Raw genomic sequence first — 288358 nt, forward strand, 5'->3', positions numbered from 1 at the left:
TCTCAAAAGTGCACTAATGCAGTTGGTAACTGCATTAAAAACCAAAATCTGATTTGACTTTCCGGCTAATTGATCGAATCTGTTTCATACCTGAGTCATTTATAAAACTCTTGTGCAGCTGTATAAAGCCCTCTGTGTACCAACACACTGCTAACGATATTACATTTAATTTGTCTGCAGGAGAGACAATAAGACTCTGTTGGTTGTCTGCCATAACAGAAAAGGTTACGCTTTCCTAGAAAGAACAATGTAATTTTGTTCAAATTACAGATTTTTTATATATATATATTTCTTTCACAGAATTGCTTCATTTCAACTCAAGTTAATATTCATGCATTACTTGTTTAACAACAACAAGCTTTTACATGCAGCTTCCTCTGGAGACACAAAAGGCTTTATGCTACTCCCCAAAACCTGTAAACACACTTTAATGTGAAAATTGGTGGGCTTACCCTTTAAAATGTCTTCATTTTGTTAAACACACATCAGTCCATTGCTTCTTTTCATTTAACAGTCAGTCTTTATTTGGTATAATTTTCAAAAACTACAAACAATGACTTTGTTGGTAAATTGGTTTGAACGTCATCAATGACATTAATTTTACATTTGAAACTCCAAGGCATTAAAAGGCATTTTGTACAGATTTTCAAACATCCCAAACCATCTAACAGTGGTAGTTCTTACAAAAACGGCAGAAAACAACGGACCAACAGAGGGTGGGGAGGGTTAAGTGTGGACGATAACCTGAACATAAGTGAGCACAGAGCGTTTGATTGTCTACAAACTTAATTTGCATATGTGGAGTCACAGTCATTCCCCCCTCCTCAGTAGTCATATACTGTAGTTATCATGTCACTAGTCGTCATGTGTGAGGGGGATTCTGTGTCTCTCTGGGATCAAGTTTCAGTCAACACATGAATTAATTAACTCATTAAACAGATAAAGGAGGGCAACTTCATGCTGTGAATCAGATGGACCAATAATCTGTTCAACTCTCATCCTTCGTCTTGAAAAAGAAATAAAAATAGCTACAGAACTACATTTCATTCACAAACAAAAACAACTGTTTCACATTAGAGTAACGCAACTGCATGAAGAATAAAGAAATCAGTGCACTGAACATTAAATATAAACAACAGACAATACAAAAACTTTGGGTTTGCTGATACTTTCATAGGATTTGATTGAATTTCTAAGGCATCCGTGGCCTTTTTCTTTGACTGTCGGCTTCAACTCAAGCACATAAAATATCAAAGTCAAGAAAACTACAACTAACCCCTCTATGTCAAATGCTGAACAGATTATTCACCCATCTCGCAAGAAAATCTTCAAACTGGGGAGCGTGAAGACGAGTGTGTTGGCGGAAGAGAAGAAAAAACTACAAATGTGGATGATATGTGATTAAAAGGAGATTGTTTTCAGAGCTAAAAGGCAACACTTTTGGTGAGGCTGTAACTGGCTGTAGAGGGAAGATCCTTAAAAAAATTTCAGTGTACAGACTGAAGCTAAACAGGAAACAGACAAAAAAAAATAAAAAATAAAAACAAGACATCTACCTAGCTCTCGATAAAGAGCTCCCAAACAAAATAAAACATTATCTGGTCATTTTATTTTTGGTTGGTTTTTTTTCTATGGTGTTATTTTAAATAAAGAAATATATACATAGATTATAATATGTACACTTGATAAAGAGCTGTTTCAGGCTGCTCTTCAGTGATTGCTTGGCCTGAGGTGATGCGTAGTCGGGTATAAAAAACAGTCCCTGGTTGAAGTTGTGCTCTGATTATTTGTTCTATGGACAATCAGCAGTATACAAGGCTCATGGTAACGAGATCTAGTCCTTGGCGTGAAAGGTTTGTTATCAGAGTTACGTCACAGAGCGCTCAAATCATTTCTCTTTAAAGCTTAAGTTCCAACAGAAATGTGCCAGGATGTAAAGGACAGTAAGCAGAAGCTGCAGCTCAGAATAATTTGAGTCTCGGCCGTCTGTTGTGATAATAACTGACAGGCGGCTGAGCTTTTCCGTGACGTAACTCTGAGATAAGGAGCCGCGGTGAAAGCTTGAAGGCATCGGCCGGTCTGAGCCTGAGAGGGAAGAACGGGAGCAGCTGCGGGTCACCTCCTCACTTCTGCACGTCCAGGTACTCACCGCGCTTTACTCCAGAGGCAGAGGCAAGACAAGAGAGAGGGAGAGGGGTGGAGGATATGTGAAAATGTTAATGGTGTAATCAGATCAGCAGAAAAACAGCATCATCTTTCAGGTAATCAGGTATCTACCTGGTCATTGGGTGGCTGCTTTTCTCCGTTGACCCCGAGGAGCACGGCTTCCTCTGTGTTGTCGCTCTTCATCTCTACCACGATGTTATCTTTGTTGGACTTCTCTTTGGTGCTGTAAGAATAAAAAACACTCCTTAAAGCCGAACGTTGAGGATTCATTGATTCATTTGTTCCCTTAGAATTATTTCTACAGAGGGAGCGGGTTGCACCATCATGTTTCTACAGTAGTCCAGAACAGACAAACCAAACACTGACGCTAGAAGGCGTTTTTAACGGCCACTGCAGGTTCTCCTACATGCTTGTAAGGGGCGGGTGAGGAAAGGGGTGTTCAGTCAGTTGCAATCTGCAACCTCACCACTAGATGACACTAAATCATACACACTGGACCTTTAAGTTAACATGGTGAACTTGTAAGCAAACAGTTGTGTAGTTTTGCATCCAACAGTTGCGGACTAATGTTACCATTCATTTGGAGTTGTTTCTAGTCTAATACTCACACTCTTTTTAGCTCTGTGTTTGGTCTCCACCAACTCCTGAGGGAAATATGCGCCTTGTTAGCTGCTAAATGCTCAACTATGTTCACCAGCTTGCCGCGCCCTTCAATATGCTATGCTAAAATATGCTGAGGCTACATAGAGCTGAGGGGAACTGCAGAGTTGGTGATAATTATCTGTTGGCTCATCACTACGAGCAGTGTCAGTATGCCTACAAAATTGCCTGTATTTATGTTAGGTCAGGTGCAATATGTAAGTGGTGTTGTTTACTATGGGACTATCACCTCTCTTAGCTGGTTAGCATGCTAACTTCAGTCTCTGCAACACATCTTCTAAGCAGACTTTCTTGAAACTGTAAGAACACAAACGTTGTCCATCATCAGGTCAAACATCTCTGTTGACACCTGACGTAACATTCACATGTGTTCAGTGTAAAATGTAAAATGTGTAAAATGTAATGTGGTTGACAGCTTGGCACAATGATCAAGTCTGACTGAATAAAGTCTACACCCAGACCCTGTTCTCCTGTTCCCTGGTTTTTAACATATGTATTTATTTATTTGATTATTAATATTATCATTATGTTGTAACTATTATCACTGATTTCACTGTTAGCATCATTCATTTTTATTTCTTACTTGATTTTTATTGTCTGTGTCTCTTTATAACTCTGTATACTCATGTGCATTGATCCACCTGTTCCGTCTACATGCAGAAACAGTTGAAATAAAAGGGAAAGAAAAGAAATAAGTTCTTTTCTCACTGAATTAACTGCATTTACTTTATAAACCATAACCATTATCCCCAGGTCTAATTTGAATTGCATTGCATTGCATTCATTTTGTTTTCCACATTAGAAAAACTATAGAAAATTACATTTTTATATAGAGTTTAGAAAATTTGTTTCATTTCTCTTCCATGCTCGCCTTTTTTCATTTCTCATTCTGTCACCAGAAGCTAGTTAGAGTATTTTAGTTACAAGGACAAAGTACTTCTTTAAATATAAATGTCTACTATGATTAACGCTGGGGCTAAATTAAGACACGTCAAATCTATACCCTCGTTGCACTTACAGGTCCTGCTTGCCGGATCGGCCACAGATCTTGCCCTTTTTGTAGAGGAAGTACAGCACACTCCCTAAGATGGCCAGCAGCAGGATGCAGATGATGATGACTACAATGACAACACCGCTGGTCTCTGGTGGAGAAGAAGCACAAGAAAAACCACAGGGTTACTCACTGTAACTGGATTATTGAATGAGATGGCGGTATATGAGGCGTGAGGGTCGGATACAGGATCCGGCAGGCAGGCTGTGCAGCAGTCCACAGTGTGTAGCTACAGTATAGAGCTTTTTACAGTGCAAGTCTAAAGAGGGTGCAACTCTAGCATCATTCAGGTGACCTTAACTTGGCAACCTAAAGAAAGGAAGGTGCAAAGTCATTCAGGAGTGGAGGAGAGGAGGTGTGCTCATACAACAGCATGCACAGGAAGAGGCGAAGATGATGGTCTGATGTTTTTGTCCATCAGGAAAGAGGGAGGTCTGATGAATGTTGGGAGGTGAGAGAGGGAGGTGCTGTGGAGGAGAGGTGGATGGAGGCTTTTTGTCTTTGAGGTGGAGCAGTGAGGGAGAGTCTGCAGCAGCAGCAGCAGCAGCAGCGTCACATACAAACCTTTCTTGATTTTCTTTGGTGGGTTCACTGTTGCGGCTTTGACTGAGAAAAACCACATGAGCACAATTATCAGTGGGTGTATTAAATAAGTCATATCAGCAGGCCTCACACACACACACACACACACAGGCAGCAGAGGCCCGAACAGAATACAACAAATGTTTAACTTCAATGATCTTATCTGTGATTAGAAGCTAAACATCTAGCCTGATTGGTCGACTGTGGTCAGTAGCACAGCAGTCATCTCCCAGAGCAGTCCTGTTTATTCTCATTTAATCAGCGCTTTGCCAGAAACGACAACCCAGAGCAGTTTTTCTCGGAGGGGCTGGAAGTTTCCGGCCATGACGTACAAGAGAGAGGGGAGGCAGAAAGAGAGAAAACGCAAAACACAAGGCAGCGCCCGTAATGGGAGTCAGGAGACTCGCTCTGAGTGCATTTAAAGCATCAGCTGCTTTCTAGAGTCACACTGATGCACATGTGTGTGTGTGTTTGTGGTTGCACAACGTGTATGTATCTGCACACCATAATGCTTACAGGAATGCGTTCCACAAAGCACCGCTGTGTGCAGAAGCAAAACCTCCTCTCGTGCTGCAATCATTTCACACAATTTGTAGGACTCTTATTAAAAGACCACATATGAGCAAATAAAGTTTAATTACATAATGACTTAACAAGAAGAAAAATAAGAGACGTGCCAACAATAAGACACCTTGCAGCGGTAACAGACCGCAGTAATATCAGCCACTTGAAGCCATAAATACCTCGTAGAAACCACAGTTTTTAATCACTAACCGGCAGTTCTCTAATTACCTGTCAGTCATGCCTGTGTGCTAATTGCTGCAGCCTTCAGGGGCTTTCTGTTTTCCTTTCTTATTCTCGCTCCTTCTGTCTGACTCACAGAAAAAACAGGTCGGGAATGAAAGAAAGTCTCTCGACCATCTAACAATGAACATGCAGATAATAACCTTTACTGACAACTGAAGTATCACTCTCAGTCAAGTCCTTTTAAGGGGATTTTCTTTGTTGTAGCCTTTTTTTTTTACTTTTTGCAGTTGACTTGACTCGAGTGGTGCTTGGCATGATCTGATATCGCCGTGTTGGTGTTGTTTCTGGAACATCGTAATTAATGTTGCTCCAGGACCATCAGTGAAACTGACCGATCATGTTTTTATTAGAGCCAGTAGGTGATTTAAAGGGGGGACGACTGAGACTCCATCCTCTAGTAGCAGAGGAAGTGCAGGGACAGAGGGGCTGTTGACTTGAATATGTAAGTCTAGTCGGCTTGACTCAGTGATCCTGTTGCTTAATCCCATTTCCAGTTTTTATCCCTTTTTTCAAGTGCCCCCTTGCCCCTCAGAACAACGTCACGATGGATACTGGTTGAAATCTTCCCCTATCAAATAGGACAACCCCTCAAGACCCTCATAAGTCATCAGTAGTCATCGATAGTGTTTATGTAAACAGACACCACCTGACATATACAAGAAAAAGATCACTGCTTCATTACCTGTCCATCAGCAGTACTTTATCAGCTAACGTTCATGCTCATACCATGCCAGTCTTCACTGATATTAGAGGAGCGGTACCAACTGCAGCAACTTCGCTGCTGGACTTAAATTACATTTTGGGTGTCATATGCCATCAGAGGGGGGGAATGCAACATTGAGATAGGTCAGGATGCAGGACTGTTATGCACAAATGAACAATGTAACGTTAGCAAGCTAGCTAGTTAGCCACCGAGACATCAGCGAACTAGCAGCGATTGTTGTCCTTTCTTACATGTGATAAGTTGATATTGATGATATTTTCCTCAACCTAAGCAACTATTTTTGTTGCCTAAACCTAACCAAACTGACAGTTTGGCAATGCTATGACATCACAACTGTGATTGGTCAGTTGAAGAGATGGTCCTAACACCAACACGGTGATTTCAGATAAACCTGGTGCTTGGTAGGCAGTGCAGACTGACTGTGGTCTTACCTGTGGTAGAGGAAATGGTAGTGGTAGTGGTAGTGGTAGTAGTAGTAGTAGTGGTGGTGGTGGCTGCTGTGGTGGCTGCTGTGGTGTGTGTAGCTGAAAACAGTTAAGAGGCACAGAAAGGGAGGACACTCCCTGTTACACATTGGGGGAGGAGGGGGGCACATTTAACAGCCGCACAGCTTCACAGCTTCTCGTCCCGGACAACAACAACAACACAACACTTGAAATATCCAGAACCACAGGCAACACATCACAGCACGTGGCAGAGCTCGAGGCCTTCAGACAAAGTTAAAAATAAACAGCGGAGTGACACAGACGACAAGGGCAGGAACAGAAGGGAAGAGTGGGGTGGCGAGGGGGACAACAGATAGAGACGTACACGCACACAAACACAAAGAGCACAGACAGGAAACACGAGCAGCAGGAGGAACTCACTGGCTTTGATGTTGAAGGTCACCGCGTCAGTGCCGAAGTTGTTGGTGGCGTTGCAGAAAACAGTGATGTCAGAGGTGACCTTGAGACTGACCGTGCTCTGAATGCCCTCCTCAGTCAACTCCTGGGATGCTGTGTCGAGGACCTGGCACACAAACACACGGTTAAAGACAAAGAGGGAAGCAGGTCATGGGTCATAGGTCAGATCTGAAGGGTGGAATGTAGCTCTGACTAGGCCCGTCATGATAACTAGTTTTGTCTGACGATATATTGTCCCAGAAATGTCTGCAATTAAGCCATATTTTTGTCATTTTAGGACCATTTTTAATTCTTAAAAATATTCAGACAGCTGTAGCCGATCCAAGAATGTCACGTACCTTTCCATCAGAGGTGGTCCAGTCGACCTTGGGAGTAGGGAAACCTCTGACATTGCAGTGTAGGTTGACTGTCGTCTCAAATTGCTGCTCCATCTCTGTGTTGTCTGGCTCAGTGATCTCTGGTGGGCCTGCAGACAGAGCAGCAAGAAAGAGGAACCTTGAAAACTTACAGCTACAGTACTATAACTGATAACTGTACCTAATCCTAACACACAAATACAATATGCTTTCCTTTCAACCAAAAATAAAAACACACAAAAACTATTGATATTAAATCATAAGTTCCATAATGGTATAATAGCTAGACAGAAAGCAGAAAGCAGTGTGATATCCAGGATCTGTGATCAGATTTACCTTGCACATAAACGTCAAGTGTCCCGCTTGTTTTCATTCCCTCAATCTCAGGAACAGTCACCACACACACATACGCTCCTGCTGTGTCGAACGTAACGTCCTTCACGATCAAAGTGTTGCCCTTTGAAATCTGCTCTCCGTTCTACACACACACACACCGCGAGACAAAAAGCACATTTAATACACGACTGAAACACAGATTACCAGAGTACTCGTTTTTAGTAGAATTTCAAATAATCCATAAAAAATTTGGATTCCTATTTTAACTGAAAAGCTAAAAAAGCTAAACTACTGCTAAAATAACAATGAAATGTTTTTTATTCATGTCTGTTTTGGGGCTGTTTTAGACAATCTGCTGCTAACAGAAACAAATCCTTAATTCAGATAATTATCTTTGGCATTTTCCGCCTTTATCGGATACAGTGAGAGGCAGAAATGTCAGCGAGAGAGAGAGAAGGGTACGTCATGCAACACAGTTTGCCAGCTGGAATCAAACTGCATGCACTGTAACCACTCAGCTCCAACAAAAACAAATCTTATCAATTAAACAGCAACTTCTGCGGACTTCCTGACTGGCTTGCTTTCACACCGAGATGTGATGGTGATGGGTTTTTTAAATGCATGCTAATCACTTTTGGTTTTGGTACATTATTGAGACAAAACGTTGTTGCTGTTTGTGTAATTGCACTGTACTGTATGTGTGTATATGACCTTAAACCAGGCTGTGTCTGTGGCCACAGAAGAAAGAGCGTTGCAGGTGGCCTTCAGCTCCTCTCCTTGGGGAACAATAATAGTGTCTTCAGGCCTCACCACAGCAGGATCGAGATCTACACACACAGCAGGGAGAGAGAATTCAGTACAGTCATACTGCTGTAAACGTTTCTGTCCTCATGGTCACAAATCAAATCAGCGCAGATTCCTTACAGTTGACAAACACAGTGGTGTTTCCTGAGATGTCCTCAAAGGTGTCCGTGTCAGTAGAGATGCAATGGTAAACTCCACTGTTAAGACGGGTCACGTTATGCAGCACCAACGTATCGCCATCCAAAGTTAGATCAACCTGCAAAAAGCCAAAGCAATCTGATCAACACAACAAACAAAAAATCTTTTGATTCAGCAGGTCTAAACTATGCTTTGCTAATGAACACAAAAGTGTTGCTTTTCTTACGTCTTGATGCTTGAATGAAAAAATTGAGGATGGAGTATTCCCGTTGCCACGGCACTGAAGCTCGATTGAGTCCCCTTCCTTGATTTTGCCCTTCGGTGACTCCACCCAAACACTTACAGCGGTGGAGGGGTCTGAAACAGGGAGAGGAGTTCAAGGTCAAAACACAACCCTGAACTTTAAGTTGCAGAAGGTTTTTATGTAGCAAACTAGACTAAATCTCCTCCTCATCTGAACCTTCTTCAGTCTACAGAGAAGTTGATGCAGTTGCAGAAATATGTTGACTTAAGGGTTAAGTCCACTTAAAAACAACCAGCGCTGGTGTGCGTTTTTCTGTCTCTGGCACAGAAAGATGCCGTCGATATTCTTAATCCTGCCTACAAACCTCTGGTTGGTCGATAGCATGGAAATTGGATATTTTTGTGTGTGTGTGTGTGTAAGTAAGTAATAAGTACAAAAAGTGTTGGAACCCGTCCAATTTTGTTCCTGCCTGTGTTTTATGTGTCATTTTTCAATGTGATATGTTGTATTTTTTTTTAATATCCCTTTTTTTGCACGTGCAAGCAGACACATTTCTGCCTTTTTGCACAAAAATTAACTTATTCTAAGTTGTAGAAGAAGTCTGAGGCACTCAAGAGGGTGATGAGTTAAAAGCCTTTAATTTTTCATAGCTATTGAATCATTACAACAGTGGTCGAAATGGTCCCCTTTGGGCCTTTTCATTTATAGGTTACATGTCTAACAATCAAGGTACCATTTACCTGTTCATACTGATCATTTGACTTTTTGCTAACCGATAAATGAAAGAGCCCAAAGGCGACCATTTTCTATTTGCCCCGATGAAGGCCTCAATGGCTGAAATGTGTGTTTTTATTGTCTTTATGATTCAATAGCCAGAATGAATAAATGAGCAATTAACAGCTTTTTAACTCATCACCCTGTTCAGCACCTCGCACTTCTTCAACAATTCTGAACTAATAGAATCCCCGAACTGAAAAGCACCAGAGGGACAACATTTTCAGCCCCCGAGCAGCTCTCCTTGCTCACTGTTTGTTGGCTGACCTAATTCTCTTTGTCTGACAACATTAGGGAGAGCATCCCTACACAGACAGACCTTTCTATTAAAGACTAAATTCCTTTTTGTTTAACCAGAAACAGCCGCCCTTTTTTGCTCTCACCAGACTCCGGTTACAGAAACAGCAATTTCATCATCGCAAAACACAATTCACAATTTTCAAAAGGTCAAACAATCCCCAGCTCTGGTCTCGTTGAAATAAACTCTTCATATACTGCGCTAGATGTGAAAATAATCTGGCTCTACATGCTCTCCCGATATATTTTCACATCATTGATTGGTAATCACGATCACATATGGGCGTAATATTCACATACTGGTGTGTTTATAGTGTATCGTCCCAGTGGTCAATATGGAGAAGTTGGTGTCACGCCTTAAAACTTTATCTCGTTTTGAAAAGAAACGTGTTGTGTGTTCTCACTGTGCACCATAATACTAATGCTAGACTCTGTGTGAGACTCACAGTATACAGTGATGTTAATACGGTTGGTCTCAGTCATCCTGGTTCCTCCAGGAACAAAGTAAGTGATCTCGCAGTAGAACTGATCATCTTTGTCCTCCTTCACCACCTTCATGCTCAGCTCACTGCTAACGGAGAACAGACTGCTGGATTCAGTCGTGATTCTGGACACTATGTTCACCACTAAAAGAGAAAAACATTCGCAAACACACAAGACGGGATAAGGAAAGGGAGGGAGAGGGAGAAAAAGGCATTAAATAAGCACAAACTAGAACAATGTAGAAGTGCATTGCAGATGTTGATGCGTCTCACCATCTTGAATGCCGCGTATTGGCGTGTTGTTTCTGTACCAAGTGATGTTTGGCTTAGGGAAGCCATTTTTTACCTCACATGTGCCGATCTTTAGCAGAGGAGAGAGAGTGAGAGAAGATCAAATCAAAGAATGAAACTGATAGTCATTAAATCATTTTTATAGTCTGAAGCTCGTGAGTCAAAGCTCCTTTCACCTTGGATGGGCTTTCTTCATTGATTGAGATCCCTGTTTGCATGCCCTTGATGGAAGGAAGGTCCGGTGCAGCTGCAGAGGAATTAAGAACTGAGTCAAGAACTAGAAAAAGTTCAGAGTTCTGGCAGCTGATAGTTTACAGTTGGTAATTGTTTGTCTCAGCATGGAGAACAAGGGAGCAAGATGAGAGACTGCTGAAGAGTCTGGGAAATCCACTGGTTGCAAATAGAAGTACTGTTGTATTTAAGCTTATGAGAAAATAAGCCTACTTCTCACTTGATTCATTGCCTCAGTAAACAGTCTCTTGATAAGTTTATGGTCTCAATCGCTAGTTTCAAGTCTTCTTCTGTATATACTGTATTTTTTTTTTTTTTAATTATGGACCCATTTAGGTTAAATACACATTAAGCAGGGTATGCTCAGTCAGATTCCAGGATATCCTCCCCACTTCCAACCTCTCATCCAAATATGATCACTTCTGTCTCCAAAAAAACAAGATGGCAACGGCTAAAATGCCAAACTTGAGGCTTCAAAACGGTTATTCACAAACCAATGGGTGATGTCACAGTGGGTTTCCCACTAGCACCAGGTGCTATTCATGACTTTTGTCAGTGGAAAACCAGAAAAGACTGTGAGTGAGATGAGTGTAACCAAGCTGTACCATGCAGTGGAAATGAGGCAATTGTGATGAGTAAATTACAAACGAAGCGTGGACATAACAAGAGTATAAACTTTTTTTCAAATTGAATCTCACCAAACACTTTCAGCTTTGTCCGTCCCTCCCCAGTTCCCTCTGTCAGACTTTTGATGAGACAGATAAACTCCAGTTCGTCCTCGAGCAGCACATCACTGATAGTCAACACCACCTCTCCAGTGGCCACGGTGACATTCACATGGATCCGGTCTGAGAACTGTGTGCCTCGGTCTGCATAACTCATGGTGGAGTCCAGGTAGTAGATCGGTTGCTTGTCACCTAACCGAGTCACCTAAAGGTCCAATCACATGAAACATCACATGTAAACACACAGCATACCTCTCTTTGTGTTTCAGGCTTGATGAAACTCACATAGAACCACTGTATGAGCAACCCGCCGACGCCTTCAGTCGATTGGAAGATGCAGGTGATCCGAGCCGTTTCCCCCGCGTACACCTCCACTCTGTCCTCCATGTTCACCTCCACATCAGCCCACACTGAGAAAGAGAAAGAGGATATGGTCGTTGGTAAATTTTACTGTTCAGCATGCAATTTTCCTCCTTTCTTTTACGTGGTTCGCACTTGACTTTCAACAGCAATCAGAGTTCCTCTTTCCTTCAAAAAACATGTCCATCATGTCAGCTTCACGTGGCCCCTGCGAAAACTATGTGCAAAGTCATCTACATCCATGTTTTACACAGTCTAAGGCTGGTGTAAGTGTTTCATTGACAGCTGAGTTGCACCCAGGGACAGTCATGTTTTTGTATTAATGTGACTGGCCAGGATATTATATCTAACAGTGCTTAACAACAATTTACAACAATGTGAGAAAATTTTGCACTACAGCAGAGGGTAAACTGTATCACCGACATATTATAGGTCAAAGCAGCCACAGCAACTACAGTCAACAAGATGACGAGGGAAAGAAATTCCCCAGACTCCTTTATAATTCCTTTACAATTTTGTGAGTTGTCAAGTTAGGAGGAACTGTATTAAGTTTGTGAAACACTTCCTATGACAAATTATTAATTATTTGGGCCTTCTTGTTAATTCGGCGTATGTTATACCTGAACTTCTTCCTTCCTTTGTGTTAAAAACATTGTGGCTGTTTGTTCCAGCGATGTACATGTTCATTATAGAGCAGGGAAGTGTAACATCTACAATATAATCACACTATTTTATCAGTTGGTGGTTTTAATAATGGCTCGTTTTAGGGGGCTCTGCACCAAGTTCCTGCGTTCCTTTCAATCGTCATGTTTCCAAATATCCAAACGCTGAGACAGGTAGGGATGTCGTAATATGTGTGTATAATGTGTTAGAGCACCACCATTACTGACTTTTTAAAGCTAATACACTGATGTGGATATTTGGGAGTTCATAAAAAGGCTTATAACAATATGTGACCTGATATTAATTAGTTAACAATGACAAATAACATAATACTTTTGATAAGGATTCCATAAAGTACCTCAAACCTTTCTGTGCTGAAATTTCTTCTTATTTATCAACCGAAACACATGCCAATACCAATTTATCCGCCACAAATTAATCTTGATCTATAATGCCAATTAAGCATTAATGAACTGAAACACAAAATGGGTTGCTGAGACTAATTAATACCCTCCTTACAAGAACCTGAATTATGCTTTAGAAACAAACCACTTCTGCGTCCACACCCTGTTGACACAAACCCAAAGAAGGCATGGAGGCAAAAGAAGAGAGGAGAAAGTTATGGTGGGTCAAAGCGAAGAGAGAGATGCTATGACAGGAATGAGAAGCCCACCCATGTCCACATTAATGTGCTGCATTCCACCATGTCACCCTCTCACAGGAAGAAAGGCTCAATTTACAGGCAGCATAGTAGCCCCACTGTTCCTTCATGATCTGTCTCTGAGGAACGACTGGTTTTCCCCTTCCAGGGTCCCTCGCTGTGGCTCATCCTGCTAATCTATAGGAAGGGCCCCCCCTTTACACTTCACATGGCAGTGTTTCAGTAGATGTACGAGATGCCAACGAGAGCTGTAGCCTCGAGGTGACGAGGCTGCCAGGTTTGATTTAGCTTTTCCTGAGTGTCTCTTCATTGTGTTGGCGAATGTAGCTTTTATGGTGGAAGAGAAGGAGGCGATGGCGGGAAAATATCTGCATTTATGTCAAGTGCTGCTCAGAAAAATGGAAATGTGGTTCATCTGTGTCCTGCAATGACCTTTTTTCTACTCAAGAAGCACAGCAGACACAAAACAGCCACATTTCTTTTACACAGTATATTAATTCGTAAGTTTATGTTTGAGCTTGGAAACAGTCATTTTGTTAAACTAGGGCTGCAACTAACAAACAAAAGTTCATTAATTGATTTATTGTTCAAGTTATCTGCAGATTTATTAATTATTTTGTAAAATGTAAAAATATTGTACTTAAATGCTCAGAACAGTTTTAAAGAACCCAAAGTGACTCATAGATACCAGCCACCTAGATACGCCTAATTTTTTATCGTTTTAATCATTATTTCCTAAAAAATTAACAAAAAAATCTTGCAATGTTAAAGAATGTGAAACATTTTCCTGAATCTGTCCCTTTAACCGGATGGACACAAACAAACATAACCTCTTTAGAGGTCATAAATTATTAAAAAAAAATTTTTTAATTTAAATACACTGTGGCACTGTCTCTGGTATCCAAAGACGATTCCTTCATGGAAGATCAGATGCGTCGTCTTGTAGTTAAGTGAATGACACCAGGCTGCTTGTTAACGAGCTGATTACCAACACACCTCCCTGCGTCTCTCCTGGCATTTCATTCTACCATTATCGGCACAGATGACAAACATTTCCTGCTTCTCACTCAAACTAAGCCTCTGACTGTTCCTTGACCTGAATCAACAATAAACCTCCTTCTCTCCCTCACCTCACCTCTTCGATATTCTCCCCCCTTGTCTCTCCCACCTGCCTCTCCCTGTGCTGTGTGTTGCTGTTTACCGCTGGCTAATGGAGCTGGACGGATGCTTTCCTGTTAAAGAAATCCAATTAGACTCTCCAACATAGACATTTCCTGGCCATTAGCGATGGAAAGACAACGCTGACTCACTCCCAGCATCCCATCCCCCACCTGAGGACCTACCCACAGTAAGAGACGGGATTCACGGAGGAATGAAAATTCAGATTCTAGCTGGCATCAGACAGAATGTTTGCCCATCCTGTCTGACAGCTGGAGTCTGTTTGCTCCCAGGGATCTCAATCAAATCTCATTAGTAATTTGACCAGTTTTCATCGCCGCAGTCCATCAATCAGTGAGGCTGGCACTCCAAGGCCTCGCATCGATCCTCTCCGATGATGAGAGAGCAGATGTTGGAGTCCATTGGATAATAGTCCTAAATCAGTATGACAGAATAAAGCTGATCATCCCCCTCTGACAGCAGCATGCTGGGAAACCTGGGCCTCTCCAGGTTTATGAGTTCCATCAGCAAACAATATACTTTCCCCTGAAGTGTGTGTGTTTGACCCAGAGACAAACATTTCACATGCCGAGAGTGTGATTTCCACAAGAGAGGGGAATGTGCTCTGTCCACTGTAGTGAATATCTGTTCCTGACCCCGACCCAGAGGAGAAGATTCAGAACATATGGAAACTCCAGCGACGAGGATGTGGAGGCAAAACAAAAAACATATACCAACACAAGATGACTTGTTTTGGACGTCTCGTCTCGTGGAAAATGAATAAACGTATAGTTCCAACAGGTCCTTTAAACACGTCTTTGGGAGTTCAAAGGTTTCAATCAGCAGAAGCGTCTTCAGTAAAGTTGTGAGAGCGTGTGTACAGTGTGCGTGATTATCATACGATGTCAAAAATGTTTTCTTCAAAGACAGAAAACCTTCAGGCAAAGTTCAAATGAAGGCTCCACTTAACAAGACTGCATTCGGTTAATAAGCGGATTCGAGGAAAGCCCTTACAAGAACGGCACTGTTTATATTCCTGGAGATAGACACATCAAGACTTATCGGAGAAACACTGCAGTTAAAAGGGATATTCTGCTTTGATTTATGCAGCTAACTGAGTCTAGGTCACATGCATACACACAGATGCACAAAAACATCTCAATTAATGTGTCAGCGCTGATAATAGAGCTTCAAATAGCGCCCAGTGGAGGCTGCAGGTGATCTCTCGACGGGAATAAACGTCTCGGTTCAGCTGTTCAAAACACGGCTTATCCCACAAAGAGTGTGGATTGTTTTCAAAGGCACTGCAAAATTAGGTGCACTTTAAGATAAGACAAAATAACCCCCCAAACACCTCTTATAAAGCAGAGCAGAGGCAGAAAGGATAAGATAATCCCCGGGGGGAAGTCATATCAAAGACATTGTTATGTCTACAATGAAAGCAAAGCCTTTTGTCTGGAAGCACAATCAGTTTCTGTCTGCGGAGAGTCGTGATAGCACCACTTCCTGCCAGGCTCTGAGCTGCTGTAGCTGCTTATCCACACCAGTAAAATCTCTTCACTAGGCCTCTTACTATGAGAACATGTAGAGAAAACCACCTAGGCAGAAAAGGTGTCGAGATAATTTATTTTTGAACATGTTTGAGCGTATAATTTAAACTTCTCCTCCTCTGACAGGTACAGTACACTGATCAGATGTGGCATGTGGTTGTTCAAAGGCTCAAATCTGGTCTGACTTTCTGTCCATGAAGGTGACAGGCTGCAGTCGACCTGGCCTCCCTCTGGCAACCGGCCCAGACCACAGATTGTCACAGGCGAGGGAGATGAGGGGACGTCCACCTTTGGCACGTTAACTGCCATTCAAAGCAGATTACCAGCCTGCACTCTTTGTGACATTAATCTGACAGGGAGGCAGAATGGTGACCCAACGTGGACCCACAATGATTCCCTTTTGTCCTCGCTTTTGTTCTCTTTCTATGTATGTTTTGATTACAATGAACCAGAACCCCATGAATACAACATTCAACTGATAATGTGACTTCTAAAACCCAACTGGCTGCACCAGTGATGATTCAGATCAGTGGATGAGTGGATCAAACTTTTTCCATGATTGATACCTTTTCTATCTACCACTGATAAAGTGCCCTGTTTATTGCTATTTGATATTATTTTCAATGCATAACAACAACAGTACAGTACAGCTTATAAACCTCCCAAAAAGCAAACGTAATGACTGTGCCAAAATTATGTAAACGATGATGATGTTTAGCAGAGTGAAGGTTTTGAGAATATATTGTGTATTCAGGTCTTTTACTATAATCCTATCCTGAGTTTTATATCTTAAAGTTATAATATACAATTTGAGTAGTATTTTTTTTATTTAGTTTTCTACACAGAAATGAATACATGTTGAGATATATGCCTACTGTGTATCTTTTAAAAAACTATATGGGTTGGGAACCAGTGATTTAGATGTGTCCAATTAAATATAGGAGATGAAAAAAATGCTGATGTTTATTTTGTATTTTATATTTGAAATAATTTAAGATCACTTTGTAGGATCTGCTTCACCGTGAACATCCAGAGCAAATATCAGGTGAAGAGGCCCACAAACTGCCGTGATATCTTTCATATGGATGGACAGACCGACACTGATTTCTTCAGACCGTGCTGCCTGTGGATATAAAAAAACTCTGAAGAAAGCTCTTCCTCCTCAAGTCTAGAAAAAGAAAAAGAATCAGATCAAAGCAGCAGCGTCTGACAGGATGATCGCTGAGGTCAGGGGAAAGCAGACACACACACACACTCTGAGATCTTTCAGCCTGTCCGTCTGGATGTTATGAAGTGGGATGAGCCCTTCAGATGTGCAACAGGATCTGCCACACACACACACACACACACACACACACACACACACACACACACACACACACACTTGCAGATGACTTGAACTTGAGACTCGTCTCCAGCACTAAACACATCATTACATGGTTTGCAAATGTCTGGGAGCGCAACCAGCACATGACACACATCCTACTCTATGTTTCATTCACTAGTTTCCAACCTCTTATTTCAGCGATTCAACAACTCCCTCTTTGCTCTCTCTAAAAGGAACGATGAAGTCAAGAATCCATTTATCTACTAGTTTTGTTTGCATTACAGAGTCCTTATATAACCTGTTTCTTCTATCACAGGGTCAGATTTTAAGGTGCTGTATTAATATTTACATACCAAGGATTCCCCCTGCTTAGACTCTAATTCATGTTTAATTTACTTCTGGCATGTCCTCCAAAGAAGAGGCTCCTATTGAACTAAGACATAAAAGGATGAGTATGAATATTGCATTAAAAGGAAGCAACACGTAATTTCCCGTGTGTGTTTGTGTGTTTTAATTGCTTGCTGAGCTTAGACAAAACGTGGGAGCATAATTATAAAAAGGGCTGTGTTACATTAAATTATAATTATATGATACATTTACTTTCTGGCTGGTGTGTACTAAAACACAGCAAACACACCACAGTGTGTATTACTTGAAACCAAATATTTCTATTGCAAGTAAAGGATTATTTTCTTTCTTTTTCTTTTTCTTTCTGTCTTATATTAGATTTTCTTCTCTTTTCTCTCCGAAGCCCAAGATGATGTCCTTAAAGGAGACATATTAAGTTCATTTTCAGGTTCATTATTTTATTTTGGTTACTACTAGAACAGGTTTACATGCTTTAGTGCTCCAAAAACACATTAGTTTCTCATACTGTCCAGTGCTGCAGCTGAAACGCTCTGTTTTAGCTCCTGTCTCTTTAAGGCCCCTCCTCCTGCATACCAAGTTTCCTCTGATTGGTCAGCTCACACACACACAGAAATTATGCAAATGTGTGACATGGTGACGTAGTGTGATGTCACAAAGTCACACATTAAAGGCGAGACTACTGATGAGGCATTTCAGGAGCAGTGATTCCTGTGGGAGAGAGGAGCTTCTGTTGGTGCGGACTTCAACCTCCTTTTTAACTTTCAAGATCTTTTACATGCACAAGAATCAATATAAAAACATTGAAGGACAAGAAAAAGCATAACAGGTCTCCTTTAAATGTCTTGTTTTCTCCACAACTGTCATAGAGGCGTAATGAAACCAGAAAATATTCCCATTTAAGAAGCCGGAATCAGAGAATTTTGACTGTAATTTTCTTAAAAAATGACTCAAACCAATTTGTCAATCGTCAAAATAGTTGGCCACAAATATTTCCCCTCCACCACTCTGCTGAAATGAAGCGACAGCTCGGGGACACTATCACATCTAAGAATAACAATGGCCTATCAAAAGCTTGTTTGCTTACATGAGACAGCAGAATTACAGTGCACTGACCCGACTGGCACCAGAAATAGCAGCAGTCCTACTTCATGACAGGATGAGACAGAGAGAGGGAGCATGGGAAAACAGTGCCTCAGTCAGGCAGCTCTTTGTAAGGATGTAAATAGGTCTGAGACGAGTGAATAGAGTGAACATGAGAAAACAGATAAAAGACGAACGGGAGACGAGAGAAAATGAAAAGACAGAGGCAGGGCGGGGGGGAGAAATCAAGGTGGCAGACTGAGACGTGTGAAGAAGAAGTGGGTGTTTGGTTCACTGCGAGCTGCTGCAGCCTCTGACATTTCTCACACTAATCCCTCAATGGCACACTTGCAGTATCTTGCAGAGAGGAGGAAATGTTATCAAGCTGAAGATAACGACTCTCACTCAGTGTGTTGAGAGGAGAAGCTATATACTCCTTATATACTGACCTTCCACTTGCATTTCTCCCGACTGGCTGCAGGATACAAAGTTTAGTTAAGTCATTTCACACAAAGGCATCTTTTACTTTCAGGGTGGATTCACTCCTCTCAACAGCTCTCAGATTATCTTTTAGATAGTCCCTATGAAGTTAGTTAGTGTTTATATTTCCTGTAAAAAGGAATCATCCCTTCATGTTTCATAAAACTGAAACCATTAGTGTCTACATTATTATGTTTGGGTTCAAATATTTAACCTTTGATTATAAAAAAGAAAAAAAGATAAAAAGCTGTGCAGCCAAGATATAATGCATGAAAGATTGCATCAAGATGAAAGATAAAGAGTGAACTTGGTGGCATCAGTTAATGAAAATATAGTCTTGAAGAGTAAATACAGCAAATCTTCCTCCTGGAACACTAATAGTCTCCATAGACATGTTTTAGGGATGGGCAGTTGCAGCCAAATTCTTGTTTGCCTTCGCAGATCCTCTACCAGAACAGTAGCCCCACTTAGTTTGGGTCAACTTTGCTAAATGGTGCAAAGGAATGTAATGAGAAACTCTTGAAAACGATCACACTAAAGGCCTTGTCACACGTTCATCAATCACGTCAGTCCTGTGATGCACTAAAGGGCATTTCAGCACACATCACGCAGGGCTTCAATCAGGCATTCACAACGAAAAAGGACTGTCAGTGACTCACAAAGCTCCTGGCACAGCAGACATATTTCTCCATAAACTCAACATGCAGGAGGGTTTATAATGCCATGAAAAAGCCACTCAAATAAAAGAATGACACATAAATATACATGATTTGTGTGCAGCCATTATTTTTGCACTGCTACAGATCCAGCTAACAAGCCTGCAAGCGGTAATTCTGCAGAGAATTCAAAGCTTCTTTGATCCACAGAGAACGAAGGAGCTCATTAGGGAACTTTCCATAAACCCCCCCCCCGACACCGGGCACTTTGACCCAGTGTGTTTTACTCCTTCTTTATAAATATGCATGCTTCCTTTTATCTTGTTTGGTTGCATTAGTAGTGACCAGTTAGCAAGGCTTTCATTTATTAATGAAGACCCAAGTGATCTAATTGAGGTTACATCAATGGAAGACATGTCTACAACTTGTCTTGTCGCAGGCTCTACTCCCGCTGCGTTGGCTGCACACAGTAACTTTCTTGACATGGAGAGGACTGGCCAACAACACCAAACAGAAATAGCAACCAGAAATTACACTCTGAAGGAATTTCAGGAATTAACCTCTGGAGTGTTTGGAGCGAATGGATCAAGATAGGAAAAGAGTGCAGATATGTAAACTAGATGCACCATATTGTGTTAAAACTCCGGCTAGTTCACCAGACAATACAAACACAGCTAAGAAAACAGGCAAACACCTTAATTTAAGTGTTTAGTCATGTCATACATCATTAGAAAGCTTACTGTAGATTCCTCTGATTCTATTCATGCAAATCATTTCAAGATAAAACCACATCAGCAAGGTACAATCAACAAACAAACCAATAAAAAAGGCAACAAACCAGCATGTGTGAAGTTTTGCCAGCTCACCAATTAAGTGTCTGGGTGTTTCAGTAGTGCGTCAAACTCCAACAAAAAATGACTTCTCTCATTCCCAAATGTCTACTCGATCCATCTCATCCATCTTATACCTCTACACTTGAGATCCTGAGATGGCAGCCGTTTGATTGACAGCTCGTTAGAGCAGATATGAGCTTCTATGCCCACCCTGGAGCCTACAACAACCAATGAGTGGTCGTGTAGACCAGTGACCCACTCTCTATTCTTTCTCCTCTCTCCTGACTTACTGACACGCCAGCCTCCAGATGATTCATGCATCATAATGCCAATGAGATTTCAAATTCAGTAATATATAGTTTATTACAGTTTCTGAACCGTACAGTTATTTTGAACCAAATTTTGAAATTACGCAAGTTTTTCGCTCTTTGTATAGGCTCTTTTTCTACTTAAGCACTTATTTTTAACTATTCAATATGCACACAAAGTTAGTGTAAATAAGGAAATAAAGAATTTTAATGAGTTTTTGTCCCTGTTACTCTCAATCTTGGGTATTCTGAGGTCATAAAATGGCATTTTTTTTCATTTCCTTAAAAATTTACAAGGAAACCCCACAGAGTAGTTAGACTGATGTTCTGCCTTTCATAGTTTGATTTCATTTTAATTGAAAACATTTTGGGTTCATCCCTCCAGGAGGCTGTGTCGGTGGGGTGCATGTTGTTAAGGTAGTGGTGAGACAGTGACATGATCCAGGAAGACCAGTTGGAGTTTAGAAGTTTATTGTATCATATGACATAGTGATCACAAGGCAATGGTTAATTGCAAATTGGGCAAGATTTTTTAAGATAATTTTTTTGGCATTTTTGCTTTTGCTCGACAGCAGACGGGAAACATAGAGAGGTATATGACATGCAGCAAGGGCCCTCAATCTGAAATGAATCAGCAACATCGCAGTGTACACCTTAACCACTTGGGAGACCGGATGCTCACTTGTAGCACTTTACAAATCTTTGTAGACTGAAAACGAATCAATAGATCAGAAGAAAAAACTGTTAACACGAATAATCTAACAGAGTGCTCCTCTGCATGGAGCCTGTGTGGCGCTCAGGTGATGATCTAACTGCTGTGTGCAGACACAATGCGATGGACAGTGACAGCTGCAGCAACCAAACTGCACATTCCCACGATGCCTGAGAGAAAACAAGGTCAACTTGTCACACACTGACCTGCCAGACACTTTCCTTAGCACACACACGCGGACACGCACTCATCTCCAGGGTGCTGGAGCCAAATGCCTGCAGTCAACATGCCATCAGAATTAACGATTTCCAAAAGGCAGAGGAGGCGAAGGATAGGAAGAATGTAAATACAGTGGATCAGAGTGGACCACACAGCAGGGGAGAGAGGGAGGGAGTCACATTGCTCTCTGATTTCTCCTGATGATCCGATGCTAGATTCCATTTCAACAGACCACCTGTCGCAGAGATCAGCTCAGGCCAGACCTGGATCGTTTCACAGCACACCCATCTCCAGTCCATCTTTCAGGGGGCTCTGCTGTCTTACAACTGTTACAACAAGTCAGAAAACTCTGGATGGGTCTCTAATAAGGTCGTTTCAATGGTACAACACTAACAGTAGTAAGAAATGCACCGGCTTCTCTAAACAGCTAGAGCAAGGAGCCTTTGAGCAAGGCAATGAATGCCAAGTGGGTACAGCAGAGCAGCTCAGTGACTTTAGCTTGGAGAATTTAAGATTGTGAATGTGTTTTAAAGGTCAGTTCACCAAAATATCAGATATCCACCTCTGAGATCTCCCCAGTTAGTTGGCTTAGTTAGCCATGTAGCTAGTGGTCCTTTTAGCTGACTTGAGTACGCCTGAACTGGGAGCTCAGAGCACTGGGGAGAGTTGGTGATAACACCGCTAGCACAGGAGCCTTAGACATCCAGGGCTAGCTCGTTAGCATGCTAACCTCAGTAGATGTCTCTTCAACACAATACATGAAATGAAAACTAATATTTCTTCACATTCTGTTGATAATCGTATTTTTTGTGTGTGTGTTAAAGTAAAATTCTTACATATTGCACCTTTAAAGGAAAAGTTCATATTAGTTTTCTTGCCAAGGGTTAGAGAAGAATGCTACTCTCATGTGTATATGATAAATATTAAGCTACAGTAAAGAGCCTGTTAGCTTAGCTTAGCATAAAGCCTGGAAACACAGGGATAGGGTGTTTAGTGTCGGACTATTTCTTGGCCATGCGCAGTGACTTCCTGGAGTACAGTCAGGATGCCAACTTACAGCTATAACTCGCACTTAATGCCACTGGTTCCCAAACTTTTCCTATCACGACCCCTGATCAAAACCTAAAAGAAAACAATGTACAGAACACATCTGTGAATTGATTGCATTTTTAACAACTGGTAATTGGTAACAATGCGGGGAAACCACTAACAACCACTAACTTGTTCCCTTATTGTTCCTAAATGACTCACATTCATAAGCTTTTTTCACAGCCAACATTTTGAAGGAAAAGGAGAAGAATAGGTCGAACTAAAAACCATGACAACAACTACTTACACCTGTGATTCACTAGGCAAAATATCTTTTCATTTCGCTCTACATGTTGGACATTTTGTGCCCTAACTGCACACTTAAAGATAGCAAAGACTCATGGACTGCTGAAAGAGTGGTAGACAGGGCATCAAAATCATTTGTGAGCAGTCTCAGACCACAGCTGTGAAGATCAGACTGCAGGCCTTCAGCTTAGAGGAGCAGCGCAGGCTCACTGACCTGAGGCTAATCCCTCTTCAGTAAGCAGCTCTTTGGTCTTCCCTCAGCAGCTACACCCCAAAGAGAGTTCACTCTGTTCCCCTGCCTTTGATAACTACTTGGCAACAAGACAAGACCTTCTTCCCTTTACTCAGAGTTTCCACACTCAGCTATTTTGATATGCCCACACACACACACATAAAATATAATGTATGTTGAATGACTTCTGACTTCATGTGGGATGCGGTCATCTTCCCATGTCCAAACCACTTTAATATTTAAAAAAAACAATCTCACAACTCAATGCCTACTTGGATTTCTATGTGTGTATCTCTGTGGGCCATTTCCTCATGCCTGCTCCCATGGTGGTACAAACGCCCCCTCCATCCTCTTTCCCACGTCCCAGACGACAAAATGGTCTCCATATCAGCCACTATGTGAGCAGGCAGGAGTAAAATAACACAAGCTGTTCGGAAGTATGGGAAAGGCCAACAGGGACAGTATTTATTTAAGATGCTGATTGTAACGACAGAGAGAGAGAGAGAAAGAGGGAGAGAGGGGTCCCATGACATGGCTTCACAAGTATGAGATGTGCGTTGCTCGCTGCTGGCATATTATGGCTAAAGATAGACTGCAGGCACACACACACACACAAACACACTGAAAGCTTTTTACCCATTGACTCTCAGGGTATGGTACTCAGCAGCAGCTGTCTCCTTTTTAGGTGGAGGCTGCAAGTGGCAATAATGAATCGCAAAATCGTTTAGCGCTCTTTCGTGATAAGATGTTTGCGTACATGAACAGGTGTGAGTCTGATAGTGACATGGACATACCTGCACCAAATTCTTGAATGCTAAACTAAATTCACCCTCATTAAAGTGCCAGTGTTACCAAGACAAATGGTCTGATGGCTTATGGGCAACACGTGTCGGCTGCATCGCTTAGTCTCATGTTACATAAAGTGCGTCTTGAAGTGTGTGAGCCTACATGATACACAATAGGTGTGAGTGTATCTACACACGTCACACACCGCCAGTATGTGTTGCCCTTAAGTGTTTCTCGCTTTATGTAATTCTGGCATTTTTAAAATAACAACCCTGACAAAAATCAAATGCATTCCTATGTGCATATGTCATTCGCTGGAAGAGTTAAGGATCCCACGAAACTTTAACGTCATGGAAAACTGTTACATCCTGGGAAACTTTCAAGCCATATGAGACGATGGTAGAGATTGGGAAGATTCCCATGTTTACGACTTGCAAGCAACTCAAGACTATAATTGTAGAGTTGGTTGAGCTAAGGTTAAAAATAATCTGCATTGACAATATGACCCATATCTACTGAATTTGGGTTTATTCAGCTTGAACTTTGACTTTGGTATCCTTGCTTGATTTCCTTCTTATTAAGCAGTAATGCTCAATCCTATGTCCAATTTTCACCCCTCCTTGCCTCTCAGAACAGAGTCACCAAGAGGAAGTGGTTCAAGTCTCTCCCTGAGACATTGGACAGCCCTTCAAGACCCTCATACGTCATCATTTTTCACCGATGGTGTTGCTGTGAACTTGTAAAAGAGATTCTGGATCTAAATGGGAATATTCCTGGTAAAAAATAAGATTGAGTAATAACTAGTAGCTATTGTTTTACACTTGTTATATAAAAAAGGACCATTAATACATTGAAATGACAAAGACAATAACCCTCAGTTTGTTAATCTATTAAATTTAGGTTCAATCATCTTGAAAAACTGATTTTGCCATCGTCATTTACTTGATTTCAGGCACTTGCTTATCATTGAGCACCGAGTCGGATACAATATTTCTATTGAGGAAACCTGCTTTTCTCTTCGTGTAATAACCCACTGGTTTGGACGTAAGACTTTCTGTTTGTGTCAAAGAAAATATGCTTCATTAAGAAAGTATTCATACCCTATAACACAACTTGTAAAGGCCTAATGGAACTGGCTCCACAACTTCATGGAGAGCATTAGCATTCTTTATATTTATAGGCCAACTCAAGCTCCATTAATTATTACAAAATCCCCTCAAATCATCACACATTTTTGTGTACCACCATATTCTCGGAAGTTGATACCCCATCGATTTATACTTGAATGAATGAGTAAAGCAATGATCCATCACTGTGTTATGCCGAGCCACAACATCCTGTTTGAATGGCTAATACATCACATACATAATGGAGGTAAAGATACTATTTAAGGCTGCCTTAGACACTGGCACTGGAGTGTGCAAACTCAAGAAATGCATTCTTAATCACACAGACGTCATCTCAAGTTCTTGCAAAAAACAGTTGTGAACTCATCGCTTGCTCACATGCTTAACTTGCCAAAAGCTTTGCCTTTTTATCACAGGACAAATACAAAGATCAATTTAACATATCTCACATGTTTTGATCCGCGTGCAGCGTGAGCCATGAACACAATGACCTCTTTTGACTGCATCAGCTGTTTCCACTTGGAAATGGCCGATTAAAATGAAAATTAATGAAACTGAATCAAATCGTGACAGACCACTTTCTACTGAATGTCTGGTGTGACCAAGATAGAAAAAAAAATATCTCAGTAATCATCAGAAGATAGAAAGAACTCGAAAGCACAGAAATAGTGAAGTGGAAAATAAAAATGATGCATAACTAAAGCTGAAAGATATTCTTGGATATGACATAAGAGACTATAAATTTAGACCTTAAGAATCCCATAGACAAACAGTAAAGCCAGAGAGAGGAGCAAACCATAAAAGTTAAATACAACCAGCGATCTACTGTAAGTAAACACTGTGAAGTCACAGCAAACACGTCGGTCTGCTCTGTAGAGTCAGAGGCGTAGTGTCATGGCTGAGAGCTGACAGGTTGCATTAGGTTAAAAGGATCCTAATGTGCATTAGACCAGCACAGAGCATTATTTCAGGAAAACAACATCCATTATTAAGCAGGGTGTTGAACTATCAGAGAATAGACAGAGATCCTGACAGGCCTCTTGTCTCCACTTGTGCCAGTGCAGCTCCCAGAGGACAACTTCACATCCAGAGATCAGCCTCGTCAAGAGTCTGAGCAGCTCAAACTCTGCAGAGCTCAAATCTCTACCAGTTCTCTCTCTAGTCTTTCGATGACACTGAGACACACGCAACACAAACAAACATCTTGGCCAGTTTCACAACGCATTAGGAAAGAAATAAAATGCAGGCAACTTGAGAAACTCATTCAATTTGATGACACGTGCAGCATAATGAACACGACCAAATACAGAAACGCACTTCAGTTGGCTCCTCACCTTAAGTGTTGCCATGCTTCATAACCCTAACCCGAATATGGTCCTACCAAAGTTAAAACAGTTGGGATTATATGATGAGAGATTTCTGTATTTGGGGTTTTGTCTGTGCTCTTATGACTGTTTCAAACGGACAAGACTCAGATGAGCTGGACAAAGATGAGTAACGTACCACTGAGCGCTAATCAGGGTTTAGCAACATTTGAATCAAGATCTGATCACAGTTTCGTGTTTGTTTGCTTTTTTTTGCCAACCTGTCAGTCAAACCACACCCACACAGGTGTGATGAAGCAGAATCGTCAAGCGTCGCGCTTCACAGAGCATATCAAGCCAGACAGGAAGTCAGTCAGCAAAGCGGCATCGAGCATTCGGTCAGTTTTCAAAATAAAACGACCTGTGCAGACTGGGGATCTGCGGCACGACAAAATAGGAAATATTAACAATAAACACACAGACAAACAACGAAACGATTTACTTCCTCACCCACAACAGAAAAATGACAAAATAAACAATCTGTGCAAGTCAACAATATCAGGCAGGCATAACACTCTGCAAGATGGCAAAACGTCACACATGAGGTTACAGAGACGTGCCCAGTGAAATTAAGGTGCAAGCTAGCATGAAACATCATATCATATCATGCTTACTTAGCTAACTCCATGACTTAGTATTGTACAAGCTATGTAAGCCTGCATCACGCAAAGTAAGCCGGCTAACTCTATGACGCCATGAACCCCTGTCCAAGCATTCATTTGTTAATGTAGCCTGTAAATTTTGTTTTGAAACTCCATTTTGTTCTATGTCACATTCTGTATTTGACTATGTTTTTTGTGCTTTGTTGTGTTATCAGATTTTGTCCACACTGAAGTCCACACTCAGGACTTAGACTGTCAACCCACCACAGATTCAATCATCCTACTTTAACTGGACCCTCTAACCATATTTCTTTGTTGGTGACTTCCCACAAAAGGAAGCACGGGATGGCATGTGATGGGTTTAATAGTAATATAACTTTCACTTGACAATAGCCCAGTAGCTGGCCCTTTGCAGTAATTAGTCACAGTTCCTGGTAAACGAGCAGCACTGGAGCCTCATCTCTATCACATCTCATCTTTAAGAGACCAGAGGGCAGGAGGAGAGGCCCCTCGGACGAGCTGTGAGTGATTTTCTCACATTGGCAATACTTAGCGGCAGGACAGAGGAGGCTCTGTGTGCGTTTGACCCCAGAGCAGAGACGAGAGGTGGAGAAGCACATAAGTCACAGCGTCAGAATGAAAAAGAGACATATTCTCCACCAGGAATCAAAGTGCAGCTGCCAGTGAAGGATGAGACCATTCTGCATTCCTCTGCTGCCACTGCTGCTAATCAATGGCATTTCACGCCAAAGAAATTGCATTTCATGTGATTCCTAATTATATGATAATTCTTCCACATTCTCCAACATCAGTTTAAAAGTCTTCGTAGTGATTTGAACACCGAACTTAAAAATAAATAAAAAAACATCAATGAAAGCTGAGAAAGTCTGAAGTTGCCCTCTCTGCTCTGGTTTCAAACCAACCTTCAGTTTCACATCACAAATCTGAAGCACATGCCTGGTTTTTCTCCGCAACGCTATAAACTGTCCTCATGAATGCACTGGACTGTATATCACGCTGGATAAAATCAATCACACAGCGAGGGTTTCCACGATTCCACATGTACTCCAGCAGCTCTGCAGGTGTGCCTCATGCCAAAGTCTGGACACCACATCTGGCACATCTGTAGGTTTGGTAAATCCAGGCCTGTCTTTGAAGCCTCACCTTGTTACCATCTTATCAGTGTCAGATACCATTTCCTCCGGTGCTGTTTTTGTTTTAACATCTTGGATTCAGCCGCATTAATGTCTTTTTCGACACTCTCTAGGATCACAGATTTGCCGGCTGGATGTCCTGCAGCTCTGTGGATGAATCACGTTAAAAGCTTCGCTCCTTTGATATCATTTTAAAGATACAAAGATATCTCTTAAGTTCTTTAAGGCCATCTTATTGGCCTGAGACCTTGTCATATAAGTTCCCTCTAACTTTAAAAAAAAAACAGACATTTGATCCATGTTGATAAGGATGACTTAAGCAGAAAACCATGTACGTAAATTATTTATAAAACCATACGCTGGCGTGGAAATCAACTTATCTTCAAAGCAAAGTCTGTGATTTTCCTGCTGGTTATGTATTGCAGTTCGGAGCGCATGTGCATCCGAGCCTGTGGTGAACTTTGTATGAGTTTTATGAACAATGTGCAGCGGAACAGAAACAATCTAAAGACTAAGTTCAAGTATAAATCTAAGAACATTTCTAAATGAGGCCCATGGTTTGAGATGGTGTTATTTGTGACAGTATAATACCACTATAATCTCACCATATTACATTCCTTAAAGAGTCAGAGACAAACCTCGGCTCTCATCCTCCTCATCTATGTGAACAAGAGAAAAAGAGTGGAGACACTGTACGTAAAACTAAGATTTGTATTTAAGGTATTAAACAAGCTGTTTTTCAGGATGCAGCATCCACAACTTTAAACCGTTTTCTTCTCAGGTCGTTCACAATGGACTCGTAACTTAGGACTGAAATACGAGTCACAATCTCTCCAGTGGTCAAACTTGTTAAAACTGTATTCTGTCACATAGTGCAGACACTGCTCAGACATCTAAAAACAACAACAGTCTTAAGTGTTCCTCATGTGAGAGCTGTTCGTGGTTTTCATGAACATAAATCACACAATTTTCTTACAAATAAGCAAAGTGGAAGTTTTGCAATGTCAGTGAAGTTAATGAATTTTGGCCCGGATGCATTTTGTAACACACATATGGCCCATATATCACACACCCCCATATCCCATCTGACAGTGCGAATGGTGTCGATTTCGACATTTTGGTAAAACTCCACACCCCTGCGACGCCTAAGAATGATCACTATTTCTTAAAGCCAAGAGCACCATGTAGAAAACCATCGTTTTGACATCGGAGTCGGTGTGACTGACAAGAAGGAACAGCTGGTCCAACTTGGGGCCACTAAACAACCTTTGAACCAGAGTGAGGAAAAAAAAGGTAACTGGAGTATTTCCAGGATTCAAACATTTCTCCCTCAAAGAGAGAAACTGGCAAAGAACTGCTCATACAATCAACACATTCACTGTCTTTTAATATTAAAACTAATTCATGCACTGTAGAAACTACTTGTGACATTGATTTGATATGCAGACAGAAAAAATGCCATTTGCTGTATATGGTTTGTACTCTTGGTTGCTGTGGCCAGCATCATTTTCCCATAAATGCAGCTTTTATCGCCCATCAGATCCACTTATTTAGCCTCAGGATGGCTTTAAGGTTGCTTGTTTAACTGTGTATCTCTGTTGAAGTAAAGGTTTATTTAAATGCTGTATGAACTATGGCCTTTTTCTAAACTTAAGGGAACAGTTCCCCCCAAAATGAAACTTCCGTCATTATCTACTCAACCTCATGCCAAGGGATAGTCAGGTGAACATTTGCAGTCCACAAAACATTTCTGGAGTTTCACAACAAAACAAATAAATGATGTCTTTTAAAATCAATTTAGGATCTCGGGTCTTCCGAAGACTTGAAGCTATATCATGCTCTTTTGGGTTTTTTTTTAAAGGTTTAAAACAAGTCCTCATCTACTTTAGCTGTCCAAATCCTCATTTAGGGCTGAACTGTTCCTTTAACCCCGCTGTAATGAAAGCCTGGAAACACCGGCATTGGGTGGGGGAAAAAAAAGCTAATGTTACGAAACGTAATGTGTGATTTTGCAAAAATGTCCCATATTGATGATTCATGTCTATTGACAGGGTGGAATTTAGACACATTAAGCAACAAAGAGACGTGTTTAGGGTGGAGTGAATAAAACTTTGGATGAAACTTAAGTGAGACAGAAGAATACAGAAGAATCACGGCCCTTCCTGTGCGTCCAAACTGCAACTTGCACTTCTCCATTCTTAGACAAACAGCTGATCTGTCCAGTTTCAGAGGTTATATAAAGTCATACAAACCTCTGCGGCTAAACACAAACCGCAATTATTACTTTTGTGTATCAAAGTCAGCCAGACAGACACACAAAAAGTCCAGACTGCATGCTTGTGGGGAAGAAAAACACATAGTTGCAAGTGCATTTTTCTACTGCTTGTACTGCTGTACTCAATAAGAAATTAAATAAAAGGCATAAATCAAACTATTCAGCCCTCGACCAGCTCCCTGCACCTCTCAGAGTTTATTTAAGGCCTGATACAAGAATGTGCAGTTTGGCTTGGTTTGTTGGTTCAACCATGACCCAAGTTTAACTGAGCAAGTCACCCCACAGAGTAGAGTTACATTTATTACAACCTCACTGCACTCAAGTGTGCTGAAGTGTAACACATAATCTGGCAGGATAAAAAAAAGTAATCTAATTAAATATAAAACCGGGCAAGAAGTGATGATAAAGCAAAGTACTAGACAAGTTTGATGATCAATACTGCACCATCACACGGGGGCTTTAGCGCGTTGCTCCTGCAGGACCTCACAGTTTGAGCATATCAGCTTTCTTCCACTTGCCGGCTTCATAAAACCAGCTCTCCATGACTTTTAAATATCTTTCAAATGAAGGGATCACATAAACAGTCAAATGAATTGTGCTCTGAATACAATAGAGAGTGCAAGGTTCAAACCTGCAAAACGCTCAACTGAGAATGCGGCAGAACCCTTCATCCTGTTTGTGTCTTCATTTATTTTGACTGAAGCACCACACTGACCTCTGAACCCCTCTCACTGCAATAAAAAAGGCCTGAGGTCACTCATTTAACAGGATAGGGCATTTTGGCAGAATTTTACAATTTTCCAGCTTTCCAAGTGTCAGACAAATGAGAGGCTCTTAATATGATTTATGTCCCCACATTGTTTGCACATTGGTTTAATGGGGAGCTTATCCTCTCTGGGCTCAATTATCTAAGTTATCTTAGGGATCAGGTAGCAGCTTCTGTCAAAGCCTAATAACCTTCCCCAGTGCTGAGGCTTTTACACTTTGTGCTCATTATCCTTGCCTTGATGTTTTATCAACTATTTTCACAGCCACAAAAACCTACGTGAGGAAAGTGGATATTTGCAGATGTATAAATCAGCCGTGACTGTGGCTGTGAATGTGTGTAAACAGGTCGTAGATAGGGCATTTGATAAGATCTAATTTAGTGCAGCACAACATATTGCTGTTATTTGATATTTATGATTAGTAGGAATGATCATTTTTTACTGAAAAAAATCCCAAATGTCCAGTAGATCCATTTCAGCAGCATATTTAGTCCAAAACAGTATTCCATGATTAAATGGTGATAAAATGTCAGATCTTGAGACGGCAGCTGTTTGATTAACAGCTCATTTGAGCAGATATGAGCTCCTATGCCCGCCCTAGAGCCTACAATAGCCAATGAGTGATTGTGTAGACCAGTGACCCACTCTCTTTTCTTTCTCCTCTCTCCTGAGCTACTTACACACCAGCCTCCGGATGACTGATGCATCATGTAGCAATGAGATTTCAAATCCAGAAAGTTTATATCAGTTTTTAAAGCTCCAAACTTGGAAATTATGCAAGTTTATGTAGTTTTATGCGTTTTTAGGCTGATTTTCCACCTAAGCATTTGTTTTTTTTACTATTTCAAATAGAGAAAAAGTTAGTGTAAATAAGGAAATAAAGAACTATAAGAGTTTTTGCCCCTGTTACTCTCAAGCAGGGGTATTTTGAGGTCATAAAATGGCATTCTTTTGCCAGGCACCTGGATATTTACTCAAAAAAAACAACCTTTCTTGAGTGTCCATTTTCAGTGGTATCGTTATCTAATTTAAACTTGGGCCATGTAAGGTGTGGACCCATTGTGTTTTCCAGCTAATAGTTGCAGTTAAAGGTCATCCGTAGGCTTATTTTTGCATCAAAAAATGTAGTCAAGAAAAACAGATTCAGCCTCCTAAGCGATAGGCATTTCAGGATAATTTTACATAAATTCCAGGAATGGCAATGACAAACATCATATGTGTAGTTCATTACGCAATTCAAACGGGATAAAAATTGTGTAAAGGAAGGTCAGGAGCAAGACTTACAAAACCCTGAGGACAACTGTTTGATCATGTAATCGCTCCAATATAACAAAAACCAGCCTTTTCTAGCAGCTTAGTCACAACCTGTTTATGGGCAGCAGCATTTTTTTGCGATTCTTGTCAGCAGCTGGGAAGTTTATAATCTCAACAATGAAATATTTCCAAATTGCACACATGTAGAACACGAGTGAATTCAGACGCTCTGGCTCTACAGTTTGTCAGCGTCACCAGCAGTGAAACAGTAACCCTGCTTTAACCAAAATAACACATGATGACAACAGGTCATTAAGTAGTGACAGTGAACTGACCTGAGTGGGCACATGTGTTGTGTGTATGTGTGTGTGTTTATCCGTGTCCGTCTGAGTGTGTTGTCAGGACCGTGAGGGCACCAGGTGTACGCAGCTGTCCCTCTGATCCAGGAGCTTCAAAGGCTGTTAGAGCAGCAGTCAGTGTTAACACTCAGAGCAGAACTGGCTCTTCAGATGCTGCGTTAGCTAAAGGTGAGCTCCAAACGGCCTGATATGAATGGATTTGCCCTGCAGCCACATATGGAGCAGTACATCAGAGTACAGTAAAGCTGTCCAGTATGTGTTGATCCCTCTTACAGATGAAATGCATCATTGCACATCTGCAGACAAGGCTGATCTTGTGCTCGGGCTCTCTGTTGGACATCAGTGATGGTGTGTTTCTTGTAAAACCAAACTATGATGAATAATGTTGCAAGAAACTGGACAAATAAGGAAAATCTGTTTTCTGAAAGCAATTATTTGATTTGCCCATTTCAAGCCAACATGCACACAACAAAAATGGTTTTCCTTTGGGGGAGAAATGTGGAGAAAAGTGCATTTTCTCATTGTTCTGATAAGCGGAGACAAAGAACAAAGCAGAATATTAACTTCCTTCCTTCCCACTTTGGCAACAAAGAGTGTTGATTATAAGATATCATTCAACACGGCTCAGCTGCAGATTGTTTCTTCGCTCGAGCTACATTACACAAACAATGATTTGCTGCTACTCAGTGAACGCACACAAAATGGCCTTGATGACAGCAGCACAAAGTCCTGGCAGCTTTCTCCACCAGTAACAGCCCCCCTCTCCATCACTGGTTCGCCTTATTGACCCAGGTAATGGTGATAATGGATGTTATTCACATCAAGAGGAAGATCAAACAGTAAAAGGAAACCCTTTGCTTCTACAATTCATGCTCCCAAGTGCAAAGCTTCAACCCCATTATATGGCTCAGCAGGGAAACACCGGATCAAAACACTGTACATAAAAAACAAAATCGCCTGAAAACAAATGCAGCCTCTCTTCTGCTTTCATGGTCTAACACTCAGAAATACATTGACTAATTGGAAAAGTGTGTTTTCTTGTTTTCTTCACATTTAATCAACTTAAAACCTTACAGTGCAAACAACAACACAAAGGTATTGGTGGAGTGTCACTTAAAATGGGGGCAGTACGAAGCCGTTGATGGCGATTTCAGCTCATAAAAAACACCTTTAAACAACTTACAAAATCACTATTATACTGCTGTACATACAATTTTAGTTAAGTTAAATGTATTTGTTAACTCAAGATCATGGGTATGTCATTATCTTGGAGTAACAAATGTTGTTTTCCAGACTAACAAGATCATTTTCTTGAGATTTTGAGAAAACAAGCTTCATTATCCCGAGATAACGAGATAAATTAATCTGTTCACACTTTATTCCTTATAGCCTAATGTTTATTAGGTCATAGCAACAAGTGTAGCAACTGAATGTCAGATTAAGGAGTACCCAATATTTATGGCAAAAATTCATTAAAAGTTCATATGGTTTGCTTTTGCTTTGAAAGCCACCCACACAGAGCAGTGTGTGTGTAAAGATCCACTGAATCCTTTTAAGTCGTTTTCTCATGAAAATGTATTTTTAAAACAACATTTATCTTGTGTTAATGAACTAAACAACTTGTGATCTCGAGAAAACATTCTGCTTCAGATTCTGATACTGAGGGCAGGACGTTACTGGATCTTTTTAAAATAAGGTCAGGGCATTACTACAGAGTGACAGTGATAGTCTCACAGTAATTGTCTGAGGGCAGCCTTTGTAAGTTTTGCTGAGCAGCAACAGCCACAAGTGGTAATCACTGTACAGATTACTGGATAATGGGTCACTACATTTCCCTAGATTCTGTTAAGACAGTCACTTGATGTCATCATTGGCCAACCTGACTGAGAGCAGGTCAAACCAGACCATAAGCGAGGCATAAAACCACTGAAGGGGGAAAAAACTCCTAATTCTCAGATGTTATCTGTAAATGTGAATGTTTTCGGGTTTCTTCACTCCTCTGTGACAATTAACTGAATATCTTTGGGTTGTGGACAAAACAAGACATTTAAGGACGTCATCTTGGGCTTTGGGAAACACTGATGTTTCACCATTTTCAGAGATTTTATAGAGGAAATAATGAATCAATTGATGGAGAAAATAACCAACAGATTCATCAACAATGAAAATAATTGTAAATCATGAAAACAGAGCAACAGTAGCACAAAAGGAAAGCTCTTATTAGCCTTTTATGGTGAAACTTTAAGTCCTTTCAAAGTAAGAGACAGACACCCATAAACTCCACCTCTCTTCCGTGTTTAAGAACAGTTGTACAGATATATGCACAGGGTTTCCTGTTGTTTTCAGCTCTATTGTCCTTTGCTTTTCTATTAAACTCAGCTGTACTTTACATTTCTGTGGCACAAGACTGATATTCTCTTGCCTTCATACTGTTTCCTTTCTAAATTCCACTGGGGCTCTGGATTATGTTTCACTAATCCTAACAGCTGTAAATTCACCAAAACAATTTTAGACGTCTCCAGATTGATGCTGCACTGTCACGGCCCAGATCAAAAACAGTGGTGGACTGCTCCTTTTCTGCGTGGTCTCCTGAGGAGTCTGTTGCATGGGAACACAAACAGAGTGCCTGAACAGCTCAGGGCTTTATTTCAGGACACAGATAAGACACCATGTGCCCATGACGAACTTTCTCCACAAAGGGACATCAGTTGGCTACCAAGACGCATAAGACAAAGAATTTGTGATATTTATACAAGAAATACACTGATGTATCTGCAGAGACATGCTTGCAATGACAAAGGGTGAAAGTGAGAGCGAAATTTCAAAGATCCAAGTCCTCCAAACTCATTTTCAATCAATTATGTCCAACCTGCTCCATGCAAAGCTGCTCATATACATAGAAATGACACAGTCCCAGTCCTGAGCTGTAGATATGTTCCGGAAAAGAGGTCTGAATTTAGGAATTTCCATTTCAAACTAGCTCCGCTCTGCTGATCCTCTGCCAGATTACTCTGCCTCAATTTTCTCGAGACACAAGGCCATTTATTGTCTGCGACCAGCTCGCTTCTTCTGAGGAGCAGCAGTTGTTTTGAGGCACATGAAACCGAAGCAGCAGCAGAAAGTAGCGACCTTTAAATGAGCGAGGTCTAATGTGGCCGCTCTTTGGCCTGGCTTGATTAGCAGATGTCACAGGAAGTGAATGGTATCCTTATCGGGGGTCACCACTGCAGTCCAGCAGTATGTCCTCTGATGTCATCAGGGGCTAGACGGAGATCTGGGACAGACAGTCACACCAATTTGTGCGTGTGAGGGGAGATAAACTGACCATAGACTGACTACAACAGCTTTTTCCCCTCCAACTGTGATCAAATAATCTGGTGTGAAGTTTGTCACAATACTTTCCTGCCCAAATATCGGGATACACGATATCATTGGAGATGGGCCCGATCCGATCCAATATAGACGTCATTCACTCATCGGATCTCGAATGGGGAGGGCCAATCCACTTACCAATCCAGATTCCAGTCCGCAGCTTGCGCTGGACCATGAACACGCTGTAAAGTAGCATGAGACACATCACAGATCCAGATTCCTTTCCACATCTTACCATGAACCCGCAACAACTTTCTGCAACTGCAGTCTGCTGCTGAGTGAGCCATTAACGTTAGCTGTTGGTTAACCAAAATGTCCTTAGTTTGGAGATATTTTAGTCTATAAACGCATAAAAACAAGACAGCGACATGTAATGTATGTAAAGCCAGCATGCCGAAGGTCGGAGGTACAGTTGCGTCGTACAGTACCACCAGTTTAATCGTGCACCTACAGAAGTTTCACGTGAAATAGTACCACAAGTTCATGCAAGCCAACAGCCAAATAGACACCACCAGGCAGAAAACTCTCACTGATGCTTTCCGCGAAAAACTTCCAGTCGACAACCCATACCCGGTGTGTATGTGAAGCCCCAACATAAATATAATACATTCAAAGTCATTGCCTTTATTTATATATAAATAAATATTCGTCATCTTTGATCTTGGGTTTTTGGCCTGTTGATCAGGCAAAAGCAAAAATTTGAAATTTGAAACTGCGATGGATATTTTTCATTATTTTTTTACATTACAGCAACACTATGTAGAAAATGGCATCTTGTGCGATTTGGCGCCCCCAACACTGAAGTTACATAGTGCAGAAACAAGTGATAGGGGGGCGGAGTGGCTGAGACAGAGACACCATTCACCCCATTACAAGACACTGTACCATAAAAGCTGTTATTTTAGGGGGGGAAAGTTACATAATGTGGCTTTAAATAAACTAAACTGCTCATAAATGAATAGGAATCCAACACAGTGGAAACAGCTCTCGTGCCAAATTTCTAACTGTCATGTTGATACCGTTGTCCAGACAAACAACTTTACTTGAGAGATAAACAAATGTAATACAATGAATGGCGGGGCAGATTATGGATTGGAGGTGAAGGACAACAGCAGCACAGGAGTGAAGAAAGCCAGAAAAGAAGAAAAGGAAGTGGACTTGATAAGAGCAGGGAGGGCTGGAGGAGATCACGGACAATGGTCGGGCTGAAGTCAAACAGGAGATTGACTCACGTGGTCGAGGAGTAACAGGGATAAGGAAAGGTGAAGGTGTGTGGAGGGCAGGAGAGGAGGGAAGTGGAGCTCACAAAGAGGAAGGGGTGGAGGGAGGAAAGCACACGTTGACGTGTCTTGTTTCAACAAACAAGTAAAAGCACACCAACAAAAAATAAAAAGTTCTTTCAAAATGCGGACAGCTGAGAGACACATAACACCACGTATAAATCTACTCTCACACGATCTCTTCTAAAAATAAACATTCATCTGCACCTCGTCAGATGACATCCAACTTGTTTTTATTATAGTCCCACGTAGTCTGATGATAAACTGCACAGGTGGACGGCTTTCTCTCACTCTTAACCTGTGCAGCAGAGCTGAACTCACTCTCGGAATGTGCTGTGAGTTTCTGTGTGTTGAGACAAGAGCTGACAGAAAGCAGACGGAGAGCTCCCTGGCCACAACCGGACCGGACCTCTCTGTGTCATAGGATAAAAATACATGCAGCAAACTATCGAAACTAACTTCATTTGCCATGGAAATTAGAAAAGATCAACGTCTCATTCAGGTCATTTCAATTCAAATATTTTACAACTAAGCAGATATTGATTTGTCACTTATCTTCCATTCTTTTAAAGGTGCACTGCGTAGTTTTGGGGAAGAATTTTTCATCAGAACTAAACTAAATCAACAAAGTAAACAAACTCTTTATTTTCATAAATACATTCATGATTGAATAAACAAACTGACCTTAAAGGACAACACAATTTCATGCTGTTTTACTTGTTGATATGTGGCAGACCCTGCCACCTGTCTGGCTTCAAACAGTGTTCAGGGGACCTTATTTTCCTCTGAGAACAGCTTGTTCATTCAGTTATGGAAATAAAGACATATTTCTGAGTTTTGATTTCTTTTACAAAACTACACAGTGTCCCTTTAAGTTTAAATTCCTGCATTTATTTATTTTTTTGCTTCACAACACCTGCACACAACACACCCAGCCACAGCCTTCATTCTTCATGTCTTCCTTCTAAAATCTACTTCCTGTGAGGACTTTTAAAAGTCAGGACACTTGAGAAATCAGTTTACAGTGGCTGGATAGTTTACTACTCTAGGAGGATTTTTTTTTTTTTTTAACTGAAATCTCATGTAAGCAAAAGAGGACTGTGCAGCTCCACATCTTTGCAGTGTAACTCCCACTGGAGCTGACAGCATGCTGACAGGAGGTAAAGTTTCTGTGCAGGCAACAGTTGAACCTCTAGAATGGTACCTTTACCTCACATACATGATGAGAAGTTGGACAAAATCCAGTCTGAGCTGTTGAAACATCACACACAATGCAGTCCATTCATTCCTACTCTCTTCCTAAGTGTTTCTGTGCTGCATCCTGACACTCAAACAGTGCGGAGCAGCTTTATCCCGCCGACAACAGTGCAAACCCCTGGTGCTGCACGGATCCAGTCATGTTTTTTCGGGCACTCACCTCCCCAGGTGTGAAAGAGGACCAGAAGTCCGACGAGCAGAGAGGCAGCGTCCCGTACAGCCATGGTTGTTTGGTGGGTAGTGCAGCTGTCCGTGCTGGGGTGTGTGTGGAGGGAGTCTGACAGGGACTGGTCCTCCTGGAAACTGTATGAACACACACACACACAGAGAGAGAGAGAGAGAGAGAGAGAGAGAGAGAGAGGCGCGGGGAGGCAGATGATGCAGGAGGGGCAGAGACTGGAGGTCTGCGCTGTAAAAAATGTCCGTCTGCTCGAAGGATTCAGGCGCAAAACTAACCCAAAAGGCGACCTATTCTCCAAACTTTAAACATCTCTGTCTCCACTCTTTTAAGTGGCTTATTTATTTATATTAATAATACAAACATGAGTCCAGTGCCTGAGTTCAAATGGTGTCTGTAGCTGGATATTTTTTGCAGTGTGCAATAGGAGGAACTTGAGTGAGAGCAGCAGGAGGGAGGAGGTCTGGAGAGAAATAGTGTGAAGTTATAATTTACAGCTTTTTTGTAGTTTCCCAGACTCCAACGTGATACATTTCACCACCAAGAGGATCACTGCTCGTGTTCTCTCAACGGGAAACCATGTCTGGTGAAAACAAGCTCACCCTGACTTGATTCGGTGAAGCCTGGTGTGAAAAGGTGTGGCCCCTCTTTAGCAGGATTTGGTTTATTTTTGATTTATTTAGTTTTTGTGTGTCGGAGAGGGGATATATGGTGGCAGTGAGCCGGAATGATGGCGAGCAACGTGTAAGAATTGGCCACCTGTCAAATTCACACTAAGACAATAAGGCCTATCACCTGAGTTACTGCAAACTTCGGCTGCCCTTAGCTAGTTAGCTCAGTTAGCCGTGCAGTTAGCGGTTGGACTGGGAAGTGTTAGCATGCTAACTTCAGTAGATACCACTGCAGCACAGTATATTGACATCATAATGTCAAAACGTTCATTTATTCACATTCTGTGTATAATTTTAGTTGTTTTTTTTGGAAGTTTTCAATCAAAACTCTCACAATTGATGGTGTAAGGACAGAGGATGTCATTTCACTGTACAGATTGTAAGCCCACTGAGGCAATGTGATTGTGATTTTGGACTATATAAATAAAATTTATTTCAACCCTTTATTTTGACATTCTGCCCGTTTAACTCCATCCTGGACAAAACGTCCTCCTGCTCCATGGTGAACTGATGCAGCTGCAGAGGATCTTTAACCTCCAACTCATTACCTGTCACAAAGGTGAAACACCTAAACCCTCTCTCTCTCTGATTTGTATATGTTAACTGTGTGCCGAGGATTATTCGCTCCAGGATTTAAGAATATAAAATAGTTCATTCATATTTGGATGATGGATATTTTTTTATGCAGTAGCATGTCAAGATGCAGTAGGTCGTTTTTTGTTGTGAAGGTCCTTAAAACAATCTCAGTCTGCTTCTGAGCTGCAAGAACACACTTTAATATGCAACTTCTACTGCTGGGGGTCTCTCGGTCAAAACAACGAAAACAAAGACATAGCTTGACTCACTGACTTACTTGAATATGACTCCGTCTCTGTGTTGGCTGCCAAGCTTAATATGGACATCATAAGGGGGTTGAGTAAGACTCCCTACAAAAACCATGTATAAACATGGTGCCTGCCAGAGGACGTCAAATAATTTACATGATGCTGACCTCCTGCACTTTAGCTGCAGAACTCCAGTCTCTGACATGTAAAGCAGTTTAACGGTACACATGATTTTGACTGCTATCTACAATGTTTGCCAAACTGTAAAAAAGCACCCACGTATTCCTGGGATGTGCGCACTGAAAACAAATTCTCAGAGTGTCAGAGGGCTGCAGGAAAATGACACAAAATACTGCGCTGTTGACACTCTGGTCAGATACCAGACCACTGTGGCTCGCTTGATCCAAGTCAACATAATTCAAATATTTAGTCAGCCCAGACTGGAGAGTAGCACAGTACACAAACACAGGAGCTTTAGCCTTTCAATATTAGGTTAGATTTTAGATGAGTCAAACTCTCTCAACCACGGACTAACAGGTTAACGATGCCTAAAGCCTAACTTATAGACTTTTAAAGCTAATACAATATCAGTATTAGAGGCTAACAAAATTTAATGGGGTTAGATATCAACCAATAACATAAACACATTTGTTAAAGGAGACATATTTTTTCTCAATTTCAGGTTCATAATTTTATTTTGGGTGACTACTAGAGTAGGTTTACATGCTTTAATGCTCACACATCTGTTACATCATACTGTCCAGTCTAACAGCACTGTTTTCCCCCTCTGTCTGAAACGCTCTGTTTCAGCTCCTGTCTCTTTAAGGCCACGCCTCCCAAAAACCCAGTCTGCTCTGATTGGTCAGCCCACACACACCTGAGCCAGCAACAGCAGAGCAGCTGTGCTAAATAACTTCTTGCGTGCCAAACTAGCCACTCGGTTTAAATTATGCAAATGTATGACATGGTGATGTAGTGTGATGTCACAAAGTCACAGAATTAAAGGCGGGACTATTGACCAGGCGTTTCAGGAGCAGTGTTTTCTATTGGAGAGAGGAGCTCCTGCTGGTGCAAACTTTGAGTTTTTTAACTTTCAAGATCTTTTATATTGTACAAGAATATTGTATATTATATATATTGTACTGGTTTGTGCTTAGTTTACGTGTTTGCTCTTGGATTATTCCTCTTTTGTTGTAAGCCTTTGTCACCTGCCTTTTTGTTGCTTGTATTTGGAATTTGGATTTTGTGGACATCAGCTTTATTCTATTAAAGCTCTTTTTTTGTTCTTTTACCTGCCTGCCGAACAACTCCTATGTACAATAAACAAAATATGGAAGAATAAGCGACGGTACAAAATATGAAGAGAGGCAAAATCTAAACTGTCTTTTGCAACACATTTAAACACTTTTCTCTGTATTTATTTTATATGAGGTTTACCAAGTAACTTTGTCGTCCATTATGTCGTCCAAAACATTCTTTTAATCGGAACCAAAAAATTGCAAAGTGTCCATTAGTCTCATAACTAGTCTTTGATAGTGGTGTTGAACTGTGCTTAAAAAATATTTCTTTGAGCGTTGCTCAGCTGCAGTACTAAAAATGCTCCTCAGTCGAGGCTGGCACAGCCGTGATCACCTGATCAGAAGATCTGAGGGACCAAGTGTGTTACAAATGATACAACACCTCCCCAAACGTTGTCCAGACAGTGATAAAAAAAACAACAACCTTAAACTGCCTGTACAGCTACAACAGTCGTTTAATCTTAGTATTATTTAATCCCATGTGAACTCTCACAGTCTGTCCGGTTTGACACAGATCAAAGAGTGGTGGGACGCACATTGTACACTGATCTCTATAACCTTTGCTGCTGGAAAACACTGCTGTGTCTGCCATCTGTGCCTGCCAAATGGATTGCCTGTAAGCGCAGGTCACAGCCACATAGGAAGGAGCCAGCAATGATATCAAACTCACTCCAGCGAAAGAGTCCACAGAGGAGAGAGGAGGTCTGCTTCTGGCAGCAGCGCACAAACAGCTGGACAGTGAAAATCCAGACAGATTTCCAGAAGGATGGAGCAGTTATGGTTGGTTTTGTTTGAGCCTTTTCCACATTATTGTGTAAAAGAGGAAGTGAAGACACTGGCCAGCACAGAATGGTTCATTTACTTCATGTGCTTTTATGTTTCTGGGTGGATGAGGATATTTGGTGAAGGTTATTATCATGTTTGAAGAGTATTTGCTTTAGGTGTTCTCATCCTTTTCACTGCTCTATTCTAAGCTGTGTTTTTTTGGAAATGGTTTTTATTTGTTTTCATTTGGTGGCAACCAAATAAAGAGGCCGTGAGAGAGCTTCAGGGAGCCTTTTTTCTGTGTATTTCTCTGCCAAACTCTTACACAGTGAATGTAACTTACCCATTATTTTAAGATAACAATGTCAAGTGTTTATTTGTCACTTTTAAGTAGCTGTTTCCACGTCTCTGTGTTTTCATGCGCTCTCAACACATAGTGGCCTTACAACTCAATTTGTAGATGTATTTTTTATTCATATTCTAATTTCTATTCTTCAAAATGTGTCGATCTGTCCTACACTCTGTCCAGGTAGCCTACTCCCAAACAACTGCAGACATTCCCACCTTGGGTTCAAATGCCCCTGCTTTCAAATCACAGCCTTTAACAAACAATTGTTTTTCTTATAATGATATAATGGCAAAAAAAATCAAAAGTCCCTGTACAGTTCTTTGGACAGGTGGACAGCAGATATAAAACAGAAAGGCAGAACAAAGCATGAGTGCTTTGAGTTGAAACACTCTGTTCACCAGACACGGCTGGTGTTCTGTTTTTCCTTCCCTCCTAAAGTTATCAGAGGGGATCTGTTGGCACAGATACTGTACCCATAATGTTGCTCTGTTTTGATGGAAATGCGAGGCCAATACTGATAACACATCCTAACATCAGTCTCACTCTGCTGTTAATTGGGTTTTTTGTTGAAGGAAAATCAACACAACATCCTCTCTGGATCGCCGTATCGCTGCCACAGAGAGGGTAACAATCGCAATTGTTTGACCCCTTACAATCAGCTTTGTACATGAGAAGTTCATGTTATCAAATAAAGTTCCTGTTGAATATGCATCATTAGTTTCTATTTAGATAACAGTATTTATCAAAACAAAGTAAGATGTAACCTACAGAAAACAGAGATTTTTTGTTTTTATTAAAAAAAAAAGAGAGAGATCATATATGAATGTATGTAATGGTGTGAACCGGCATGTTTATGTTTCATTTCCTTTGCGTTCCAGTACAGTCCTCATGGTTTGCAGCGATAGCAGAGTACTAACTGTTCTCAAAACAACTACATTGTTCAGCCACTCAAGGTCAGTAAATTATGACCAGATCTTGAAGGCCGCCGCGAGACCTTGGGTGTGGCACAAGGTATACAGAAGTACAATTTAACATATAAAATGTGAGGAAACTCAAAGAGAACCAAAGAGACCCATTACAATTTCTTGCTCACAAATTGCAAGAATGTCCCCTTTTCGCCCTTTATTTAATATGATACATCCTGGACAGGGCGTTTGGGAATATCAGGGGGCGATGGGTTTGGGAATGAGTCTGAAAAAGGAAAACAGAAGCAGGAAAAGCACTGTCCCCTCCCCCACAGAGTTCCCAGAGACTGCAAAGCCCTGAAGCACAATATAAGAGCATGTTTCACAATCTGCTGACAGGGGAAAATTTCCAGCGATCAACCACAAAACAAACCCAATTAATGCCTAATTAGATCTCAAACCTATTTTTCTCTTAATGGTTAAATTAGATCAACGGTTGCACACATAAGAGGTAACTTAGTATTTCAATTATGTGATACTTGATTTTAACCCTTGAACGTGGCTCCTTTAAAGGAACAATTCAAAACTTTGGGAGAGAGTCAGATGAGAAGATGGATAAACATAACTGTAGTTCAATATGGAGCACTGACTGTTTGAAATATGGACAAATTTTCAGGTTTGAAAAGTGAAGCAAATGCAGAAGCGCCTTAAAACTGCATTATTTCTCCACTGGTTTCAAAAAGAGGTCCAAATTATATGTAAGCTTATGAGAAAACGATTCTACTTCTCACTGGCTTTATTACCTCAGTAAACAGTTTTCTAACGAATTTCTGATCTCAATCACTAGTTTCAAGTCCTCTTCACTACAGAATGATGTTCAATTTGTAAATTGTGGTCCCGTTAAGGGTAAAAAAAGATGACGAAGCAGGGTATGCTTTAGGGAGGAGCTTATTTGAGATTGACAAGTCACTACTACCGCATGTCCTCAGGTTCTCAGTCAGATCCAATCGGTATCTTCCCCAGCACCCTCTCATCCAATTGGGTCACTTCTGGCTACAAAAAATGGTAACAACTGTAACGTCAAGCTTGAGGCTTCATAATTGTGACATCACAGTGGGTTTACATTTTGCAGCTAGGTAGCGTAGCTTAGCATAAAGAATTGAAACAGAGGCAAACACCTTGCCTGGCTCTATTAAAAAGCCAACAAAATTAAAATACCAACACCTCTAAAGGTGACTAATTAAAACGGTATATCTTTTCATCTAATCAGTAAAATAACACCCGTGTAAAAAACAACAAATTGCTGTTTGTTTGGGACCTTTATGTTAAAGGAGCAATACATAAAATATGGCCAGAGTTTTTTGTCTTAAACATTCAGAAATTGAACTAACAGCAGTATTTAGGGGGTTATGCCAGTGGTGAGATCGCTAATTGAGGAGATATTTTACACCTATTTTCCGTACCGAACCGAAAAATTCAACACCTGTGACCGTGTTGTTGCACTAACAACAACTGTCACAACAACTGTAGAAAACTGGTACTTGATTTGCATTGTAGAGCCATTCCAATAATTTATATGAATAATAATTTAAATCTCTGAAAGGGACCATTCTGCCCAACTTGTATCCTTAAGTACATTTAGCTGTTTTTGTACTTTTATTTAAGTGAAATCTCTCATATAGAACTTTTACTTGTAACAGACTGTTTACATAGCACTATTGATACTTGTACCCACCATGAGTATGAGCCTCTCGCCCACAAGATAACCACCTTTATCTCTACTGGCAGTATTCAACCTCAGTTTTACCTTTGAACTTGGCTCCTTTAAGATTTCCACTCCTGATGCCCTGACTACAGTGTCCTTACCATGTACCCCTGTGTGTGCCATTCCTTTGTGATTGATGAATACACACGACTTCTGTTTATCTCACCAGGGCTCACAGTGCTCTGCTCATGGGCTGAGTAAAGCCTGAAGGAAGGAAAGAGAGGAAAGAAGTCATTCTTTCCGAGCCACTGAGGCCAGACCCGGGAGCAAGTTGTTTTGGGGGGTAGTCTGCCCGGCATGAGAGACGGCTATTGTCCGAGCCGCTCTTGCGGACGGGGGGCTTTTGAGCGTGCACTGGTATGGTGAGGGGGCTCGGGGGAAGAGTGGGAGAGAAATTTGAATTTCTGCTAAAGTACGTCACAACAGCAGGGATTGTGACAAAGAGACACTTTGATAGCTACATGGGCCAAGAAATGAACGTTGCTTCTCCATGGTGATTATATGTACTATGGGGCATTAATCATAATAAATCCACCCACTGACATGTTTCTTCAGTGTTTCACCCTGGGAAGATTTCAGTATTAAGAAGAAGACAAAAGGAAGATGAATTAATAAAAGGTTAATGATTTCAGTTTAGAAATGCAATTACAAAATCTCAGTCATATCAAATCCTTTCTGTCTAAAATGTTCTTCTAAAAATCTGATAATTGTGTGTGTGTGGGGGGGGGGGGGGGGGGAAGCACCTGGGTGCATGCACACTTTCTTACATTTTTTACTTGTTTTTAGAAAAAGAGACTCAAAAAGGATGCAAACTTGGAACTTTCATACTTTTAAATAAAGCCTGCATACATCTATTTGATATATTGTATTTTGCTCTTTGACTCGTTTTACATAATAAAATCATGATGTAATGTTGGTTGTATCATGATCCATAAGCTGCGTGAGAATTATTGTTATTAATTTGTTAAGTAGTTCACTGACAGAAAATTAATTGAATGATTTTTTCTTCAGTTATTACAAAGAAGCAGTCAAGACTGACGAGTTGTCCTCAGTTTCATGGTAGAGCTGAAACGATCAGCAAAGTAATGATTAGTTAAAGAAAACAGAATATTCATTTAATTACAAGAAAATAAATGCTTTTTAATTAATTTAATGTGTTTCTTGCTTGTAATAAAATAAACAAATCTGCCAATGGAACAAAGTGAAAATGATCTCTAAACAACTCTCTACAACTCACTGTAATCTCACTTTCTTGGAGATTGTGTCTTACATTGAGTTTAATGAGATTTGTGACTAAAAATTAGACAATTATACTACATAGTTTTTGCGGTGAATGCCAAATGTTTGATGGTTCCAGCTGCTCACATGTGAGAATTTGCTCCTTTTCTTTTCCTTTAAAAAAGAAAGTGAAGTGAATATTTTGGTGTTTTCGACTGAAAAACGGGATGTTTGAAGACGTCTTCTTTGGCTTCGAGGAACTTTGATGGAAAAATGTTCACAATATTTGGATATTTTAGAGATGTAATGACATAATCTAATTAAGAAAATAACTAGTAGATTTATTGATAATGAAAGAATTGTTAGTTCCAGCTCAAGTTTTTGTATTTTTGGGCTGAAAACTATGACAATTTTGTCATCACTGTTAAAAACATATTTATGATTTAACAAAGGATCCCACTGAGCTTTTCTTTTTCCCCCCCCACAAATGCAGAATAATGAGTCATGATGCAGGAAGCAGCTACTACAGCCTCTATACTCATGAACATCCTGCAGATGCTCAGACAAGGTCCTGAGAAGACAACTCAGGGAGCAGGAATGTCACGCTGAGGGAACCTTCACGGTCTGAGTCATCCCATTCTTATCTCTCTGAGCCACATCAGTAAAGTTATCACTGTGACTTCAATGAGTCTTTTATCCCACTCCTCATTTTGCTACTTTTTGTTCTCAGTTTTCCACCAATGTCTCTTTCGCCCGCTCTGCGTGTAGAGGAGGCTGCAGTCTTGAGGCAGAGGGTTTCTGTGGAATTCGGGGTCCTGCTCCGGGTCTCGACCAGTCTGCACTCCAGTGATTTCTACTGTTTGGAGTTTGTGTTTTCCCAGAGAAGCTTCTGGTCTGCCGCCTACCCCCTGTCCGCTTTTTTAAAACACACACATGCACACATAAACACACAGAGATGTATTCTGAATGTAAATTGATGTGAGTCCAGTGTACTGGCTGGCAGCCAAAGTCAGCATTGAATCAGAGGATCTGAACTCTTAAGTCCCAGAATAAACCACAAAACCTGGGAACACAACACACAACTTCAAGTCACGGTAGAATGACAGATTTCAAGATTGTGGTGAGACAACCCAATTACTGGAATATAAAAAATATTGCTTCTGCGAACGTTTACATTTTTTTATGTTCCATTTTCACTTTTATGTTGCAACAACTCTCTGCTTACGACCTTGTTAGGTTTAGGCACAAATACCAGTTGGTTAAGGTTCGTTCATGTTTTGGCTTACCTGTTCTTCCAAAAAGACTGGAAAGTGTCCTGACATCTCACTAAAAATACAGTTTTCTGCAGCAAATTGTCCGAACGACAAATGCTGAAAGGCATTCTTGAGCAGCGGTCTCAAGCTGTCATCTTCCCCTTTTCCTCCAGACGTGACTGTCAGCACATAGATATGTAATCTGAACGTGACACTTATTCTAGAAATGTTGATATGACACATAAAACGTACAAATTTAGCAGAAATGTGAAAAACACTTTATTCTTGTGACTGAGCTGGTGACTCAGAGATGGTCACTGTGGACAGTCGGAAAAAGATCTTGTCGTGTGTTTGGAGTTTGCCTCAAACCATCTGAAGACTTCTTTTAAATCACTTCTTAAAACCCAATTCTACAGACTTGCTTTTATGTGAAGTCACCCTTTGTAAACTGATTTTTGGTCTTTCTATCCTTTTATTCCCTTTACTGTTCATAATCTATCTATCTGTCTCTAATGTGATGTCGTCTTCTTATTTACCGGGTCTTAAGCACAGAAACAACCCGTACAAGTCTTGTGAAAGTTTCCCAAATCTACGGTTAGCACTGGCCTTTCTCGGCTGGACCGCTAACTTTCTGGAGTCTCCTCTGCTAACTACTCCAATTTCTTTTTAATTGTCTTCTCCACATTCTGCAGGGTTTTGCAGGTAATCAACACTCTGTTCTGGTAATAGGGCTTTATTTTTGCAAAAGTCCGTTTTTTAAAAGTCTGATATCTGATATTTCTCACCAGAAGCCAGTTGTGTATGTGCAGGTGGTGATCACTCTCAGACTTTATGTAATATTTAGCTCTAAGTTAGAGATATTCAACAACACAAGTGGCTGTGAGTGTAGTAAATTAATTTAAGCTCCCTGTAGGGTCGACACGGAGCAGTAAAGAGTTGTTCCTGAGGAGTGGAAGAGCACACAAAGAGGTGGAAGGGTGGGTCACATGTTCACATTTCTTTTAAGGGTGGAAATGACCCAGCGGGTGAGAAGCCCAATAGCTGCAAACTGGTCATCTGTGGGCCCCCCCGGCTCCTCGTAGGAAGCACGTCAAGAGGCTGTTTGTCCTGCTGTCTCCATTTCATCCTGTTTTCTTGTTTCCCCTGTATGTAATTTATTTTAGTTTGTTTGATTATCTTAACTAAAAAGACAACTCCCAGGTCTGAGTTTAAGTTGGCTCGTAATCATTGACAAATGGCCGATGTCAGAACCAATCTCTGTCTCAGCTGGAACAGGGCTTCTGGGTCGGGTCCTTCTGCGGACAGTTGAGTGAATGTGACGCAAGAAACATTAAGACTGCTGATAAATCTGGAAGCTGCACACTTTTACTTTGAGGCAGCTGTGTGTTGAGTGCCAGCAGAAAGATAAAAGTTATCTTGGTTCTAATAGCCTCCATCATGTTTGCCAAGGCCAAGATGATGAGCTGTCGTATTAAAGAGCTGCTCAAGGTTTTAGATGAAAAAAAGCCTTCAGTAACCTCTCATCATTTAGAGAGGAAGGATTCAGTTGACCAGAAAACAAACAAAGGAAACTGACTACTGGCCCGCTAAAGGACCAGATGGAAGGTTAGCTTCCATAAAAGGAGCAGGTCCAGACGCTCTCTGCCAGAGACAAAGTAATGCACAAGACCTTTTATAGCTTCTTGCACTGCTCCTGCGTATCCCAGTTGTGTCATTAAATGCTCAAACAAATGCTGTTTTTCAAGTGTCCAAAGGTTCAGAACAGGATTTCCCATGATCTTATCAGACAGAGTTTCCCTTAGCAAGATAGAAAAAAAGTTCAGCTCAGATGGGGAGGATGAGGCACAAGGCAAGGAAGGAAATACTGTTGATGTTGTTCAGGATTGCAACGCTTTTGTGTGTCATTGTCACTAAAGTGGCTGAGGTAATGGGAGGCTCAACAAGTGGGATTGTGTTCACGTAACTGGAATGGGTTCGGGAAATTGGAAAAGCCTGGTGATGCATGAAAGGTCACAATGATGAAAATTGACTGCAATCGTTTTCACTTCCCTCTCTCTCTCACACACACACCCACACACACAGTCACAGAGAGTTTCTAAGGGGAGTTTCCTTTATATCCTTATTTTATAAAGAATTCTTGAGAAAAAAAATCAAATTTTAAAAAAGAGGGAGGGAAAAAAGAGTGAGCCCATTGAAATGAACTATACAGTGACTAAACTGAACAGAAGAATAGACTTCCCCCCTTAGTTTTATTTATAAATGTAAGTCTTAAGGTTTGTACGAATATAAAAACTTGATAACTAGTTGTAGTTTATGCAGACCTGAGGCTAAGAAAGCGGAGATGTAGCAAGCAAAGGTCGATGATTTAATATTCCCTCGCTATGACCAAACTAAATGCAACTGACATCACTATTACAACAAAGACAAAGAAGAGTTCTTATTCATCAAATGTTCTTTCTTTTCTTGTGAAGTATATAAAAGATTTAACTAACTTTCCTTCGCTATTGTAGCCGTTAGAATTGAAATGCTTTGACACAATCTTTAAAAAAAAGATTTCAATGTATTAAATACTCAATACATAGACACACAGTTCCCTTTTGCTGTTGTGTCAAATTGAATTTCTCCCATCTTAACTGATCTTACCCCATAATTAAATCTACATAAATTCCTATGTGCCTAAATATATTGTGCATCTCTATTTGTATATTAAGATTAGTTGAAAAAATAAAATGAATAAAATATTAAATACATTTTTGCTAATTTCTCACCAAAACTGTTGAAACCTAAAACCAGACTTTGCTAAACACACCTTTTTCTATCAACTTTTCTGTGTAATATCATGTGCAATATTTTACTGTTATTTGAAGCATTTATAGAGAATTTATTTATATCGTTAACTACTGTCAACTATTATATATAGTAAAATGTTTATACTTGTATACATTTTCACTGTCTCTTATTTCTTATTGTCTTCTCTATTTATATTTTTATTCAGTCTCTCTATAGTGTGATATTTTCTATTTTAGAAGGAGCTACTGTACTGTTATGTAATGTAATGTAATAATATTTTTATTATTTTAGTAATTCCATAATGTTCTGCACATTTATACAGTACTGTTAATATGTATTGAATATATATTACACTATATCTATATGCATATATATCATCTTGAATGTATATAATTGTATTATATATTTACATCACAGATTTACATTACATTAAATGAGTCATTAATGGCTTCACAATATGAGGAAAACAACTCTCATTAACTGGCCTGAAGCATGGCTTGTTCCTTCAAAAAATGTTATGACTTATATTGAATGAATCATAAAAACATTTTTTTTATTAAGGAAATGCCATATTCATAAAGCAACAAGCTTTAATTCAACCCCATCCTTTAAATTATTTTTAATTGAAATTGATACTTGTTACTTTGAGTCTCCTAAACTGATAACCAATAAGAAATATTTACAGTATAATATAATATAACAAGAAATATTGACTCTGAAGTATTTACTAATAAGTATTATTAGTAGTTACATTTGTATTTTTTTCTCTCCACCTTATACATTATATTACTGGTGTGACTGATTTTTTTTATACTACACTGAATAAAAATAAAATAATAAAATAATAATCATTTGGTGGCTCTGTGACGTTGCGCAAACTCACCGGAAGTACGTAAGAGGTCACCTGACACGACCAAAACAAACATGGCGGCTACAGTAAGGACGATAAACGTGTCGAATATTTCGCTGCGCTTCTCTTATTCCCTGCTAATTTCGCCGGACTGTTTCACAAATCAGATAGTTTGAAGAGTGCCGGTTCAATTTGCTAAATGTTTCCGGACTCTGTTCTGAACGGAGAGACAAAACGAAACCGGGGGAACTGAACGGAAGTGTCTGCCTCTCGTTTGAACTTAAACATCCGCCTTTGTAACGCGTGTGTTTACTATGTCAGCTCGTCGATTCAGCCGAACAAATCTGAGGAAAACATGAAAACTGAACTAGTAGTGGTGTGACTTACTGCTTCCTGTGACACAGGAGAAGCTAACGCTGTGGACAAAATGTAGCTAACGTCTGAATAAATAAAGACGACATGGACTTTGCCTTGGAGGCAACCTGAGAGCACCGAGAGGTAAACACAGACAGCTACACGATATACGACCATGGGTCTGGTGAACTTTGTATTATCGACCGTGGGAAAATGCCTGGACGCCGTCTGCCTGCTGCTGGACCTGAATTTCCTCGTCGTCCACACCGTAGTGCAGACCATCCTGGCGGTAATCCACTTCATACACAGCCTGCCCACCCTCCTCCTCCACTCGGTGCTGGAGCTGGGAAACCTGCTCGTGTTTGGCTTGATGTCCATGGCGGAAGCGACGTCGTACATAGCCCACGGGACCGTCACCATGCTGGGGAGCTTGCTGCTGGCTCTGGAGGGGCTGCTGGAGAGCCTGAAGATGGTGGGCTACCTGTCCATGCACGTCCTGCTTCGTGGGAAGGAGCAGCTGTGTCGAGGTCTGCTGTCAGTGCTGGAGGGCTGTGGCATCGCTGTGAGCCTGGTGGTGTATTTTGCAAACACCGTGGTCAACTATGCGCTCATTGCCACCCAGAATATCTACCTGGCAGTGGTCAGTGTGTGGCAGACGGTCTCCAGCCCGCTGCAGAAGGTGCTGGAGCTCACGCTGACCTCCTTCACCTTTCTGTACAGCAGCCTGGTTGGGACTTCGGCTTTCCTGTGGTCACCCTGTAAACTAGTGTTGGACTTTCTGGTCTCACTGGTCCATATGTTTGTCAGCATCTTCATATTAAACATCTATGGCCTCCTGCTCACTCTCACTATTGCTTTAACCACCACTGCCTACCTGAACCCTGGGCTGACCCGACAGGCTGCTGCACGAATTTTGGATTATATGAACTCCTTTCCTACAGTGCATCGACTTTATCAGGCTCTCCGCCACCTTGTTTCAGCCCTGCAAAGCATGCCACACTTTATACGTGGCGCCATGCAGCGCCTTCCCAGGATACTCCATCACCTCTACCTGTTAGAGAGAGGACTTTGGCAGCAGCTGTCTCGGCTCAGCAGCCAGCTACGTCTGAGTCTGAGGACACAGCTCCACAGGGACAACAACAACAGAGTAAGAGGCGATGGCGACCCCGGAGAGGAGAGGCGGGACCCACCGGATGGAAGAGCGGGAGATGGAGCCCACCAGGAGATGCTGGATTTAGTTTTCCCCTCATCAAGCACAGACAGACCGCTGAAGAAGCAGTCATCTTCAGGTAAAGATGGTAAACCTCTGCCTGCGGAGAATCTGCTGACTCTGCTGAAGGAGCAGGAGGAGAGGAAGAAGTGTGTGATCTGTCAGGACTGCACCAAGACGGTGGTGCTGCTGCCGTGCAGGCACCTCTGCTTGTGTAGAGACTGTACGAACATCCTGTTGAGGCAGCCCATCTACCAACAGAACTGCCCGCTCTGTCGGCACATGATCCTCAACACTATGGATGTGTATCTTTGAAGGGACCGATGGACGTGGATCTGTGTGCGTCTGACCACATGGAACAGCATCTACATTTTAGGTTTTACCACCACTGCAATGTTGAATGAGTTATGTTTTAACGAGGTTGTGTTAAAGGATAAGTCTGGTAATATTCCACATTTTTCTTGCTGTCAGAAAAAAAGTCAACACATTTTTTCTGTCTGTTGATGATTTCCTGATTATCTACCCTACCGCAAACCTATTCTTTTTCGCTGAAGTTGAACATCTTTAAAAACAGGTCATGATTATGTAGTTTTATTTTTTTTATAAGAGAAACAACTGGGCTCTGTAGTTTTTAACAAATGTGACTCAAACAGGAGTAAACAGTGCAAGCAGGTGTAGACAGGCTTTGACTACACAGACAATCTATGGGATTTACTGACAGTAAGAAATAGAGAATATCACCAGACCTATCCAGTGAACTTTTTGAGAACAGTTTGCAAGGGAAACACATGCAATTTCCCAGTTTCATACTATATACTAACTGTACAGAGCGTGTACTTCTATTCTTTGTAGTACACTGTTTTTGAGGTTGGTATACAAGAACTAAATGCTGTTGGATTAAACAACATTGTTGAAGTGCCACTACAAAACAGGCAGAACGCAAAACGTTTTTCCTAAAACATAACATTTCACCACCAATCAGTTATATTGGTGCAGCCTCCTCAAGTCAGTGTTTTTGTTTACGTATGCACGCTGGCTGCATTATTTTGTCCATAATCATTCTGTAGTATGGATTTGGGACCCAGGTGCATACATGCAAGATGCGCCTGTTTAAATATTCCAGTATTGCCACGTTGAGTCTCAGGTCTCGTAGCCATGGTAACCCGTCAGTGCCCTCCCTGATGCTGAAATGTTTACCGCCGCTCCTGTCTTAAAATGTCGTGCTTTCAGTGGGCCAAGCTGTGACGAATTACAACTTACACTGTGCTTTAACGCATGAGTCTACAAATGATTCCACACACGCTGAAGTGTGAAACGGCAACACCTTCACCTTTCTGTTCTGTCGTAACAGCTTTGCTATTTAAATATATTTCTGTAAGTGATGACCACTTCAAACAGAGCTATGTATGGAGTAAAAAAAGGGTGTTCTGTATTTAAGGAAAGTGGTTTGTACTTTTCCAGTCAGGCCTGATAAAAAAACAGCTTTATTCCATTTGTTTGTTCTATTGATAGGGCTTCTTCCAGTCTTCCATCAGAGGCATATTACAGTCACCACCAACACATAATCCATAAAAGGTTTTCCGTTTCCTTTGTCATTGTAATAAGATATTGATTTTTTTTGTTGTATAAAATGACCATAAACTAATAACATTTTGGAATTTAATTTGCTTTTGTTTCTCAAAGTGTTGATATTGATTAGTGTTTTAAGTTTACAGGGCACTGTTGTGACACCGCAGCATGTATTATTGTTGATGGTGAAGAGTCAGATCTGTTACACGCCCTCATTTGTTTCTTTATTAATGTTAATTTTTTTTCCTCAAAGTCATTTGTATGATTTGATTTGTGCATCATTTTTGCAGCCTGAAGATATGTTGCTAACATTAAGGTTGTGAATGATTTCCATAGACCAGACTGTAGTCATTTGTAGACTACTCCTCTAGGGTTGCGGTTGAGTGAAAACAGCTCATATGACCATCATCTGCTACTACCTGCAGTTTGTATGACACAGTGTGAGACAATGGGATTTGAAGACGTGAATGTAACTTTTTAAAAATGCTACGAATGCCTGTTAACTGGCAAGTCTTCTTTTCATAATAAAAACAATCAATGAAGCTGTCTCATCTGATCTACCTCATCAGTCCAACACATAATCCTTGTAAATGTTGTCACAGGCTGTGACACAGGACACATGTGGGTATATCAAATACATATCTACACATGATTTTCTTGATGGATGACTTAAAGGCGCAATATATAAGTGATAAGAGCTTGTCACCTGTCAAATTCTGCTTAAAACAACTTGGGGGGCAGCACATCACCAAAGGTACCCCCTAATTGCTGCTAACTGTAGCTGCTTTAGCTAGTTAGCTCAATTAGCCATACAGCTAGCAGTTTACACTGGGTGCTCAGGGACCAGGGGAGCGTTGGTGTTTACACCACTAGCACACAAGCTTTGGAACAGGACGGGCTGGGGCTAGCTGGTTAGCATGGTTGCAGGCTTTTAAATCCTTTTAAAGTAGGGTTTATAATAATAATAGGTCTGCTAGCTGCACGGCTAACTGTGCTAACCAGCGAATGGCAGCTACAAGTAGCAGTAGTTAGTGCTTACTTTGGTGATTTGCTGCCTGTTATCGTTCGGAGTACGAATTTGACAATTCTTACATAGAAGCTGGACACCTCTCAAAATCACTTGAATTATTAATTTGTAGTTGCCAATTAGTATCCTGTCACTCACATAATAGAGTAATTGCTTCAACTGTAAAATATAGTCACACTAAAGTAGTAGAAAATAATACAAACAAATAGGTAAATAAATACCTGTAACATATCGTGTAGGGCAGTACTTCCTAACCAGGGGTATGTAAACCACAGAAGCACATGCCGTAGGAAGATGGAGCAGCTAATGAAAAAAAACTAATAATATTCCATTAAGCTGCTTCAGTTTGTGCATGCTGATTAAATGTCAGACTGTAATGGACTACTGGGACACTTGAACAGATAACACCTGTGCTTTTTCTACTACACTCATAAGCAGAATACAGAGCCACATTTCCATTTTACATTCCTACCAACTCGCATACTTTCAGCTTTGGCTTCTGTATCTTTCACCAAATTTGGTTTTAATGTGTCCACCATCTGTTCATGGCGTTCACACTGCCAGCAGTATGCCCCCTGGGCTTTCATATGTAGTGGGTGATGCAGATTTTTACAAATGGAAAACAGTGGGAGGAATATCCACAGTTTACTTTCATTAGTCGACGCTCTATTTAAAACTGGAGATAATACAAAACTCCAGAGATAGTTCATCTTTCATGTCTTGCATCTGTGAAGATGACGGGAGTGTTTGGGGGCTGCAGAGTGGGGGCTCGAGTGGGCCCCTAACGGTCATATGGGACCACTTCCAGCACCATATGACAATTCACCAGAGCTTTGCGGTGTATAAATTCATTCCCGTTCTCACTGCTCTCTCTAAAAATATCCCTAGCTTCATACCAGGCATCTGCTCAGATAGAAACCAGGGTTGGGAGAGTTACTTTAAAAATGTATTTGCATACAGTTACTACTTACCTGTTAAGAAATGTATCACATCTTTTTCCAGAATACAGTTACCTTATTTTTGTATCCTGATTATGTGATCCCGTCACATTCTGTATTATTCTGTTTCTCTCCAAGCCTGGTTAAAACTAGGTATTCAGTGACGTTTATATACTGTATGTATTCTTTTTTACAGATTTAAGTTTTATGATCGATCATCTCATCCAACAACAGGAAACATGGCATCTCTTTATTACTGAGAGGTGTCAGCAGGTTTCTACTGGATGACACCAAACTAAACAGTCTGTTAGAGGTCAGAAAACAAATCCAGGGGTGGTTGACTGTCTCCTGACCTGTGGGCCCAGCCACAGTAGTGTTTATATGTTAGTTGTAAACGAGGCTGGTGTTAACAGAGGAGAGGAAGTTTAATGTCAGCGGAAGAGCAAGGAAGGGTAAACCAAAGGAGAGCTTTATACTCTCGGGATTTGACCTCTTCCTTTTGACCCTGGTGGTCCTGGCCGGGGAGCAGTGTGGGAAAATGTCAGACTCTAGTGCACTCTTCCCTGCCTCACTCAGACTCTCTGTTTATGATCACTGTCTCCATCTCTTACTGTGACTCTTCATTTCTCTGTCATCTATAAATTGTGTGCTTTAATCTTGCTGTCTCAGTGAGTGGGAAAACCTCTTCGAAAAACCAGAAGCCATCATCACAGTGAGCATCTACTCGGCTAAAATGTCAAAGACAAACAGTGCTGATCCGGAGTCGACCCTGACCGCTGACCTTTCTAAGGGGGCTCATGAACGATAAGAGATTTTCCCTGCATAGTTGAAGTACAGGAAGGATCTAGAGTAATGTTTCTATTTCTAACATCAGCCAACCTGACATGTAATGCCAATGGCATCCGTCATGATGCAAAGACAAATATAACATACAAAAGTCACCAAAATTTCATAGATTGAAGATAAAATCTGGAGATTTACGAAAGGTAAGGTAAGGCCAGTGGTGAGATGTAAATAAGTACATGTACAAATTTGAGATACTTGTACTTAAATCCACATTATGTAACTTTTTGACCTTAAAATAACAGCTTCAAAGTCATGTTGATGGTACAGTGTCTTGTAATAGAGTGAATGGTGTCTGTCTCAGCCACTCCGCCCCCCATCACTTGTTTCTGCACTATGTGACTTCAGTGAGAGGGTAGGATCACAGTGTTACACACATGTTTACTTCAACATACACGTTTTCAACACATAACATTGTTGTGATGTAATGTGTTTTGTTTGTAGTTAGCACCTACATTACATCTGACAAATTGTTACAGACTTTACAAACTGTGGGGGGTGATTTGGCGTTGTTGCTTTAACTTGAGTCTTTTATTTTCATGCCACTAATTCTACTCCACTATTCGCAAACAAAAGTTTTAAATATAAATTAAAACAGCCAACAATTTATACAAGTAAGGTTGAAATGATCAGTCGCTTACAGACAAAATAAACTGGCAACTATTTGTAATAATTTCAAGGTTTATATTATCGTTTGGACACAACAAGTATTGTGAATACTTCATTTCATTGTGTTCACAATTTTCACAATCAACTGATTAAAGCTGCTGTAAGTGTTGTTTTTAATTTTAGCTAACTTCCTGTCCGTTTTTGCAGTTAGTGCATTCACGAACAGACAGGACCGCCTTGTTATGGAGGTCTCTGTCCTGATTGGATAAGGGGGCAGGGATAGTAGAAAATGTAGTTTCTCTTTTACTGCATGAGAGACATGTGGCACTGACCAAACACTCTTTAACAGTGATTACTGTTGGGATATACACCTAACACTTATTTTAATAAGAAATAACATTTACTGCAGCTTTAATGGAGAAAATAACCTCTAGTCCGTTATGAAATAATCATGAGCATATAGAAAATAGTTAATAATAAATTAATAATCAGCACTGTAAAATCCAGCTTTTACTTGTTTGTAATAATAATCTAATGATGTAATAGATAATAGTTTAACAGTCATATGGGACATTTACTTTTAAGTACATTACAAGTATTTTGTCAGTGTTGTCAGTGTTAGTATTGTTACTTCAGTAAATGATCTGAATATGTCCTCCAGCACTGGATAAGACAAACCCAAGAGAAAATCATGTGATTGAATTAAAATGTTGGACAGTAAAGTGAAGAGATGAAGAAGAAGAGACAGGCAGCTCATGACCCCTGGCCTCCGTCCAACCCTGACTCCACTACAATGAAGAGGTTTGTTGTAATTAATCCAGATAATCCTGATAACCTTGAGTAAATGCAGCGTGTGATGTATGGGCCATGCAGAGATTAAATCTGTGGGCTCCTGCAAGTCGGTAGCTGGACGATAGCCATCAGGTCAGAGGGCTCATTATAGTGGTACTTGAACTTTCACCTTCTGACTGAAACGTGCCTCTGTTCCTACAAAAAAAGAAGGATGGCCCGGGCTGAAAGAGTGCTTTAAAACTACTCACTGATTTAAATACTATTCACAGGTTTTTCAAAGCAAGTGGCTTTATGTTGCACCAGCTTTCATACATTTCTAATGAACAGAGAAGAGGAAAATATACTATGTCATTGAGGTGTTTCACCAATGTGGTTTTATTTAATGGAAATAATCCATCTGGTTTAGCATTTATTGAGGATTTTGTCCAAATTAGTGCCACTACTTTGGAAGTAAGTGCCTTTAATTTGTCATTTTTTCCCCATAAAAATGCCTGATTGCCTTTAATTTTGTGTTTTTCTCTAAAAAAAGGTTTTTATATAGCCCAAAATCACAATCACATTGCCTCAGTGGGCTTTACAATCTGCACAGTGAATGACATCCTCTGTGATTAGACCCTTGATTCAAGTAAGGGGGGAAAAAAGCAGGTGTTGTGTTTCAAATGGTAAATTGTACATTTTTGCTAAAGGAAGAATATTATGACTATATACTGGACTCCCTGGGTTGAATAATAATATCCTGATGTACTTTACATGTGTGTGTGTGCACAGCCACTGTTGCACGCATCATAAAGGCACGTCAGGACTCAGACACTGCTGACAGAGCTGGTTGAAATGATGAGTCCTGTCCACAAAGTCTGAACCACAAAGTCATGATGACACCCTCCTATGCAGATGCTCCTGCAGACAGTGTATGAGCTGCTGAACTGTGATACAACACTGCCCCTTGCTGGACAACAACATTCACTTCTGGTTAGACAACTGGCAGCTGATTTTCATTGCAGAGAAATGTGAAATTGGCGAACTTGATCATGTCTGCTGCCATTTTCAGCCGTTACTTTGATATCTACCCAACAGCAACATCTTAAATATCAAACACTAACGCTCTGGGACGGTGACTGACCCGACCTACAATCCCAAAGCATCAGTTGTTCATCATCACTCTCCTTCACCCAAACAGACACCCTTCCACCAATGAGCGCTCTGTATTTCAGGGAGTGATGTCACTGTCTGCTTGGCCATCGCCTTCAAGCAGTTAGAGAGCGATTCACAGGCCGTGAACTAATGGAAATAGCTTATTGATGCCAGGGGAAGATTGATTAACTCCCTGCTTCTCTCATTCTGCCCTAGAGGGAAAAGTTATGAGGATATATTTAAAGCTTAATTATGTGTAGGAGTCCCAAGGAGTGAAGGGAAAATAACTTTTTCTCATGTGTGAGGCAGTTTAGCCAATTTGAAAGGCACAGAGGGGCTGAGTCTGAAAGAGACTAAGCTAAATAAAATAATTCATGTTATTGTTTTAAACTACAGTGACGGGAAGAAGGAGATGACTCACCCCAACAAGCTCAGTGTATTGAAGTGCAGCTGGAGAGTCTGTCGAGGTTCTTACAGCATTTGGTGAAATCATTAGGAGAGAAATAAACAGTAAATCCAGGGGAAAATGAATATTTTCCAGCCTCCTTCATTATGGTATTTACTTTGGTAGTGCTTTGCCTTTGGGGATAAAAAACAGAGAGTTAGGTATCGAATTTTATTGATAAAAAAGTGCCACATTGAAGTTGATTAAACAGGCAGTGGTGGAAAGTGACTGTACTTTCAAGATACTTTTTACATCTAGGGAAATATTGCAGTTTTACTAAAGTAGTTTTACTTCACAGTTATGGCTGCTAGTTAGTGTTCAGATTATGATTTTACATTTATAAAACATGTGACAAATGTATAAAATATGATGCACTGTTAAAGATTAAATCAGTGGCTCCTAACCTTTTTGGCTTGTGAGTCCTTACAAAAAGTAGTGTCTAGGTGGAGGCCATTGTCATGTTTCAGATGTTGATGAGCTGTTAGTAGCTCCAGCTTCTTAGATAGTTAAACAATTTGAGGTTCAATGAGGTTAAATTATCTAATAAAAGGACTAGAGTAAAGCGTCCCTGGTGCCCTCATGTTTAATAAATTGCTGCAGAAGTGCCCTCTTGGATGCCCTTCCAGCGGACAAACCGTGGTGAAGTGCCCTCTCTCCACTATAAATACATCATAAGTTTCTGCGCACTGTTGTCCCCCCGCAAAGTGAGTCAGATGTCAGTCGTGTGTTTTGAAAACTGTGATGATTTATTCATTTTTTCATGTTCACTGTGCATTGATGTGAAATAAAAGTGTCATAATAGCACAGAAGCTGTTTGAATGTGTGGTGTGGAGTTGGCTGTTGTCACAACATCTGTTACAAGAATTAAGTGTCATAGCAGTTTAAAAAGGCTGCAACAGTGAATAAACATTACTGCGGTACCTCACACTTCACCAGTACAGTATGTGCCATTCACGTAACATTGTCTGGTGTGTGTTTTTTTTTACTTCTTATGAAAATACAGATGTACCATGTCACTTCTTATTCACTTGTGTCTCTCCAGAACTTCTCAATTAAGAAAATAGGGAAAAGAGGTTGTGGTTCATTTCCCAAAGTGGGATATGACTTTGTTATGTTCATGAGCACATGTCATGCAAACACAGCAGAGTTTTTCCAGTCTGAGTACACCAGGAAGCCGGTGAATGTGCTGTCTGTCTTTGTACTGGAGTAAAATCCATTGTACTCAGACAGAGCCATCTGGACCCACACCTGGTCACCAGGGATGAGGTGGAGCAGGGAGCCGCCTGACAGAGACACTGGTTTGGGCCAGTTGCCATAGAACTGGAAATAAGATGCCACCGCGTGTGAGTTCTTCATCAGGTCAAACTGGAGGCTGGAGCGGTAGACTGTTGCGTGGACGGAGAAGTAGTAAACTCCAGGAACTTTGCAGGTGAAGCGTCCTGTCTCTGTGCTGTAGTCACCTTGTTCGTTGAGAATGATCTTGTCAAAGCGGACTGCTTCGCCTGCAGTGAGGGGTAAAGTGCGGCCTTCAGATAATTTGGCACTGAAGGCTGATTTGGGCGCCACTGCACACTCCCCATCCTGACCCCTGTCCCCTTTATCTCCCGGGTCACCTCTGTCCCCGGTCAGGCCTCGCGCTCCTGACTCACCTGGAGGAAGAGGAGCACGGGTATGAGCAGACATGTATCATGTACCCACATATACAGTAAATCAATCAAATAAAGCACCTTGGTCTCCCCTGTCCCCTTTCTCTCCCTTCTCCCCCGGGGCAGCATCTCTCCCGTCCCTCCCGTCTCTCCCCGGCTGACCAGGATTGCCATGTACTCCAGGAGAGCCTGGGATGCCAGGGTGACCAGTGCACAGACTGGGAGGGATCTTGTTGTCTTCTAACTGGTTGGAAAGATGGACTTGGAGGATGAGGAGGGAGTTCAGCAGGGGCAACAGCCTGAGTGATGTCATTGCAGTGTCAGGGCTGAGAGAGAAAAGAAGAATATGGAAAAATTATAGTTTACAAACAAGTCTGTGTGGGAGTGACACCAAACTATGACCTTGACGGCATACAACGGGATAATAGTGATCAGATTAAACAAAAGTGCACCACAAATGCCACTGTAAACACCACTCCAAATCGCACATTATCAGATTACAGAAGCAGGGAGCAGCATGTGTAAACACACTGAAAGGAGTGTTTTACAGTATGATTAAAGCACTTACAGTATAATATTCAGTTTACCTTCTTGTCAAACATACTACAGCACAGGGTTACACAGGTTTCAGTTTAGTTTAAGTTAAAGGGAGTCTAACAAACAAAGCTAAGGACTCTCAGACAGACATGTCACAAAACAAGACTCTGGTTAGAGTATTGATTCAAGCACAGTGACATTTTGTCCCAAAACTTTCAGTACAAATGGTTGGTTGGTTGGTTGGTTGGTTGGTTGGTTGGTTGGTTGGTTGGTTGGTTGGTTGGTTGGTTGGAGTTGGTTGATTGGTTGGTTGGTTGAATGGAGTTGGTTGGTTGGTTGGTTGGTACAGTATCATATTTAGGTGGCTGGTATACAGTTTGATGTGGATTAAGGAGACTGATGGCTTTTGGCAGAGGTATTCACTCTACTAAGTGCAAATCTTCTATTTCATTACTATTACTATTCTCAAGTTTTGGATTTCTAAGGGCAGCCTTGTACTGGTCCATTAGTCGAAGGAGCTACTGAGAATAGTCCACCTGGAGAAGCCAACCTACCTACCTAATTATGAGGGATTTGTTGAATTATGGCAACCAGTCTTGGACATGGTGCAGCCGTCTGGACTGGACTTCGCTCTGCCTTATTAAAAACATTGGAACTGCCTATTAGTGAGTCCTGCTATTTTTGTGTTTTGTTAAGGCTGTTCAAAAACTGAGTGGTTCTGTACACAGGGCCTCAATTAAAAAAGGAGGACAATATAATAGCTGTAATAAAAAGTGGAGTCTTCTTACTGACATTTGACTGCAATGTAAACACCTACATGGAACTTGTGTTTATTAACACAGGTGCAGTTGTTGGCACCGACCGGTGATTCAGCTTCCTCAAATAATGGGTTGAGAGTTATTATGCTCAGAACAGCATGCTCTGTTTCAGGGAAGGCATGTGGCAGGATTAGCAGGAAGGACTGATTTTTACAGCTGCAGAAGTTAAATCTCAACACCTGAACTCTGAAATAACATTCAGTCATTTTTCATTACACACTGGTTTAAATATACAGAATGCAAAGATCACAATTGCATGTTAGTAAAAATGTACTTCTAACACACCATTTATATGCAGGCTTATTTCAGTCATCCTGAATTGAAATACAGGATTTTTCATAAGACTGACATGACACCTGAACATGAAGAAGTCTGTATGAATGTTTATGACAGCCGTCTTTAAGTGTCATTCAGTCAATTATGTCACTGTCAATGCACTATTGTTATGACAACCTACTTTAGCGACAACTAAAACTCCCTAAATAACCTTGATATTCCCTGTTGTCAAACCAGCCTTATAATACTTAATGACATCTTAATGAAAAGTACAAATTGTACCGCTGTAGCTGAAGTCAAGAAAAATAATTGTGACACTGTTATGATGGCCATGACAGCCAATGTCAAAACCAACCACACATGACAGTTCAGTGGTTGGCATGAATAGAATCATGAGAATCTAAGCTTTCTAACAGTGTATGGCATGACGATATACTTAAATTGAGGCGTTTGTCTATTTCCTTCACTGTGTTTGTATTGTTTGGCGAACTAGTCGGACAGCCCGCAGGCTTTAGTCACGTCCGCCAATGAAACACACCGTAACTTTGAGTAAACTTGTGGATTTCTCTGGGTTTGAACATTGTTGGAAACATTCAGAATGACGCATACACAACTCAACAAAATGCATAACACATGTCTCTTTCTTACATATTATATCTTTAATGTCAAGTTTTCATAACAAAGACATCTCCAACAATGTCATGTTTACATTAAAAGTGACATAATTGACCGAGTGTTACGTTTCTGTGAGGGGAAATGTAGAGTTGGCCATTAGAAAAATCTGCTTTTTCAATTGAAGAGGATGGAAATAACACAACTTCCTGAAGTAATGATGAATCACGTCTTGACGAGACAAAACATGGCACTCTCGGTTTCTTAACAGGCGTATCCAATAAAAGCTTGATGAGATGCTGAATACCAGACGACCGACTCAGAAACTACTCACAGTTTTATGTATCAAGCACCCTAACTCACAATGTTTTCCTTGCTTTGGTCAGCAGACACAAGCCCGTCTCCAATGTCGCCCTGTTTGGTGGTCAGGACAGGCGTCACAGGACCATAAACTGAGCTGATGAGCTGAGCAGGACGACTCACAACTATCTGACACTACCGGCTTGTAGCGGGACTCCAACTTTATGGTTTACTAATGAAAACTTACTGTTTGTGGTGTGTGACAATGATGATAAAAGTTAACAGTTTTTGTCGCCTTTCTGCTTCTAATTGAAAGTGACAGTTTGCATCCACACAAAAAAAGAGACAGGCAGAGGAGGATTAAAAAGAGAGAGAGAAACAGTGAGGGGAAAAAGGAGGAGGGAGGGAAAAAAAATGCATGTCAGCATTCCTGGCAGAAGAGGAGAGCAGACAAGAGGACAAACACTGAGTCTGAACAGCTGTCTGCAACCACTCCTCAGTAGCCCTTTGATGATTAGAAACATGTTTTGCTGCACAAAACCGAACCTGATCATTGGACTTGAGTCTTGATTTCAGTAAGTTCAGTGAACTTCTGGACTTTGCGCCACCTGGATGATCAAGATGAACTTCTACAGGCAGTTCAAAGATCTGAGTTCCCTGAAATCAGACATGAGTAAAAGTTTGGCATGTTTTCTTTAGACCAGATGGAGTTCAGTGACATAATCCACATTTACTGTAACACAATATCAGGCTGTTACAGCTGCCCATTTATTTTAACCCTGTGTCACCGAATGAGGCCCTTACCTGGTGGTGGAAAGTACTGTAACTCAAGTAAATTTACTCAAGTAACTTTGATATACTCAATGATGGAATGTAACTAAAGTATATTGTACTTTTTTACTCTAGTTACCGTAACACTTTACAATAAGATACACAAAAAAGTTACTGAGGAGCGAGTAAGGAATGAATCAGGAATGACTTGATAGTTAATGAATCGTAAATTAGTTATTCCATAATAAGTGTGATTCAAGGAATATTTAGTAGATAGTGATGAGTTAGTGGAGAACGGAGTGAGAGATAATGAATCATTAGGTAATGATTAGTTCATGATATCTGTGAATCAACATACTGATAACTTTCTTAATGAGTTGTTCCTGATTAACTTCCAACGACCTGCTAATTGGCACAAACTAGTGATGACTCATTAATTATTAAATACTGAATCATTAGTTATCCTTTTTTTGTACCTTCAAGTATCCTACTGTCTCTGGTTTGTCATCAAAGAACTAATTGTGAACTCCCAGGAAGTGAGTAACTAATGATTAAGTAATTAGTATTTAATGAGCCTATTTGATATCTACCCAGTATGATATGTCAGTTTACTTGATGGTACACATAAAGAGTAACTAATGATTCAGTAACTTGTATTTAATGAGTCATCATTAGTTTGTGCTAATCAGCAAGTAGTTCATAGCTAATCAGGAACAACTCATGAAGACAGTGATCAGTATGTCGATTCAGACATTTATGAACTAATAATTACCTAATGATTCATTAGTATAGTATCTCCCAGTCTGTTGTCCAATAACTCATCACTATCTATCGTATAGTCCTCAAATCACAGTTAACCAGGAATTACTCCATTTTTTGAGTCCCTTTGTTGTAAAGTGCTAACTTAGTTTCTAAACAGAAAAAAACAATGATTAGAATACTGAAAAATTCTGAATAACAGATTAATGTAAATATATGTATCATTTTATATACATATATGTATAATTTAAGATACTTAAGTACATTCATTGCTAAAAAAAAAAAATTTGATTCTTGCGTACATTTAATATAAGACACTTTAAGACTTTTACTCAAGTTCTTTTGGTGACTTTCACTTTTGCCAAAGTAATACTTTAACACAATATCTTTACATTTACCCAAGTATGACTGATATACTTATAATTTACTTATTCAATTTTCTGCTACTTTATATTTTCACTCTGCTACATTTATCTAACAGTCACTACTTACTCAACAAATGAGTATTTTCCACAGAGCTTAGAAATATTGCCATTAGGGTTTTTAGGATTATTAGTAATTCCACTTTAACCAGCAACAACATTAAAATACTGCTTTAACTTGAATACATCAGTAACAATAATCGGTTAATTTATTATATAACAATTCAACACTGACAGGGTTGACACTTTTGATACTTAAGTACATTTTGCTAATATATATGAACTTTTACAGTAAAGTAAGTAAGTCCTTTCACTGTGGTATTCCCACTTTTTACTGAAGTAAAGCATCTGAATACCACCGCCTTAAAGCTCTGTACAGTCATACACAGTGATGCACTTTGGTGGTCTGAAGAAAAAAACAATGCTGGTTCTTCTGTCTTTTCAGTCCTGCACACTGTCATGCATGGATTTCACCGGTGTGATCGGAAATTCAAGAACTGAAGAGCAGCTTTTATCACAATTCAGGAAAAGGAAAAAAAAAAAACTTGGTAAAACTTACCAGATGATGTCGCAAAGTCTTTGAGAGCTGCTGCTTCTGCTGCCGAGTGTTCGACGAGAATCCAGTATAAACTGTTTCCCCCGACCAGCGAGTCTGGCTGGGAAAAACTGAAAGGAAATGGTAATGAAATCCAATTAGAAAGTGGGGTGGGTGGGAGAGGGTGGAGGAGAGAGAGAACAGGGAGGATACAGAGGGAAAATATTTGATGTTTATCCAGCACAAATAAAAGAGGAATATTCAACTGTAGCAAAAGATCAATACGAAAGGAGGGATGAGAAAAGTAATGGGGAGGATGATAAATGGAGGAATGTTTGGGAGATTGCATAACAGTGTCAGTGAAACTTTCCAACATATTACCAGAGAGAGTTCAGAGGGCTGTGGTCAGAGAAAGGCACCACAACAAACTGCAGCTGAAAATGAGCTGTCCTCCTCGCTTTAAAGAAAAGAAAGGCAAAAAAAAAGACAACTACCAGATTTCAGCTCACATTCACATATTCTTCCTTCTACTCCATGAGTTTTATTTTCTGCCTCCAGGATGAGGTGATTGGCTCCATTTCTCTGATAATATCAGGAAAGACTCTCTGACAGTAATCCTCTTTTCCCTGTAATCTTTCAGTCGCAGCGTTAAGTTGATAAAGCAAGAGGTCTTAATATCTTATTGGCAAGGAAGCTCAACTTGATCTGGTAACATTTCACAGCTCCTTTGAATTCAAGCCAGTGGAAACATGTTAGTGCTGTTATCGTGCAGCAGCGACCCCAAAAGGACCGGAACTGTGCCAAAACTAGACGTGATGGTTAAGCAGTGTGAGATCTCGGTCTGTCGAGTGTATTCTCTGTGGGAGAAGAGAAAAGAGAACATAAACAGGATGAAGACTTGGAGCGGGACTTTGTTTTTGTATAATACAGGGGTCAGCGATTGCATTCAAACATTCAGCAAAAAACATGTTTTTGAGCATTGGAAACACAGGCCTATGATATGTTTGTTTGGTTTTATAGTGGAAACAAATAGCTTCCTTCCCTCAAAGACTATATTTATTCAGTCAACTAGTCTCTAATGGCGATGTGAAAGCAGACAGAAATGGTGCCAGGCTGCCAGCCAGACTGGATCTCCAGTCAGCCTTCATGTCCCTGGAGATTTCATGCCTGTTACATTGTGCAATCAACATTTACTTCATAATGATATGTTAAAGCAATAGACATGTCTATTGCCAGTTTCATTCAAAATAAAATTGATCATCAAAATTATTTTTTACACTTAATCGGTGAAGATATGGCAGATGGCCAGAATAAACATTCGCTAGGTACATTTCTGCAAAACCACATATAAGGTAAAACTTTCAGTGTCTTTATGTTGCAACTTTACGTGGTTATGGTTCGGAAAACAAGACGGTTTGCCTTAAAATACCTGTTTTGGTCACCACAAACACAGAGGGAAATTGTCCCCTTATAAACACCTGGTTTTGTGGCATGAATATGTACAGTACAACCTAATAAATTTACTGTTTTCTCAGACTGTTTTCTGAGTGTTTAAACTTCCATTTAAACATCCGGGATAGTTGTTGGGAACCTTCCTAATTATAATATTTATCTGTTTTATTGATCTGATACTTTTACTGGACACAGTTTGCATGACTCTTCAAGTGTGGGCAGTTTAAGACATTACAGCGTTGTACATGAACATTTTATTTACTTCTACAGCGGCTTTGTGAAAAAGTGTGCAAACTATAAAACCTCGATTTGGCTCACAGGCTGTTATTTGCAAACCACTGCAGTAATGGTTTAAATGCTGCAGAGTAAATCACTTCATCAGAATGAATTCAGTCTTTCTGTGTCATTACGACATACTGAGGAAATTCAAATTTCATAATGAAAACAGGCACACACCCTACAGTCTGTACATGTATGAAGTATTTTGTTGTTACATGTACGGTCACACTGAGAACAAAGAGTGAAACTCTCCTGACTGAACACATGGCTCCGCTTAGTGTTTTAACAGTGAAACGCTGTTTTTACGGGAATGACTTTCCTTTGAATTTGAGTCATCAGGCTGGTGTGAGGAGGAGGGCTTTGAGCAGGCTCCTGTAGAGGCAGCGAGCTATAACTGCAGAGTTAAGACGTGTTTTTAATTAGCAGCACCAGGATCAGCACATTCTGTGTCTGCTACACTAATTTCCTGTAAGAATCCATAAACTGCTGCTCGGAGGGTTTACTGTTAATTTAAGCCACTTGGCAAACTAACAATTTGAATTGATTTCTGGTGGGCGGTGGCGCTGAACATTGAGAGAAAGTGTGACTGGGTTGGCTGAGAGTAACAGGAGCAAAAACTCATTACAGTTCTTTATTTCCTTATTTACACAAATGTTATGTATATAAAATAGACAAAAACATATGCTTACTTGGAAGAACAGCCTATTCAAAGAGCAAACTGCATGAAACGACATAAACTTGCATAAACTCCAAACTCCTGCTGGATTTGAAATCTCATTGGACATATGATGCATCAGTAAACTGGAGGCTGGCGTGTAAGTAGTTCAGGAGAGAGGAGAAAGGAGAGAGAGTGGGTCACTGGTCTACACCATCACTCATTGGCTGTTGTGGGATCTAGGGAGGACATAGAGACTCCTATCTCCTCAATGTCAATCAAACAGCTGCCATCTCAGGTTCTAGCTGGTGTAGAGGGATAATGGTGTCTGCCAAATATGTTACTGAAATGGATCAAGTGGAAATCTGGTCAGTTTTTGTTGGAGGTCGATGCACTACTGAAACACTCACACACTTTGTACATGCTAGTTTGTTAGCTTGTTTGTTCGTTTGTTGATCGTACCTGGCTGATGTGGTTTTATCTTGAAATGGTTTGCATGAATAGAATCACGAGTCTAAGCCATCTCACAAAGTATTGCATGACTATATGGTTAAATTGAGGCGTTAGCCTATTGCTAGGCTGTGATTTTATTGTTTGGTGAACTAGCAGGACGACCGCATAGCTTAACAGGTTCAAACAACTCAAACTTGTGCTCAGAGATAACTGACTGTGCTGTAAATTTCTACATGCAACATTCACTCAATGTGTTCACAAAGAGATTGAGTATTTAACGCCACAGAAGGTGTAAATCTTGTAAATTGTTTTTCCTTTATGCACTTTTTTTCCAAGGGCATCGCTTTTTGTGTTGAACAGTGGTGGGGACATACCACTGGAAAGGAAACAAACCTAATTCTGTAATGTCATTTGTTAGTTAACATTTCTTGGTGCAAGCAATTTGTGTAGCGAATATTCATCTAAAAATGCTTTTAAAAAAATGTGTCATGTCCTCAGCAGCTCAAGTGGAAATGACACCTATGCTTTGTTCTGTTTCATTGTTTTATTCTACTTTAAAAAATCTGAATATTTGTTTATACATTTTCTGTGTGTGTAGTGTGGAGGGTGCTTCAACTGCATTTCATTGTGCAATCCTGTATCTTATAATGGCAATAAAGCTGAACCTTGAACCCAAAAATAAATGAAATGTGACTAGAAGCAGCTGCAAAAGGCATAGTTAGCTGTTAATAAGTGGGTAGTTAACTGCTGATAAATGCATAATAAAGTGTGTAATAATCTTACGAAGCAACAAAAAAAGCTTAGTAAAGGTTTAATAATGACATAAAAGGATTTATTACCATTCTTAAGGAGTCTTTAAACTGTTAACTGAAAAACAAAGCAGCAACGTAGCATCATAACCATGTTTATGACGCTACAATAAATGTAGTCTTATTAATGTTAATAAGCATCTTACAAGGAGTTATTACCAGCTAACTTAACGCTTATTACAGTGACTTTAATATAAAGTGGTATCAAAAATGGAATATATATAAATATAATTGTTTGTTATAACATTTATCGCTGTCGTGCAAAGTTTATGTGATTTCTGCTCAAAGAACAGAAAGACGAAAACATGGAAAGCTGATGTGATGAGGTTCAGGGTTCAATCATCGTCACCACGAGCTCCATTAAGAAAAACTTGTATGTTGAAGTAAACATGTATGTAACGCTGTGATCCTACCCTCTCACTGAAGTTACATAGTGCAGAACAAGTGATGGCGGCGTGGCTGAGACAGAGACACCATTCACCCTATTACAAGACACTGTACCATCAACATGATTTTTATCTTAAGGTAAAAAAGTGACATAATGTTGATTGAAGGATTTCTCTTCCCTGTTGGCTTTGATGAAGATCATGTTATATGATAGTTGGAGCCATAATACAGTTTTCTGTTGTTGTTGTTGTCTGACTCTGAAGACAGGGTGGAGCAGTGATTCAGGAATGTGTACAGCTAAGCTCCAAGTGATGAGAATCAGGTGTGTGAACGGGAAGCAAACAGTCTTCTGATTACGTCAGTGTGGCAGCGTGCTTCAAGTTGAATTTGAAGACCTACTGAATATACCTTGTAGTAAGATGGTTTTCTAACCCACTGGTAAGTTTTTATAAACAAACTCTGTAGCTGTGCAACCAGTGAACAAGGCAAGAGACGAGACAGAGTAAAGGAGACATGTTTATTATTTAAACTATCACTTAAATAAAAAAGTGCATAGAAAATAAACATGATTAGAAACTTTTCTTTTTACACTTATGTACAACTTTGTTTCCTAATTATACATTCAACCAAGTAGTTTGTGGTTCATTTTCACTGTGGTGGTTTTCCTTCATTTCGTTGATGTGTATTGAAAGAACACTGTTAAAACGGGAGAAAATGTGACTGTTGAACTCACGGATACCGTTATTACACAGAGCGGGAGGAATATTGATAAGACAAAGGTATATTCAAGGCATAAGAAACAAGCCTGTTCACGATCCATTATCCCTCTTTTTGCACGTCCCACCGTCCGCTCCCTCTGTGACACCACATCCCATCATAGGCTGATAACTTCTATACACAAGAAACAATTAGAATATTACAAATACATGTTACGTACTCGTCCGACCTCTCCCAAACCTTGACTTGTAAAAGAACAATTCAGGGTGGATGTTGCACAAAATAAATAAATAAAATGTTTTCAACATCAGCATTATGACTTTCTATAAAAACAGTACATGATAAGTACAACCAAAGCTTCGGAGGAGAGAGAGATGGTCGGGGAGACATGAGAGGTTTCCAAAATGAAACAAAGAAACAAAAAAAAAAAAACAAAACGCCATTTTGGTGGGATCTTTAAAACTCCTGGTCAGTCTCCCACAAACCAAACTCTTAATTTATACCACATCAAGTAAGCCGTCTAAAAAGTCCCTCTTAAAAAACGTACAAAGAAGAAACGGAAAAACATTCACTACAACAACCAGGGCGGGGGGAGGGGAGGGGGAGGGGTAAAACAACAAAATGGCTGACCTCAAGAAGTTCACAACCACATTAATACAGTTACATTTCTCATCACATAAAAACCGTTTTCCTTTCCAGAAAGAAAATAAAAAGAAAAACTGCAGTGCTCCTTGCTGGTGAAGGAACACTCACAGGCACAGCAAAATTGGTACTGGATATCAATATACAAAAGAATGATGCACGTTAGTTTCATCTGATAGTACTGTAACACAAAACCATTATAGAGTACATTGAAACATTGCTATTAACCATTATAAATCTGCTGTTTTGCTACTGTAACTAAGTTTGTCTGTCCATTCCATATATTGTATAGATACTAAAGTACAAGAAATTACTATGCATGTTTCCGTATAATATTGTTATGTATTTATACTATAATTACAGATAATGACGGAGAAGGGCCACTGGTGTGGCGTGGTAAAATGAAGTCCAAAGAAACAACAGAGACCATTTCCTTATTGTATATCTGCTGTGAAATAAACGAGTTATTGTTCACTGAACCCTGTGACCCTGAAAACTTAGAAGTGTATCGAGTCGTAGACAGAGCCCTTGGCATCAGTAAACGTGTTATCACCGATGCTAGCGTGAAGTGTTGAGCTAGTTGTCCTACAGACAGAAATGCCACCTGCTGTTCACACTTCAGTATAAGTATTCCCAGTGCTGAAACTGCCGCTGCCCAGTTTGAGGTCTTATCTACATGTCTTCCAAATCTACCAGGGTTGTTGACACAAAAACTGAAAACAAAACGTAGCTGACAGAGTATCGACATCATCGCGAGTCTGATGATGCGGAGGAGGAATATACATTCATTGTTGACCTTAGCAGCAGAACCCAGCGAGCCCGACGTAGGTGCAGCTGTACGACCGCGGGGCTGGCCTGAGAAGCACGGCCCAGGTTCGTACACGCTGCACCTTCAGGAAGGAAAGGGCCGCCGGAGTGGTCCCTGCCTTCACTTAGTTGCAGAAAAAGAGTCAAGTGCACTTTGCTAGAGCCTCAAACGCCACTTCCAGGAGTCATCAAGACCAATCCAAGATGAGCAGTTTTTGATAACGGGGCCCAACGCACAAACTCACAGAAGTGTTCTCAGTGAATGTGTGTGCTTTCAGCAGTGGAGTTACATTGTCTGTCTGGAGAAGGAGTGGAGATTTCCTATGTCTATTCAGTGCCTGTGTCGCAGCTAAAGTGCAAACCGTGTGTGGGTCATGTTCGTAGGAGAAACTGCTAACGGCCTTTAGGTGACGACGAAGTCAGCATGAACGGCGGACGACAATAAATTAATCAAAAGGGACAGAAACAACGTAATTGACTTGAGTAACGCTGTGGAACCAGTCAGTCGATAAACAGTCTGATTGAATATTCGGTCCAGGACATGAAGGCTTGTAAGAGAGAGGAGGCATACTCATTCACAACTAAGGCAAACCACGAGGAGACTGAATAAAACAATAAAAGGGATTTTCCAAATAAACGTATGATGAACGCTGTTGGGAGCATTAAAATAAAGGCACCTCTTTATTATAAACCAAGTCTGCAGAGGGACAAACAGTTTAAACTGATGGGATTGTTGTTGGCCAAAAGCTCCTGTCGACTCACGACGAGACAAACCGAATCACTGTGATACGACCTGCAAGTGGACTTGATCCTCGGTGTGATGTGGTGTGGAGACAATAAGGCTGGAGAGAGGAGATATCTGCTATGGATCAACAATCTAAACTCTCTCAAGTGCATAATAATAGTTCACATGACAGCCATACTGCCAGCTAGAACTGGAACAATGAAAAAACCATCAGCTCTGACCAAATGGCCTGGGATAGATAAAAGAGCTACTGGTGGACTGAACGAAAAGGGGACCAAGCCACAGACCAGTGTCAGTCTTTGGAATCAAAGAAAACATTCAGGCTACAAATTAAAAAAAAAAGAAAAGAAAAGAAAAAAAATTACGACAAAAAACAACTTTGAAAAGGCAGCGGAATACAAAACATAGAGACCAAGCATTAGTGTTTGTAAACCTCTATTTCCTACAAAAATGGCAATAAAATAAATACGATTTTTTAAAAATATAAATACCATCAAGTGCTATTCACTAGTGAGTGCTTTTTTAGCAAGTCTTTTTTGTAGAAAAATATACATTATTTACATTTGTTTTTTTAAAAGCAAGCATGATATTTCCCTGTCCATAATAAAAAGACAGATAACAGACAAGACTTTAAAAGACAAATAAAAAAAGACATTTTCCATGGTTATCACAACAGGCCAAGAAGAAAACAAGCTGTGTGAAAATTCAATTCAAGGGCGGGAGGTTTGGTTCTCTTTGCTGCTGCAGTTTGGAAAGTGATTCAAAAGTCTGAGCTTATTAAGGTTTGATAATGACAACAGCATGCAACATGCCTGTCTGTCTGTCTGTCTGTCTGTTTCTGTAAGATCCATGGCTGTTTCTGGACCACAGCTCCAAAAATCAATTATAAATATGTCTACTAAAGCACATCAGTAAGGTTCTCCAGTCCCTTGGCTGTCAGTCCACCAGAATCTCTAGCTGCCTCGCTCTCTCAGGCCAGAGGCTTCATCCCATCAATAAACACGTCTACATAGCTACCAAGCTGTTAGACTACAAGTCAGTTTAAGTACAACGGATGGTATCAACCTCAGATATCACCCTGAACGGCCAAAAATAACCCTTTTTTTTATTTTTAAACAAATCTACATTTCTACTCCCCTCGTCTCTTTTCTCTCCCTCTGGCTCCCCCTAGTGTTTCCACCTGTACAGCTCTTATCAGGCTGCTATACACAAGCAACCCCATATTTACAGTGATACAAGCTTTTTTTTGTTTTAAAAAAAAGCCTGTTTATAGGGGAAGGGTCCACTAAATCACGACGACTCTGAAGGCATCAGGGCACATTCAGACAGGGAGATGTGCATCGATAACAGCTGACACTGAGATAAAAAGAAAAAAAAAAGAAATTCTAACAAGGTTTTAATTTTCCTTTCCAGTAAAATTACTCTTCCAAGTCCCTTCAACAAATTGCACTTTGGTGTAAAATGGAACCAAGTTCTTTGATTTTTTTTTTCTTCTATGTTCACATCTCAGCATTAGTGGACCATTACATATTTCTAGAAAATTAAGGAGGATGGGCCAATGTAAAAAAAATTATGACGGGGAAACTGTATCATCCAAATGTAAATTAAAGTTAACGTTGCAATGTTGTGAAGGCTCAAACTGTTCCATAACTCACCTCTGAAGGTGAAACTCCCCGTGCCAAATGTAAATGAGACAAAAGGAGGCACAATATGTTGGAATTTCTACAAATGGCCCCTCCTCCGCTGTGTTCTGCCAACACCAGCAGCAGAAACACTGACAGAGCTTGCGCCCTGTTGGCAGCTGTGATCCTACGTGGACCGGACCCAGAAAATAAAGCCAGTGTCCTCAGAGCATTGTGACACCGCTGCTCAACAGACCTGCAGTCCTCTTTAAAATGTTTACATGTCAGTTGAGGAACTTGCGACACTTCTTTGCGCTGCAGTTGCAGGGCAGCTTGTTGCTGGCGTCCTCAATAGGGAACTTGTAATCGTAGGTGAGCTCCTCGCCGCAGTAGATGCGCCGAGTGGCAAAGATGACAATGTGCTTCTGGCCGTCCACAGTGATGACCCGAGAGTAGCAGTTGGGCTCGCAGGAGTGGTTGATGAAGCGGGCAGCGTTGCCGTGCATCGTGGCATCTACCACCTCGTAGTCATCGATGCGAAACATGTAACAACCAATCCCCTTTGAGGAAAGAAAAGACAGATTGATGAGTCAAGTTGATCTAATGCTTTCTTGCGTATGATGTCACCTGTTCCATTGCTATGGTGCAAACTGAAAATGGAGGGCAGGAAGTGATTTATGATACACAGTCATACATGGATACACAAGGTTGCTTGGTGACACACAGGAAGCACGATCACAAACTCTAAAATCCTGTGGTTTTTCTTTTACAGTTGCCCAAACCTCAGTCTGCCGTTGGGAGGGGCGGATTTGGATAATGGTCATTTGTGCTAATATGTAGCAAACTGTTTCATAACTGTGTGACATTAACATTTTGTTTTGTGTTTGTCTTTGCTGGAGTTTCTACCTGTAATTGAACAACAATATGTAGCAGCGATAACGAACGCACACACACAAGCAACCTGTAAAGTTTAAACCCAAGAGTTCATTCCCAGGACCTCACCTTTCCATCATAATACTTCTCCCTCTTGTCGGTGAGCACAGACCGAATGACGTTTCCAGAGTATTCAATGACCATCTCTCCAGCATCAATGGTTTTCTTGCAGAACAGACCTCGACCATGAATGGGAGACCTGCGCACAGATACAGTTTTTAAACTCTTTCTTAATTTTAATCAAAACTTTTCTTTAATTTCTTGAGCTGGAAGTGTTCAGTTTATTTTGACAAACAATAAATTGAAAAAGAAAGAGAATGAAAGTGAATAAACTTAATCATGGGCAACCACAGCAGTCGACAGATCTCATCATTAAAAACAACCAAGGTAAGTGCGAAGAAAGAAATTCAATGGCTAATGTCTGCACGTATTTAAGTCCAACTTTTCATCATCCTTGATGATCTGTAAATGACAGTGATCTAACCTGTAGACTCCGACAGTTTCCTTCGAGGTGGCCTTGAGCTGTTTGAATCTCACAGTCAGTGGAAGCTCCATGGAGGCACGCCTGCAACAACGGCATGAAAAAAAAAGAAGAAATGTTATGGTTTCTCTATAACAAAAGAAGAAGATAGGGTAAGAAATGCACTGATTGACCGGCCAGGGACCAGAATCAGCCGGTTCTAGGCATGACAAGCCAGTCAGTGAAGCAGCACAAAGAATATATTTATTGTGAATAAATAAAAGGGATTTTGTGTGAGCTGTAACTGACCTGGCAGTCCTGAGCTGCCCTTCATCATCATCGTCTTCTTGCGGCCTGTACTCAGGAGGCTGGCGGTGTTTTGAGGCCAGGAAATTGAACATGTCAAATACAGACCTCCTGGAGGGCAAACAGATGGAACAGACAGCAGTGAGAAACACACAAGATCCTCAACAGGTACAGTTACAAGTTCAATTATAACCAACCCAACACCCTATGGAGGTGTGTGTGTGTGTGTGTGTGGGTCCATTCCTAACCTGTGGCTGATCTCTGCCCTGGCTGTTCCGTGGGGGTTGATGGGAGGTTCATCGGTTTCCTCTGGTTTGTGGAAGCGGAAACGGTAGCTCCGACAGTGTCTGGAGCCGTAAAGCTGCTCCAGCAGGAAGACCACCGCCTCGTGGACGATTCCCAGCATCCTCAATCCGTTCACACCTGGGTGGAGCAAAGAAACACTGTGAATCATCTGTATTGTCCATTCAAAAGATCAAGATAAACAATATGAAACAAATTCTAAAAATACAACAACATATCTATTCTTCTTTGTTTCCTTGATGTAGTCAGAATGAGGGCTCACCTTCAAAAGAGAGCTCTTTGAGTCGTGCATTGGAGCGAGCTTCCTGCACCTTGTCAGTCAGAGATTTCCAAGCCTCTGTAGAAGAACAGACAGTTCAGTAATTATGAAGACTGGATCTTAAATGTTTTCACACACATATTATATGTTCTAATTACACTGATTTATTAGCTCTGTCAAGAATTATTGAATGCAGTAAATCTCATGCATTTTGTACAAACGGCAATGATTTCAGGTACAAATTACACCTATATAAACCTTAAGAACACGTGTTGTTTGACCTTTTGCATAAGGCTAATTGGCATAGGCACATAAATAAAACAAAGGAAGTTGTTTTCTCTCACCTTCAATACTCTCACAGCGGATGTGAAAGCCGTCCTCACTGCAGATTTCAAAGATGATGCCCTTCTTGGGTTTGCTATCCAAGCCGGTGTCTCTGCTGTTGCCATCCTGGTCGGGTGGTGATGCCACAGGAAGAGAGCCCACTCCCCCAGCTGCAGATGCTTTGTCTTTCCCCACTATTTTCCCCGATAAAACAGGACCTTCAGATGTCTTCTTCTTCCCAAGGATGCTGGAAAAGATTTGAGACAAGCATTAGAACTCCATCATAAGGTCAATATGAAAATAGGCACCTAGCATGGAGGACTCCTCACCTCTTGTTGGTTGCCTTGTCGGTGGGCTTGCCAGTGTCCATGGGTTCGGGGGAGCTCAGCTCTCTGAAACTGCGAGCAAAGAAGATGAGAGAGGTTCAAAATATATTTATGCAAAGTACTTTGCGAACACTTTTGGAGTCAGATTAAGTCGGATGATCAAAATCTACGTTTCAGGCATGGAAATTGCAGTATTTAATGTCCTCCTACTTTAAAGGGACAATATGTAAGAATTGTCCACCTGTTGAATCCATACTACAAGCCATCAGGGGGCAGCATATCACCAGAGTCAGTAAATATCTTTGCAACAATACATAGAGCTCCTTACACCAAAACTGTTAATTCTTCACATTCTGTTGATAAGTTTCGCTCATGTAATAATTACATTTGTGTTTTAATGGTACAAATGGAGAAATCACAGGCTATTTCAATACTGGCTATAATGTAGAAGGCACTTAAAATAAAAATAAAAAGATTGTGTGAGATCTTTCATGTCTCTGCATCTGAACCAGATTTTACTATACTGCACTGCAACTAAAAACATACTTTTGTACATTAATTTATTATAGAGAAGGATCCAGAATAAAGAATACAGCATACACTCACAATCCTTGTACTCATTGTCAATGCATTTGAGAGGCCTATTGCTAATTATTTGCATGTATTCACGTCAAAAGGAATCAACAGAAAACACAATATCGATAAACCTCAAGCAAATTAAGTGTCTCATCGTCTTACCTTGGGTTTAGTCGTCCTGCAGGGTTGCCATGATGCTCCTCTGCCTGAGACGCCTTGAGCTTCTTCCCGCTGCTTAAGTCTGTACTCTGCCTGCTCCTCTTCGTTTTCTGTTTGCCTTTTTCTGCAGCTGCGTTGGACAGCCGCTGTTCTGATGATCTGGAAACGGGAGTCGTTCGACTGCTCTGGGAGTGTGCGGCGGTATGGGTGAACACCCCAACAACACGTCCCTTGGCGGGGTTTAGAGGGTTGGCTGCGGCGGCAGTTAAAGTAACAGTGGTGTTTGGAGCAGAGTCCACAGTATGGGCTCTGTTAATGGCCTGAGACTGATGCTGTAAGTGGACATTACTGCCTTCTGTGTCTCCTTGCTGGCTGACAGCCATGCTGATAGTCTGTTGGGAGGGCAGGACGCAGATGCTGCTAGCTATAGACGTCTGCACAGAGGAGCCAAGCTGTGACATCAGAGGGGCTCCTCCTGCTGACTGAAGGACCATTGGCTGATCTGACAGGCCTAAACCATGTGGACTGGCTTTAAACAGGAGGTTGCTAATTGACCCTGTGATCTCAGTAGAGCTGAGGACAGGGGTGGAGAGGGAGACTGATCCTGGTGCAAGAAGGCCAGTAGCAGTACAAGTTGGCACAGACACAACATTCAACACTGACTGACTGGGGTTGAGACCAGAGACTGTGCAAGGAAGAAGGTGCGCAGAGGAATCATGACTCAGGATACCAGGCTGGGCAGTACCAGAAATCCTCTGCTGAAGGAGAGTAGTAGGATCCAAGTACATAACACCTCCTGGTTTTGGTCTCTTGATAATGTTTGGGACCTTGCGCTGAGAAGAGGAGAGGGTGCTTAACTCAACAAGGCCTCCAGGTTGGCCAGGGATGCTCGCAGTAATCTGAGGGGAAGATAGGTTGATGAGGGTCATGTTGGGAGGGCCCACTTCAGACGGGGCCAGGGTGGGCTGGCTGCGGGAGCGGGCCAACTTTTTGCCTTTTCTTGGCTGAAGACGAGAGATGGGCCTCTTTTTGCCGTGAGCCGAGGCGAGTACAGTCGGGGAAGAAGTGAGGGAGGAGGGACTGGACACAATGGCGACACTGTGACCCAGCTCGTGAGGTCGACCAGCCTCTGAGACCAGAATTTGGGGCTGGTCGTGGGGCTGAGAAGGCAACCCGATGAGAAGCCCTGAGGTGGTGCTGGGGATTCCTGTCTGGAAGCCGGTCTGTGTGGTTCCTGCGAACGTGTGAATCTGGGAAGGGTGAGGCATGGTGCCCAGGACTTTGCCGCCAGCAGGAAATATTGGCTGGGCTGTGGATAACCCAGTACTTAACCCAGTGGTAAGAGTCATAGAGCTCAGCACAGCTTGAGAGCTAGTATCCATCACTCCTGTGGCACTAATTTTTTGGGTGACACCGTTAGGGACTGTCTGTAGGACATAGAGAGGCTGGAACTGCTGGTTGACCACGATGAGCTTGTCAGGGCCTGGTTTGATGACTGCTGGGCTCGAAACCTGAGCCTGGGATGGTCCTGGGCCAGGAACTGGACTGGGGCTGCCTGCAGCTGCAGCAGATGCTGGGAGGTACTTCTGAGGCAGGGAGGGAGAACTTGGCATACCAGGGGTACCAGAACTCCTGGGACCATCCTGGTTACCTGGAGGTTCAACCACTTGGCCGATGGCAGGGCTAGGAATGAACTGCTCAGGAGTCATGTGACCTTCTGTGACCTGCGTGTCCCTGTTTCCCAAAGCTGTAGCATCATGCTGATTCTCTGATGGCGACACGCCTGGACCCGCTCTTTTCTTGTCCCCACTCTTCTCTCCAGTGATCGTCTCTGGGTCAGAGGTCAAGCCCAGCATGGTGCGGTCTGAGGTATCGGAGATAAGACTCCCAGCAGTGTGGTTCTGACTGGTGCTGACAGTCGGGCTGCGTGTGGTCAGGACAGAGAGGTCAGACGGCAGCTCCAAAGGAAGATATGGCTCCTCTACAGATATGGAGCTATTCACACTGCTCTCCACTACTCCTCCACTCTCAGCACTTGGCAGCGGCTGGGAAAAGTCATCAAACAGAATGTCTTTACGGCGGTTGACATCCACATAGCCCTCATCCAGGAGCAGCTCCGAGGAGGACGGCTCCGACTGCTGACCCAGAGCCTGCATTGACATGGAAGGTGTGTTGAGGACAAACTCCATGATGTCTGATGGCAAAATGTTCCCACAGTCATCACTGTTGTTGTTGTCCGAGTCTGATTTTAGCAGGTCCGTGCTGAGCGACAGCTGGGCCTCAAGAGGATCCTGACCCTGACTCTGCGGCTGGGACTTGACCCCGCCTCCTAAAGGAAGACAGTTTTCTTTCTGGTTCTTTCTTCCTTCGCGCGTGTTGCCGCTCACTGCACCACCACTGCTGTCAGCCTCCTTGCTTGAGTCATGGGTATCGGGTTTCTCCGTGTGCCTTTCTCTGCCCCTTCTCTTGGGATTGCTCTTATGTGGGGTGGAAGAGGAGGTGGCTGTAGTGGTTGTGGTGCTGGTGGTGCAGATGCTGGTGTCACTCTCTGAGCCGTCATCAACGCCATCAAGCTGGCCGATTCGCTGCTTGCCTAAAGTCCTGTTGTACATAAAAAGACAATGTGTCAGATTATAAAATACATTTTAGTCCATTATTTTATTAGATCAAATAATTGTTGACATGGCATCATCTTTACAATATGCCTTTATTTTTAAATTGGCCTGGAACATTTGTGCCACTTTGTCTGTTCAAGCACAGCTCCTCCAAAATATTCAAACAGAGCTAGCAACAGACAGGTAATGGCAAGCAGCCAAGAACACTAGTCGACGAGTCGAGAGACAAACAGACTATCTCACTCAGCAGTCCGCTAACTAAGCTTTCACTTAGGTAAGCTTTTTCACAATTTTTGGCTGAAAAAATGTGCATACAGGCTGAAATTCAACCACAGTGCTCTGTTTGGAGATGCAGCGCCTTAAAACAGCAGTGAGCAACAAAATGTATGAATAATACCTGTAAGTTGTTGAACGATGAGTAAAGGAAATGTTAGCGGCTAAGATAATGCAATGTAAAATGTCATAGGCTTAAAAAGGTGCAATATGTAATATTTGGCAACCTCTCGAATTCATATGCCAAACAAATAGGGGGGCAGCATATCACCAGAGTAACTGCTGATAGTTAGCTCAGTTAGCCATGCAACTAGCAGTCTGGGCTGGAAGCTCAGAGTGGTGTGATGAGAAAGGACGGGAGGGGGTTAGCTTGTTATCATGCTAACTTCCATAGACGCTGTATCTCTGCAACACAATACACAGATGTCTTTGACATCATGTCACAATTCTTCTTCTTCACATTGTTTAATAAGTTAAGTAAAAAAAGTTTTTTAATTTTAACTACAATTCTTACATACTGCTCCTTTAAAAGGGGCATTACGTTAACTGAAATTATCAACAGAATGTGATTGAATAGCAGTTTTGACATTACGATGTCTATGTATTCTGTTGCATAGATATCTACTGAAGCTGACCTCGGCCCATCCTGGACCAAGGCTCCTGTACAAGCAGTGTAACACTAACACTCCCCTGGTCCCCGAGGTCCCAGTATGAACCATTAGCTGCACAGCTAACTAAGCTAACTAACTAAGCGCAGCTACATTTAGCGGTTACTCTGGTGATATGCTGCCCCCCATTTGTTTTGAGTATGAATTTGATAGGTGGCCAATTGTTACATACGGCACCTTTAAGCTTATAATAGTGACTAGCAAAACATAATTATTTTGTGTCCTCGACAGTTATTACTGAGCCAAATTTCATACTTTTGCCATGTTTTATGTGTGTTTGGGGAGTTAACTGGTTACAATTATTTATGTGTTGTTTTGTGTAATAAAGAAATGGCAGCTTCTTCTGTTACTGTGTTAAATGGGCATATGATTTCATCTCGTATCGATCACAGGCTCCTGAAGTGAAACAAATTGTGGCAGTCTTTGTGATATCGGTTGATATTGTATCACTGTCCAAAGAATCAATAACATGTTGTATTGTGATGAAACCCCTTATAACGGTGTGTACTTACAAAGCACTCAGCATGTCCTCTTCAGCTTTTCCCTGAGCCCTCTGCTGTTGCTGCTCCTCGTCTTTTAGAAAGCGTTGGAGCTGGGATCCTCTCCCCAGACACTGGTCTATCCCTTCTATTGACGGTAGGCCATCACCAGGGTTAATTATTGTTCGGGTGAAGTTGTAGTAGTAAGGGTCTTTACCCCTCTGTTTCATTACACTGTCTTCATCCTCTCCACTGTCCCCTGAAGAAGAGGAGGTGCTCATATCATCTGCTCCATCCACCTGCCCCTCAGCTGATTTCTTGCGGCCACCAGTCCTCCTCTTAACCACGGCGCCAGCTCCATCCCCGCTGCCGTAGAAGGGGAGGTCCTCTTCGCCGTACGAGCGAACCCCATAGAAAGGTGTGAGGCCAAAAAACATGTTGGAGCGTGCGCGGGCACTGCGTCGAGGGTAACGCCGCTTGGCTGACCCCGATCCGTCGCTGTCGTCCTCGTGATGTTTATCATCCAAGCCTCTGTCGTGGTCGTCTTCTGGGCCATCGCCCTCATCCTCAGTGCCTTGGGTGAGGAGGCTGCGGTGGTCTCGGAGCTCGCTGCGTGAGTGCTCCTTGCGCAAATCGTCTTCCTCTGTCTGAGTCTGTGTGTCGGATTCAGAGCTGTCGCTGCTGCTGGCAGAGGGTGAGGAGAAGAGAGCGGAGCGTGCAGAGCGTCGGGTCCCCTGGCCGGCAGGAGAGATGGTGGAGGTAGTGGTCGTGGGACAGGAGGAAGAAATGCCAACAACAGTGCTGGTCCCATTGGGATCAGTCTTGATATCAGTCTTTAGCGGAGCTACAGTCGGGGGTTTAGCTGATCTCTTTTTCTCTCTGGAGGACAATGGCAGCTGGTTAGTTGCTGGTTTGGTGTGAGACTGGGAAGAGGTCTTCACTCCTTTCTCTTGAGCTAAACCACCCTGCTGCAGCTGCTGCAAGTTGTCCAGGCTGGAGCTGTTCTTCCTATCAGGACAAGAGTAATTTTCTCTGCTCTTTGAGGAAGACCTGTCCCCTCCTTGGTTCTCAAGCTTCTCCCCCTGAGCCTTCCCGTGAGATTTGGTGCTGTTTCCGAGCACTGGAGCTTTGCTATTGCTGCTGTTGTGAGAGGTGGGGTTTGTAGAGTGTGTGTTGGAGCTGCCTGTAGCTTTCGTATTATTGTTTAGAAGGGGGATTTTGTTGCTGCTGTTGCTGTTTTGGAGGCTTTTCTCTCGTTCACGGTCTTTGGACACCTCTCTGCTGCCTCCCGTCTTAACTTTGGGGTGTTTGTCTTTGGCAGCTGAGGCTGCAGCTGGGGAGGCCAGGTGCATGGAGCCTCTCTTCACAGCCTCATCTTCTGCTGGTGTCCTTGACGGCCACAGAGGCTTCATTGCTGCTGCCGTGGCTGGACCTGATGAGTAATCATTTGATTTCCGTACATTGGACTTCTGAAATGAAGACTGCGGGGAGCCAGATTTCCCAACAACAGAGTCCTTATGGAGTGAAGCTGGCATTACATTTCCAGTGCCACTACTACTCTCCTTCCCTGAGCTGGCCTTGTCCTTAGACTGGGTGCTGTTAGAAGTTGGGGTGGACCGATGACGGGGCAACAGACTCGCAGAGACATCCTGGTCTTTGCCTCCGTGTTTCCCCTGCTTGTCTGTCTGCTTGGTGCTGCCGCCTCTCTGCTGGCCTGTGAGAACAGCAGTGCCCACAGGAGGGGAGGATTGGCCTGAGCCTGCAGGTGCCAGTCTGGGGCTCTTACTGTCCCCTCCAGCCTGTTTGGACTGACTGCTAGGGTTGCTATCTTTCCCTGAGCCAGAGTCTTTGTTTTTCTCTGTGCTTCTATAACTGGAGTCTCTCGAGGGAGGTCTACCCTTGTCAGAGTCTCTACTAGACAGTCTGTCTTTACCTTGGCCTGAGTCTTTTCCTGTTTCCCTGCTATATTGTCGATGCTTCTCAGAGTCCCTTAGCCCTGCATCTCGACTGAGTGACCGAGCTTTGTCAATATTCTTATAGCTGGGATCTCTAGAGGATGATTTGCTCTTATCCGTCTCTCTGTTACTTGACTCTCTGCTTGTCTGCCTCCCCTTCTCAGAGTCTCTGTTCACTTGTCTCCCCTTTTCTGAATCTCTTAACGGATCTCTACTCATGGGCCTTCCCCTCTCAAATTCTTTCAGACCCGAGTCTTTACTCAGTGGTCTCCTCTTTTCTGGCTCTTTGGCTGGTATTTCACCCTTGTCTGAGTCTTTTTGCCCGAGTTCTCTGGAGGATCTATTCTTATCAGAATCCTTTGAGGCTTGGTCTTGAATTGAGAGTCTCCCCTTGTCCCCATCTCTCAACCCTTGGTCTCTGGATGGCTGCTGTCTATTTCTGTCTGTGGAGAACAGTCGACCTCTTTCATCATCTCTCTGGACTGGACTCTTTGAGTCTTTGCTGGGGTGTTTAGACTTCTCTGGGTCTCTGGCAGGGGAAGGGATGAGGGGAGGGGGTGAGGTAATGGGGCGTGACAAAATCTGAGGAGGGGAAGTCACACCTCTCTGTCTGTTCAGCTGGTGGGAAGGAGGGGAGAGGGAAGGGGAGCTGTGACGACGGGAGTCAATATTCCGCATGCCCGGGTTCACCAGGGAGTCTCCTACTGTCACAATCTCATGGCTTTGGGGCTGAGAGGTACCTCCTACAAAAAAAAGACACAGAAATTGAAATGCTGACAATTGAAAAGTACTTCTACACATAAATATCAAAATAATTCATAATTCTATAGCCAAGTTGGAATGCATATTTGTACCTGGAGAGGGCATGGGTCTGGGGCCGAGCGAGCGCTGGCAGGGGGGGTAACTGGGGTGTCGGTTCCTGGTGTAAACCCTGAGCTTTGGGGTGTTGGCAGGGGAAAGGGTGTCAGAGCGCCTTGGGGATTCAAATGGATCAGGAAATTCTAGATATAAAAAAAAGGAGAAATTGACACAAATCATGGTTTAGTTTAACACAAATGTCACATTGAAAGCTAAACTATAGACGGTCACTATAGGTTACCTGTTATGGGAGGTGGGCTGTGTGCTATCGTGCGATTCTCCTCAGGAGCCATCATGTTTTTCAGGTCAGACTCGACCACTGGAGGGTGACAAACTAGGATCCTACAGGTATACACACAGCGCTTTCGAGCATCTAAAGTACTCCAGTAAACCCTTGAACACCTGGAGGGAAGAGATTTTATTTAGTTTGGCACAATGAACTTACCTCAAGCAGTTAGCTGTAGTTTCATTGAAGAAACAACAGTAATGATGGAATTTGAAATACCACGAGAAGACTCAGATAAATGAGGTTAAAAAAAGAAAGACAAAACTTACTGGTATCCCACAGGGAAGAGTTTGCGTTTGCAGTCTGAGAGTTCAGTCAGTATCCCCAAACAATCGATGGTCATGGAGCCTGCAATGATGGGGTTAAAATCAGCATTCAAGAGACACTTGAAGTAAGTCAAGGAACTGTATGTATTTCTACCAACACATACCAGCAGTCAACCTACCTATCATCATGTGGACATTTTCAGGCTCCAGTCCTGCCAGCCACTTCCTCCTGAGACTGATTCCCTCCAGGTCCACCAGAATCCTGCGGGTCACCTCAAACCCAGACACCACCTACAGAAAAAACAAAAATAGGAAAAGTGAAGAGAAAATTAAAAAGTCATAGTCCAAGCCTGGTATGGTTTCATAAATAGGAAGATTTTCATACTTCTCCCTTGATGAGGTCCCTGTGCTTTGGACAATAGACCTTCTTGTCCTCCAGGAAGACACAGTGGCACTGGCGGGCGCACATGAAGTGGTAGTTGCTGGTGCAAGAGGTGAGGCAGCAGCCGACGGTGGCCCCTGGCTTTTGACACTTCTCACAGCGCTGAATAAAAAGCGACACGACAGCTTGTAAATGTCTGTCCAACAAATGTACACTGAAACTAGAGTGGGAACTTGTGATGGACAAGTGTCTTACCAGCTGTTTTCCCCTGAGCACAGCCATGTGAACATTCTTCAGAGAGCCGTCATCGTCCTCGAACACCTCGGCGGACCACAGGGCGCAGTTCACGTGGGTCCACTCGTTCTGACCGATGTACAACAGCCTACCCCCCTCCTGAAACAAACATGCATGTTAGATGTGAAACAAATACATTTTAATGTGCGTTAAAGACAGTCCAAGCAGATTTCTGACTCACATTAGTGTTCTCGTCTCCATACTTCAGACACAGAACACATTGCCTGTTATCACTAACGCCTGGCGGAGGAGGGAGCTCTGGGCTGTCTTCACGATCTGAAACGAAGACATCATCAAATAAAGTGGCAAGATGTGCAAAAATATAAAGTACTTGTGGATATATTTGCAGTTCCCTCACCAGGTAGCAGTGGTGGTGGTGGGGGCAGAGATGGAGGGAGAGGAGGAGGGGAGGCTGGAGTATCTGGTTCACCGGGGGTCTTGGGCCGGGGAGCTGGGATGATCTTCTTCATGAGGTGGGGGTGTTCAGCGCGGGAAAGCTCCTGTCTCTCCTGCCACTGGGCGTAGTTGTGGTCCAGGGATGGAGGCAGCACGGCATTCGGGAGGAGCCCACTGCTGGAGAACAACGACATACAGAGACATCACTTTTAACTAACATCCTATTAGTAGTAACAATGATTGGGTAAAATGAGAAGCTCTGATTTTTTGATTGTAAAAGCCTCAGTGTGAACAATGGAGCAAAACTAAAAAGAACTTCAAAATAAAAAAGTTATTATGTGGTTTTACAAGGACATGAAAAAGACTCTATTCAGGTTTTCATGTGTGTGGTGGGGATTGTTTTTACATCAGAACACCTGTCATGGTGTTATGCTCCTCCAAGACAGCTTCAGTGCCATAGAGCTGGGATTTCCCCAAATAAAACTGATTATATATCTCAACGAGGTGAAGAAACAATGTTGAAAGAAATTTTACCTTTTAAAAAGTGCGATATGTAAGAAGTGGCCACCTGTCAAATGCATCCTCAAAACAAACATTGGCCAGCATATCACCAGGATTAACCGCTAACTGCTGCAGACTGTAGTTGCCAGGTAGCAGAATGAAACCAACTGAGCACCCCTCGTCTCAACCTCCCCTTAAATTGGAGGCCAGCCAATACTCGATTTTTTGAGGGGCCAATGCCAAACGGTTATAGGGAAGAATAAAAAATTCTGACATCCGCCAGTACACACACATTTTTTAAAATGATCTTATCTTACTTAAAATCTAGTTATGGAACACTTCTGAAACAGTAAACTTCACTGGAATTTAGTAATGTTAAATCACCCCAAGCATCTTTTCCTGCATTATTATCTATAAAAAAATAAAGTTTCATATCTGAAAAAATATACCGATACCGATATATCCGTGATAGGCCAATATCAGCCAACCGATACATCGGTGGGACTCTCCCTACAGTGGCTGCTGAAAACGTGAAAAACGCGAAAGGCACTCTCTAGAGCCAGTGTTTGGTTTGTCCTTTTCAGGCCACTGTAGAAACATGGTGGAGAAGAGGACCCGCTCCCTCTGTAGATACAAAAGGCTCATTCTGAGGTAGCAAAAACACAACGATTCCTACTATCAGGTGACTATACGCAAATGAAAAACATAACTGAGAGAGTATTATATTCCATTTCTGCCTCTAAATCCTGCACACTGCACCTTTAATCCCTCAACACGATCACACAGATTATATTCTCTACTATGAGCTTCTCAGGTTTTTTTCCGAAGAAAAATTCCTCTGGGTCGTAAATGAGAAATGACACCAGTAATAAATAATCACATCCAAGGAGCTTTGCCAAGTTAAGTTTTGCCAAGTCAAGCCAGGCTGTGTAACTGGTGTGATGTGAAGCGTCATACTTAATATTCCAGCACAGGCATTAAACAGGCATCAAAGAAATGATGGATCCACAGGATCCACTGGATGGATCATTGGTTTCCTGGACTGGAGCACTGATACATAGCGCAATAGGCGAAACTGACAAGTAAACCACAATTAGACCACAAATATGCATGAAAGAGCCTTTAAGTGAAATGTGACACTGTTACGGTTTGCCTCCCACAACGTCTGGAGGAGAGGCTGAATAAATGGTCTGGGAAAGCTGAGAGCTAAATATAAGAGGGAGAGCGGAGTGAGAGAATCAGTGAGAGTGTGAATAAGCAGTAAAACCAAGCCATTCATTTATGTGAAGTGAAACATTCAGAAAAATGTGTATGAGGTTTGAGCTGTTCCTTCTTTGGAAACAGCATCAATAATTCAACTTAATCATTACATTATTAATCACTGATGTAAAGGCATGTGTTCTAATCAATAACCGCTGTTCTCCATAAGTTTCAGGTAGCTGCTCACACGCAGAGAAAAGCTAAGAGGAGTTGATTTCATTGTATTCTCTAGTCAGTAAAGATAACACACAAATATATACAGTAAAGTTAATCTTAATAATCACATCAATCACTGATATTATATAGAGTGCATGGGCTTCCTATCATCTATTATCCACTTGCAGTACATTCACCACTAAACTGTCCAGTGGGCTCATTAAATCAGATAAACTGTGGAATCAATGTCATTACTGCAGCTTTAAATCTTGACTGGGACATTTAATCACAGTCATTGTCCCTGGTGAAAGAAAACCACTTCATTGATCTACTCCGCTCAGTCACAAATGTCTTAAGTTGTTAAAAGGGCTTCTTTCAGTGTTAAGAAAATGTTGTGATTCCCAAACAATAAAGTGACAGTAATATGAAACCCTGATGTTGCCCTTTGCCTGTTATTTGCACCAATTTCACTCAGAGGTTGTTAGTACAGTCAGCCCAGACATTTTATAAATATTAGTTCACTGCTTTCTGGTTCCCTCAGATGATGGCACAGCCTGTCCCAGAGTGACCACAACTTACTCCTCATTTCAATAATTACAGACCCGAACTTCTTGAAAACTGCAGTTTCTTCTCTGAGCTCACATTACAGGAGTATTACATATCGAATTTTCTTCTCTGTAATTACAAACTTACACTACAAGTTTAGAAAATATCTGCACATCACACACTTCACAATTATTAAGTCTGAGAGCTCTGCCTGCTCGGGGGGCTATGAATAAGTATTGACTTTCAGACTTTATTCACATTAGTGTGAGTTTTCATTTTAACTTCTTGTCCAGTACTTTCACCAGATGTTCTTTCAAATCTTTAAATAACAACACAATTGCCACAGTAAGCACATAAATCTAGTTAATTTTCAAAGAACATTTTCAAATAATTACATCATAACGCTGTTAAAGTGATCTAGAACCAGCTGGTGAAGATGAATTATGTCTTACGTAACTGTAATGAGTAACTCAGAACATTTGGATTTTGGACACTGAACACTATGTAATAGGTACAACTGCTTGTATTGATTACGGCGAGATAGACACTCACTTGGCAGAGACGTTTTGCCTTTCCCAGAACCTGGACTCTTTCACTTTGAACCACGGGAAGATTCGGTCCATTTGCTGAAAGAGAAAGCATTCAATGAAGTTTGCACATCAGCCTTTAAGAGCACTTGCACAGACCTGCATTTGGGGCAAGAACGAGGGGCTCTAGCTTGATGTTACCTTGATCAAGACACTTAACCTATGCCCGCCACAGGGGAATCCCAATTGGAAGATTAAATAAATATGTTTATGGGCATGTGGAAAAATCTGTGTCTGAAAAGAATATGTACTGTAATTTTGTTGCCGATCTGAGCATCTTACCCGAATGAAAAAAGACTTGACCATGCTGTTGGCTTTCCTGCTCTCAGGCTGGCCACCATCACCGTTGATGGCCGTCTGAATGATTCGCACAATGTCATCACTGAACTCCAGCTGGCAGAGAAATGATGAAGAGACGCACACACGCAGAGAGTAATTGTCACAACAGTGAAGTGTTGATGAATATCGGTGGAAAGGTCATTACAGAAGCTGTCGATGCTGATTTATAAATTGTACAGCTCAGACGTGACCACAGTCAAGACGAGGAAACACACAATATTGAAATCGATAATAAATGCTTTCGAGCTATGATATTGTGATGGCATCTGAATCAACCCGCACTATTCAGACTTTGCATCAAATCATTTGGCAAACACAGTTTGTCATGTTTAGAAAATGTTTACTAGTGGTTAGCAGAGCTGGTTATGGCCACTAACTTCCCAAATCACTGGATTCTGATCCACAGTCAAGTCCCCCATCTGAGCTGATTCCATCCAATGTTGATTTGGGTAGGGATATTTCAGTTATAATACTAATTTTGCTTGGATATGAAAGAGATTCTGGGTCAAACTAATGCTGTAAATTGTACATGGAAACTTCTAACCCTGTTCATTAATACAAATATTAATGTTTACATTAAGAACTAAATTAAATAGTTTCAGAGATTTGTGGTTAAATCTGAGGAATTAATAGGATATTGTTATTGTTATGTTAATAGGATATAAATGTATTTTTGCAAGTAAGAGAGTTTGCACGAGTTTGCTTGCAACTCTTGGTCATGAAATAGATGTGCCAACTATTTTCTGTTCAGTATGTAATTATTAAAAATGCAGTAGTGAAAGAAAAAGAAAGTAATGACAGATATATGTATTTCAACAAAGGAAAATGAGAAAACATAGAAACTTTGCCATTTTAAACAACCTTGTTGGCGTTCAAATATAGATTTCTGAGTTTACAAGGTGCACTTGAATGCACCATAAGGTGCCGTGTGGGAAACTCTGACACAGACAGACATCAGAGGACAGCAGTGCGTCTGTAAATGACACCAAAATGTGGTAGAAGCGTTCAGCATAGTTTTTAGTCATCTGACTGTTTTGATACACACATCTAGCTGCCAGTGTGGCAGACGGCCTTCAGAGACTAACTCGCCAAACAGAAAATCATTTGGTGCATGGCGTTGTTAATTTTCGGACCCAAGGCATATATTAAAAGATCAATCTCTGTATTTTATAAATCAATATTGAATCATTCAAATGAAGATCGATTTGAATTGAAAAAAAAATCTTTTTAAACCTAACCCTAATGGTTAGCTTTCATTGATCCCTCCCACCTTTGTACAGTAAATATAAACACACATCAACTGCTTCTGAATACAGTATAGCGAACAACACACTTCTCATGTGGTCTCTTGAAAGTTCAAAAGACAACATATTTACCACTGAATTGTAGCGGCCTTGATCCATCTTTTTCTCAACAGACTCCAGGTCTGGAGGGGAGTCACTGGGAGCTGTGGGGGTGACTTCTGTCAGGACTGGAGGATCTGGGCCCTCCGGGGAGCGACGGGATGGAAGACTCTCCTCTGTCTCAGGATTCAGCTCTGGAGGCTTCACCGCCTGCTCCAAAACCAGAGTTCAGTTGTGGTTTGTATTTATGCGTGCAGCACCATGATAAAGTAAGGTACACCATATAATATCAGAATTTCAAACCATGAAGGTAATGATGTTTCACCTATATTTCTACAATATGGCAAATAATCACACAAAAGAAGAGGCAGTGGTATGTGTAACCAACCTGTCTGTAGCGTAACAGGTGCGAGGATGTGCGTGAGTTGAGCAGTGCAGTGAGGACGTGACGAACGCAGCCCTGAAGCTCCCTCTCCAGCGCCGTCCTCCACTCAGCCGGATGGCGTTCGGTACATTTAGTACACGTGTAGGCGACGCTCTCCGGCAGCTTTGATAGCAGCTCGTACATTTCATCTGGATGACAGGCGAGAGATGACAGGTCATTATTGCTCCCATTATTAAAGTTTATCGTCTTTCAGCCTCTCATCAACATGACAGCACTCATAGGACGAGCCTGTCAGTCAGCCGCACAGACACTGACAACTGACGAGGGGAACACAACAAGTGCTGCTAAACACTAAATACTGTAGTGTTCTACTTGTGAAGAAAATACAGTAATATTGTGTTTGTTTTGTTTTGCTCTGTATTTTAAATTATATTTGAGGTCATTCAATATCAAAAAATCTGAGATGCTGTTGGATTAAAAAAACAGTATATCCACTCCCGCTGTTTCTGCTCCTGGAGAACCCCATCCCTGTTGTGCCATTTAGTAATCAAACACGGGCTGGACAATGTGGTCTTAAGATAATTTGGGGATACTTATTTGGGATATTTTTATATATTTTTATATATATATATATATATATATATATATATATATATATATATATATATATATATATATATATATATATATATATATATATATATATATAGCTTGATATTCTGAATGAATGTTAGAACTGGGAAACAAAGTCAAATATCAGGATATCTTTGACAAATTACCTCAACGTTGATATTGTGACAATATTGCAATATTGACTATTGGTATTTTCACAAAATATTAACACAGTAAGACTTTTTTTAATCAATAATCATCAGTTATGTGGATATAATAGCTAAGTGGATAAAAGCAAGTATTAGAACAAGTTGCACAGTCTGATAAGCTCGGAAGATTAATCTTTACTGTAATGCAGCCTTTAAAACCCGGAAAGGATAACACGCATGTCATATCTATATATGCAATATATATAGTCTCATATAATGATTATTATATCATATATATTGCCCAGCCCTAGTGGGAATTGTTTTCTTCCTGTTTGAGCAGTACAAGTCACCTCACTAAAAGATTTCGAAAGGAGTTACTGCAAATACTTAAACTGTTTTAATATGACCCTCTACCTGGCTTATTTGGGGGCCTACTGACCTGTCAGATTCTCACACTTGGCGTGAACCCAGTGGTTGCAACGGCCACACTCCATCATCTTGCTGTCATAGTCGTCATCATCATAGCACTTATCACAAAGTGGGCAGAAGTTTCCTGAGAGAGAAGAGATGGTAACAGGTTCAGTGAGCTGAGAGCACTCAGTAAAATATCGCTAGGAATAAAATGTTGTCCTTGCTCAAGTTACTCAAGTCTTTTAGGAACCACTGAGGTTGTTTATTTTTCATTTTACAACACAGTCTTGCACAATGTAAATCTGTACATATACTTGACACTTACCTTTAGCAAATAGTTTGGCACAGTCATGACACATGGAGAAGTCATGTGACCACTGGGCATCCCAGGACTTCCCAGGTTTAGTGGCTCCACAACTCTTACAGCGCACACACTTGGTGCAAATCTGAAAAGACAGAACACACAAAACAAGTTGGTGACTACGTGACAGAAACTTGCGAGCAGTTGTGTTAAAAGTAGGAATGGTGTGAAAGTGAGTAAAATGTTTTCATAGACGCTGCCTGCGAGAGGTCGCATGAATGTAAGTAGCACAATCGTGAGAAGCAGGACAAATGTGTGAACAGAAGAGGAGGGAGGAGAAAAAAAATGTGTGAGCGTAATGTTAAAAGTTTGGTCGGGAACTGGTGGAACTGTTACAGTTATATCAAGGTGAGACGATGGAGAGGAGTCTAAAGGAAGAGTAGTGTGCATCCGTACCCAGACTCTCTTCTTCTTGGTGGGTCTGTTGGGGTGGTTGGGACCCAGGCACTCCGGGTGATAGCTGTTACGGCACTTATCGCACTCTAGCAGCTGCTGCTACAGAGACAGAGGCCAAAAGTGAGGTTAGATCATTTAAAAATCAAATGAGGGTACATTACGTTTTTAATGCCCAACAAACAACACGGTTTTGTTCAAAGCAAATTAGATACAAATACTGTATGTCACCTTGTTTTGACCTGAAGTGGAAGTTCAGGTCATAAAACAAGTATTCAGTGGAAAAACTGAATATTTTGTGCACGTAACCACAGTCACTGTTCATGTTGAAGGTGCATTAAAGGTTTACTGTGGAGTCTTCTACCATTAGTAGCACTATGGAGCAGTATTTTTTAAACACTGGTCTCCGTTTTTGTTTGTTGTTTACTCATCTGCATGCACGGGATGTGACACACGTTTCTGTTTCACACTATTCCACTGAACTACAGATGGCGGTAATGTGTAAAGGAAAACAGAAAAAGGAGAAGATGGCTTGCAAATGTTTGAGGGGAAAGAAATGGTCTTTGCATACATTTTCGCTTGACCTCAAAGATGCAGTTACATGTATGAAAATGTTTGATGAGCAATACTGACTAAATAATAAACTTTGTTCGTTGACATATACACTTCACAGGGTTCCTTTTCGTAGGAATTGATTGTGACAGATTGTGTTAGATATGATGTATCAGCAGCGGTTTGAAATTCTAGTTGCCTCAGTTAGGAGCTGAGATTTCAGGCTCTCAAGGCCATGCTCTGTTGTGGAATAAGACAGTGCCAGAAACCTGCTGCTGCTTGAGGCGGTTCTTTGGTCAAGAATAAAAGCAATTTCTTTCTAGTTGCAAGAAATCCTTTTTTTTTTTTTTTTTTTTTTTTTTATTCACATAATCTGTGGCCTGTTTTTAATCACCGATAACCACCAGATCTATAAAACTCATTAACATATACGACCAGGACCAAACAATCCAACATGCGCAGATCAAAAATGTTTATACATAATTCTACAGTGACAACCATACAAGGCTCACACCATGCACATTTCACACAGGCCTTGATTTAAATATTAAAATCATGGCAGGACTCCAAGAAGCTGATTAAGTTCTGTCTGCTGGCAAGGGTAGCAAGCTTCTTTCTAGGGAAGATTCTCCAGCCTTTACACACTGTCACTCTGCACTAAGCTTCTTTTGTGCGCAGCTTTAAAATGAACAGAACTGTACTGAATGGCTTACTTTAGTTTTCTGATGCTGGCGGCCACAGGCTTGGCAGAATCTGCATCTTCGACAACACCAGTTCTCAAACTGCTCCTGGAGAGGGCGCTCTGATTCCCCCAGGCAAAAGAGATGGAATGGTTCACAGCATACCTGGCAGAAGACAAACTGTAGACAGAGAGAGACGGAACACAAAAACAAGTTGAGACCGTTTGAATAAAAGAGAAAAGTACAAGGAAGGTCTCCAAGACAACGACCGTTTCTTTACCTCGACATTTCCACTGCTTGCACATAAGAAGCAGAGCACCCTGGGTGTGACAGGCACGGAGGTGAGCAGGCTGAGGCCGCCAGCCTCCCACACCTTCTCGACATCATGGTCCCTCTTGAAATCCACTCTGATACGATGCACTCCGTCGCAGGGGGCTCTGGGCTTCATCGGACCCCTAGTCGAGGGAGTGCTTAGCCAGTTTAAAGTACTGCTGCTGGGGGGTTTAGCGGTCAGCGGCTTCTCGTGTTCATCAGATAAGAGGAGAGTGACAGAGGAGGGTGAATATCAGAAATTATAACTTATTTATATAGTAAGCATCAAAAGTTTCAGTGACGTCTTACCTTGTCTTTTGGTCTCTGTTTAGGAGAAGGAGGAACAGCGCGAGATGGTGGCTTCTTCAACTGTTTTGATTCGACTGTCAAAAAAGAATGGCGTTAAGTATAAATTACATATCATGATGACATTTATACACAAAAGTGCGACCATGTTTTTCTTACCTGTATCTGAAATTGTTGTTGAATTCTGCTGTTGCTGTGATGAGTGCTGCTGGGTCTTCTTCTTGGTCTCGCTCAGAGGAATCTTGGGTGAAGCATCTTTTTTTGACGGTGCCTGACTAGCTGGAGGCCGTTGCTGCTGTTGTGACGGTTGATGAGATTGCGTGGACTGGGAGGGGGAATTCTGGGCTGAAGATGACGGGGAGGAAGATGACGAGGATGAAGAAGAAGATGAAGAGGAAGAGGAGGAGGATGAGGAGGAGGAGGATGTTGGTACAGATTGCTGTGGCTTGTGTCCCTTCTTACTGGTGACACTGCTCGTGACGGAGAGCTGTTTGGTGTCTGGAGTCAGTGCTGGAGACTGAGTCTGGGCTGTGACTGTGCCGGGGGCCTGAGGGGGTTCGACTGGGGCGGGGGAAGATGCGAGGGCTGGAGATGATTGCTTTGACGATGGCTGCTGTCTCAATTTCTCCTCTCCCAACTTGAGCGGAGGAGTTTCACTCTTTTTGCGAGGAGGCTCCTCCTTCAGTGGTGCAGGAGAGGGTTTCGGGCCCGACTCTAAAATCGGCCCTTTTACCGGATTGAGACCCTCCTTCTTCTCAGACAACCTGTTCTTTTTCTTGTCTTTCTTGCCTTTGCCTTGCTTCTGAAGAAACATCTTTGAGGGCATCCACTGCAAGTTCTGACACTTCCTCATCCTGTGAACACAATACAAAATGTAGTTTCTTCATACTTCCAATCAAAATGAATGTTAAAAATGAAGTGTTATTCAAGGCTTACTTAAGAATTACAATAATGTATTATGAAACAGCTAATCGGCTAAGACTTACTTGCAGCATTGCTTTTTAATGTTCCGTCCTCCAAATTTTGGCTTGTCGAGACAGTTGGTACACACGCCACAATCTTCTGGAACTTGGCAGCCTGAGCATTGGCCACAGCGTCGAGACCGACGGCCCTTCTTGGGAGGAGCTTCTTGAACTGCTTTTTGCCGCGTCTCCCGTGGCTTTATGGGGGGGGACTGAGGCTCTGCCTCCTCTGAGCCTGCTACCGATGACTTATCTGTAAGAGGACATAGACAGATGTTATCATTGCTGACGCATAGTAGGACAGAATTTACGTTACTCAACGGGGAGAAGCACAACAAAGTAGGGTAAGTAAGTGCTTTTCATATTATTGCGAAACAAACTTGTGCATTTCAAATTTACAATATTGTTAAGAAAAAACAGATTCAGTCAATCATCTTACAAATGTTAACATTGGATAAAGGTTGTTTTGTATTTTTAAAACAGTGACATTGGCTCTATCTTTTATTTTCCATAATCTTGTCCTGAACACACTCGCTCAGTTGCACAATGCACAGCTCAAATTTAGTGAGTCAAAAACAAGGGTTTTTCAATGGACAGAAACAAAATATATATTTTGCATTTTAATAAGGGATGCACCATTATATTAGCATGTCGTATTGGCCGCTAAAGGCTTTAAAATGAGTATCAGCATACTTTCTGCTGTTATGACAAGATGCTTTATGACACAGTACAGTTCTGTGCATTTTTAAAACCATTGTATTTCTGCATCTGCCACAATAAGAATAAGCATAATAATATGTTATTTCACTACAGGAGAGACACGAAGCTCTCTGCAATTAAGTAAAAAAAGAAAAAAACGCATATATATTGCAAAACAGCATCAGATATCAACAAAAATCCAGTAATGTGCATCCCTCATTGTATCGCTATCACACATTATGTTATGTAAGATCGGGAGTGTGTCTAAAAGACAGATTTTCTTAGATTTAACAAACAGACAAATGTGGGAATCATATAACAGAGCTATTGATATGTCACTAACATCAGGTCCTCCAGATTCACAAGAATTCACATGTTACAACATGGCATGAAAGCAGCCAAAATAACAGGAACAGGGCAGCCAAACTCTGCTCCTTCCATCACCACTTCACTGTGTACTTGTGCTCTCATTGATGACTGGATTTCTCTGCTCTTGTGATTAGTCTGTCATCGCTGCATGCTGCAGAACTTTTTCAGGACTCAAACAGATGTTGTGTCATAAATAAAAAACACTCAAGGAAAGCTCTGGAAGTCAATCAGAGTGATTTATAGAGACGCTCTAAACACACACATGCCTACTGTAAGACTTATGCTGAGCAGTGGTGCTATTAAGAATAGGGAAGTCTTAAGTTATGTGAGTTAAGTGGCCTGATAATCCTGATAATGTGGAGTTTAATGCTCAGGCTGTGGACTATTATTCATGACATTAACATCTCCACATAGGCTAGTCAATAAATGTTAACAGCCAGGTTGTAGTCCACTTGCAGGTCAACTGAGAGGTGGGTTGTTGTTGGTTGGGAGTGTGCCTCACCATCGTTCCCCATGGAAGATAGGATCTTCTCTCTCTCCTCCCAGGGCAAGGCACTAAGTGTGGGCATGTCGTCAGGGAACACTGCCCGATTACGGCCAAGAGCCACAGCTGCACGACGACACACATGCTTGATGCGAGGACCACGGACCGAGGTCTCTGACGAGTCGCTCTCTTGACCCTGCTCAAAAAGCACACATCACCACAAAAAGTGAAGTCGATATTTAAAGAGCACGTTTCATAATCATAACAAATACACAGACAGACATACACTAGCAAATTCTAATGTCTGTACAGGGTTAATTTCATTTGTTGAATGCTTTACAAAACAAAATAAAACTCTTCTATCTGTCGATAATGACGAGGATGATTAGGTGACAGAGGAGGAAGGAGGGGTGCTGTCAATCCTCAAGGCTTGATGAGCTCAACTGGGACAGGGAGTTTTTCTTGAAAATGTGCAATGACTGTAATAATCACATCTTTAAATTAAAAGTAGAGGAACAGGGGAATATATTCTGTTACAATACTTTCAAAAGCACAGTCACTGCTGCGTTCTGCATAATGTATGAAGCTAACAGAATTCCCCTTGAGCAACACCCTCTGTGGGACTTTCCTATTATCAAGTTTCATGTTGAGTACAAACACAGATTTCTATTTATAGCAAATATTCATCGCATAATGTTAAAGTCACTAGCTTGTGGCTATATGATGAGAATAACAGAAGGTTTTTTTATTGCGGAATCACAATAACATGAAAGGAAACACTGACCTGGACCTTGGTCTGGTCCACGGGCTTCAGCTTACTCTTCTTGATCTCGAAGAGCTGGGCTTTGGCCTTCTTCAGTAGTCCAACAACCCGCTTGTCGGTCACAGGCTGTTTCTCTGCTTGTGCCAACCGTAATTCAACAGAGGAGACAGGTAGCTGTTGTCTGCCTGGCTGCCCTGGAAGGCTTGCTGTCTGCTGGCTGGGAGCACTTTGTTTCTCTTTCTCCTTTTCCCCATCCTCGATCTCTGCTCCTTTCTCAGAGGGTCTGCCTTTCTTAGATAGACGCCCTTTAGCAATGGACATGGGAACAGTGGAATGGGGCCCACGCACCTCTGAGGAAGCAGTGTCAGAAACTATGTCAACTGACGTAGATTTTTTTCTCCCTGGAGCCTTTTTTGGAGCAAGAGATAAAATAGCTTCTTCTGAGTCCCTCCCATCCACAGTAAACAGACTGGAAGGTGCATTGGGGGAGCCATCTGGTGTAGAAACCTTACTTCTTTTCTCCAAATCCTTCCTCCCTTCCCTCTTATTCTCCTTCTCTTTCTCTCGGTTTTTCTCAGAATCCCTTTCTTTTTCCTTTGGAGATGGCTCCAAGGGACCTGACGAGCTTTTTTCTTTACCTCCCTTTCCAGCTCCTCGCCCTGTGTCCTGGGCACTGGAAGGAAAGAGAGGGAAAAGAGGGGAAGAAGAGGATGATGTAGTTGACAAAGGAGGTGGGTTTCCAGCAGCTCCTCTCCTGCTATCAGGTGCCCCTTGTGAGGCCAGACCCAGGGATACGGTAGAGAAGGTGCTGAAAGAAGCAGGAGTTAAGGCACTAGTGGCTAGTGGATTTGCAGAAACCCCTGGCAAAGAGCTGGGGTTACTGCTGGAGACAGAGCCTGCCAACACAGACATGTCAGAAGAGCCTTTCCCAACGGACATTTGGCCTCCTATTTGGCTGCTGCGTCTGGTCATTGAGTGGGAAGGAGACCTTGGATGGCCACGTGGTGGTCCTGAGACCAGTCGTCTCCTGCGCCGAGAGCTTCTGCTGGAGCTAGACGACGTCTGGTGCGGCGAAAGAGAGCCGGGGCTGCTTCCAGAAGATGACTGCAGGGTAACAGACTCAAATATCCGAGAGTGGGCCTCACTGGGTGTAAAGCGCGGAGCACGAAGCAACGGGCTGCGCTTCTGGTGTGGTGCATCAAAGCGGGATGAAGATGGATGTTGATGGTGGCTGTGTGGGTGAAGAGGGGCAAAAAGACGAGTCCCTGTTCCCGCTCCACTGCCCTGTGCAGGGAACGCAACTGGAGCGGCTCCCCCTGCTCCTCCTTGGGGCAACAGCCCCACGTCTTCAGCTGTGAGAGGGGGAGGACGGAAGTTGTCAAATATAGGCTTGCGGATGAGGCCCTCCTTGGCATATTTAGCTGAGGAAAAGTACTGATGTTCAGGGTGCGACAGGGACGTCCAGCGGAAGGTGGGCTCTCTCAGAATTGAGCGGCTTCGTTTGTCTGACAAGCTGGACAGCACTGACGGTCCAGGCAGGAAAGGAGGGATGGGGTGAGACATCCAGGGTGACTGTGGGTGGTGTTCACTGATAGCAGCTGTATTGGAGGAGGCTGACTGAGGCTGTGGAGGGGTGAGGAGAGGGGGAGGAGGAGGTGAAGAAGAGGAGGAGGCTGTGGATGAAGCTTGCTGGGAATTTACAAGTGCAGAGGAGGACATCAGCACTCCTGTTGGTGGGCTGATGATAGGCTTTTTAGCCCCAGTGGTTAGAGTCTCTCTCACCCTCTGGCTCTGACTTCCCCTGCCGACCCCCTGTCCTCTCCGGCCTCGTCGACTCCTCTCTGTCAACACCTGCTCTGGCTCTGGCTCTGAGGGAGGAGACGGAGGCCGCGAGCTGTGTAACAGGTTGGCCTCCCTCTCTCCCTGCGAGGACGGAGAGTGATCCTCAGGCTCTGACAAAGCCTGCGTGGCCTCAGAAGCCTGGGAGTCGCATGATGAGTCATCCAAGCTAGGGCTGCTAGACCTGGAAGACTCTGCAGAGGAGAGCTGGGAGGAGTGCTGCGACAGAGCACTTGAGCCACAAGATGCCGCGCTGCTGCTAAACCGCCCGTTGGCGGCATTGTTGCTGTTGTTGTTGAGCAGACTGGCAGCTGTTGATGGGACACTGGGGGTAGGGGCAGGAGGGGGAGGAGGTGGGAGGGTGTCAATGGGAGCAGTGGTGGTGCCAGTGCTAGAAACAGAAAGAGTAGAGGAGACCATTGCAGGAGAGGGGGAGGAGGAGGTTGTGGAGGTGGGCTGGGCAGATGTGGAGACTGAAGAGGGGGTGGTTTCTAACCGTGCCATCTTCATATGGGGTGGCGGGGTTACAAAGCTGCCCTCGTCTTCAATGAAGCGCTTGGGGGTTTTGATAATGCGAAGGGAGACGGTGCTGACCACCGGCATGATGAACTGCCTGATGTTCTTCAGTTGGGTCTTCCTGATCCCAGCTTCAATGGCTCCTGTCCCAGTACCCCCGATGGCTACAGCTTCTTTCTCCAGTCGCTTCTGCGCTCCTTTCTTAGCACGCTGCAGCAGCTGTTTGGCGATAGTTGCATCAGTGCGTTTACATGAGGGGACAATTCTGACAGGCTTTCTATGGCGAGGGCTTTTTCTGAGGCCTACTGTCTTGCCTGACTTGGAGGGAGATGGGGAGGCAGGTGGATTGGAAGAGTCTTGGTCCTCAGCACCATCCACATTCCTCAGCAATGGCTGCTGAGGAGTGTGTGGTTCTGTGCCTCTATCCCCCCCTCTGGCTCGAAAGGCCTTGTGTTTCCCTTCCCCACATTCAATGGAGGTAGACAGCTGTGCAGCAGCAGCAGCGGCAGCAGCAGCAGCAGCGGCCGCCTCAGCTTTGAGACGCTCAGCTGAGGGCGGTCGCCCACGTCTGCGTCGGGGTACACCAGGCAAAGTCTTGAGCCTTGACTTGAGAGGGGCGAGTTTCGTCGCTCGCAGCCTCTTCAGGTTGGTAACTTTGGATTCACCCCGCCCACCTTTGGGAAGCTTTGCCTCAGTGTCATGTGGCTGAGCAGAGCCCAGTGGCGTCCTCTTGGCGCCCTTTCTGTCCTTGTCCTCCTCTGTGTCCATGCCCAGCTCAGACTCGGTCTGCCTACTGTCCTCCCCTGCTGCATGGCTTCCTGTACTCCAAGCTTTCTTGCTACTTGAAGATGGGGGTCGACCTCTTCTCTTTTCCCCGGTGCCAGGTGGCCTCCCTGGCAGCCTTTTCACCTTCTCAGCCGGCCTATCAGGGCCCTCAGGTTTCGCCTGTGTGGGGGAGGGATGGGAGGAGGGGGAAGGTAGACTTGCAGCAGCTTTCTGGGCAGTCAGGGCTCGTGGGGGACGGCCTCTGGGTTTCTTCTCCTGTATGGGTGGGCCTGCTGACAAAAAGAGAGCACAAAACAGACGACATTAAGTTAGCATGTTAGCATTACATATAGACCTTTACAGGTATAGGCATTCTCAAGACAACAGTTTACCTGAAGACGCTGCTGAAGGGCTCTGTATTCTTTTCTGCTCAGCAACCGTTCCAAATCCTCCAAACGCTTCTTCCTACAAAACGAAAACGAAAACGAATCAATTTTTTGTGACCATGCAGTTGAACATTACATTACAACTGTAATGCTAAAATACAGGGAAGAAGCAATGGCTGGTTAACAGCTAAAATACACAGCATCCATCGTGGTACGTAATTGTCAGTTGGCCTAGATGTGTAATGCTTGAGTCATTTCAAAAGTCAGACTCAGATGAAGACGAAGGCTTGGACATTATAATGATGTCCTCAATCTCACTTTCGCCTGCTGGCTTACTCTGGTGCTCTCATATTTCTCAGGTTTTTGGGATGACATGGCTGCAGTTGGAGATGGGTCAAACCACAACAGTCAGTTTGAATTGCAAACAACCAAATCTTCCTGGGTGACTAACACATTGCGCAGCCTTCCTGCTCCCTAAGGATACATGCTAAGGTGGTTGGTCATACATGGGCAGCTACAAAGACAGCCAGAGCAAACAGACACAAAAGATGAAGAGGGCTGCAATTCTGTAAACATTTGAGCACCCCTGACCAGCTATCGTCCTTTCAACTAGTGAGGTATAAACTGTTAAGTTTACTAAATGAAAGGGTTCATCTTATGTAGAGTTTTCATTTCAGAGTATCTTAGATGAACGTTCATCAGTCTCATTTACTTTGACAGCCTCAGAAGTACTCATACTCTGCTGTGCTTTAAGCTGAATTCTGATCTAGCATGCTAACATGTTAACACATCCTCTATAGGATGTCAACACACTGATGTTCTGCATTTAACATGTTTGCTAACATTATCTATTTAAGTAGAACATCTAGCATTTGCATATTAACTTGTCAGCATGAAAATGTGGTGACATTTACAGTGTTAGAATGAAATGCTAATGCGTTCCATGTTGGCATGCTAATGTTGTGTTTTCTTTCCTGGAAAGCGAAGGCTGATGTTGCTCATTAGTTTCAGATTGTTTGGCCTGTTAGCTCTAAATTATGAGTCATCCTCTAGAGAGTGCGAAAGTCTATACCAAACTTCATCCAATTCATTCATAACATAGTTGGCAAGATTTTATGCACCTTGGTCCGAGCCCCCATGATGCTTTGCGCGAATTATGGGCGCGACTTCCAACGTGTCTCGTCAATTAACCAGTAATAGCATTTTCCATTGTTACAGCTAGTCCTCTTTCTTTAAGTGTTTGGTACAGCATATCATTCATTCATCTGGGTTAGCAAGTTTATCTAGTGAATGCTACTCAAACTATTATTATAGGTTAGCACACTTAGCTAATACTTCTAAAGCCTTGAAAGTGCCGCAGTTAGTCAGTAAATATGATATTTGGTACTTGCGCTCATAACGAGCACAGGAAGTATCACCCGTAAGGCGTAGGGATGACGTATTTTTGTAGGCTAACCCGGAAGTTAGCATGGCCCTGTTTCTCTCAGCAAAAAGCCAATGGGATTATACTTATACTTGCTTATAGCTTATACTTCCACATTTTGTTAGCAGGATAATCTTCACAGATGAACACCAAATTGTTAGAAGTAAAAAGTTAATGCTAGGCTATAAACAGACTATATTGCGGTTGCATGACTTAAATGTCAGTATCACCAAGCATCTTACTACATAGTTACTATACACGTTTTCTATAAATTGATCAATCGACAGTGTTAAAGTTAGAGTTAGAATAGATTGCAACTGAGGTCCACCTATAAAGACGGACTAGTGAGTAGATGAGTCTCTGTTCGACGTGATGACGTTTAATGCCCCTGACAACTTGTCATTTAGCCACTTGTTAGCAACCACCGTATTTAAGGCAGGTTAGCACTTTATAATTCAACTATGGGACATTTAATTTTGTATTTTCTTAAGCCTGTGTTAACCACAGACTGTATTTCAGGCATTTAACTGAAAACCCATTCAAAAAACTCATTGACTCATAAGACAAGGGAACCGGAAGTGCAAAAATACTAACTGATCCTATCGTTATGGGTTAGTCAACTTAGCCAACGCTTCTAAAGCAAGTTATGCCGGTGTGTCAGTAAACATGATATATTTGGTATGCTAGTAACGCCGTGCACAGGAAAAATCACCCCTAAAATTGTTTCCCCAGTAACCTCCCCAGTGACTTCCCCAGGGAACTTGGGGATACTCCAATTTTGACAAAAGTGACCCTCACATTTTGACAGTCTGAGTCCCACTCTTCAAAGTTTTCCTCCTGCACATGTGCTTTAAAATATATTGAAGAAACACCAACAAATATGCATCACACACTGGTCAGGCACTGGCTCTTATGATGTGTGAAACAACATTTGAGAATTTAACTTGGCAGATTAAAAACTACATGCTGTCTTTCATAAATACAAATAAGTGAATATATCATAAGTTGCACTCGATATGTCACTTATTGACTCACCAAATTAATTCTAATAGTGGTGGTTGAAGTAATGATGTAAATGTAATGTGTACAGACTGTACAATCCTTCCTCTCATGCCTCAGTTAAGCCCTGAGATGCACAACAGAGAAATCACTAGAGGATGATTAACATCTTCAATATTCTCTGTGTGCCACTACTTCTTCCAATCAGTGTGTGTGTTTAAGAGTGGAGGTGAGTATGTCATTTCATCATGTTTATTTATAGCAGCGTGTGGGGATGCAGTTGAGGCCTCGTTGGCCCAGTTTGTAGAGCAGCTGCGATCCAAGTGTGTGCGTAAGAAGACTAAATGCAAACTGATTTGCACCAGCTAACACTGACACACATCACAATGTCAATGAGTGATAGCTAGCACACACTGTGGAGGAATCTGATTAAAAAATATAATAACCACTAATGTGTGCAACAAAACTGTCTCTTTCATCTGTTCTACATATAAACAAACAACAATAACAGACAGTCAGTACTGCCATTTATCCTGGCAGGCAATGCTAGTCTGAGCATCCTCCTCTCCTCTCCTCCTCACACTCCTCACACTTCTCTCTCCTCACAGTTAAACCAGCATCCTCTCCTCTCTGAGCAAGCTGCTGCTCTTGATTGGTGTTGCTGCAGAGCCGAGGGGGGCGGAGTACCAACGGGCAGCTCTGACTCGCTGTGAGAGTGCGAGTAGCAGTCAATGACATCACGGCACGCTTTTCTAGAAGCAAGTGCAGAGAGTCGCCTGCACAGGTTCATGCACACGAGCACACACCCTCATACATGCGCACATCATGTACCTCTGATTCTCTCAGCCACACATGCACGCAGGTTTAAAGGGGGGAAAAAAAACACACCCTTCGCATGAACCGCACAGCACGATGTAAACAAGCAGAACGTAGGATGGAATATACGGGGGAGGGGAGCACAGGCGAGGCAAGCAAGAAAACAAGAGTAGGGAAAGGAGGAGGGCTGTGGGAGGAGGGTGAAGAGGAGAGGAAACAGAGACGAGGAAGCAGCATCTTGACCACATGCACCGTCAACAACAGAGGGAGCGCAGTCGTCTCTTGGGAGCAGTGAGGATGAAAGGGGTTTGGGGTTTCAACATGCTCATGCAGAAGCTTGCCAAATCCCAATCTAAACAGGCCTCCCACACACAACAAGGCTCCCCCTTTCCTCCCCCTTATGCATGTTCTCTGCCATGCTCCCGAACACATATTCAGTCACTCACTCATTGCGCGCTCACTCGCTTCCCGCCCACTTGCTGCCGAGCACAGAGCACTAGCGTGTGAAACACAAGGCTTGCCATGAGCTCAGTAGCAGGGCAGGCACAGGGAGGTTAACTTCAAGAAGTAAACAAACACTGTGGTAAACTAGCACGGTGAGGTTCATGTACTACCGTGCCTGACCTAAGACCCCAGTTGTTTTTTTCTCCTTTCTACTTCATCTCTTCAGCTGAGGAGCGTACACAAATGTTTTTGAACAGCCTTCTTCATCTTTGCTGGATTTCTCTGTCACTCTTGTAGCGAAAACCTGAGCAAGTTTACTTCCCACTGGTCTGTCACATCTCATCTCACTGATCAATACATAAATGAGTTGATATAAAACACTAAAAGACAGAGAAGAGGAAACCAATCTGATTCATCGTGGAAGTGACATTGTCATTTTCAAGAGGTGAAGGGACCGTCCCTGAAAGTTATGAGACGGATGTGAATTTGGTTTGAGGTATACGTATCTGTATCATTTTGACAACGCTTTTGCACACTGAGAAAGCAACTGGGACTTTTACTGCCTTTAAACAACATTTAAGAGAAATCAAACTGGTTATAGACAATGGCCTGCTGGTAAGGGACCAAGGCAGGGCATGAAGCAGGCTTTAATCTATAAAAGTTATCGATTGATTAACAAGTGGCTTTCTGAAACACATTTTCATCTTGAATTAATTACTCAATCATGGAGTCCCAGACTAAGATTGATTAAGATTCATCTTAACTACCTATGTTGGTCTTCATTAGTGAGACTCGAGCACACAGCTCTAGCCCGCAGGTGCTCATAAGAGCTGTAATGCATCACAAAAGGCCCATAACTTGGTGGAATCAGAGGAGTAAAAATAGACTGATTAACAGAAGCAGAAAAAGAGAGAAGTTCACAAACACACACACACAAAAAGAATTACAGAGATCAGTCGACCATGTCCCCTAAAAATGATCTTAACTAATTTGCAATATCTATTTACATTCACTGGCAACACTACGGAAGTAGCAGGCTGCTCACACTGCACAGTGAAAAGTAATTGTAAGTTAGCTTGGAAGTGGACGGCCTAAAAAGGCCTGATCTTGGTTCACAACAGGCCTCAAAGTTGAAGATACTGCAGCTGATATTTTATAGAATTTAACCTTTATTAACAAGCAAGGGCTTACTCTTACCAAGGGCTACTCAATTACAGCAAAAATCATATTCATGATTATTTTATATCTAGATTGAGAACATGATTATTTAACATGATTACTTATAGACTTCTGAAACATCATGCAGTTACTGAACTTTTTCAAGTAAAACTCTTTTTAACAGTGAATAAAACTTTCCATCAGCTTTGTGTATAACTTAACAGAAAAACAATTAAAAAATCCATTTATTGTAATAACAAAAAATAAGAATAATATAATATATAATAAATCTAAAGACTTATGTTATATATGTTGTGTATTATAATGCCCGTTTTAGATGGTAAACAAAATATGATAAAAGATACATATAACTCTTTTGACTTTTTTGGCCACTCCAAGCACCAGTACAGTCACAGCAATGATAGAGGTGCAACCAAATCCATTTGGTAGCTGCCTTGATCAGGTTTTCAGAAACGACAGCTCACTTGACTGCAGCATGTTCAACTAAAGTAAGTATTGGCTTTCAGGAAGGAGTGAAAGCGCAACCCTGTTCAGGAATGGGGTACGCTGGATTTATATCAGAAGACAAAACAACAGCTTCATTACAAAATGAAAGGAGCATAAAAACTGTTTTCATCTCAATCATCTTGTCATCATAATTGTTTGAAACGAAAATTTTAACTGAAAATACTATTTGATTCATCACCCAACCCTAATATTGCCCTAAACGTAAGTATGCTTGAGTTGCGAGTAAGAAATGCCTAGTTTTTAATGCTTGGATCTATTATATTATGGTTTCTCGACATGGCATTTTCAACACTTGTTGTAGTTAAACACTGGTTTCACAATAATTTCCCTTTGAAACACGCAGTAACCTTTTCAAATAATAAAAGGGGTAAATAAATAAATAAGTAAAGGGTTTAAATGCACAAACACTGTATGATCTTATCAAGTGAAAAAAACGGTTACCATATTTTGCAGCAAGCAAAACAACCACTGCCAACAAGATCTTATCGAAAAGATTGACCACAACTTATGCAATCATTAACAGCAAACTCAACAGTCACCGTTGCTTGTTTTTTTACTTATGTTACTAATGTATTTATTATGTTGTACTCAGACTTAGAAACACCTACAAGGTCATGTTTCTCACAGATTAAACGTTAAACTGAAGTCGCTAACATATCACCAACTGTGTGCAGCAAGTGGTATCACATTAATGAATTATAATACAGTGAACTACATCGACTCATACCATTTAATTGTCCAATAATATTTCTGTCATTGATTTGATAACTAGTTTAAATTTGCAGTGATATGTTTATATCACTGCAAATTTAAACTTCTTTTAATAGATTTAAAAAAAAGTTAATAGAAAACACAAACAATACTTATAGACAGACATAAAAGACATGAAGTAATGTGACAAATGTTTTGAGCTGTATTGGATACTCAGCATATCCCCCAGAGTAACCGCCACTGCTGCTCACTACACTCTTAGCTGTAGCTATCTTTGGCTGCAACTGCCGTTAGCTAGTTAGCTCAGTTAGCCGTGCAGCTAATTGCCCTATCAGCTGACTGGGTTGGAGCAATGGGGGAGTGCTGGTGTTTTCAATGCCGGCAGTAGAACCGGGCTCGGCAGCATCCCAGTGGCTGAACACAGACTGAATCCCCAGTTTGATGACAGGAGATTCGGTATGGAGGCGATTTACGAGAGGAAGCTAATCACCAGCGTGGAAAAGCAGCTGGAATATTTGCACACTTACTCTGTGATTAAGGATCTATTTCAACCGAACCAGAGTTAGTGATTGTTGGAACAATGGAAAGACAAACCAAGACAGTTTTAGTGAGTTTTATATTGTTTTTCTGTGGAATTTTAATAAAGTGTATTTACAATGAAATAACAAGGCAATTAAGCTTGTCTGAATGTGGTAAAAGAGAGAAACATGAGAGTGTTTGATTGCATTTTTCTGTTTAATAAGGAAAATAGGTGAGAGACTATTTAATTTCTTGGTATTTTCTTGAGTTTATATTGTTTAGTTAGACTAAAAATGCTAACAGAGCTTGTGAAATGTAGCGAACACGCCTCTTGCATACATCTGCCTGTATACCAGACGATCGGACTTTGAGGTACAAAGTGGTATTATGAGACAGGAAGATCTGGTTAGCATGTTAGCTTTAACAGATATCTCTGCAACACGATACATAAACATCTTTGGGATAACGTCAAAACTGTTATTTCTTCATATTCTGTTGAGAACGTTCGGTTTATGGCCATATCGTGCACACAGCACCTTTAACTCACATAATCTTAATAGATAGATCAACATCACAAGCACCAATACAAGTATTAGAGTCAGGGAGACATGGTAATAGATGCAACACATGTGATCCCATCTGACGTCATAGTGTACAAAAAGAAAGTTTATAAATGTTTACCCACTTTAAGACAGGAAAACTTCAGTACAAGTAACGAGGAGGACAGGAATGTGACTCAAGCTGGGGGGAGGGATGTCAAATAGATGTGGAAGTTTTCAGGTTAGGACCCCGACAGTCAGTTTGATGCTCGAGAACACCTCTTAAGAAGCCGTTCCTCCCTTCTAGCCTGAAAACAGCACATTCTTGACACATTCCAGGAAGCTTTCCTCTTGGATTTACTGTACAGACACAATGCCTCATCCCTTCCTGGAATGTAAATTGGTGATGAGATCATGCTCCTATATGTCCCCTCTGATGACACATCCCATTAATAGCCATAGAGGAATCCTAAGAATTGCTCCAAGAAATACTATTAAGTGTACAAAACAGCGAACATGAGTCATACCAAAAGGACGTTTAAGTTAAAGGTCCTGTCTTAGTCACCGCTTAGCACATCTTGTTTCCTCCACAAAAGTGAATTACACAGTGGTACTGCTTTGTGACCTCTGTCAGCCCCAAGCAAAAGGTGGACATTTGTTTTTTCAAGTGTCCCAACTCGGAGTGCAACTGTTTCACATTTGCTCGACAGCACACAAACCAAAACAAACACTCTCTAGAGCGAGATGCCTCCTCTTCCTACACCTCGCACGTAAGGAGACGAAGACAGTCAGTGGACAAAGACAAACAGACTGATTGGCACGTGCGCCTGGAGTCTCTCCTGCTCTCACACACACAGACACGCACACACCCCCTCCTACCCACCCAAGCAGGCAGCGTGAATTGAAGTTCTAATCAAAATAAAGACAAAGAAGACACGCCCACTCCTGAGTGCAATAAGGGACATAAAGTCTGAGGGACACCCCTACCCCTACCATCGTACACACACACACACACACCCACACACACACACACACACACACACACACACACACACACACACACACACAAAGAGTACGAAAGACGACACAATTGCCGCCTTTCTCCCAGTCAGGCAACTCCGAAAGCATTCTGCTGTAGCAGAATAAAGCCATGGATGGGAGGGTCTGTGACTAATTCTCCTCCCAGCGTTGTCCCGTTGGGAGGAGGGGGGTCGCCCTGCACCCTTTGATATCCCTGCATGTGCTCTTTCAGCCGCCCCCACTTTGTGAGAGCTGGAATAAAAGCAGACACAAAGCTTCCTGCTCCAATCCACACGCTGTCTCGGGGATGGGTAAGCGGGTAGAGGGGGAGAGGATGGGGGGGTCTTCCATTTAAATAGGCCAAACACCTGCTGGACTGAAGCCCTTACGCTCAAACACACTATTTCTCTCAAACCAGTGAGGCAAAGAGACATTTGGGTTGATACATCTATTCAGCTGCACTTTTGTATGAATGATTAAACATTGCTAATAATATGTGAGCGGAATGGATGCAGCAGAAGGCCATATATAATGGGCTAAGAACAAAAAGGGAAAATTATGCAAAGTCTGGTTAGGTGGGCAGTCAGGTTGGGGTTGAGGATGTGGCAGTGGGGCTGATAAGATGAAACAAAATAAGAAGTCAACATGGACTGGACACGGCACAAAAACAAGCAACGGCAATTGGGCTGGATCAGGAAAATGAATTCCCCGCACACGCACAAAAGCTAACAAATGCCTTCATTTGGACAGCAACAGCCAACAAGCACCCTTTTGAGCCACCCCAATAGGCTTAGTAATCCATTCCAAAGTGGCAGCTGTCAGAAGAAAAGTTGCTCTGCCTCTCAGACGCGGTTGTGTGTGTCTGAAGTGGATTTGGGTCTTTCTGCCTGGATGGAGGAAGGAGGGGTAGCCAAGTGTCCGGCTGGCGCTCTGTTCAGGGTCGCCCTGTGAGCTCAGCAGGCTGCACTGAGCCTGAACAATCCTGCCCTGGGCTGGCCAGACAGGCACTACGCTGCTTCTCAATGAAATCACCATGCTGTGTCCGCAGCATCCATAGGATTCAGGTTCCATGGGGATTAAATGGTCCAATCTGTCTCCACACATCCCAGACACTGGCATACTCTCATTTACTGGAGTAAGGGAAAGGCGGGACTACTTAAAAAGCTACTCGCCTCTAAGGATGATGTTTCATATAAAGTTCATGTTTCTCCAGAATATCATAAAGCTGTGATGTAAAGCACAGAAAGTATGTAAGAGATGCTGTGTCCACAATCTTCATATGACTGTCTGTCTCCACACATAAAACAAAAATTGTACAACAAAATTGTAATACTCTCATCCATTGTTTGGTCTTTCAAAAGGAAAGGTGGGAGGGATTCAAAAAGCTCAAAAATCCATTTTCACACAAAACTGATATTGTAGGTCAATGTTTGTCCAAAATATCATAAAACTGTGATGTAAAGCACAAAAGTATGTAAAAGACTCTGCGTCCACAATCTTCACATGATTCAAGTTGCACTGGAAGTTTATGGTCCAGTTTGTCCCAAATATTGTAATACTCTCATCCATTTTTTCGGTCTTTCAAAGCGGGGGTGGGGGGGAATCCAAAGCTTAAAAATCCATTTGCACACAAAACTGATCTTTCAAATAAAATGCATGCTTCTCCAGAATATCATAAAGCATTGATTGAGAGTACAAATGTACTTAAAAATCAATAAAACAACCATGCTGTGTGTGCACTTTCTATATAATTCAAATTCCATAGGGATTTATGGTCCAGTTTACACACATCCAAAATAAACTCTCAATATATACTCGCAATTATTGTCAGTCTTGAGGAGTGAAGCGTCAGAGGGACTCCATATATGTTTCTTCATAATGTAATCAAATATTTTCCAATATATTACAAAGTCATAATGCTACATCATAACATGAGATTTTATAATCTACAAAACATGACTGCAAAGCCAAGTGTATTTCAAGTTCAGATATTAAAAAAAAAAAAAAACAAGAAAAAAAAAAAAAACATGGCTAAATGTACAACTACAAAACATGCAAATGCAGCTGTGCTTCAACCAAATAAGCTGTCCCCCCTCTGTGCTTGGACTGGGAGCACTGGAGCTGGTGGTAAACATCCCCACACAGTGTACTCCCACTGCAATGAACGCATGCTGCTCATCATGAAGAAGGAAGATGGTAGTTCGCTAAGGCGAACACACCCCCACATCACACGGTCCGTCAAGAAGGGGCTCGTTGTTATTGTAGCCAGCCCTGCATGCGCACTGTCACTAGCAAGTCTCGCTTCTGGGATAAAAAAAAAAAAAAAACGAGGCCAATTCAGACACCAAAACCCTGTCGATATACTGTTATTACCGCTCCAACGCTGACGGGAGTGCTTTTGAGTGCGTGTCTGTGTATCAGACGTCACCTCCGAGCCTTATAAACCCGATATTATTTTGGTACTAGCTACGTACTGGCTGTGTAGAGAAGGGGAAAACATGTCCACCTCCCATTTTCCTATGCATCAGCAATAGCCCCGATGGCTAGCGTGGCGTAGTGCGTAGCATGGTAGCTGCCCTAGCCTAACACCTAACCAGCAATGGAAATGATTTAGTTTTGTGGATGAGTTACGCCAACTTTAGCTACGATGCTTTAACCCGCTACGTAGCAGTATGCTGGCCGGAGGTAAACACAGCCACCTCCGGAGTAAACCTGCAACTTTGCATCGCTTACGCCGGGAGAGTAATGGTGTAGTTTTAGCTGTGAGATGTAGACAGCTAGCCTGCGAGCTAACCAATCAGCTATGTTAGCCAAGCCTGGCTGGCTGGCTGGATGGTTGGCACCTCGCTGCAAACAGCCAGCCCGCGGGTTGTAAATACGAAGCTAATTAGCCGACACAGATTATCGTGTAGGAAATGTGGAAGCGAGCAAAGTGGACGGCGAGCAGCCATTTCTCGGAGACGGTGCAGACGGACGCTAAGTTCACGTTAGCTAATCACAAACCACAATTGTGTACTCTCGCCTCCTTCAAGTTGACATGTCTTGTTTTCAAACACATTACACGCTACCCTCAAGGTCCCGTGCTATTACACCACTAAGAAAGGTCGTCGTGATAAACACAGATGCTCAAATCCTATTCTGCTGTCGGAAATGTGTATTAATGCTAATACGGGACGATAACTTTTACTGTGTGTTGATGTACATGAATATGAAGGCATCATGTCCAGCCTTGAAGGCTACACTCAAAGCTAATGTCAAGTAGCTAACTAGTAAACCAGCTGTAACTGCTCAATAACACAGTCCATCTTTGTCACCAAATGTGCGAGTACATGTGCCATGTGTTGACCGCACCGTAGCGTCGCAACTAACAAGTTAGCACCGGGATTTCTTCAGTGTTTTGATGGTTAGCTAGCGTTAGCATCAGTGCATCCTGACTGAGTGGATGTAGCCTAGTCCTCACACTCCACTGAGCTAAAGAAAACTTTCTCCCCAAGCAGGACTGTCGAGACCGTAAATCTCGATCATCGTTTGGCGTCCGCGTTGTTTTCTAACTCCGGCTGGCCGCTGTAACGCGTTACTGTGGACTTTAAGGCCACACAGCCAACTCAAAGTTAACTGAGCATCCTGGAAATGACAAGTTTGCTCACAGCCACACTTCACGTTAAAAGGAGGAGGAAAAGATGGTCAGCGTTTGGGCAGAGAAGGAGACCCAGTTAGCTCCTCGTCTCAAAATGTGACGAGAAATGCTCTCCGGGTCCACCGTCCCCCCCTGCGCCTCCACAACCACCCGGGCTGCCCCTGTCCGGTCCGGTGCTTACCTCCCCGCTGCTCGAGTCACTCGATTCCCCCAAAACATCCCGAAATTTCTGCAGGTTGCTCCCGATAACCGAAGAGACCTGTAGTGCAGCATCAAACCCGGGTCCGAGCCCAGCTGCGTTGGGGTGGGCTCCCGAGACACTCCGCAGAGAGGCAGTAACCCTGATTCGGCCCGCTCTCCTCCCGGTACCGGAGTTGCTGCTCCCTCCGGGCCGAGCGGGGAACCGCCACCGACAGCTGTGCGCCATTTTACACTCTCTGCCTGTCTGTGACTGCCCTGCGATCGGAGATACCTCGGTGGGCGGAACCCTAACCCAGCACTCCACATAAACAACCTCTACCACAGCGCTGCGCTCTCACTGGCCGACACATCGTTATGCATGTTGCGGGGCGGAACCGAAGAAACCCCGACAATGCATTTTCTCAGCGGCCCTATTCAGGCTCTGCATGGCTGAATCCAAATCAGGTTCAGGGGCTTTGCCCGGGAAAGGAGGCTCGCACTTGAATCACAAGGAAGGACGAGACCGTTAGCTTGCAGAGTGCTTTATTAAACAAGGAAAGTAAAAGCTTTTTTTTTAATATAAGCAGTCAAATTCAGACATAATTTGTCTGTAAAAGCAAGGTTGTATATTGTAATAGTCACCTGTAATTATGTACTAAAGCAGAGGTGTACTCTCAGCAACACAACGCCACCCTCACTAACAACTTTTCACAACAGAAATTGTCTTTTGTAGTTTTGGAGAAGAAATTTAAACTCAGAATTTTAATTTTTACTTTATTAATGAGGCAATAATACAAACTCAGACTCTTTTTTTCTTCTTCCATAACTGATTAAAGGAGCCCTTCTCAAAGGTGGCAGGGTCCGCCAAATATAAGCAAAGTAAAACAGTATGAAATTGTGTCGTCCTTTAAGGTCAGTTTGTTTATTCAGTTAGGAAAACGAAGAGAGTTTGTTTATTTAAATCAAATCAAATTAATTTTTTTTATATAGCCCAAAAGTGGGCTTTACAAACCGTACAGTAAAAACGTCATCTTCTGTCTTTAGACCCTCGATTCGAGTGAGGAAAAACTTGCCACGTTGAGAAAAAACAGGGGAAAAGAGAGATGGAAGAAACCTAAGCAAGAGCCACAGAGGAGGGATCCCTCTCCCAGGACAGACAGACAGAACAATAAAATCACAATTTAAAAATTGCATTGACAGAATATCTGATACAAAATATAATATATGTAAAGTTTGTGGATCCAGGAGACGACTGAGCAGGCCGAGGCATCGCCACGCGGTGCCCTAGCCACACAACCTTTGGTTTGTTTAGGCGTAAAAAAATCAATGAAGATCTTTCGCTGCTGATTAAAATGTCTGCAACAAAACTACACAGTGCACCTTTAGAACTGCTATGAAAATACACAAAAAAATAAAGGCCATCAGAAAATACAGTTCTCTCTGAGGAATAGGGAGTCGCAACAAGATCTAGATCTCACCTGCTACCTAAGAAACAACTCACAGTGGACGCTCTTTGTGTAGTTGACTTTTTTTTTTAACCTAATTTGTTTTCATTATTTTCCCACGTAACCTTCATTATTTTATGCTACTCAAAATTAGTTAGGGATATTGGGATATGGGTACATATATGCATGTGCATGGATATGCATAAAAGTCAAATGTGTCGCATTATCTGTTTTAAGTTTAATTTTAACAATAAAACAATTCAGTGTGTTTGATGACAGTTGCCTTTATGAACCCGTGACAATGCTGAATGAGTAATAAAAATGTGTTTTAAAACGCAATAAGATTAAGGTTTGAAAATTAGGCATAGCTACCTTATTTGTTATACTGTAACATAAGATATCTTTTACCTTGAAAAACAAATAACATAATATTACACCGTAGTACTACCTTATTAATTTACATGTACAGTACTGAAAGTCATACTCATATTCAGGACAACTCAATTAAACACACAGTATGTAATATCTGCCTCTAGAGGTCTCTCAATCTAAACAAAACAAGATATACAGTAAGTGGTGTGAGTTGTTCTCTTCATTGTTCAGATGTGATAAGTTTTAGTCACGTTATCTTTAGAAACGTTCATCGAGTCCCTCACGCACTTTCCTGACCCTCTTGGTAGTTATAGCAACAGGCAATCAACTTTACCTTGAATAAAATGACAGATTTCTCTGAACATTTTTGGAAACATTTGGGATAATTAAGTAATCAACTCAACAAAATATAGAACAATTTCTAAAAAAAACATATTATATCTCTAAAGGTTATATATATGTGAGATTGTGAATTTTAAAGGTTTGCTATGTAGTTTTAGGGAAGAAATTTTGATCAGAAGAGAAAGATCTTCATGGACTGATTTGTTTATGCCTGAACAAACTAAAATAAAAAAGACCGTCATTTTCATGACTGAATAAACAAACTGACCTTAAAGGACAACACAGTTTCATACTGTTTCACTTTGTTTATATGTGGCGGACCCTGCCACCTTTCTAGCTTCAGTGATCAGGGGACTTTATTTTCCACAGCTTGTTTATTCAGTTATGGAAAAAAATAATATTTCTTAGTTTGTATTACCTCATTAATATTGTGAATATTAAATTTTGAGTTTGGATTTCCTCTCCAAAACTACATGGTTCCCCTTTAATATAGCACCTAACAACTTTTTGCTTTATAACGATATAGTGGAGTAATAGCATCCTGACTAGAGAATAAAGTCAAACTTCCAATGTGTGTTTTGTGAGTAATGTGCTACAAGCTGCTTAAGGGCTCCAACTTGACTCGGAGCTGGTTTTTCTTCCTCTCTATGCGTAAGTAACATGATGGGTATGCAACTTTACAAGTAGGCATGGCTGATTATGTACTGGTCTGATGACAAAAACACTATTTTTTTAGTGCAATGGATTGAAATCTCATATTTCTGAAAGGCAACACATCTTATATAATGCACATTATTTTTTATTTCTTAATCATACTGTACATCCAAAATAAACATTTTATAATCACAATTAAAACAAAATATTGAATTATAATTTAACCCATATAATCATTCAGGTGGTAGATATTAAACATACAGTATGAGGGCATGCCAACTAATTCATAATCTTCCTCACAGTTTGTCCTCACATTTTTGTACAACCACACTTGATTTTGAATTAAAACACTTTAATTCAAAAAGCTACTGAAGAAACAGTTCATCTTTATCTGATCTTATTTCTTTTATACTCTACCCACAGCTCCCTACACACCCTAAAGAAACAAACTCGTAATTGTGTCTCTTAAGAGTATGAAACTAGTCAGATCTTCACTCGCTGACATGTACTGCAAGGCTCTTGGTTGTTAGGCACCGATTCTATTGATCAACTGTTTGCCCACATGTTAATTCACACAACATAAAATGCTAGATCAGGATACATCAGCTAATCTGGTGACTGTTAATTTGATGACAATGACTATTATACACACTGCCAGTCAAACATGAACAAACACCTTATATTTTGGCTTTCTTTGGTTCAATCTCAAGAAATAAGGGTTATTGTAAAGACCTAAAAGTTATCCACCTGAGAAGCTATTCAGCCAAAGATTTATCAGACAAATCAGAAAATGTTTGGATAACTAAATCGCTGTCTAAAACTGGCCATTTAAAATATATTATGAAGCATGGACCTGCAACTGCATGGCTTATTCTTTCCTTCAGATATATTCAGTCTGATTTTGTTGAATAGTTAAGATGAATTTTGGTAACATTTCCAAAACAGCCAATCAGTGTTTTTATGGTATCTTCTTGCCTCTTTGTTGCTCGTGCTCATGATCACTGCTTAGTGTCTTAAAGGAACACTTCACAGATTTTACACAAGGATCAACTCACTTATTAAAAAGGAGTACAACTCAGCCGGTGAAAACAGTTGTACAATATCTTCCGTTGCTCTGAGGGAAACTTTCAAAATCTGAGACAATTTTAAATTTACAAACAAGACAAAATGCGAGTAAAAATGCTTTTTCAAGGATTTTACTCAAGCTATACTTTTTTGCCCCTGGAGCCGTCACACTGTTAATGAATGGTATTCATTTTTTAAGCATTGAGAGCAGCTGCATTTCCAGACAGACCAACCGTGTCTATCAAGGCCACACTCAACAATCAAGCAATTTTATTATGCATTTTGGCATTTTTAGGTAGACTTAATGTAATTTTTGTGTGTAGCTGTTTATGTATTACACCCCAAAAGGTGCTTTAAACCAGTGTAATAATTGTAGAGTAACTGAAACAACCTGTCAATGAGCAAGCTCTCAGATCCTAACGAGCTCTTTAAAGCTTGATTAGAGGAAGGTGTGCAGATTTGAAGAACCTTATCTATACATGTTAAAGCACAGATTTCACAGTATGGTTTTGTGTTACACGTCTTATTCTCCAGGTAAATGTAGACTATTTCCACTAAAACAAAGTCTCACATTTAAAATTCAGTATAACCTATGCCTTACTTGTAATTGTTATGTTTTATTTACAAAGCTGCATGACATTTAACCAAAAAGGCTAAAATATAGGGTGTTCATGATCTTTAGAAGGCAGTGCGTAATGTATTCTTCATGAAGGTGAACTCAATCTCAAATCAAAAACAATCCCATCCATGTTCTGCCTTAAAAGTTCCCGAAAATGACCTTACTTTGCAGTATAAAATCTGGTAACAGCCAGCTGCCAGTCAGGAGTTCATTCAGTACATTCAACAAGTCCTGTTGAAACTGATGCTTCTTCTGGCCACAGTTCTGATAGTTATAATAACTAATTAATACACAGTATTCAGGGAGAGAGGAACCAGAGGTTGAATCATCCTACTGTTGTTACCACAGGGCATCATGGGAGTCAAACAGCTACTGTGCATGGTTCTTGAAGTTGTCACCAGCCGGTGGGCTACAGTTTGCCTGGACTGTTGTCACAAAGAGAATCCACTGAGCGTGAAGGCTGCGTGAAAAGGCTAATGCAATGTTAGTTGGACCAGAGGAGTCGGAGCAAATCCACAGAGGCAAGCACACCATGGATTAGCCAAGAAGCAGAGGAGCACGTGAGATGTGAGCCAGGAAAGAAAAACTAGGATGCAGTCTTTTTTTTTTTTTTTTAAACCGCAGTGAGGGATCACGGTTAGCCACTGGGTCCCAGCTGCAGCCTCTCCTGCTTATGCTTTTCCAGCCACTGTAAGATCTGCTGTCTGAGCTCCTCGTTTGGCCTGATCTGGTCCATGGTAAGAGGACTGCGGTTGAAAGGGTCTGTCTGGTCGCTGCAAGGACACACCAGAAACAGGACAAGTCAAATGGATATTGATGTTGCCCACTGGATATTATCTCGAGAGATTTTGAAAGAAGTAACCAACCTGAGGAGATGCCTTGCTATAGTTGAGCGGTTGACTGTGACATTGGAGGAAGGCAGAAGAACAGGATCCAGCATCAGAGTGGACATGATGGGATCCAGGAACTCATCTGGGGCATCTGCATACGTCTCCTCTTCCTGCTGCTGTCTGTCTGCATTGGACTTAAACAGAAGCGCAATGACAACAAAGATTTTGAGATGTTCCACCTGTTTTCATCACAGAAAACCTTGCATAGATTCACTAAACAAAGATGTTTTCTTGTGTTGTCTCTGGCAGTTTTCAAGTGAAATGATACCTTTATTTTGTCAGCGAGGAGTCCAAAAGCCACAATCATGTCCCCTGGCTTGTTTATCTTCTTCAGTACCCTAACTGTTTGTGAGAAGAGGGTAGGAGAGTACGATCGTTCATCCTTTGGGACTGTAGCACAGAAATTCTCCTCGTCACTGCCAAAGACAGAAATAAACATTTGTTTAAATAAAGTGGATACCACAAAGTGATTATACTGGACATGTGTCATTGTATTCTTCTCCAGAGTAATGACACCAAAAAAAAAAAAAAAAATGAGATTGGACAAATTATACAAGGAAAAAAACAGTTTCTTCACAAAGAGGAGTGTTCACAACATACCCCAGATTCAGGTAGATGGTGCAGATGTCAGAAACAAGCTGCTGGGGCTTGAAGTCAAACTCACTGAAGTCCTTGACTTTAAGGGCACCCATCTTAGGACCAACCAGGTGCTGCAGGAAGTAGTTCAGCATGTTGATGATCCTCTCAGCCAAGAAGGGGTGCACAAAGATCCCCTTGATCTCTGGAAATGAGGAATATGATCAAAGAAACAGATGAAGACAAACTCACTGGCTGGTTACTCAGCGGGAAACCTATGAAAAATCTGACGTGTTACTATTATATAGGACGCAATAAAATTTACTAATAATGCTGCATTTATTTGTGAACAACAAATCCCTGTCGAAGTTGACAAGAGGAGAGCTAGTTAGCTGTTAGCAGCCAGTGGGAAGCAGAGTCTTGCTTAAGGAAGCTAACAGCTAAGGAGCTAATAGATTACAGCCAACAGAGCTAATAGAGCTAACAGATAAACATACAGCAGGACCGAGAGTGTCTCTTCAGAGGAACATGAAGCATAAAAAATGAACAGCACTTCACTTTAATAAAGTAATTCAGTTGAGAACAGTCTGGAGGTAAAAGTACTATGAATGCTTTTTTCTTTAACTAACAGCTACAGATGATAATACCAAAGGAAAGAAGCAGCACCTGTTGGGACACTTCTGGGACATTGGTGAAAAACAGTTAGTCTGGAGCCTTGACTGGACTAATCATTATGAAGAGTCACCTGATGTGAGGAAGGCCAGTGTGCCGATGGTCTCATTAGACATGATGTTGTGGAAGCGTCCCAGCTGTCCTAACATCTGCAGGCTGGACTCCTTCTCTCTTCGGGCATCGGGGGCCAGGCCTTCCCACTCTCCTCGATCCCGCTCCAGCTGCAGAACCTTGATTTTACTCAGGTACTAAAAGACAAGAACATAAGACTATCAGTCTGAGTCGTTTGTTAATCTGTCTGATATATTTAATCAACATTTTTGATAAGCAAGTTAATATCCCCACTGTTGACAAAATCTGAGTCAGAGTACTTCCTTCCTTGAGGCCAGTATGTTGTGTTTTGTGCTTATGCAAAGCTAACAGTTACAACCGTTAAAGGTGAACTGAACTTAACTGAACTGACAAACATGTTTGTAGTTTACTCTATAAACTACATAATAATAATAATGTGATGGAAAAGCTTATTTGCCAAAGCTGGTGTTTTTTGTTTTGCATATATGGATGCTGAACCCACACTTACCTGAATAGCCTCATCCAGTAGGAAGATGGCATCGTTCATCAGTAAGTTGAGGAACCTGAGGAACAGAGGGGGGTTCATGGCCTCCAGGTTCTCAGATGCATAGTGCGCCAGATGCTGAAACAAGACATGTCAAACCAAATGAAGAACGCATTGGGAGCAATCTGTTCAATAAACTAGTTTCCCAATCTGTAATCACCTGGTTGTAAAGCATTCATTCACTGCCTTTACACTTCTTGCTATTGAGGGTCAAAGTCTTCCCCAGCCGGAATTCTAGATTAAAGTTTAATGAAACATCCTAGACAGTTTACTGGTACATCGCAAGGCTATCAAAGCCGCTACAGTGTATTGTTATTGAGTTGTGGTGAGAGAGTGAGGAAAAATGAAGGCCTTCTGGAGGAGTTCATTTGCTGCTCTTGTCACCAAAAATCAATGCCTGCTATTGATGTAGTTTCCCGATCATGAACTCCATAATGCACCTCATAGCCAATTAAGGTTTTTATGTACACCCACCACAAAACACCATATTTATATTTTCCTTGTACTGCCATCCTGCCAATGTCCATTGAATACCAACATTGTTATAGTTGTGCATTGTGATAGTAGTCAAGAGTATGTGGTCTGGACACATTTATGGACTTATTATTAAACCCTTAGTGATGAGTGAATCTTTAGTGGACAATATTCTTAAAGAAAAAGATTTAAGGAGTTTGTTTCTAGGTATTAGTAAAGGATTCAGATACAACCAAACCCATTCACATCAATCCAATGAAAAACACACCAAACCCACACAGTCAAATAATTAAACCTGTGATGAGGCAAAAACCCATTATACCACAATCTTAAATTTTGAAAAGACAATTTACTTGGATGAAGAATCTCAGAGAAGCTTGTTTCTTGTTACCTTGATACTCTCTCTATAGTTCTCTTTGCCCCACATGTACTTGAGGATGGGATACATGGGTCTTCTGTAGTTAAACTTCTGTTCAAACTGATGCGGATCACCTAAAAGGAAAAAGAAAAAAGTAAATGTTGCTACCTTCCGATTCTAACTTCTCTCCTTATCTTGGTCTGCAGAACACACACAGGTGTGCACACAGTCCAACCTCTCACAAGTTTCACCTGACTAGAAAAAGACCCCAAATGATTTATTTCTTATTGTGAGTGTTACATTATGCTTTTAAGAAAATATGGTCGTTAATTAGGTTCTTTTCAATAGTGCATATTTGTGACAGCACCTGTTAAGCAACCAATAGATGTAAATATGTGTTTATTCAATACAGTTGAGCAGTTCAGTGCGGTTTCCATTTGGCAAGTCAAAACTTGTGAGGAAAATGGCTGCTTCACCTGTGAACTCAATGTCTACAAACACAGTGATGAGGGCCTCTGCTAGCTGAGGTGCGTGTCTGTAGGAGCAGAAGACTCTCTCTCTCTGGAACACGATTGGCTGAACAGCACCAGGTGCCACCGGCTCCATGTGGGGCATCACCGCCTCTAAGACCTCTGCGAGCTTTGCTCTTAAATGAGGGTTCTTCATCCTGATGTGCATACAGAACAGGAGGGATTGAAGCAGTATGTGAAATATTCCAATATGACCGGCATCATTCATGCTCCACTGTTTTTCCTTAGATCTGACCACAACTGCTGACTTGACAGATTGACTCATTTACCTCTCTACGTTTCCCATGAAGACAGTGATGAAGTTAAGAATCTGCTCCAGACTTTCTGCAGAAGTCTCCAAAACATCGTCAGCAAATCGACGCAGGAAGATGAAAAAATCTCCTAAGTTTTCTGCAAAAAACTCTGACAAACAAAGGACACACTTACAAGAAGTAATGACTATCATATGAAGGAATTTTGAGCATGAAGGAATAATTGTACTACAAGTGACTAAGCAGTACTTGTTTACATGCACAGTTGCACTTATTTCAAGAGTCACAGGCAAAACAAGATGTTAGCTTTCGTTATTGGGATTGTGTCTTCATTTCTTGGACCTGTGTGACTTAAATTTTTCACTGAGTTTGTGTAACATGGGTAAATGTACACATTTACATTGCACACAAAAGCCAGATGTTAGCGGGTGGGTTTTTTGGGCAGTGTGAAGGAGGTATAAGAAACCACTAGCTGCTAATTACACTGAACAAAAATATAAATGCAACACTTTTGTTTTTGCTCCCATTTTTCATGAGCTGAACGATCAAGATCAAAGATCTAAAACTTTTTTTATATACACAAAAGATCCATTTCTCTCAAATATTGTTCACAAATCTGTCTAAATCTGTGTTAGTGAGCACTTCTCCTTTGCCGAGATAATCCATCCCACCTCACAGGTGTGGCATATGAAGATGCTGATTAGACAGCATGAATATTGCACAGGTGTGCCTTAGGCTGGCCACAATAAAAGGCCACTCTGAAATGTGCAGTTTTGCTTTATTGGGGGGGTCTGGGGGGGTCAGAAAACCAGTCAGTATCTGGTGTGACCACCATTTGCCTCACATCTCCTTCGCATAGAGTTGATCAGGTTGTTGATTGTTGGGTTAGGGTTAGGCACAGGTGTGCCTTAGGCTGGCCACAATAAAAGGCCACTCTGAAACATGCAGTTTTGCTTTATTGGAGACGGCTTATGGTAGAGAAATGAACATTTAATTCACGCGCAACAGCTCTGGTGGACATTCCTGCAGTCAGCATGCCAATTGCACGCTCCCTCAAAACTTGCGACATCTGTGGCATTGTGCTGTGTGATAAAACTGAACATTTTAGAGTGGCCTTTTATTGTCTCTGGATACGACACGTATACGATACGTATACGACAGCGTGTTCCAGTTCCTGCCAATATCCAGCAACTTCGCACAGCCATTGAAGAAGAGTGGACCAACATTCCACAGGCCACAATCAACAACCTGATCAACTCTATGCAAAGGAGATGTGAGGCAAATGGTGGTCACACCAGATACTGACTGGTTTTCTGACCCCCCCCAGACCCCCCCCAATAAAGCAAAACTGCACATTTCAGAGTGGCCTTTTATTGTGGCCAGCCTAAGGCACATCTGTGCAATATTCATGCTGTCTAATCAGCATCTTGATATGCCACACCTGTTAGGTGGGATGGATTATCTATATATATATATATATATATATATATATATATATACACATACACACCACATCTATAACAGTGGCATATATTAAGTGTTCAGAGTTTTATACACTTAAACCTAATTAAAAAGCAAATTTTGACAATAAAATAGTCTGAAATATTATTGATTACATGCTGGCAGGGTGTTGTAACATCAAGGGAGGCAGGAAGCATTTATTAATGCAACACTCTGTTCTACATGCACCAATTTAGAGGGTAAAAAGACAATCAAAGTCAGTTGGGCTTTTCTCTCCAATGTATTTGTAGTGTAGTGGAAGATTTGACCTACCTGGTACATAGCACAGCATAGTATTCTGTAGGGAGGGCAGGGGAAAACTGAGTGCTACATGTTCAGGCCCCTGGTTCCCCATACCAAGCTGGACCAGCAGGGCACCTGTGGAAGCTTGGAGGTTAAGGCAGCATTGCAGCATGGCAGGCTGCGTGGTGGCAGCTTTGGTTGACAGATAAACAATCATCAGACGCTCAAACTGCTCCAGGAGCTGCTCTGACATCGGGTTGCCTGTTCGCTGGGCCTCCTGCCACGTCACCTGGAGCCGGTGGAGAGACTGGTTCATCTTCACCATCTGCTCGTGGAGTCTGCACGTGCACATTATGCATGTGAAAACAAGGCAAGACAACACGGGTTAATGCAGACATATGGTGCTAACATGAGATACACAGTGCACTAGATTTCTGTGAGATCTGAGAAACAGATACTCTCTTTCATTTCTTTGTGGACGTTATATTGGTGCTTGTTTGAAGGTTTCTACCTGTGGAAGCCAAGATGCAGGGTGAGTTGTGTGAGGATGAGGTTTTCAGTTAGCAGGCTGTAGGACTGAGCGGACTCCACCGGCTGCTGAGGGGGCACAGGGATCAAACAGGTTTCCTTGTCAAGTCCTGGAATTAAAAGTGAGGGATCTCTTAGTCATAAAAATCCTACTAATAAAAAAAGGCTGAAAAAAAAAAAAAAAAACTAGTATAAACCCACTAGCAAAAGCATAAAAATACCAGAGCTTCTGCATTAATACATAAAAAATATTAAATAATGTATTTAAAATGGTGAAATGGAAGGGTTATTGACTTTTATTTTCACAAATATTAACCTGTTGCGTGCACATTGCGATTACGCCTCTCTTCTTCACTCAGCTCTTTCAGGGCACAGTAGGTAGGGTTGAAGGTCAGCAGTTTGGGCGAGCGCGGCTTGCAGAACGGCTGGCACAGCTTCAGCAGAGCCGCACCCAAGTTTAAGAAGAACGCGTCTGAGGCATACATCTGGAAGAAGATCTCTGGCATCTGATTCGCCCATATCTTGGCCCGGCCGGCGTTTGCATGCAGACAGCTGCCCAACCAAGAGAGCAATAAGTGGCGCGTCTCACCAGATCGCTGGAGCAAGTTTTTTAGGACCTGGTGCAGCTTGTCATGAAACTGGCCCATAAACTGCAACACAGGTGGAGTAAAGGTCATTAGCTCTGAGACATGTGCAGTTTGACAGTTGGTCATTTTTAAAAATGCAATAAAACAGCAACATAAAACTAAAGAGACTCTGTTCACCTGGTGGATGTTGGCCTCCTGGACCTTTGTCTCCTGGGCACTGGAGCGGGAGGGGTTCAGGAAGTAGCCATGTCCCTCCACTACACCTGGGGTTTTTAATAAGCAGGAGATACTCAAAACTGCTCCCAGTAGGCTCTTCTGGTACTGTAAACCATTAGCTGGATCTTTGGGCTGAATGTGCTCCACTAATACCTGGAAATACCAAAAAAAAAAAGAAGAACAAGTGTTAAGAAATTGAATGATAAGAACCATGAAAGGTTTAGGTAACACTGTGAATTGTTATGCTTACTATGTATCTGATTGTGACTATGTTATTAATGTTTATTATTGTATATCACTTGATTAGTAGTGAGCAGTGAAATTAACTTTTGCTGTATGAAGGTAAATTTAGAATAACGTTTGCAAACATCCCTGTGTGTCTCCTGACCTTGGCAATATCTTTATGGTGGCTGAAATAGAGCAGAACATCTAGGTAGGAGTAGAGGAGAGGCTGGCACAGGTCCAAGTCTTTGATGCGCCCCTGGAAGATGTCAAACACTGGTACTATCACCTCCTCGAAGGTACGCACCTCCTGGTCAGACAGTATGCCAGCAATGACCTCCTCCACAAACTCAACCACCTCCTCTGGCTCTGAAATACAGTGACTTTGTAAGAAACCGAGAAGAGAAAAACTCAAGGCAGCAAGGCAAAAAAGTGAGAGGTGGGGAAAAAAACAAATACACAAGAAAGGAAACAGTGAGGTCGAAACAGACTCAATCCTGAACCTACGTGCTCCTCTGAAGGCTTCCAGCAGCAGGTCTACAAGCTGTTCGTAGACATTCTGGCTGATGTAGATCTCTGGGGTGAGCAGGACCGTCCGTGTGTTAGACACAGTCAGGTTCTTACAGCGAACAGCAAACGACAGTAACTTCTCTGGTACCTTCGTCACCTGGTAAACAGATAGTCAAGTCACTGAAATATGGAAGAGCAAGGGATATTTTTATGTTCCAATTACTAATAATAGTCTCTTAAAGGTCACATTTGTAAGTGAAGTTGTTTTTGTCACATTCCGGACTTCAAATACTGACGCTTTGGGATTGTAGGTCGGGTCGGTCACCAGCCCAAAGCATCAGTTTTTGACGAGTTGGGAATGAGATTCAAAAATCAACTTTACTTACAAATACGAACAGCTGGCAACCTCTGACAGGAGGAGGAGAAGGAGGAGGAGGAGGAGAACACAAGAACAAGCGCAGCACACTGTTGATGTCAAACTGTTGCTCCTGTGTAGAGCTACTCAGTGTAGACTAGAGAGATACACACTACACAAAAATGCAATGACAAATTGAAATAAATCTTCCACAAGGGTTTAGGGAGGAGTTTTGATACAAAAGATCTTATTAGAGCGGTTAAATATTAAATTATCTATCTACCACTACTTCCTACTTCCTAGCCTTTCTTACCCTTAGGTGTACATGTAGTACAGGTTATGAACGTATTATTTTATCTGTCTGGCCATAAGAAGCAGGGACTTATCAGTTATAGTAAAATCCCTGGAAAACAGTTGCATTAAAGTGCTACAATTACATTCCTGTAGGGAAAACTCGCACCTCTTCTTTGGCCCTCTGGTAGCAAGCAAAAAGGTAAGGGATGGCACTCTTCTCTCCAGCATCACGGTCAGCAGACAGGTTAACAGCGCTGCATGACGTCATGTAGATGAGGTGGTTTCCTGGTTCTAGCAGCAGCAGGCGGTTGAACAGAGCCTGGAGGACAGAGTAAAACAACATAGACATAAATCAATCGGTGCAAAGCATTTTAGACATCTGCTTACAAACATTTCTTCAGCACCGAAAATAATAAAATCTTCCAAGTGTCATGCAGCTTCTTTATTTTCTGCATCTTTTTTCTACATAATGCTACATCAATTCTACATGTCTCACTTTTTTTGCATCTGATGAGCAGTGCCCTTTAAAATTGCTTAATGTTGCCATTTCTTCACCAACAGCACCAAACATTGTGTGGTTTTTTGAGAGGAGAGAAACAACACACAGGAAGAGTAGTGATGACATCACAACATGTTGTTGACATCCGACCTGTTCTATGTTGTCCATGTCCAGCCAGTCCTGTCCATCCAGATCTGCAGCCATCTCCTCCAAGTAAACACAGCGAGGAGGGATCCCATTACCTCCTCTCAGACTGGGGTCACCTGAGGGTGGGAAGAAAAAACAGGGTGTGCTCAAATCATCTTACACATGATATCCCATGAAGCTGAAACCACTCCAATAATGAATACCTGATGAATTGTATTTGGGAAATAAATCAACAGCATTACATCACTGAACAAATAAGACCCGGGAGGATTTGATGCACAGCATGTATTTACTCTGGTTTATTTCAGACAGAGGTAGCAGAGGAATTCATTAAAGACGCTCTGTGTGAAAACAGGGGGGCTTTTAGCTTGCATTTCCTGAACACCATGAGTCACCCTTAAGCGGTCTCAGTGGCGGAGAGACCCAGCCATCTCACAGTGAGACTTCACAGCCAGACTTCCCAGTGTGTACGGTCTTGGTATTGTCTTAAAGGCTGGTGAGTCATTTGTTGCAGTACTTACTGGTAACTTAAAATTTCCAATCACCAGCCAACAATACCACACAGACAAACAGAACAGACTATGCTACTATGTAAGTGCAACCCAGTTACATGATCAGACACCTGTCTGTCTGTCTGTCTGTCTGTGTAATTTTGAAGAAAAGGAAAAATGGTTTGCTGGTAATGTAAAAAGTGTCAACACGTATTATCTGACCGGACTGTGCAACACAATCTCATGCCCAGAGTTACTACAGGACTGCTGCTGGTTAACTTTATCAAAATCGCAATATCGCCAAGTGCAACATCCAAATTACAGTAGCTGCAATTTTCTGATGAAGGTAAAATGTGTTACAACATACCAGTGTATGTATTTTTGTGCTACATATCCTCGTATTTATATTTTATTGGTGAAACTGAAATGCAGAAATTACCATTCTCACTAAAATCAGGACTCGTCCAAATCGCAATATTTGTCGAAATAATAGCAATATGATTTTTTGTACATCGTTCAGCCCTGCTATACCTATACACCTATCTATAACTACAATGAGTTAACTAGATATTACATAAAGTACTAGTGTTTACCATTGTTCACCACCATCTACCACGTTGACTTTTTAGTGTTAAATAAAGGACACAGTCACTACTTTTACTGATGTCCAAACACAAAAGTGTTTTACCAATGCTCATGGAACTACAGCTGTGGACCTGTTTACAATATACTTTTAATATATTGGCCATGCAGGTAAAATGTCTTATAAGTGCAGTATGCGATATATGTAATTCACTGTAACTCTCTGCTTTATCAGTAAAGTTTATTGGAGCTTCAATACAGACTGGAGTAGGATTAGAGCGATATACCGGTTTCAAGGTATACTGTGGTATTAAAAATGTACAGTTATCACACAGTGTACATTTGCTTATCTACGGTATTGAACTCTACCATATTACTGTTGTAAAATATGTATTTATTTTAGGTTTTATGTATGAACACAATATTTTGTTAAATTATAAACAAGCATTTGTTCATCCCAAAAAAAAAAATTCTGTTTTCATTCATTTAAGGCTCATTGTAACTGATGATAATAATAATAACAACAACTGTGTAATACAGTAAACTGTGACACTGTGAAACTGGTATTTTCTGAGATGGTTATCGTCCTATCACAATTACATACCATTGCAACTCTAGACTGTATCTCCGCTAACAGTAACAACCAGTGTTTAAGCTGTGACAGCTGTCTCATATTAACAGGTCCTACACTGATCCAAAAACCTGAACCGTACTCACATATGCTGTATGCTAATTTGATGACACAGTCAACCTCACCCTCCTCACAGACATGGACTCATTCACACCCTACCAAGAATCCTTCACCCACTTCACCCAGTGGTGCACAGATCACCTCTTCCTCAACGTCTCCAACATGAAGGAGCTCATCTTTGACACCTGCAATAAACTCTCCATAACTCTATATGCTCTATCATTCAAACCCCACCTCCAGTTTCCTCTATATAGAAGTATTACTGAACCAATCCTCCTGTACTGCACCGCAATGCTCACCCTGACCAATAGAAACAAGCTCCTGAAAATCACAAGCATACTGCCAACCTGTCAGCCCTCATTAATACTGACCGTAACACATGACCCCTGCCAACCCCTCAACCCATGCTTCACCTTTCTTCCCTCAGTCTGTAGATTCAGACAACCAACCTGCAAAAAAAACAGACTTTGGGAGGAGTTTTGTGCCCTCGGCTGTAGGGGCTTTAAATAGCCTGGGCACACTGTGTAGACTTGTGTTGTTTGTAATGCTTCTGTATGTCTTGTCTGTGTACACAGACGGTGAAAGCAAGTTTCCTCTATGGAGAACAATAAAGAACAATTCAGAATCTGAAAGGGATCTACGTTACAGATTGAAGTCTGGTTATACTTTTCCTTCTACTTACTGTTGTCCAGAGTGATGAGAAATATTCGCTGGATCATGTGATTGACATTGAGCTGTTCACACAGCTCCTGCCGGGATCGGAAGGAGCGGCTGATCTCTGCCACAGAGTCGTCATTGTCATCAACGCTGTCTGACACAGAGTTTTCTGACTCCGACTGGCTCTCTCCTGAGTCCTCCACTGTGATACAAGATACAGTATGACCTATACATACAAGAAAAAAGCTGATGGTGTTCTAACACTGAAATCATGTTACATATGTATTTATGTATACAAATTTTGTTATGAACCGCACTTTGACTTCTACATCCCTGGACCAATCCACATAAGCACTGACTATATATCTTATTAGAGGAGCAGCTCTGACAACTCTACTCACATGGTGGTTCAGCAGACAGTTGTTGTGGTTTCTGGCCTGATGCGAACTGCTTGGCATCAGCCAGTGAGCTGAAGAGGGCAGCGAAGGGGTTGCAGGAGATGTTCTGGTTGTTGTTGCCCTGGTCAGTCATCTCACTGGGGCTCAACACTCACTCCATCCAAGATCCCAGTCTTCAGGAGCAATGCAGACAAAACAGCAAAGTGGCAATGTAACAAGACTTCCGTGGTAAGACCTCTATTTCCTTTCATTTGTTTCACTTTCTTTCCTCATCTACCTCTCGTCCCTTATCTCACTTCCTTTATCATAACTAATTGGTTCTTGTCCTCACTCTGAGCACTCCTTATTTAAAGACTGCACATCCTTTCATTCACTCTTTTCACCTTCACATGGTGTGGCACTATTAGTAAGAGAAGTTTCTGACTCTTAGTTCTTTTTCTACATCCATTTTAGTTGAACGGATAACTTTATTTATCCTTATTTAAGTGCCATGAGACTTATTTGACTTATTACTTTAAGCTCTGATCATTTATTTTGTTTTCTTACAGATGCAACAGCCCATGTGTGTGTTTTTTTCTGTGCTCCAAGTTATTTGGAGGAAATAAACCAAGTTTCCTGGATTTCCTGCATTCTGATCGATACCCATGATGATGGTCAACTTAGTCTGAACCTCATAATTAACAAATGACAATGTCTCAGTAAGAGATTAGAGAGTATGTACAGTATATTTCCACTAGTGTTGTCAATACTGAATATCTCAAATGGTTTCAATACTCATCTTTCACAGTATCTACACTCCAGTACTACTACAACTACTGTAACAGCGTTTTTTTACTCTCTTCTCTTTCACACAAGCATTGTCCCAAATCCTCCAGAAGTAAGTTAATTAAGATGCTTTTTTGCTCAACAGACAGTACTCAAGCCTTGTTATATTTATTTTTTCATAAAAATCTGAAATTATATGCCCCAAATGTTGTGGCAACTTTCCCCCGTGGTATTGGATATGGTATCGAACACTGATATTTTTCAAAGTATTGTATTGAAATGACAAATTCCAGTATCTGACAACACTAATTTCAATATCATGATAATTTTTTATCATTGTCCAACTATTATATCACCACTTACTATCACCACACCCATACAGTAAAATGCAGAGCCGCACAATTATTTAAAGGTGCACTATGTAGTTTTGGGGAAGAAATTTGAATGAGAAGAGAAAGATCTTCATTGTTTTTTTAAAGCCCCAACAAACTAAATAAACAAACTCTCTTTGTTTTTCATGACTGAATGAACTGAATAAACATCTGACCTTAAAGAACAACACGATTTCATACTGTTTTACTTTGTTTATATTTGGCGGACACCTTTCTAGCTTCAACCTGTGTTCTGGGGACCTTATTTAAAGACCTTCTTTAATCAGTTATGGATAAATTTATATTTCTGAGTTTGTATTGTTACCTCGTTAATATTGTAAATATCACAAGTGTTTGGATTTCTTCTTCTAAACTAAATAATTTCTTATGATCACTTCATTCAAATTAACTTGATATTGTATCTCCAGGCCACCACATCACTTTGTCTGACTTTCTTTGTTAAATAAGGCTCCTAATTTACATCAAAAGGTGCTGTAATGCATGCACTTATCCTTATTTTTCTGTAGGGAGTCATCTGAAGCAAACAGTATATCGAAAAGGTGCTTAAGGGGCAGTGGGGTGTCTTTTAAGTCATCCGTCACCCTTCACATTGCATTGCTGTGTCTTAAAAAACCTTAACAGCCGTCTCCTGCCCTCTCCTCTACCTCCACACAGGTCGTAATCTATGCAATTCTGCACTAATTACCTGTCTCTGTATCTCCATATTTTCTGCATGTTATGAGGACATGATCTGCTCTTTCTACCCACTGACACTGGTCAAAACAAACTGCGAGATGCTTTCCAATCCTCTATTTCTTGAATTGAATCTGAATGATGTAAATGTACATGTAAATCACTTTCTCGCCTGTTCCGGCAGTTTTCAGTCTTTTTCCATCTGACGAGGTTAGAAACTTTTTGGCATGACGTTCAGAAAATGGGAATGATTAAGAACAAGTTGTCCTGCTCACAGTTTGACGGTGAACATATGTGCTGACTGTCATTATCGGCTCGTTCAGTGCTCACCTGCTCGGCGGTGACACGTTACTGTGTTATCACGGTTATCCATCAGTTTAGTTCAGCACCCACCAGTCATAACTTGTGTCACTTTATGGAGCTAGCTTCCCCAGCAACCACTATTATTCAATTTTGAAAGTGTCACGCCACCCGTTAAGCAATTTAGTAGCGGTACAGCTACGTGACGCTAGTTAGCTAACTAGCTAGCTAGCAGGGTTAGCTAGTAGCAGTGACCGTCCTGCATCAGGGCTAGTTAGCTAGCTAGTTAGCTAGCTTGTTGAGTAGCAAGCTAAGCTGTCATGGGGTCACCTGGACTCTATTTCAGCATTGCGTTTATAAACTGTTACATGGGTTTAATGTACAATCAACCTAAATACCGTATACAAACGATAAAGAAGGCTGTCGTACCTGTTTGACGGTAGGAAATGTGGATTATTGACAAAGAAAAATGCTTCTCCGAAACCAGTGGCAGTTCCTCAGTAAATAGAAATTGTAAACGTCATCAAAATGAGACGGAGGGTCTCTCTTTGCTGAGTAACTTTATGCAAAACGTGAAAACACCATATAACAGTATTTATGATAGTGAACTTGTGCAACTAAAGATGAATATTTTCTACGTTTAAACTAGATTTACAATAAATAAATAGTTGTTGGAATAATAACTGAAGAATGTATAAACCATGAGTAAAAAAGTAAATAATAATATTTGATCATATTTTTACATTTTATGGAGTAAATCAGGGGAAGAACGTACATTTTATAGAATATCTGAATTATATTTTGAGAGATTCAAACTTGATTTAGTTTGTTAAATAAAATGCATCATGCACAGTGGGTTGAGTAGTTTATCACAGATGAATCATCTTCTGAGCCTGTTTTTTTAAAAAAAAATAAAAACTACAAAATTTAGTGAAAATTATTTCAACAAAATAATAGCTGATAATAACACTTTGACTTGCCAGCATGTGTGTACGATATGTGTTATATGTTGGAAACATATTTTCTTTGTTTATTTGTTTATTTCTGACTGTCTTATTTCTTTCTTTTGTATTTTAAATGTGTGCGCCAGCTGTGTGAAGTCAGTTGTCATTTCAGCTACATCTGTCTGGTCTGTGGTTTTTCTCTGATGTTTGCTGACCGTCAGCAGAGGGCAGCAGCAGACTGCATCTATGACTGCTCCCTCCTGAGGCTGAACCTGCATGAGTTTTGAAGTGTGGCCCTCTCCTCTGTGTCTTAATGAAGTCCTAGTTTGGAATAGAAAGTTTGCATTTGGACAGAGACTTAAACAAATTAAATGAATGTTTAGCGATATGGGTTATGTGAAAAGAAACGAGTATATGTCAACATATATCAATATCAATATTTAGTACATTAATAAAACATATAACTTCAATGCTGTAATGATCTCATAACTATAGTGGTTAAACACATACGTAAAGATGCAATATGTAAGAATTTTAGTTTAAAACATTCACAAATTAACTAAAATCATCATGTGTGAAAAAAATAACAGCGTTGATGTTATCTCAGACGTCTGTGTTTTGTGTTGTAGAGATATCTACTGAAGTTGGCATACTAACCAGCTAATCCTGGCCTGTCCTGTAGAGAATAGCTCAGGCCTCCAGAGGTGGACACTGACTGAGACCTGACCTCACACCTCTCTCGCTTCACACACATACCTTACAAATATACTTATATGATTGCTTTGTTATCAAAGTAGTTGCCAATTAGTATTCTGTCAATCAATTTCACCGATCAGCCACACGTTTACACCACCTAGTTAATATTGTGCAGGTTCCCCATGTGCATCCAACAAAGCATCTCTGACCTTTCAAGGCATGGTCATGCCTGTGCATGATAGATAATAGTTCAACAGTCATAAGGGACATTTACTTTAAGTACATCTTTCTTATTATAATTACAAACAAACTCTCTTTGTTTTCATGACTGAATAAACAAACTGACCTTAAAGGACAACACAATTTTGTACTGTTTTACTTTGTTTATATTTGGCGGACCCTGCCACCTTTCTAGCTTCAAACAGTATTCTGGGGAGCTTATTTTCCTCCGAGAACAGCTTGGTAATTCAATTACGGAAAAAATAACTATTTCTGAATTTTTATTATTATTATTACCTTACCAATATTGTACCCTTCTGAGTTTCTGAATTTCTTTTCCAAAACTACATAGGCCCCTTTAATCTGGCTTTTATACACTGATTAACACAAAAAACCCTTTAATGCCGAAGTGAAGGATCTCTTAAAGAAATGATTAAAGCCAATTACAAATATAACATTAAAAAATACATGTTTGCATAAATATTCACCTCCTTTAATACCCAAATAATTACTGGTGCAAGTGAAGAGGCTACGGAAAAAGAACGGCGCAGATAAAAAAAGTAACCTGATGTTTCCATAATGTAGGCTAGTTGTCAACAGTTGATGAGGGTAGATGCTTTACCTTGCCACTTGTTGTTGTTGTTGTTGTTGTTATCGTTGTTGCAATGTGATTTTACACCGCTTTGATCTATAAATAAAGTCATAATTCAATATCCCTGTTTCAGTGATTTTATAACGAGGATTAGGAAATCAATGCAGAAGAGAATGCAGGAGTGTTTCCACGTCACATTAGATAGCAATCATATAACACATACTGAGAAATTAGTAAGTGCTATCAGAGGTGGGTAATAACGATTTACATTTACTTCATTACATTTACTTAAGTAACTTTTTGGATAACTTGTACTTTTAAGAGCATAATTATGAATACAATAATGCAGTATATATAAAACTGTAGGCTAACTGTAACGGATTGCCTTTACATTCTGCATAACATTCTCTGTGTTTGCCAGGTGCATGTACAGTGAATTTGGTCAATATCACTCCTTGCAATAAGGACTTACAGGGTGCAGTCACTTTTTGGCAGGCCCTGCCGAAAAGTGACTGCACCCTGTAACTCTGGATTGGGAGGGGTTACATTCTCTGTCTTTTCAGCATTAATAGTAGAGGAAACCAGGTGCATGTACAGTGAATTTGGTCAATATCACTCCTTGCAATAAGGACTTACAGGGTGCAGTCACTTTTTGGCAGGCCCTGCCGAAAAGTGACTGCACCCTGTAACTCTGGATTGGGAGGGGTTACATTCTCTGACTTTTCAGCATTAATAGTAGAGGAAACCAGGTGCATGTACAGTGAATTTGGTCAATATCACTCCTTGCAATAAGGACTTACAGGGTGCAGTCACTTTTTGGCAGGCCCTGCCGAAAAGTGACTGCACCCTGTAACTCTGGATTGGGAGGGGTTACATTCTCTGTCTTTTCAGCATTAATAGTAGAGGAAACCAGGTGCATGTACAGTGAATTTGGTCAATATCACTCCTTGCAATAAGGACTTACAGGGTGCAGTCACTTTTTGGCAGGCCCTGCCGAAAAGTGACTGCACCCTGTAACTCTGGAGTGGGAGGGGTTACATTCTCTGTCTTTTCAGCATTAATAGTAGAGGAAACCAGGTGCATGTACAGTGAATTTGGTCAATATCACTCCTTGCAATAAGGACTTACAGGGTGCAGTCACTTTTTGGCAGGCCCTGCCGAAAAGTGACTGCACCCTGTAACTCTGGATTGGGAGGGGTTACATTCTCTGTCTTTTCAGCATTAATAGTAGAGGAAACCAGGTGCATGTACAGTGAATTTGGTCAATATCTCTCCTTGCAATAAGGACTTACAGTTGCAATGTGATTTTACACCGCTTTGATCTATAAATAAAGTCATAATTCAATATCCCTGTTTCAGTGATTTTATAACGAGGATTAGGAAATCAATGCAGAAGAGAATGCAGGAGTGTTTCCACGTCACATTAGATAGCAATCATATAACACATACTGAGAAATTAGTAAGTGCTATCAGAGGTGGGTAATAACGATTTACATTTACTTCATTACATTTACTTAAGTAACTTTTTGGATAACTTGTACTTTTAAGAGCATAATTATGAATACAATAATGCAGTATATATAAAACTGTAGGCTAACTGTAACGGATTGCCTTTACATTCTGCATAACATTCTCTGTGTTTGCCAGGTGCATGTACAGTGAATTTGGTCAATATCACTCCTTGCAATAAGGACTTACAGGGTGCAGTCACTTTTTGGCAGGCCCTGCCGAAAAGTGACTACACCCTGTAACTCTGGATTGGGAGGGGTTACATTCTCTGTCTTTTCAGCATTAATAGTAGAGGAAACCAGGTGCATGTACAGTGAATTTGGTCAATATCACTCCTTGCAATAAGGACTTACAGGGTGCAGTCACTTTTTGGCAGGCCCTGCCGAAAAGTGACTGCACCCTGTAACTCTGGATTGGGAGGGTTTACATTCTCTGTCTTTTCAGCATTAATAGTAGAGGAAACCAGGTGCATGTACAGTGAATTTGGTCAATATCACTCCTTGCAATAAGGATTTACAGGGTGCAGTCACTTTTCGGCAGGCCCTGCCGAAAAGTGACTGCACCCTGTAACTCTGGATTGGGAGGGGTTACATTCTCTGACTTTTCAGCATTAATAGTAGAGGAAACCAGGTGCATGTACAGTGAATTTGGTCAATATCACTCCTTGCAATAAGGACTTACAGGGTGCAGTCACTTTTTGGCAGGCCCTGCCGAAAAGTGACTGCACCCTGTAACTCTGGAGTGGGAGGGGTTACATTCTCTGTCTTTTCAGCATTAATAGTAGAGGAAACCAGGTGCATGTACAGTGAATTTGGTCAATATCACTCCTTGCAATAAGGACTTACAGGGTGCAGTCACTTTTTGGCAGGCCCTGCCGAAAAGTGACTGCACCCTGTAACTCTGGAGTGGGAGGGGTTACATTCTCTGTCTTTTCAGCATTAATAGTAGAGGAAACCAGGTGCATGTACAGTGAATTTGGTCAATATCACTCCTTGCAATAAGGACTTACAGGGTGCAGTCACTTTTTGGCAGGCCCTGCCGAAAAGTGACTGCACCCTGTAACTCTGGATTGGGAGGGGTTACATTCTCTGTCTTTTCAGCATTAATAGTAGAGGAAACCAGGTGCATGTACAGTGAATTTGGTCAATATCACTCCTTGCAAGTCCTTATTGCAAGGAGTGATATTGACCAAATTCACTGTACATGCACCTGGCAAACACAGAGAATGTTATGCAGAATGTAAAGGCAATCCGTTACAGTTAGCCTACAGTTCTACATATACTGCATTATTGTATTCATAATTATGCTCTTAAAAGTACAAGTTATCCAAAAAGTTACTTAAGTAAATGTAATGAAGTAAATGTAAATCGTTATTACCCACCTCTGATAGCACTTACTAATTTCTCAGTATGTGTTATATGATTGCTATCTTTTTTTTTTTATTAACTTTCTTTTATTGGAAGCAATTTCACAGGCAAAAACATGACAACGCAATGTGGCATAGCTGACTTCCATTCTGACCATTTTCCTTTACCTTTTTATCCCTTTTTATCCCTCCCTCCCCAGAATTTTATCCCTCCCTCCCCAGAATACTTACAAAAAATACATACACAGAGCAAAAAAAAAAAAAAAAAAGGGGGGGGGGGGGCGGCTCAGTCATCACAATCAGGCAGAGATGTCAAGGATTCAATATGGGTTAAGAGAGGTCTCCAAGTCTTTTCAAATGAGTTTAAGGAGCCATTGAGGGAAAATCTAAGCTTTTCAAGTCTAATGGACAATAACAGCTCTTTCACCCACCTGTTGTGAGAAGGTGGTTGAACGTGTTTCCAATTAAGAAGTATGAGTCGCCTAGCAAACAGGGTGGTAAAGGCCATAACAGTCTGCATGACTTTTGTGGTGATAGGGTGCAAGGGGGTACCAAATAAGGCCAATAAAGGTTCAGGAGTGATAGTAATATTGTAAGCTATACTAATGGTTTTGAAAATTTCGGACCAGAATGTGGCAAGCGTGGGACAGAACCAGAACATATGGGAATGGTCAGCTGGAGATTGTTTGCACCTATTACATAAGTCAATTACATTAGGGTAAATACGGGATAGCCTCAAATTAGTGTAGTGAATCTTGTGCACAACTTTACACTGGAGAAGGCTGTGCCTCGCACATATTGAAGAGGAGTGAACCAACCGAAGGACTTGTTGCCAATAATCATCAGGTAACGTAATTCCGAGCTCTTGTTCCCAGGAAGCTTTGGGGCCGGACGCTGGGCTATCAATAGTAGAATTGATGAGACTATAGATGCTAGAAATTAGCTGACTTTTTTCAGGATCAAGAGCCAGTAAAGAGTCTACCAGAGTTTCCGGGGGACGGCTGGGGAATTTGGGGTTCTGATTCTGAATAAAATGTCTAATCTGAAAGAAGCCGAACAGATGGGAGTTAGGTAGGTCGAATTTCTTTGAGAGCTCAGAAAAGGACATAAAAATCCCTTGGTTATAAAGGTCCTTTAATTTAGTTATTCCTTTGTCAAACCAGGTCCGAAAGGTTAAATCAGAGCAAGAGGGTAGAAACAGGTGGTTGTTTACAGTGGGGGAGAGGGCCGAGGCCCTATGGAGGCCTAGACTTTTCCTAATTTGAATCCAGATTTTAACAGAGTTAATTTATGATTATGATTGCTATCTAATGTGACGTGGAAACACTCCTGCATTCTCTTCTGCATTGATTTCCTAATCCTCGTTATAAAATCACTGAAACAGGGATATTGAATTATGACTTTATTTATAGATCAAAGCGGTGTAAAATCACATTGCAACAACGATAACAACAACAACAACAACAATAAAAGTGGCAAGGTAAAGCATCTACCCTCATCAATTGTTGACAGCTAGCCTACATTATGGAAACATCAGGTTACTTTTTTTATCTGCGCCGTTCTTTTTCCGTAGCCTCTTCACGTGGGCTACAGGACTGCACAGTAAAAAAAAACATTTCTCTCGGTGCTGCGTCTGCCAGCTGACCCGTAGTAGACCTACGCCCACTTCCTCTGAACTGATGCGCGTTCCCATCGGGGGCAGTCGTTTTTCGGCAAGCAGTCTCTTCTCGGCACTACAACTGCAAACATCCCAAGCGGTTGCCATAGCAATGGTAAGTGACAGGGACATTGCATTAAAACCTGGACACAGGTTTTAAGCCAAAATGGCTCGACTTCCCCGAGACAAAAATCTGATTTAAAAAAATAATAATACCAGAATCGGACGTATTGGGGCCCATACAGCGTGCGCACGAGAGGCTTCCACCGACCGAGCCGGCTAACTTCCGGTTTAGCTCCTGGCTAATAAGCAGGCTGTTGGACTACAACTTAAGGAAGTGGCGAGATAGAATCGCGCATGCGCAGTGCGCCGTGACCGTCCACATTCGGTTTTGCTTTGATCTTTGTCAAAGTTTTGATCTTTGTCAATGCTTTGATCTTTGTCAATGCTTTGATATAAAGTGTTGTTTTATTGTATTTGTTTTGAGTTCTCTCATTTCAACAAACCTCACAGAAACTAGAACACTGGTTAACTAACATCCTCCGTCCTAAGACAATCGATTTTGGCTCTTAGATCAATAGATCGATAGATCGACAGACAGACAGACAGATAACGTTATTAATCCTCAAAGGGTAATTACGTTAATTGGTGATAGCAAGGTAAAAATGGAAAGACACGCAGATATGGAGGACAACAGCCCTAAGAAGACAGAAAAAATGTTCGCTGCACAGGATATCCCAGAGATTGTGAGATTATTTAAAGAGGCAGGTGCTGATGATGGCAAAGGTTTGGACAAGCAGGAATTTTGTGAAGTAATGAAGAAAATATACAGTTCAGTGAGTGAAGACGAACTCACTGCGCTTCACACACAGATTGACTCACACTGTAGTGGAACTGTGGACCTGAACGAGCTGATGGCCTTCCGGCTGAGTAAGATCAAGGCATATGAGGCTATGGACTATATACATCACTCCTTTCCAAAATCTTTCCAAAGGGTACCTGAGGATTGTCAGGTACCAATCATTGGTATGGTATTTTTGCCCTTGAAGGATGATATGGAAAAACACTACAGTGCTGACTTTCGAGATGTCATCAGGCCCTACAAGCAAGGTCAATACCTCTCCCTGACCTCAAACGGCACCCTCAGCATCTGGACTGACAAGTTTGAGATCTCACGCAAACTATCATTATGGGAAAGGGAAAATACACTTCCTTTATCACACATCAAGAAAATGTATGTTGTTGATATGGTTTACATCAGAGAACTACAACAGCTGGTCATCTCCAATTTCACCAGGGAGCTGTTTTTCTATAACTGCCGTTTTCTCCCTTCACATATTGATATGAAACACTCTTTAGTAGTAGAAGACGGCAAAGTGAGTGCTATGAACTACTGGTCCAATGGCACTAGAGCAGTGTTTTCCATTGGTGATGTAGCAGGATTTCTGACCGTGTTTATCTCCCACAGGGTAAAGAAAAATGACCTCTTCTGCAAGGAGGCATTCGAGAAAGTCTCTCTGCAGAAATATCCAACAGTTTATGTTTCAGCCCTGCTAAACCAAAACTCAAGCGACTTCCAGTGCATAAAAATCCCCACCTTTAATGATGCTTGCAGTCAGATCCGATACTTTCCGTCACTTCACTCAATTGCCGTCTGCGGTAAATCATTCAAGAGAATGGTCGTCGCTGCTCTACCCCAGCCAACTGGAACCGAAGTTTTTACAGAAATCTTCGTGAGCGAGGGTATTTATGATTTTTTCACCTGTGTTGAATACGCCCCTGCAGCTAAACAACTGGTGACTGGTGGTACAGATGGCTCATTGCGGGTGTGGTTTCCCAACCACACGGTATGCATAGAGTCGTTAAAAGGACATGTCAAACCCATTACCAACCTTATGTACAATACTAAAGACCAAATAGTCATCAGTTTGTCTGAGGACAAAAATGTACGTGTCTGGTCCGAGATTGGCTGGCTGTGTAGGCAAAGCATCCAGGTTGAGAACATTGGACAGTCCCCAATCACTAGTATGTGTTATAACATACACAACAATGAGTTAGTCCTGGCTAACTCAGACATAACAAAATGCCTGGGAAAAGGAACAGATGTTTTTCATGAATCGTTAACATCCCATGAAAAGCCCCTGTGCTGTGCTCTCTATCACAGCTTTTTCAAACGGGTCATCTCTTGTTGCCAAAACGGTGTGGTGACAGTGTGGGATATCTTAACTGGAAATGCTGTCATGCAGTTCAAAGTCATTCCAAAAAACACTAATGGGCGCACATTCATGTCATTTGATGGACAGCAGCAAAGCCTCATCACAGTTTTCCAGGATGGGAAAGTGAGACGGTGGAACTTCAGCAATGGAAAAAAGCTGTCGGTTCACCCTGTTACCGTGCAAAAGTACGTAACAGCTATTGTCTGCATAAAAGATAGGGTGTTTGTGTCTGGAAGGGACTCCAAGGTCATTTTTGACCTGGATATTGAAGGATTTGACAACAGATTTTTGAAACATTCTTACCTAAATGACATTTCCTCAATGGATGTGCACGGAGATAGGCTGATTACCACCTCTCGCAGTGGAAATATCATTATCTGGGATCACAACAATGGCAATGTTCTCTGTTGGATTGATGCCAGTATGAGCCCTCGAACACGAATGGCAGGTGAAAGCGCTCAAGGCCTTATAGGGATTCTGCCTGTCCAGAACAGTCAAAGTATATGTAAGGGCACTGGGACAAAGTCGACTGGGAATGATGTGACTATCGGAACTCTTATTATATGTCTCAAGACCAGGGAGGCCAAGGCTGACACAGCCACACTGCTGACCTCTGATGATGGCTACATCTATGCCTGGTCTGTTGTTTGCACAGGTGGTTTGTTAGGAAAGTTCAGGGCAGTGAAGGATGATGCAGCAGTCATTACAACCATGTCAACTGATGTCAACGAACAGATACTATTGACTGGGGATAGTACCGGAAGGATCTGTCTGTGGGACATTCAGAGATTTGGGTTTAAAAGACAGGCAGGCAATGGGCCTTTTGAGGACAGAAGTGGATGGCGTGTGTCATTGTGTCCCCCACCCCTGTTAGAGTCCTGGCAATCTCACCCCACAGCAGTGGTGAGTGTTGAATGTGACCCTGCCTGTAACAACATAATTACTGCGGGGTTGGACTGCAATGTACGTCGATGGACAAATAAAGGCATCTGCATAGGTGTCTTTGGGAAAGATGATATGCAACTCTGCCCTGAGGAGGATTCGGACGAGGAGCATGAAGAAAGCGAACATGATTTCAAAAAGATACGCTTTTCACCAATACCAGACTATGATGAATTTATTGACAGCATTCGGCCTCAGAAATATAGTACTGGTGCGTTATTTGCCAAATGTAATGAAGCAAACATGATTAGGTCAGAACTTGACAAAGACATAGACAGGAACAAGAGTAAATATGTGCCACCTGCACAAAAGACGTCCCGCAGGAGACGTGTGACTCACCTGGGACAAAGCTCTGCTCTGGCAGTATCTCCAGACAGTACTAAATATGGATGTGTACTCCAGAAAAACATATTAGAAGACAATGTCCTCATACCATGTCCACCAGAAAGCCTGCCAGACAGAGAAGGGTCTAACCGAATACCACCGCATTTATACAAGCCATACACACAACATTCGACCCACTTAAAGCCACATCCACCTCAAACCCAGCTTACCACAGACCACAATCATGCTGCGAAGAGATCACCTGACATGCAGCACAGGTCTGATCACACATCGAAGCATGTACACTTACCACCCATCACTGATAGGGTTCAGCTCATAGGGCAGCAGACCCAGTTTAAGCCACATCCACCTGATACCCCACCCACCACAGGCCACACAACAAAGACTTCAGCAAGTTTCAGGCAGGGAAGGCATTAAAAGTTGCGGCCCTCTCACCATGTCCAACAACCACGACCATGAGTTCCAGTCACTGGCATTGGCAGCAACCTTCCATATATGAACCAAATGAGGTCCAAATATGGAAGGGTTCCTGTAGGGTTTACTCCGGGCGCCCCGGTTCCCCCACAATTCGTAACGATTTAAAAAAAACACATGCCAAGCCATGACTGCATCATACCCAGGTCATCAGTGCTGGCACTGACCTTAGACAAAGCTCTCCCCTAACAGTCTCTCCACATTTGAAGCAGACTAGCTCCAATTATGGATGTGCACTCAGGATTTAGCAGAGAGACACATCAAAAGGTCCTTATACGATGTCCACCGGCATAGGCAGCACCTTCTCTGTGTATGGACCAAACACAGATAGCAAAATTGTAGTAGACACATTTATCCGACCCACATGTGGACTGGATAAATGTGTCTAGTGTGGGCCCGATGTGAGACACAACAACTTTGCTATCTGGGTAAAGTGGTCCTCATAAGGAACCCAGATAGCAAAACTCTACCAGAAACCCTAATTTGGCTCACATACTGTGTGGAATGAGGGCACTTGGGCAGTCCGCTCCCATTTGCCTGATCTGAGATCAGATTAGATCATCATCATTTCATGCAGTATGTGGGCTGGATGAATGTATCTGGTGTGGGCAAGAAAGAATTATGACAAACAAACAAATAAATAAATATTCATTGAAATCAACAACATTTCTGAATTAAAATTGTATAAAATAATGACACTAACAATAGTAATACTACAAGCAATTAAACTGGTATCACTTTATAATAAGGTATGCACAAAAAATGAGTATTAACTGAGGAACAGGTGAAGAATTAATCAGGAACTACTTGGTAATAAATAGTTGTGAGTAATCCCTGTAGTACAAAATCCAGATTTGTTTACAACAAAAATATAATATTCCTTGGAATGTTGTTCTTGTAAAAAAGACACATGGGATTGGTCTGCTTCATTTATGTGAAAGAAAACTTACTTGACAAACAACAAATTGATATAAAAAGATTCTGATTCTGTAAACAACCATGTTTAGGCACAGCTTCTATCCTTTATCACCTGTTTAGTGAGTACTTCGGACTCAGAGGGCAACTACATTTCCCCTTAAGTCACAATTTTATAAGAAATGAATAAAGTAGTTAAATACACTAAAGCAGATATCTGAGAAGTGTCTTGAAAATAATTTGTGTCAAAATTCATTTGAAGGTTAGTATGTGGGTTTTGCAAAGCATTTGAAGTAATCATTGTACCACCGCTGTCGATCTTTAACCTTTTCAGTCTGCCACTATAGATATGAGATGGTCGCTTCATGGCAATTAAAATTTAACTCTAAACCCTGTAAAATAGATCTCTGCAATTTATTTTCAATAATGTAATTAAAATCTGTAATATACAACAGCACAAAATATCTGAAATGTCAAGGAGGTTGATTACTTTCTTAAGGCTCTGTACATTAAGTATATCTGCAGTATTTGTACTCATGACTTTGGACAACGCAGATACTTTTTTTTTTTAATCAATTTGTGTATTTGTTAAACAATCTCAGTGTACAGTCATCCTGGGGCCAGAGCTGTGTTTTGATGTTGTACATGAGAAAGTCCCTCATTTCTCTCTAAGCTGAAGACAATTTCCAGGTCTCTTTGTATTGTTTCAATGATTAAATTCTCTTAATTGTACAAAGTGGGACATGAGTAGAAAAGAAGTTACAAGAGTGATACAGTATTTGTTTTCTATAACTAGGTTACTTCGAGTAAAATAACGCACACAGATGTTTTTATTTAATTAACCAGCAATGATTCCAGATGTGGTCAGTGAGTTTGGCTGAGTCAGTTATAGTTATAGTGTAGTACGAGGTACATATCATTACATCTCTATTTCTAGTAGTATTTCTATTTCTATATGTATATAAATACAGTTCTCACATATTATAGTTTAAATGCACATTTGTTCTTGTTATTTTTTTCATGTTAGTACTTTTTTATTATTCTGTTTTTACTTACTCTTATCTCTTATTCGATCCTTCTATTTATAATTTCTTATAATCTCTCTATAGTGGGATATTTCTATTCTAGAAGGAGCAAATGTAATGTACCCAATTTCCCCTTCACGGATCAATATAGTATTTCGTACACAATTTTCTTACTAAGCAGCTTTAATAATAAACACTGAGTCACAGAACACATACACATGTGACATGAAGCACACCAAGTCCTCATTCAGAGAATAAATTTGTTTTTTTTACTAAAAAAACAAAACAAATGCAAATGAAATTACACAAAATAACAGCTTACTAATTGAAAACATTCAGTGTTTCTTATACAATCAACTTGACAAAGTTTATTTCCTTTTTTTACATATTTAGCTTGTGAGAAAAACCGACTAAAAAAATGAAACTCACATCCAACTTGATTTCAGTACGATTACAAAACAACAGTTTGATCGTTTACTTCTCTTTGATCTGTGACGTTAAATAATCTGAACAAATACTCTCCACTGTTTTGCACCTATCATATACACCATATTAAGTCTGAGACATTCACAATATTACAAAATAAGGCACAATATTTACAGTCTCAAGCAAACCTTTGAATGCAATTCTGTGAAAATGTTAGTGTTCCAGGTAGCCATAGTTTAAATTTTAGGAAGGCTCAGCCTCTCAGTGAAATGTGTGCAGGTAAGTGTCTATTTCAAAAGTCTTTGTCTGACGTGGCTCTGTTGTTCATCACTGAGTTAAAAGTGTCTTTATGGCTTCTTTTCAATTTACATGATGTTCAGGAAGCTGCACTCTCACCTCTCTTCAGTGCTCATTGTCCATTATTTGTCATACTGTGCTCCTTTCCCCCGTCTTAACCAGTCCCTCCAGGGGGATTGGTTTTTGTCTTGATTAGCGTCTGAACTCCAGATGGAGGAGGACGACGAGGTGGAGGGCTGACGCGTCCAGGTGGAGGGCGTCTTGCTAGGTCTGCGGAAGAAGGAAATGCCGTTGGAGGTGGACTTCTTCTGAGGAAGCTCCGACTGTTGCTGCGACCTGAGCTGCTGGTTGATGATGATCTGGATGTCGTCCTGAGGAAAGGTGGGGAGGAAGAGGAAATGAGCAGGAACTCTGAGGTGCAGGGACTCAGGCTGGTGTCTCATGTTGGGCAAGACCAGGCATAAACACTGCCCTTATATCATTAAAACGTATAGTCATTTGACTGTATCAGGTTTAAAAACTATTTTTGTCACTGTGAATTGGTGTCGCATGCATTTCTTTTGACATCAACGCATCAGTCAATGTATTTTCAACAACAAATCCCACAAAAAGATCAAACCAACGATAAATTGTTCCTACTGACAAGTATTGTCTGTGTAGTCAATCACTGATATACTGTAGCTTTGTCCAAAAACTACTGAAAAACACATCAACATGACACAGTGGTGCAACCAAGTACATTTACTGTATAAGTACTGCAGAAATTCAGTAGAAATAGTACATATTTGATGAGGCACAAATTTGGCGTACTTGGATTTTACTTTAGTATTTTCATTTTAAAGTAACTAGTAAAAGTAGTAAATTTATACTTCTACTCCATTACATTTATCACACAGTTTTAGTTACTTAGTTTTCAGATTACAGTAGCTCATGCCCTTCTTGTCCAGTGAAATGAATGTTTGTGATAAACTGAAACTAACCCTCTCAGATTAGTTGGAAAATACATTGTCACAAAGGACACAGGACAGCAACGCTGCAAACGTCTTATAGAGGGACAAAGTCACACCCCTTCATGTGTACAGTTGTCAATGGTTTGTATCTGAAAACCTGTATTTATAATTTTTGCATATTTTGTATTAGAAATCCAACTACAACAGGACAACTGATTATGGTTTTAGCCATATATCAGCTAACAAACGTGACTTCTCCACAAAATTAATCATCCTTTTCGTTCAAGTATTATCTGCATTATATTATTTAATACAGGAGCGATCAGACCCTCCGGCAGATGGCTCAGCTTGGCATAGTGACTCAGCAGCAGAAGGACTCAGAGAAAGAGACACCTGGTGCTCATTCCCCTCCAAACTGACAACGCTGAGAGAGATATGGCTGTGTCTGTCCCTGACCCCCCGCTGAGGACACCAAACTGAGATACTTCCCTTTTCCAGGCTTGTCAAATTATCACTAAAACTGCAGACAGCATGCCTCAAAAAGTGATTTTTCATCAGTTGTGATGCAGATTTTAACGGTGTAAATCAAATGTATTGATTAGGGGTTTCAGATCCAAAGCAATTTGTAGGAAAGAGACAGCACAAGATACGATTTAAGGTGGTTTAGGACACAGTAGACTGGATGGGACCCTACCTGCCAGGCCTCCAGCTCCTGCGACAGCTCCAGTTTACGTTGGATGGCTTCTAATAACTGGTTGTTCAGGGACATCATGTCATTTTTACTTCTCACCAACTCTGCCTCCATCAGGTTTTTCCTAACAAGAAAAGATTAAATCTGTTCAGTCACATGACAGTCAAATACCAGAGAGTCAAACTCCAAGTAGCTTTCTTAAAGGAAAACAATGAATTATGGCTCTTTTGTTGTTAGAAATGACAGTAAATATTTGATTTTTGACCAAACATATACAGAATTGTCATAGATAAAAATCAATAATAGCTGCTCTTGTACAACAAACATGTATATGAATCTTAATACATTGGATATCATTAGTATTTATACTGAGAATATTGAAAAAAAATTGCTTCTTACTTGGCTATGGCTTCATCTCGGTCTCTGATGGCCTGTTGGGCGACGTCAGCCTGCTCCTGTACACTCTGCAGCTTCTGCCTCAGCTCAGTGTTTTCCTGCTGCAGCTGGACGTTCTGCAGGAGGAAGGAATGAACGTGTTTAACCACCATGTGAAACCAACTGTATATATCTTTAAAACACAGCCTTCAAATGACAAATAATAATTCCTATTCCTTTGAAACATTCTATATTATTACTTTTAATCTTTCGATTCCTCTGCAGACACAGTTTGAGTTTGAAACGTAATAAAATCAGTCCAAGCGTTTAATTAAAATAATTAATAACTAATGTTTCTGCAAACCATACAACATGTTGACATTTGTATATGTCATGTGTACCATACTGACATTTCTACAATTAGTTTCCTATTACGTTTACAATCCATCTCAATGAGTTGACTTTCATGTTTGGAGGTGGAGGAGTTTGCAATGGTAAGGACTGTGTTTCACCATTTGTAAGCCCACACTCACTGAATATTTTTAAGGTGACCTCAAGACAATTTCCAGCCATATTTGTGGCCACAAAAACCAGGAGCTTTTAACAAGATGTCAGGACATTGCCAGTCAACAAAAAGAGGTATTTTAAGCTAAAACAAGACCCTTTCCTAACCCTAACCAAGGGGTTTTTGTTTTTTTTAACATAAACAGAGCATAAGCACAGCATTGTCACAACATCAAACGAAATTGAACCTAAAGAAATGTAAAGTTTCAACATATCTTTGGTTGGCAGAAACGTACATATTGAACATTTATTCTAGTGATTTTTTATGAATAAAATAGAACTTTTAAAGAGTGCATTTAACAGTGTTGTTAGTCTTTCAAGGTTGTAAGATGTAAATGTGTTTTTTGTGCATCCCCTCCGAGCACTTTGAGTTGAAAATCTCCCAACTTTTCCGAAAGGCGCTAGTGGCGTCACCGGCAACCAATCATATATTAGATCGGTCAGACTTGTCTCCCGTCACCCTGGTAATCCAGAAAATGGAGGAGAAGCTTGCATTGGCTGTGTCTGTCTATCCTGAGCTTTATCAGATGGAAACTCAATTTTTAATTCAATTTTTAAAAAAATGTATGTATGTATGTATGTACTGAATTTAAAATGAATTGAAAAAACCTTTCCAAGTCATGCACTGTATTATTGAATTTATCCCAATTAAAGTTGGTAGCAAACAGTCATTTTGAGGCAAAAAAGGATCAAACTTGAAAATACACAGTAGCTCCAGTAAAAATGTTCTCAAAGGTCACTGAATCTGTCTGTAACACTAACATGGATTGCAGTGACAGCAGCAATGTTCAGTACTGACAAATAATGGGCCTCTATGGGCGCTGCTCCTCCCTGACAGATGTGTCCGTTCATCACTGCGTTACCTGATCTCTCAGCTCCTGCGCCACACTCGGATTCCCACACTGATCAACCGTCCTGTCGACAAAGGCTCGATTCAGCTCCTGGGACAGAGACGTTAACAGAGAGATTAGGTGTCGTCCGTGCGTTTCACAGAGGTTTACACCAAAAGGACTTTCTGTGGCGTTGGCCTATTTGCATGGCGCTCCGAGGAGAGGAAGGGGCAAGCGGGAATATTAAGTTACAGTGATAAATGCCTGTTACTGATCTGAGTGGAACACAAACGCCACGAGACACAACTGAACAGTTATATATGTTCGCTTGTGGCAAATAGAGGCTTAGTAAAGCATGTAAACTCTCAGTTACAATAATTCAACAAGGACACACACTTCTTCAGCATGGTTCAATGTGCCTCGAAATGCCACTAGGGGGTAGATAGACTAACTGTGAATAAATGAATGAATGTGGTATGTGAAAGGCTCCTCTCTGGATCCATGATTTGTGCTTTTTGTGCAGTACTGAAGATAATGGTAAAAAAACACATGCTATTAAAATGTCTTCTTTTCTCACAGGGATAGTCCACCACAAAATCCTAGTCCTTAACTGTGGTGCTATTTATTTATTCATCTAGACTGTTTTGGTGTAAGATGACACTTGTGGAGCACAAAGCGACAAAAAAAAGTGCTTGTGACAGTGTTCGTTAGGTTGCTAGCCTCTCATCTATGAGTAGATCTCGCTCACGCTCTCCTCTGTGCAATGATACCGTGATATCTTGAGTAACCGGGTCATGACATCTCCACAGCCGATATCTCCAAAACTCAACTCACATCAAAACAATCTAGATGGAGAAAAAGCCATACAGCTAAAAATATGTGATAAGATATAGAAGCTAAAGTGTAATTCTTCCTGTCCTCCTTTTATCCCAACCAATGGTGCAGTTTGTATTCGTTCACACGGCTCACTGAGATCCCTAGTGGCTGTATCCATAAATGCACATAGGGATTTAAATATTATCTATATGTTTCGTATAATGACACAAATCTAATGATTTTAAAAACTGCCTTGAAAGAAGAATTTTTCACCTGATTAAATAATGATTTATGCTGTTTCTGTTTGCAAGCAGCAACAGTGCGGAAGCTGCACCTGGTCTGGTCTTGTCAGTCCAGATGTCGTGCCAAAAAGTGATCGTTTCCCATCCTCATCATGACTCCGCATTATTTTACCTGCTCTGTGGCCTAGATTATAACTAATAAAGTCCTTTCTACTATTTCAAATATCTTTAAAGCAGATGACAACCAGTGTTTTGGTGGACGACCCTGCACCTGTTGGTATCTGGATTATTCATTTTCATGTAAACAAAGCCTCTGTTTTCTTGTGAATGCCCAACCTTAAAGTTGAATCTGCGCCTTTGATTCCACCGAACAAGGTTGGTCCTTTGTTTTGCATTTCCTCTCCTGTCCCACTTTCTCATTCTGCATGACTAGCGCTCACCTGAGGGCTGGATGCCTGTGCCAGAGTTTGGGCCACTCCCTTCAGCTGGTGCAGCATGGCCTGCAGGTCCTCCTGTTGATCCACGACCCCCGACCTCCCCGGGCTGCTCAGTTCCTGGGTCAGCGGGTGCAGTAACTGAAGGATGGAGCCCATTTCTTGCTTCATCTAACAGGAGAGGAGACATAGAGTGTTGAGTTACTCTCACAAAACAATTGGTATAGCTTAGGGGCTGCTATTGTATATCTGTGCTACATTTAAAAAGCTAATGTTTCAGATGTTTTGATAAAAAAATGACACATGGCTGGGTCAAAACAAAGTATTTATTTTCAGGCACATGGTCTCTTTTTCGCCAGGTATTTACATAAGCATTACGTCACTTTATCTAACGTCCTTGAGTCAAATATATCACATGATGAGGCTGATCTCATGATAACTCAACAAAGATATCTGAAAGGTTAGTTTTCATACAGTAGGCGTGATATCAGATTAGATAAGTTCACAGACACAGGTGTAATTGTGTAGAAACCTGTAAAACAAGGAAACTCTTCTACAATGTGGCTTTGACAAACAGGAAACGTAGTGAGTGACACATGAGTGCAGTGAAACATCACATTTTCCTGCTGGAACAAAACAATAGCGGCAGAGAGTGAGAATTAGAAGACAGCTTTCCTTTTCCTCTAAGACATAATTCAAACTCCTGCAACAAGTCTTATCTAATATGTCTTTGTGATGTTTCACTTTGAAAGATCACACCTTCTCCTCGCAGGGTACGTCCTCACATCACACCCAAGTCACACTGTCAAAGAGAACTTGCACAAAATGTTCTGTCAGCATGTTCCTCTCACTACAACCACATTTATACATGTTGCCTATAGATGATGTTTCTCTGGTGTCGTTACTGTACAATATTCTCGTTTCCAGTCATCGCAGGAAAACAATTTCCCCTCAAAACAGACATGAATCATTGTAGGCAGAACAACAATAGAACAAACCATAAAACGAACACTTGCCAACCACAGCGTGGAGATAAAGTCAGTGCAGCCACTCCCAAACTAAACTGTTCTGCTGTTCCTGTCAGTTACAGTACCGAGTTTGATTCACAGCCTCTCTGCCTCGTGGTCGAGGCTGGTTGTGTCTGTTGTATTGTACAATGACTCTGCATCATGAGGCATCTATGAGAGCATTTAAGATGGTTGGTTATGGATAAAATCCTCTATCATCGTATATTTAATTCTATGTTGGAAACATGCCACTTAAAAATGAGGACAAAAAAATAAATAAATAAGTACAAGGTGCTTTCTTGCTTGTAATAATTAAAACAAAAACATTCACGCAATGGAATTAGTGTAAATTGTCTAAAAGCAAGTCTCTATATCTCACTGATACGTTACTTTAAAAGGAAATTGTGTCTTGAGATATTCTGACTAGAAATTTGACAAATATACTCGTTAAGGCTTTGAGTTCTGAAAAATCGTCAAAACCTGCCACCTACATTACCCACAATGCAACTTTAGCAATGTCTGATTGTTTAGAGATTCAGGTGTGTCATGCTGGTAGCAGCTAATGTAGCCTCAAGCTTGCAGCTGGTCTGATATGCTAGCTTCTTTTTTGTTGTCTGTTTTATATGTAGTCACGGTTTTATTTATAGAACAGATGAAGAGTCACATGAAACAGGGTGAGAGAGACAGAGGGGATGACATGCAGCAAGGGGGTCAGACTTGAACCCTGGGATGCTACGGGGAGGACACAGCCTCTATACATGGGCGCACGCTCTACCAATTGAGGTGCAACTTGTAGTCTTCAGTCCTTGAGTGACATCACTTGAGTTAATTTGATCAGATTTCACCCAGCTCCCTCTGGAGACACAAAGTGTTTTATTTGCCTTTTCTTTTTTTTTGAATCACAAGCTCATTTCTACAATTCAAACTTCCCAGCTACAACCATTGCTCCATCTTATTACTCATAACTCACACAAATCACAACACCTTTGAACATTTATAACATTATAAAGGCACTAAGCAAGTAGACAAATGTATTTCTGGCAGTTTTGCATACATATCTTGTATTGGTGGGAGCTATTTTCAGTCGCGGATACATACACATTTAGTGCTCTACTGAGTATTTCTGGAAAGGTCACCCAGTGCAACAATGTGACTAATTTAAGAAGCTATATCAGACTTTGGCTACAGGTTTTAACATCTGCTTTAGTACCTCTTCTCTGCTGACTCCCAGCTCTGCCGTCTCCAGGCTGCTCTCAAGCTCGGACAGCAGGGAGGCATCTCCGTGGCTCCTGGCTTCCTGCAGCGACACCTCCTCCTGAAGCTCCTCCACCTGGGCCTGCAGCTGCTGTGAGCGACCCCGCACCACCTCAACCTCCTGCAACGCCTCAGCGAGCTGAAAACACAAGAAGGAGCATACATGAACATAAAGACAAAACCTGCAGGCACAAAAAAGTACAATATATGACACAGAGAAAGATTAGACATCATTATAAAGATTTTTTTAACAAGACATGAATATGAATACATAGCAGTGATTTTAGCCAAGGCCATGTGTGCAAACTGTCATGAGACACTTGTGTAATTATTTCCTCTGCATTCAGTGCGAGAGAAATCCTGACGTGCCAGATTCCTGCAGCCCAACCAGAAACCAAACGAACATGAGTGGAATCCAGATTTGCGGGTCAAGGTTACAATGAAGGGGATGAGCTGATTGTTTAGCAATGCTTTCCACAATCCCGCCGAAACCCAGGCTGTCAGACCCGGAGCAGAAAATCCCTTTGTTGTTCTTTCATTCATTCATTCATCAAACCGCACTGAGCTGTGTTGTGCTGCCTTGTCTGTGTGTGTGTTTCATGAGCTTGTGTATGTACCTGCTGGCTTTGCTGCTGGTTGAGTTGGTCATGCAGAGCCAGGCGTGTGTGTAAAGAGGCCAAATTCGCCCTCAGCTCTGTGTTTTCTTGACACACACTCTCCAAACGCTCCTCAAGCACCTGCTCCTTCTGAGTGAGACGCAGCACCTGAAAACACACACACACACACATCTTAATTATGACAATAAAGTTATGTCTTCTCTGACTTACTCCCACTTTTGTCTTGAATCACATCCTATCAATCCACCAATGTTTGGAGAGGTGCAGCAAATATTTCAGTAAGTTTTCCCTAAAAAGAAATAAAACTGTTGGAAGCGTAAAAATGAAGCAGGTACTTCCTGTCATTCAATGTGGGAATATTACTTTGTTTTCCTGACTTTGGAAATGAGTAGCATAAAGTGAGTAAATCCAAACAAGAACTTGGACTTGCACTGGGAGGCTTTATTAACTGTTGTAGATTTTTGCTGAATGGTTTAAAGTTCCATTTTATGCTCATTTTTGGTGTTTACAAGCTTAAATGTCATTCTCATCCTGTCCAGGGCTGCAGCACCTCTATTCACCCTCTGTTTGACTGCTCTGTTTTAGTGCCTGTCTCTTTAAGGGGCCAATCTGCTCTGATTGGTCAGCTCTCACAGGCCCGAGCAGGCACTGCCCATCATGCATCCGCATCAGCACTGCCTATGTTTTTGCAACCATGGTCATGCTGGGGGCGAGGCTGTATCGTTGTGACATCACAACCTTACGGAAGTCCTGACGGCTTGTTTAAAAGCAGAGTTTCTGATTACGGGCTGTGTGTATTTCTCTGTGGATTGAGTGTTTTAGTACTTTCACAGTATTTATATAATACCTAAACCTGCTTTATGGTAAAAAAAAAAAAATGAACACTTCACTTTCGAAAATATGAATCTTTAAATTAATGAGACTATAGCGTCTTCCAAATCTATAATCGACAAAAAATTATTGAGGAAGATTCTGTGACATTTGGTCTAATTATTTAAACATATATAAAGAAAGATACAGAGAAGGAAGTAAACGTTAGTATTTTATTGTGAAAATGCACTGACCCATCTTTGCATTTTTTCCTTTTTCTTAATGATTTATCTTATTTTATTTTGATTGGCTTCCTTTATGTGTCCACATTGTTTCTTCTGTTACCACTTCTTCACCGTAAGATTTTTTGTCTTGACACTGTTGACAGGAAATATAATATGAAAACACGCTGGTGCAGTGTGTTCGGGTCATTCTGTATGTGTGAGTACATGATGATCTCAAGACTGGAAAAATTCAACTTGACCATCCTTTTAGCAGTTACATTTGGGATTAGCTTTGGTTGCATACACAGTACAGTTAGTTACCTGCTCCCTCATGGCACTGATCAGCTCCTCATCCTGCGGCCTGTTGGCGCTTCCTTTCTGTTGGAGCTCCTGCTTTAGAGCCTGCAGCTCACTGGACATGGCTCTCTCCACCTCCATCGCCTACACACACAAATCAGAGAGAAAACAAACGCATGAGATTCAAAAGTGGAGTGAAAGAAAAGAGGGACGTGGCTTTTGAATTTGCAGGTGCATTTTGTTCAGGTTTAGACATGAGGAGGGGGCTACAAAAGTTCACCCAGCCAGAAATCAAACTCCGACCAAGAAAAGTGGAATCATATCAGTCAACTCCAGCACAAAGCTCGCCTCAGGCCTGAGCTTTAAGAGAATTGAGACCACAATCTTGAATCTAAAAATAACCAAAATATATATCCGGTAAAATCCTGTAATCTAGACCCAGATGAGATGAAGCATTATATGATACCTGCCTGAAAGGTGGGGATTAGGTGACTGAAATTAAACATGTGCTCAGTGTGCTGCGGGCCATGCAGCACAAGGAGGATGAGAGATGGTTTGCTGGAAGAACTGCTCACAGTTAAAACATGTTCTCAAGCTCCCACAAGGGTCTGAAGATCAAAACTGAGGAGTCACAAGATGATTAAAGGAGTAATAAAAACAGATTTTTTTCAGATGATTATACATTAATAAAATACACAGTTATGAATATTTAATTTCTGCTCCTAAATCTTACACACTGGACCTGTAACAGGTCACAAACTAAAAACACTGGAAACCACTTCTTTAAGTGAACAAGAAGCAACATGTCTCCTGATCACTGATCCATCAAAAGCAAAGAAGAAATCAGCCAATAATAAACAGACCACATGTCACATTACGTGTAAAATAATGATTTCTCATTTATGCTCTCAGCGTTCTACTTTTTTAGAAATACAGCTAATTTCTCAAAACACAAGATGAGTTTTAAACTTTACAAAACTAAAACACATGGTTATTTGGTGAGCTGTGGTGCCACTTCGAAGCCCAAGTGATCGCACCAACCAATCCGCCTCCCAATCCACTCCACCCCACCCCCTCATCCTGGTCTGGGAGCCTCAGTTCCCCTTACTCAGCAGTTCGGCGGGCCCCTGTCAGGTCCCATCACAACCACATAATACAAGATGAAAGGCCGGCCGCCGCGGCAGATGGAGCGGAGGGCATCTTGGTCTTGTCTGTGACATCATCATGCCACATTAGACAACAATGCTGCAGAGGGTAAACTTGGTCGTCATAAGGGTCGCGCAGAGGAGACAGCTTGTGTGTACGTGTCTGCAGGAGCGTGGAGAGGAAGTGAGGCAGGGGTGATGGCTAAAATTAGTGGGAAGTGTGTGTGTGTGACAATAGTAAAGCCAGCACTGATGGGCAAAGACAAAACATAGCATGCAGACACACTATGATGAGGGGGGGGGGGGGGTCGTCATTATTGCTGAATTATCTTGTCAACACGGGCCCCCTTCCACAAAAGAGGCAGCGACCCACTGAGAATCACCAAAACAGGAGTGGATGGAGGACGCTCCATTTGGAAGCGGCACAAAGATGATATCCCCTCACACGGCCCCCACAAGCCTCAGTCCAAACACTGAGGTATCTAACAGCTGACTACCCAAGCTACAGCCGAGCCCCTCAGGGAGCACACAGAAAAGACGGCTCTCCCCTGGGATGATGGGATGTTTGGGTATGAGGGGCAACATCAAAAGGAGCAAATGAAAGATTTATATCTCTGCCTGATGTATATTGTCTTTGTGTTTTTGTCTGTGAGCTGCCTGATGCTGGCAGAGGGAGCAGAGGTCACGGGGGCTCGCCTCAACTCAGGCCTCTCCTTTTACAATAACAGAAATCTACAGTGAGAGATTCGTCACAGTCGTCCCAATAACACAGTGTGAGCCACAGCCAGGGAGGGTGATCATGTGACACTAGGTGGAGAGCAGGAGGTTAAGAGGTAACAGAGAAAAAAAGGAGTTTATGAGGTGGACCAAAAATCTGGGCTGCATTTAGACATTTATTATGAAATGTCAAAAAAAACCAAAACAAGTACAGATACAACATTTAGTCGATTAATCAATCAGTAGAAAATTGATGATCAAAAAACAAGATATTTGAAGATGTCACTGTGAAGTTTGTGGAAATTATAACTGGTGTTTTTCAAAAGTTGGTGCCTGCATTACCGACAATGCAACTTAGGCACAAGACCTGTAAACACTTTGATGTGAACTTTAATTTCATAGTAATATAATGTAATTTTTTCTTTTTTTTTTCTTTTACTTGAGACAGGTCCAAACCGATGTCCTGAACTCACCTTTCGGCATATTTTATAAGAAACAAACTTAATATTATCAACATTTCCTGCTTATCATCAAAAATAATCAGACTCCCTTTTCCAGTTAGGCATTTCTTGTCCAGCAGAAGTGTTTATCTGCCGATTTCTAAAACACTGATAATGTTGATGTGTTGAAACTTTTCTTGCACAAGAGTCAAACTAAACCAGCAACATGTCTCAATGTAATTTTTCTTTCTTTCAGTATTTCTTCAGAAACTGAGTCAAGTAATAAATGATCATTGAGTCAATGAATCCATCAGACACCACACAGGCTCATTAAATGTTCTCATGTTATTTTTCAGTTCCAGGAACGACACCACGTGTAATGTAATCGAAATAAAAACATCCTGACATCACTCACCACTCCCTGATATTTTAACACCTCCTTTCCCGCAACTGTCCAAACATTCAGCTCTGAACCATGTGACCGTCTGGCAGACGTCAACATTGTTTTCATGTAGCCGCTTCCCTTAAAGGCACCAGGATGGAGAGTCCCAGCGAAATCTTTCCACTCATATCAGAGCTTTGCTTTGCTTTTCTTTTTCTGTTGCTGGTAAACACGATGAATTTTTTTCTCTCGTTCAGGTTTCTGTGGTTCGATACCGACACCCTCCTCCAGATTCCTGTCATGCTCTGGATACACTCTCACAGTTAGGATACAGAGTTTCAGCCTCTTCATTATGAGTAGACTAACAATCCACAAGAGGCAGAAAAAGACTATAGGGCATAAATTAACTCTATACAAAACTCTGAACAGAGCTGAAATGATTAGTCGAGGCAGAAAATCATCCAGAAATTTTTTGTTGATCAGTTAAATGTTTGAATAAAGCAAAAGTGCCAAATTTTTCCTGATTCAAACATTGTTTACGAGCAAAATATGTGGATATTTGCTGATTTTCTTATGTATATCTTTGGGTTTTGTGCTGTTTTTTAGACAAATCAAGGCACTTAAAGACCCAAAGGCATTTTTCACTAATTTCAGCCATTTTACAGAGTAAACGTACTGTAATTACCGGCCTACCAAAGCCCGATCAGGACACACAGAGCACAGCCTTCTGTTCCATTCATATCTGTGGGAGTGCCTGTACAAACACACATAATCACAAACACACAACTCACCACAACAGAACCGACAGCAACCGTCACCGCGTCAGACATGAAGCTTCTTCACACACATTCGCTCTCTTCTCCGGCTTTTACAACCACACAGAGTCCAGAGTCGCCCATGTCCTAATGCCAGGCAGCCAAATTAAACATTTTCTCCACTTCCTCCTCCCTCAGCAGCCGTAAGAGGCAGAGATAGCACCTTTTATCTAAATTGACTTTTTCCTGAACTTCTAGGGAGTCTGTTTGCCTCAGAAAGTCCTTCAGCCTGACCACACTGAGAGAAAAGACGCACATAGTTCCTTATTCTGCGGACCTTGACTCATGGGAGGGAGCACACTGCTATCTGGATTCATTTTTAACTTCGTGAGCTCAGTTTTACTGTTCATTTTGCTCAGAAATCTGTCATGTGTAACGTAACGACCTCACGACTGTCATGTTCAGTGAAACATGCCCCACTTTCTCAGGCTGGAAAAACACTCAAGGTTGTCCAACAGTGTGATCCAATCAGCCCGTCCTTGTTATAACAGATAAAAGGTTATAAATTATGTCACCAGTTTGATTTCCCTCCCAGTGTTTCCTTCAGCTGCAACGATGAAGATCATAAATATGCGATTCAAAAAGTCTGATAATGACTTGAGTCAGCTTTTGTTGCCAGTTTTTTTTTTTTTGTCCATTACGTCACACGAGTATCTACGCACTTAGTTAAAAGTTAACGTCATGTTAATGAGTAAACGGAATCTGGTTACACAGATTAAAATGAGCTCATATCTCATATTCGATTCATCTGCACATTTTTGTCTCGAGAAATGTTAAATGTAGAAAAAAGTGAAAAATGCCAGTCACAGTTTTCTCAAGTCCAAGGTGAAGACTTCAAATATTTTGTCTTGTTCAACCAAGACTCAAAGTCATTCAGTTCACAATGATACAAAACAGATAAAAGCAGAAAATCCTCACATTTGAAGAAGCTGGAGTCGCACCATATTTGGAATTTTGGTAAAAACTGACTTAATGATTACAAAAATAGATGCGGATTAATTTTCTATCTTCTCTCTAATCTCATGTGTTGAATTCTTTTCCACTTAATCAACAAACATGCATCTTCCAGGTCGTTTCTACGCTCGACTCCTTCTTTCCTACATCCAAAATCAAATCATGGACGGCTGTGCCTCAGGGGTAGAGCCAGCGTCTTGTTATCGGAAGGTTGCTGGTTTGATTCCTCTGGTCTGCATGTCGAAGTGTCCTTGGGCAAGATACTGAACTGTAAGTCGCTTTGGAACAAATCGTCTGCTAAATGCCCTCAATGTAAATGTAAATCATGGCACTGCTTTCCCTCCCTCTCTTGTTTACATATCATTTCCATTCTGCTCCACAGTGGCACGGATCATTTGCCTGAAACCAACAACTCAGATTTTGTTTCATAACTACGGCCTTTCAAACTCCACTCATGCCTCTCCTGCTCAGATGAAAAACTTTTAACCAGTAAGTGTTTTGTCGCAGCCTTCCTCTGTAAAGTGTGAGTCTATAAACAGCCTGAGAGTTTGGCCTTCTGCAGATCAGACTGAGTCAGACTGATACCTGCAAAGAACATCGAGTTTCAGGATTGGGTGACAGCTCGTCTTATCTGCTTTGACTCAGAGCTGCAGCTTTGGATCCACGGCTCAGGTGTTTGTTTCACAGAGGCTCAGTTACCTGTCGCAGCCAAGGGGCCTTCTTTGAACCGAGCTCTATAGTTATTATGTTTGATTGGGAAATCCTTGGCTGATACCGTGGCAGCTTTTGGTTTTTTTTTAGTTAGTTGTTTTGTTTTTGTTGTTTTTCATGTCCACATAAAAGAAAGATTTTTTTTTCTAGTTTTGTCCACAACCCATAGATAGACTCTCTTTTTGAAAAGTGCTTCAAAAGCCTTTCTAGCCTGATATACAACTACCGACTCAATGACAAGAGTTTTCCAGTATTTAAAGGTCCAGTGTGTAGAATTTAGGGAGATTTCGGAGGATCTATTGGCAGAACTTGAATGTTATATTCATAATTGTGTTTTCTTAAGTGTATAATCACCTGAAACTAAGATTGATTATGTTTTCCTTACTGTAGAATAAGTTGTTTAACTCTACAGAGGGAGTGGGTCCTCTTCCATGGAGTCTGCTGCCTTGTTGCTGCAATCTGCAACCTCACTGCTAAATTCTACAAACTGGACCTTTATATAGCCTTAAAAACCGATGGCAACGTGCAAGACATGAAAACATCGGCCATCAGCGAGAGTCATCTTATTTGCAGACAGGTTGAGCAGTCAATAAGACGAACAGCCAGTATTGAAGTTTGGCCAATAAATCTGTGCACCCTTCAGTTAATGTGATGCAGACATTGAACTCAAACACTCAACATCTCCATGTGTGGGACTCACAGTGTTGAGCTGCTCCCGGAGCCTCTGCGTGTGCTCGCCGTGCTCCAGCTGGGCTCGACTCTTGTCCCGCTCGGCCTCGCTGAGGGCCTGGGTGAGCCGCTCCACCTGGGCGCTCAGCTCCCTCACATCCCTCTCCAGGTCGCCCACCTGGCTCTCCCACTGGGACTGGCAGCCCTCCAGCTTCTGCCGCAGCTCATGCCTGCCCTGCTCCAGCTCCTACATAGGGGAGGAAAGATTGATGTTGATCCATTACAGTAATTCAACACGAGCTGCTTATAAGGAAATTATGATGCAAGGAAATGATCCTTACTGGCAACAGGATGTTAGAGTGATGATGTTTTATTTTGAAAAGAAATTTGAGTGACAACATGTGCCAGAAAGTCTGATTCAGAGTTGAAAAGGCTCATAGAAAATGAAAGTATTTATGTCGTCTAATCTGTTTTTATAGAGTCGAAACTATCAGTCATCAAAATTGGGAATCTATCACTTTTTTTCACTAAATGATTAATCGATTAATTGAGAAAGTAATCAGCAGATTATTCATGAGTACAACAGTCGTTAGTTGCATCTTGACATTCCTTACAAGTATAAATATTTATCAATGTGTGGATCTGTCTCTGGGCAGATAAGTCTTTGCCACATCTTTATTGTACTTTGAAAAGTGAACCACTGTGTCTACAGTTTGCCCTGACTCTGTGATTTAGTCGCACCTGATAAGATTAAAGACCGAACATCTGAAGGAGACATCAGCAGCCTTCACCTTGAGAACAGCAATGGGGCCATCATTTAGTCTGTCGTAACCGCTCAGGTGTGCAGGAGGCTTCACAACCAAGACAAACATGTAAAAGTCTGCAGACGACCTCATTTCACCTGCTGCCTCTTGCTTCACTGCTGCAAGGTTGCCGTTTTGTAGGTATTTATTAAATTTGGAGGTCCATCACTAAGTCACATGCAGACACATTAACTGCAGTTCTCACCCTGTATTACATAACGAAATTTGCTGATGTCTCAAAAAGAGTTGGAGCCATATAGGTTTGATTCTACAGCAGCAGGTTGCCAAGTTGTTACACAACCTGTGAAGATAACTTGTCTGAGAAACATTTTATTAGATGTAAGCTAGAAAAGCTTTCGTCGTCAAACAAACAACACAAAAGAAAGAGAGTACAGTGACCCTGATCCCACTGAGGAAACTTTAGCAGCAATAATTTCATGTGGAACAAACTCTTCTGCCTGTTTTTGCTAATAAATGTGAATCGGGGCTCCAGGGTGCGACTATTTGCAACTGTCAAGCGCAAATAAACATTTTCATTGATCACATCGGTGCTCCTGAGATTTAGAGGTTTATTTTTTAAACAATTAAGCAATATCTTATTGCATGTGATCTCAAGGTCCTTTTTGTACTAAAAGTTGATTTTTGAGCCTCACTCCCAACTCGTCAAATACTGACGCTTTAGGATGGCAGCCGGCCCGCCAATAGGTAGTTAGCTGAGCCAGCCGAGCAGCTAGCAGTCCAGAATGGAAGTTTGAACATGTTTACACTGCTAACACCGGTATTTTGGACCTGGATTAGCATGGTTAGCATGCTAAATGCTAAATATGCTTTGACATAAAATACATCAGAAAGTCAAAACTGTTGTTCCTACACATTCATTGATAGTTTTAGTTAAAGGGACTGGCTCTGAGGAACTTCTGTGCTGTCCTGGAAGCCGGTCATTTATCATAGCGGCCTCCAGTTCTTCAGGCAAAAATGTCCAACATTTGCTTAAAGGGGCAATTTTACACTCTTACATTAGTGAGGTCGTAATACCAACTCAGAAATATTTATTTTTTCCATAACTGAATAAACAAGCTGTTCTCAGAGGAAAATAAGGTCCCCAGAACAATGTTTGAAGCTAGAAAGGTGGCAGGGTCCGCCACATATAAACAAAGTAAAACAGTATGACACTGTGTTGTCCTTTAAGGTCAGTTTGTTTATTCAGTCATGAAAACAAAGAGACTTTGTTTATTTAGTTTGTTCAGGCATAAAAATTTTTTTAAAAATCAGCCAATGAAGATCTTTCTCTTCTGATTAAATTGTCTTCCCTAAAACTACATAGTGCTCCTTTAAAAGTGAGGCTTTTCTTCGTCATTTATGATAGTAAATAAAGAGCCTTTATGTTTTGGACTGTAATTGGACAGGGACAAGCTATTTGAAGACATCACGTTGGGCTCTGGGGAGTTAGAAAATTAAATTAATCAACAAGATAATAATCATTAGGGTGCTGACCCATTGTCTGTCACAACATTCATGTGTTCTTTCTCCATCTTTATGGTCAGGAAGTCAAATATTTGCTCTCTATTATATCTAAAGTTGTTATCTGGACGTATAACAACAAAGAAGCTGCCAACTGGGTGTATTAGTCATATAGTTACCATACATTTCTGAATAACAATGATCTTAATGAACACGTTGTTGAAGAAATATTACAACATTTTCTATTCTGGTTCACAAAGTGGCTTTAAAGTCGATATTCTAATGCGTATTAATTGAATTTACTCGACAGGAAACTTCATTTAGCCTCATTTTCACCGCCCCCTTCAAACATTGTCAGAAACCGCGTCCTCAACAACACATACATCATGTAAAAGCTTCATTTCACACCATATATCACCGCTAAAAAGGAGCTTATAGAGCCGTCTTACCTCCAGCTTGTCCGCGTATTGTTCATGAAGTTTGTCGCTCTGATCTTTCAGCTGTCGGTTTTCCAGGAGCAACGCGTTTCCCAGCTGAGCTGCCAAAATAACCTCTTCCTCCTTTTGTTTCAAAGCAGCCACAAGTTCACTGGGGTCTTGATAATCTGTTATTTCCTCGGCTCCGTAGTCAAAGTAGAAATCCTCCTCCAGGTCCATAGTCTTGGACTTGAAGCCCCATTCATCCAGTCGATCCATACTCATAAGCGAGTTAACTCAAGCCTCCCGAATGATGATCTATATAATAAATAGTGTTTTTAAAGCAAAGACACAGAGACACACGTGTGAAGAAGTTGTCCATCCATGACTGAGTGTTGCTGCTGTCTGTGGGTGAAGCTGCAGGTTGGAGCTCCACAGCGAGGACAGGCTGCTCCGTCTGTCAGCAGCAGATGTCTGTCTGTCTCCAGGGGGAGTTTCCTTCAGTCACCTGAGCCACTGTTACCACCCCACTGTCAACAACCACACTGATACCTGTCCTCGCCCAGCCTCGCTCTCTATGACTGTGTTTAATTGTGGAAAATGATGCATGATGTGATCAAATGTAATTCTGCTTTATCGCCTCCACCACCACAAACTACTGCGTCAAAACGACCACGGCATTGAGTCCACACATGTCTGGTATCCAAAAATATACAATTCAAGGTTTAAGGCTCTTCATTTGTCACATTCACAGATTGTACAGTACAGTGTGCAGTGAAATGTCCTCACAGTAAGACTAAAAGACTAATAGTAATAAGATAACATCTGAAGATAAAATATTATATTATGTATACACATCAGTGTTGTAAAAGTAAAGATAAAAGTAAAGTTGAGTAAAAGTAAAGATATGGTGTCAAGTATTACCTTGGTAAAAGTGAAAGTCAGCCATATAAGCAGCACTTGAGTAAAAGCCTTAAAGTATCTGGTCAAATAAATCAATTGTATATATTATAGTATGATTATCAGATCTGATATTCAACATTTCTCTGATTATCAGAATCAGAGTTAGTAATATGAGGAAACAAACAAACAGTGTAGGTGAAAAGTAAATAGATTAGTAGATTATGTGAGTCTATATCTCTGAACCTTAAAGAAACATTATGTAGAAATTGGCATTTTGTGTGATTTGCCCCCCCAGTTTCTCAGTTCAACACCACTGTTGTACATAACAACCCCAGGTCTGTCAGAGGTAATGTAGGTGCTGACTGAATACAAGACTCATTACGTCATAACTATGGGCTCGTTTACATGCACACTAATAAACCGATCATTATGTGATGTAAACAGCATTATGAGATAAGCTTTATAGGATGAAAGCCGTTATCGGATTGTGAAAAATCAGATAAACACACCTAGTTTTTTGCCCAATATCCTGTTTTATTTGGGGCATGTATACCTTAAATCTGATTTATTTCGTTCTTTTACATCTGCGCATGTGTAAAAACATGTACTTGGAGGGAGAGAGGAGAGAGGAAAGCTTTTTTGCCAGAGAAAAACAGAAAGCCAAACAGCTGTACTGAAACTGAGTTCCCTTAAAGGGGAAGCGCAGGAATTTCCTGTGTTAGTGTTTGTGGACTCTCATGTACACTCATATATATATACACTTGGAAGGAAATCCGACTAATTGACTGAATCACGTAAACCTGTTTTTTCCATTAGCGCATTACTAAAGTGCATGTAAACACGTCAAATCAGATTATTAACGTAACCTGATCATTCCCTGTTATCGGATTATTGTGGTCATGTAAACATGCTCAATCTTACCTGTTTAAAACTTGTTTTTGAAGTAAACATGTAGGTAACGCTGTGATCCTACCCTCTCACTGAAGTTACATAGTGCAGAAACAAGTGACAGAGACACCATTCAGCCTATTACAAGACACTGAAGCTTAGAAATGATTTTGAAGCTGTTATTTTAAGGTAAAAAACTTACATCATGTTGCTTTAAGTATTACCTTTATAACCGTCTATTTGTGCAAAACAAAATCAGAATCAGCTTTATTGGATAAATATGTGTACGCTTACAAGGAATTTGTGTCTGGTTTACTGTTTCTCTCAATGTTGCACACTGTTACAAGAACAATCTTCAGTCGGACCGCTAGAAATAGATGTACAGCTAAACCAAGGACAACAAACTGAAGAAAGATGGGTAAACATAAACACTGAACTATAATGTAAAGGTGAAAGAAACAGGAGAAAAGTATATAAAAGCGAGAATGTACGGTATGTGCATGTATACATGTTTACATACGGCATAGACAGCATGCTTAAATTCATATTTAGCAAAACAAGTTGTATTCACACTGCAAATGGAGAAAATTCCTCATGCTTCTTTCTATAGTATCATTAATATCAGTGTCTTTGTAATGCACACATATGACTATCACATGCATGTATCTCGCCTTTTTCCAGCATCTTGTCTCGTTATGATGCAGCTTATTTTACGTTTTCACCCACAAAACACAGCATTTTTATTTTACTCTATATTTCAATATCCCATGAACTCCCGACATAGTTTAAAAGCTTAATTATATGGCTGCCCTCGACTATTTGTTCTTCATGGGCTTGTTAAAGGTGTGCAGCGGTTTTGTTACCACTTGACATTAGGGGTGGTGGGCGATATGACGATATGTACAATAAGATTATACAAATTTGTCTACCGTTAGAGTAAGTATCACTTTTTGATGACAATATAGGATTTTTATATGATTTTTGCATTAATGCCATAATCTGTCACTATTTCATTTGCTTGAATAATCAAAAAAAGACACTCCAGTCTGGTTATTTCAATTAATTATATCAACAGGTTCCCAATTGATTTTCTAGAAAATGTATCATATAATGATAGGCCTACGCATAGCATATTGATATATACTCCTACTTTACCATTATTCCTTGTACAGTAAACTAACACTGACTGTCTGACATGAAAAATATATTTTGCTTTGAGAAATAACTTTTTGCATGATCTGCCCTGCACATATAACCATAAAATGTCTTGGACGTTTGGCAGTGAAAATGACTGAATGGGTCTCTATTGCTAGTCATCTGTCCACTCAACAAGTGCTCAACAAGTCCACCGTGCATGATCAGAACCGCTGAGCAGAGGGGAGTGTCTGCCTGCTTTGTCTGGCTGCTTGCCAGAGGTCAAAGTTCAGCCCCCCTGCAGGTTTCATGAAGCGGGGGACAGTGTCAGGGGAATAAAAGACGCAGCATCCTGACGCATGGCGAGGCTTTTGTTGTTGGTGGGGAGGAGGAGGGGGGGCTCAGCTTCTGTACATATGGCAGCAGGGACCAAGCAAAAGTCTTGATGTACACGGCCGCTGTCTTCATTGTTCCTGCTCAGTTTACAGGCGGCTGTCGGAGGGGCTTGTGCCATAAGTGTGACGAAGATACCGCCTGTTGTGACGAGGAGTCAGCCACAACTCATTCAGACAGAGCTAATGAAGCATGTTTGTCTGCCTGAGCATGTGTGCGTTTACAGTCATGTGTCAGAGGAAGGGACAGCGTTAAAAGATGTTAGGCAAGACTCTTCCAGCACTTAGTACAATAAAAAATGACACCTGCCAGAGTGATGGCACCACTTAAGACCAAGGTTTTGTGCTGGATGAGCTTCTACAGGAGGTGTGAAGAAACCCGACCACCATAAACGCCTATATGACGCTTTAAATCACAGAATCGAGTGCTGACAACTATAATTCTGTGTATATATATATAACACTGTCTCTGTGCACGCAGCTCGACAGCAAACTTAAGCTGCATTGGCTGCATCAGCAAGACCTGTGATGGTGCTGACTGAGAGTGCTGAGTGTGTGAAATGATGCTCAGAGCAAAGAGCACATAAATATTACGGGTACTGATCGTAATGAGGATGAGGAGAATAAAGGAGCAGAGCCAAAACATGGTGAGTGACACTGACACTATATATCATGATTTTATTAGTGAGGAAAGATCACCCCAAATCACCCTCACCTGCTGATGGAAGCTGCTGTAGAGTGAGAGTAACACATGAAGTTTCTGTTTTAAAGATACATTCAAAGCGAGCAGTGGTGGGATTTTAATTCAATACAATGTACAGTTAGAGATCTCATTATGCAGAAGGGCTCATTACAAGTGTTACATTCTTATCTGGCATTTTGGATTGTTATTTCTGAATCATTTCAATGCACAATTGTATACAGACCATACACATCATATCTTACAGGTTGGTTATATGTTTTGTGTAGAGAATCCCCAACTCATCACTAAAAAATCTCAAGTGTAGTTTTCCGTCTCAAATGCAGTGCCACAAATGAAGTAGACATACTCAAGTATTACAAGCACCTCAAAATACTACTTAAATGCAGCACGAGTCAAAATACTTAGTTTAGTACCAGTCCATCACAAACCTCTAGCGGCTCCTGGTGGACAGAAATTTAACTTCTTCAAGACTGATTTGTTTCTCTAAACTATGGAAGGATTTTGAGTGAGTGAAGCAACAGTAAAGAAACTGTGAGACATGTTGTTGCAGTAACACATTTTTTTTTAAGTTCTCTTATCAAAATATAGAAATGGATTTAGATTATGTAAACAGCTATCCTATTTTTTTGTTGCATGTTTTGTTTTTGTATATGCTGCATTATTTTGTGGAAATTATTTGTTTTACTTTTATTAAAAGTAGTTTTATTTTTCGTCTTGTGTTTATCTTATAGCTCACTGTTGTTTGAATTATTTCCTGTACACTTCTGTTCAGTGGTGGATACTAAGTACATTTACCTAGTTATTGTATTTAATTATGATTTTGAGATACTTCCCTTGTAAAAAAAAAACAACAGCCTTTAGTTACTAATTTATTGCTGATTCAGATTCATGATGAAAAACATAATCAACCAATAAATCATGATGTAATATTATAGATTAATATAATATTTTATTGATCCTCAGGGGGAAATTCAAAAGCCACTCAGAAGATAAACTAAAGCACACATTATTGTATCAATAATTATAATCCAGTGACATAATATAGCCTTTATTATTCTGCCATTTTTAAACAACTTTATTTAAAGAGTTTTTCTGCTTATATAACCACATACATACATAAACAGATAGTGGAAGGTACACAGATATGTACACATTGAAACAAGCCCATATATGCCCACCCCTAACAAACAAACAAAAAAAGGCGCAATACATACAGTATGTATTACTTGTAGTAGCAATGGGCTAGACAGGAGAATATCATCAGCGAGATATCAGAGTCAATCCTTTCACATGGTCGATAAATGGAGACCATAGTTTAGTGAATTTGTCATAAGATCCATTCAGAGTCTATCTTATTTTCTCAAGCTGGAGCAATGACAGCACCTCCCGTATCCATCTCTTGAAGAGAGTTGTTTGTCAGATTTACAATTCATAAGAATCAGTCTGCATGCTATGAGGCCACTGAATGCTGTTGCCTTCCTCCGAAGGTTTGTGGCACATGTTTCCATTGGCATTACTCTGCGGTGAGTGGGTTAGGTTTGAGGGGTGTGTTACATAAAACTGAAAGACATTCAAATATGGGAGTCCAGAAATTGACTAGGGAGGGACAGGACGAGAACATGTGTCTCAGGGAGACTGGGTCACAGCACCTGGGGCAGATAGAGTTAACAGAAGGATATATTTTAGCTAATCTGTGTTGGAGTAATTCTGTGGAACAGCTTGAATTGAATTCAACCGTACAGCAGAGATACAATCTTCCCAGCAGTGCCCAGAAATGACCCCTCCCAAGTCACATTCCCAGACTTCCTGTGTTTTAGTACTTGTAGGTGGGTTGATATTTAGGATAATATCATATGTTCTGGAGTTTAGGCCCCCGTCACATGGATTCATTTAATATCTTATACGCAGATTCTTTATTTGGGGGTTTAGGTTTGGAGGCAAAGCTGTGAACTTGCAGGAATGTGACATTTTTACTTTTGATATTTCAAAGTATTTATTTATCCAAACATTTTTGTACTTTTATAATAAGAAGAAGTAAAAGTTTGAATGTATGACTTCTGCACTGCACTGTCAGTACCACCTCCGCCCAGCAGGGGGCGACATGTGACCATCACACAGTTACGCAGCGTAGAAAGAGGAAGCACAGTTTGAAAACAAGCTTGAACCTGAACTTTCATCGTGGAGAGCTAACTTACTGTAACAGATACATGTGTGTGTCAGCTGTTCACAACTAAAACAACAATGGAGAGGAGCGCAGGGACAGTTTCTGCCATTAAAGCTTTAGGGTAAGTGACGTTTAACTGACCTATTGTTGTTGTTTACTGCGTAGCCACCTAGCTACTGTTTAAAGCTAATATTTGGTTCAACTCAGTGAAGCTGTGATTCATAAGCACTTTATCAACATCCAGCTAATTTATGATTTAGTGACAATATTCTGGCCTTTTCCAGCATGTCAGGATACTTGCTGCGGCAGGTAAACTCACCTGTCGTCTTCACTTCCTGCTCAGGTACCCGGGCGGCTCCTGCCTCACACGGTGTAAATGTGATGAGCTCCCCTGTCCGCTGCTCACCTGGCTGTCTGCAGAGCTGAGGACAGTCTGTCCAGAGCTGCAAGGTTTTTATTACAATCCTCTGTCTGTCTCTGTCGTGCAGAGTGTTTCTCCTAAACTACAGTGGAGTCAGTTCTTTTTTCACTACTAATAATGATAAACTTTATTTATATATCACCTTTAAAAATAGAGTTTACAAAGTGCTTTGACAAACAAGCAAAAGCAGGAAACTCAGGAAGACAATATAACAGAATAAACACTCAACAGTCAATCCCAACACAAGGAAGTGAGTTAGAACAAGAACGAGGAACAGAAAATGTAAAAACCACAAAAAGACATTATGAGTCATTACAAGTCAAAGCCATAAAACAGGCGAGATCACAGAAAAAGAAAGGGAGAGGAAATGTAATGCATAACTAGAGATGAATGAAAAAAATTACAATGAATAAAGGACGATAAGATAAGTTGACATCACATCAGAGGAGTCAAGAGCAGATAAAAAGATTACGAGCAGTAAAAAGAATAAAGGATAATAAATGCATTAAATATTAACAAATTAAAAGCAGTAAAGGACAGACAGAAGAATGAGGGTGAAATAATATCAAGGTTCATTTAATTGTCATTCGACAAGGGTTGTACATGGAAATGAACGTTGTCGTTCCTTTATGCTACACAAGAAAAACCAATATATTTTTTATGGTGTGGAGTGTTGAGGATGAGTCTGAAGTTTGTGAGTTTATGATTAAAAGTTCTGACTGTAAGGAAGTTATGATATGAAGTTATCTCTAGGGGTGTTTTTGTGGTTCTCCTCTTTATTGTGTTTTTTCTTCCAATATTAAGATAAAAAAGGTAGACCTTTATTCATCCTTACAGAACTTTTCGTGCCAAGGTGCTCAGTATAAATACTAAAATACAATCTAAACATTCATCTAAAAAGAAAAAGAGAAAAAAGTGCTTTTTAGGTCAATTCCAATATTTGCAAATTAAAAGAATCTGGTAATGATATATTGGCTGATTGGGGACTGTACAGAAAGGCTGCTGTATTTTATTTCTGGTATTTTTCTGTTCCTTTTCTGTGTTTTAATATAAAGCACATTGATGAATGTGTTATATAAATGAAATTGTTTTGTCTTGTTTTTTTTAGACTCAAGCAGGACAGGTAACGTCTTGCTGGTGGGTGAGCTGAGAAATTTACTGTCAGACCTGTGCTCTCCCCTCACTGCGCTGACCTCAGATGTTCTGGGGCCGTCGATCCTCAACAAAGTCACTGGTGAGAAATGAGTCCACTGGGTTCTGTTGTAGAGTTGTGTTTCAGGTAATAACAGATGATTGTAGTCCTCATGGATTTGTACATTTCCTGCAAACAAAGAGTGTATCATCTAAGAAGTCATGTTCAATCCTTTAGAGTTCCTTGTATCAGAATTACAAGCAGCTCGCATGATCAAGAACAAAGAATTGCATCCAGAGGAGAAGACGACAGAGGAGGAGTCTGAGAAAGAGCAGCGGGTTGAAGATCACAGCCATGAACTCACTGAGGAAGATGAAGATGATGATCCTGACAAAGAACGAAGGAAGGCGGAGATGCAGGCAGAATGGATATTACTGCTGCACGCCCTCGACATGGACGCCTCCTCTGAATCTACAGATGTTCTAAGCGAGGTAGGTCTTATACAAGAAAGACTGAACTGAAGTGTAAATCATGACTACAAACTGAGAAGATTTTAAATATGGTATTTTATGCAGGTGGAGACGAGACTCTCTCGTCTACCAAGTGGAGACATGACGAACCCGCTTCTTAACACCAGCCTCAGCACAGAGCAGTGGGTACGTAGCCAGGCCTGTTACGGTGTTACCAGGTCATTCTACATCATATTTAACTCTTACATGAGCGTTTCAACCTTCTGTCCTTTTTGTTTCTCAGACGCAAGTTAAAAATATCAATCAGCTTCTGACAGAGGACTATCGATGTCGGCGACAGATGATGATCAAGCGCTTTCAGGTCACACTTGAGTCATTTGCATGGGGAGAAAAGCAAAAGGTAGGTGTGATGTTAAATCACTACATCTGTCAGAACCTACTCAATTTAAAGAGAGTTGTATTGTATTTATTCAGTGTCTTCAGTGTCATCTTTTTTGATTCATAAAAAGATTAAATATAATAAACAAGGGTCACACTAAAGGTACTGATTAATTTAAGTCTTTCTTTCAGTTCTGAAGCATCACTGTGTCATGATAACAACAAACATCTCAGTTTAATCAGCCTTTTTTTTTTTTACAGGAGCGCAGTGAAGTGCTCGCCTCAGTGCCCCCACTTTCATCCCTCGCCAGCTCCTCTCGAGTCTCTCTGTCTCTTCTGATTGCTGCCAGAGAGGATCAGTCCTTCATTGAGCCAATCAAGGCTGGAACAAGCACCCCCGTCTACAAGGTACAACTGTAAACATTAATAAAACGTGCCTTTGATTCTGAATGAAGACACTTGTAGCTGATGTTTTTTTAATTTGTCTTTGGTCTCACTAGGTATTGATGGGCAGCGTGCCAGACAGAGGAGGACGACCAGGGGAAATTGAGCCACCTATGCCAGCGTGGGAAGGTCGAAGAGCGAAAGGAAACCGATCAGGACGAGGAGGTGGTGGTGGACACCATCAACGACAAAGATTTCCAGATAAAAAGAAGAAAGGGAAAAGAGAGTGACGTCTTTCTCTTCAGCTGTGCTGCATAATTTGATTTTTTTTTATTTAAATCAATTTTGTGAAGTAAAATATGTCTGTGGGATCCAACATATGTTATAATTTTATAGTAATGTGTGTATAATTTTCAGTTATGGTACATAAACATACCTGACTGTACATTTCTAAAAAAGCTTATCATTGGTGTAATGTACTGGTATATGACCGGATATTTTTGTTGATGAGAGAACAGAAGAGAAAAATAATTTTTGGCTTTGCACATTTATATATAGGTTTGTTTACTCAAGATTAAACCTATTAAACACAGAAATGTATTGTTATTTTGTGCAATGTAATGTGCAATGTTTGGGATGTTTTTATGCTTAAAACAGGCTAGCAATTATATTATTATTTAATATTTGGCACAAAAAAATACCATGACTTTTTAAATTATTTACTTTAATTTGAGGAACAATGGATGCGCAGGGAAACGTAGTTAAAAATACATACATGCATAAAATACACATATTAATAAAATAATCAAAATGTAGTTTATGTTATTGTAAATTAAGGGAGTATAAACAATACATTGTATTACATATTTTTACCTTTAACTGATGTAAGCATCCTTGTCGTGTCTGTAATACCGGAAGATACCCGGGAGACAAATGATGTAACACACGGAAAGTTCCGGATTAGCCGAAGGTCGACTGCGAACGAGTGTGATATCTAACTACTTGGTAACTCGTCTGCTTTTTTCAGCCAGCAAACTCACTGTAACTCTAATAAATTAAAAATGCCAAGAGGAAGCAGAAGCCGGACATCCAGGATGGCCCCTCCGGCCAGGTAACGATGACATTTATCGTAATGTTTGAAGCCATTTGTTAGAAGTTGTGAGGATGGTGTGCAGGCTAATGTAGCTGCTAGCTAGTTTAGGTAGCGGTACAGTTGACGCATGTAGCATGTGCTAGCCAGTGTTTCTCAGGGATATTACCAATAATTAGCACCTACAACTAACTTAAAATGATTATATTTGTACATCTTAAAGCCTTCCCTTTGTGCTAGGAAACTGGTGTTTGTTGAAAAGTCATTGATTTAAGAAGTGAAGGTCAAAGTGCGTGTTGTTCATGTAACGGCATCAAAACAGCAACATTAAACATTTTAAACCCTGTAGGATTAAATAAAACTACAGACAGCTAGGCTCAGTTTCTCTGTAACCTGTGGCTAAATTTAGTGGACAACATCTGAAGGGTTTCTGCCCTTCATGAACAGCAAATGCTTCTAACTTATTAGTAAACATTTTCCTGTTATTAAGTAAGTATTGGTCTGATGTTGGACCATGTTAGCCACATATAGTTTAGAGTATTGTACATATTAAATGAAATCTTTGGACTGTAGCATTTGTACTATGAGTTTGTCAGTATCACCAACTCTACTGCCAAGCTGTCCAGAGGAAACCTCATATCCATGACCTCAAGTGACTCTAAGCGACAGTGCCATCAGTTTAAAGGATAAGTTCATAGACAAATTAAAATGCAGTCATTATCTACTCATCTCACACAGATGTTTTTTACCATTTTAAAACAAGTCCCCATCTACTTCAGTTGTTCAGGAGAATTCTGCAACACTGTTTTGCTGTGAAGCTCCAGAAATCCTTTGTGGACTACAGAACATCATCTTACTTTCCATCGATATGTGGATGAATAGAAAATGTCAGAATTTTAGTTTTTGAGTGAACTTATCCTTTTAAGTTCACAGTTTTCCTAATGTCAAGTATTTTCCCAGATGAAGGTCTAAAGAGAGAACACTGAGCGTTTTGATTAATACATACATTATCCCTCTTTACACAAGGAAAAAGAATACAAGCTATTTTTCAAAGACAGACACTAGCACATGCACATACTGTCAGTAATTGATTGTGTCGGGATTGTACTTTCTCTTTACAGCCGGGCACCACCATCACCACCACCTATGGCCAGGGCTGCACCTCCACCCTCGTATGCCCCGGCCCCAATGCAGGCTCCTCCCTCTGCCGTGGGTGTCCCACCTGCAGCACCCAGACAGCCCGGTATGTTTGCCCAGATGGCGACTACCGCCGCTGGAGTGGCGGTGGGCTCTGCAGTAGGGCACACCATCGGCCACGCCATGACTGGTGGCTTTGGTGGAGGAAACTCAGAGCCTGCCAAACCTGATGTCACTTACCAGGTAAATAAACTTTGGCTTAGCCGGTCATGGGACTGGAATAGCTTTAGGGCGGATTAATGTGTCTGGCACTTGGTAGATAGGACATCTAGGAGGAGTGATGAAACAAATGTCACATTCTCTGTAATCCACAGGTCAGTGTGTGCGATCACACGAACAAAGTAAACTGGATGAAAGGATGTTTGTTTGGCAAAACAGAAAAAATAGATTTTTTAAAGACATCGATAAAGGTTTTCTGTTAAAACTAAACTGAAATTGCAAGCAGTGTGACAGAGACCTTTAATCTAATATGTAAACATTGCCAATGATGGCCCACTCATCACATGTTGTCTCATTTCTCTTTTTATCATTGTGTTAAACATTAATACAAACGGGTGATGTTTACACAGGAAAAAAAAAAAACAGTTACTATGACCTGTCACGTGTATTGTAAATGTGTGAAAGATCCCATCATCCACCTTGTGTCTTTCAGGAGCCGTACCAGGCCCAGCCGTACCAGTCTCAGCCCATGTACCAGCAGCAGCCACCGTCAATGTACCAGCAGGAGGCCCCTCAGCAGCAGCAGGCCTGCTCGTATGAGCTCAAACAGTTCATCGAGTGTGCCCAAAACCAGAGCGACTTGAAGCTTTGCGAGGGCTTCAGTGAGGTGCTCAAACAGTGCAAGTTTGCTAATGGTGAGTGAAAAGTCCATCCATTTGTATAATAATAGATTACATAAGGATTTATAGCTTGTTGATTGGTGTGTCTGGCACTCAGACTGTGCAATATTGTACCATTAAAGTAATTGTTTTCTGTTTTGCAAAAGAAACAATGTAGGTTTTATCACCTCTGTTATTTACATCAGATCATTCAGACCATTGTCCCTGCAGTCTTGTTGTTTGCTGTACCTTTTTTTAAAATATTTAATTCAATACACACCATGGTGCTGATGTAATGTGTTGCAGTACCTAGTGTGACCACAGGGAGGAGTAGTTTCAAAGGCTTTCTGAGCGCTTCATGCACTGTAGATTTTTAAATATGCCAAATCAATTGACGATCAATCCAAATGATTGGAAAAAATTATCTAATTAAACTTTGATTTTATCCACAGGTATGTCATGAGACTGAGACAAAATCCTGGAGAGTGAGAAGCGCACAAAAACTGAAATAAGCAACCCTACTGGATACCAAGATGGTGTAATTCTCAAGAGATCAATAAACATGCTTTTATTTTGACAACTTATCATCATCAGACAGCATCCTTGTGTTCATCTCTCAGGACAGAGCTGCAGAGTTTGTAATAATAGTCTTATAAATAATGTTTATATATTTTGGTGTTGCATGCTTTGAGTTGATTTCAGTTGTTTTTTCATTAGCTTCACTGCTTTTAATTTAAACTTCCTCTCATATGTGTATATATATACATATATATATACGTATATCACCAGATGAGCTGCATTTGTAGATCATAATGACTTCAAAATTATAGTTTGTTTTCAAGAAGTTAAGGTTCAGAAACAAAAATAAAGCACTTGAATCATTAAAAAAGTGTTTGTGTGATGATTTATATCCCTGCCTGCCAGATTATTGTACTCTTCAAGAAACATTTCTATTTTTACACTCAGTTTCTTTCACTGAGGTCCAGCACCTGTCATGTCACTCCAGCCTCTCAGTGAAGAAGTTAATGTTTCATGTGTGGTAATGTTGGTAATGTAGGTAATGTAGAGCAGCCCTGTCTCTGTAAATGTCTCATGGGGAGGACAGGAGCTGCGGGGTGTTATTTCATGGATCTGGTTTTTGTGTGGACACGCGTTCACAGTGTGCTGCTGCTGCTGTGGAAGCAACAATTTATTTTTGGCATCTGACATTAAAGCTCACCCTTTGCGATGGCATTGGCCCCATGAAGCTGCCACAGCACAGCACCGGGGTCTGACTGAACCTCTTTGTCCTCTACTGAGTAATAATCATGGATAACAGGGACTGAGCAGCACGGGACACGGTGAGTGACTGTTTCTCTTTAATGTATTAGATTATTGGAGCCTGCAAAAGGTCAAATAGTGACAGGATAAGAGGGAGAGCTAGTTCACACGCTGTGGCATGCAGCTTTATTACTCTACACTCAGTGATATGGTGGGTATGACAGTAAGTTTGGGCAAGGACTCTAATCTGACTGATTATTAGATCCTGTTACAAGCAGCCTGAATGGGGCAAAGCCAATAATTAAAATTTTGCACAAAGCTGTGGAAGTAGAAGTGCCATCGATACTGATAAAGGTGTCTAATTAATTATTATGCATCTAGAAACCATGTTAAATCTTTCCTTTTGACAATAAAGTAAAATAAGTCTGAAATTAGTCTCTTTGTCATAATCCAGAGACCACAGAAAAGCTCAACAATGTTGAGAAACAGGCTAAATACATTTACTCGAGTACAATTGTGAGATACTTGTACTTTACTTGAGTAACCTATTTTCAATGAATGCTCTTTTAAACTTCTACTCCTCTACATCATAGAGTAAACTATTGTTCTCTTTTACTCCACTAGATGTATTGTTACAGATTAATCCAATAAGAAAATATATCAAATAAATCAGTATAAAAATATAATACAGTATATAAATCAGTCAGTAGCTGTTTTCATTATCAGCTAGTCTACCATTTGTTGTCCTTTATATAGCTAGAGTGTGAAATATTAAAGAAGAAGAATAATAAAAATTAAGCTCATCCTAATTTCTCAGAGCCTAAAGTAACAGATTGCTTTTCCGCCCCCCAAACCCGAAAATATTCTTCTAAGGAGCACATTTGAGAAGCTGCACATAAACAATTAAAGGATAAGTTCACCCACAAATGAAATTTCAGTCATTATCTACAGCCTCATGCCGATGAAAAGTTGGATTGTGGGGACTGTTCAGGAGACAAAACTTCCAGAAACTTGCATTACAGCAGATGAGCTGGAGCCATTTCATGTTTTTTTCAGTTGTTAAGGAGAATGCTGCAAAACTGTTTTGCTGTGAAGCTCCAGAAATGTTTTGTGGACTACAAAATTTCACCTGACTTTCCATCAGCATTGGAGTGAGAACATAATGACTGAATATTAATTTTTGGGTGAACTTATCCTTTAATTCAGTTTGCAATGCTATAAAACAGGAAAGAGCAACAAATCCTCACATGTGAGAAGCTGCAGCCAGCAAATACTTACTTAAAATATGTGAAAAAACAATTAATAGCTTATGAACATAGTTACTGATTGAATTCAGTCATATAACTGATCAGCTGTAAAATCAGCTTCACTATGACCTACTGCAACATTTAAGTGCTGCTTACACATAAATGCCTCAACAGTGATGATTCATTAACATCTGAACTCTGACAGGAAACCTGTTGTGAACTGTAAGAGGAGAGCAGTTGGTAGCGGCATCACAGCCATCATGACCAAAGAGGAGGAGATCCCTGACTCGGTGGGAGCCCAGGAGTTCTACGACAAGTATGAGTCCAAGGAGATTCTGGGAAGGTATGTTTATAAAGTCTTAAAATTAGCCCGCAGTAGGGGTTCCCAACCTGGGGGTCAGGACCCAACAACGGGTTGCAAGTTATGAGTTCCCTCTAATCTTTGCTCTAGTCTTTTTCTTGTGAACTATTGGACAGTTTTATTTCTATGGGACTCTAAAAAAACTCAAACAAAACAAGAAAAATCACCGTTCACTATCAGTGGACCCTTTCCTTCGAACAGAAGACGCAAAAATATGACATTACTCTTTTCAAATGAATAGTTTGACATTTTTGGAAGTGTGCTTATACAATAGCATGAAGTAGTTTGATGAGAAAATTACTGAAGCCCAATTAGGCCAGTTTAATTAAAGATATGATCATAATTTTCACTTTTTATCTTATTTATGACCTTCTTATCTGAACATTTCGACTTTTCCTAATTATGATTTACATGGGGAATAGTTTTTCATCAAGCTTCTTTTCTTTCTTTTTTCTCTTTAACTAGCAGAAATGAGTCCCCATAGAAGATTGACACCACTCTTACACATTTCCTTTGATTTTGACTCTATATCCAGGAAATAGTTAGCTTATCTTAGCATAAAGACTAGAAACAGCTAGCCTGGCTCCATCGAAAGGTAACAAAATCCACCGACCAGCCCCTCCAAAGCCCAATAATTAACATTTATATCTTGTTACTTTAATATGTACGAAGGCTGAAGTTTTCCAGGCATAGGAAAGTGGGATTGTTGTTACTTTTGGAGCTTTTTCCAATTGTTGTGCTAAGCTATGCTAATCGGCTGCTGGCTGAAGCTTCATATTTACCCCAAGGACATAAAATCAATCAGTGTTCTTATCCAACTCTTGGCAAGAAATGATTGAATGATTATATTTCCCTCAAATGTCGAACTATAGCCAAAAATGTTGTGAACCACTGGCCTACAATATGAGTTATCTTTGTTTAGTGAATAAACCCCCCATTTTTAAAAAACAATTTGCAGTCTAGAAATTCACAACTTTTTCCAGCAGCCAGACAATACAATATAAAACAGTTCAACAGGTTCGTAACGTTCATTGAGACTGGACAACTATCACCGTTGTTGTGGACAGTACAAAAACATGCCAAATGTTTTCCCTGAAGTTTCCCAGAAGTCCCTGAGAACAGCTCTCTTTCTCATTCATTCCCCACCATCTGTCAGACGGTGGTGCTGTTACGTAAGCACACAGTGTTGGAGGGGGGCTGCATTCATTAACTTCAGCGTGTTTTGGACAAAGGTTTAGTGTTGAGAGCTGCCAGGGATCGGACGGCACGCTGCTGAGATTATGTAATTTCACTCACATACAGGTCACAAGGTCACCGGATGTGGACAATGTGCTCAGCTGCTCCAGTATTCTTCACATGGCTCGGTTGGCCTCACAGACGAGTCCATTTAGTTTCCTCTTAGTTGTCCCCTGAAATGGATTTTCATTTCACAATCTTTGACTTGAAGATTAGAGGAGTATTCAGTGGATAATCATCGACAAAACATGTGTGAAGAAAGAAACATTACATCCAAGAGTTATCACAGAAACTGTCAGTTTGCTGCCGGAGTTCCTGACTGAAGCACACAAACATGTTTTAAGTCCAGCTGTGCAAACACAAACCTCTGAAGACATGAGTGACCTGATCAGATCTGTAGATAACAAGGCCACCGTGTTTTCTCTTCCTCAGGGGAGTGAGCAGTGTGGTGCGTCGCTGCGTCGACAAGCGGACGTCTCAGGCGTACGCGGTGAAGATCATCGACATCACCCCCTCGGACAAGATGACACCGCAGGAGACCGAGGAGATCAGGGAGGCGACGGTGAAGGAGATCGACATCCTCAAGAAAGTCTGTGGACAGGACAACATCAGTAAGCACAGACATTCATTCGTCAATCATATTCTTGTCTGACTAATCTGCTCAAGAGGTCAGCTGAGGGGAGTTTTGGCCTTTGCTCACAAGTCATCATATGTGTCTCCTCTCCAGTACAGCTCAAAGACTGCTATGAGTCCAACGCCTTCTACTTTCTGATTTTTGACCTGTAAGTATCGTTATTAGAGTTTTAACTTGCAAATTCACACCTGATTGTGAGCAGCAGCTGTTCAAAAAGTTGTGTTTTCTTTCCCCCAGGATGGAGAGGGGAGAACTTTTTGACTACCTCACAGAGAAAGTCACTCTGAGTGAGAAGGAAACCAGGTCAGTGAGAGTGTTAATCCACTATTTGGCAATTATTCAAACTTTTAAAGATCTTGAGTGGAGTTTGGTTTGTCCTGGTGTTAGGAACATCATGCGCGCTCTGCTGGAGGTCGTCAAGTTTCTCCACAGCCAGAACATCGTCCACCGGGACCTCAAGCCTGAGAACATCCTGTTAGATGACGAGATGAACATCAAACTCACCGACTTTGGCTTCGCTGTGCAGGTTAACCCGGGACAGACGCTTAAAGGTCAGCGAAAGGCAGTATCACATTATTATTCAGGGTAGATTTAAGGTCTGGATGGTCCAAACATGAGCCAGACAGTTAACTAATAACACAAACACAGAAGAAATCTCTACCTGAACAGATTCATCTGAGAATTTCTAAGTGTCCCGGTCTAATAAAGTTACTGTTTACAACCTACAGTGCAATTACAGCAGCTGCAGGCGGTCAGCAGAGAGAATCTGGTTCCGGTTGCACAACATGCAACGGGACACTCGGATCACAGATCTATTTGCTGTAGTCACAGACACTGACCTTTCAAACAGACCTATCAGAAAGCATAAGGTCACTAGCAGTGGGAACTGGCAAGTCAAATGTCAAATGAGACTCATGTAAAGTGCATTAGTAAATCTATTGCTGAACAATGTGTACACATATTCAAGGTAACCATGCAACACATAATCTGAAAGTCGCCGTCATGATTACCGTCTAAATGCAAAGTGAGGTGAATTATTTCAATACATTTTCTCAGATGTTATTGGTGTTATTGCTCACTTGAAGATGTGGAAAGTAACTGTAAGTACTCAAGTTACTGTGTTTGAGTGGGCCGAGGAGTTTATTCTAAACCCAGTCACCTGAATACATGTTGGTATTGTACCTTTCTGAGAACACCTGGTGTGTTGAAACTTCACATTCACACACATGATCACGCTTTGGCCTAAAACATCCAGTTTATTCGCCACGAACATGGCTGGAAAAAGTCCTTAAAAATATCTAGTTTTGTGTCAGGCTATCACCGTCCCCTCCTGATATGAAAGTCAGCTCATACATGTAATCTTAATGTAACATGACTTGTATTGTAGAAATGTTGATATGATATGCATGAAACTTTGAACATTTAACATACAGAACATGCTGACAACAGATCCTCCCCTATGTGATTCTTTTTGAGCTTTATTAATGTGGCTTTAAAGTAAATTAAAGGTTCATGAGTTTGACTTGTGTGTGACACAGAGGTGTGTGGGACCCCTGGTTACCTCGCTCCTGAGATCATCGAGTGCTCCATGGACGCAGGACATAAAGGATACAGCACTGCTGTGGACATGTGAGTGTGCAGAGACAAAAATCACACAACACAGTAGGAGAGTTATTTAAATGTCAGATATATAAGCTAAATGTAATCTGTAACAATGTGTAAATGACATTCAACTCACTGTATGCAATCAACAGTTTGATTTCCCTGTGGTTCATGCCTGCAGATGGAGTTCAGGGGTGATCATGTACACGCTGCTCGCAGGCTCTCCACCCTTCTGGCACAGGAAACAGATGATGATGCTGCGCATGATCTTGGCTGGACAGTACGACTTCTCGTCTCCGGAGTGGGAGGACCGCTCAGACACTGTCAAAGATTTGGTAAAAATCAATTCAGTGACCCAATTAATGTCGTCAAAAGTTGAAGCTGCGGTAAAGACTGAATCAAACTCTCCCTGTGGTTTCCTCAGATCTCTCGGATGCTGGTGGTGGACCCGAGTAAGAGATTCACAGCCACCGATGTTCTTAACCACTCCTTCTTTTCACAGTATGTGGTGGATGAAGTGCGACAGTTCACTCCGTACAGGCGGTTCAAGGTGAGCAATTCAAAGTCTCAATTACATTCACATACACACAGCGTACCAAGGCAAACATGGACTTCACTCAGATTGTCTTGCTTGACTGCATACCAGTCTCTCTTTGAGAGATGGCACTCCAATGTCACATGCTGGAGTGTCCTTAAACACTCAAGATTAAATAATACCAATACTACAATACCACACAATGATTGGAGACTTTGATTCAACTTTGAAAGAAAGTAAGAATTTCTCCCTGACCTTCTCCTTCAGGTCATTTGCATGACTGTTCTCGCCACAATGAGAATCTACTGCAACTACCGCCGAGCCAAGCCCGTCACCAAGGAGGTGATCCAGAGTGACCCGTACGCAGTCAAGCCCATCCGCAAGCTCATCGACGCATGTGCCTTCAAGATCTACGGCCACTGGGTCAAGAAGGGCCAGGCTCAGAACAGAGCAGCACTTTTCGAGAACACTCCCAAAACCATCCTGCTGTCAATCACAGCTGAGGCCGATGATCCGGTCCAACACATCTGGTAATAATGAGCACTTCAGGAGCGAGGATGCACCTCTACTCTGTGTGGCTTTGTCTACCTTTACACTTTGTATAAAGGAACTGGTAAAACACAACCCAGTACCAGAGGAGAAGGTTAATTTAAATTTTTGTCTTTAATGTGGAGAGCATGTTTTGCTCAGGAATTTTGAAATGCAGCATTGGTTATTACAGTGAGATTCATTTACCTCATGAGCTGCCAAGTGTGGCAACAACACCACTGATCCATACTTTGTTTTCTGTCCTAAATGTAGCCTGAAAGCATAACAGATCTACTGGTACGATGACAATTTGGTAAAAAAAAGAAAAGTGAACTCATTTCTTATTGTATATCCTCTGAAAAACCTAGAGTAACACTTTATATTAAGGAACACATATTAACCATTAACTACTTGCTTACAAGGATGCATAGTAGCTCCTTATTTGTCATTATAAAGCCCTTAATCTGTCAATTCAGTTACATAAAACCCCTAAAACTTTGCAGTTATACCAGATAATTTAATGAATAAAATTAAATATTTGGAAGTAAAATAAAAAGTCATAATTAAAATGGGAATGGGAATAAAATGCAGTCATTTAAAACTTAAAGTTATGTCTTTGAAATATGTTGCATTTAAAAATGAGGTCTTGCTCATGTTTTACTAGTGTAAGTTAAGTGTCAAACTACTAGATTTATGTAATATGTGTTCCCTAATCCAAAGTGTTTCCAAATTAAGTTATTCTTTCTCTGATGCTTGTTTTAAGTGAAATGGAGCCAGCAGCACCTATGTCAGAAAGAAACAGATTGTTTAACACCATGCAACAATCCCTTTATATTTTACTGTATGAAATACAAATTTTGATGTCATGTTCAAGTTCGGATATATTTTCAAAGTATAATGTACAATGTTTGTCAGTTTAATTGAAGAATTTCTGGTTATATAAGTGTTGCCTTGAAGCACAATGTTAACCTTCCTCACAGACATCTATTTTGTAAACCTGTGAAACCTTGGCTGAGCAGCCAAAGCAAAATTTTGTGCTGGGAAAGATCAACATGATTCGGCTGACTGGAATATAAAACAGTGAACCTGCGTACTTGAAATGGCATGGACTTACCCATTTGTGTACTGCTCGGATATCTGATCTTTATGCAGGATGTACTGTACTGAACTACTTACTGTGTTATTATCAGCTTCAAGGGAAGATGGTAGCACTTTCAAAATGTATGCTATGGATTTATTTATTAAAATGTGCGTTCAATTCTATCTTGACTGTATTTTTCTGTCTTTGTCCAACAACCTTAAGCTTAATGCAGAAAACGAATACACAACACCCATTTTGAGGACAGTGACAAGTTTATTATGACAGAAGAGTGGAGTACATTCATATCTACAACACATTTGACGTATAAACATTTATCCGCGGGCAGGTGGTTCTAGTTCTTCCCACAAGACACAGCTTTCACTTGTTGTGCTGTGGGTGAAAAAAAACAAAAACAGCATTTAATCAACAGATCACTGAGAGCTATAATAGTTATTTTGACTTTTTATTTTCAAATTCTTACCACAAGTGAAGGAGCCGACTATTTTTCTCATGTTCCCGCTTCAGAAACACACACTGGTCAGCCTGCATAAATCAAGCAAACAGAAAAAAAAAAATCAATACAAAAACCAACATGAATGCTGACGGAGCAGCAGATCACTTTCAAGGTGTATTATTGTACTCATCTCTGTGCAGTTGCATGAGGCCGAGAGAAGCACTCATCCAGTCATTAAACAGAAATGAGACAAGACTTTTGCATGGTGTCTGACTGTATCCACCACAGACAAGTTGGAACAGAATTCGGCCATGCCTCAGAGGAAAGAATGATAATTATTGTGATGCACAATATTACGTAACAGTGTGAACAAACATACCGTCATTAGGGTTTTCTTCACAGTCTGTAGGTCAGTCACTGCAACGTTGTTTCATCCGGCCTGTGTGTGAAGACCAGCAGCATAAGCCTGCTTTACTGCACATCTCCGTGAATGCATATTGAAACAAGAGCTGGAACCAATAACAACAAAAAAAGACAATACAGGCTATGAGATGAATGCATGTTTTAGAGCTGGTGTATTCTCACTCAATAGCACAGATCAGTCAGCTTCAAAAGGAGTAAGACTTTGGTGATTTATGATCTAAAAACTCACACACATGGTGATCACAGCTTCACATATAAAGATTATTTTCCATTTAATAAGTGGGCTTTGTAAATTGATTGAAATACCCAAATTAAAGATAATATGACAAAACAAAAAAGAAATATAAATAGTTACAGCCTGGTTTTTATTTATTTATATATATATATATATATATATATATATATATATATATATATATATATATATATATATATATATATATATATATATGTATATAACATGTTTCTGTATTCACGCTGACATAAGAATGAGGCACATAATTAGCACTCTGATCCTGTTCTTGAGTCAGTGTGTGAAAACAATAATTTAGCATGGTGTCTGACTGTTTTTACTATTTCAAGAGTAAAACAGAATTCTGCCATGCATTCAAATACATGTTATAATGAGGCATGGGCTACCTGTTCATGTTTCTGGATCAACAATCCCATCTTTAGACGAGGACTCTCCATGTGAATCAGTCCTCCACATGGAGGTCTGTGTGTGTCAGGATGGTAGCTCCTCCATGCTGAGTCAGGTCAGGTCTTCTCCTCCAAAGTTTCCTGTGCAATGGTCAGATGAAGAGGGACACACACATGTAAACATCGATATAAAGTACATTCTCTTAATTTCTAATTCAAGGTTAATTAAACAGCTACTTCCAACAGACTTCCAGGTGCGGTTCAGCACCATGTGCGCCACATGCTTTCCCCTCTGTCCATACTTAAAACCACACAGTCTGAATCTAGCTAGCAAATATTACCTGTGATGAGCTTCGTGTTTAAATTCTTCAATCTGAACACTGTCTCTGTTTTACAGCAAACCTGGACGAGTGACAGCGACATTTTGCACAGGAAAAGACTGAATGAACTGCTCTCCATGGGCTTCAGACTTGACTGTTAGCATGGTGGCACAGCTATTTCCTTCGTTTCCGGCTTCTTCTTCTTCTTCGTCCATTTTGTGCAGCTTGAAAACAGCTTTGCGTGCACTACTGCCACCTTCTGGACTGGGAGTAGACTGCAGGACATATACAATAAACCTGAGCACCATGTCTTTGATGGATTCCCCTTGCCTTTAGGTTGGTTTTTGAAACGTGTCTTTCTTAACAAAATTTGACATTATATCGAAAAATAGCTTCCTGTTGAGATAAAGCTGCCATAAAACCACATCATTATTTAAACCTGTGTACCAAAATCACTTCTCCTCCTCTTTCAATCCCACCAGCATTCGTAGGATCCCTACTTTCCTGTCAGTGCTATTAAAATCATTGAGTTTTTTCATTTTTCAAGTGAGGTTGCAATCTATGCATCTTAAACACAATATCTCAATGGGATGATTGGCTGATCCCAGCTGACATTGTGCGACGGCGGGATACAAGGCAAGTTTATTTGAATAGCACAATTCAGACATAAGGCAACTCAAAGTGCTTTACTTGGACATAAAATTGCATTTAAAAGACATTAAAAACAAGTAGAAAGACATCAAGAAACAAAACATAAAAAAAAGTTAAAAATACGAAAATAATCTAAAATTGAAGTTTTTTTAAAAAATAAAGACAAGACAATAATATTTTCAGTGCAGTTGAAGGTATTGATCAAAGCCTTGCTTCAATAAAAGGCAATGGCAAACAAAAAAATAAGAACCACAAGATGGCAAGTGCTAGCCTTCTATTTTGGATGCATCTGTATTTTAATATTATTATTGTAAATTAAAATGTATTTCCTTGATAGTTTAGCTTTTAAGCATTTGTCCTAATACTTGAATACTTCATTGAAACCTGGTTTTGACATTTATGAGAATTAAATTAGCCGAGTGGTGCTGTGCTTGAATACACTTTAAAATGTGCATTCCGCAATTGTGTATAAAGTACACACATATATAATAATGCTAGAGTTTTGTACAGCCGTCATACAACATTAATAAAATTAACTGGCTGCAGTCCTGGAAAATGACTTATTTTTTATTTGAGCCTTCTGGGGTATATCGCCTTGTACCTTTACAAGTGAGATAGACTTGATCTCTTGTTTATTTTGTGAAGACTGGTTGAAGGATCTGTCTGCAGTTGTAGTTTAGATTTTTTTAAAGAAAAGAAATGCGTATGAAAGGATGATTCCTCCCTCATAAGGTGAGGATTTCTGATTAACAGAAACAGAAATTAGATGGCACACAGAACATGACACTGAACCATGCAACGTTTTATATAGAGCATTTTCAACAAGCTGTTTGTAGTGCACTGCGTTGACATGATTTCCCTACAATACATCATATACAAGTGAGATTTAGAATAAGTTGAGAAATTTAAAATATGTTATATAAAAACTGTGAAAATCCTAACATTTTTTCAGATATAGAGGATATTAACTCTTATAGTTTTTAAAAAAAAAGAAAAATATAGAAATCCTAAGGGATTTTACTGGAACCAGTTGAATAAAAATAGATTTGAGGAAATCCTAAATGAACCAAACATTTTTCTTATATAGGATTCCTAAAGGATTTTTAGAAATGTACAGGAAAAGTTGGAAATCCAGTGTGACTTTTTGACTAGGCTCAACACTGCTACCAAGACTCTGTTAGCTAGCTAGCTCCTTGGCTGGGAACTCGTGAGTTTAAAAATCAATTCAATTCAATTCAAAAAACTTTATTTGTCCCCGGGGGGCAATTCAAGGCAAGGCACGTGGAGCAGTTATACACAACACAACACTTAACAGTCAGCCAGTTTAAAAAATAAAAGTGTGAAAAAAAATATTAAAAATTAAAATAAAAATAAGATTAAAATAGAGAAATATAAAGCTATAAATAGAATAAAAAGAATAAAAGGAGATATAGAAAAAAGCTCAAGAGTTTAAGTAAAAGCCTTTACAAAACAAACCTGAATCGATTGTATAAGGTGGAGCCCATTGGCTGGAGCTTAAGCATTTGCTTTAATAACATTAAACCCTCTTTAATGCAGTTTTCGTGACGATAGCTCGTGAAGTGCTCCCGCGCTGAAGCGCTTCACAGCATAAATCAGCAATCGGTCACCCGTTGATTACGTCATGGAACCGAGCCAGCGGGCAGTGGGCGGTCCCTCACCGGCTTCGCTCTGATTGGTCGAGCGGTCAGCGCTTCCCTTCCTCATCGGTGAGTCCATTCAGGGGGTCGGCTAATGCTGAAGCTCTTAGTGCCTTACCAACGCTGCTTATACGAGTAAGTACCCGAGCACAACATGTACCTTTTTCATATATCCTTGCAGTGTGACTATGTCGCCGTGTTTGACAGTTGAACAGAGGTCGTGTGTGGCGCGAAGTAGCCGTAACGGACAGGTAACATCCTCTGGCCGCGACGCTTAACAGTCATTTGTGATGCGAAAATCAGAGATTTCAGTGCCAACTCGCAGCGTTGAGCTATTGTTACACCAAACGAGCAGAGGAGGCTCGTTTTTTTACCGAGTTTCATCGTCTTTACGTTTGTTTATGGTCCTGCTCGCCATCCACCGGTACTCTGTAATGTGCACGGGGGTGACGCAATCCTGCTAGAGGATGTCCATGACGGCCTATCATCCTATGGTTTGCTTTATACTTTATGTAACGCTTTTTTTTTTGGTCTCACACGACCAGCCGGGGGGGGGACGTGTTTATTTGAGATGAGATCCGTCGATGCAGAAACGTCTGCACATAGGTATTTCAGTCAATGGATGTATTTGCTGCTTCACTGGATTGAAGACATCCACTGCATACAGGGCTTAGTTACACAATGAAGACAGGCAGCTGCTGTGCAGAGTCACAGACCCTCAGACCTCAGATCTGTGCAGCCACAGTTGTTAGTCCCTTTGGAAAATGCTGTGTGTCTTTTTTATATTGTATATTTCTCTATTTTCCAGCACGATGGCATCACTTTCACAGACAAAGGAGCTCTTCAGGAGAGCAGACGCTGTGTGTTTCGATGTGGACAGCACAGTCATCAAAGAAGAAGGCATAGATGAACTTGCCAAGTTTTGTGGTGTGGGGGATGCAGTCACTGAAATGTATGTGTCAACATACACTAAAAAGCACACTTTTATTTTGATATTATCCCTCGATTTGTTATAAAATTTTCACACCACCTTATGCTCTTGTGACATTTCAGGACTCGCAAAGCAATGGGTGGCTCCATGACATTTAAAACAGCCCTGACTGAGCGTCTTTCCATCATCCGGTGCTCAAGAGAACAAGTGAACAAACTGATAACAGATCACCCACCTCAGCTGACTCCAGGGATCAGGTGAGGATTTCATGTCAGTCATTCATTGGACCTTTTCCCCCACTCAAAAGAGAAAAATCAGTGTGATTTAACATACATTAATTCTTGTTTTTATTTATTTGGAACAGTTTTTTTTACAAGGGAGACCTAACCAAGAATGGCAGCAGTACAGCGTTAAAACAGTATATTAACGAGAATCACACTAAAATAATAAGATAAGACATTTGCACACAGACAACCTGGACTCAATGGATTTTACTTTAGCTTTAAAATTGTTCTGTGGTACAATATCCTGAAGTTTAAGTTCAGTCTGGCAGTTCAGTCAGTTAGATTTTTCCTTGCAGTGGGTACCGAAAATGTAAACGCTCTCTTTGCCAAGTTCAGTTTGGACTTTGGGAACAACACACTGCAAAATGTCACGAGAACAAAGACTTTTTTTCACATTTAACAGAGAAGATATGTAAATAGGAAGTTTGCCAAGAATGTCTCTGTAAATAAAAACATAGCAGTGACTGAAGTGGCTTGCCCCTAAAACAGACCAATTCCATTTTGATTATTATTATAACATATTACCTAAAATGACCATTTATGGTAAATAACCCTCTCTGTAGGGCCACACTACGTACATGTTACTTGCTGGGGCTATTTGATGAAAGAAAATAAAACATGAATTTTTGTAGGAAAACACCTTAACAGTATTTCTAAAACATAACTGTAATTTGTATCTCTGGTAGTGATTTATACAAGAAAGAAAAAACCAATTGGTTTGGAATTTAAACCGTCCAGCACAGCATGATCATCCACTGTAATTGTACCAAATTCAATTTCAGTGACCATAAATGGTTCGACATGGCAGCCAGTTAAAGTGGAAGTTTATTATACAATGTCTTAATTAGGCATGAGACTGATGTCGTCTTCCAAATACAAGACAGCTAGCATTTATGTTATATATTAGGGCGGCACAGTTAATGGAAATTCAAAAATTGCAAAATCCGAATCACAGAAGCTGCAATTTGTTGATAAAGGTAAAATGTGTGGGAAAAACAGGATTTTAATGAAGTACTGTAATGCTGCAGAGATGCTCTGGCCTTCAAAACTTGATCTAAGAAACCGTGTTTCTTTGGTAAAGACTCCAATAAACATCACATAATTGTGATTTTAATAGATTTTTCAGTAAAAATGAACATTTTGATGCAAAAGGGATCATTCCGACTAATCATTAAATCTGTCAAAATAATCACAATATGATTTTTTTTTTAAATCCGACACATTGCACATTATTTAATATCTCAGGAACCCCGCACATTGCACATTTGCATAGGCACATTTATTTTATATTGCACACGTCATGTATGCACAAGGACAGTTACTGTATATAGTATGTTTATCTTTATTCTATAGTTTTTATTATATTTTTATTCAAATTGTTATTTTATTCTTTCCAATATCTCTTTATTATTGGCTCTATTTTTTGAGACTTACTCTTGTGCTGCGACTTATTTCCCTCTGTACTGCTGTGTTACCTGTGAATGTTTCCCAAGGGGGAAGGAAACATCTTATCTTATCTTATGTATGTATTTATCATTTCAAGCATTTCCTGCTCCTTTGTGCATATACATAAGTGCTTATTTACTGACACCAATGCGTAAATGTGTGTATGCAATGTAAAGGTTGAAAGGTGAGGCCCATTGGTCCACATTAGATTTTACTACTTCCTACTATATAAAAATGTAAGTAAAATGCATCCAAGTGTTGATAAATGGCCACTTGTCTTCCTCCAGGGAGCTCGTGGACCGTCTGCACCAGCGCAACATAAAGGTGTTCCTCATCTCAGGCGGCTTCCGCTGCATTGTTGAACATGTGGCCACTCAGCTAAACATTCCTCTGCATCACGTCTACGCCAACCGGCTCAAGTTCTACTTCAATGGTGAGAGTGGGAGGCAGAGAGTTGGTGACTGTCTGAATCAAATCTTTTCCTTCATCTAAAGTATCACAACACTCCTGTGAGCTTTTTGTAAGGCATCATTCTAAAATTCATAAATCAATATTTGTGTGTTTTCCAGGAGAGTACGCTGGTTTTGATGAGAGTCAGCCCACAGCTGAGAGCGGTGGAAAAGGAAAGGTCATCAGCATGCTGAAGGAACAATACGGCTTCAAGACTGTGGTGATGATCGGAGACGGAGCTACTGATCTTGAGGCATCCCCTCCTGCTGTAAGTGTTCACATTGTGTCTTAAAATTTTTCAGTTTTCTGGTTCATGTTTGATAGGTGGTTAATCCAATCATCTTCTTGCCCGTGAAAAGAGCTTCACAGCAAAACAGCATTCTCCTAAACAACTGAAGTACATGGGGACTTTTAATGGAAAACATTAAACGGCTCCATATAGCTCGGCTGGCAAAATCCAGGTCTCTGAAAGTCCCCATCTACTTGTTGTTAAGGAGAATGTTGCATCGTTTTACTCTAAAGTGCCAGAAATGTTTTGCGGACTACTAAACTTCACCCGACTTTCCATCGGGATGGGGGCGAGCGGATAATGACTCAACTTTTATTTTCAGTTGAACTATTCCTTTTAATATATATTCTTGAAAACAGTCACATACATTAGAGCTACAGTTTGACTACAGTATTCTTTCTGTCACCCTCAGAGTGCTTTCATTGGATTCGGAGGGAACGTCGTTAGGCAGCAGGTTAAGGAGCGGTCTTCGTGGTACGTGACGAGCTTCGGGGAGCTGCTAAAGGAACTGGAGAAGATTTAAAGATGCTAAGAGTAGTTACTAATTTTAACCTTTTATATTTGCACCTAAGGGTGTGCCTCTCAATGGTTTTATCCAGTGCACAGTTCTTCTTCTATAGATTTTTATAATGAATGAAAATGTTTACACTAGTGAAACCAATCTTACCTTCATGGGGACGTTGCCCTATTGATTTTTATACTAGAAAGTACTAAACTAATAATCAAACACTGTCTATATGGAGGCTAAGAAGAGAATTTTAGATGTTTTTGCACAGTTTGCATCAAAACCTTTAGGTAAGCTAATACAACTCCTGTATGATAGAAATGTTTTGTTTCTGTATGACACTATGACACTTAGCGCTGTAACCAGACATGTCAGTCAGTGTGTGTGTAGAGAACATCAGCATTAAACATGAGAACATGTTGTCAAAGATGTTGTTTGAACTGCTTTAATCTGTGTCTCGTCCTTCCCTCTAGATAAACATGCGTCCTTTCACAATAAAATCTGATATTACATTACGCAGCAGCAGGACTGCCCACTCAGAACCAGATTCACTCAGCCACTGACAGATAACTTGTCTTCAGACTTCATCATATGTAATAATTATGCCCCTTTATAACATGTTGGATAAAAAACGTTTTTAAAACCAGGCATGCTATTGTCACAAGAAAAAATAAGAAGAAGCCAGAGTTACAAACACAGCACCATGAAACATTAGGATGACAGGGAACCAAGGAACACCCAGAAAAAGCAACTGAAAGAAGGAGTTTGCAACAAAAAAACCTTGACTTATAAAAGAAAATGATGAGGGTTACATTTTATACTCGCACTGTATCGTTTGCATGAATATACAGAGGCTTTTCCTCACTTCACTCAGCTATAGCATGGCTTCAAATATAAGTATTCCAAATTTACATTAAATAAATAAAAAGCTACTGAACTGTACAGTGAGCTTCAGCAGTAGTTTTTCCCATCCGTCCTCACACTGACACCCAGCTGCTCGTCTTTTCAAGTAACTCTTGGATGGACCCAAACTTAGATGTGAGCTCTCATCATGGACCTGTTTTAATGTGGCACCAGACGTCGGACATAACAAGCATCAGGAGGTTTAAATTGGCCAAATGTACTCAATAAAAAAAAAAAAAAAAGGAGTGTAGGGAAGTCAGGGGCTGTAAGTGGCTTCAACTGTTTTAATTTTAGATACATAGTAGACATTGTTTCCTTCTCTGTCCTAGTGACATCTCAGTAACAAAGACCAGAACAGAGAAGGAATGTTATTTGGCAGCACTGACAGGGATGAATCCATGATAGTGATGCTCCGGGTGGATGTAACATTCAAAAGGGGTGCCACTTGAATTCGGCTTCCAGCTCGCATCTCATTTCACTGCAACGGGGAAGCCTTTGTCGGGATCATAATCCTGGAATCCATATGCTGAATGAGAGGAACTGGGGAGGAGGTGGAAAAGATTTAGAGCTGATATAGTGTGTCCTCATAGTTTAAAGTCCTTTTGGTATTGATCATACTGAAATGTTCAATATTTTGTTACTCAAGACAGTCAGTCACACATATTTGTGTTTAGTAAAGGATTATTTTGTTTGCCCACCTGTGTAATACACCACCTCGTCCCAGCCCTCCTGCTGCCAGGCGCCATTCCTCGTGTCTTCTCTGGACTGAAGGTCTTTATAAGCTGCAAACAACAAGTCAAACAAGTCGGTGATGTTTTGTTGTTCACTTGTGGCGTGTTGCAACTAGAACACTTTGAGGGTGGAGGGTGGATGTTTAACTAGGAAATTTTAATCTCTGATGTTGTCTGTAACGCAGCATACCTTTAGGGGATAACCTCGCAAACTTGGTACCAACCCTAAGCCAACAAGCCCCAGAGCAAAGTCAGGTTTAGCAGACTTTGGAGCAGGTTCTGAGAACACTTTTAGCCCTGGGTTAAACAGTGTGAAAAGCCTGATAGTCATTTGATCAACTGTTGCTTTGAGTCTGTACGATTTCAGAAGATTGTGAAAAATACCATTTAAATTTCCCAGAACTCGAGGCGACACCTTCAAATGGCTTGTCCAAAACTCTTATTGACAACAATATGGAACAAAGAACAGCAACACATTTTAGAAACTAAAGCAGCAAATATTTTGGCATATTTGGTTTGTTTACTTAATCAATTATTTAAACTGTTTCTTCTGATATACTGTTGGACAACTACAGCACAGCAGCATGAGCTACATAATGACACTGTCCGTGTGTAATTTTGCATAAAGCTGGTATTTGACCATACCCCAGAGGTGATGAACCATATAGAGGTCACCGATCTGTGAGAAAAACCCTCCCACAGCTTCTCTGTTGTGCTGGCGGTATCCGATGGCCCTGGCCCTGCACAAAAGAACAACTTCAGTCACAACGCAGGCCAAAAAACACCAAGGACTCATCTGGCATAACAACAAAAGATACAAAAGATATTTGACCAGTCTTCAAACAAGGACTTCAACATCGTCTTTGAATTTATCCTGGACTGTTTTTAGTTTACACAATTAACTCTGTTTTGTTAACACAAACTGGATGACACTCATCGTCCATAGCTGCGTTTATCCATTGCAACATCACATCCAACCATAAGATGTGACGTCATTTCTTACTGTATACATGTTTATGAATCTTAACACTGTCCAAGTCAATGTGAGATTCTTGGGAGTGCAATGTTTTAAATCCATCACGTTTCCCCCAAAGCAAACATTCAAATCATAATCAATGTCTGGATTCAGAACTATAGAGCTTCAGTTCTTCATGTTATTTTAACTTGAAGAAGATGTTTAAGCCTCCAGCTTCAACTGCACAAATTGTATTGAAATTGCTTTCAATTGCTCTGCTGGCGTAATATGAAGGACTACACAGGTTTATTCAAATAAAGCCTGGCCAAAGTTAGGATAAATGCACACATGAGAAAAGAAAAGGCAGCTTTAGGGGAAAAATGTCCTCGCATGATCTTTTCATCAAAGGTGTTGTTTCCCTGTGGTTATTTAAACCAGGTTTGCTTCATAAGAAGAAGCAGAAAATCCTGGATGATATTCAAATGTTTAACATTATATTTACATATAAAATCAAGCACATGACGGTCAAAAATTACCACAAATACGTTAACTGGAATAAGACACAGAAGAATTGACAGTTTAACAACATTTCAGCAACAGTGGAGTCATCTTTTACATCCAACCATCACTGACAGAGTTGCAAAACAACAGAGGCGGCAAAAGTACACACATTCTTTACTCAAGCAGAAGTACTGATTCAACTTCTCTACTCAAGTAAAAGTAAGACAGTACATGCTCTGAAAAGTACTCAGAGTATAAAAGTTAAAATGTCCCTCTGAAGGACGTTTCTACCGGCCATTTCTGCTTAAATGCATTAAAACTAAAGTAACAAGCCTATTTTAAAAATATAAGGAGTAGAAAGTATTAAAAGTATTTGTACTTTGTTACTTCCACCTCTGCAGTGGAGTAATCTTTTATGTCCAAAATCACTGACAAAGTTGCAAAACAAGTTGTGATATAACCCAAAAGACAACAAAAAAAACTGGTCAACAAGCACAAAGACCAACACAGCAGCACTTGACTCCAGGAGAAATTTCCCTATGGGGACAATCAGAAATCAGAAAAATATGCAAGACTGAGGCGTGTGCAGAAAAGCTCAGGTCTTCCTTTAAATCAATTGCAATCAAGTGTATTGCAAAAAAACTGATAAACCTGTCAGCTGTCACCTACAGTACGGGATCTTTCCAAGCTCATTTGTAGCGAACATAATATTCCACTCTGAATTTGAATCTTGGTCAGAGAGCATGACAGGTCTTCCTTTCAGTACTGCTTCAAGATAGTGCCTCTCTGTGGAATAGCTCTTATTAATGACACTGTGATGAGGAAGGTTTCATGTAGTGCAACCAGCCTGTAACTACAGTTCAGTGAATCAAATGAATTCAGGCCGCCTTACCAGTAATTACCCCACTCGATCATGGTTCCTGGCTGGAAGAGAGAAAACACAATATTCTTTATTACAATAAAACTTTCAGAGCTACAGATTGATATCACACTTTTGTCTTATGTCCAGACCAAACACATTAACAGAAATAAATGGTGAAGACGTAACGCAGGTATTTGTCATGGTGAAGATAAGCTGCAATAACAACTACACCCGAAAGCTTCTTCAATCATTCTCCAAGGCTTAAGACAACAAATGCCCCGCTGTTTCTACGATGTAATCTCAGTCTGTGATGAGGGATAATGGCTTGCATTCATCACGTGTCACAGGAAGCTCTGATCCAGAAACAGTTTTTGCTGTCAGATTAGAAAAAGAACGATTTAATCTGCAGGAGCTGGCCTGATGTGTATTGAGCATTATGTAGGACTAATACTGCTTTTGGTAAATCATTGATTAATCCAGGATCCACTGGACTGCCAATTTGATCTATGAGCCCACAAGGAGAAATGTGGAAATGCTGATTTTTTTAAGCACCACTCTCACCCTGAATACTGAGGACACAGGGTCATTACATGCCTCACAGTAGTTTTGTGAGGGCGGAGGTAATTTCGAGGTCAGAGACGGAAAGCATGTGACTCAGATCATCAGTTTAAATGAGAAAACGTGAGCTAGGAAAAGTGAAAGAGAAACGCTGTTTCTTTCTGCAACAACTGCTGAGTATGTGAGACGTGGTTGACTTTTAGCTCCTAGTGGTAAACATGTACAAACATATGAAGTTGTAAAGTTTCTTCCGTCTAAAAGACCAACATGAATGCAATTTAAGACCTATTTCACATCTAAACTGGCAGAAAAAGTGCAAAGGACAGGAGTCCCAGTATTATTTGCAAAGTAAATGGTCTGTTTTCTTTAGTAATTCTCCTGAAGGGAATCCAGAACCATATTAATTGTGATGGCAGGCGTTTGCTCATGGATTTTTTTATGTGGCTTTACATTGTTCTGACTCTCCATGCAACTTTACACCCCAATTTGAGCGTTTTCTTGCATAAGGTGCAGCAGTCATGTGTTGTTCTCAAACCAGATCAAAACCAGAACTTGCGCTTACCCATATTATACAAGTAAAGTTAACAGAAATTTAACGTTTTAGTTCAAGAAGTAGCTTCACCTTCGATGAGAGCAGATGTCACGTTAACCCACACCACATCGTCTAAAATTCAAATTCAGATTATTTTTAAGACTTTTTAAGGACCTGCAGAAACCCTGTAAAGGGGTATTGTATGCTGTAGTGTTATCAACAATATTAAAATATTGACACATCTAAATTCTGGGTACTTGAAACGCTTTCAATACTCAGTTTTTGCAGTATCGCATCGATACTCCAGAACTAGCTGTGTTTTGCTCTCCTCTCCGACAGTGCGTTTGACACATGCACCGCTGTAGTGCGTACATAGTCCTACCCCCTCCAGAAATATATTAATTTAGATGTTGTTGTTCTTAACACATAGTACACAAGCCTTGTTATATTTATCTTTTCATAAAAATCTAAAATGTTATGCCTTCAATAATGCTGTACAGACTGTAAAGCCATTTTAGGCATTTGTGATTTTGTGTTATATAAACACGAAGAACTTGACTTAGAAAGAAAGAGCAATTAACTCAATATAAGCTGTAAAACCCATTTAAGCTGAATAAACATTTGGATTGTTGGTAATAGTGGTGATTATGTTTGGCAGACAGCAGAGGTACAGGCCACGTCAGATGTTACAGGCCCGGCTCACACTTTAACCTCACTCAATCACAAACATCTGTGATGATGAGACAAACTCTCTGGTGTGCTACTCACCCTGAGCTGGTAGGACCTGAGCTCGTAGATGTTTGGGCCCTCTCGGGGTACGGGCTCGTTCCAGAAGCTGAACTCCAGCAGGAGCTGGTTTCTGCGAGACATCAGCATCTTACCCCGCTCCTTCCTGTACGCTGTGAAGTCCTGCCAATGGACGACGGACATCAATCAATACACTTACGTCGACTGAAAGCTGTTTTCTGTGATTAGAGCATTAAAGTGGGATGATACAAACAAAATGTGTCTGAGAGGGGTCTTTACCTGATTCTGCTTGAGCTTGTTCATCACTTCTGTCAGAGCTGGGTATCCACCTCTGTAACGCCACAGATGAACTGAGAAGAAGGAGAGAAATATATCATAGATGTAAAATCACAACTACAGACAGATCAATAATTTAAAGCAGGATCATAAAAAATATGATTAAAAAATCATTCCTCCTATCTCATTTTCATGTTGTGAAAGGGTTGGCCCTGAAATGTGAAAATGTTGTATTTTTCCAATAAATTTAACAAGTGAATCAACTACATCCTGATATTTGAAGATCACGAGCTGGTAGGACAGCACACAATTCTTTCCTGGATATCTGACTTAATGTTTATGTCTCTTCGTTCAAGTACTGTCAAGTCACTGGTTCAGTTTCATGTTGTATTACTGGACAACAATTAAATGAACTATCTGTAGTTGTGGAATGAGGAGAAAAAAACATTGACAGGACACATACATACATGTTTAGTCTGCCATAGACAAACTGGATGGCTATCACTGATTATTTTCAAAATAATGGTTTTGTTTTGTTTTTTTAAAGGTTTGGTCTGGTATACTTGCATGAGTGTGGACATGCTGTATAACAAGCCTGCACACCATAACGGCCTATATGTCACACTGCAGATGTCTGTATGTTCATATTAGTAATCATACCAGCCTGGTCTTGTTCTCCATACCAGGTATTCCAGGTGCCCACCAGCTCACAGGGGTAGTACTTATCAGCATGGATGGAGGGCAAAACATCCTCACTGTGATGAATGAGAAACACCAAAATCAACCAAATAAACCGAAATCACTGGTGGATTTTAAAGCATTCAACGCAAAATTAGCTTTTAAACCAAAAAAGCCAAAATAAGAATCACATGTTTTCCAGTCACGTGTCCTCGTTCTAATGTCACAAGTCCCAAATTAGCCCCTAACTACAAGCTGGCCTCCAGTCATCTTAGGTATGAGCAAGGTTGGTGTGCGACGGTCTGAACTTGTGCCAGGTCGTCAATCACCTCACAGGAATAGACTACTCAGAACAACAGCGTAGTAGGGTGTCCAGGCCTCATACTACTACTTCTGCTTCAGTAAAAGTTTATAACAATTTGCATGTTTGATAATAAAGTGTAAAAAACACTCACCAGAGTTTGTTGTATGCATCCAGGCACTCTGGCTTGACGTTATGGACTGAAAAGAGAGAGTCACACTTACAAACAACCTCATCTTACTTCAGGATAAATAGTTTATTATTGATTATGTCTATGGTAAACTCACACTGAATTTTGTACAGGTTGCTTTCCTCATTTTTGGTCAGTAGGTTGGAGTGTGCATCTTTCCTGGGATCAACTTTCCTCACAAACAGCGACTTAAACCAGCTGTCCTCTCTGTTTCTGCTGCTTGATGTTGCAAACCCCCTGCAAACACAGATGAGTCATGATGAACAAATGACCAGCATAAACCTACAGACTTGGCTTCCTCATCACCTGTATGTGGTGCCTGCTTAGATTTACACTCACATTGATTTATTATCTTTATATGAGGCCACATGCTTCACTGATATAACATTTAATTTCAGGTTTACAGCTGTTGCATGCTGGGCCTTACATGTTAGCACGTCCACATGTCAAGTGATCTGATACATCACAATACAGAAGGTCACATTTGTCAGATAGAAGCACTTGCATCAAATTTTACAATATTGACCTTGAGCATTTGCGGTGCTAAATAACAAAAGATGACAGAAACTTGCATTATTTCCCCTTCACCTGCAAATACACGCAGCTTTAATCGTAAACACCCCAGAATGAACATTTTAAAAGGTGTAGTTTTCCTGTAAGTTCAGGCTGAAGGCCACTGAGGAGGACTGGCTAGCACTTAACGGGCTAGCTTGCCACAGCTCATCGTCGCCCCGACAGACACTTCCTGAAATAGATATAAACGAAACACAGCGAACTACAAACACCACAGACACGACAGCTATACGTGCACACTGCTGACTGCCCTACCTGGTCCACACGACGAGCTGTCCGGCGGACTGGGCCGTGCTTTTAGCCCGACCCAGGCCACCGCTGACTCTGTGAAGGACTCCAGTCGCCATCTTCGACTGTGCTACTGCACACAGGGCAACCGCTGTTACCACGTCTGACCACCAGGTGGCAGCGCTCACTTCTGCACACCAGATCACAGTCAGCAAAGGAGCAGAGATGAAGAACAGACAGGTATGATGAGGAGTATCAGAGTAATGTAGATATGTGTGTGAGAGAAGGGAAGAAAATAATTAGTTCATACAATAAACAAGTTTAAGTAAAGAGAGAAACAAGGATCAAAGGAAGGAAAAAAGGCTTTCCAAAAAGGTGAAGTATGAATTTCTCACAGGCTTTTTTCAGGTAGAGGGAGAAGGAAGTAGCAGTATCACAGTTGGGAAATACTCTAAAGTCCTCGTTTTTAGGTATTTTCTCCATCTTTCCTTTTCTTTATTGATGTTGCTTGGCCTTTTATTATTTCCTCTTCTTTGATTGGTTGTTTACCTTGGTTTATATGTCACTATGGTGTTTCACATTCACAAAAAAATAAAATTATATAAAAAAAAAAATGCCAGCCAGGATAATGTGGCATGTGAAGACGTTATCCAGGTTCCTGATCGCTGTTTGTTGGTGCAGATTCTGCTGCCTGAGATGGTGAGAAATCAAGAAAAGATCAGAAGCCTGGATACAATTATGAGTGTGTATATTGTCTGGGTGTAAACTCACTCAGTGAGCTTAACATGCAAACTACTACCTCCCTGAAACTAAATCAGCTAAAAGGAATTCAGTCATCATTTACTTTATTATTAACACCTGTACTTCTTCTGTAACATGATAAAATGCCATCTGTGAAAAAGGGCCCAGACATGTGACTCAAGTCATTTGGTCCAAGTCTCAAGCAAGTAATTTTTTCTTGGGCAGGTCAAGTTATAAAACTACAAACAATTAACTTCATAAAAAGGTCATTTTAATCCTTAAAATGACAAAACAACAACAAAAAAAATGCATAAAACTAAACTGAAAACATACATTGAAAACAGTGATTCAAGTCATCATGTTTCAGGTCAAGTTTCGTCTATTTTCTGTCAAGTCATAAAAACAGTGACTCAAGTTGACTCCAGTCATTGTCATAATGACAGCAGTCCACGTCTCTGAAATATGCCTGTCGCCATCATGACAGTACTTGGAATCCACTTCATTACACTTCTAGAAAGTTTTACTTTTTTGACAACAGATGTTTTAAATATTTGGGAAGAGTGGGGAAAAGGAAAGAGAAGAAAAGAAAAGAAAAGAAAAGAAAAAGTGTTTTCAGTAGAGAAACAGGTGCAATTAATAAATACAATCAAAATAATGATGGCTTTGTTTTATTTAGGTAAATAAAGCGATGCTAATGAGTCAGCACCTGGAGCAAGAACTCCTAACTGAATCCAGCCTTTGTTAAGGTTATTAATCGCACCTGGGCTTTCCTGCTATGACACATTGATGTTGTGTCTGTGGTGGAGATAAAGGCTCATTGTTTCCTGTGGTGGATCCCACACACTGTTGCCTCTCAGTGAATGTGTGAAGTGCATCATAACCAACAGTAAAATTATCCTCAGGTTGCATCCCTTAAAAAAAAAAATGGATGGTCTTTGGTAGACATGGGGGCCCTGGAGATAAAGATGGGCTCCTATAGACTACATACTGAACTATCTTTGATGCATCTCAGCAGTAGAAATCATTGCAACATTAAAAAGTGGAATATAAGAGACAATGGCAACATATAAAACAATAGCAGAACATCACTGAGAAAGAAACGAGAACCATTGATTTGCACCTTGGTGTGCATGGTGGTCAAACTCTTCCCAAAACATGCTACGCTGGTTGAACAGGTGGGGGTGCTACAATTCAATCTAAAGTCTATAAACAGTAATTTCAGTGCACCACAAAGATCACTGACCAGTTAATTTAAACAATATGGAGACAATCAAACTCAACAATGTGTATGATTTTCACAAACCTGATTATAACAAACAGAAAACAAAATAAAGGTATTTGGCCTCAAATTGCATCCCCAAAAAACCAATGCATCACTCCCTCCAGTCTTAGACATGCTCAAATGTAGGACCATGGATGCTGATTGGTGAGAGCAGTCCTTCTCTTGTGCATTAAAGATTGTGGATTAAAATGCCTTTGCAAAATATTTCACATAATGAAAAGTTACATGTCTCGCAAGGCACCGAACTTTACTTCACAAACTTGCTTCCTGAAACACCAACGTCTCGCATATTGGGTTTGGCAGGTTGCATTTGTGTGATCTTTGAAATAAAGCTCATACAAAAAAACAAAAAGAAAAGACAAGATGCTGATTCTTGCGGGGAAATTAGGTTCTGATGTGCGTAAATAGAGATACGCTGTAAATAATGATAGAACTGAATTTTTGAAAGGCCTTCAGGAAGAGCACGTCAGAGTTGTACGATCCAGTTGCTCCTGGATGATCGAGAGGGTGATGGAGTTGCAACCATGGAGGAATTCAGAACCATTTGTGATTGATTTATTATTTGACAGAGTGACTATGAAGCTAACGGGGACCATATTGCTAAAGCTTACTTGGCTCTAGAAAGTAAAAAAAGAAAGACTGCTTACCACAAGTGGAATTCAGAAACTATGGAGGGATTTGTTTTAAGTTCAAAGACATGAATCATAAGGGAGTGTTTTCTCTGTGAAACATTTTTGAATAACAAAAGGCAAAATGTAGACATGTCTGGGAATTCAAAGCATGATTAAATCCCCTGAAATTTTGCTCTTTCAGTTAGAAAATTTATCAAGGTGGTTGATTTCAGGGAGGAAACGTTTGCTTAATTTTCACATCAGTACATGCTTTCACTAGCTTAACCAGCGTCCAACATTTTGATAAATTGGACTTACTTCCTATTTCATTTCCCTGTGTATTTAATTAAAATGACACCTCAGCAGCAGCCTTGAACAACAATATAAATGTAAGGTCACGCAGTGCTTCTCCCCTCTGGAAATCAGCACAGTACAGTTCCTATAATGTCAGTATTAATCTGAATGGACTGATCTGTATTTTTAATGAACGTGGTTGGACGTGGAATACTTTCACAAAGGGCTCATTTTATTATTGGAAGAAGTGAGATCAGCTTTTTACAAAGAACTCCAGTTTCACTGCTCCAGCTGTACCTTTACTGTACCTCATTACTGGTACAGTAAAATGTATTTTGTTGGGTCTTATCACACCGTTGAGTGAACTTTGATACACTTCGTACCTGTTTTTTACATCAGATGCAGAAAAATGTCTCCGTTCTTACCCGTGTAGAAACTAAAAGTGTTTGACAGAGTAGAGCCTGTATTTTAAAGAATTCACTGGCTCAAATCCTCATTTAAGGTTTATTCAATTGTCATTTTACAGAGAAGAGTTGTACAACGATATGTAAGTTGTAGTCCCTTTATGCTATACAGTTAAAACATTTTTTTTGTCGAGTGTTGAGTATGAGTTCAGGATTCTCACAGCCTGAGGAAAGAAGCTGCTTCGTAGTCTGGTGGTATAGCCGTGGATACTTGTGTATATTTTGCCAGATGGCAGCAGGGTGAACAGACTGTGGCTGGGGTGGGTGTTGTCTTTTAGTATGCCTCGGGCTCTGTGCAGACACTGATATCACTCATGCCTGTCCTGGGCCGTGCCAACCCAATCACCAGTACTAATGTTAGCTAAGTTTGTCTCTGCAAAACCACAGATTTTTGGCTGTAATAAGGTCACTGCCGTCCCCTCCACTTCCTGATGTGAAGGAGGCTTACAAGCATTTAATATGAACATAATAAGCCACATTTGCTACACATTTCAACCTTGGAGGTATGTGTGGTTTGCAGAAAACGTTAACTGCCAACATTATATCCTGCTGACTGGCTTGGCCATTCAAAAACCATGCAGGTTTGTGATATTTCCAGTCAGGATGCTTCCTATTGCTCCTCTGTAGAAGTTGACAAGAATTGTGCATTGAAACTTAACCTTCTTTAGTTTCCTTAAGAATTAGAGCTTTTTCTGTTCACCTGCTCCACCTCAGCTCCACTGATGCAGACAGGGGTGTGTGTCTTTGCCTCCTTTTGTCTAAAACCAACAATCAGCTACTTGGTTTTGCTGACATTGAGAAGTAGATTGTTCTCCGTGCACCACTCTGCAAGATTGTTTATTCCCTCCTTATATGAACTCTCATGTTGTTTATAATGCGGCCAATGATGGTGGTGCTGTCCGCATACTTAACAATAGAGCTCTCCTGATGTCTGGGAATGCAGTCATGTTTGTGCAGTGTGAACAGGAGGGGGCTGAGCGCACAGCCCTGGGGAGCTCCGGTGTTGAGCACTAAAGTAGAGGAGGTGTGACTGCCAATCCAAAATGTCTGGGGGCTGCTTATGAGGAAGTTCAACATTTGAACAGTTGCAGAGTGTTGTACTCAAGCCCAGAGTGTTAAGTTTTCCAGTCAGCTTCATGTGTCAGCTTGTGTTGAATGCTTAGTCAAATCCAGAAACAGCATCCTGATGTAGATGTTCAAAAGAGTCATGATTTGACAACCTGCATGAGATGCCACAATGCTCGTTTTAAGAGCCCATCTTTTTCTTGTCTTGTATGTTAAAACGTCATTGAATAATATTGCTCACCATCAACACCTAACAATATCATTAATATCTATTATTCCCAACAGTATGAACACCTAAAAACCGATCACTACAACGAATGCAGTTGGATAAAACAGTTTATAGAGCTAAATGAAAGCAAAGTTCAATTTTAACTCAACGCCCATTTACTAGTTTTACATTCATCTGCAGATGAACCCAGTTGTCATGAAAATGAATTTGTTTTCATGAAAGCTAAGTAGCTCTTATCATTTCAAAGTACTTTTTTTCTTGTCTGTGTTGGCTTAAAAGTGAAACATGACAGTACATTCTTGACTTTGGATATTGTACTTGGACGAAGCAATCCCTACTCAAGGGCCACTTATTAGTTATTTATTTCACTATAACACAACATGATGAAAACTTCAGACAGAATGATATACAACTAAAAGCTCAGAGGACAGCTAGCAAGTGGAAATTGAGGTTTTTTGTGAAGCAATTGTCAGTTTGTCTGTGCTCCCTTTATTTTGGGTCCCAGTGACTCCAAATAGGAAAGATAAATTAGTTAGTTTGGCATCAAGCCCTCAGACTTTGAAACATCCTGCTTGGAAGTGAGGAAAGTAGATAGGATAATAAATGTCTGATAATCTTTAAATTAAAGTACATTTTATGTACAAAATGACATGTTGTAATCATGCATTTCTTGACTGTGTGGCTTCTGCCTTTAACAAAGCATTCAGTATATATTTTTTGATTCTCTTTCTTTATTTTAATTGTAAAAGTCTTTGCTTGTACTGATTTGGTGCTTCCCTGAAGTTCAAAAATCCCTACTCAGACTTTGCCTTCTAATACAATGAGTTTATCCTAATCAAGGATTTCAGAAGAACAGCTGTAAAAACAGCTGATACGAATCCTCCACTAATGCACCAGAAAACCATGGATGCCATTTATCAGGGAGTTTAGAAATGTAAAAAAAACAAAAAGAAAGAAATGTTCTTTGCTTAACTCTCTTGAAACCACAGGGCTGAATTCCCCACTCCAGCCTCTCGTATACAGTATGTCCTGGGTGGATCTTCGGCAAATTGAATCTCTCCAAACCAAATTATCTAACCGGCTGTCTTCGCAGTTTCCCTCTCCCTACTCTTATTATCTTTGGCTTCATTACGGACATGCTTGCTGTTAAACGCTCTCCAAGAAATGCTGTCGGACTTGTGAGAAAATACTTCGGACATATTGTTTATAGCCTTCACTCCTTATCTGGTCGGGGCACTGCAGAGAGTGAATGCAGCACGATTAAACACAGTGGCATTAAAACATTTATAATATCTGATGTGAGCTGATTAATATCTTGGAATATGTCTGTGTTTCTATTTAAATACTATAATAAAGATAAGAAAATGACTGTTTCCAAGAATTACCAGAGTCTGTATATCTAAAGTGTTCTCGAGTGATGCATTGATTGTTGACAAACCGCTGTGAGTCACACTTGATGAATATTGAGTGACTCACCATTTTGAAATGATAAAATCTGGCAAAACACTTCCTCTGAAATCTTCATGTGCCTTTCCATATTCTTAATGTCCTCTCTAACTGGTTGTGCTACAGTATCAGTAGGTCAGGTAGCACTCAGATCCTTTGCTTAACTAAAGAAAACAACAATACGTCATTACAAGTAAAAATCTGACATTGAAAATGTTATTTAAAGGGTACACCAATTTTACACATTAAAGTGTGTTCACAAGTCTTGGAGAGTAGTTGGATTGTGGGTAATGTAGGCACCAGGTTTTGAAAAGCAGTCCACTGGTCTGCATTGCACTCATTATGGAGAGTTTAAAAGCAAATGATCAAAATCGATTCAGCAGAACAAGAGATATCACCTTTTTTTTAATTCCACGCATTCTTCTTCCTTTTCAAAACCTGGCACCTACAATACCCACAATGCAACATAGTCTCAGAGTGACACGCAGCTTCCTCTTGAGTCCTCTGGAAAATTCTTTATATTACTTTATATTACTTATATTACACTTAAATGTGTAAAATTGGTGGAGTTACCCTTTAACTGAAAGAATATTGGTATTGTTGGCAAAATGTGCATCAAGTCTAAAAAGTAAAAGCACTCACAGCGGAAAATTGTTCCCAGTGAGAGTTTATGATAAAAAATATGTATCATATTATCGGATTAGCTCATTTTAACAATCTAACATACTATTAGTAACTTTATTCTGTAAAAATGTATCATATTTTATAAGAGAATCACGTGTGTGTAAATCTTAAACTACAAAATTAAGCGGTAACTCTAGCTGTCAAGTAAATGCAATTCAGTGAAAAAGTCAAATTGTAGATACCAGCCACCTTAATACGATTTTTTCATCAACATCCATTAACTATTCCCTGAGGAATAAACGAAAATGTTAAAGAAGGTGAGGAACAATTCCTGGATCTGTCCCTTTTTCCAGATTCATCCCAAAGTTAATGGGGTCTACTCTGGGACAAGACCAGTCCTCCAACCGAGTTTCGTGAAAATCTGTTCAGTACTTTTTGTGCGATCCTGCTGACAAACCAACCAACCAACAAATGGACACGGGTGAAGACATAACCTCCTCGGCGTAGGGAACACCTGACCGTTGATGGAGTGATATCTTTTCATTCTCTTCTGTGTCTCACCCCTTTTACATCCCTACCAGTTATGAACTACAATATATTACAGCTGCCATCCTACTGCCCTGTGGGCAAGCTACCATATAAGTTCCCATACATACATTAAACATGTTTTGTCTTGCCATGCAACTTACTGAAAGACTGATGGTATTGTTTACACAACCTAAACGGAGCCATTATTTATGAAGGCAGAGTAGGAGACATGAATGAAAACTTAGGCTAGGCATACAAGGGCAAGCCTAATATGAATTACTGTGACAGAGTGTGATATTGTACAAAAAAGAAGTTGTTGAAAGCTACCAATCTGTGCCAAATTACCTTTTACGATGTGAGAAGTCTCCGGCCCTGTAACGCTCACAGTGCTGCTTTTAAAAGAGAACCACACTTAAATGATTTATCACCAGTATATTCATCATAACCATTATGAAAGGCTACATCTGAGGTTTAACCTTTGTGTTTGACAGTTGAGTCTTGTGCGATGTGTTTTTATCTTTAATGCTCCCTCGATCAGCCTTTGAGAATGGACAGAATGAGGTTGGGAAATGAAGGAATCCTGTGTACTTACTGTGGTATTTCATGACGTCGGACTCTGTCCTCTCTGTCTCAGCTGCCACAGCGTTGCACTCCTTCTCTATACTGTGATGCTTAGACAGAAGGTCAGGGGTGTGAATGAAAAATTAAGTGGCCAGCGCTCCAGGCCAACAATAAGAAAATGTAGGGAGGGCGGGAACAGGTTTCTGGAGCCAGGTCTTCTTTCACCTAGGAGATGTTTGTCTGGAAGCAATTTAGCCTTTACATCACGTCTTAAAACATGCAGAAAGGTGTCTGAAGATTACAGCAGTGTTTTCCTCATACATCACAGGCACCGAGCTCGCTTCACTGATTTTTATTTTTTAATAAAAATCCTGGAAGAGAGCATGGGCTGCCTTCCCACGACTCAACATTGGGCATGTGTGAGAGAGCATGCTTTTGAGATTTGATGGATGATGTAGGCCGAAATATTTTCTCTCCTTCGTCCTGATCAAACATTCACTGGTATTTCAGTCCACATGTTCTCTCATGATTTTCTTGGTAGAGGGAGACAGTTTGCAATAATTAAATCAATCATTATATCATCTGGCCCACTGCAACTGGAACAACTGAACTAGTATCTGCTCAGGCATATTTTAATGTTTCTCATCAAAACAAAGGCATGCAAAGGCTTTGTTTGTCTTTCTAAAACGATTATCGGTGGACTATATCACAAAAGAGCACAGTGATATGTAAAATAGTCCTCACAGCTGAACATCCTGGAGTCTTTCCTCTCACAAATATGTGGCATTGATCTGCTGTCATATCTGTAGAATCATTCAATCATTTTCCATATTATCTTTTTTCTCCACTTCAGGGTCACAGGGGGGCTGAAGCCAACTACTTTATTACTGCAATGACCTAATATCCCCATGTGGATGAGTTCAGGTCTATCTGTCTGAACAAATAACTATCTGGAAAAAGGCTGGTTATGCATATGGATGGCTCATCATTTGATATTAATGCGGTTTCAGTTATTTAATTCCTCTTCTTACCACTTCCAGCATTAAATGTGACGGATACAGTCATATTTATTGTGATTTTTTTTATTTTCCTTTCTTCCCAGGGATTATACTTGGCCAAAGCTATCTTAGATATATACATAGATAAATAACATTTAATAGGGACTGTCATAATATCTGCGCCTGATATAAAAAATAATTCAACACTTTAATCGTTTCCAGAGTTAAGCATCATTTTCTTTTTGAAAGATATATACAAGCCAAACTTTGGTAACTTCGTCCACATTCTCCGCTGTGTTGAAGACGTGCCCAGACTCCCCGAAGACTCTTTTAATCGGCTGGAATGAAAAATATTGTTTCTACTGGACAATAAGAAGGATTCTTTACTCATCCCCCAAGCTGAGACTCTGTTAATTAAAACAAACAAAGAGGGGAAGACCGGAAATGACACATGTCCTTGTTTGTTTTGTACAATGCAGGAAAAATATGAATTTGTTATAAAATACGAAAATATAAATAAATAGGAATGTAAGTGGCATATCAGTAGATGCACAGATAATTTAAAAAAATAAAATAATAAATATAAGGGAATGAGCTGAGACGGAGCGAGAGACAGATAACTTCTGGTTGCCATTTTTGGCTCAGTGTCCGAACATGAGCTAACGGGTTGAAACCGGTTCAGACATTTTTCATAGTGCAGCAGACATTTCATTGTTATAAACAGGACATAAGAGTCTGGAGAGTTGGACATGTCTTCAACACAGTGCTGGGTTTGTCTCTGAAATAAACACTTTGTTCTGTGACTCCAGTGATGATAGCTACGTTAATTTACTGACAGCTAACTGTAGAGAATGGTTAGCTAGCTAGCTGTTTGACAACGTTAACGTTAAAATGAACTCAACGCTAACAGTTAGTTAAACAGAAAAAAGCCCGGCAAGTTAGTTATACTAACTCTGTAAACTAACATTAGCTAAGATAATGAAACTGAATATTTCCCAGTTTTACTGTAATTTAGATGCTAATCAATTCAATTTTGAAGAATGAAGATTCATTATTTTCATGGCCGTGGTTTCAAGCTAACATTAATGACTACACTCACCTGTAGTTCACTGGCATTAAACTGGAAAAAATGTACTGTTAAATTTTTATTACCAGCATTAGTGTTACTTTCACCTTGTGAGTCTGTAGCCGTGTCTCAATTTGGGGTCTGCATCCTTCGAAGAAAGGTGGAACTGAGTTGTTCCCGTGGACGAGCAATCTTGACAGTTTTGGGGTCCCTTGTCTTTTTAAATTAACTGTATTGTTAGCTATTCAAGTGACCAATACCCGTATACAACCCATACTTACATTTAAAAATGTAGCTGCTATTTCGCTCCTTGTGTCCACCATAATTGTCTTTTTGGAAAAACAAATCCAACCGTCACCGTTGCGCAAAATGCAGCCTTTGAAGGATAAGGGCCCCAGAATTGAGACAGTGTGTGTGTGTTTTAAAAAAGATTATAGGTGTTGCATCATGTAATTGAACACGAGCAGCAGACAATAACAGTTTACAGTGTAGTCGTAAGATCATTTTAGGTTATACTTGGCAGGCTTTGGTGCTCACTGCTAAAAGATGAGGTTAGATCAAGGTAGTGGTCAAACATTTGACTTTCACAACACAATAATGATCCGTTTCATCTCACCAGAAACCACAGAACTACAACTGAGACCTGCAGAACCGGAGGAAGATAGAAGATAGAGCTCAACGCATGGATGAATGTGGCAGTTACATTTGAGGTAAGAGATCCTACACACATACATAGATGCTACATCCTGCACCACATTAATGTGATGTTGCATTGGATTACTGTGAGAGGTGAGGAACCTCTCAAAGCTCATGGAAGAGTACTATGTGAAGAAGAAATAAAGTTACGAAAGGTAAGTTTCAGTCTTGTTCTCGGATGTTATTAAAAACATATGACTGTCTAGACAGCTATTTTTAAAAAAAGGATTCTTGTTTAATTTTTTAAAGGAGGGATATGACATAAATAGTAAATTAAAGTAACTTTATTATTAGTATTTTTAGTTGATAATTAATTGGTATTGCTCTTTTTGCACACAGTCTGTATGAACACTAGTAATTTGTAATAAAACAATTCACTTAAAAATTTGAGTTAATCTTAGAAATTATTCATTTTTGCAATAAAACCCAGGTGCGTGGCATTATGAATACTGGAAAATATTTGAAGATCATTATGTTGTTGGTTATTAAACCAGTGTTATTTGTTTTTGCAAAAGCAAGAAGCAGCCTCATGCCAGGAACGAGCTTGGGTCAGGGAATGAGTTGGAGATTGAGGTAAACATGGATGAGAGCACTGATATGTCATTTTGGCCCCAAGGATCTAAATGATTCACCCGCAAGTCTGCCACAGATTACTTAGTTCATAATGTTTCTGTGGTGCATTGTGAATCAAACCAGCTTCAGAAAGATGTCTTCCAGGTTTGATGTCTCTAACACCCCTTTCACACAGAAATTAGCGTGTATACACAGGTTTCTTAAACATGGCTAAACTCGCTAAAAGTAGGCGATTTTCATATTATCAGGAGGCCTTTCTGTTGCTTTTTCCCCCCAACTTTTTCTAAGTTGCTAAGGAGTGATACATCGTACTTCTTTCTCAATGCTGTTGAGAGCTGCACATGCACAGTATCAATCAGGCAGCTGATTTCGCTCAGACGGCACAGAGGCCACTGACAACGGCTACTTTTTTAATATCTTTAACTTCAGTCTCTCATTCAAACTCGGCGCCGTCTGAGCTTCCCGGAGGAGGCAATATAGCAAATATGTCTGCTACAGGTGCTTGAAAGAGGCTGTCCAATAACCTTTTGCTTACAGCCTATGTAAAATTATATTATGTGATTATTGTTTTTAACAGACGTACCGGACCTGCTTATTTTTACACAGTTTTTTCATGATTCACATCTGACTTTTTTTTAATCCAAGAAAAAAAAAAAAAAGCTAAGGACTGAAAATGAGGTTAATGTTCGAGTCACATTCCAGCTGCAGAATAGTTGAGTGGATTCCATTTGTAATAGCATTGCATCAACATCTCTTGAGAGGTCCTCATTTTTGTACCATATGTGGCCATGAATGACAATAACAGGTAGCTCATAGAGTGTCTAGCATTTAAAGAAGAAACCCAACCTGCATCTGCGACTGAACCCCAGGACAAAACCTTGTAAAACTAGGTGTGTGTGGCAGAATATGCAGCTGTGCATCACCTTAACGTGTGAAACGTGTTTTATACTAGCGCTTGTTGGGATCTGATAGACGTATACCCTAGAGCTATAGCTTTAAAAAACTATAGACATCTGGTTTATGAGTGTGTCAGTTGAACCACATGTAATGCATATTGTTTATGTGTTGTTGTTTTTAACAATAATAAGTCCAGAATGTTTCAGATAGTTTATAGTAGAGGGCCAGGAAACATGTTGAAATGCCTGATGGCAAGTTCTTAGGTCCTTATTTTAAGTACCATCGACATTTATCAACATTTTATAAGACACCATGTTACCTTTTACTCTGCCAAATGTTTGCAGTATTAGGTCACATGCAGTAGGCTGTTCAAAAGCATCGAGCCAGACTGCACATCTGAATTTTATTATCATGAAACGCTGTTTCCATGAATGAAATTGAGATGTATAGGCATGGAGTCATATGTTAAGTTGAGTTTTTAGGAGACGCAAGATATATGCGCAACCTGGCTGCTTAAGAGGCAGAGCAAAATTTGATTCACACAACACAAAAAATAGGAATTTAACAAATGTGTTTTGTCATTTCAACTTTAGGTCACACTGACACAATGTTGTTTTCAAAAGATGTCAGAGATCAATCTGATTTAAGCAAGTGTATCTGTGAAAAGATGCAAGAGTGCAAAACATGTCACTAATGCATTGGATATAAAGATGTTTTCAGAGGGTCCATTTATTGTAGAAGATAACAACAGATGGTTTTACTTGAGGGGGAAATCCGGTCGGGTTTATTTTCCTGTGGCTTTTGCTTGTTCGATAATATTCTCATGGCGGTTGGTGTTTATTATGCAGATACACGCATCTCCAAACCGGCAGGGTGTTCCAGTAAGATTATGAGAAGTTCCTCCAAAAAGGGATGATGCTGTCAATATCGTGGAAAGATATTCTGACAGAACGTGGCAAACATTGCCTCCATATGAGAGTGATTTTCCTGCTTATGTTAAACATCAACAACGCCAGAAAGTAAAAAATGTCCGAAAAAGTAAATGAAGCATGGTTTCTTTTTCTTTTGGTGGAGTCTAGATTGAAAGATTTATGTCAAATTACGGCCTCTGATTTTAAGCAGGTACACAAACTTCATAACACGACATCACTTTCTTAATGAATTGCACTGATTTATTTGGACTTAAGCTCATGAGAAACAGAAAACAGTGTCGGATGACTGGATGTTTGGAACTGCTCTAGTCTGTGTTTACATTTTACCTCATTGTTACCACAGAATAATCGATAAAATGTGATGTGCATGACGTCCAGGAACCTATGTATGTCCTGAACAGACTGTATGGCCAAAGATCACAGTAGGCTTGTAGCGATACTACAACACTATCTTTGTTCTTACATTTGTTCCAGATGATTTTATTAATATAACATTATATCTTGAATTAAGCTATCGTTCAAGAGTTACGTTTATGGCCGTACTTTTCTTTATTTTTTTGCAATTTCGAACCATTATTTCATGTTAGTGCATCATGTGAAAGCTCAAACATCGATGACGATATGCAGCATGTGTGAAATTACTCCACCTTTCGGCCTGCACCATAAATCAACACAGCTAATACTTGGAAAATGTCAGCGAACTGGGATTTAAGCTTTTTTATGGCCGAAGTTAGAGAAATGATCTCTCCAGATCTTAGTCCTGGAAGCTGCATTTAATTTGTAATATTTGTTTCCAAAATTGAAATTTGTTGGAAACAAGGTTAGACCGAAAGGTTAGCAGCACTGTTTTGTCTTCATGGATTGTCCATATTCCCATGGCTTAATGCAATGAGGCCAAAACCAAGCTATGTTTTCATTTATAGTAATCTACTGAAGTCACGGTTACACTCATCTAACTGACACCTTGATTCCTGGATCCAAAATATTTTGACTAAGTACTTACATTCTTCATTGAAAGAAGTCCATGAATCACATACTGTGAGAGCTTTCTTCTATGTAAGATAAAAGCTATTTGAGCCTTAATCTAATGGATTAGATGTAAGTGAGCAACTCACAGCAGCCAGGGAATGTATGCTGAACCACTTGAGCGCTCATCAAACCCATCAGTAGTACAAATTTGAGCTAACCTTTTTAAAGTTTTATGCTTGTTTATAATTCCACTACACATCTCAGAGGCAAAATATTGTACTTTTTAGTCCAGAGCTTTAGTCGCTATTTCTTTTCTGATTGCAATTTTTCATACCCTTCCTGTCCAGTGAAAACTTAGGTCTCCAAATGTACTGATTTTTAATGTGAATGTTGTAATAAACTGAAGGATTAAGTGTTCCTTCATACTTCCTAAAATAATACATTTAAAACCCTCTTGGATTAGCTGAAAGATGCGTCATCGCAAAGCTGGTGCTGCTTCTGAGCTCGTGAAAAGTTGACGTTGCAGAGATAGGTGGTTCTCACAGAACAGCAACACTGCAAATATATGATGACTTATTGAACATGACACATGATACAGAGTCAACTATCCAACAGTATAGTATAGTTAAAATTACCATACACTTATCTTTGCTTTAGAGCAGTAAAATGCAACAAACATCAATGAAGCTAATAATACTACAAGTTCTCAACTGAACGAATAAATGGCAGTTTTGACATTATGATGTCTTTGTTTGGCCACAGAGATATCTACTGAAGTTAGCATGCTAGTCAGCTAGCTCTGGTCCAAAAGCTCCTGTGATGGCAGTGTAAACACTAAAATTCCCCTGGGCTCCAAGTTCCATTGTCCAAACCGCTAGTTACTCTGGTGGTACGTTGCACCCTGTTTGTTTTGAGTATGCATTTTACAGGTGTCCGGTTTTTAAGTATTGCACATTTGAACTGAGAACTTTTACTTTTACTGGGGAATTTTTTAGTAGTTTTACTTAAAGTATCCGGATACTTCTTCGACCCACTTGCTAATAGGGTATGTGTTGTGTGGCAGTGTACTCATGTTGGGCTGTAATACTATCTATCTGTAATCCTATCTAAGTCTTTCCATAACTGCAATCATGAGCACAATGCTGCAGTCCAGTTTGTCAACACACAACATTCTTTAGCAGTACTGTTGCTGGATGTTATTTGACCGTGTATCGGGCATTAGACGCTGCCAACCCGGCTTTGATGTCTCCAATGCAGTTTCAACATCTGAAAGGCCAAACACAGATGTAATCATTTGGTGTACTTTGTGCCAACATGACCATGAAATTAAGCATTGATTCAGTCTTTTGAATTTTGATGCTACCCAGATGTGAATCACTGCAGTGTCAACGATGCCATAGTATTCACCAGAAAACCCAGTTTGACATGAGCTTGTTTGTCTGTTGTGCTATAAACATGATTAATGTTTTCTTGGGCGTGTGTGTGATGGCTGCTATTAAGGTTAGCTTGAGTGTTGGTATTGGTATAAACATTTATTTTCATCACATCTTGTTTTGTCTAGCAAACACACTGAGTTGAACTCAGCTCATGAATTTATTGTAAACATTTAGATTTTTCTTTTGTTTTATTTATGGTTTTACATGTAGTTAATCAACATTAGCCCCATGTCATGGTTGAGATGTCAGGCCAAAGATGAGTACTGTTTCATATTTTCTAGATAGCATGCAGTTAGTTTGTTTCTGCCAACTCATGAAGCATCGATCTACGGGCACTTCACCTGACACCTTGTTTTCATTTTGTCTTCAGATTTTGGTTTGTCTGTCGAATACTTTGAGTAAGTAATCATCTCCACTTTGTAAACACGATTTAGACTCGTTCTGATAGGTTAACCTCCTTGATTCCTCTTGACTCTATAACCCGAGTTCATTTACCTTTGTTATGCATCTGGGAGTTTTAAATCAATGGTGAGCTGCTGATGATCTGTGTAATTGAAACATACACTTGCCATTTACAAAAGAGGTCCTTTAAGTCTTCCCACAACATGAGCACAGCTGAACCAACAACTGGAGGCCTCAGCAGACTGTCGGGAGGATCATCAATTTATTTAGCAGAAAAGCACACGCACTTTACATCTCATGTATCAAAGCAGACTAGTAGCTGAAGCACTACATGACCCCCGTATACTTTATGTGGAATCATATTTTTCTTAGGGCTGTTATACAGGGAAAAATAAAAAAACAATGAGATATTAACTTTTAATAAAAATGTGACACAACTATAGTGATTCATAGCAACAAAGTGAAACAAGCACATATTTTGTACAGTCCCATTGTGAATTTGTGACAGTGACATATAACACGGAAAGTTTATTTGAATGTGATCTCATATTTCTGGCTCTCTAGTTCATCAGCTGCTGTAATGTTGTCCCAGGAAAATACATTAGGTTGTCTGTTTGTCAAAAGTGAACATTAGTTATTGTTAGCGTCTGAAATATTACAGAGTGGATTTCATTAATATACATTCGCTGAATTATCCAACACTTCTGTTGGAATAATCTTTTCTATTCATTATATGAAGCTGCTTGCTACAGTATATACTGTACGTGTGGTCGCCCAACCTTAGGCACTCCACACATACTCAGGTGAGTTAATACAGCTTTTCACCTTAACTCAACATATCACTTTGACCATAACACTGTGGTGACTGTGTGGGGGTAGAATAATAGTACAAAAGAGTTATTTTTTTAATATAAAGTGCAAATAGTGGAATCTGTAGTATTAAGCTACTTAGTAAATGGTGAAGTTCAATCTATTTAAAATGAGGGATCGCCTTAAATGATTTATTTTATAATAGATTTATTAAACTCAACTGGACATAAATATAAAAGTTTCCCTTCACTGTTTTAAATTCGGTTTGGATACGATAAGATTGGACAACTGTCTTTTCATGTGAAAGTAGAAGGTGGCCTTCAGTTTGAATAAATAACTGAATTTATTGTCCTCTGCTGAGGAGGTTCTGTTTTCACCTGTGTCCATTTGTTGGTTTGTCGGTTGGTTTATCAGCAGGATTACAGAAAAACTACTGAATAGATTTCCGCAAAACTTGGGTGGAGGATGGGTCTCGGCCCAGAATAGACCCCATTAACTTTTGGATTTGAACTGGGTTCAATTAGTTGCAGATCCTAGATTTGATTAACTTAAATTATGGTTAAGCAGTTATGGGTCATTTAAAGGTCCACTTTATAAGAAAGTTGATTTTTGAGTCTCATTCCCAACTCGTCAAATACTGACGCTTTCGGATGGTGGCCAACCTGACCTACAATCCCAAAGCGTCAGTATTTGACAAGTTGGGAATGTGACTCAAAAATGACTGCCATTCTGGTCTAATCATGATACAGTTTCAGTGGAACATAACATACATGCCACGTAGTTTGCAGTGTCTAATTCACATGATTACCATTGAGACATAATGAAAATGATGAATTCTTCCTTCCTTAAAGCACATTTAATCCATACTTGTATTGATGTTGAGTAATATTCCCTGACGTCCTCTTACACATTTCCAACTATGTGTTGTGTGCCTCTCGTCTTGCCAGTACCTGGTGTCTGATGTTTAATGGTGACTCAAGAGCCTAGGCATGAACAGAACCTGAGAGGTTTCCATCTGATCACGTAAAGACAGAAAACAGGTGGCAAAAATTAGACCGCAAGCTTTCCACTTGGGCTGTTAGTTCCCACTTAGTTCGCTATGTTGACAGCGCTTTGACAGATCGTCTTCCTAGCCTCCAGAGTGCAGCGTTAGATTGACAAAAGTTAGCAGACCAGCTATTTTCTCCCAAGTGGTGACTCTGTAATAAGGTAGAATGGTTTTTACAGTAATTTATCTCTGTCAGTAACTGTAAATACTAACAACAAATTTAAACACCTCTGAATGTTGCACTGACAATTGAGAAAGCAACAAACAAGTGTCATAAATCCATTGTTAATACCCAAATGAAAAGTGCCTCAATGCCTTGAATGCTTGGAAACGATACACGTACAGTGCACACAGAAAGTTTGACAGAAAGGACACATTTTTTGTCGTTTTTGAATAAGATAAACGGCTTGAAATTAATGTGACTATGAAGATATGGTGCTCACTCTCTCTTTGAGTGTATGCGTCCAAATCAGATCATCCATGTAGAGACTGTAACCCTGTTGATACATAATCCCCCTATTTTAGGAGACAGTAAAAATGACAGAAGGTAACATTAACATGTCATATTTAATATCTGGATTTATAAGACTCATGTATGTCAGTAAACACTTGGTATCTGTCCTGGAAATGCTTTTCCAGTGCTGTTCAGCCTCCGTATTCACTTCTATTTGACTGGTTGTAATCAAATCAAATATCCTGTTTCCAGTATCCCTTCTTCTAAATAATGTCCTCAATATGTTTACCAAACAATGAAGTATCCCACCTCTTGTTTGAATTTATGCTTTTATATTGAAGACATGTCTTTAGGCCTCCAGTCACCATGTGTCTACATTAGTGCTATTTTACAAAATCCAAGGGTAAGCTACTCTGCCAGCGTGGTGACAGACGGGATACACTGCAGCACAGCTAAACGCCTATCGTTTTGTTTTTACAGTGATTAGCTTTCCCAGCATTGCTTAATTCTGTTGAGAGTGATTAATTAACCTCTAAACCAGAGGGCGTGTGAAATTATTTGCAACCTGCCATCTTGTGCGTCCTTTCTCATTCATAGTGAAGCAAAAATGTTTTTTATATGATAATCATAAACAATAAACATAGAATGATAACGGACATAGAATCAGCAATTAGTGTATGTACATATACGTATATTATGTCTACCACTCCTGGAATATCTCACGATGGTAAACATCAAGGAATCTAGTTCAACGGACCGAGCAGTGGTCTCTCAGAAATTAGATTTAAATGGGATAAATCTCTTTGGTTGCTTGTTTAAAATTCTGTACATTTATTTGTTGCATGAGCCAGAATCAGTGAAAATTATAACTTGCTGGTCCGAACCAAAAAAGTATTCAGCCTGAATTCTGGATAAAGCTAGTGGCCATTTGTAGTATCAGTTTATGTCTTCAACCATTAAACCAGTAAATGCTTTTATCTTCCCGGACTAAATGTGTCTGCTTTTCTGTTAATTACTAATAATTTTAGCTTTGTGCTCTTACTGCATGTTGTTGGTGAACCTCAGACACTGTCTTGTATTTACTATATTTTACAAGAAATACTAGATCTACTTTTTTGCATTTTCAAAATCTACTTTAAGAAAGGGATGGCAACTTTTTCACTTCCTTAAATCATTCCTTCCTAAAAATGCAATATGCGTGATTTTACAAGCAGACACATGAAATCCTTTCGGGACAGTCGCAGTTCTATAAATCTTATTTTCCCTTTGATTTCACTTGTTCACCTCACAACCTCAGAAATATTTGCTTTGAGGTACTTGATTGATTTTGCTTTGAGTCAAAATAATCAATCGCCTCCTTGATTTGTTTTGTTGCAGTTGTCTTAGCTGCTGGAGGATCATGTTGGATCATGGATCAAAAGCTTCTTCGTGTACAGACACACACAGACATCTGCATGCAGATAACTAATCTCTATTCACAAAAAGCATATTGCAGTCCAAATGATATGATTCGCCAAGACTAGCTTCCCTTTGAAATCAAAAGTCTAGTCAGTGGTAAGAAAGCATGACAATAAAAACAAAATATCTCATGCTGCGAGTTAGCAGTATGTCAGCACCGCATTACGTACTCGGTCTGCTTGTGTTTGTCTTTGACAAACTTTTGGCAAATTTTGGTCATCTACTGTTACTGGACCCCAATGCCTTCTGGCTGCATCCCATGTTGAGTTATTTTAGTACATTTATCTAACAATTTTTTAACAGCATTTTTATTTATTGCCCCTCAGTAGTTAATGTGAAGTTGGAAGTGGTCACAAGTCGATACATTTATTGCTGTAGTTACACTTTGGCCTTGTTCTGTGCGTAACTGCTGATGTCACAGTGTGATATTAAAATGTACAAAACAGTGTAATATTAAATTAATGTTGGAGCCACATACCTGACTTACAGTTAAATGTAGCCAACCACTAAACATTTGCCAGTTGGACAGCCATCCTATTATTCATATAAAATAAGCTGTTTCATATGTTTTCTCTTGAGCTCTGGACTCAAGTATATATTAAGATAGAACATATGAACGAGCCAATTTTTGACTACACTGATATGATGGTCTGGAATTTGTATTGAGCCAGATTGTGTTTTTGTCACAGTTCATACTGTAAAGTAGCATTAATCTTTACTTAGTGTCTGTTAAGTACTAATAACATGAAAAACAGACTGCTCAGTGTCAGGAAATGGTGAAAATGTAAAATGGTTTTTAAAGGAATCAGAGGGACAAATCCACTTTGCCACTCTTTGTACTTAAATACACTCAATTTGATCCGTCTCTAGTCCTCCTTCTCAGATCTCATAAATGAAACTCAAAAAGTTGGGCACCATTACATTTCTTCCACATTGCCAAGTCAGTTGAGTGACAACATTGCTTTATTCTGCGTGCCACCTTCCTTACAATTATCTCTTGAAAACATTCAGTTCCTGAATCAGTATATCGATAAACGTAAAATGCAACCTTCCTCTGTAAAATTCTTTAAATGCCTATGAGGTGCTAATATGGTACTTTCAGAATTACCCAGGAATTACAGGAACAACAGTGTGCACTATCTTTGCTTGAGCGTTAGCATGGTAGTTTATCTTTTTGAATTCATTTTTGAACAGGGCACCATAAACAACAGTATTGGCAGCTCCCAGGTCGAGTCCTACAGCTGGAGGGGATTCAAAGCAACTGCAGTTTTTATGATCACAGGTGTTGTGATGTCAAAGCAAAGGATGAAATAGGAGTTGAGGCACTGTGACAGCATCTATGCTTCTGCAGCCAGTTCAGGTGGCTCACAGTTGGCGAGATCCTCCAAGAATTGCAGAATGAAAGGGTACACCTTTGGAGGGTATTCATGGCTCTTTCCCTGCAGCTCGACCAGGTGTGTAACAGCCTCTGGTGATCTGATAGTCTGCTGTATTTGCACAAATGCTGCAAAAAAAGTAACTTTGTACTATCCAGGTAGGGCCATTGACTACTGCCAGTGTTGCCACTTTACTCTGCATGTTACTGTCATAGACACACACCACGTCTACTTTCTATGCATAGAAGGATTGTTTCAAGGAACATATTATGATTTATAGAAAAGAAAAGGTAGTGAGGTGAGCACTATAATCTGTTAGGTTAGCCAGGTGTGTAGAAATGCTAATGGAGCACTCATGTTGGAAGTACAGGCACCCTATTTCAGCACCTGCCTATTTGACAGATGCTATCAGGCCATTGTATGTCAACACTGTACAGCTGGGAGGCTGTCCACACAAAAAGTGCAGCACTTTGTACTTTGATTAGATGAGCCAAAAACTGAAATTGTGTAAATACATTTGAACAGAGTTCACTTTAGTCCTCATCTTCCTCTTTCTCATTGATTTCAGGTCAATTAGATTCAGACCAGTCGATCCTTTTTAATCAATCTACCTAGTCACATTGCAAGTGTATTACATCATCTTTGTGAAATTGTATTTAATACTTATGTTTAAGGTTATTTCTCAAGGCTTGTTAGATTTGTAAATTGGGCGAGACTGCATGTTTCATTGATCTAGGCGTGTTCTTTGGACACACATTCTGAGGGGCATGTTTCCCTCAGGATTTTCTCTATAATTGCCAGGATTTCTGCTTGAAAGCAATTTAAACACATTGAAACCATATCATACCATGTTATTTTAATCTGTCATTGGTAAAAGTACAGAAATTATCCCATATGCTGACCTATTTTCTGAAAAACATGACCAAAATATCAGAAATACATTATTACAGCACATGCTTGTCAGTGAGAAGGTTCTTTATCTTCTTTTTTAACTCTGTTTTCATTGAAAATGTCCATTAACAGACAAGGTTTTCTTATATTTTCTTTAGAAACATTACAATCACACTGATAGTTCTGCATAGTTTTTGAGTGGGACGTTGGAGGATATTGTTAACATTTATATGTTGGTGGTCAGTGAGAGGTGAAACAAGTTAGAGTTCTCCTAAATCTCAGACATGTTTGGTTCAAGGTACATTGTGGTCACTAGGGGTACATAATTTTGCTTTTAAGATACAAATAGCAGTGGTACAAAAATTGACCTGAAAGAAGAAAAACTGCCCCAGCAACAAGCTTTTGTGCTCCAAAACATACAATTCTGCTCTACTGTTAACTAAAAAAGGTTGTTTTCTTTTTGGTCCTCTCTCCATCCGTTCCTACACTGAATCACCAAAGTCATAAATAATGATTGAATAAGCTACGGTGTTTACACCCTCTTTCTCGCTATTGTGATTTCATCATTCTGACTATTTTTACTTTTTAAACCAAACCAAATGTTGGGATGCTAGCTTTGTGACAGTCAACCAAAGGTCATACATGTTTACTTCTACTGTTGTTCTATTTAACTACATGTGCAAAAATCCCAAAATGTTTCTTATATGTTGAAAAGTAATGCATCCACCAGCGCTCAAAAACACACACACACACACACACATACAGAAAAGAAATACAGTCGAATTCTTACAAATGTGACCAGACACCTGAAAGTGAATCAGGAGCTCTCAGGGCTGTCAAGTCTCATCAAACCTTTTTACCTCCATGCCAGCAGTTTGATCTAACCTCGGGGTCCATTAGGTATGTACCATATTGCACCAAAAGTATTTTTGTGATATTTTCCTGGCAGGGCATGTGGAAAATGTCTGTGCTGTGCTCTTACTGCTTTCTTCTAGTAACACAGTTTGTCCTGCCTGTAAAAAAAAAAAGACAGTCATTCAACTCTGATTTATAAAACCTGACAAATTACTTCTCATCTTTTTTTTGTTTTGATTTTGTCTCTATTTTGACAGAATGTGTTATTGAGCTTTATTTTAGTAACACATTTATTTGCTATCACATGTCCGAGGCTGGAATGGCCAGCCTTAGCGTGCCTTACCTTGTGATTAATGAGTTTAAAATGGACCCTGTCACCCTGTGGCAGACATGATGTAGAGTGACTTGGATTTTCCATTTATGTTTTATATTTTCAGGCTAGTTTAGTATCCGACTACATGACTAATTAGCAGTTATTGCTTTTTACAACACATACTCATATATCATGATACTCAAGGACCTGTTCATTTTTGTTAACGTCTATGACATTTTAATTGATTTGCTATGATCATATGAGCAAAAAAAAACAAACAAGCAGTTTATGTTAGACAGCTTGTATTTTTCTTTTGCTATAAATACAGTTGAGCCAACAGGCTGTTTAAGGGTTTGCGCCATGTGCAGTCATCTGTCAGCCAACAATCCTTCATTCTGTCTCGAGCTTCCACGGCCTCTCAGAGCTGAGCAGTCTTGACATATCAAGCCGCAGAGGCTGAGGGCACTGATTAGAACAGATGAAAAGCAGTCGGACTGCACCAGTGATAAGATCGTGAGTATGGGAGAAAGTATGGCAGGAGCAGCAGAGCAAGCCAAAAAAAATTAAGTCAATGAGCCTGACAAAGTAGGCCTTAACAATAGAGAATGACCCATGTTTCGAGTGCTTGAGATGCTGCTGAACTACTTACTCTTGCCTGTTTGCATCGTTATATTAAGGATACTACCTTTATAGTATACTGCATGTAGATATATCAGTGAATCACAACAGCTTCTGAAAGCGTGTGCGGGATAATATAATTACTTTCATTTGTTCAGGTTTAATCTCACTGTTGCATGTTTTAGTGCAAGTCATAGGTTTTTATTTGTCATCAGCCATTTTGTGTTTGGTTTCTTAGCTAGGTTTTTCTTGAAATGGAGAAATAAAGTCTCAGCATGGCTTGTAAAGTTGAATTTATTTAGTGAAGAGAATTTCCAGGTTCTTTGGTGTCCTGCCATAGTCCAAAGTCATAAATATCAGCTGGACTGGGAATTCACAAGTACCCAAAGGTATTGTTATATGTGTCTTTTTTGGTTAGTAGTGTGGTGGACCGGTTCAAGGTATCCCCACGTCTTCTCCCCACTGTTGATTTCTTAAATATTAAATTTAATGTGTGCATTGTATATTTATTGTCACGTTCTCATCCCATGCCGTATTGTCACCCTTTGTTGCTATGTTTACTACAGGTGGAGTTGCTCCGATTGTTTCATAAAGAGGCGGATCAGTTTGTACTGGAGTTTCGAAGCCTGCTACGTCTCATACAGACACTAAAGGGAATCTTCTGTGTCTTTAAGAGATACAAAGAGATGTGACAAAACATCTGTATTTGAAGCCCTGGGAATGAGCTCATGTTCTGTCACCTCATTTCATTGTAAAATTGCATTCTGTTCTTGTTTGGGATAGTTGTATCTTAGAAGTTAATTGTTTCCCTGAATAGTTTTCCAGTTGCATTCCTTTATTGCATGCAATGAGGGTCTCGTGAATTCTGTTTCAGGTTTATTTCACAACATGCCAGAGAAGATTTTATTTTATCCATAATATGCCTGTCAGACAGTATTTGTTGAGCGAGGCATTGCCAGAAAATGAGTCAGTTGTGTTCCACCGGTGACTCTGAGACAAGCTATTAAGTGATTTACTGGCCCTCTGGTAAATATTAAGTTGACATAAAATACTTACGTTCTTGTTTGAAAATATGGCACTGTTCAGGCAACGTGGATATCACATAAGGTTCCCAAGGAACTGTCACCTGTGGATGCACATTATTAACAAAGGTGAGTGTTTCCTTATGACCAGAGGCAACATGTAGAGGCAGTGTGAGACAGTGTTGATCAAGAAAAAAATCGTTCTAACGGACCAGAAAATATCTATAAAACTTTCAAAACAGATGTTATAGGAATTACATACAGTACATTCACAGACCCCCAAAAATGATTACAAACAGATTTTTATGTAATTTTTATATGAGTATGGTTGGAAATAATCATTATCATGGATGTCTTGTGGTTGTCAGACATGCAATATCATGAAAAATACAGGTCTGGAAGATCATTTCAACAAAACCTGCTAGTTTTTAATTTTCAAAGATGTTTTTAGAATCCCTTCAGATTCAACTTATTCACATCAGCAGCAACTGTACATATGTTTACTACTCATAGCTGCATGAAACAGGTACTTGTACTGGAGACACCTGTTGTATTGGTAACTACCACAGAAGCAGTTTCGAGTACTTTGTCAGGTGTTCATGTCTGTGGGTAGATTTTGTCGACGTGATAGCACCACATACATGTAATAGTTCACCGAGTTTAAAGATGGGTGTGGTCCAAGTACTGAGTAGTTAAGTAGCGTACTGAGCGCTCCTGGGTTCTCATGCAGTTTCTCATGCTCAATTTGGTCAGTTAGTCATGCAGTGTTCTCTTTCACTAATTAGTAATACCTATGAAGTTGTTACAGGTTTGGCTCTGCAAAGGCAAGGGTATCTCCCTAAGTTCTGTTATTAGATTATACGTCAATTATTAGACCCCGTGTGGCTTCAAAAAGCATCTTGGTGCCAGGTCATTTGAAGTCCAATCCTCATTTCCTGTTTAATCCATGCTAAAAAATGTAAACATCTTGTGGAAAAGTATGGAAAGAAAACAAAAAAGTAAAACAATACGTAATATTTCACACTGAAATAAAATTCAGATTCCAGAAACGAGCTCCACTAGATGTTGAATGATTTGTGTACATGAAAATTAACAGACCTCTTTAGTTACGAGTTTAGCCACAGACGTTTAGTTTTTATTTTATAATTACCAAGACTTCTGTTTTAGCAGTAATTAGAGATGAAGTTACTAAAAACAACTAATGGGCATTAACTTATATCGAGCCAGTTGCTGCTTCACTTTTCAACATTGAAATCATACTAAGTCATAGTTATTCTACACTTTAGTTGGTGCCACTACTTTTCCTCACTCTGACTCTTTGCATGCTCACAACCTATGAGAATAGCCAGACACAAGCTCAGGCCCAACAGTGCTCCAGGCCACCAGCACTCATGAGATAAGATGAGAAGAGTATTAGCGGCAACCACTGCAGAGGTGCTGTTCTGGCCTGTTTAAAGCTGTACAAGTACAGATAATTGTGTTCAAGCCGTGTACCTACTGATAATAGATAATTCAAAAGCTGGTGTCCATTAATATTGCATTCCTGCTGCCTTCTCAGCTTGCTCCTGATTGGCTTCGGGTGATGTCAAACAGGACTATTGCCAGTTGTCAAAAATCACAGACAGAAATAGCATCCAGCTGGAAAGAGACTGCGATGACAAGAATAATCACATCTTCACTAAAAGCCCTCCATCTGCATTCCTGGATATGATTTTGAAAATGACTTAAGTTAGCGTGATGCTACTACAGCATATTTAGCAGTGGTCCGGTTTAATGACTGAGTTAAGTGCCTCATCTACCTCACTGCCATTTTGAAGTCATTGTCTTTTGTTCTGCTTGACAGTGATGTGCTTTCAGATAAGTTATCTGTCAGCGTATTGATGTAAGCTGTAAAGCATGAGAATATCCAAATATGATTTTACTTTTGAAACAAGACAGTTTTTCTCAACTGATGTGGCAATCTGGATCTGTGGAGCCTGCAAAATCCTGAATCACGCCTGTCCAGGGTAGCATAAAGTTTTATCTCTTGTTGAAAACAGCTCAAACCAGGATCAAGAAACGAGTTCCTGATGTAGCCTCAGCCAAAATAAATTGTGCATTTGCTCAGATTTTATAACTAAAAAATTCCCTTTGAGCGCAATGAAGTTGTGGGCTGTTTTGACATGACTTGTTGTAAAAGCAAACACAGTCCTGACAAAATACCTGCAAGGGGCCACAAGATACAAATCTCTGTGATGCCTTTTAAAAGAACATTTTCGATGACATTCCTGTATTTACTGAGGCTCCTGAGAGGATCTGACCTCAATGTACTGAGTTACACTTAAATGAGGGCAAATTATACTTTCTATTTTGGCGCTATATACAGAGTTGGAAAAACTGTTCTCAAAGCAAGAGGAGAAAATGTTAAGCTAGGAGTTTATACAAAACATGTAAACAGATTTCTAAATGTTTAAACATATTATAGCCCTAAGAATGACAAATTAGTTTAAAAACCTGAAATTAAATCTCATTTTGACTTTATGTGAGATGTATAAAACTTGTTTCTCATTAAAGCCAGCAACTCCCATTTGAATTTTGTAGTCTTTTAAAGATCAACTGCATAATATTGTCACTATGTCATTTTACTGGTCCCACATACATAAAACGTTTGTGTGGCAGTATTATAGTGATTGGTTTTAAATCAGAAACAGATTGTTTGTTGGTAACTGAAGTTGGTTAGAGCAGGTTTTTAATTACTTGGCCACAGTGCCACCCAAATGCACCTATAAAACAGGTGTGAAACAATGTAATGTGTGCCACCTGTTGCATCTCTCTTCGGTGGTGCTGACAAAACAATACAGTAAACCTTTTAAAATATGGAGGAAGATGGCGACAACAGACAACAGCTACTTCAACAAACAAAAAGAAAAAAAACTGGCACATCCTGGGCACATCTTAGTTCACATTTTCCTTTCGTCATTCCCTCCCAGGCGAGCACAGCTGCTGCAAAACAAGAGAACAAGAGGCACTTCAGGAGAACTGGAGACACAGAAAATGGGGGGGTGGTGTTTTTGTTTCCCTAGAGCCTAGATTTCTGACCAAGCTGGCAGTGCTTACTTAATTAACTTGCATACAGAACAATAATGCCAAACCCTTCCTGAGCATGTTCAGTGGACATATCACAGACATTACGCAGTGGATTTGCCCCATTAAGCATCCATATTTTCGTGCCAAAAACCACATCCAGAAATTAACAGGCGAGCTTATAGCTATATGAATGTGTGACAACTGCAACAATATGCCAAAGGGATTGTCAGGAAAAGGCCTGTTCTGTTGAATAGTGCATCTGTTTCATGAGGAAATGTTCACTCTTGAGCCGTTTCTTTCACTGCCACCCCTAACGATCAAAACTAATCTCTCTCGAAACAGCCAGCGCCAGTATGTATTGGCTGAGCTGTGTGCTTGGACGAGAAATTAATTTAGAAAAAATTGCAAACCTGACTTAACAGTGTTGCGCTGTAGTTTCACTGCCATTTTGAATACGAGGTGCCGTAGGTCCAGTTTCAATCAACAAGCTTGCTTCTGTGTTAAAAATGAAATAAAATAAAGTCTCCTAAAAGTTTGTGAAATCAATGGAAAATGTGACTTGAGCACAAAAGGTGAGAAAAAAACAGTACTTGCCACCATAAAAAACAGCAGTAAATCATAGAAGTAGTCCAGCAAAATGTGAGAGTTGTACTATAATGGTGCAACAATGGTTTTCATGTCTCATAACCTGGGATCTGTTCCCATCACACATCAAGATGATTTCTGCTATGAATTCACTTTGGAACATTTTCATTTTAAGCTAGTTGTCCTCATTTAACCATTAACTATTTCCTAACCTTTAATAAATAGATTTAGTTGCCTTTTCCCAACTAGGTTTAGCTACCTAAAGCTAACAGTAACCTTCAACTTTTGTGTTTTGTTGTGTTGTTTGAAATATTAAAAGACACCCCCTGGACAACTCCATCATGCCATGTAATGATCAGGTGATCATTGTTTGCTCTGGCAGCTGTCAGAAACTCTGGTGGACCAGACTGGTACAGGGGGAATATATATTTGGTGGAGTCCCCTAAACACTTCTCTTTAAAACTTGCTCGGTCTGCCAGCCCCTAATAAATATACTCTCCCTCCTGTGGGTCTGGGGTGGTTCTGTAAAGACAGCAAGATCAAACCTAGGATTGGCCAACGCCTGCTAATGGGTCTGGGGCAAGCCAAAGTGATTTCATTATACATTATTATACATAACATCTTAAATACTATGATGAAAAGGTGAATAAAACAGAAGAGATCATTTTTAGAAGAAGAGGAAGAAGAAGAGTCTTTATCACATGCAATCATACAATGTAGTGAAACTGGTTCTCGTCATTTAACCCATCCCCGAGGGACAGTCGGCACCAAGGCACTGGCTTAGATCTGGAGTTGGTCCCTGGGCGCCGTACCCAGGGACCAACTCCAGATCTAAGCCAGTGCCTTGGTCAAGGGCACTGACAGGAGAAAGAAACTATACATGTTTTTTGATGGTGGGGGAAACTGGAGCCCATTTAAACCATACACACATGCTCACACATACTATACACTATAAACCTGTAATTTTCCCCTTACCCAGCTCTCATACTCTATACTCACTCCTATTCATACATACCCATAGTTACACAGACGCCACTAAAACTGACAGATTAACTTGGCCATTGAATTTCATTCTAGTCTTCATGAATATGAATACTAGTGCTTGCTTACCTTAATCAGACTATGCATACATAAAGCAGAGGCTTACAGAGGCTCCAGACCTGGACCTCAAGGCCTTGCCTGGCTTTATCTCCAAGTCAGTCATGCACAGTGCTACATTTTAGGCATGAAAACAATTGTGTCGATAGTTTACTTGGCTGCTGTGTAATGGACCAAAAAATGATGTAAACTCCCCCTAAATCGTCCAGTTAGATTCTAGTAAATAGAAGTGAATATGGCACCTTTGTTTGTGCTTAAACCAATAAAGCAAAAAGGGTTCAGTGAGAGGTGTAATTTTGTTGTCGGAGCTACAGCGTGCTAGCTCAATATAGCTCTTTCTTTAGTGAAAGAAACAGGGTCATCAACGCTTAAAGAATAGAGTTCAGGGAAGAACAAGCCTCCCAGGACTCTGAATGTGGCTCTGGTAGTATTTAAGTATTATGCATTCGGGTTTGTTCAATCTACTCCACAATCATTTAGCTCATCTCTCTTATGAAAAGAGACTGGAGGGAAAGTAAAATAAATACTTAATCAATGAAACTGTATACTGCTGCAAGTCCAGAACAAAGCCCTGGTGGAAAGCTCCGGATAATCCGCCTAATAAATGTTCTATTGGAGACTGAACTGTAAAACTCAGCTGGTTGTCTTTGGAGTCTTATTCAGACACAAAGCACGATACATGATGCACACCACACTTTCCTTGGACATGGTGTAAATTATGCACAGCATCTCCGAGGGAAATTTAGGAATAGGGGTCATAATTAACAACAGGGCTGCAGAATGAGTTTTAAGCTACATATTTCGCAATGCGAAGCTGTGCACATTGGAATTATTACAGGACTGGATGGCTATGGAAAGAAATTTGTGGCGCCTTTGAGGATCATGGCAGATGATCAAACATAAGTTCCTTCCTGACTTGACCATTATCCATGAATTTTCCAACTTTAAAGAGCAGGTATTATTGGTAATTGGTGTAATATTACATTTGCTTTGGCTTTGTTTGGGCCTATTAATCAACAAAATATGATTATTACAGCAGTGGCATTCTTAGATATTAAACTGGTTTTAATATGTGATCATAATTTTTATACCACAGGTTTGATTTCCTCTGCTGCAGGGTGTGAAAGGATAAGTTTAGATTTTTTTCCTGAGTTTTCTTAGTCACATGCCATATGCACCCATACTAGTTGCTGTAATCGTCCCTTCTCTTTATAGTGGCTGGGCTGCTGCATGAGGCCTCGGCAGTCTGAGTTAGCCAAGTTACAAGTTACAGACTTGTTTGTGCTTCCTTGGACAGCATTTGAGTGCTGAGCCTTACTTTGTGGAAGTTACATTGGAGGCCAAAAAATGTCAATAAACCCAAACGCAAATACCACAACGGAGCGAATGACTTGAGTTGGCTAACTCAGACTGGTGAAGCCTCATATTAGTTTTGGTTCAAATTTAAGAAAGCATTTTTTTCCACTGTGGATTTTGTCCCCACTTTGTAAAAGGTTACCATCACCAGTAACTCTATACTCTGTATGGCATGTGAGTAATGTATTAAAACAGACTTAAACAAATCAAAATATTTTCCTGCACTATGTCATTTAGGTGTGTATTGATGAACGGGTGATCATCATATTAAAAACAGCTGTGGTATTAGTCAAAGAGAAAGAGAAGAGGATGCACGTCTACCTTTAAATGTATTGACTCTACCAACACTGAATACTGTATGATCTGTATCTCTGCTGGCTAATAATACCAGGACTGACAGGCACAATATCCCTTTCACAGCTCTTTACTCATCTTTCAAGTTTGACTACAAAACATAAAATCGAGTGGGTACAGGGCTGCATATATCTTAATAAGTTCATACAACATGTCATTTTTTTGCAATTCAGCTGCAGTGAAAAAGGTTGAATTATTTGAAGTAAATAGAAACAAACAGAAACTGAGCATACTTGACAGGTAGGAGCGGTGCAACCGTTTGGCTGCTGACGATCAGACAGCAAACTTAGCTGAGATACAGTTTTAGACGCTGCCTCTTATGAAAATAAGAAAACATGAGCTTGTATAGCCGACAGCACCTCATGTTTCACGATGTAAAGGCTGTCTTCTCTACTCTGGCCATCGCTCTAGCTGAGTTGCAGCTGGGCACTGACAACAGAACTGCACTTAAACATCCACAGGTGGCTTCGTACTGCCTGACAAGAAGTAAGAGAGAAAGAGGAACAGCACGCATGCATCAGGGATTCTTCAGGAATGGATTACTTATTTGAAAATGTAACTAAATGACGGATTACTTGAATTGCAAAACATACTTAAGTCATTTTCTGGCTTTTCTGTTTCAGTCGCTGTTCTCTGTCTGCTGTTGGGATCATTACACAGGGAGGTTACTTGCAATGACTTGATCTGGAGGAGTCATCAGTTAAGTGATAGCGTAACAGAACGCTACAGTGAGTGGCATTCAGATTGGTCAACTAAGGAGAGGTCTGGTTGGTAGTTGCTTTATAATGTCTCAGTTAATGCACCTGTTTTATGTTAAGCAGTACCTCATGCAAAATCAATCATGTAACATAAAGTCCAAACGTTATTTTCAAAAATGAAAAACAATTTATAAGCCTACTGTGCATTTTATTAGAATGGGACTCAATATACTGTCAGCAGATACTCAATATTAAATGTTTTATCGCTCTATTACTTTTATGTGATACAAAATAATGCTGTTCAAGCAGTAGATCCTCTCAAAATTCCCCTAATGTTGGTTCCGTTTGAAATGTTTGTATCTTAGCTTGTTTTTAAGCTCCACCAATGCTTGAACAAGTATGTACTCAACCTAAAGTGCCTATACAGATGAAACATACATGGACCTTTGTACAATGTTTAGTTATTGAGGAATGGTTGTGTAAATGTCCAACTTTAGAAGACAAAGAAAGGCAGAAACGCCAAGAAGTTCATAGGTGATCAATTGGTGGCTTCTGTGTCACAATCTGCATTTATATACACTTCACACATGTGCATTAAACACCTGTGCTATTGTAGTGATACTCAAAACTGAGCATTGGGATTTTATCTGATGTGATCTCACTCTAGGTAAACATCCGACCTGGCATGCAACTTTTTGCAGCTGCACAGGGAATGTAATGACTTTTCAACAAAACATAGACAGCTTACAGAGCAGGCCAATGCGCTGTTATGACCAGTTTTAGATGGACAGTTTTGTGTTGTCAAAAATGCGTCAGGGGGTGAGGAAAAGTTTTTAAAAAGTGTGAATTAGCCAGCCTAATATAAGTACTGAAGACCTAAAAACCAAAAACCTGAAGTCGTTTTTGAAAGAGTTGATTTGTTGGCTGTGCAACCACTCTGAGTATTTGTGGTCATGTTGTGTTTGTATATCATCTCCATTATAGCAGGATTACAGCATATGTAGGACATAATTTTGAAAAATGGAGCACTGAAGTAAGATAGGCACGATTAAAAGTTTTGATATGCATTTTGCTCTTTCTAAGACTGCTTGAAGAACTTATATTGTTTGTCTACCTGTGTGGTCAGAGTATGTTAAGCAAAACAGCTGCTCCTGTTATTCATTTTGCTTTGCTGTCTTTTTTTTTTTTTTGTTCAAGCAATCTGCTCCAAACCTCTTGTGTGCTCTTTTGTATGACTCCATCTTTCCGTTTTGTCGGCCTCAATATGTGCAATATGATTTCTATCTCATAACAGCTGACCCACTTCATGGAGCACAAACAGTGGCTTTTTGTTTTGTTTAACCAAAAACATGCACAGGGTCAAGCACTGATGTTGTACAGTAGCAAGACCTGACAGTTTATGATTTTTCCATTTCACCTTAATACAGTGGTTTAATACCCTGTCAATGAAAGATGGTCCCTGCTATCAAAGCATAGGTGTCGTAATTGTTGTCATAAGGTCAAGTGTAAAGTAGGCTCTCCTCGACCTTTATTTACTATTTTCAGGCCTGGTGCCGGTGATAGCCAGGGCTGGAGGCATTATGTTTTAGGTTGTCAGGGCCATTCTTGTGAACAAAGAACGCTCAAGAACGCTTTGAGGAATTTTCTTCAAATGTTCAAGGATGAACTGATTAGATTTTGGAGGTCAAAGGTCAAAGGTCACTGGAACCTCACATCAGGTGAACGTGATATCAGGAACGCTGTAGGGGAATTTCGTGTGACCTCAAATCTTGTGAGGAGAATATTTCAAGAATGCATTGAGGGATTTTTGTAAAATTTAGCACAAACCTACACCAAGAACTGATTAGATTTTGGAGGTCAAAGGTCACTGCAACCTAACATATTGTGAGATCGCGGTAACCTTGTACCATATTGTAGCTTCTCAGGAGCTTTACCTTCTTTAAAGCATTGTCTTTTGAAGTGGCTATACATTTGTGTTTTACCAAAACTTGCTTTATAAGGTTTTGTTAAGCACCTGAGCTACTTTCACTGTCCGGCAGTTGTATGCCTTGTGGAAAATTTGTGGATTATAAATGTAAGTAAATTGTTAAAGAGCACTTCTAAACTTCCTTACATTTTTTACAGTATGTCAAGACCTGCGTCCATCCTCTAATTTTGCACTGTTTAACCATGATATATAACCTGGCTATAACCAAATATATGGACATCTTAAAGGATATATTTTCATGAGAAGCCTACTTTTAAAACTTATCTTAAGAAACAAGTTTGTACCATATCTACATGGACTGTAAATGTTGTCAGACGTTCTTTCACTCAGTCTCCACGTTTAGGGACTCTGTCATAGAATTCAATTGCTGGAACAAAACATGTCAGACAGAGATGTATCAATTACATAATTATCTAATAACGCTAGTTATTATAGCAGTTATATTATGTCTCGTGGGGCTTCATCTGACAGTTTCAAAGAGCCCTCATTAAGCAGAGCTGGTGTTTATGTTGTATTGTGGGATGGATGTTTTGAGCCAAGACAAAGACATGCTCTTCCACCATCGCCTTTCAGTGATGGCCAGTTTGTTTGTTTTCTCGAGGCACGGCTAACCCTCTGAACTGTCTGTTTGTTATCAATGTTAATTTTCTGACTGCTAACCAGGCATTATTTGACATCCTCCAAGAGTACACTCCTGGTTTTGTTGCAGCATTATTTTTCCTAAATGTCACAGTATGAGTACAATTATTTAAATTATCAATTTTCAATGTTGTGTTGTGACAACACTGTGCTTGATGTCTCATTAGGTTTAGGCACAAAAACCACTTTGTTAGAATTTTGAATAGATCGTGTTTTAGCTTACCTGGTTCTAGTGTTGTAGTGTTTTATAAAAATCATGTGTTTTTTTTTATAAAAAAGATAACTATAGCAAGGCTTGTGTTCTGTATGTTGAGCCAAACAGCATAAGTTAATTTACTTCTGACCATAATCAGAAGCGTTAAAGAGAGGCGGGCCTATGTGGGCACTGCAGAAGTGTGTGTCAACTAGTTGTCGAAGAGGAGTGAGAGAGGGGAGTTGCAGCTGGTGCAGGTGTATTGATTCTGCAGGAAAAGAGTACTGGAACAGTGTCAAATATTCAGAATCAATATGTATCAATATTCCAATATTTCTGACAACAGTGGTCGCCACAAACACGGCTGTAAATTGTCCTGAGGTCAACAGTATTTGTTTTTGTTGCCTCAACACGATTTCAATGTTGATACAGCATCTCGTACAGTGGTCTCTTGCTTGGCAGCTGTCTTGCCCAGCTGTCAATGTTTCATTAGCATAACAGTAAAAAAAAGCAGGACCTCAGAAATAGCTGAATTCACTTTGGTATACATGCAGATTTGATGACAGGTCTTCCCCTTTGTATTATTTCATATACCATAGATGGAGGTGGTATTTTAGTCAATTGTTTTCCCTTTTCAAAATATTATTTTTCCATTCTCCATGTCTTTTTTGGGGTTGATGGCCACCATTTGCTGTGTTGATACTGGAATCTAGCGTCCATGATTCAGTCTGCTGTTATCTCTCATTAAGTGTCATTAAGTTCGAGTTATTTCTGCCTGACCTGTCTGTGTGTCTTTTACTCTGATGATTTATAGCAAAACATTATGGTGCAGAGCAACACCTTTCATATGCATTGTGAGTGCAGTTAAAATCCTTGAATTTTCTTCGGTTCAATTTAAGCTTATTCAAGCAATATTTTAAATATTATCATTAAATACTCACTGCAATGCAAAAGGAACCTACTATCCCACTGAGTGTAAGAATTGTAGAGGGCAATTCTGTGCAGTTTTCAGCTGCTTACAGCTCATTTTTTTAGTTTGATGGATCTTGAACAATGCAATGGACAGCTACCCTCAGACCATTAGTTCATGTGACACACAAGCTAGTTTATCTGTCCAGCATTAAATGGTTGTGAGCATTTGATGATACATTTACAGGAGCAAGACCTTAAATTTTTGTCAGAAATTGCAACCAAACTAGGGGTAGACGAGTTCATTTTTGTGAAACTGTGTCTCCTTTGAGGGTGACCCACTTTGACTTGGTGTGAGAACTCGCAGGCTTATCTTTGGATTGGGTCAACTTGTCACAGTCTTTCCTCCATGGGTATTTATGAAAATACCATTGATTGATGTTCACACACAAAGAGCACACACTAAGTAAACTAAAGTACTTAGTACTTATCACACGAGGTGAACTCCCTTCTGTTGGCCACAAAGCTGGCCCCAGGAGCTCTGTTATGGGTGATATAAGGAAGTTATAACAATGTCGAGGAAGTGTGTTAGTGTGCCTGTCGGAAATGAGTGTCACTGCACTTAATTGAGCCCTTAGAAGCAGGGTTAAACTAACTGCAACTGAGTTTCACTTAGAGGTATTTTGTATATTTGATCCGTAGAAGCAGGAAATTTCAGTTTTGTTGTTCCGTGATAATCTCGATGTTGGCCTTTTAAGTTGTGTAAAGTTGGTGAAATGTATGGGAATGCCGACAATTTTGGCCTCACTTAGTCGTTTTCCCATGTCTTAAGCACAACCACAGCTGCACATTGTTAACATCTCATTTAATGGTTGCGATATCCTAAGCATGTCTGTTGCTGGACACCATGATGAAAAGTTGTTTCATCGGCATTTTATATTGCACATGAATTCTGTTGGCTGCTCTCTCTCTCACTCTTTAGTGGCACATAGCTGGACTTTCCTGCCCCCGAGTCTCAGGGAAAGCCTGAGAAACACTCTGATAAGCTGAAAATGAAACATTATACAAATATTTAAGCATCACTTGTCACTGTGAATTATGTCATTGCTTTACCCTGCCAGCACTACTTTTTTTTTTTAGATAGAATAGAGGCAAAAGTGAGAACTGTCGGGTTGTACATGTGTCACTGTTTTTGGTAATTGACTGAGGTGGTGGAAACCATTCTGCAGATTCAGAAATTGCATTTGATGCAATAATGACGATGGTTTAGTTGTTTTTTCCAAGAATGTTTTTTTTTCCATTTCTGCTTTATTTAGATAGTGACTGCTGGAGAGAGAAAGGAAAGGCAGGGGAGAGAGAGAGGGAGAGGGGTTGACATGCAACAAAGAGCACAGGCTGCTCACGACTCAGCCTTATACATGGTACACGCTCTATCAGGTGAGCTACCGGAGCGCCCCTTATATTTGTTTTGTCATCAAAACCTGTACATCACTCACCTTTAGCAACGGATATATTTTCCATGCGTCTTTCAATTGTGATTCTTGTGAGTGCCTTGATTAGCACATGTCACTACCAAACCCTAACCCTTTAATGGCATAAACTTGTTTTAATTTGTTGTAGCTACTTTGGAGTTGTTGACCGAATATTTGCGTTGTACCACCACAAAGATTGTTGATGGTTGATTGCACATGAACCAACAAAAAACACACACACAGTTTTCATAGTTGTGCTCCACCCAAACTAATAATGAAAATAAGTACAAGAGTCACGTTTTAACGATGGTCCGATAAATAGATTGATTTAATCCTAATATTTATTTTTATGATGATTAACTAATTTATCCCATAAGCCCTGCATGAAACAGAGAAGCTACACATGGATCAATCAATTTGCTGGCAGCCCAATTCGCAATCTTCTGGAGCACACCCTAACTTTTAATCACAACTCTGATGACACGAGACCAACATGAAGTATCTATGATCATCTGATGCAATCTAACATACGTTCTTTGCGTCGAAGTCTGTTCCCCAGTCAAATAATAATACCCTCCTGTAGGAATTGTGTTCCCTGCAATGCCACCAAACGGTGCAGGTTAAGTTCAATTGATGGCGCATATATCAAAGGGAAACTTCAACACAACACCACATGAAAATAGATCAGATAAATGAAGAATAACATGTCGTTTAACTCCCTTGTTTTAACAGTTCTTATTACTTTTTTCAAAGTAAATATACAAAACTGAAAATGTTTTAACTTTTCATTTATTTTATGTAAATGACCTCTCATGGGTGTTGGAATCACTGACATGGATAAACTGATCGTTATGACAAAGCCTACATTCCTAATCTGTTCCTTAATTTAACATACACATCATTGAAACCCATGCAAGGGTTGAGGGAGTGAGGAGGATACGTAGAGACTTGGATGTTTTACTTGAGTGCATGCAAAGCTCTCTTAAAGTTGGAGTCTTGAAGATTTTAATGCCAAACGTGAGTCACCCTGCTTTCTGGTCTGGCCTTTACCAGAACTCATCAGTTTTCCCTGGGTGCCTGGGCTTGGATCTGATCTTCACTGGAACCTGCTTCGTATACGGAGCAATGTTAACTGCAGAGAAACCACATCTGGAGTGTGGTCTGGATGTGTATCACACTTTGGAGGCAGGCCAGTATACTTGTCCGTGTGCGCTGGTGACACCACAGGCCGTTCGATGAATGATGTTTGCACTGCACCAGGGCACTCTTCACTCACTCTGTGAAAACAGAAGACATCGGCTGAAAGAACGCCTTCATCTGTGGTTTGGTCATTGCGGTCGACTTTTTGCATGTTCTTTAGTAGCTTAAAACAAATACAGCATAGACGGGCCTCAAACCAATCTGTACAGTGTCAGCTTTAAATCAAAAGAAGATCCAAGATTCTTTGGCATGCCACAATGCATGCTACAGCTACCCAACACAGCTGGCCAGCGTCACTCTGTGATCATTGCATGATAACGTTCTAAGAGCTGATCCAGTACAGCACCCCACAGCAAGATGTAAACACTTCCCTGTGAACAAAGGTTCATTGTACCGATAGTAGCCCATGTGTGGAGTGTTAAACAGTATTGGCCCTCATGCTACACGACATACACAAGAAAACAACCCCATCTGTATCAGCAACTAGTCCAACCTGAGAACATTACAGGCAACCAAATCAGTTCATCCTGGATGCCACTAATGAAGGAATATGTTTCTACTCATGGAAAAGATGTTGAATTTGTCACATGTCCTGGCAGAGTTAGTGGGGTGTAGCCATAATCTACGCAATTTACACATAAATGAGGGGAGTTGCATGGTGTTAACATGTTGTAAACTCAAATTGCCTTCTCTATGCAGAAGTGCTGGCAGCTCAAAGTAATATTTTTCCCATTATTCCAGTGTATAATCAATGTAAATACACATTGTGTTTTTATACCCTATCAACAGATGGTTAAATCACCACTGCACTTCATCACATTAGTTAAGCATAGAATAATGATAAAGCTGCATTGCAGCTAAATCCTGTATGCAAATGGATTGGTTGTAGCAACTCAGCGTTACTATATCTCTCGCTCCCTCTCTGTCTGATTTACCTCACCAAAACAGACCCGTTTTACTTGTAATTGTTGCTTGGCACCTAATACTGACAGGAAATACCTCCTCCTGTGCTTAATATTGCAACACATCCTGCTACTTTCTGGTGTCACAAAGGAAGCACAGACACAGAAAGAATGTTCTTTTTGACTTTATTTTCAGTCACAACTCCCCTCGCCTGTGTCTCATTTCAGCAGAACCACCAAATCAGCCTAAAAAAAAGTTATAGCGATTAGATTACTAGAGCAGTGCCCGTTCAAAACATGCTGTTTAAAAGGGGCCACTTGGTTGCTCTGTGGTTTTTGCTACTTGCAGCTTTCGAGAAAAGCTCAATCAAACAAAATTACATGACATTTTGCTTCCTTGGGAAATGAGCAATACACCTGCCGTGACATAGTTGCATCCCCGAGCAGTGATTGAGTGTGAACATCATTTGGGTATCGATCTTCGGCACAGATTATCTGGTAATGTTCGGGGTCACAGATCGAATCTCAAGCCTCCTGAACTACTCACTGATTCATTGGGGCCACCCCAATAATATCAAACATGTATGACGAATTAAAAATTTGGCTGATTACATTGGTACTTTCCAAGCCGGACCACAGCAACCAATGAAAGAGGCATGTTGCTGCAGCTGACGTTGATGCTGAGCAACAGTTAACATTCTAGCCCTTGTGGCTAATGTTGGCTAGCACACTACTGTTGACAGAAACTTAAAATCTCACCTCCCATTCTCTCTAAAGAATAGAAAACCTCTGTTGTCTGTGTCTACCCACATCCTGACTCGTTTAACCTTCTGCTTTTGTTTTTTCTCACTGCATTGCATTAATACAGCAAGTTGTTCCACACTTATTTCCATTGTGTTTAAGTCTGCTTCCCCAAGAGAACACATGAGAGGGATCACGTGAGGCGGTGCATTTCTCCCTCTGGCATGATAACCTTATCTGTAACGTGTGATGTGCCATTTTTTGAATCGTTGTACATCTGTGGAGTGTCTCCTTAAGTGTGTGACACGACCCAATTTCAAAATCAGTTTGGATTTTTCCAGTAGTGTGAGCCCAGCTTCAGTCTGCAGAGCCATGACGCCAGAGCATTAAAGCCATGCCCCCCGCTGATGCACAGAGCAATGTACGCAGTTTATTCAAACTTTATTAATAGCGAGAATCCAAATTGCACCAAATTTGACACTGTACTTCCTTGGGTCCTCAGCAACAAACCTGCCAGGTGTGAAGTAGATCAGATGAAGGGTTCTCGAGATATGCCAAGGACATACAAACAGATTCCTTGTTTTATAGCTGGATTGGAATATTGTAACCGCCTTGAGTTGCCATAAATTGGTTGCTGAACCTCAACTGCTAAAACTCAGTAATTATGTTTTAGGGCAGAGAAGTAATTAGTATGTCTGTTAGCAATTGAAGCCTCAAGTGCCTTGGAATTTAATATACTTCTACCTCGGTGAGATGATATCGTTTCTGGCGATGACCGCAAAAGTTGTCTTAACAGACTTAATTTCCCTTCTACCAAAGCCAAATGTACTTGGAAGATTGAAATGGATTATATTGTGATACTCTGCCAACTGTGCCTGAAGATGCAGAGCCATTAAAGCAAGGGTCTTTAGTAATCCCTGGTTGCCTCCAAGAGAGAAATAAGGATGCCTGCATGTTGCGGCATGTTGGGCAATGTCATGTAACAAAGGCACAGAGAAGCTCTAAACTATCATAGATGTTTAGGTGCATGAAGCAAATCATACTTTTGATGTCCGTGTTATCAGGCTCATAATCAGTGGCTATGATATGCCAGTGAGCTGGGACCAGTGAATGACCATCCTTGATTGTATTTGTACTAATTGATCTGCCAGCCCAGACACTTTAACTTCTTTGTGTAATGCTAAACACTGTGGTACATGAAATACCACCACCAACACAGACATAAATTATGTTGCTGTGTACTTATTACATCACATTAAACTAAGGTGAAACAAATCATTTAAAACATTTTCCAATGGTGACCAGCGTCACACTTGGCTACAGTTTGTTGAGCCTTCACAGCAACATAACTGTTATAGAAAACCCACAGTTCATGGCATAGGTAATGACAACAAGGTCTTTGTGACCTCCCACCATCTTTCACCAGAGTCAATGTTTAATCTCAGTCTTTTTGGCAAAAACAACATTCAACTCAGCCCAAAGTAGGAGTACCAGACGTGAGCTAAAATAGACATTTAGACTCACAAATTAATGGAGAAAAACACGTCTCTCATCCAGAATATACTCTCACTTCCCAAACAGACTACTCAGCTGGGGCTCTGGGTCTTAAATCAAACATGGAAAGAATAGTACCATACAGGATACAGCATTAGCTCAGTGTCCTCCTCATGTTTGGATTGTGTAACTCCTGATTTACCGTAATCGTAAGAGCTGAGAGCATCAGATGTTTGGGATTTTGTCATGAATCTGATGAGTTTACTGAGAAAAACAGATGTTTCAGTGGTTGAATTCATTTCTGTATGAATGTAATGGGAACATTGTAAACAGTTACTGTATGAGTTGCCATTGGGTATAAATGTCGTGGTCGGGCACACCAGTGCAATGAGATGTTCAGTGAGCTTAAAAAAACCTTTTCGGGCAGCTTATGATATTTATTTGCTGGCCCACTTTGTTTTGTTGGCCCAACTGTTGACGTGCAGTTATGTAATGTATGTGAACACATTGCTGATCTTTTTGAGAGTAACAAGAATAATTTACTAAGATGGTGTCTGACATTTAGGTCACATACTCAACAATTAGACCCTTGCATTAATGATTAAAGGTGCAAAATGTAAGAAATTGACTTTCCAGCATCCAAAAATCACCTAAAATTATCAACAGAATGTGAAGAAATAACAGATGTTATGTCAAAGGAGTCTTTGTATTGTTTTGCAGTGATATGTAATGGAGTTAGCGTGCAAACCGGTTAGCCCATGCCCCCTATTTGTTTGGAGGATGAATTCAACAGGTGTTCAATTCGTACATTTTGTACCGTTAAGGGTCAGTTCGATAATATTGCTTGGCATTGTTTTAATGCGTCTGCGCCAGCCGTGCCTGGAGTCATTATGTTTTCAGGTCGTACGTCCGTCCATTTTGTCACGCACTATCTCAGGACTACCAAGATAGAATTCCTTCAAATTAGGCACATGTGTCCACTTGGAACCAAAGATGAACTAATTTCAATCAGGAGAGAATTCGTATTTGAATGAATAAATATTTATAGCAATGTGCACATCGGATGAGAAACTTGAGTCTTTGGACACTGACACTGGTGGGGGTGATGGGATAAAGAGAATCGCTGAAGATCTGGATGTAATGAGGTAGACTCTTAAAGACCAGCTGACAACAGCAGGGAAGAGAGCAGATTTAAAGTTTGACAGCAAAGACATGCTCGGTTGAATTAATCATGGTTTAAAGGAGTAAAGGAGTAAACGCCCATATTCAGCTGATTAAAGAAGTGGGGAGGAAGAGAGTGGGAAAGAAAGAGAGTTGTGAATGACTGAGCATTTAATATAGTCTTCCTGATTGAACTTTTGTTCAAACCGTTTTTCACAAACTCAAGAATTAATCTGCTGATTATGACAAAATTTCACACAAGTGTATAAATGAATCGAATGGTAAGCAGTTGACTTGAAAGGTCAAAGGTCAACTTCACTGTGACATCATAACACTCTGCTAAACTCTTTTCTGACCTTTGTCAACGCCATAACTCAGGAACAGAATGAGAGATCGTGACTTTATTTCACATTTTGTTGGTTACTGAAATGGGGACACTAACCTTGGGTGCCCACTTTGAGACTAGATCTGATGTAAAGATCGATGTGTTAGGATTTGTAGCTTCTTTGCAGCAGCATTCATATTTGAGGCATTGCAGTGGACCAAAAGCTCGTTGCTTTTGATGATATTGAGCCGAGACAGGCATGGATTTAAACTGCAACTTGAGTGGTTGTGAAGGCATGCAAGTGTGAGGTGGTTATTCTAGTTTAACAGTACTTCAGTACGTGGTAGTAAGTGATTTCCTGCTATCATGAAAATTATTTACTATTATCATTTATTTTTGATGTACATTGATCTCTAAAGGCGTGTTAACACTAAACGTCAGGATAAAATGAGTTGAGTGTGACACATGTAAGTTACATGAACTGCAGAGAAGGACATGGGCTTGAAGAGAAATTTCTTCTTGAGTGAAAAATGCAAAGTTTATCCAAAGCCGACTCATAATTCAAGTGAAAATATGCTTTACCTTCAGTCTGATCAAAACTTGAACAGCTGATATTGTAAGGACGCCTGACCTAACTTAAAGGAAATCAGCATGAGGGAATACGACCACTAATGGTGGACGTCACTAATATGAAGGATACTGTGTTTCTTGGAGAACAGAACCCATTAGCATGCGTGCAACAGCCCAGTCTGTCAGGTTTGTGTCTGAGAGAGTAATGACTTTGGCTGCAGCACTTGCCAGTAAAAAGTACCTCTGCTCAGTCTCTTCTACTCGAAATCCCAAAAATGTGTCCCAGTGCTGAACGAAAAGATGGACAGCGACAGTGTTGTCAGCGATGAGGTGTCTCCTAAGTAATGGCTTGACGTGTTAAGCCAAGGTTAATCTGAACACAGGTGTCTGGAGAGGATGTGTCCTGTTAGCGATAGGAAAATCTCCTATAGACACAAGATCTACGAAAAAGTGAATCAGGCATTAACATAGTGATTTGTTGATATTATATTTGGTGAATAAAGATGAGTCTTCAGATCTACATAAGAAGTTTGCAGTGAGGCTTTTTCTAGCAGTTGTTTTATTTCCACTGGTACATTAAAAGGCATATGCCAAAATGAAATAAAGGTGTAACAACTGTGTTGGTCCGATGATATCCAGTAGGTGACCGCTTCTGTACAAAGTAATTTCAGGAAAGAGCAGGATCCCCCGCCACAATGCTGAGCTCTAACTTTACAAAGAAATATTGAAGCCATATGCAGGATTTGATGATCTCTGCTTTGAAGTTGCTGTTAAAAGCACATACAGTAGGTTGGACTGGTTGTGAAGAAACTCTGTAGACAGGGGTCGAGTCTATCTGCTCCTGTTCACAAAAGTACAGTTGCAGCAGTCAGTAAAGCCCTCTTAAGTTGAGAATGCACTGAGGTTGGTCCCCGCTCAACTTCTGATCTCTGTTACAAGACTGACAGTGACAATTATCCTGATGAATTGGCCGAGAGATTGCACAGACTAGTCGGCTGATGTTTCTCAAGCTCTTTGCTCTTTGCTCTCTGTCGTCTCTGCGCGACGCCGACAGTCTTCTCATTTCTTTACTGGAACCTCTTTGACTGGCTTCCACACACAGTTCACTGCTATTTCCAGCTTATTCATGCAGGCAGGCATTGACTTTGTAATATGTGCTGATATTTTGTGGACACACGCTGATAGTTGCTGCATTCTTTTCCCTCCTCGCTTTAAAGTCTTCTGTTTCACTTCCTTAAGAGAAGCAGCAAAACTAATGTTACTGCCTTTATTGAAAACCAACCAGCTGAAAATTCGAGCCACAGCTAACAGGTAATTATCAGGGTATGTGGTTTGCTCTTCCTCAGTCTCTCTCTCTCGACTCTTATAGATAAGTACGCTCAGTGTCCATGCAAATGCTTGGCAGACAGTTCAATTCCTTCTGGATGAGGGGAGGGGGGGGGTTGTCTCTCTCTCTCTCTCTTCCTCTCTCTCTCTCTCTCTCTCTCTCTCTCTTCTCTCTGTGTGTCTCTTTCCCTCTCTCTCTCTTTCCTCGCTGGCAGCAGCGTCTGTACTGTTGGCAGGAGTGACCAGAATAAAAACAGCAACACCAGACAGAGGAGTAAAAAAGCAAAGTGATCCATTGAACTTGAAGTCTTTGCCCTCTCTTAATGACTTTGAGTCTCATATATTTTTTCACCCTTTTCTCTACTCCCAAAGACTTCTGGCTTGTGGTAATTAGTTAGAAGAGAATAAAACCATCTGATCGGGAGAGGGGTGGTGCATTTTGGAGCGAGATGGCTAACAGAAACATTCTGTTGCTCTTCTGTGGACTCTTCCTCTTAGCACTGATTCAGCCCTCTCTTCAAGGAGGTAAGTGTGTGCTGCAGGTGAGCTTAGCCATGATCTTTGCTGCATCAATCATAGACTAAGAACAGGTGCATTTTTTCTCTATGCCTCATCATCTCACATCTAGTATTAAAAAATTTCTACTGATACTTATCTGCTATAAAATGTCAAGGAGTACTTTCACTTATTTTAATTGCATCCTTCCATATAATATATCATGTAAACTATGTGTTATTTATCTGTTGCGTTGTAAATTAACATGCATAACAGTGCTAACTTTGATTGTTTCTTTTGGCTTAATCCCAAACCAGCTCTGCAGTTGCGTTGCTATGTTTCTCAGGTTAGGTGAATTAATACGATTGATAATATAAACCCCCCATAATATAGGATGAAAATTAAAGATAGTTTATTCTGGCTCCGCTTACTGAGTCCCATCACACTACTGCTGGAAAAATCGAAGGGAAGTTGTCTTATAATTACATGTCGATTGAAGTTAGAAGTCAGGCTCAGTACTGTCCAGTGCTCAACCCGATTCATCTTAACTTTATAATAATGCTGCCTCATCATATCACCAAGTCATGAATATGTATTTTTAATGTATTTCACACAGTTAAATTGCATCCTACACACACATCCATGCATATATAGTGATGTTTACATGGCTGCAGACTCTATCCTAACATGTCAAGAAGAGAAGGATCCAGCTGGTCCCTCTCTCCTCTTAGCAAAAGCACATAGTTTGAATTCATCCCTGCTGGACTCCCAGGTGGACAGTGTACAATATGTGAGTGTCACCTTGAAAGCTTTGACCGGGTCTTCTCTTGAAGTTAGAGGACTGCGCTGCCCAGAATCCACGACCGAGCAACAAGCAGATTTGAAGGGTAATCTTCAGTTGTAGTTTGCAGTTGCAGCTTATTTGATTCAGGCAGAGAGAGACAGAGAGAGGAGTTTTGAGCATACCTTTCCTCCCACTCTCATTCAACCTGTGGGGTTGCTTTTTCTCCCATTTCTGCGTTGCTTTGATTTGGATCTTGGTCTGTGTTTTGGCTGAGATTCTCTGAGTTATTCAGTCCCCAACTGCAAAACATGTTTAACATCTGGGGCTGGGTATGCTGGAGTCCAGTCAATTTTTTGTTGCATTTATTTGCTTAAAAGTTACGGCTGTTTATGTTCCTTATCTTCCAGCATCCAAGTGTCCCTTTAGAAGCCTTATGTTCAGATTGTTAGATTCCTGAAAGAAATATTTTGTCCATATAAAGTCCTAGCTTCATCTTTTGTTTGCCTCCGTCAATTTGACCATGTTGACAAAGTCTACCTAGGCTGTTTCTGTCAGTTCATAGATTGTATCATCCAAAAACTGTATCTGCCCTCCCCCTGTCCGTCTCATAACTATTTCTTTGTGCCAGCCACATTTCAGCTGAGATTTTGAGGTGCATGCGGGCGAAATATATTACAGGTAAAGCAGCCAACAAATATCCACATTGGCTTCGCGGCGCAACTTTGATCTCAAGCGAGTGTTGAATCCATCTATATCAAACTTTTCTGTGCCACTCAAACTAGTTCCATCTGTGTGCATTTTCATCGAGACAAAACACTCTCGGCATGGTCCAAAGGTCAATTATCTGTGAGTAACATGAACCTCATTAACACCACTCATCGAATGCCTCTGCACAGCAAATACCTCCTATCCTTGCGAAATTCAGCCCTTGAATCATGATGGAGCGCAAGGCCTGTCTGAATGTTTTCCATCGACAAGTGTAAATGAGTTATGGTCCTGGAGGAAACATCTGGGAAGGAGTTTGTTAATAAATATGCCCCCTGTCCTGTTATCCTGCGACCTTGTGCAGGTACTGTAATGTATTTGTTGGTTCTCCCTTGTATGATGGAAGAGGCAGACTTGCCTTACATTTGACAAACAAACAACATCTGTCACATGGATACAGTGAGTTGGATGTTATTCTTATCAACAATAAATTTGTGCTAACGCAGCTCGGTCTCAGTGGCCTCAGTTTTTTGCTGCTACGTTTGATAACTGAATCAAACCCAGGCCGAGACGGATGATTAAATTCTTTGAACAGATTCCTCAACTTAGGAATTTTATCAAGATTATTCTTCTCTTTCCTAGTAAAAAGGACAGAGAGCAGCTCATATTGTGCCAATTTGTTTTTTATTATTGACTTTTACACTGTGTATCAAGTGTCCCATATCTCTGTTTCTTACCATGATGTGTGTTGTATTCTTCCAGACAACCTCTCTGGTGGACTTTTGCCAAAGTCATCAGCTTGGCTTTTATGAAGGACACAGTTAATAGCACAATTCTTTCGAGCAGAGGCCAGTGGGAGATGAAGAGGGAACAATAGCTGCTCTGCTCTTTCACAATCTCCTCAGAATTAAAGAGGTTGTGTGATGTTTTCTTTAACACTGCTGGAAGTCAGTCTGCCTCATTTGGCATTGGCCAGGTTCAGTCGTGAGACTTCAGAGGAACCTAATGCATTAATCAGTGACACTCGCCTGGCTTTGGGTGAAGTTAAATGAAATCAGTGCAGATTGGATGCCATGCCTTGGCTGTCACAAAGCACCAGTGATGAATTGCAGCATTATCGCAGTGCTGCTGGTAGATAACCAAACTGATTGCCTCAACTCCCCAAACAAGTGGTGCTTCAAGCTTTATTGGGAGCGTGTGTTGAGGACACCTCTCTGGCTCTAATCCCTCTTCTGGCAAGGTTTAGTGCCAACCACACCATACTGGATTAATGTGACACAAAGGCTTCCCAGTGCTTAACAACTCCACACTGCAATCAGAGAAATAGACCATCTTAAGTGCCGTCTGAGCGAGATACACAGGCTTTTCTTCAGAGACATTTTTGTTCAGTGTTTTCAGCTTCTTTAATGCGGGGACCCACAAAGGCATTTCAATTTGTTGATGTTGAGGAGTTTGGTGTAATTCACAGTGAGGTGACCTCATTCAGTACTCATTTGAGAAAGAGCCTTTTGGTTACAAGCACTGACCGACCACAGTCTGCTATTGTGAAAGAACTGTTATTCATGTACTTGTGTCTCACTCTGGCACCAGTCCTGGGAAAGTGTGAAGAGATTGGACGACAGTGGATTGCAGTTTTACATCAAAGCATGTTGCCTGGCTGGGAAGTCACTCTCTGCATTACAGCTCCCTGCCAGAGGTGATCACATTTTGGCCAATAGGTTTTCTTATCACCATTTTCACTGTAACTACTGTTGAGAGTGATTCAGGGCTCAGACCAGAGGTTTGGGATGGATGGGTTAATTTTTAATAGACACATAATTCAAATGTTTAGGGTACGACTCCTTAGCACCATGCACGTATTTTTACTATCAGTGGTCTTACCTTTGTAAACCTGACCGACTGTTTAACGCAATCCAGTTCCTTCATAAGGGGATGACTCACTGATTTGTGATCCAACATGCCTGTTTCTCACAAAGGCATCACTCTCGCATATGTAAATACAGCATGTAAGCAAGTCCTCGTGATTGCTATAAAAACATAAATGTAAATAATTTATTTAGCTCTTTCTCTGTGGCTGTGGATAACTGTCAGCCCCAGAATCTCCCTGTTTGGTCTGCGTTCAACCTCTGCCAAGTCTTCAACAAAGAAGCACATTAACTCAGATGATTCATTCCAGCCACTCTGAAAGCAGACCTCACCAGGCTGTTAGTTGCTGGGAGCAGTCTCACTGGGCCAGCAATCTGAAATGGCTCCTGTCAGGAATGTTTTCATCCTGACCCGACCCACCACTGCCTACTGATGTCCAAACTCTTCTAGCTTTACAAACAACATGACAACAGGAGCACGACATCTGTATAAAAATATTGTTTTAATAAAAAATCAATAACTGATAATGAACATATGAAAAAAAGATGGCAATAAAATGAAAATCAGATTAAACACTTACGTCAGTATAATCGAAATCCTCTGTTGTGTGCTGTGTCGTATTACTTTCAGTGCACTTTGCTCGGGAGATAAACATGCCACCTTTTGGTCTTTGGCATCATTAAGTTGGTCTAAACCCGACAAAACAGCATTTCTGTAAGCGCTTTTCACATCATGACTACTGGAGAACATGTCCAATTCCCACATACACTCTATAAAATGTCTGCATACTGGACCGGACTGATCATTAAAATTTTGTTCTCTTTCACATAAATCATAGGTTTTATGCTTTCATGCTTTCAACTTTGGAAAGTAGCAAATGTCAATATCTCATCCATAAATGTGATTGATTGTTCCGCTCTCAATCATGTGCTTTCACACAAGTCAGATGTTGACCTAGAGTATTTCAGGGAGTTCATTCTGAAGCACAATTTCTGTTTTAAAACACAAAGTCTTGCTTCATGTCCTAAACTTAGTATTAGTACTATAGTGTAGTAGTACTTGTAATAGTATATTGAAAGAGCGAAATATGGAGGAAAAAAAGAGATTGCACATTTTATATGGTCTGATATTCAGAGGTGGGAAGTACAAATACTTAGTGACTGAACTAAAGTAGATTTTTCAGGTATTTGTACTTTTTACTTTTACCTCCCTACATTTTCACACAAATATCTGTACTTTCTACTCCTTACATTTTCAAAATAGGCTGATTAATTTAGTTTTAAAGCAATTTAGGGAAATTATCGATCCTTTTTTACGTAAAAGATGTAACAAGATGGAAAGAGACACAGAGAGAAAGACTCGACTGGGGAGAAAAGATGCGTTAGTGTTTCATATCTGCAGAGATTTTGCAGCCCTCTGTCTGGATTTTCTCAGTTTTTTGCTGTGTCCGTGAAACTTTGACAATCCAAAATGTCGGTATTTGACATCCTGGGAATAAGAATCAACAATCAACTATCCGTCTGGTGTATTTATGGACAGCTCGGACAAATCCTACGGATTCCGACTAGTTACTTGAGGTTCAGTTAGCTTTGCACATAAATGTCCAGTAGAAACGTCCTTCAGAGGGACACTTTCAGATCCTGTACTTTCTTACTTTTACTTGAGTAATGAAGTTTAATCAGTATTTCTAGAGTTTTTTTTTTAACACAGGTATTCTGTACTTCTACCTGAGTAAAGAATATGTGTACTTTTGCCACCTCTGCTGACATTTATCATTCGTACAAAGGTACGAGAAACATGGCGAATCAAATTGTGGAAATTAAATAATCAATACAGGCTGAATGTAGCTCTTTATTGTCCTTCTGACATTGCACCCATAACTGTGTCACTTCTACTTTATGGTACAAGCACATAAATCATTTTCTGGAATGAAGTCATGATGTTAACTGTTGTTCCACTTGCTGATGGTTATCTTCAACCATGGATTATTCTTTCGTCATAGTAGGCTCTGAAAAACCTTTACAGGAGAGTTCACAGCTGCCGCAAACCCTTTTTTAGTTTCAAAGGCATGTCTTTCCTGATCTTGTAATGATTTCCTGTCCGCTTCCAGTGGTAAGGCTTTGCCCGAGGCGAGCATATGAACAATGACAACATTAGAATCAGGTCTTCTTAGTCATTAAATATTAGCATCTGTGCCACCTCAGACTAATGTTCTGCTTCAAGTGTCTCTGAAAGAAGGCTCTCTAAGCCGAGAAGGGGGAAGGAATGAATGTGGTGCGCAAGAATTTGATGGATTTTAACATTAATTTTTTTACTGTCTTTGATGCTCCTCACACTTTCCTCCTCCACCCTCCAACGTGCTATGGAAAATAGCGAGTGCAAGGGGTGACTGATAGTAGGCCAGCTGTCACATGTCTGATAACGGGAGATGTCAGGGTGCCAGGAACCACAGTGTTTGCTTCACTGCACTGTTGCTCTGGGCTGCAGTATGAGAGCTTTCCATTAAGAGAGAACCAAACCTCCTCTACTGGGACTGTGGTTTTGGATACATCTGAACACAGCAAACAGTTGTTAGTTTGCCAAAGCATTTTTATTTTTTATTTCATCGAAAGTGATGGAAATAGTGGGGCAGAATTGTGTAAATGTCAGGTGGTTTAGGTGGTGTAAACACGTCTCTTTAAGTCCTCCCCAACTATGTGGAGTGCAGCACTGTGATCATGAATGGTAATGGGCCCGTAAGTCTTGTGTAAAGGACGGGGAATGCGGCGATTAACTTTAGTGAGGTTGTGTGTGTGAGTGCTGTGTATGTACTCACATGAGTTTATTGTACGCCTACACTAACTACCATGCAAATTGTTTTCTCTTACGCATTTGATTAGTTTGTTAAAGGCCAATTATGATACAACCGCAGCACAGGGTCATGGAAATGTCACATTACTCACCAGCTTGTTGTAAATGAGGTAAAACTAAACTCTTTCAAGTCACAAAGGGCAATTGTAAAAAGTGTCATTAACATGGGAGGTACTATGGAAAATTCGTCATTGGTTAAACAAATCAAGGTCTGACTTACAATTTCCTAACTTCTATTCGGTCATTATTTGTGAGCTCAATAACCCATATCCCCCATAAAGCAAAGTGTTTTAAGCCAGTGTAATTTGGAGATAAAATCATGAATCATAACGATTTTCTTCTCGAGGCGGTATCGCCAGTTTTGATGTTCAGTCAAAATATCAAATAAATGATCTTGCCAGCTTAACAGTCGATAAACAAATCACTTCCTACTTTCCAGGCCACCACTCAAAACATGACATGATGCAAAACTAAACATACAAGGCGCTGGATATAGTTCATTCCACCTGTTAGCTCGTGTCTGGTGGACAACGTCACTTGATCAGAATTCAAAACAAGGGAATTTATGAAAACAAAACACTTGCATGCACATATGTTGTTTATGAAATTGATTTTTATTTAAGTCTTTGAGCTTTGAGAAAATTCACCGTTAAACACTTCTGTGTTGTATAAAACAAAACATATTGCTGATATACTGCAGAGAGCTTCAGTACTGTGGTGGAGTACTTTCCTTATCCTTTACCATGGATGATGTGCTGTAATGTTAAGATTTTCCACATGGCTTCACAGACTTTGATGCATTACATTCGGGAGGATACATTATGAGTAAGTTGTGTGACTTGAATTGTATCAAGCAATGGCTATTACTGTCGCTGTCTATCTAAAACCCCAAGATTAATGACAGTTCAGATGTTTTCTGGGATTTGCTGAAGGAAATTTTGGAGATTACTACAACATCATAATACTTCATAATTGTAAGGCAATTCTAACAATTAAACTAAAAAAAAGCATCTTGAAATGCATTTAACATGCAAACAATGTTGAAGTAATGTATGATTTCATTGGATGGGATACAAAGGTGCAAACAAACAGTCCAAAATGTGTGTTAACCCAGGCACCATGTCACTCTGGGCTTCCATCTGGGCTGAGATCTGGGCACCATAAGATTTATCCACCATCCCTACATGCAGTATGTAAAACCCTTTAGACTATCAGACAAAAGTAAAAATTAAAAGTAGATTTTTTTTTATTTCTTCACCTTTGTGCTAAGTTGACTGCTATCGTTTTTTAGGTTTTTCAACCCAATCACCAGGAAAATTAATAGCCTTGTTTGTTTCTGCAAAACCACAGATAAGTTAAACTGAACATTTCTTTATATTGCAACTTTACACTTGTTAACATTGAATTTTCTATTTCTCTCTTGTCACAACAATGTGCTTATGCTCAAGTTAGGTTTACAGTCAACAATCACTCGGCTAGGGTTAAAAAAAAACAGCATGGTTTGCCTTAAAATGTCCTATTTCGGTTGCCACGATCACTGATGGTTCGACTTCTCTTGAAAAATACCAGATTTTTGGTCTCCACAAACGTCTGGAAATTTCCCCAGATGTCTTTTAAAAAATATCAATTGGTGTGAGTGTTGTAAGTATTTAATGTGATCGTGATATGCCACGTTTGGTACAAATTCCAACCTTTGACGGGTCTGTGGTTTGCTGAGCTTTTTAGGTCAGTTTTTTTAATCCTGCTTTTGTTCATCTTCCTACTGACTTTACTTTGGCCCCAATGACAGCAGCTCAGGTGAGGCTGTTGAATTATCATGTCCCTGCAGTAGCACCTCAATCAGTTGTCTGGGATATGTGTGTTGGGATGGCATTGGAAAAAACTAAATAAAATGAATTGATTATTCAAGCGACCCATGTTTATCCCACATGCTAACAGACAGATATCAATATATCAATTGGATTGAGGGCTGCCCAAATGGATCCCACTTTATAGCGCACTTGACAGACACAGAGAAATAATCTTTACAATAGGTCCTAAGTGTCAGTGTCTCACTCACCATGATCATGTACATATTAGTTTGACTTAACTCCCACTTTACTGACGACTGGCTGCATTCCTCGCTCACTGACACCCTGTCAACTGTGAGGCTTGCAGTTGGACCACATTCAAGTCCCAAGAGGACTGATGATAAATTCAAATCACTGTCAGGATTCCTGTGAGTGCATGTACATCATCACCCTCTAAATGCTCTCTGAGCTCATACTGCAACATTAAAAATGGCTGTTGGGGTCACAACCATCATTGCATTTAACTGACAGCGAAAGTTTTTATTACGTACTTGCTGAGCCCCGTAACAGGCAGTAATTTACTGATGCTACCCTGTCTTTCCTGTTCCAGATTAACATGTTTTAAATGTAAATAATGCGGTATTCTTACCTTCTTGACTTTTAATAGATGAGACATTTTTGGCAAGACCAAGTCATGACATCGTAATACATTTTTAAAATCATCTTTCCCAGAAATTTTCATAAACCAACATGAATCATATCACAAACACTCAGGACAAAGACTCGACCGGAGTCAACTCTAAAATAAATTCTGCCTCGTCTAATCCCTTGTGTTCCACAAGTCAATCTTGTCCTTCACACACGTTCCAGCACATTCCCATGACCTGGCTGAGTTCACAAAGAATCTACGGGTATGATGATGATGATAATTATACAATCACGAAGAAATCTTCAAACTTATTGAGCTAGGTCAGGTCACTTGGCAGAGGTCAGTGTGTGCCATATTTGGATGCACGGTCTCAGTGAACCGAATGCACTCTGTAAAAGTAGTACAGTAGCATGATGGGATTCTAAGCAAAAGGAAAACTGGAGCAGACACACACTCCCACTTGCCTCGCTTGCAGTGCCGAGACAGGAAATCCTCCCTTTGATTGTGAAATGAAGGAGCAGAATCGAGAACAATCACTGCACTCCGTCTTGTGGTGCCTGCACCTGAGAGCTTTGCCATGGAGCCAGTGGCACGGGCAAACTGACAGACACACATGCACACACACGTTACGCACATCAACTTCGCTGTCTGATAATCAAATGCAGAATCCTGGACATTTATTTATTTGAGCCTGCAGGATTTCGTGTTTTCTTTAGTCAGTTCTCAGTATTACAAGGCCAAACCTCAAGAAATCTGATCAGTTCTACCGTCATCCTGCTCCCAAATCTTCCCAGTCAGGATGAGTTTAAAGGCAACGTTCTTCTCATCTCTCTTTGTTCATAAATGAGGTCATTTTTCGTCCAAAGCCACAGTTGTCACCATAACTGTTCCCGTTTAGTACTGCAGCTGAAAAAAAAATTAAAAAGTTATGGCAAGTTCGCCTACATTGCACATGACCGTGCTCTGTAAACCCCTGTTGGCACTCTGCTTTCTGCACAAGAATTTTCCTCTTAAACTAAAACAGACAAATGTTTTTACCCCTTCAGATTTTAAGTGCAGTTTTGGAGTAAATAATACAACGTTGCTCGAGCTCACTTCAGCATAAACAACTCACAGTTATATCAAGACTTTCATATTCAGATTCTTGTAACTTTCTACCCAAAATGAAGCCATACCCTCTCGCTCGTCTCTCCACATTTCTTTATCCTTAATATCCTGCATATACTATAACATCTTCACAACCAATCCAACAGTTGATTCTTACTGATTGGTGCTGACTGCTCGATTTCTTAACCTCAACACTACAATAGAAAGAAAACTGATTGTGGCATAAAACCAATTAAATGTCTCAGCTTGTAAGTGAAAGGATCAAAGCCACCTTCACTGCAATGGAGGCAATTTGCAATCATACTTAATAAACCGCATAGATATTTCCTTTTTGGCATTTTTCAGTGGAATGTGTTATGTATTTTCATTCAACTGGATCAGACAGTAATACCTTGTAATGTTCTTCCCCTAATGGCTACAGTGGACGGGACTCAAATATAGTGTTCACACAGTATTCGCTAATAAACACATGAACGCCTTTGACATGTGGTTTGAATTAATTGGCCTCCCAACACATGTAAGAGCCATTAAACACAATCATTGTGGCTCTGCAGGCCCATTCTCTCCATTGCGTTTTGTTTTCAGTGATATAAACCAGGTTTTCCCCTCAAAAAATATAACTTTGTAATTTTGGCCTGAGCTCACCGGTCCCGTTGGATTTAGCTGTTAGTCGTCCCAGAACAACTGCAGGATTTTTTCATCCTCCCCTTCCTTTTATTTCTGTAGCTGTTGCTTGCACACATGAGGCCACCATGTCTGGGAGCCAGAACGACCATCTCAGGAGTTACTCTGGGCTGCAGCCAGAAATCAGGCGAGAAACGAGGCTAGGGGATGTAAGTGGGGGTTTAGGGTGTCCACAGTGCTGCAGCCGCATTCTGAAGGAAGGCCTCCAACTGCAATACCTCATCAGAGTGAAAACAATTGAAATGTTCTCCTAATCAAGCCTCTAAAGTTTTACTTTTTTTTTTTTTGCTTTCACTCTGGCTGTGTTTGGAGCTGCTGTGTTCACGTTTCATCGTGCGCCCCCTCACTGCTATGAACTACGGCAGATGTATATGCCAAGGACAAACTAAAGCTTTGCTGTCTGGGTCACAGATGATGAAAGTGTTTGAGAATGTTTATCTGATAGGGTCATTGTTTAGAAATGCTGTTACAGGCTTTGTAATAAAAAAAACAAAAAACATTGATGGCTGAGAACTGTTTGGCCTCAGTTTTAGCTGGTGTCACACGTGTTGGCGATAGAGGATGACAACTTGCTTTATCTGTTGTGTGTTCCAGGTGTGTACGTACCAGCTGGTGCTGGGATTGGACCAGGAGGCACTGGACCAGGAACTGGATTCTTTCCAGGTAACAGAGCCTCCAATGACTGTCTGGATAGTTTAAACAAAATAATCCAGAACATAGCCACAACAAACAAAGTCTGTTTGTCTGTAGCGGAGTTATAACAGTGAACTTATACTATTAGACTGAAGTATTATTGAAAAGAAACAGTAACACTTTGTAGAGTGCATAGACAAGCCAAGACCCAATATTTTCTTGTTTATAGATACCACTTAAATATACGTTTTTTCATCAAGATCCCTGAAACATGAACGAAAATATTGAAAAATGCCTACTCCTGAAACAAAATGGAAAGCATCATTAGTATAATTCATCCCCTTTGCAGTTATATCCTGCTGCACTCTTATTGTTAACGTTGCATTTTCTCAACAACCACCAACATAGGAGGGTGAGACAGTATCCTATAAGAGTTAACAAGCACAAATACAAATAGAACTATACATACATACATATGCACGTGCATGGTCAACGTCATATCTTATTGCTTTTATATACTGTATGGTCACATTTAAAAAATAGTAGAACTTAACAAATGCTCTCCTGGTGTCCTAAAAGAAAGTCAAGCGAAAGGGTGCTGTTGTGATGATAAATTGCTGGGCCAATTCATACATTGTTACACGTAGGAATATCACAATTCAATACTTTAATATGATTATTCTTTTACAAGGGGGTGCTGGCGGAGTCCCTGCAGGCTATAAACCAGCTAAAGCTGCAGGTAAGTAGGAGAGACATTTCATTTATGATTTTTCCCCCGTTTATAAAATGTGCTTTTACGAATCATATCTGGGTTATCATGAACTAGTGCATGCACCACTCTTTCAGTGATTTGAGCAGAAGAAACTCAAAATTATTTGTTTCTATGTAGTGACTTCAATACATTTTTAAGAAAAAATGTTTTTTGCCTCATCATCACCTGATCTAAAACTACCTGCTGAAGTTCACACGTGAAATGTTTTCCATATAGTAATCTCTCAAGCCCTACTCACACAGGAGTAGTATTACCTGGGGACTTCTAGTAATTTTTAATAATTGTGGAAGACGTCTGTGATCTTAATCCCGTGTGAATCTGCCTTGTCCGTAATTTAAGTAAAAATTCCACTGCAAATTACCGACCATATTTCATCAAACACATTGGTCATGTGATAATATCAGTCCTGTGTGAATCGGCATGATTTAGGAATGTATGCACTTTTTAAACATCTGTTTTCGGTTGTCTGACAACTAAATAAGTAAGAAATTTGATCACCGCTCATAATATGTAGAACAGCAGCCAACAGCTGTGCTGTGAGATCAACTATATTGATGTTTAGAGGTGATGACAGAGAAGATTAGGAGCAACAAAAGGTTGTCATTTTCAAGTACAGCCACAAAGCATCTGTGACTTGATCTAAATGGGCTGACAGTGGGCTTTGTATTTATGTTTGTAACACATGCAGAAAAAGGGCAAATCATCTCTAAACTATACTGATAATGTGGCTGCTGAAGAACAGACACTGTGCTTCTGAAAGTTGATGTTACGTGGAGCCTTGACATCACATCCAGGAGATAATGACAGTCAATACGAGTAAAATACACTATGCTTGTTTGTATAAATGCGCCACATGAAACACAAATGTGAGGTAATTATCGTGAAGCAGCGTTGCTTTCTCAGGCTTCTGACCTTCTTTTCCAAGTGGCCATTGGACTTAATGCACAACCACAGATATTCTATCTAGTGTTTGCCATTTTACACATCCACAACAGATACTCACAGCTCTGCATACATGGTCCATTTTAGCAACAGTTCACCAACCGTAGGCAGTTTCCTGGCATGGATTCAGCTCCCATTTGCTGGACAAGTTTGACCCTGTGCAACTTTTTTTTAAGCTGGGTGTACTCAAGCCAAGAGCACAGAGAACTGATGTGATGAGACTTGTGATATTCTTATACTGTGAGTTGAAAGTTGAAAGTGGCATGTACAAGTTGAAACAACTAACAGTGTAAAATCTTTGTTCACAAACACAAGAATAAAAATAAAGCTGTTGTAAAGATAAATTCCCTGTTAACAGAGCTTTATTGTGGTCAGATCTGGGGGAAGCACATGGTGAGACTTTATTGTCACGCCACCACAGGCTAAGATTAATTAAATCCTTGGGAAATGCTATGGCAATAAACAATGTGTTTGTCAAGCCAGTTTACTGGAATACATTTTGAGGTTTGGAAATGTAAGGCCCTTTTCTCTCATACAAGCTCAGTAGTCAATAAAAATGATTATTGTGATCTTAATAATCGAAACCCTAAATTGTGGTGATAAAGACATGATGACATGACATGAACATTATTACCAGATGATAATGATAAATGTTGACAACTCTAATAACAGCAGTGAACACAATCACACTTGTGTCTGTTTAACCCTGACAATAGGAGGTTATGGAGGTGTAGGGCGTGGTGTGGGCCCAGGTGGTTTGGTGCCAGGAGGTGTTGGACCTGGTGGCTATGGCATCGGAGGAGCAGGAGCAGGTATGAAGATAACAAAAACAACCTTTCAGACACTTTTTTGTATTATTCAGGCTTTTTTATTCAGGCTGTCACAATGTCAGAACTTCAAAATATACGATAATCACATCCAAACAAAATCACGATACCGATAATATATTCCAATATCTATAGAACATTTTTAAAAATCTATCAGTCAAATTCATCCTTAAATTTGTTTTCTGTCTGATTTTTCTCTTTTTTTGGAAATCAATAACACTCAAAATACGAGTGAAGGAAGGTGGAGAGGGAGTCTGTAACCATGACTGTAAAAAATTTTACAAAAAGAACAATTTTACATAATGAACAGTGAAAAGGTAACCAGATGAACTGAACACATGAATAGATCTTTTGAGACTTTATAAAATCATAGCAAAACTAAATTTAAATTAGAATTAAAAATGTAATGTTTTGATATCATAGAGCAAAAGCACACATTTATTTGACTTGTTTCCACCCAACAGGACAAGGTGGAAAGGCCCCTAAACCAGGTAAGTTGAAACATTTATGTATGTAATTTGTATGTTTACACTGTATATTAAATTATTATGTAAAATACAAACACATTTTCTTGTGAAAAAAAGCCATAAGCTGTTTTTAAGAAGTAATCACAAGCTTATTCTTTAGTTTACACTGTGGAGTAAAATCTGTAGAGCAGTACTTAGAGGCAGATTTTGTTCCTTGACAACATGGAAAATCCCTCTGCATTACATAAACTGTTGAAGTGCCTTGAAAGGAAGGAAGTACAATGTATTGTTACGGGCTGGATAAAGCAGCTTAATGTATAGACTACATTATGTTCACACACCAGCAGAGAAGGGAGACCTGCACAGACGCAGGGCAATAACGAAAGAGAAACAGTCTTTTGATTGGTTGTCACCAAGTTTTTCTTATCACCCTGTGTTTTCGTCGGGGCTGGTTTACACTGGCCTGGCAGCTGTTCGGGGCGTCCCGACTGGGTAGGAGCCTACAGAGATCCTTCCACTACTCCTACACCTCTACTGCATTTGGAGGTGATGATTGGCAGAGTGCAAACAGCCATCATCGCCTGCCAAACAATGGTGCCAGAGCACTGATTATTGTTATTGTAATGCTAGACCCTTACAATATCTGGAAACCTCCATGTTGAAATTTACCTCGGCCCTTCTCACTGATACAGTACAGTAAATATTTTCCTTTGCTGTATTACAGTCTGAGCCGTATTTGTGCTTCAGCAGTGTTAAGCCATCGTTTAATTTCTGATACAATCTCAACCTACCTCTCTGTGTTTAGAGAGATAAGGAACCAAGCCATCGTCTAATAGTCCTGATAACACATGGAGCAGGTTACAGAAGGGTCCCTCTGGAGTGCCACAACCCCACCCTTCGACAAGACTTGCGGGAGAGCCATTTTGTGAAAATGACCTAATATCAAGTATTTAGTGGAAGTTGATTTTGGCTGGGATCAGCAGAGCATTACTTGGGAAGTATGGCCCTGGTTTTTGTATGCATAAGCTCTCCCTCCACCTCACCAGGCTTACATGGCATAAATTACATTAGTGAGAAAAACGGAAGGCAATGATGTTAAAGCAGCTCCTTGTTTTTTTTAAAAATTGGAGCAATTTGGGTCTCGTTGCTCCCACCCACAGTTCATATTAATCTCTGTATGGGAACAGAAAACGTCTGACACAGAGAGAACAGGGTCAGCCAAGGTTTTACACATCTTTTAAATGAAAGGAGAGACTTAAACTTGCTCAGGGTCAGTAATATGTTCTGGCTCATGCTGGTAATTGTGTCAGTAATGTGTTCAGTAATCTCCATCAATGGCGACTTTTCATATTAGTCCATCTGAATAATAACTGTCCAGATCTGGATATGGCAACTTTCTACATGCCTTCACGGTAGACTTGCACATTGCTCTCTTGGGTAAGTTCACCTAAGAAACCAAAGACATCAGATTTTCAGTTAATGTTTCGTGGAGCCTTGACAGGTTCAAAATAAGGCTCCACAATTAAGTGAAATGTAGCCGAAGTGAAATATCCAAATCGCAAGAAGCTCAAAATTATCGTAGTATGATTTTTTTTTTTTTTTTTTCACCAATTCCTGCAGTCCTCCTTACAAGTATTAAGTTTCCATGACTTTACCTCTTTCTCAATGGCAGGTTGAATCCATTTGCTTCAGTTAGTCAGTGTTTGGCTCGCGCCACAGAAAACATGCCAGAAGATATCATGTGCTACCAGCATATGAAAAATCGTTGACCCTTTATATTTACCTTTCGTGTATAAAACAGGATTCATATAATCAAGAAACACAAATGCAAAGAGCAGTAGTGGGGAGTAGGAGCCGAGCGGTGACATTGCATTCCGCAGAAATGCACCTTGCCTGGCCAGTAATGGAGAACAGCAGCTGGCTATGTGAGTAGCGTGACTGCAGTGAATTGCAGCACAGCTCATGCAAGACCTTGTAAATGTTACACTAATTGTGAAGCCTGTCAGCATCCAGCATTGACAATACACTGAAACCTGGAAAGAGGAACTCTCTCTTTATGAACAGCTGTTGGACACCATCTCCTCTCCTGTGTTCCCGTAAGTGAAGGTGGATTCAATCCTCTCGGTGTGAATGACAAAACTTGGCTTTCGTAGGCTAGCCTCTTGTCACTTTCAGGCAGCGCAGATGCAGCTAACAAGAAACATAGAGGTTACTGTTTCCGCCATGTTTTTTTATTATCTCATTAGGATAGTCTGTTTTAGGGTGAGAAAGGATGTGTCTGGGTGGGGATGGCTACATCATCAGTCCTTGCTTACTCACCAGTCGACCCAAAGCAGACAACATGCTGTTCGTCCAACCTTTCTCTCACTGTCGAAAAACTGTTAGCGATTGCAAGGTCACACAAAACTACATCAGTCTATGAGCTATAAAAAGTCTATGAGCAGTCAGAATATGTCAGCAGTGTCATTTATCATTTCTCTGCCTGGCTTAAAGATTTCATATAGTAGGTGGATGAAATATTATAGTCTCCAATGTGAATGAGCATGACCAGCTGTCAGCTCTCTATTAGTGTCCAGGCACATAAAGTGTGTGGGAGCTGCGTGTCAAAGAAAACAGGAAGGCTAAAGGACAGAAGTAGAAGTTGAACGCTGGCTGGCGGTGGGGGCTTTCCTTGAGTTGGCACCAGCAGCTAGCTCAAGCAGAAGCCCCATGAGCAGTCAGCCCAGTCACTGAACTAGTTTTGTTGTTCATAATTGATCCAAAAGGAAAGCAATCTGAAGATGGTCGGCTTAAAGGACCTATTTGAAAGAAAAGTAGATTTTTGAGTCCCATTCCCATTTCGTCAAAAACTGACTCTTTCAGGTTGTAGGACGGGTCAGCCGCTATCCCAGCATCAGTTTTTGATGAATTGGGAGTGAGATTTTTTTTTTTTAGTTCCTTTAATATTTCTAAGATATAAAACAGTAGACAAACAGGTGTACTCTGTCAGTCAGTCCATCAGTAGCTCAACAGAGCTGAGCCTCAATGCTACTATGCATGACCAAGTTACAAACCTTGCATAGTGATTGGAAGGCTTACATACACAAACGAACAAAAAGCCATATATTTCAGAATATATAGGATTAATTTTTTGCATTTTTGGATTAAAGACCTCATAATCTAACTATACAATATTAATTTTTACTTAAACTGTATGTATGTACACATTTATACATATGGGTATGTGTGGAAATATGTTTATTTTTATTATGAATATTATCATTTTGTAAACTATTATTATTGTTGTGTACCTGTGCTGACAAAGTTTATGGATCGGTGTGGGCTGGACGGAGGGAAGAAGCTCCAAGTATACCCAAACGTTGTAACAAATTCATCAGAAAACAGTGATGAAAATGTTCAAAAGCAATAGAAATAGGTGACGAATAAAAATTAAAGTGACACCTTGTCTCTGAGGTAGCTCCCCCCGCCAGCAGCCAGCCAAAATAAAGGAAATTGTAACACTGTAATCCAGTGCAACTCAGCAGCACTACAAGCCACAGCCTACTCCATGAAGGTAGTGTTTATTACAATGCTGCTGTGTTAGACGATATTAGTTTTAAACTGGAGTCTTGTTGTATAACGTCCTCACTTGTTATCTGTCCTACACTATCACACTCCTTTTGGCTCGTCACTGCCACTGAATAAACATGACAATTAGAGCTAATGGAAAAATTATGAGAACAGTCCTCACAATTAGGTCCAAGATAAGATCTTGCTTGTAAAAACGGCAACACCCATATAATTTAGGATGATGGATTGCAATGGTCAATGTGGCAACATGTGTCTGCCAGTTGTTTTGTTTTCAGTTCTTAAATCTTGGATCTTATGATTTCTGTGAGGGCAGGCCACCCTGCAGTACCACAGAGAGATGCAGCTTGTGAATACGTAGGTGCTTTTGAGTTTTCATGTGACAAACACTAAGGCTGCTGCTAGAAATGATGCTCATATGCTGTTACCAAGATAATTGTTTGACTATTATGTCCGTTTTCCTTTGATTTAAAAATGCACAGACCATCAAATTACCTGATTCTTTTGCTCCATCTCCATCTTCTTCAGATGGTTCACATCAGGGTCACCGTTTGAAGAAGCACAAAGTGTACTCGTCTGCCTCACAACAGGAGGAGAGAGGATAGGCAGAGAAATGGAAAGGCAGAATGGATATAGGGAGGACAGAGAAGAGACAGGGTGAAGCAAGGAGAACGGAAAGGGCCGATAACTCTTTGGAGCATATCGTGTACTGTATATGTCATACCCGTACACCAACGCTCACACACGCACGCACACACACACACACACACACACACACACACACACACACTCGTTTGGGCAACACACATGCTTAGAGAGCTCGCTGAAAGAAAGGAGACTGATAAATTGAGGTGAGGATGAAAGTGTTTAGCCAAAAGAAGATGAGCTTGGAGGAGGTTTAGTCTCCTGGAGCACACATGCTTTTCATTACTGGAGCTCAGACCTGTCCTCTGAGCTGTCAGAGACTGGAAGCATCTGCATGTGAATGTACATGACCATAAGTCTATATGTTTATGGTCCTCATATGTGTGTACTTACAACTGTGAGCACATGTGCGGACACATAAATAATGACTACGTGTCCTGACATTTGTTGGGGGTGACGTGACACTATTTCCTCCAGCGCAGAGACAAACATAAGCAGACGCCATAAATCAAGTGCTGCTTATTCAGACACAAGGAACTGTGTGAACGATGGCGTTTTCCTCAATTCTTACCCACTCATCTTTCCTCCTTTCCTCAATTTCTTCTATACCGAGTCACAGCGTCAAGTTTTTAATATCTTGGAAGATGAACTGTCTGCAGGGGAGACTTTTTTTAAAAATACATCAGAGCCACAATACTCCTCCATCCAGTATTCACACAGCCAACACAGCTTGTTTGATCGCATTGGAAATGTCTATCGCTCCCCAAACAATTTATCTTGCATGTCGCCAGATGTTGTTTTTAACATCTTCAGTAATCTCACAAATTAATCTCAAGCATTAAAATGACATTGGCGTAAAGCAAGATAAGATAAGGGCTTTATTAGTTTGTCTTGGTGTCTAATCAGTCACACATACCACACATTACAGTTTCTAACTGTGTTTTCTTCCAAATTAAATTGATACTGATACTCACCATGACTCAGTAATAGCTCCCCAGCCTTTCACCATCCCGTTCTATGTCATGTTGCTCTGTAGTGAGCATGTTACCACCACTCTAATTTTTCTTCCATGTTCACCGTGATGAGCCATCCCTTGGCCTGCTCCCACAGCCTCTCCCCTGCGCCGGTTGCCAGCAGGTCTGGAGCATGGACCACTATCCCTGTCCATCTGGCAGTACAGCCTAAGTGTTGTTTATGTAGTGATGGAGAAGTTTCTTGCTCTTATTTCCTAGGAGTCAATCAAGACTGATCATCGGTTGAAGGACTTTGTTGAAGTGTAATTTAGTATGTTAGATCTGAGGGTCTGTTTTGTGGATTTGTGACTGAGTATTGCCATGTTTACTGAGTTAGTAGAGGAGTTGAGGGTTACACAGATGGTATTTTGATATGCAAGTTGATTGTGTGTTCCACACTGGGTAGCTGTAGCTGATCAAAATGTGCATACAAGGCGTAGAAGGTCACGTATTTACATACTTGGCATGGCAATTTTGATTCTCACAGAGCCTATGGTTGAGCTTAAGTAACGTGAAATGTAATGTTTGCACAGTTGGGAGAGCAGGCAGCAGTAAAAGGACCCAAATGCATACGAAACAGGCAGACTGGTGGAGTTCTGTGATGTACAGAAGTAACCTTACAGGCTGGTGTTCACAGACATGCAGGTTCAGGTTCAAGTCGAGGTAAAGAAGCAGAGTTAGTTCAGGCTACTCGAAAACCAAAGTACAAGGCACTTGGGCTATGTTCAGACAGCAAGTAAATCCAATTTGTTTCTCAAATCAGATCTGAAAGACAGAGTCCCAGCTATTATTTGAAAGTGATCAGATCAGATTTTCGGGTCTAGACATAACCAACAAATCTTCATGGGTTGCTATGGTAATGACGTAGGCTTCAGTAACTTCGTAAGCTGGTGACGCAGCTTTCCAACTCTGAAGCATGATCAATCATCTCGCTCAGCTGCGGAGCAGACAGTTCCTTTCAGCATGACTCCGCAGACTGTTTTCCTCCGTGTTGTCTTCCATGCCGCTCTGCTCGTAGCAGCCTGGATTCTACTCAGCTGCTCCGATGCACTTCTGTCTCTCTGGATTTGATGTCACCATTGTATGCTGCACTGCAAGTGACACAAAGGAGGCTTGAAGTCTGATATAAGCGACCAGTAGGCTGAATATTCGAAATCAAAAGACAGACAACGGATATTTAGAACTGATATTCACCTTCATCAAACTTAGTGATGGAATGAACCCATGTACAATATCCTCAAGTACTGTTCTTAAGTACAATTTTGAGGTACTTTACTTGAGTGTTTCCTTTTTCAGCTACTTCCTCTCCACTATATATATTTGATACATTTAGTTACTAGTTACTTTGTAGATTCATATTATTTTAATGTTTATAGGCTATTAATTATGATGTGTCACCAGTCAGATAGTTGTGTCGACGGGACATCTTGTGAGAGGATGTTGCATCAGAGCCAAAGTAGCATAAATTAGTTTATTTATCTGCAATCTCACATTAAAACTCACTGATACTGATAACCAGAAAAATGCTGAATATCAGCCCAGATAATTGGCCAGACCGATATTTGATCTATTCCTAATGTCCGGACTGAGATGCATCTGTAGAAATTCGAATCAAATCGCATTTCAAACGGCCTCCAAATGTGGTTTGGATCCAATTTGCAAACAATTCATTTCATGTGGTTTATTGCTTTCCAGACATCCTAAAATCAGTCTGGATACAATCTGGATATGCCTAGAAGCGGATCTGGGCTGCCAGTCTCAACGCAGCCATAGAAACTAAGATGAACTGGAAAACAAACAAAGGCTGGTATACTGGAAGTAGAGAGTGAGTGATGAGGAAGGTGAGAATAGGTGAGCGGGTGAATGAGTGGTTGGTCTGGTGGTTGGTTATGAGGAAATGGGAATGTGGCTGAAGAAGGGGACAGAGGCAGAATGTGGCTTATGTAATGTAATTGCTTTACTTTTCATTTTAAACAGTCACAGCAGAAGGTGTCCTTAGTGAGTAATTTATTCTTGTATTGGTTTTTGAGTTCCCAGTAAAGTTTGAGTCATTTTAAAATTTTAATTCACTGATATTATCTGACTTCAGGGAAATGTTTGGATGATTGCTCAACATTTGTCTAGACCCAGTGCTGAATATGACTTGTGAAGATGAATGGTTTTAAAATGACTTCAGCTTCGGCCTTTCGGGTATCCTGGTGTGTCGCAGCCCATGTAGGAATACTTCTACACACATGTAATGTACAATTTGGCAGACAGATTTTCCACTGTCAATGACACAATTTATCTCTCTCACTTGTTTTCCTTTGTAGAGCATCCCATATGTTTGTCATGACGAAATTCCTCACATGGCTGCACAATGATCCCAACATTTATGATGACAGAGGGACTTGGAAAATGCATCTGAGGTCGACTCAATAAGTCTAACGTCAGTGTTTCGATGTGCACATTTTGAGTGGAGACGACCTGTCGAACACTAGTCTCTTTTCTCAACCCTGAGTTGTCAGAGAAGTATTCAGAGGAATGGCAGTTGGATGCATATGTGGACCATCTGGGAGAGGAAACACACTTGGCCAACTTTACATACCATGGCCACAGGCTCTTTTGTTAACTGATTTTCTCACCTCTCGTGGATAATTTGCAAAATTGAACTCAAGACCTTGAACAGACTTATTAGAAATAAGCAGTTCTTCAAAACATGCACATGTACTCTGCCTACTACTGTATCCTCGAATGCTTGCAGTGTCTTTCTGCCTTGTCCTCGTGCCTGTACAGTACATGCTGGAAGTGTGTGCCAAGCTAAAATAGGCAATGGTATGAGCACTGGGTTAGGGGTATGCTTAGGACATATTCGAGGGCTCAGTGTTGGCAGAGCAACTGCGACATTCCTTTAGAGGTGGATAAAAATGTAGAAAAAGTAGAGGCTCTTCGATCTCACAGGAACAGGGCAAAGGGGAGAGCTGTTTGGTCGAATTGAAAGCTTCTACCATAGCGTGTTCTGCTCTGTATGGCTTGTAGCACAAACGATGACTTCACAAAGTCAGTGGATATGGTGTACAAATGAGCACAGTTTGAATTAAGGGATAACAGTAATGGTCTTTTTTACATGAGTATTTGAATTAAGGCTTGTGTTTGTGGAGGTGAGAGACTCACAAGGACTCAGGCCGGTGAGGTCAGACATCCACAGACGTCACTGGGAAGGCAGCCTAGTTGTGGCAGTGTGTGTAATCGACATGGCGTGTAATGGTGACTTTTACAGTTGCAGTTAATTTGGAGCCATTTGTAAGAACTTGCTCAACGTCTCGGACATGATGTGTTTGTTCTGTTGCCCAAGTGCGTGGGTTGGTGGGACCCTCCAAAGTTGTTTCATCGACGCATAATGAAGCAGAGCACATTCTCTTTTTCAGTATGATGCAAACGTCCCCTATAAAAATAAAAAAAATGACCACCCATACCAATGATGACTAACTTCTCATGTGGCAGTTTGGAGGTCTAGTTTTCTTGCACTGATTTTGACCTGGACACAGCCCCGAAAGCAAAGAAGGCAGAGAATGAGGCAACCTTAGACCTTTTCCTTGTTTGTCTGTAGGAGCCATGGCAGTTGTGCACTTGGGGTCATCTGGCACAGAGTGAGGCTGAGGCTTTGGGACCTCTTATTGATAGTGTCAATGACTCAATGGAAAGAGGAAAGCGAAAACAATAAAAGGCTTGCCGCCAAAGTCGGCTGGCTCACACCAGCCAGAGAGGGAGAGAGTTTGTGTGTAGTGGTGTGACTGTGTGAATGCTTAATTAGTCCAACATGCGACTAGTCCGGCTTCTCACAGCTCGGTGCCCGTGACTGACAGCACAAAGAACCTGGAAGTGACAAGGAGCGGGGGAGGTCACAACAGAGGGAGGGGGAGAGGAAGAAAGGGGAGCTTCAGTGTGTCCACTTGTCTCACGCGATCTGGAATCACTACAGCACTTCGCATCATCCTGCATTCATCCAGCTCGTCCTGCGTCACCTCGTAAGAATGCAATCCATCCACCAACTTGGAAGTGGAACAGTGTGATAATTTGATACTGATAAAAATCTGGTGTCATGACAATGAAGGACATAATGATGGGCTTAGCTATAAAAGTGAAAATTTACATGGGACCACAGCCGAAGAACAGTATCTGCCTGTCAATCACGAGAAAATGTGGATTCTTCGGGGACCTCCGGAGAGCCTTTGAAGAAGAAATTATCTTGAAGATTTTCCATCACATAACAGAAAATTGTAGCATTTGCACTGCCATAGCATGCCTCTAACAACTATGCTTTCCTCTTTGTATGTTTGTGGTTTGGTGGTTTGTGATGGTTTGTACACAAAATCCAGTGTTTAGCTTGAACACAAGACTCAATTCATCACTCTTCTGTGACCCTCTAATCATTTTTGCACACAGAAACTGGCTTGCAGACAACAGTATTAAAGAGGCATATGAGTTGTAATCTTGTCCCCTGGCTTTTCAGTAAACAAATATTTCTTCTTAGACCACTTGCCCAATTAAATATGAGCCCAAACAAAGTATACGGTGAGAAACAAGTCCCAAAAATTTCCTGGACATTCCAGAGCTCCAGCTCCGAAGTCTGCTCTCTGCGCGTCTGCCGACAGTTACCGTGGATCTTTGCCATGGAATTCTTTGCGCTCTTAAATTAAACCCTTCACCAGGCCCAGCTGGTTCACGAAGTAGAGGAGAGAAGGGGAGAGTAGGAGGTAAAAGGAGAAGATTGAAAGGAGCGAGCAAATCCATCTTTCACTTCTCATGTTTGGCTTCCTCCTGCTGCTATTAACACCTCACGTCTGGTCGGCGCAACCTCTTCGACACCTTTTCGAAGAGAAAAGAGGAAAAAGATGGAGAAACGTGGAGAACAAGGGTGAGAGAAAGAGTATAAGCCCCGAAGACAATGTTTTGATTAATGTGTCTTGTATTCCTCTGGTTCTGAAACAGAGGATTACCTTACCTAACCCCAACGGAGCATGAGCAAGACGTCTGAGTTTTGAGATTGAAACCAGATATTTCTTTTCACACTGGCTGATATCCATCGCTTGTGCTGGACCAGCGTTTGAAAACATGACTGGTGACTGAAAGAACTTGCCATGCTGTCTGGCTGGTTTTCTTCCAGCATCAGTCTTCAGAATAAAGACCAGCGCACATGACATTGTACAGCAGGAGGCGATGAATATGGCAGCCTGTCCTTCGTCACATTTTCACTCCTCTTGAAAACAAGACTCCTTCTTTGTCAGAGAAGGTCTAGACTTTTTACACTAACTTGTGTACCCTCACTGAGATCATTCTGAAACCAGCCGACACAGATGAATCACCGCTGCTCGGCGATGCTCAATTATTCACTGCCACACCATCCAAGGTTTCACCTCAACAACCTGCTGGTGCACTTGTCACTGCACAGCTGTGAAAGCCAGTGGTCTTTTCTGAATGGAAACTGGCAAGTAAACCATGTTTCTGTCACACTTTTTTCTTTTTCAAATCTAAGCGGAGGAAACTATGATGCATTGCAGTCCTGCATCACTTACCTTCCAATTTCCTTGGCCTCCAGTCATCCCTCCTGTGTAGTATTGGGTTTCGGTGCCTTCCATCTTCTATTGGGAGTATTGACCTTTTGTAGGGTTTCTTTGTCCAAGGCCCAATGGCAGCTGGGGTTTCAAGTGGTCTCTCAGGATTCCTATTATGCCTTGAGGGTCACTAAGAAAATTAGCCACTACATTAGCGCACAGAAATCCTTCAGCTTGTCAGCAATCAAGTGAATACTGGGAGCAGCACCAAAGAAAAGCGATGATTTGATATCAGAGTCGTGGTACAGATTTTCCATGTGTGTGGTTCATGACAACAAACAACATTGGTGTAGACTTCCAATAATGCGTGAGCTAAGACAGGACTATTTGTGTGAGCTGACGTGCTGTAATAATAGTAGTCCAACAAAAACACGTTTGTTTGAGCTGACAAGATGGCGTAAATACAGCTAAACAGAGAGCTTTTGTGCTAAAGCTTCCCTCTCCCAAATATACAATCAGGAGATGGATGCCAAACCGACAAAGATCCAGATTTTGTTAGCATGTTCTCTCACTTTCACCCTGAAAATACACAACCTCCAGGGTAGTATTTTTTACTTGAGAGCGTTTTATTTTCCCAGCGTCTGGTGATGTCAGAGCATAAAGTTTCGTCTCCTTTTTTTTCCTTGTCTAAACCTTATGTCTGCCCAAGGCCTGCACTCATGGCCACACACACCCACCCTCTGTCTTCTGTGTGTCTGCATCTTGTCTCCTGACCTCAAATCATTGAGCTCAACGTGGCAGGTGCTGGTCGACCCTGAGCACGCCTGTCAGAGCCAGGTTGGGTCATGCATATGTGAGCACAGGTGGGCCAGATGATGCATGAATAGGCTAAAAGCCTTCACTCTCTCTTCATGTTTCTCCTCCAGTGACACACACAATCTCTCTGTTGTGCAGACTGTGCTCTTCATTTCCAACACTCACAGACAAATACATATAAACCTGTGTGATCTGGAGGCTAGACCAGACCGTTTAAAAAGAACATTTCATACCAGACTAATTTTTTAGGGTGTAAGGCTTCAGCAGTGTTCGATTTGTCTCGTAACTATCTTGTTCTGTCAATTCCTTAACATTTTTATGGCGTGTGGAGCTCACTGATTAAGTTGAGACACAATAAGACAGATTTCTTGTGTCAACATAACACTGGAAAAGTGAAAGCCCTAGATCAGTGTGATTTATACAAGAATTGATTACTGTTGTTATTACTTCGAGGTGTGTCTTGGGATGGTTGAGCAATCGGAGAGAATCAAGCTGAAAGCTTTGTAGGAGATGGATTATTGCAAGGGCGCTTAGCTTAGCGTCTGGGCTTGCACTGCATGCTCAGTCTGTTTGCCAAACGTTTGGCAAGGCCAGTGCCCACATTTGTTTTGACTAGGTCATGAAACTCCACACTTCCATCATTTCTATCTATCTTTTCCAGCACATTCCTCCTCCTCCTCAGTATCATTACCTGCACCCTGCAGACTGCTGGACTCGATGCTCTCACCCTCCAGTCTGATCTGTTTCTCTCGTTCTCTCCCTCACTTGTTCAGCTTGTTTCCCATGATTAGCTGCTCACCTCAGACTTTTTGGCTTTCAAGTATTGATGAAAACAAGTTCCTTGGTGGACTAGCTTGCTGGCAGCATTCAAGTTTCTTCTTGTTTCAAACAGTCATTACTCTAACATGTTTGTCTCTGATTGGGGAAGCTTGCTTCAGCTCACAGCTTCTTTTAATACAACTCGGAGAATGATGTGCCTGACATGTTATAAAGCATGGACCCTCATATGTTAGCATTAGAAAATAGGAATATATCACCGTGGCAGTTATCTGGAGACACTTAAGTTCAACTTAATGAATCTTGATATTCTGTCTCTTGTCACTTTTTCCAAACACTTTACATACATGGAAAATGATTACACTTGAGTTATTGTGGGTTGAATGTTTTGCAAAGGTCTGACAATTCAAAGCTAGAGTTTTCCTGATGGATTAAAGTACCTCTTTTAAGTTAATTCTGACTTTTTTTTATATTGGCAGGGTTGGTTTTCACTGCTTATTTGCTTTTCAAGTCCATTAAACTCAAGCAATGCAAGCCTGTCATTGATAAGTATTTTCTAATTTTAAGTCTTCTAATGGCACCTGTAGATGTGCACGTTTAAAGGTTTATGGCTAACGTAAAATAGTATTTAGTTTAGGCCATCCAGTGGGCTCCACTTTACTATTTGGGCTCCTACTTCTAGTCACTTTCAATCCATGAGCAGGTGTTGAGCAGTTTATTTAATGTCCTTTTCCCTTTTTCTTCACCTTTTCCATTTCTTTATCTACTTCTCACTCGTTCTTGTCAGCAAGCGGAAACCCACGCTGGGATCTGATTTTACTATACATTAGTTTGGGCCCCTTTTGTCTCAGAAAGAAGAGACTGCTCCCTCCAGTGTTTAGAATAAAGAATAACAAGATGGACAATCACTTTTTTTATGTTTCATCATCAGTGGGGGGTCAGCTCGAGCCCAAGGTACCGTCCTTGGCTCTAGAAACATAAATGTGAGTGTTTTCAATCAAACTTAATGAAGCACACATGATATTGTGTCATATTTCATGTGCTTTATGTTTTCTTAAATATACAGTATGTAGTACTTGCAAGTCCAAGGAAATGTTTTGATGAGTGAATAAATCACCAGTAACTCATGATACCCACAGTGAAGAAAACTGACTTCATCCTTTTGTACAATAATTCTCACTCTGTTTCTTTCTTTCTTTCTTTCTTTCTTTCTTTCTTTCTTTCTTTCTTTCTTTCTTTCTTTCTTTCTTTCTTTCTACTGCCTGCTTTTCATTTTCTGTCCCATCAAGGTTATGGCAATCTAGGAGGTGGTGGTCTTGGAGGTGGAGGCCTTGGAGGAGGTGAGTACTTGTAGCCTGGAACGGAAACTAGAATTGGTGGTGTGTGCAAGCATGAGTGTAACGTTAAGTTGACAGTAGGTTTGAAAATTACACCAAAAGTCTAAAATGTCTTTGAAATGTGTGCCTGAAAGTTTACCCTATTCTATAAGCAAGTACACTCGTTCACCTTTGCTCCTTTGTTTGATTTAGGTGGTTATGGTGGATATGGTGGAGGCGCTGGCGGCTTTTTCCCAGGAGGTGGACAGAAGGCGGCCAAAAGAGGTACAACTGAAGGGAGTGGTGGCACAAGTTAATTGGTGACATGAACTGAATGATATTGATTGATATACTATATTTAAACCCCCACTCTAAAGTCTGAGAAAGTGACCTTACTTAAAAAAAAAAAATGAGGAAACATATAACCACAAAATTAGCTTTTTAGCTCGTACAACTACTTTACTTGGTAATTCTGAGGTAATCAATTTCCTGACTTTTTTTAAAGTAAAGTCAACTTTTAAAAATTTAGAGTGCATAATGGCATCCTTTTTCCTTTCAAAGATGTGTCTGTCAGATTTCCACTGTCCCTCCGATTGAATAGACTGTGCTGCTTGGAGTGTATTTACACTTTGTGTAATGGAAAGTTGCTTTTGCCAAGTTTCTGTTAGAAACTATTTGTAATATGTCAAAAACTACAATTTTGAAGAAGACAACATTTGCATCAGCTATTCTCTGTAGGTGTTAATGCTGGCATCTTTTGTTTATGTTTCGAATGTACACAAGGACAAGTGAAGGCATCACAAAAACCATCACATAAACAAGCATTCCTTTAAACACTGAGTCAAAAACTGGCTCAGTGACCGTGATGGAAACTGGGGCTCATGATGGTGGAATATTGGTTGTTGGAATAAGACACTGATCATGTTCCCCTTGCTTGTTTTGAGTTGTTTGTATTGATGGCTGCAGTGATTTTATGTGGCTTTCAGCTCTCAGTTTCAATCTTGCAGTAAAAATGCCTCCAATTCCAGGTAGCCAAGTTTGGTTCTCCTATTTCCTTTTTGGCTCGATCACTGTAGGAAGGTGAAATGGCGATGGTGTGCCATTGAGAAAAATCATCTCTTCTTTGTGTTAAAGCTTTTGAAATTTAATGCAAACTCTAGTTCTTGAAAGTTCAAATGTGAAGCATGAGTTATGAGTACGGTATTAAGTGTAATGCTACTGCTTTCACTATCATTTCACTGAGGTGGTCATCTGGTCTCCTGTCTGGTTTAGGAAGCAATCATGAGAGACTGGACAAATATTCAGCTTGGTTCATGCGTGGATTGAACATTATCCCACATTAAATTCAGTTGCTATTGTGTCACTATAATGGCACTGAGACAACAACACGAAAAACCCCAATCATCCCTTGAGGGTTCCTCGCTAAACATCTTTTTCTGGTTGTCCTAATCGTAGGTGCAGGAGGCCCTCTGCTACCACATGGAGGTGAGCTGATTCTTGGCCTGATGACAGACTATTGTACAAACTTGAACTGAGCCGAATACTGACACAAGGCTTCTTAGAAGTCTGCATGCTTGCATGTTATGAGAAAGCCAAAATGAATGTTTCATATTAATGGTAACTCAGCATGAAAAACACTGTTTGGCAAACAAGGACATTTTTATCACGTACCTGCAAACGTAGGCCAGTTTGAACTTCAGCAGAGCCCAGCCTGACCTTAAAGTCTGTGCTGCGTATGTGCACTTGATTGGCTTTAAATTAGGAAGGCTGATTAAGCGTGGACTCAGGAGGGGCCCAATCATCACCAGAGCTGTACTATGGCAAAGAGCCTACTCTTAAGTATTGGTTGGCAATGACAAAACTTCAGTCCCTAGAATCAGTCTGTGCTTTTTTCATGACACTCAAAATAACCATTAATTCCTCTGAAAGAGTACAGATAAAACAAAACATTCCCTTGCCAAACTTTTCCTCACCAAATCTCCCAGGCCACATACTTACAAGCAGTGCGCAATGTCTGTCCGGCAACGGCTGTCCTGTATGGGGAATTTAAGATTAAGAAATGCAAAAAAACTTTAAACAAATAAACCAATGTGTTTTATACTGCTGCCAAGCTCCCATGCAAGTGAAACTGACAGCTCATTTCCTGCACGAGGGATAGCCAAAGAAATGAGGCATTTGATGAGGCAAGGCAAATGCCATGCATGCTGGCTGCCGCTCCTGATTAGATTAAAAGTCGGCCATGCTGCTTTTGATCATAAGGCGATGACAGACTTGTTGGGTCAGATTAGGTGCTCTCAATACCAGTGGGTAGTCTAAGGATCTGGCTCCCTGCTGAGGAGGTCAAGTCTGGCACAAACCACACATCTGCTCATAGTCCTTCTCAGTATCACAGGGCCCTCTAGTGTTTATGGGATGTACTACAATTAAATACTCATGTTACAGGGTTTTCTTTACTCTCATGTTCGCAGATGTGTTAATGACTCCAGTTTAAATGAATGTAAGTGTAACCTCAAGCTTGAAATTGTATATTTATATTTTATTTTCAAATCAGGTGGAGGTCCTGGAGGCGCTGGAACTGGAGCTTCAGTGCCCGCTGGAGGCAAGACACAAACTCAAGCCCATTTTTGTCATTTTTTATATTATATTGCTCTGTTTATGGTGGCCACACTGTGATTTCTACCTCCCAAGGACTTGAAACACTGTTAACCATTCCCTTTAAATTTTTTACTGTAATATGTTAGGACAAGTAGAACTTTTCATACCCCAGAATGGCTCTTTGTCAGGTGCTGAGGAATTGATGTCTCTGATAAAGAGCCAATTTGGACTCCAAACATTGTACTTTTCCAAATGTTATAAATTAAGAATTTTAAAGAGAGCTGTTAATCGTGTTGTGAGTCCTGTGTAGGCAAAAATCACAGTTACAGTTGTTTGGATAAGAAAGATGTGCTTGTGTTTTTCACACTGTATATTTTTTTCACGCTCTGTCCGATGAGCCAAGTAACATTTAAACTTTTTTTCAGGACCTGTTATTCCTCAGACAGGCCTTCCAGGAGGGGTTGGTGCAGGTGCCGGTGCTGGAAAGAAAGCTGCCAAAGTGCCAGGTTTTGTAGACTCAACAATAAACTCACGAGGCTGAAAGCAGACAGGATGCAGTTCATGAGGCAACGGGGCCACACCAAACTCATTTTCCATTGCATGTAGCAGATGTTTGGTGTGGATGGAAGTATTTTAATTTTTGGCAAAATAATGATTTGAAGCTTTTGTTTCAATAAGCTTCATCAACATCTGAACACTCTGATTTCCAAACAACACCTACAAACAGTACTGCAATAAACTCAACTTTATTCATTTGCACTTTAAACACAGCACAGTTGATACGATGTGATCTAAAGAGCAAATAGTAATAAAACAAAAGAAATTAATTTTTAAAAAATAGACATCAAACAAGAATACCTGTATTTTGTTTGTACAATTTCCTTTAAGTGTCAGAACATGATCTCTTTTGTGATCAGAGACGATGACAGAAAATGTCAATTTGTGCCAGCAGCACACGCCTGGTTTGGCTGCTTCCTGTCTCGCTCTTTTTGTTGTTGTGTTTTGTCATGATGATTGACAGGCCTAAGAATTTCCAGGTCAACATTATGACTCCTAATGCATCACAGATCCCTCCCACATTTACATAAGTGTGGATGCAGACGTGCAGTAATATCCTCTCTTTGTCTGTGGCAGGTGTGGGTGTGCCTGGACTTTATCAAGGTGGACTGGTGCCAGGAAATGGTTTGTCTCTTTCACTGATTAATCTCAGACACTATTTGTCAATGTTTGTCAAGTGCACCGTGTAAAAGGCCAGTGCTTTTGCAAACAAGCACTGTGTAAGGATTTAATGCGGCTTGTTGCTTCTGCAGGGTTTGGTGGACGAGGAGTTCTGCCTGGGGTCGCCACTGGCACTGGCCTCAGTCCTAAATCAAGTAAGGTTTAGTTTTTTGTTTCTTGTGAGTTTCAGTGCACTGCCTTTATTTTAAAAATAAAACATGGGGAACACTTCAGTTCTACAAAGGTGAAACAATACACCTTATCAATAATGGAACCTGTGAAAACGAAAGGTCGATTATAAATCCATGAAATAAAATGAAAAAGAGTTGTTTAAGTTAAAGAGTAAAGACGCCAGACCAGCAGTGGTACAGGGTCTTTAAAAATAATTTTAAAATGATCTTCTTTCATCTGTGAGTCTGATTGTGATTTTTGATATGTGATTTGTCTTATACAGTTGGAGGTGGAGGACAAGGGGGTCAAGTACCAGGTGACTTTATTAATGATTATTGTCATAGTCCAAACAAATATATTTGTAATTTTGTCCATATTGTTGGTATTTGCTGATCAGAATTTTAATTGATATCCTTCGTCACAGGAGGCCGCGGGTATGGTGGCCCGATGCAGCCAGGAGTGTTTCACGGATACCCCCTCAAATCACCCAAACTGCAAGGTACAGCTACTGTGTAATTTACAAGTTACACTCTTATTTTCATATGACATTTGTTGACAGTGACAGCTTGTTACAGTTCTTGTTTCTCCAGCATACAGACAGTCTTACTTGCCTTATGGCCTGATAACCATTGGGCACTTCTATGGGTACCGCCCTAAGGTTTCCTATGAACAATTTATCACTGGTTGATCCTAAAGAGAGATGTTTGTCTTTGGTGCCCCAGAAAGGCTCTTTGATTTTTTTTCTTACTTTTCTTTAAATTTTATCATCGTTATCATAAAATTACAGCTGCACAATCACTGAAATGGTGGTTCTGCCTTAAACATACTGTTGTTGATTATTTTCTGGCTTTTTTTTAAATCATATTTGATTTTATTTTATTCAGAGAAGTTAATGATGGTAAAAATGGAGAGAGAGGGAGAGTGACCAGACATCTGATCACAGTCTTCAGTCATTTTAAACCAGGGGGTTTCCAAATACATGAGATGTGTTCGTTCGTACATCTACACATCTCAAGAATCTGGTCTACCATTGATTTCTATACAACAATTACTCTCTAAACATGGCTTGTTAATTGGTTATTTTTGGATAAGCGCTCTGTGATAGAGGAAAACAGACAGGAGGCAAATGGTACTGCTTCACTGCTATCTATAGTCTTTTCTATGGTGCAGGCCAACCATGATTAAGCGAACAAATTATTAAATCACTCTCTGTATCCGCCAGGTGCTACAAATCAAACAATACATGATGCCAAAAATACAGCCGTTCACAAACACACTGAAACGCATACTTCAATTCTTGCTGTAGCAATGAACTACTTGGCTTCAATCTTGCTGGGACCCACTTACCTCTTTAATGATTAAATGTAGTTGTGAACAGCAGTTTTCATGTGTTTTAAAACAGTTACACTGCATTTGAAAGTCTGTGCAGTGACCCAGATGTGAGAAATGTTATTTCAGTACTTGTGCTCAAGCATATAATAATGTGTGCACTTGCAGAATCAGTCTGCTTTGCCATCTTCTCAAGGGCTTTTATTTTTTATTTATTTTCTTCAGGCGGCTATGGAGCAAAACCTGGAGGTGGCAAACTACCTTATGGTACAAATCTTTTTGTTTTTGTTTACATTATTGCAAACATTTGGTGTAACTGACTGTGGCATAAGTGGGAATCCAGGATTTAATGATGTGTTTCATTACAATGTTACAGGTTATGGTGGTTTTGGTAATGGTGGTGCTGGACTTCCCGGAGGTGGCGCCGGGTCCAGGCCTGGTTATCCTGTTGGAACTGGTGTGTGTTTTTACAAATGTACTGTTAATGAATATAGAGTGGAAAGGTAGGAAACATTTTTTTTTATTTTTTATGTCTGCAGGAGTGGGGCCTGGGGGGATCTCACCTGCTCAGGCTAAAGCTGCTAAATATGGTATCCTACCACTGTCATTACCAAGAATATCCTTTCTTATTCACAAGTTAAAAGTTTCAAGTCGTGTAACATCTACAGAACATGAAGTCTGTGCTCTCTGCTCCAGGTTATGGCGTTCTCGGTGGTGTCAGCGGCGTTGGCGGGGGAGTTGGTGGAGTCGGCACTGGTGGACTGTACCCAGGGCAGGTTCCAGGAGGCGGCGTTGGCGGGGGAGTAGGTGGAGTCGGCACTGGTGGACTGTACCCAGGGCAGGTTCCAGGAGGTATAATATCTCACAATGGATATGAAAAAAAAAGCTAAACTAAAAGTCTATTGCCATGATTGTAAAGTTCATCCCACACCAGAAAGCAGAATTGTGTGATAGTGGGAAATAAAAAGATACATTTGCCAATCTTAGATCCTCACCAATAGCTGAAATGGCGTGTGAGGCCCAGCTGTACATTGTCACTTTTCATTGTTCAATAAATTAGTGCAAATATGTCACTCAAAACCAAAAGACATTGCCGTTACTTGAGCCTCACCAGCATGTCTTAAAAAAAACATATTTACTTTTACTTTCAGCAGGATATGGAGCTTGGTCCAAGGCTGCTAAATATGGTGAGAACTTTAATGTTTTTTGTTGTTGTTTTTTTGGATCATGGAAGCAGATTTAAAATGATATTGTCAAATATTTTTTACATTACCTATTCACTCATCCTGTGAGTTAAAAAGTCGTAAGTAAAAACTTCTCAATTTATATTGTACTGTTTGTTCTACAGGTGGGGTACCAGGAGGAGTGCCAGGAGGGGTACCGGGTGGGGTACCGGGTGGAGTACCAGGCGGAGTACCAGGCGGAGTACCAGGCGGACTACCGGGAGGGGCACCACTTGGAGTACCAGGAGGAGGATATTCACCAGCAGCCAAAGCTGCTAAATATGGTATGGTGTATAAATTGCATTATCATATGCACTTTTTCAACTTAACATTATGTTATGCTCTAATATTTGTACTTGTACTGTCCTTACAATGAGACAATACTTACTCCATGTTGGATAATGATGTTTTAATTATGTTTTGTCTTCCCCTTGATTGGCTATATGCACTGAAGGACTGGGAGGGGCAGGAGGACAATTAGGGACAGGAGGGCTGGGTGTCGCAGGAGGACAATTAGGGACAGGAGGACTCGGAGGCGCAGGAGGACAATTAGGAGGAGGACTGGGTGGAACAGGAGGATACGCTGCTGCTGCTAAAGCTGCTAAATATGGTATGGAAATCTTTTTTCTGTCAATTTAAGGTCAAATCAAATTCTTCTTCTAAAAAATGTTTTTACAGACATTTTTTGACTGCAAAAGGATGACAATGTGATTTGAGTTGCTTGATTAAACTTGTATGTCGCAGGAGTAGGGGCACTTGGAGGAGCAGGAGGACTTGGAGGAGCAGGAGGACTAGGAGGCACAGGAACACTGGGAGGACCAGGGGGACTGGGAGGAGCAGGAGGTCACCCTGCTGCTGCTAAAGCTGCTAAATATGGTAATTATAGATTATCGGACAAGTTATGTGGTACATTTGGGTGGATCTTGAGTCTTATGACAGACCTGCTGAGATTGAATCAGAAGCAATAGCTCTGACATTGCTGCCTTGTAACACCCAGAAACTCTACTGACTTGACCATGTTCAAACCTGGTCCCTGGTACCCACCATTACAATTTTAATAGAGCCTGCTTGATGACGCTTTCAGATAAATGATGTTTCATGCATCTGCTTATGTAGTTTGCACAGGAGAACGGTAAGGCTCACCTCGGTTGTTTATGGTACAAACTGTAGCAATGTTAAGATCTGCTCATTAAACAAATGTAATATGTCAAACCATAACACCGGTTTTATGTGGAAATAAATGTGCCTTCCACAGGAGCAGCAGGATTGGGAGGAACAGGACTGGGAGGAACAGGACTGGGAGGAACAGGGCTCGGAGGACCAGGACTCGGAGGAACAGGACTGGGAGGTGGAGGATACTCTGCTGCTGCTAAAGCTGCTAAATATGGTAACTGAAATTCTATCAAAATAAAAATAAATCATTGCATTTTACATAGTGTTTTAAGTGACTGTGCATGATTACATGATTAAATTTGCATTAAAGGTCCAGGTGGTACAGGGGTGGTTCCAGGTGGTGGAGTAGGTGGAGGAGGAATCCCTGGAAGAGTCCCATTTTTGCCAGGATATGGATGTAAGCATGCCCAACACGACGTAAGCTATTAAAAAAAAAACTAAATTCTAGTGTCAGTTTGTATTCTAACCTGGACATTTTGTGTTGCAGCTTTGGCAGCCGGTGCTAAACCTCCTAAATACGGTGAGGCTGTGATCCTTATCGTTTGACATAGTGTAATGATTACCATGACATAAGGTGTCATGGTAACCTTTTTGTCCTATGTAGTGCTGTAGCCTACACACTGTTTTTTATGCACAACATTTTATTATAAATGCAATGCAACAATCACGACCTATGGAAAATTCAGCCTGGTTTGCTAAAATGTTAATGACAGGGGTTTACAAATTCCAGCAAGTGTAATCTTTCATTCGTAACGGAGCTCTTCATCCACTCCACAACAGGAGTCCCAGGAGCAGGCCTAGGAGGAGCTGGAGTTCCAGGGGGAGTAGGTGCAGTACTTCCTGGTGGTGGTGGCTATGGTGGTAAGTTGTTAAAGTGGATATATCAGTGTAAACAGAAAGGTTTAGGACAATTAAGTTGTTTCTGCTGTTTTCGTCATTTTCCTTAATTAAATATGATTTAATTAATTCTCAGCCATAAATGTTATGTTGCCTCCTGACAGGTTATGGAATCGGTACTGGAGTCAAACCACCGAAATATGGTAAGATGTAGTTTTCAATATTATTTTTTTTTTTAAATGTGACTAATTTTAACAATTTTCTGTGTAATATTTATGCTTTTCTGGACCGTATACCATATGGTAATGATAAAATGAGACGAATATGCTAGATACTGTTATGTTAAGAAAAATTAAAGATTTAGTAGCACTGGTTTAGGTGCATGTGCAAATGTAGTATTTTGTTAAAGGTGTTACAGTATGACAAGGACTGTGTGGTACAAGAGTAGCAGGACCTGGTGTAGGTAAAGGAGGACAGGGAAGCAGAAATAAGCATGAAAATGATATAAATACTGCACATTCAGAGATATTGTATCATGTATAACTGTATTCTGATTGGTGGGGTACAGTTTGAAATAATTACTGTAGCTCATCCTACTTGTTATTAGGCTTGATTAACTTTAAACTCATCATGTAACTTGCTCAATTTCTCTGAAATAGGTGTTTCAGGTGGAGCTGGAGCAGGGTTAGGACCAGGAGGGCTGGGGGGGACAGGAGGAGCAGGAGTAGTTCCTGGTGCAGGACTAGGAGGTGGACAATACTCTGCTGCCGCAAAAGCTGCTAAATATGGTTGGTGAAATAAGCACACAAGTACAAAACATTCAAAGACATTTTCTTGTGAATAAACCAACTGTGATAGGAAATGGACTTGTTTCTATAATAACACATTTATTTTCTACTGTACTTTATCTTATCCTGTTTATTATTAGTTTTATTAAGTGGAAGAATTTATTAAAAACTTTTCTCATCAGGAGCTTTAGGAGGAGCTGGAGCTGGGTTAGGAACAGGAGGACTGGGGGGGACAGGAGGAGCAGGAGGAGTTCCTGGCCAAGGGCTCGGAGGTGGACAATACTCTGCTGCCGCAAAAGCTGCTAAATACGGTAAAACAAATAAGCACAAACACAAATACCACACATTTAGAAACATTCAATAATGATATGAACTAATTCTGATAAGAACTGTACATCCTCTTAATTGTTAGATTCTATTAGCTGTAATCTAATAATGCAACCTGCTCTTTTTCCCTTAATAAGGTGCTTTAGGAGGAGCTGGAGCTGGGTTAGGAGCAGGAGGACTGGGGGGGACAGGAGGAGCAGGAGGAGTTCCTGGCCAAGGGCTCGGAGTTGGACAATACTCTGCTGCCGCAAAAGCTGCTAAATACGGTAAAACAAATAAGCACAAACACAAATACCACACATTTAGAAACATTCAATAATGATATGAACTAATTCTGATAAGAACTGTACATCCTCTTAATTGTTAGATTCTATTAGCTGTAATCTAATAATGCAACCTGCTCTTTTTCCCTTAATAAGGTGCTTTAGGAGGAGCAGGAGCTGGGTTAGGAGCAGGAGGACTGGGAGGGACAGGAGGAGCAGGAGGTGTTCCTGGCCAAGGGCTCGGAGGTGGACAATACTCTGCTGCTGCAAAAGCTGCTAAATACGGTAAAATAAATAAGCACACAAACACAAAAAAGGCAATTTAAAAAAAATCCAAAAGTGTATAACTTGAGATAGGATCTCCTCAATTACCAATTATTACAAATCTAATTTCTTACTGACGTTATCTTATACTACTTGATACCCATTCATACCAACTTTCTGGTGTGTAAAAAGATTTTATCATGAAGGACTCAGTTTTAGATTATTGTGCAATTTATCAAACTCACTATATTTCCATTAATTAGGTGTTCCAGGAGGAGCAGGGATAGGAGGAACGGGAGTTGTACAAGGAGGGATTGGAGCTGGAGGTACTGCATCTGCATGTGTACTTAAAGACAGTAGAAGCACTATTATTTAACCATTGTCATCATCACTATTATTTATTTCCAAATCTATGTGATGCTATACAAACTGATGAAGTGACATGGTGAAGATTTTGATGAGTATGTTTTTTTCAGGATTTCCGAGCAGTGTGAAACCACCGAAATTTGGTAAGAGAAGTTTTATAGTATAGTAACTATTATAATCATTTAGTCAGATCATTTCCATCCATCCTAAAGTGAGGTAGCCTGCCTGGATCTGTGATCTTATTCTTTTGGTCATTTCCCAAAGCCCCTGACACAGAGTCCAGGCCATTTCCATATATATATGTATATGTAGTTTGTACAGCTGCACCTCCCACACCAACTCTGGCTCCTTCTCCACAAGAGTACTGGCGTTCCTTGTCTCTACCAATCCTCCAACTTGCACCTGATCCTTGCAGAACATCGGAGCATAGGAGGTGGTGGGTCCATAACTTGGGCTGAGCCTGACTGAGCCCCATGGGCATAGACTTGGCAGTCAGGCACTCACCAGCAGGCTCCTCTCCCTGGCCTGGCTCCAGGAGAGGGTCCTGTCTCCCCATTTCAGGTAGAGCTAGCTGTGTCATGAGGTTGCCGTTTCATAAAGGTTTTGGAATAGCTGAGAGCTGTGGACACAACGGACGCACACAAAGTAGATCTGCTCATACTACTTTCTGGAGTCAGCTTGAGGATGTGGTTCTGTAGCTTTTTGAGCGTAGTGGTCACACGAAATTGGCATAATTGTTAGTTAACATTATCATGTCAGTGGGAGACAAACTTTTACAGCAGCTGTGTGGTGTTGTGGCTGAAAACAGCAGCATCAATTTGCTGACCTCATGCGTGCCTCTCTCACTAGGTGTCACTGGAGAGGGACTTGTCCTGCCAGGAGCTACTCCAGGTACAGGTGTCGGTGGTATTCCAGATGGTTCTGCTGTTCTGGTACCAGGTGGAACAGGTGTTCCCGGAAAACCAGGTAAAGCTCTGAATATGGTTTCTTATTTTCTTAGATGAACCTCTGTTGCATCATGAATAATCTTTTTGATGCTTTAACAGCAAAGGATGCAGGTCCGTCTGGAACTCCTCAACCAGGTACACTGAAATGACAATACTCTGCATTTCTGAGGACATTTACTGTTCATACATATTTACACACACACACATGCTTTTGTGGTAGCTATACACAGCATATGGGAGGATGAGAGATAAGCGTAATTTCCACTTATATTACATATTAGATTAGCTTCAAATTATATATTTGGCAATTGCGCTCTATCTTAAGGTGTCTGCGCAAATGCTAGGCCATCATTCATCTCTGCTATATTTCCTGCCCACACATTGTGTCCATGTTGTGTTTTTTGCTAATGCTACCAGCTATTGACCCCCCTCTAGCTTACAGCCTCCCGGCTGTGGCACTATCAGGGTTCACTTTACAGCTTCTACCATTTCTAGTCTCTCTCACTCTGTACCTGTGTGCAATGGATGAAAACTGGAACCTGTTGTCTTTTGGCAGCGCCCACGCCTATTGCCGAAATTAGCCAGGCCCCAGAGGTTCCACAGCCCAGTAAGACCTGCTGTTTGCATGAAACCTTTCACTAGTGAAATCTGTGGTCTTTAGTATATATCAAATTGTAGCTGAAGTGTAATGTATATGCTACTCTGACGTAGCATGAGACAGTATTTGTGAAAATGATTGCTCCTCCTAAAACAGACACGTGACGTCTTAAAGCACCTTAATAGTTACAGATTTAGATCTTAAAAGCACAATCTGTCATCCAAATGTAAACAAAAGGATCGCCCACAACCTCTTGAAGTGTTTTGGATAAATTCTTTATGGGATTCCCTGTAGCTCCCGCTGCTTTAGTTTCATCTGCATGTTTTACTATAAAATATGTTGGTGTACTCATAATTTATACAGCCAGAAATCAGCATGAGAATTAATTAATTTTCTGATTTACACTTTAATTAAAGTTCATCATCTTCTCAAATACTGTTTGGATAGAAATGTCTTTAACATACAAAGATGATTCAACTCAGTAGTATTCTTTGTCATTTTGGGACTGTAAAGACAGGCACTATTCAATTACTTCTTTCAGCATTACTAATGATCTCTAATAAGTAGTTTTGGTGT

General features: G+C 40.6%; 14 protein-coding genes, 1 long non-coding RNA gene and 2 other non-coding genes across 23 annotated transcripts in view; 8 read left to right on the plus strand and 9 right to left on the minus strand.

Moving 5' to 3' along the window:
* Window positions 1–497: 497 nt before the first annotated feature.
* On the minus strand, window positions 498–39411 carry mcamb (melanoma cell adhesion molecule b). Of its 4 annotated transcripts, none has more exons than XM_073491576.1 (17): window positions 39271–39390; window positions 11856–11980; window positions 11544–11775; window positions 10791–10861; window positions 10597–10684; window positions 10288–10467; window positions 8753–8883; window positions 8509–8644; window positions 8296–8411; window positions 7585–7726; window positions 7231–7358; window positions 6857–6998; window positions 6422–6514; window positions 4442–4483; window positions 3845–3968; window positions 2278–2389; window positions 498–2153 (listed from the first exon to the last, which is right to left on the minus strand). In XM_073491576.1, the coding sequence occupies exons 1-17, from the start codon at window positions 39332–39334 to the stop codon at window positions 2124–2126; spliced, it is 1956 nt and encodes a 651-aa protein (XP_073347677.1). In that variant the 5' UTR covers window positions 39335–39390; the 3' UTR covers window positions 498–2123. The 4 variants fall into 4 exon arrangements, with proteins under 4 accessions (XP_073347677.1, XP_073347686.1, XP_073347700.1 ...); XM_073491585.1 differs by having other exon boundaries at window positions 498–2158; XM_073491599.1 differs by lacking the exon at window positions 6422–6514 and having other exon boundaries at window positions 498–2158; window positions 39271–39411.
* Window positions 39412–52072: 12661 nt separating this feature from the next.
* rnf26 (ring finger protein 26) lies at window positions 52073–55651 on the plus strand. The gene has a single exon (XM_073489629.1). The coding sequence runs from the start codon at window positions 52506–52508 to the stop codon at window positions 53853–53855; it is 1350 nt and encodes a 449-aa protein (XP_073345730.1). The 5' UTR covers window positions 52073–52505; the 3' UTR covers window positions 53856–55651.
* A 5966-nt stretch (window positions 55652–61617) lies between these two features.
* Window positions 61618–67812, minus strand: c1qtnf5 (C1q and TNF related 5). Of its 2 annotated transcripts, none has more exons than XM_073487641.1 (3): window positions 67595–67812; window positions 62622–62866; window positions 61618–62543 (listed from the first exon to the last, which is right to left on the minus strand). In XM_073487641.1, exons 2-3 carry the CDS (start codon window positions 62851–62853, stop codon window positions 62023–62025), a joined length of 753 nt encoding a protein of 250 aa, XP_073343742.1. In that variant the 5' UTR covers window positions 62854–62866; window positions 67595–67812; the 3' UTR covers window positions 61618–62022. The 2 variants fall into 2 exon arrangements, with proteins under 2 accessions (XP_073343742.1, XP_073343737.1); XM_073487636.1 differs by lacking the exon at window positions 67595–67812 and adding an exon at window positions 65630–65689.
* A 4296-nt stretch (window positions 67813–72108) lies between these two features.
* kmt2a (lysine (K)-specific methyltransferase 2A) lies at window positions 72109–116153 on the minus strand. Its single transcript, XM_073481369.1, has 34 exons — window positions 115908–116153; window positions 103939–104011; window positions 100448–103836; window positions 99682–99859; window positions 98136–98364; window positions 97309–98003; window positions 97153–97226; window positions 96812–97048; window positions 96565–96711; window positions 95303–95401; window positions 94871–94991; window positions 94574–94687; window positions 93377–93561; window positions 93022–93198; window positions 91589–91699; window positions 91272–91345; window positions 88219–88433; window positions 88042–88136; window positions 87822–87959; window positions 87570–87728; window positions 87364–87475; window positions 87188–87266; window positions 86874–87034; window positions 86629–86775; window positions 83853–86517; window positions 79788–82385; window positions 79053–79121; window positions 78744–78970; window positions 78403–78477; window positions 78086–78260; window positions 77841–77948; window positions 77556–77636; window positions 77141–77270; window positions 72109–76698 (listed from the first exon to the last, which is right to left on the minus strand). Exons 1-34 carry the CDS (start codon window positions 116151–116153, stop codon window positions 76423–76425), a joined length of 13659 nt encoding a protein of 4552 aa, XP_073337470.1. The 3' UTR covers window positions 72109–76422.
* Window positions 116154–118843: 2690 nt separating this feature from the next.
* Window positions 118844–135340, minus strand: ube4a (ubiquitination factor E4A (UFD2 homolog, yeast)). 2 transcript variants are annotated; one of them, XM_073482310.1, is made up of 20 exons: window positions 135249–135340; window positions 132694–132863; window positions 132318–132494; window positions 129875–129987; window positions 129392–129544; window positions 128574–128733; window positions 128233–128435; window positions 127806–127997; window positions 127358–127691; window positions 127025–127151; window positions 126544–126851; window positions 124789–124921; window positions 124466–124656; window positions 124023–124123; window positions 123122–123235; window positions 122615–122789; window positions 121894–122074; window positions 121562–121709; window positions 121270–121427; window positions 118844–121176 (listed from the first exon to the last, which is right to left on the minus strand). In XM_073482310.1, exons 2-20 carry the CDS (start codon window positions 132821–132823, stop codon window positions 121041–121043), a joined length of 3234 nt encoding a protein of 1077 aa, XP_073338411.1. In that variant the 5' UTR covers window positions 132824–132863; window positions 135249–135340; the 3' UTR covers window positions 118844–121040. The 2 variants fall into 2 exon arrangements, with proteins under 2 accessions (XP_073338411.1, XP_073338403.1); XM_073482302.1 differs by having other exon boundaries at window positions 132318–132518; window positions 135249–135320.
* A 7145-nt stretch (window positions 135341–142485) lies between these two features.
* Window positions 142486–144925, plus strand: LOC141019907 (cilia- and flagella-associated protein 337-like). Its single transcript, XM_073494937.1, has 3 exons — window positions 142486–144203; window positions 144597–144825; window positions 144893–144925. The coding sequence occupies exons 1-3, from the start codon at window positions 142486–142488 to the stop codon at window positions 144923–144925; spliced, it is 1980 nt and encodes a 659-aa protein (XP_073351038.1).
* A 2959-nt stretch (window positions 144926–147884) lies between these two features.
* On the minus strand, window positions 147885–166505 carry LOC141013035 (BICD family-like cargo adapter 1). Its single transcript, XM_073486576.1, has 10 exons — window positions 166100–166505; window positions 163418–163633; window positions 157578–157697; window positions 156223–156369; window positions 155562–155744; window positions 153351–153515; window positions 151886–151963; window positions 150483–150595; window positions 150087–150207; window positions 147885–148813 (listed from the first exon to the last, which is right to left on the minus strand). Exons 1-10 carry the CDS (start codon window positions 166349–166351, stop codon window positions 148565–148567), a joined length of 1644 nt encoding a protein of 547 aa, XP_073342677.1. The 5' UTR covers window positions 166352–166505; the 3' UTR covers window positions 147885–148564.
* Window positions 166506–172249: 5744 nt separating this feature from the next.
* On the plus strand, window positions 172250–175631 carry LOC141013707 (protein FAM98C). Its single transcript, XM_073487539.1, has 8 exons — window positions 172250–172371; window positions 172594–172700; window positions 173780–173905; window positions 174041–174294; window positions 174379–174459; window positions 174557–174673; window positions 174913–175059; window positions 175152–175631. The coding sequence occupies exons 1-8, from the start codon at window positions 172328–172330 to the stop codon at window positions 175323–175325; spliced, it is 1050 nt and encodes a 349-aa protein (XP_073343640.1). The 5' UTR covers window positions 172250–172327; the 3' UTR covers window positions 175326–175631.
* Window positions 175632–175978: 347 nt separating this feature from the next.
* Window positions 175979–178727, plus strand: chchd2 (coiled-coil-helix-coiled-coil-helix domain containing 2). Its single transcript, XM_073479945.1, has 4 exons — window positions 175979–176146; window positions 177247–177505; window positions 177975–178176; window positions 178593–178727. Exons 1-4 carry the CDS (start codon window positions 176097–176099, stop codon window positions 178601–178603), a joined length of 522 nt encoding a protein of 173 aa, XP_073336046.1. The 5' UTR covers window positions 175979–176096; the 3' UTR covers window positions 178604–178727.
* A 569-nt stretch (window positions 178728–179296) lies between these two features.
* Window positions 179297–186803, plus strand: phkg1a (phosphorylase kinase, gamma 1a (muscle)). The gene is made up of 10 exons (XM_073488746.1): window positions 179297–179480; window positions 180853–180990; window positions 182677–182855; window positions 182972–183026; window positions 183116–183181; window positions 183266–183429; window positions 184417–184507; window positions 184662–184815; window positions 184905–185030; window positions 185283–186803. The coding sequence occupies exons 2-10, from the start codon at window positions 180908–180910 to the stop codon at window positions 185547–185549; spliced, it is 1185 nt and encodes a 394-aa protein (XP_073344847.1). The 5' UTR covers window positions 179297–179480; window positions 180853–180907; the 3' UTR covers window positions 185550–186803.
* An 80-nt stretch (window positions 186804–186883) lies between these two features.
* On the minus strand, window positions 186884–188609 carry LOC141017537 (uncharacterized). Its single transcript, XR_012180656.1, has 5 exons — window positions 188482–188609; window positions 188141–188281; window positions 187458–187587; window positions 187106–187167; window positions 186884–187014 (listed from the first exon to the last, which is right to left on the minus strand). It is a non-coding gene; the product is annotated as an uncharacterized lncRNA (long non-coding RNA).
* On the minus strand, window positions 187257–187393 carry LOC140992416 (small nucleolar RNA SNORA15). The gene has a single exon (XR_012178046.1). It is a non-coding gene; the product is annotated as a small nucleolar RNA SNORA15 (small nucleolar RNA).
* LOC140992409 (small nucleolar RNA SNORA15) lies at window positions 187966–188106 on the minus strand. The gene has a single exon (XR_012178045.1). It is a non-coding gene; the product is annotated as a small nucleolar RNA SNORA15 (small nucleolar RNA).
* A 2188-nt stretch (window positions 188610–190797) lies between the features above and the next one.
* psph (phosphoserine phosphatase) lies at window positions 190798–195101 on the plus strand. 2 transcript variants are annotated; one of them, XM_073486994.1, is made up of 6 exons: window positions 190798–190904; window positions 191578–191721; window positions 191823–191957; window positions 193718–193863; window positions 194000–194148; window positions 194582–195101. In XM_073486994.1, exons 1-6 carry the CDS (start codon window positions 190864–190866, stop codon window positions 194690–194692), a joined length of 726 nt encoding a protein of 241 aa, XP_073343095.1. In that variant the 5' UTR covers window positions 190798–190863; the 3' UTR covers window positions 194693–195101. The 2 variants fall into 2 exon arrangements, with proteins under 2 accessions (XP_073343095.1, XP_073343103.1); XM_073487002.1 differs by lacking the exon at window positions 190798–190904 and adding an exon at window positions 190946–191020.
* A 2-nt stretch (window positions 195102–195103) lies between these two features.
* Window positions 195104–202884, minus strand: nipsnap2 (nipsnap homolog 2). The gene is made up of 10 exons (XM_073486981.1): window positions 202737–202884; window positions 202006–202145; window positions 201873–201918; window positions 201400–201494; window positions 200743–200813; window positions 200485–200625; window positions 198657–198688; window positions 196954–197048; window positions 196276–196359; window positions 195104–196117 (listed from the first exon to the last, which is right to left on the minus strand). The coding sequence occupies exons 1-10, from the start codon at window positions 202826–202828 to the stop codon at window positions 196053–196055; spliced, it is 861 nt and encodes a 286-aa protein (XP_073343082.1). The 5' UTR covers window positions 202829–202884; the 3' UTR covers window positions 195104–196052.
* Window positions 202885–247775: 44891 nt separating this feature from the next.
* Window positions 247776–288358, plus strand: part of elna (elastin a) — a 41423-nt gene continuing 840 nt past the window's right edge. Inside the window, exons 1-36 of the mRNA XM_073480458.1 lie at window positions 247776–247969; window positions 258969–259037; window positions 259699–259746; window positions 261438–261533; window positions 262013–262039; window positions 275657–275707; window positions 275897–275968; window positions 277139–277168; window positions 278235–278282; window positions 278704–278784; window positions 279413–279460; window positions 279589–279651; window positions 279951–279983; window positions 280092–280166; window positions 281222–281263; window positions 281373–281453; window positions 281536–281586; window positions 281693–281848; window positions 282148–282183; window positions 282345–282503; window positions 282674–282829; window positions 282964–283095; window positions 283475–283606; window positions 283703–283789; window positions 283880–283912; window positions 284173–284253; window positions 284394–284432; window positions 284889–285017; window positions 285200–285328; window positions 285482–285610; window positions 285764–285892; window positions 286135–286197; window positions 286348–286380; window positions 287087–287203; window positions 287284–287319; window positions 287741–288358. The exon at window positions 287741–288358 is cut by the window's right edge and continues 840 nt beyond it. Coding sequence (XP_073336559.1) covers window positions 247894–247969; window positions 258969–259037; window positions 259699–259746; window positions 261438–261533; window positions 262013–262039; window positions 275657–275707; window positions 275897–275968; window positions 277139–277168; window positions 278235–278282; window positions 278704–278784; window positions 279413–279460; window positions 279589–279651; window positions 279951–279983; window positions 280092–280166; window positions 281222–281263; window positions 281373–281453; window positions 281536–281586; window positions 281693–281848; window positions 282148–282183; window positions 282345–282503; window positions 282674–282829; window positions 282964–283095; window positions 283475–283606; window positions 283703–283789; window positions 283880–283912; window positions 284173–284253; window positions 284394–284432; window positions 284889–285017; window positions 285200–285328; window positions 285482–285610; window positions 285764–285892; window positions 286135–286197; window positions 286348–286380; window positions 287087–287203; window positions 287284–287319; window positions 287741–287826 — 2853 coding nt within the window. The 5' untranslated portion in view covers window positions 247776–247893 and the 3' untranslated portion in view covers window positions 287827–288358. The remainder of the gene's footprint in view (window positions 247970–258968; window positions 259038–259698; window positions 259747–261437; window positions 261534–262012; window positions 262040–275656; window positions 275708–275896; window positions 275969–277138; window positions 277169–278234; window positions 278283–278703; window positions 278785–279412; window positions 279461–279588; window positions 279652–279950; window positions 279984–280091; window positions 280167–281221; window positions 281264–281372; window positions 281454–281535; window positions 281587–281692; window positions 281849–282147; window positions 282184–282344; window positions 282504–282673; window positions 282830–282963; window positions 283096–283474; window positions 283607–283702; window positions 283790–283879; window positions 283913–284172; window positions 284254–284393; window positions 284433–284888; window positions 285018–285199; window positions 285329–285481; window positions 285611–285763; window positions 285893–286134; window positions 286198–286347; window positions 286381–287086; window positions 287204–287283; window positions 287320–287740) is intronic.
* LOC141019917 (uncharacterized) overlaps window positions 287917–288358 on the plus strand; it is a 12235-nt gene continuing 11793 nt past the window's right edge. Inside the window, exon 1 of the mRNA XM_073494948.1 lies at window positions 287917–287942. Within this exon, the coding sequence (XP_073351049.1) occupies window positions 287917–287942 (26 nt within the window). The remainder of the gene's footprint in view (window positions 287943–288358) is intronic.

Source organism: Pagrus major, chromosome 2, assembly GCF_040436345.1.
Source record: "Pagrus major chromosome 2, Pma_NU_1.0".
Taxonomy (NCBI): Eukaryota; Metazoa; Chordata; class Actinopteri; order Spariformes; family Sparidae; genus Pagrus; species Pagrus major.

Excerpts from the sequence above, each read along its gene's own strand:
- mcamb (XM_073491576.1), bottom strand. The coding sequence starts at position 39,334 with ATGGCTGTACGGGACGCTGCCTCTCTGCTCGTCGGACTTCTGGTCCTC. Across the intron at positions 10,468-10,596 it reads AATACGCGGCATTCAAGATG|TGGTGAACATAGTGTCCAGA; the intron begins GTGAGACGCATC and ends TTTCTCTTTTAG. Across the intron at positions 7,727-8,295 it reads CAGACACAGCCTGGTTTAAG|AACGGAGAGCAGATTTCAAA; the intron begins GTCATATACACA and ends GTGTGTGTGTAG.
- rnf26 (XM_073489629.1), top strand. The coding sequence starts at position 52,506 with ATGGGTCTGGTGAACTTTGTATTATCGACCGTGGGAAAATGCCTGGAC.
- c1qtnf5 (XM_073487636.1), bottom strand. Across the intron at positions 62,544-62,621 it reads AGGGGACAGGGGAGACCAAG|GTGAGTCAGGAGCGCGAGGC; the intron begins GTGCTTTATTTG and ends CTCTTCCTCCAG.
- kmt2a (XM_073481369.1), bottom strand. The coding sequence starts at position 116,153 with ATGGCGCACAGCTGTCGGTGGCGGTTCCCCGCTCGGCCCGGAGGGAGC. Across the intron at positions 94,688-94,870 it reads TGCCAAACTATTTGCTAAAG|GAAACTTCTGCCCACTTTGT; the intron begins GTAAGTGTCAAG and ends CTTCTCTCTCAG. Across the intron at positions 78,261-78,402 it reads CAAAGAGCTCTCTTTTGAAG|GTGTGAACGGATTGAGGATG; the intron begins GTGAGCCCTCAT and ends TGCTCCACCCAG.
- ube4a (XM_073482302.1), bottom strand. The coding sequence starts at position 132,823 with ATGACTGACCAGGGCAACAACAACCAGAACATCTCCTGCAACCCCTTC. Across the intron at positions 127,692-127,805 it reads AGGAGGCCAACATCCACCAG|TTTATGGGCCAGTTTCATGA; the intron begins GTGAACAGAGTC and ends CCTGTGTTGCAG. Across the intron at positions 126,852-127,024 it reads CTGCATCTTGGCTTCCACAG|ACTCCACGAGCAGATGGTGA; the intron begins GTAGAAACCTTC and ends GTGCACGTGCAG.
- LOC141019907 (XM_073494937.1), top strand. The coding sequence starts at position 142,486 with ATGGAGGACAACAGCCCTAAGAAGACAGAAAAAATGTTCGCTGCACAG. Across the intron at positions 144,204-144,596 it reads CACCCTGTTACCGTGCAAAA|GGAGGCCAAGGCTGACACAG; the intron begins GTACGTAACAGC and ends TCTCAAGACCAG. Across the intron at positions 144,826-144,892 it reads GATTTGGGTTTAAAAGACAG|AGTCCTGGCAATCTCACCCC; the intron begins GCAGGCAATGGG and ends CACCCCTGTTAG.
- LOC141013035 (XM_073486576.1), bottom strand. The coding sequence starts at position 166,351 with ATGAGTATGGATCGACTGGATGAATGGGGCTTCAAGTCCAAGACTATG. Across the intron at positions 155,745-156,222 it reads ACCAGCAGCAAAGCCAGCAG|CTCGCTGAGGCGTTGCAGGA; the intron begins GTACATACACAA and ends TTGTGTTTTCAG. Across the intron at positions 151,964-153,350 it reads CACAGGCATCCAGCCCTCAG|GAGCTGAATCGAGCCTTTGT; the intron begins GTGAGCGCTAGT and ends TCTCTGTCCCAG.
- LOC141013707 (XM_073487539.1), top strand. The coding sequence starts at position 172,328 with ATGGAGAGGAGCGCAGGGACAGTTTCTGCCATTAAAGCTTTAGG. Across the intron at positions 172,372-172,593 it reads TCTGCCATTAAAGCTTTAGG|GTACCCGGGCGGCTCCTGCC; the intron begins GTAAGTGACGTT and ends CTTCCTGCTCAG. Across the intron at positions 174,460-174,556 it reads GCCTCAGCACAGAGCAGTGG|ACGCAAGTTAAAAATATCAA; the intron begins GTACGTAGCCAG and ends TTTGTTTCTCAG.
- chchd2 (XM_073479945.1), top strand. The coding sequence starts at position 176,097 with ATGCCAAGAGGAAGCAGAAGCCGGACATCCAGGATGGCCCCTCCGGCC. Across the intron at positions 176,147-177,246 it reads AGGATGGCCCCTCCGGCCAG|CCGGGCACCACCATCACCAC; the intron begins GTAACGATGACA and ends TTCTCTTTACAG. Across the intron at positions 177,506-177,974 it reads AACCTGATGTCACTTACCAG|GAGCCGTACCAGGCCCAGCC; the intron begins GTAAATAAACTT and ends TGTGTCTTTCAG.
- phkg1a (XM_073488746.1), top strand. The coding sequence starts at position 180,908 with ATGACCAAAGAGGAGGAGATCCCTGACTCGGTGGGAGCCCAGGAGTTC. Across the intron at positions 183,430-184,416 it reads CCCGGGACAGACGCTTAAAG|AGGTGTGTGGGACCCCTGGT; the intron begins GTCAGCGAAAGG and ends TGTGTGACACAG. Across the intron at positions 184,816-184,904 it reads CAGACACTGTCAAAGATTTG|ATCTCTCGGATGCTGGTGGT; the intron begins GTAAAAATCAAT and ends TGGTTTCCTCAG.
- psph (XM_073486994.1), top strand. The coding sequence starts at position 190,864 with ATGCTGAAGCTCTTAGTGCCTTACCAACGCTGCTTATACGA. Across the intron at positions 191,722-191,822 it reads GGGGATGCAGTCACTGAAAT|GACTCGCAAAGCAATGGGTG; the intron begins GTATGTGTCAAC and ends GTGACATTTCAG. Across the intron at positions 191,958-193,717 it reads CAGCTGACTCCAGGGATCAG|GGAGCTCGTGGACCGTCTGC; the intron begins GTGAGGATTTCA and ends GTCTTCCTCCAG.
- nipsnap2 (XM_073486981.1), bottom strand. The coding sequence starts at position 202,828 with ATGGCGACTGGAGTCCTTCACAGAGTCAGCGGTGGCCTGGGTCGGGCT. Across the intron at positions 202,146-202,736 it reads CAGCTCGTCGTGTGGACCAG|GGGGTTTGCAACATCAAGCA; the intron begins GTAGGGCAGTCA and ends CTGTGTTTGCAG. Across the intron at positions 198,689-200,484 it reads TCAGGTCCTACCAGCTCAGG|CCAGGAACCATGATCGAGTG; the intron begins GTGAGTAGCACA and ends TCTCTCTTCCAG.